Source organism: Paralichthys olivaceus, chromosome 2 (assembly GCF_024713975.1).
Source record: "Paralichthys olivaceus isolate ysfri-2021 chromosome 2, ASM2471397v2, whole genome shotgun sequence".
In the NCBI taxonomy this organism is placed as follows: domain Eukaryota; kingdom Metazoa; phylum Chordata; class Actinopteri; order Pleuronectiformes; family Paralichthyidae; genus Paralichthys; species Paralichthys olivaceus.
In genome coordinates, this window is record NC_091094.1 from 4275211 (window position 1) to 4562364 (window position 287154).

Genomic DNA, 287154 nt, shown 5'->3' on the forward strand with positions numbered 1-287154 from the left:
TCCATTACAGGATATTTCTATAGTCACCACATGTACAATGCCATCTATATATTTTTAAGCTGTTTTCATTGTAAGAAGGAACTTGGTAAGGAAGTGAAGTGAAGGAGTATGAAGGGACAGACGCATCCTTTTGGTTTTTTCATAGGATTGTTGACAAACAGAATAACAGTCATTATTCTTTCACACAGTAGTGAACTAAACTGTCAGGAAATCCAAAACAAAATTTTCCCACCCTGACAGTTAGTTTCTGTGTGAATGTACAGCAGCTCTTTCCCTCCTGTCCCGACGTTAACCGACACTTCAGAGTTTTACAGAATCATCAGCTCAGCAGTTTGGACAGATCCTGTCTGTTTATGCTGTTTCAGCTACATCCTCAACTTCCTGCGGACATCAGAGCTTACGCTACCGTGTGATTTCAAGGAGACGGAGCTGCTCAGGAAGGAGGCAGACTTCTATCAGATTGAGCCCCTGATCCAGTGCCTGGGAGACCCCAAACCCATGCTGCTCTACCCCACTGACACTTATGAGGAGGTGGTTGAACTGTCCAGTACCAGGAAACTGTCTAAATACTCAAACCCAGTTGCAGTTATCATCACCCAACTCACCATCACCACCAAGGTCAGTGGGAACAGGTCTTGTCAGTCAGTCAGTCTGTCAGTCTGTCAGTCAGTCAGTCAGTCTGTCAGTCATGGCTATGATGTTGATTTTCCGTGTCTCATTTTACACATGTAATAATAATCTTAAGCAAAGTAGGCAAGGCTAATGTTGATTGAGAGTCTAAACAGTTTAATATGTAATTCTATAATATATGGCTTTACAAGATACTAATAATTTGTTCAGTAAAAATTGTGAGACAAATAAAACAGTATTGATAATTAATTAAATCTACAGACATGACTCCCTATCTGTCTTCAGGTCCATGCAGTGTTGCAGTCCATCTCCAGCAGTTTCACAAAGTGGAACAAACACATGATGGACACCAGAGACTACCAGGTGTCCTTCACCTTCGGCCCATGTGACCACCAACAGGAAGTGAGCCTGCGAGTCCACCTGCTCGACTTCATCTCCAAAAGTGTACGTGGCTTTTATCTCATGTTTGAAGTCTAGTTTGTGTTGCTGTGTTGCTGTGGGTGTGTGGGGGGGTGGGGGGGGGGGGGTATTTTGTTCAGGTGGGGAGTGAATTAAATTGAGGCCATGTAAAGGTAGACGTCGGGTATTTTGGTGGAAAATGTGTCTTGGACTTTGCACTGAGAGCAGACGTCTGCTGCCATTGGTTACATGAATAAAACATTTTCCAAATTATTATTTAAAGTAAAATTATAACATATGATGAGATGACTAATTTGTCTCCTGTTATTTTCCAGGGTTTCACTATACGCAACACGCGTGTTCACCACATGAGTGAACGAGCCAATGAAAACACAGTGGAACACAATTGGACGTTCTGCCGACGAACTCGGAAAGTTAGTGACTGACGGATTAACCACATGGATGGACTGGACGTTACCATGGTGTCCTCAGATAAACAGAGATTTGTTGGTGATGGTGGTTTTGTTGATATGTGATGTTTTGCATGATGTGTGTTGTTTTTGAGTAGTTTCCTCAGTCTACTCAGAAGAGTAACTGTCAGGCTAGCCATTAGCCGCTTTTGTTAATTATTGTCAAGTTTAAACATGCATTTAATTTGCTTTATTTTATATATATATATATATATACATATTGTATATACGTACGGCCAATACAACAATGTTTTAGAAATTAGTGGGTTTCTGGGTTAGACTGACATGATGCATTCCAGAAGTGAAGCCAGTTTCAAAGTTCCAATTGTGGTCCAAAAAAGTGAAGTCGAATAAAAAGCAGGAGAAGTCAACTTAAAGGCAACAGAGTTTATTGTATAGAAAAAACCCGAGAGTATTCACGTGCCCAAGCAGGTGTCTCTTTTTCTCTGTCCTGCACAGTTTTGACCATTCTTGACACCATTATCCTCTGTTCAACTCGGTTACTATTTTTTAAAAGATATCTTGATCACTTTTGACACCATTATATTTCAGTGAGCCCTTTTTTTTTTTTAAAGATTATTATTTGTAGTTGTACACACAAATCATCCTGATTGATACACACAGAATATATTGTTTGATTCATGGTTATTGTGCTAAACTTATTCTAATCATTGGCAAATCATATTTCTCTTTAACTTCAACACACTTTAGATTGTTGTGCAGATTACAGGTATATAGTGACATACATATGTGACATTGTATAGTGACGAAAAATTACACTACACTCCCTGGTGGCTGGTTACAAGATAGGTGTTAAACCTTACCTCCTCCATGTTAACAGAGATGACATGGACCAAAGTACAGATCAGCCCTATCACATATCTGTTATGTGTCAAAAACCATGAATGAATAATAATTGCAAATAAAACAGTCTATAAAATGATCATCTTGGGTTCTTTTTTCTTCTAAACCTCAGATCTCACCTTGTCTGCTCGACAAGCTAAAGGATAGGAACACTTTTTTCAAGTCTCTTAATGTCATGTTATGTCACACTTATTCCAGAACAGCAGCATGTTATCTAAAAATCACACACTGAGGGAGCAGTATGCCTGCCTTGTTTTGTTCAGTGTAAACAAGCAAAGCTAGCATAAAGAAAGGTATTCTTGTATTCACATTTACTAATTTAGTAAATGCTTTTATCCAAAGTGACAAACTGTGGGACAACACTAAAGCGCAATAGGAGACCTTGAAGAAGTCCTGAAAGTGTTCAATAAGAGTGGGAGATGAGGTAAAGAAGTGTTCTGAAAGTGAGCACTAAGTAGTGATGGTGTTAGAGGAGTAGGTGCTCTTAAGAAGATAAGAGTCTCAAAGAGGTTCTTCAAAATGAAGAGGAACATGGCTGCTCTCAGAGCATTAGAGAGGCTTCCTCGTTCCAACATCAGGAAATCAGAGATCAGTGAAGTTGGGACAAAACTGCAGGACCACTGATTAAAAGGGTTTTAAATATATCACTAAACAGCATACTTAAATTCCTCCCCTCACCTGTGAACAAGACCCAAGCTACTTACTCGCTTTCTCTTGGGGCACCAACTCACTCCAAACCCAGAGAGAGAAATCCACTATTTTCCAGCATAGAATCATGGCCTCAGACTATGAGGTACTGACTCTCATCTTGACAGTATCACATGTGGCTGCACACTGCCCCTATGCTCTTGAAGCTGTGGTCTGATGAAGCCAACAGAACTACATCATCTGCAAAGAGCAGGGATGCAAGTTTGAGATCTCTAAACCAGACACTCTCCTCACCTCGGCTGTGCCTCAAACATCTGTCAGTCATTATCACAAACAGAACAGATGGGAAAGTAAAACCATGGCAGACTCTTACTTGTTCAGAAGATATTCACAGCTCTCATTTTGGTTATCCATTGACTGGCAATTGCCCCAGTATCCCTTACTCCCATAGTACCCTCACAGGTTCCCCCTCACAGACACAGTCATATGACTTCATATCCAAACAATATGTAGACTGGATGGTCATACAGCATCCACAATTCAGACAGGTCACTCCTTCCACCAAATGCTCTCCGGGTATTGGTTAATTATTTCCTTTGTGAACCTTAAAGTCCCCAGGTAGAACCCTTTCAAAGACCCCACTTAGAGACTCCAAGAAGGCCTGGTACTCTGGACTGCTGTAGTGCATAAACAGCCAGAGCCTTATGCTTAGTAACTTGAAATTGCATAGAGATGACCCCTTGTTCGCTCGATCCCACAGTATATCTATAAATGAGAAGACAATCTTGAGCCCATCTGCTATTGTCCTATGACAAACTGGCCTCAGAGGGGATTGGCCAATATTTCTTGCCTTCTGGTGTAGACAGCGGATATCTGGCCCAAGACTCTGTCTTCCATTGTTTGCAGTCCAACAATCCCACATGAGTCAAACGTTTCTAGTGCATCACCACAGCCAGTCCATCCATTATCTACATAATGATATATATACATAATACATAATATACTGTACTTATCCTTTGAGGGTCTTAAGGGGGCTGGGGCCAATCCCAGCTGGCTCTGGGTGAGGGGCAGCGTACACTCTGAAGAGATTTCCAGTCTATCATAGACCTTAAAGACCATATAACAACCATGCTCACATTCACACGTACTAACCAATTGCGAGTCTCCATTTATCCCAAGCTGCACGTCTTTCATCTGGCAAGGGGGAAACACACAAACTCCACATAGAAAGACCTACGTTAGCCAGCAGGTTTGAGGTTGCTATGAGGTGACTGTGCTAACCATCGCACCACTGTGCGATTCCTGTGCCCCTTCATGAAAGAAACTAAATAATATATGACCTACAGGGCTCAGCTGGACATTGTGTTTATAGCATACAAGAAATAAACACCCAGATGCTTTTTTATCCAGTGTCAAGATAATGTATGAGAGGGGATGGATATTGTGACGTTATATTGAATATTTAAATTGGATTAACATTTCTGATTTAAACATGATTAACAGATTTTATGCCTAATTATGTTTAAATTGGCTGCAGAGAAATAATAAAGATATTAGGCATTATTCTGTTAACATTTAAAGCCTAGATGCTATTTGTGCTTGACGAATGTGCAATCCCAACTAGGCGTTGCCCCAAGGATCTGTTCAAAACCTGAACCTGTCACTGATACCTGTTGCGTAACGCTAGTTCCTTATTTACACAGAACTATTCCTTTTTTCCAGAACAGGGGACTTCCACTTCAACAGATTTTGCATTGTGAAATATCACGGAATGTTCCAGTACACAGAGTGACAATGAAACAAGATCTATTAATCATCTATTAAACCTCATTAATCATTACTTTTAAGAATTTACTTCTGGTCACTTTTCATTCTTTTCACCAGAAGCTTTATCACTTTAATCATCCACGACCTCTTTTGCGACAATACATAAAATGAGTTAATTGCCGAAGCGCTTTAGCCACAAACACAAAAATAGGCACAAACCCCCGCCCCGTCATGACATCACAGCCAGTCTCTTTGGCCGAGCCTATGTTGGTTTATTTACTGTGTTGTTATAGACTCAAACGTCTGATTTAACTATCTGGGAATTTTGTTGTATTGTTTGTTTTTTTCGGAAATTATTTCGCTTGTTTAACCAAAGATAATTTTTGGTGCCTGATCGCTTGTAATTTGCGATTTAACATCATTGTGCACTCAAGTTCCTCATTGCAGAGATGTAACGTGAATATAAACATCGCTAAAGCTATTTAGCCACAAACACAAAAATAGAAATAAACCCCGCCCCCGCCATGACGTCAGAGTCTCGGTAGGTTTATTCATCGTGTTGTTACAGATTCAAACATTAGTTGGTTTATTTGTTTTCTTGTTATAAATTCAAACATTAGTTGGTTTATTTGTTTTCTTGTTATAAATTCAAACGTCTCATTTAAATATTTTTTTAAAAATAATCCCCCCCCCCTCGGAGCTCACAGGGCCCGCCCCCTGTCCTCTCTGCCCGGCAGCCTCCGCCTCTCCTCCCCGCTCCGTCTTCCACTCCGCTGTTGTTGCAGCCATTTTACTGTGGACCGTCGGCGCAGCGGCGGGCGGAGGATGCCGACACAGCCCCGGTAAAAGGTAATTCTGCCGCCACGTCCACCACTTTCACGCAGGTCGGTCACCGCAGGTTTCTGGTGGATTGAATCCGCCGGAGAAGCGGAGGAGAGCGGGGGTGGGAGGTCCAGCGACCGCGGCGGCGGCGGCAGTAGCGGCGGCGGAGAGAGCTTCAACTCACGGCAGAGGTTGAGAGTGTTTGTCGCTGCCACTTCTCAAGTCCGTGAGAAAAATGGCGGCGTCTTTCACCAAACCAATGAAAGTTGTAAATGAGCCTCTACGTGGAGACTACGTGAATTATGTAGCCGGCCACAGTTCAACAGTACCGGGAAGCAATCTTAGCGTTACTGTCGCGTCCATGTGGGGGCGCTCAAGAGCCAGCGAACAACTCAGAATTGCGCACATCTTGTAGCTTCACCCTCATTGGCTGGAGCGTTTCCCCAGCATGGCAGATTCTTTTTAGACGAGGTGACCTTAAGTGTCTTTTCTTTGTTCTCTTTACCCGAGTAAACATCTCAGTTAGCTTGTTTGGTAACGCATGTCACATTTCCATGAGAAGAATCCTTATTAACAACTTCCTAACTCTGAATTTTCCATTAAGCTGTGAGTTCACTGGCGATGACATTTTTTAAGAAATTGTGTAAATAGTGAAATGTTATTTTTTAAGTCACAGTAGAAAGTTGATATATTAAGTCCCCGTGTGTGTCTGAGGAAACTTCATCGGTCTCGTGTTTCATCCACTGTTGTTAAGCCTTTGCATTTCCAATATACGTTACTCGCTAGCTAGCTTACTTTGCTGTCGGTGAAGCCACAGAGGCTAACAACGATGTTGCCTAGCAAAGACATAATCCCTTGGACACCAATCAAACTGCACAAGTTCCGTTTTGAAAGCACCTGTACTGGTAATTTGATGCTGTCAATTTGTTTGTTTCTCTATCCCCATTATTGCCGGTGATATCTAGGGAAATGTGTTTTAAGCAGGGCTATAATAACTAATCGATTAAGATTGATTATATCAATATTTGGCAATACATTTCACCATTAAGTACTTGGTTCTTTGTCTTAACGCGCTGTGGCAGTGTGTTCGGGGGTGGTGATGTTGGATAATAAAAATCCAGCACATGACCAGATTCTAAGTCCAGACTTCTATTCCAACATGTAAACTTCACAATTACTGGATTCCCAATTGTGTTCAAAAGAATTCACTAGAGATGCTCAAAGTTCAATGTAGTAGAGTTTATGCTTCACAGGAGATAAACATGAGCTGGCTCCGCAACCAAACTGAAGAGTAAACTCGGTACTCTTATATAGCCCAAACTCACCTCCTTTCCTCCTGTCCCAAAAATAATTGTGTCATGTTTTCCAAAATCTGGAGTCTGTCTCCCCCTACTGGTCCCAATTTTTTTGGTGTCCAGACTTGTCTTAGATCTGGGGAGTCTTGGGGATTTGATGACTGCTGGGAAATCTTGGGGGTGTCAGACTGTTTTCTTATACATGTTATGCTGCACTAGATTTGTTGTTTGTTCTAGATTTGTAGAACGGGGTATATTGTATCCTTAACACAGAGTATATTTAATAAGAGCATTCTGTACACAGTACATATTTAACATGGGTTTTCCATGACAGTCAGCTAGCTAGCACCGTGTCTTGTGTTCACATGATGATGCTGTCTCGTCCTCGGAGTTAAGACCTTTTTTGAACTATCAGCTCCAAAAAGGAGCATACAAAGTAATATTCTCCCAAAAATCGTTGAAAATCCCTCCATGTGTTGTTGACGTCTTTTGTCTATTCGCAGACAGATAAAAAAAAAACACGCCGATGTCGGTGTGCTCTGTAATTCACTGTCAACTCAGGGACAAATCTGTATAGTTATTGCACGACAGAGAGAACTGCATTGAATGTTGCAGCTGAGACCATGAGGTCTGACTATTTGCATGAACAATAAAAAACGTTAGGGACCACAGTGCATGCAGTAGCTTGCTGTTGTGCAAGAACGCAGTAACTTGCACACACAGATGCACTCTGTCACGTGGTTGCTTTCTTAAATACCTTTGTACACACCAATGTGTTGTTTTAGTTTATTATGATACTGTGGCAGGAAGAAATTAGAAAATGGCGGGCCACCACCATCTGCATGTTTAATGGGAAACACTGAACATTATCTCACCCATGTTTGAAATTGTCCAGTCTAGTGTGTGGAACATCCACTGTCAGATAAACAATACAGAGTTGTACAAACTTACCTGATCAGAGATATCAGTCAGCAAGAACAATCCCTGGTTAGTAGGAGGACCAAATTTTTCCATAACAGAGCAGTCAGCTGTAAGAGCCCTGAACTTCTGCTTTAAACACTAGCTTTATGCCATTTTATTCTCTGCTCCAATTCAATGGGTAATGGACTGTCTTGTAGGAATTTGGTAATTTGTCTATAGTGTTGGGCAAAATGTCTTCCTCATTTTTTGAACATATATTCTTGGAAAATTTCAACTGATTGTGGATGTTTGCTTTGTCAGTGGTCTTGCATTTTGTTGGTTATTCTGCTATATTTAGGGCCAGAGCAGCAACAGTGTCAAGTACCCTATGGGGATTGCTCAGGTTATTATTAGGGCCCGAGCAGCTCAAAAAGCAAATTTTCTGCTTTGTGAATATGACATCTCGGGAACGCCTTGAGGGAATCCTTATGTGTAAACCATTTACTTGAAGTTGGATTTCATTTTGCTAGCCAAAGGTCACGGTGGCCTCATGAAGTATGCTAATGTTTTTTTGAACATAGTATCAGCTTCAGGGAATTTCTTTGAACTTGGTACAGACGTTCATTTGGAGGCAAAGATGAATTGATTAGATTTTGGTGCCTGGAGGTAAAAGGTCCAGGTCACTTTACACCCCAGTGAATGTGATATATCAGGACTGCTTGCAGGGAATTTCATTACATCTGGCACAATTCACTTTAACTACCCAATTCTAATCAGGTAACCCATAAGTCAAAGATCACTGTGACCTCTCAAACACATTTGGATGTAATATCTTTATTACATCCACAATAGTTCTTTCAATTTTGGTATACATCTTCACTTGGACTCATTAATTAACTGATTAGATGTCAGTGGACAAAGGTCAATGTCACGGTGGCCTCAAAACATATTTTTGCCTTTTGAATGTCATATCTCAAGATGTCCTGAGAGAATTGCATAAACATTTGATCAGTTGTCACTTGGATTCAAAGATAAAGTCATTACGTTTCAGTGACCTTATGTGAATCTGGAAACAAAACGTATGTTAAACTTTGTACACAAAAACTGCCCTGATTTATGGACGCTTACAGCCACAGTTTGGTAATTCTTGTTGTTCTAATTCTCTAATGTACCTTGAACTTGGTGGCTCCATTTTTGTTTTGACAAGCCATGTGAATCGGGGCACCTTACAACAATAGCTTTGTGCTTTTTTAAGTTAAATCAGTCAAGAAAGCAATGTACTATTTACAATGGACTAATATCCTGAATTTGGCATTAAAATGTAAGATCGTTATGAACAATGGGTTAATTTTTGCTTGCTCAAATAGCAACCTAAACAAAAGAACATGAGGCTTCACACATCATCACATGTGCAGCACTGAGGAGTACAGTACAGAATAGAATAGACATGTGCCTTTTTACACTTCTGCTGTCGAAAGACCGCTAATGTTGTGATTGGTGTTTCGTTGTTGAGGTGTGTACAGCTCTCACCTTCTCTTGTACTCTCTCTTACAAACTCATTGCCAGTTGCGTCACAGTCAGTCTGGCCATCGGCAGGGCTTGTAGATAGCCCACTACATCAGTAGCCAGGTGGTCCATCAAAACATCCATATAGTTTTTACCATCCTCTGCATGGAGGCAGACATCGGTGCTGCATCCAGTGCTCATGAGTGTATCACATACATGCTCATGGGACTATCACGAGAATTGATACATCAGAAATGGCAACATGTAGACATGCTGTCTGTTATCCCAGAGACCTACTATGGAGAATACTCACTAAGATTTCCAGTGGTCCAGGAATGTAAAGATGGTGCCTTGCTAGATTGGCCAACCTAGGGAAGTTTGTTTTGTTATATATATACTGCAGCCTAGTCATTTAGCACAGGTAGGCTGGCTCCTCCAGGATGGTACATCCATATGTGCGGTTGCAAGAAGGTTTGCTCTGCCTCCCAGCAGAGTTTTAAGAGCATGGAGGAAATACCAAGAGACTGGCCATGAGACGAGGAGAGCCGTACAGGGCTGGGCTGTAGAAGGGCATCCACCCAGCAGCAGGGCTGGTATCTGCTCCTTTGAGAGTAGTAGTAGTAGCAATAATCGTGAAAATCTTGAAACCATGTTATTTCCCCTGACAATAATTGTGGCACCAAAATGTCATATTGTGACATCCCTAGTAGCAGTGATGAAATTCATGCAAGTTTTAATTTTTTACTTTGATTTTCAGTGTGGATTCCACTCCAGACAGAAAATGTATTGATTCCAAAAAGAGGCCTGGATTTGTCTTTTTATGCCTCCGTGCAGTTATGCCTTCAAGTACATCACAGCAATATTTTAAGGTCATTAATTTAAGTGGCAACAGTTTAATTTGGTGGTTACATTACACTTTAAGAAGGCACATTGGAAGTATGTTTTTTTGTGTCGTTATTTTGTCAGTGCAGTGTGGGGTGATAATGTCTTGTTTTCTGTCAGGTTTATTGACTGATGTATTCTGGGTGAAAAATCTGTCATTATTGAAGTTGTTGGATAATTGGAAACTCGGCATCTTTATCCTTGGTTATTACAAAAGTCCAGTCCATGACTTTATGGCGATCATGCCAGCACCAAGCTTTAGACATGAGTATCATGTGTTAAAGTAACGCACAGTTAAGTCTTTTGTCTCAGTGCTTGCTCGGTTTTGTAGTACATTTTAAACTTGCATTAAAAAACTGTTCTACCTTGAACTAAAAACACTGTTAATTTGTGACTATGAATCCAATAGGGGAGGGTCTGCGTTTATCTGACACTGATAAAGACTTTTCTCCCACACAGTGTTACACATCAATGATGCAGCATCAATAATGCAGTCTATCCAAAGCTGTCAATCAGAAACTCCAACACACACACACTCTCTAAACCCCTGAAACCCACCAGCCCTTACCCTCCACTCATCCCACTTCAGTCACTTTAATGTAGAGACTTCCTGTAAGCATTGCACAGTCATTTTGAATCATGGGAAGTTGTCTTGTTTACAGTCGCAACATGGAACCTGTCTAGATTGTTCAACAGTAAATGTCTCCTTTGTTTTTCTCTTCCTTCTTCTCTCTCTCCCTTCTAGTCGTCTATCTTTCCTCCTCCCTTTCCCTGTACTTACTTATTTTCACTGTTGGAAGAATATGATTATATACAACTAGCGGTGGAAGCTGTCTACTCAACAGCTTTACCTATGTACCTTTGACTCAGTGGCTACACGATAAATCATTGGTACAATAGGCTAGTAAGTCCAATGAACCTTGGGAAAAGGAAGCCCTTAGACCGAAGACATTGGTAAATAGGCTACTTATACCATAGGAGGCTAGGTGGCTACTCGATTTTAAGGCACCAAAACAGAGCTTGCATAGCAACTGAGTGTGAGACATATTACCAGGTAAAACCTAGGATGAAAGACACCCTTTGATTTATGATGGCGGCCATTTTTCTTTTTCGTGTTTTGTCTTTTTATTTTATATGTTTTTTGCTAATAAAACCGTTGTTTAATAGAATCATTTGTTGTTGAGTCGTCTGTGGCAACGCACCAAGCATATAGTTTTCTTCAGCTTTTTTCTGCCGGAGGAGGATTCCAGGGTTTGGTTTCTCCAGTCCCAAAGGTCCTGTTAGCCTCGGCAGCTAACGTTGCTCATTGTGATTAAAGGTATAAAGGCCCAGGTGTGGGGAACTGAGCAAGGGCCACTGTGGCTTCTGTGTGTCAGCTCCGAGTAATGAGCCAGCTGGGGTCATTCTCTCAGTAGGTTTGGAGCTTTAGCTTTTCTTTGTATTTGCTGGGTTGTTGTCTGCTGGTCTGATCATGTGAGGTGTCTGATTACATTGCTGCTGACAGCAAACTAGCTTCTTCTCCAAGCAGTAATCCACCCAATAGAAATCTACACCCTTTGTGTTTAAAGCTTCAGTAGTACATGTTCATTCATCTCATTTAATGAGGAGCAGGAGAGTCATTGGTCAGACAGAACCAGGGGAAATGATTGTGATGATAGAGAAATGTTCGGAAAAGACAAAAAAATGTCTGCACTTATAAATTCAAAAACTAGAGTCGTACTCTGTAGAGTGCATATCACTGCTAGCAATGGTTGTCTTATTTAACCCCATTTAAATGTGCTAGATCTAGATTCTGATTGGGATTTACTTCAAATTGCTTTTATATATATCCAGGAATTATTTTAGGGGAATTGGTTAGGAAATTCACTTTCTCAAGAAAAACACAGGCCTCTCCTCATTCCAGAACCACCCCAAAATTAAACTCCATGTTCCATCATTGAAAGTTTCATGGAAATCCGTTAAGAAATCAATTTTTGTTATAAAATCCCCCAAAATTATTATTGTTACTGATGACAAACATTCAAATTAGCTGGATGATAAATTAATTGTCTCCGTTTGATTTGGCTTTTTGTTGGGATTGTTTTCTATCTTGAAAGGCATTATATAAACAAACCTTACTTTTGAACTACCGGTTTTCATTTCATCTCATTCAATAACAGGCATCTAAGGAATATAAGGTTGCATAGCAAATACTCTTGTTTTAAATGCAGTTCCTAACCAAATGCGGTTTTCTCTTAACAGGACTATAAACATGGCTGACGCGGGAAAAGGTCCCGTGGTTGGCCGGCCATCAGCATTTGCGAATGAAGAGCGGAGGGCTGTTCATTCCTGGTCCCGGATCTCGTCAGCGGGGCACAACGTCCTTCTGGATGCTCTAAAGATCCTCAGTCCAATGTCTCATGACTTCTCGTGCACGGAGGAGTTAGTCAACTTCCTTCACGAGCTGAGCGAGGAGGGCCACAAGCCCCTTGTGCTGAGCAGCAAGGACGTCTACAGATATCGCTCCTGCACAAACCAACTCTTAACTGTAGATATGCTGAAGCCACCCAACAAGAACGTTAGACCGACAGCCAAGAGAAGGGGAAGGAGGCCTATGACCAAAAAGAGAGAGGTACACCCATCCTGGAACACTTCTGAGAAGAGACCCATAATTCAAGGGGTCCGCCCACCAGAGCTACTTGTGGACCATCCCACCATTGTCGGCAGTAGGACCCCCATTCGGACTGCAGAGATGTCGCGGACACTGCAGGTGCAGCCATGTCTCAGATTGACCAACATTGAAGGCCTGTCGGGATTCCACACGGCCAGACTCCAGATCCACACTACCTGGGACTCGTCCTCTGAGGCACCCTCTGTTGCCTTTTCACAGCAACAGCACCCTCCAACCCTTTCAGGAATACCTTTGCAGCCTTCTCAGAATGGTGGTGGGGCGCCCACCAAAGCTGTGGCCTTGTTTAGTCAGAAGAGCCTGTCCTGCCCTATCCGACTTGATGGTGCCCTCATTGGAGATTCAGCACCAGTCTTCTACGCTAATGGTATGGCGTTTCCACAGACTCACACAGAGCTGACCAGCAATGGCTTCCACAGGGGTAGTCAGGGCTCCAACGAACTAAACAGCCCGGCCCGGCAGAGAAATGGCTGGAAGGACAAGAACAGTTTCAGATGGAAAGTGATAAAGGTGGACGACTCTCGGTCGGTAGCCGAGGCTCGCAGAAAAGCGCAGAAGATCCTACAGGTCAATCTTTCGCCAGTGATTCAGATCCAACCTCTCAATCACGTCTTGAGAGACTTTAGATACCAGAATAACTGACAGTTCTCCCCAAACCCTCACACATTGTGTCCTAGCAGATGTTAGTGTTTTACGTCCATTAGCCTCTACCTGGCTGAGCCCCAGTGTTCATAGCAGACATCATACATGGGTTTTTGTGATATCTGCTGAATGTTGGAGGTAAAGAAATTACTCTTATTGTGGAAGTTCTTGTTCCTGACAGGTGCACCTGGGAAAGAAAGGTGTTTGAATTTGGATGAGGCTTTTTCTGGGAAATGTCGATTGGAAGAATGCCGGTACATTGTCACTGTCAACATAATATGCTGAGTTGACAATTATAATGTACCATATACACAAAGCTAAAGCTAACCATCATTCTGCCCAGGTGAACTGGCAACTAGCTAATGTTTGTGGTGACTTTATGGGCACAGCATTTAGGTCAAAGGTGAATTTTCTGTCCTTAAACAAGGCACTTGGTGTGACGAGTGCTCCAAGAGCATTTATGCAGTTACAAGCTAGTTGAAGAACAGCACCATTGTTCCAAAGTGTTTTTACATGCATTGCTTATAAACAGTGCTCTCACTCTGTGGGGCCCAACTATCCATAGCAAAGAAAGAATTAATGGCAGAATAGGACGATCCCACTTCACACCCAGATAACTGGTGAATGAACGAGGCAGGTATGCAAACTCTTCAGATGAGCAGATGTGATTGTTGGTTGGTTCTGGGAAAACAATTAAACTTAATTAAAAGGTGGGGGGAGTTTAGTTTGTCTTCCTTTTTTGTATTTTTGTTGTTTCCACTGGAAATGAAGAAGGCTCTTGGAGTGAGTAGAGCAGGGAATCTAACCCATGGCACACAGATAGATACCTCGACGAACCGCAGTTCTTCAGAAAGTGTTACATTGGTTTATCTTATTCACACATCGAGAAAAAAATACAGATTACAGAGTAATTTTGACTTTTGGGAATATTTTATGCCAGGTTCTTGTTAAAATACTTTAGAGATAAATTGTTAGAAGAGACAGAGAATTCGGAAATGAAAAAAACCTTGCTTCATTCTGAAAGAGGTCTGTTTTCTCAATATTAATCTTCATCTGAGAATATCTTGATTGTGATATCTGAGTTTCTTCCCCACATTGTTGCTTTACCGTCAAAAGTATAAAATGGAATAACATTAAATATTGAAAATGTGCACTCGAGCTGCTGCCGTCTTTGCACTTAACAGGCAACTAACGTCAGTCGGACTCTTGATGATTCGAGACATTTGGCTGATATATTTGTGGTTACATTTTGTTAACTTGAGCATCAGGCCTGTTTATTTCCTCTCAACTTAACTTTGAAGCTGCAGCATATTGATGTTTTATCTTCCATCAGAGTTGCTGCAGAGAATTGCCCAACAAAGGCTAGGCTGTGGTTTCTTGAATTCTTCTGCCGTGATACGACTGTTGTGACTCTTCTTAAGATTAAAAAAAGCACTTTGAGTGTGGCAGTGATTTCATCGTCACTTGTTCCAGATCCTGAAAGTATTTTCGTTTGCTGCAGCTTGTTGAAAATATTCCCTCAAATTAAGTTTCACTTTCAGTCAACCTACACTGGTTTTTGCTACTGGTGCTAACTTTGCCATGTAGGTGCTGAATAAAGTGACTGGCACTAATGTCCTGTTTCACCTCTACTGGTTCAGATTGGAGTGTTAAAGAGGAATGACTTCCTGTGAATTATTCTTTGAGGGACCGATGTGATCTTTGAGTGCTGCTGCCCCCTGCAGGTTGTGATGAGAATGCCAAACCGCCTTGTGTGCTTTCCGAAGGGTTCCTACTGTGAGGAACAGCCAGATCTCTTGATGTCCAAATATAACGACTAAACCAACATTAGGTCAGTGAATCTTGGAAGGTCTTGCATTTCAAAAATCATGAAATTGATGCCATAGAAAATAAAATTGGATTTCCAAACATTGATGTAAATACGGGTTACAAATAATTAATTTGATTCGCTGAGGAAACCTGCTTTCAGTTTTGAAAACACTGTTCTTTAATAAGAAAACTGTTTCTCTGTTGGACCTGACACCACATCAGTGTTTGGTGCTCACTTTGGATTTTTGTATGTCCGATGAATTTTAGGTTCTGGAGGAGGCTCGTTGTCTCCTCGTATCCTTCTGTCTTTAGCCATGTTCATGCCCTCCAACAACTCCCTTTTGTAGATCTTCTTTCTGTTAGTCTTGTTTGTGCAACACTTGTATGATATTGTATTTCCTACATGATCTTTGAAAACCTTTTGTTAAATAAAAAATATTTAAAAATAAATTGCACAATATTTTCCTCTGATACATTTTCCAGAACATGTTGACTTCAGCAGGCACAGTACTGAATCTGATCTAATGCTGAAAACAATATCGTGATCACATTGTTTATTTTTGTGGACGTATGACTCAACAAGCCATAAGTTGTGTCATTGGGCTGTTGTTGAGCATCTGGGGAATAAATAAACTGCTTCATGAACTGGTTGGAACTTTGGGTTTGACAGCTATCATGCTAACGGCACAGTTGAGTCAGTGGTGACTTGGTGATTAGTTTGAAATGAATCCTGAAGTGAATGGACATGTTGGACTGTTGCTGGTTCTAAAAGAAAAATCACGTTTGTAGTTCTTGAAGTAGAATGAATGTTATTATATTCATGTCGTGGGCCACTGGAAATCAGCATGAACAAAACCAACAAATGGATGCTGATGTGACTTTGGATCGTTGACCTGATGAATTATATTTAAGGAATAATTTTTAATTATCCCTTTAAATTAAAATGTGGTTTTGAGTTTGCAGGTGTAGGGCTTTTCTAATACCAACATTCTGTTTGATCCCACCACAATGTTTACAGATTTCTATAAAGTGTTGATTCTCTAGTGAGTCCACGGATACTTGATCCGGTTACCAGCCGGTTTGGTAAATGGAGTCAAAAGTAGACCAACGTTTTCCCTGGTCGTTCTCTGGGTGTTCACCGTTTCTTACAACAAGAACTTCTCCAGGAACCGAGAAACATTTTACTAAACTAAAGAAAATTTTTTTGAAGAAGAACTTGTCTAAAATGAGTTCCTGTCCTTCCTAGCTTGTTCTCTGACGGTAGAACTCGCTGAAGACCTTGATGCCTACAAACCTGCAGACCACCACTAAACAACAATGGCAGAACTTGTGAATTTATTCACCTTCATGTATTTTTATTGGAGCATCAATTTGGATAAAAGAGTAAATTAATTAAAGTTTTTTTTTTCTAGCTGAGCGGGAGCACATCTCAACAAATTTGACTAACTTCCTTTTAGTCCTCAGAAAATGATATCTTCTATACTGCCCAGCTAAGCCTAGCTAGCTGACGTTAGCATACACTGGCGCAAAACTAACATACTTAACTTATAAATTGTAATCAGTACATGGACCATTACTAGCCGTAAGACTTAGAAACAATAAATTCCCGTAAGCTGTTTTCAGGCATGAACTCTGGATGATGTCTGCAGAATTCCATCTGGAGTTTCTCCAGAGGTTCCATCCACCCATCTGTGAACGACTCATGAAAAGAACTCAAGATGGAAACCGCATCGTCAAGTGGCAGCATTGAGATGTGAGAACATCTCTACCCAGTTAGAGCAGAGTATGTAAATTATGTGTTAATCACACACATGGCCGCAAGCTTCGGGCTCATGAGACACGACAGGGAGAGCGACGGATTGAGATGAGCTGCTCGGTTTCTCCTCCACCTCTTTGTCTCAGTCAGGAATTCAGACGTGAGCTATCGTCACCGTTTTTAATGAGGTCCGCGGTGACGGCGAGGCAGCCAGCAGCACTGGAGGTCAGAGTTCCTGATCTTCTACACCTCCCACTCCTCCAACCGCTTCTTCCCCCACAGTGTTGACTCTCAGGCAAAACCTTTTCCAATCTGCTCTCCTCTGCCGCCAGCACCGCAGCTCAGCTCTTTGTATGTTGGGGGGGAGGGAGCTCAGCATGTGGAGAAGCAGCTGGAACCTCCACAACTGTTCGCTCTCCATTTTGGAAAGGTTGCCTCATCACAGCTACTCTCAATGTGGCTCATATATTTAGAATCACACTGCTCCATGTGTCCTCGTGAGCATTGATTTCTTCACATGGACGACAGAGGGAGGAGGTCAGGCTTGTTTTTTTGTGTCTTGAATGTCAGCAGCGGAGAAGTAAGGCTATTTTAAGTGAAGGTCTACAGAGTGACAGAGCGTTTGGGGGTTTTCGGCGCAAGCTAGCGTTCAATGCAGCAGAACAACAAAGTCTCATACAGTGAGATCAGAGCAGCCGAGGAGGGGAGGACATTTCCATCATAAACAACATGGCTGCTTTCACACTGGCTGTGTCAACACGTTTCTTGTGTTTGAACATTTCTGTTTCAGACGTAGAAGCCAATAACACAAGGACACTGACCCAGAGGTTTGTGGTTTTCGAGAAAATTAAAAAAATATTTGATAAAAAAATATTTCTGTTTGCAAAGAAATTACGGAAATCCAAGAAAGGATTGTTATTTCATTTGTTATTAAAACAGATACAGGGTTGGATGATGTGGAGTTTTTGGCTTTAAAAGCTAATTATCACTAAAATGTTAAATGATTAACTTCAACAAAACCCAATAATTTTAATATCAATTTATTTCAGATTATTAGCCAAACAAGTAGTGTGACGAACTGTGTAATAGATTATTAAATTTCACAGACATTTAGATAAAACATCGTTTATAACACGAGTATATATTAAAACCAGGAACATCAGGAACACATTAGTTCATTTTGGCTCCTTTGTTGTTCCTTTGATGTGGCTGCAGCAAACTGATGCAACATTTTATTTTTGCTGTCTGTTGTTGCCCATGACGACGTCAGATCATTTGCTGTCTGTGATGGTCGGTGGTTTGAACGGAATCAGACGAGTCTGCAGTGATGTCCTTCTCACAGCCCCTCGTGTCATTAAGCTGTTTCATGACCACATCGGCACTTTCAGAACTTCAGTAGTGAAAAACATCATCAGAGATCGATGATTAAAAAAAGCAGCGGGCAGACAGACAGAGTCAAACGTCATCTCAGAGACTGATTTGAAATGTTGGTGGACATGGTGGTTGGAGGAAACGCAGCTGCTGCAGTGCGACAGTAGTTTGTGTTCAGGGGTTGAGGCTGATGTTCTTCAAACTGTTTGATCCTTCTGAAGATCTAATTTAAGAGCAGCTCACAAATATCATTTCTTCCCTAAAAGAACGTCCTCTTGGACATTTGTCAGGGACTATCTTCAGAGGCGGATTAATACATGTTTCTTGCTCTTGTGAGTTCTTCCAGCAGCAGGTGTCACTGAGTCAAAATAAGGCACAGTGTGTTTAATGAAGATTCATTTATTGGTGTGTTTTTAACCGTTTGTGAAACAAAGCAATTCTGTGGACAGAGGAATTAAATATAAAATACATCTGCATTTATCTGTGAATTCACAACCTGCTCTCAGCTGAGTTTCATAATTTTCACACATGAACTCTCTGGAATCTGGAAAATTGGGTGCAGACTTGCTCATTGTGAATTTTCCTGCTGTATTCTCTGGAGGCCTCACTCACACATTTTCTGGACTTTCTACTCAGGGGCAGCAAAAGTTGTGGAAAATATCTGTAGGAATTGACTGTGACATTTGCTAATAAACAGGAAAATGTCCGGACTTCAGTTCGTGTCTAGAATCTGTTAGTCGGGATACTCTTAGCCCATATCCCATCCTTCCAACAAGTTTCATGGAAATGTGTTCAGTAGTTTTTACATAATCCTGTTGATAAACAAACTGTTTTGTATATTTTGTCCCAGGTCGTGGGATCTTCAGGAGTTGTACAAGTGTACACAGCAAATCCAGTTGCTTGCATGTACAACTCCTGAAGATCTGAGCTGAAAGAGCCACAGAAACACTTTCACTTCATTTGATTGATTACTGAAAAAGATAGTTTTTCATTTCAGCAAACTGACAACTCGTATTTCTTAGTTGGATATAGATGAACTGTCCAAAGCTGAACCATGATGAAGTCTATAGGTTATTGTGGTTTGTACACAGCTCCAGTTGTTCTGTTTCAACTGGTTTCACTGGTCCAGATCCAGAATCTTTGGAGGTTCTTCAGGTTCCCCTTCCAGACTGGAGTCCTGCAGGAAGGAGAGAAATAGATCAAACCAGGAAACCGACACTAATAATTACACTTCAGTGTGCAGCGCTGTTCACGATCCTCTCATTGAATTCTCCACCACACAGCAATAAACCTGTTTTCAGCTATTCCCTAAATAAAGAGTCGTGAGAACTGGCTGAAGTTATAAATGTACAGAAAAGACTTTTCACAAACTGTAGCTGGGTTTCTTTTCGACTGTTTTTCAACTTGTCGATTAAAATCCACCATGTGAGTAATCGCTTCTGATTTGGACGTTTAAAACCATCGATCAAGTGTTGAAACAACAATAAAAAACTAGAAGAGAAATGTGCATTTACCAGAACCTTTTTTCATTGATTGTCACAAAATCATGAAAAACGTGATAGATTAGTAAATAAACCCACCTGTTGTCTCAGTGAACAACTAAACTACGTCTGTAATAAAGTGTGATCCTGCAGCTCGGACAGTCGTGAGATGGCGCAGCTGAAAACATCCGTCTGTTCTCTGATAGACAGGGAAAGTGTAAACTACTGAGAGTCTGTGAACTGAGAACCACAGTGTCCTTCACAAATCATTTCACGATTCAAGGTTTTGGTAAAAACCTTTCTTCCTGTGGATTCAGAGAAATTTGTCTTTGTTTTCTTCCTTCCTCTGGGGGCCCCGGTCACCGTAGTAACTCAGCACTCGCTGGTGACGCAGCAGTTGCTTTGCAGAAATGGAAAAGTTGACTGCGATTGGCTAATTAGACAGATTCATTCAAAGAGACCATTTTAAGTGTGTGTGCACATGTCATAGACACATTTCTGTTAAAACTTGACTATTGAAGGAGGCTTGTTCAACTGTAGACAAAAGCCACATCCCAAGTTCGGAAAAAGTTTTTGGGGTTTTTTTTAAATTCTTTTTGTGCATCATCACATTTAAAGGTTCAGTGTGTAGAATTTAATGTCTAGAAGCACTTCATCCAAAGGTTAGGGGTTGAGTTACACCTGCACCAATACAAACAAACCAATACAACAGTGATTCAGGTAAATGTTCAGATCTCACTCACCCCAAACGGCTCGGTGAAGGCCCTGGAGCCACTGTACAGAGGGTTGGGGATTGAAACCAGCGCTGGTTTGTTACTGCCACCTGCTGCACCGTCCTCATCCTCATTCTGTCACAGAGGAAACAACAGTCAGCTGTTCGCAGGACGACACTGAGCCACCAGAATCACTGATTAACCTCAAATATATTAAAACCAGAAGGATTCAAATATCAAACACTTCAACAACGATAAATCAGAGCAGTTGCGATATTAACACATGTTGTTTATATCACACATCACACTCATGGGGGATCGTATCACTAATCTTATTGGTTCCAAAAGTTAATGCATGACTAAACTGTATGACATCATTTTCAGCTCCAAAACTTGGCATCATATGCAGAAACACTCCCAAATAATCTTCACACCGAGTCTTGTGGAAATCCTTCAATGCATTTTGAGATAATTTGTACAAACACACACTCAAACAAACTGCTTGTACGGCGACGTCGTGCTAACTACGTAATCCATGTACTGATAAAAAGAAAATACTTTACAACTTTAACCTTCAGGTCACCATGAGAACATACTGGGAGAAACTTCAGCTTGAGGATGTGAGTGTGTGTGTGTGTGTGTGTGTGTCTCACCCTGAAGTATTGGAAGCGGAAGGCATCGGTCTTGTGTTTGAAGACGAAGTAGCCGAGCGCAGCCAACACACATGCAAATAACATTGGAACCAAGATGGCTGACACTGTGCTGCTGGAGTTGGTGTGACCTTTGGAAGCGTCAAAGGAGATCTGGAGGTGGTTACAACAAACACGTATGACAATTAATACACAGGCGAGGACATCACATTAACCCTATTGACTGTTACCACTTCATGTCACACACACACACACTCTGTATCTGTCCAGCTCCAATTTTCATGGTAACTGCTGCACTGTTACCATGGAAACGTGACTCGCTGTACCGGGTCATCACTACCATCATTATTTCCCCAGAGGAAGATAAAATCTCAAGTAGTTCAATGATCAATTAAGTTTCGAGTCAGAGGACAAACAGGACAGATCGTCCCGCTCATGTCCACAGGAACATCCTGGTCTGGACCATTCACTGTCAATAAAGACTCCTTCTTATCACACTGTTCAAGTGCTCATGTTTCAGGTAAACTTGAAGAGACTCTGACTCCAAATACGCCTGATGGCAGCGTATCCAGATGTTTTCATCTTCATTTCAAGAAGGTGGGAGGAAGTGGAACAGCGTCCTGTATCTTTTTGTACAGTCTCTGTTGTGGACGAAGATACGGAGCTAAAACGCAGTTTTAAAACCAGAGTGTCGGTACGGATGTAGCCTCAGGTGGTGTTTTTGTGATAGTGGAGTATTCGTCCATTTGCTGTTGTTTTTCCTGACTGAAGAATGTGAGTTCAGACTGCAGTGAAGTGTTGGTGGCTGCTGAATGCTGCTGAGAACTCCGTGACCTTGTGTAGATGTGTGATAATGTGACGGCACTGAGAGGAGGAGACCATTTAACATCAGCACCAAGGCCTGTTTCTGGTTAATCCTCTTAGGCTCCACAGCAACTCTACTCCCACACTCAGGAATGAGGTTAATATATGAATAAAGATTCAGGAGATATTTGGAGCATTTGTTAAAATCTACAGTTTGTTAGCTGTTGTCTAATGGGAGCTAATGAGCTATCAAATATTAAGTTTAAACTTGTCCCTCCAGATTTGAAATGTATTGTCTCTTCAGGTGCTGATCAGTTAGGTACATGTGAAATGAAAACAATTAGTGAGAGTCTCTGTGTTTATATGAATTATAAACCCGGATCACAGCAGCACAAACATTATTCTGTTCGTAAAAACATTTGAGCTTCAGACCCTGAGCATCAGAGGAAAATGGCCATCGTGTGAATATGGTCTATTGTCAACAGCTCAGGGTTGAACCATCTTCACTCACCGGGGGCGGGGGTGCAGACAGTGGAGCCTCGATGACATGAATGATCCCGTTTACAGCAAGAATGTCCCAGTCCAACAGCAGCCGCTTGTTCACCAGTTTACAGCTCTGAGGGCAAAACTCAATATTAATAACAAGGGAACTCTTTGATTTAACATTTCTAAGATGCAATAATAATGTAATTTTTCATTTCTGGTGTAGAAATAATGAATGAATATATAGGAAAAAACTTCAGGACATTCCGAACCTGTCCTGTAGAGCTCGGCATGTTGGATGGATCAGTTATTGTCCATTAATAAGACCAGCACTCAGGTTGTCAGGTTGTGGAAACTCTTCCTCCAGTGTGACACTTTTGTCTTATTACTTTATTGAATGTGCTGAGGAACATCTGGATCAGTGTGCTGTGGATATGTGGATTTTTAAACACATTGATAGCTGGAGGAAGGATTGTTGTTGGCTTGTCCCTGGTGAAAAGCCAACTAGCATAGCTGCTAAATAATTTCAAGTGCTTGTGCAACATGAATGTTAATTTTTTCAATTTGAGGCTGAATATTTATCTCTAAAAATATTTTCCCAGAACAGTTTGTGCTAACCCAAAGTCATTTAAGAAAGTCTCCTGGACTTTCTTAAATGATGCGCTGGAGTAGGATTTTACATGACCTGGCAACCCAAAGGCTGTTATAAGTGGCTTATAATGGAAATATAAAACTTAGTAAACTGCTAATCAACACAATATAATTCTACTAGTTTCAGTTTATCATTTTTAAATATAGCGACTTATCCATTTTAAATTAAATACTCATCAGTTATACAGAATTTAAATGTTCTCTAAGCTGCTTACAGCAACATTAATGTGTTACAAGTCATTTCTTACATGTGTGACCATGAACATCTAATGTTTCCTTACATTTTCCTATTTGGATTAATGTGTGTGTGTGTGTGTGTGTGTGTGTGTGTGTGTGTGTGTGTGTGTGTGTGTGTGTGTGTGTGTGTGTGTGTGTGTGTGTGTGTGTCTCTGACCTCGTTGCTGTGGGTAATGGTCAGGTTGAACCCGAGCCTCGATGTGATGACTTCCTCATGTCTCAGATCTTTGAACGGTCGTCTGCTGTGATTGGCTGAAATGTGATACTCCAGATCTCTACCAGACAGAGTCTGAAGACACAAACACAGAATAGAAACAGAGTAGATGTCACCCACAACTCAGTCTGAACATGTGTATTCTGATTAAATCAATTCAGCTCTGAAGGTTAAAAACTTCATTTGGAGTTAATGTTAGTTACTATGTTCAATGTGGAGCCGACTATTTCTTGAAAATGGAAGCACAACATAATGGTAAAAAAGTAAATACTGAAGGAAAACATTGGAACATTAAACACTTCATTTAAACTGGTGAATGAGCAGATGTGATCGTAATTTTATTGAAATGAGTCATTTGTAATTTATTATTGATGCTGTACATCACCTGGTTTGTGGTGAAGCCGGCGTTATGAGGAACAAACAGTGTGACCTCGGACTTCCTGTGAGAGAGAAATTCAACGAGCTGTTTGCCATCTGAGGTCGAGTCACTATAATCCATCAGTAACTACAGAGAGAGAGAGAGAGAAAGAGAGATTAAGTCCATTTCTTGTTAAGACATAAAAATCTTTGTCAAATCCTGAATCTGTCATAACAGTTCTGTAAATTACAAATGTACAACATGGTTTAAAAAACTGTCGTGACTCAGGATGATTCACTGACTCTGGAACTAATGAATCACATCTACGAGAGGGACAGACTGAAACAAGACTGCACGTTTTCTCTGATGGTGACATGTGAGGCTGCATGTGCTGCCATCAACCAAAGAAAATCTTATTAAACTAAGATCATACTTTGTCTTCAACTAAGATAAAACATCTGCACATTATTTCTGAGGTGACTCAACATAAGACAAGATGGTGAATATCCCTCATTCGTTGAAAGGTCTTCGGCACCAGTTAAGCTGCTAACCGCTAGCAAATGTTAGCAACCACCAGCGGATGTTAGGGACGTATCGTCAGTTGTGTACATTAGCGTCATCACAGTTCTACCTGGTAACCTCAGTACAACAAATAAACTCAGTCCCCTCATGAGACAGCATTTAAAATCACTAGATCTAGATTTATTTGGATCCACAACAAATGTCACACACTCATAAATATCACTCCCATTCCAGGTGTCACACTCACCTTGTAGAAGATGGAGAAGTTACTAAATGTTGCCAGAACGTTGGTCAGGACGCCGTTACAGAAGTCTCCGTTTCCGACGTAACCGGTGGGACATGTACATGAAACATCTGCACGCACACACACACACACACACACACACACACACACACACACACACACACACACACACAGACACACACACAGAAATGAATAGGTTTCCATGGACTCTGACGTCATAATGACATCATTTATACCATATGATGATTAGTTCGTCTAAATGAGATGTGAATCTAATCTGATTGGTTGCAAGAGTTAATATAAATCATTTCTTGATTTATAAAGTGATGTCATGATGATGTCATTCTTCTATATGGTCATGAAATATTCTATCTATAGTCCAATAGCATGCAGATACGTCACATATCACATGACGTCGTTTCGCAGAGTATCATCAATACAAGCTCTAGATGGTGGAGTTTCTCCTGTGATCAAACCATCAGGGTGGATCTGAACTGTGCTGCCGCGGTACCTTTGAGCCTGTAGCAGTAGGTGTCGTACTTGCTGCTCTGGTCCACAGGTTCTTTGTACATAACCAGGCCCACGTGGTTGTCTCCACATCTGACTGAAGGGAAGCGGGTCGGGTAGCCCACTCTCCCCCCCTCAATCCAGCCGGCCACGCACAGATGCATCCCCAGCTGTCAGGACCAGAGAAGAACGACAGCAGCATGATGGATGACTGATCACATGTTCCAGCATGCACTGCTGCAGTCAGAGCAGCAGATAAATGAGAATGAATATTCACATTTAGCTAGAAGATATTATTAACAAAAGCACAATAGACCTTGATCGTGTACGATACATCCGTCAGGTGCTTTTTCTATCAAAAGGTGAACTATTAAAAACGACACTGTGGCATCTGCAGCTGGATTTCTGATAATTGCCTGAGTCAAAAATAAATCTGACCTCATAGTTTGAAATGACGAGATCAATATTAATTAACTACTAGATTTAGTTAATGTGTTCATTAGTGTGTTCATCAGCATTTTCTAAAATGGTTCTGCAATCTCCTCGTTTTCTCTTTTGCCACAGTCTTGGCTGCGTCTTCAGTTTTTCTTTCTCCTGTGTCTCCTATGCTTCCTTCCGATCAGCCTTCACACCGGCACCTCATCTCCTCATCAACCCTGGTTCTTCATTCATACGTGTGTGGTGAGCTGAGCAGTCGGTTGGCTCTATTGAAACTCCTCCTGTAGGTGGTGTACCTGCTGTGCGTCTCCCAGCTGTTTAAAGTTGGCCAGTGTGGCGTCCTCGGCCTGGCAGGCGGCGTCGGCCGCGCTGTAGTTCATCTTGTACTTCCCCTCTGGAGAGCGCAGGTGGAACACTCCAGCTGTGTTGGCTGAACCACAATAACCACGTTACCTTGACTGCTACCAATGATTATTGTCATTCTGTAATGTTCAGTACAACTCAATGTTGACAAGTGAAAACAAAATTCACTTCACGGAAAAATATTGAGATATGAAACCTTGTCCTCGTGTCTGATTGATGTTTTAACAAAAACGTTTTAAAGTTTCACCACAAATGTGCAACATGAGCACCAGCTACCAATCATCTCTGGGAATTGACCGAAATACAATACCCAGTGCTCAACGAGCCTTAATGAGCTCAGGGTCTTAACGAGTTGTGGGCGTCGCCTGTTGTTTTCCCACCGGGAGCTTGTGTTTTTTTTTTTTTTTAACCAGATCCACAAAATTCACAATTCAAACCCAGACCTACTAAACATGGTCCTCCATAAATCCCCGATGTAATATGAACACTATAAAGGTCAGCTACTGTCGAAGCTACAGTTACCATGGCAACTGCATCGAGTAGTATATGGGGTCAAAATGGCTCCTGCTCCAAAGAAGCGACACGAAACATGATTACACTGGTAGCTGTAGGCTCAGGTTAACTGTGGTTGACATGGTAACATAAATTAACTGGTGTTACAGGATGGATTTTGCGTTGCCATGGTGATAAGGAATATCTGGGGTTACAGGGAGGATTTGATGGACCTTTTATTGTTGAGTGTTACCGTGGTAACAAGATATTATGGATGAGTTACTGTTTTAATAAAGGATAGTGCAAGTATGTAACCATGGGAATAAACTTTACTAGCAGTGTACTACCATGTCATTGCATTTCTGATGTGTTACCGTGGCGATAATTAAAGCCATAGATGTGTTACCAGAGTAGAAAAGTTGCCCATGGTAGTAACTGCAGATGTGTTACACTGGTGTGTGTTACCATGGTAACAGATCCGTCATTAAAACATTGAACATGTGTTGCTTTTGTGATAAACGTCAGTGCAGATGTGTTACCATGATAATGCAGGTCCTTGCAGGAGGCCACTGGGTCACAGTCTCCGTTATTTTCCAGGCAGCGGTCAACAGGGGGCACCAGCTTCTCCAGACACTGGACTCCATTACCCACATACCCTGGCAGGCACTCACAGTCCCGCTTGTTCTGGAAGAAGCAAATTACTGAGTGATCAGGTTAAAACAGAAAATCAGGCTTTGTGTTTTGAGCAGTTGGTCAGTAAACCAGTTATTACTTAGAGGGAACTTTAACTGATTAGCATTGAGCAGCCAATAACGCCAATTGTGTTTGAAAGTAGCTAGCAGCTCAACATGACGAGGCATGAGGAAAGTCTGTGCTCTGCTGTGGAGGACTTCTCACCAACAGCCTTGACGACACCTGATTTAACCGAGTCATTGGACAAGGATGAAACACCATCAAATTTGTTTTGGAGCGAGGCCATAAATGTTTGAGCCGAGATCTGAAGCGAGCAGTTCATTTTCATAGGACGCAAAAATGCCCCTGAGTGCAGGATGAGTCATCAAAAGTGTTTTACAGGAAGAGAAAAGAAACTTTGATGTAAAATTATATAGTTTTTTTACATATTTGGCAAATAACAAGATAAAGACACAAACTCTGTTAACATGAATCCTCTTAATTTGTAGAGGTAGGTTGTGAATAAAAAGTTTGAATTCTATCATCAGGCTACTTGCATGTACAGACAGTGACAAAATAATAGATTTGCAATAAGGTTTCTACTCACTGGACCAGTGAACTTGCAGGAGGCAAAGTCGCTGCAGCCACCGTTTGCCTCCTCAACACACCTGGAATACAGAAAGAAAATCCAGCAGCCTGACGTCACAAATCTCATTCTAAGAACATGTTGATATGAAATCATGTTTGCTTGAAAGCACAACAGCAGAGCAGGATTTGAATGATGCTACACCGACCTGTTGATGGGCTTGCAGGAGTAACCGTCACCTTGGTAATCACTCTGACAGGTGCAGTTGACGACCAGTCCCGTCTGGTTACAGTCTGCGTTCTGGTGACAGCCGCCGTTGTACTCGGAGCAGAGGTCTGGAGCTGCAGAGTTTTAAATAAAACTAATCTCACGCTGAGGATTGTAAACGTGCCACCTTCAGATGGCCACCTCATCATTATGCAGTGTGTTGAGAGCACCTGCACCTCAGAGAACTGCCAACCTTTTCTTTACAGTGGCTGTGCTCAGTATTTTTATATAGTAATGTATGAAAACGATGTCACAATGTGAAAGACGAAACTCAAACTGATGAGCCAACAGAGAGTTATCCACTGATTCTGCAGCTCCTCTCATCTTACAGAGGCTTTTGTTGAGCTGTGCGACCATAGACTTAGACAAAGCGATGGTCCCCTGGTGGCTGGCTGCAGTATTGGTCATAAACACTGCCTCCTCTATGTTAGTGGATCGGACATGGACCAAAATAAAAAACTCAAAAATACTCATCAAATACATTTTTCAAGATGTTTCTGTCATTTTAAGTAGTTCTTATCACACCGATATATGTTCATGTGCTGGTAAGGTTGGTCTTAATCATTCATTTGACATTTTTATTGCATCAAAGAACTAATTAAAACCAACATTTCATGTTGCTACTTTAATTCAGGATCTATCACGTGTGGACAGTCTGCACGGATTCATTATCTCTGGCTGCTAAATTATCCTCCTGAGCTGCAGAACACTCACGTGGCTCTGGACTGCAGAAGGTACCATTTCCCTGAAACCCAGGTTTACACTGACACCCAGCACCTGGCAGACAGTCGGCCTGATCATGACACTGCCGGCACTCCTCTGGAATCGAGCCTGTCGAGACAGATAGATGATTCATCAACGGAGGAAAGGAGGTGAGAAGGTACAAATGGCTCTTGAACTAAAATATATAGTCCAGGAGTTCATATGAGCGACGTATCTGCAAATAACTTCTAGAAAGAACTCGGAGAGCAGACATGTTCATCAAAGATGTGCAATCCTCCAAGTCATAAATAACACACTTATTCTTAGTTTTGGTCTTTTCACAAAATGTGTTGACAATAACAAAAATCCAGAATGAAACCAGACTTTCCTTCATAAACATCCTGGATTCATGTTGATAGCATTCAGAGGGAAACTCACCTATGTCCGTCTGACAGCGATCGCCCTTCCAGCCTGGGTTACAGATGCACTCTCCAGACCCTTCAGTGCCCTGATCACACCTTCCCTGAGGTCCACAGAGACAGGCTGAGAGAGAAAGAGGGAGACAAAGGAAACCATGACTCCAGCTACTGAGGTGACTGGTTGGTTTGGATCACAGCAAAATCAGTCACACTGTGAAAATCTGACTCTAATTGGGAACCTGTCTGAATTTCTCTTTAAATCTCAGAGTCTTTGTTTGCCAAGGCTCCAAATCAGCTGCTGGTGGACGTGTCTCCACTACACTTCCCCAGGTAGGAGCCAATCAGAGCTTTAAACTATGCTGTGTTATCCACGAGCTGAAGCTCAAGACTTTGTGGAAACCTGAAAACACTTTTTTTGTGGAAATCAGTAAAATCAGTTTCTGACTCTGGATCAGATCCGGATAAATTCAGCAACAAGACTCCTTGCTTCCAACTAACAACCGTGTACACAGAAGATGATCAGCAGCTGTTTAATGTTTGGACGACTCTGAGTGAAGACAGCTGGCAGATGTGTCCTGAGCTGGAAGCACACCCAGCTGTGTGATGGCAAGTGTGGAGTGTTGCTATGGAGACAGTCTGCTGGAGAGATGATAGGGTTGACTTTTTTTTCGTCTGGTGGGGGTGCAGGATTAAATCAGTGCTTTAAAGATTGTTTCTTTGATAATTGTCTAATGATTACAGTTTTTTTCTCCGACCACAGATTCAAAATATTCTCTGGTGTCAGCTTTTCAGAATGAGGCTTGAATGATGATTTTCCTGTGATGACTGTTTCTAGTATTCATCTAGTAGTAGTAGTATCTAGGAGGATCGCCCGGCTGTATGTTTATATCTGCTGTACCTGTGCAGTTGGGGCCGAAGTAGCCAGTCTCACACAGTTCACAAGCTTGTCCTCTGAAGCCTGTGAAGCACCTACACTGTCCAAAACCACGCAAACCATCGTCGCAGGTCCCGTGTGCGCCACAAGGGGCCTCCACGCCACCTGGACAGACTGGAACACAAAGGGAAAGAATAGAATCAAAAACACATTCTGGACTAGGAGGGCTCATCAGGTTAACCACTAGTTCTGTTTTGTTAAAAAGACGTTAAAATCGAGGCTGCAGAGGTGACGGCAGCTGGAGGGTCTGTGGTCGATGGGTCATCATACATTGTCTCTTGGGCGGTGCCATCATGAAACTTAATACAAAGAACAACTTTCTCCCTTTGAATTTCTGATTACGAGCAACACAGGGTGTGATCTACAGAGTAGAAATGTGCCTTGGCAGATGCAAAAGATGCAGTTTAAGTTTAGTGGGACGTCTTGTTTTGATTTGTTAAACTCAGGTGTAACTAACAATGAAGCCTGTATTTCCAGAGACACTTCAGTGTTACTTCTGTGACTAATCAAAATGTCTCCCAGACAGGAAGATGACACACAAGCATGAAACCAACCAGAGCTTTCATGGCAACATTCTCACGCTCACACTCAGTCAACATCAGCCACTGTCCAGATTTTACTAAAATCAACCACAGAGGATGATGAATTAGTTTTAGTGACCTACCGATCTTTCTTGTACAATAGCACCATCAGACAGTTCATCCAGAGGATGAATCTTTCCTCTAGCGTCGCCTTAACATCAATCGGTAAATCTCCAAGAATGAACTTTGTAGCCTTGAGAGGATAAAATATTTCCCCCCATCTTTCCTTCCTCACTCCCTCACTTCATCCCCTCCTTCCTTTTCTGCCTTACCTTGACAGTCTCGGCCGTAGTGGTTCTGGCAGCACTTCTGGATCCAGACAGGAGACTGACACACTCTCTTACAGCCCATTCGGCCCAAATGACTATACCAACGTTTGTAGACCCCCCTGGAGCGTAACCGACAACTCTCTATCTTTCCCTGGAAAAAAGCAGGAATGACATTTATCTCTGTAGTAAATGAAATATACAGGCTGCTATTGTTCAGATTCGTTGGCAGAGGGGGAGGTCATACCATATTCTGGTGTCCGAAGGGGCAGGCTGGCGGGAATGGGCAGTGTCCACAGTTTCCCTGAGATATTTTAAAGACAGTCAGATTCAGTCCAGATTCCAAAAGGACAAACGCTGGGACAGATTTAAATCCCAGTTAAAGTTATTAAGTGAGCTTGTTAGCTCAGTCACTAATAACAGTCATTGACATTCAATGACTTTGCAACAAAAATACGCATAGAAATATGCAAAGAGTCTTGTTTGCATGGGAGGAGCGTGTGAACGCACAGTCAAGCAAGTGAACTAATAAAAGGAATATTAATAACATTACTGACGTAAGAAGTTGTGTTTTCAAGGCTGTCGCAGTGCGCTCCCAGGCCGGGTGGTTCCAGTAAATGGTCAATGCCATAGGCCACGCCCTCTTGGAAGTTCAGGTGGCGCTCCACAAACTTTGCTTGATTTTCATTAATCACTATATTCCCCTGAAAACACACACACACACACACACAGTAGTAACTATTAACACATAATATTACATACGTCTCAGTTTCTGCATGTTTCGTAAACTGTAGAAAAAGATGGATGAAATGACAGCGCCCTAAAGTGAGGCCAAAATCATGTTCATTGCCCCCTGGTGGCTGGCTGCAGTATAGGTTTGTAACAGTGTGTATTTTCTCACCACAAGGTTTTTGTCACAGCTGAATTTGAGCGTGGATCCATGCATGGTGCGGTACGTCGTGCGATATTTATTTGGCTGAGTGACAGTCATCACCTGCACACACACACACACAGGCAGGCACAAAGGAAATCATGTCAATCTGTCCAATATCCAACAGCTGTATGTTATAATAATTTGTCTCATTCTTTGTCAATGTCCTACCCTTATGTTACGTAGGATGTGAGCCTTCACAGTAGCAGCCAGTACTTGTTGGTGGTCAGGACTGGAGAGCAGGAGCTGTTGTTCGGCCGGCAGGGAGTTGAGGGCCTCGTCTGTGGGCCAGAACATGGTGAACGGCTGGTGGACGGCCATCTGGAGCTCAGGGAGCAAACCTGCATCCTACAGTGTCAACGTAAAAGGTTACTTGCAGTACTTTCAATACCAGTGCCCATACTGGTAATTTTTTGTTTCAATACTTCCCCCTTCATGTAAAGATATCGCATCTATATTAATATTAAACTGAATGGAAAAAAAAACATCTCCAAACGCTGTCAGTGTGGCAGATGTAGCTGTAGTAGAGAAACATGTTTTGTTGTTATTGTTTTACCTCCATGAGTTTGGAGAAGCGGCTGTAGCCATAAAACGCAGCTGCGGAGGTGAAGTTCATCTAAACAGAGAGGGGGATGGTCACACTCCCAGTCCATGAAATCTGATCAATCATCAATCATTTGAGCTCAAACCATGTCAGGCTGGACAAGTGGTCTGTCCTGCAGCTGGTAAGGCGTCAGTAGCGCGTCAATGTAGTGAATGATTCCGTCCTGTGTGGTGTAATCACTCTTCACAATCCTCGAGCTGTTGTTGATCCAGACTGAACCCTGCAGAGGAGAGGGGGAGGGAGGGGGAGGGAGGGGTAACACAGACAGGTACAAACAAAGGTGAGATGAAAATAAAATAAAGGTGAGACGGTTCGAGAGACACAGACTGAATCATTCTGCCCCTTGTAAATGCAAGTGTGACAGAGCATCGACTATATCTGCTGTTTGGTAAAAATGAAAAGAGCCGAACAGTGAAACCTTTTTTATAAACTTGAATTTGGATTGAGTTGATCATTCATAGTCTCTATCATTCTGGTCAAACACCTGTTTGTTTGCGTTACCTGCTGCACACTGAAGTGTAGCACGTGTCCCGACATTGAGACGGCACGCTCGGTTGTTCGGAGGTCACTCAAGGTCAAAATCTCACAGAAAACAACGTGGTTATGGGCCAAGTCAGCGAGACGACCACGTGATCTCCATTCTTCCATCTGCACGGGCGCACACACACACACACACACACGGATATCAATGCTACACATATCATGCATGTTCCAGAAGTATATTTTAATATGTTTTCTTGAAAATGTATTTATTGTTGCATTTGATTACATACATAAAGTAGATACTGTACTTACAACTGAAGCATTGTAGATTTCCATAACAGGAACAAAGACAGTGAGCGGTCCGCCATTATTAAGACTTCTAGATTTTGATAGCTGAGAAACACAAAACAAAACAAGATGAGCTTGTGGGAGGTAGATCATCATGAGGATAAGAACTTAAACTGAACTTAGCAGAAAAATACATCAGTGTGATAACAACTACATAAAATCAACCTCAAATCAATCTTTGGGAAAAATGTATTTGTAATATCGTTAATGTCTACGGCGAAGCAGAGCAACATATTTTCCATCCCTGGTCGTATTTGAATTAACAATACTTCATTCAATATGTATAATAATATGACATGATTCTCGATTTGCTTTGCACGGATACAGCCAGAAGAAAACGGTATCATTTATGGATTTGAATATAAATGACAACAACTCACAACCAGCATTCGGTGTAAGAACTGGTTCTCAGCTGATCGATACACCGCCTGTAAGACAAACAGACAAACATCACAACTTCCTGTGAAGAGGAGAGGTGTGGCAACAGAAGGTCAGAGGCAAGTCGAAGGTCAGAGGTCATGCGACTCACAAGGAATGTGATTCCAGGACAGTCAACTCCATCGCCCACATGGTTGCCGTTGCAGGTGCAGTTCCTCTGGCCCTCACCCAAGTACACACAACGAGCATTTCTACTGCAGCCGCCATTATTCTGCACACAGACACACACACAAACAGAAAACTGATGTTACAGGACACAAATTAAAAGACCTGCAATCCACAATCTGCATGTATCACCAGTTGGTCTTCTTTATGATTTAGTCTTTAATCTATTGATCCTTTACTCTGACTGTGTGGCACCCCACCAGTACCTTTTGTATGTTGCATTTGCCTTTGCTAACAACCAGCTCTTTCCAAAGACGTCATTCAGACCTTTAAGACTTGTCTCCATAAAACAACACAGAACATAATCAATCAAGAAACAGATGATACACAGACGTACAATTCTACAGGGGTTGAAGGGATAACAAAACCTCCCTGATCCTTGAAAGCCCTGTCGACAATTGCAGGCCGTCTGGAAAAGAAAAGAAAACAGTCAGTCAATTCAACAGTCAAAAACTTCATCCATCACGTCTACATTTTAAAATGCAATTCCGATTCAAAATCAACTGGCATCCACAATTTTCCAAGTGGACAATTTTCTTTCTTTTCCAGCCTCTTTTGGGCATTCACATTAAAAACATCAACATGAAGAGCGGAACAGACGGCAGGTCCCATTCATTTCATGCTCAGGACGTTGTCTGACAAAATAAACTTGAATACAGGTTAATGACAGCTGCTGTGATGTATCATCGGTTATCGACATTTGAGATGATCACAGATGACAAAAAGTTACCATCTTAACTTCCCTGCCACAGATTCAGCTGTGACTGAGCAGGTAAAGACAGAACCAGCACCTTCTAACCTCCACCCTGTGTCCTCCTGCTCTCTGCCGCCTCCTGCATTGTGTTTTAATGAAGTCACATTAACAATAAAGATGTTTATTGTAATTATTTATGTATTTTTCCTGTTGTCAGTGGAATGAGTATGAAACTGTGATTTAACCACGGCCCATAAACACAACACGTTAACCAGAATTTCCAAGCTGCTGTGTAGCAAATTTTATAAATGCAACGTCTCTGTCAAGATCATAAATATAACATATAAAGTGGTTAATACCCACAGCTGTGTTATTACATTGAAATGAGTAATCACTGAAGAAAGTTGGGAGTAAGAGAAAGTCCTTCTGAACCTAACTGCTGCACAAAGCGGGAAGATGACATCATTGCTTTGGAAAACAATATTTTCCCTGTACGTGGAACACCAAGCCATGTTTTAAGACACAGTCTAGAGGATGTTTGGGAAAAGCTCAGTTCTTAGGAAATGGAAATGCCGTCCTGATAGAGGGTGAAACACGGAGGAAAACTTTCCAAATGGTGGCCAGAGCAGTAAAAAGTAAAAGGGCACTCTGAGAGCACATAGCGCTGCCAAGGACAAACTGTCAAAGCAGTGTTAACGATTAGTTACCTAGAATGTGGCAGCCCTCCATAATCTATTTAGTCATGCCACAGTTTCATCAGGAAAAAATCAAAATGTGTAGACTCAGGATAACAAGATATCTCTAATGTTGTGTTTCGGGGGAAATCTATTCAGTAGTGTTTGCATAATTCTGCTAACTAACAAACACATTTGAAAACCTCCTCGGTGTAGGTAATAACTGCAAGACACAGAAGTAGAAGAAGAAACCTTCAGACGCTGTTTAATCTTCACTTAACTGCCGCCTCCAGAAACTGAGGAGGAAATTAAACCCTGAAATCAAGGTTGACACAGCGCTGGGTCACATCTAACACCGTGCACACCGCGGGAAGCTCAGATTTAATTACAGGACAGTGATATCTTACAATGTTGGGACCTGTTCTGATGCAGTTTGCTGACTTGTGGCAGCCTCCATTGTTCACCAGACAGCCGTCTATCTCTGTGAACACAAAATATTTCTTTATGAAATACACAACGTTTGAATCAGAAAGCTGTGGAGTTGTTGGAAGGTGTATTTGTTTCTTTTCATAGAGCTAGAATGGCAAGCTGGGCTAAACACAACGCTGGACACATACACATGATATCTTCTCTGAACCTTCTCCCCCGGAGAAGAAAGACAATAGAGGATTCCCAAACATGTCAGAGCTCCTCCACAAAATATATCATTTTATATGAGTGAACATTCAAGGGCTTGAATTTGAAAGTTTCTTGGCCAGAACTTGTTTAGATGTCTGGAGTTTTAGGTCGGGGATGTGAGATCACGGGGTCAGGAGTTAGGACTACAAACCCAGGCAGATGACTCCATCCCCAGTGTAACTCTCTTTGCAGGTACAGGTCCTCTCTCCTGCGGAGACTTTCTTACAGACTGCAAACTCTGAGCATCCACCGTTAGACCTGCTGCACAAATCCAGCTCTGAGAGACAGAGAGAAAAAGTGATCAGATTTGATTCATGCACAGAGCACGTACTCGTGTGTGTGATTGTTTTTACCTTTGCAGTATGTTCCGTTGCCTTCATATCCAGCCACACACAGACAAGCAGCAGCTACTCCCTGTGGCCCTGTTATGCAGCTACAGCAGAGCACAAACATTTATGTCACATTTCTACTGAAGCTGCCGCTGAAGATTTCTGTTGTCTGTGATCATTTTTGCTGCGTCATGGAATAAGTCTGGTGAGGTTCACGTCGGTGACGAGCACTGTCAGATTGATTTAGCTTATTCCTCTGTGCCACAGAGCATCGATGAGACGCTCTGGGTGACATGTTGCTTCACAAACCAACTGCTGGGCTTCTCCAGGTTAGAGTACCGAACTCTTTACTGTGTAATGTGCCTTAAGATAACTTATGTGGAGATTTAGAGCTGAATCACAATAAACACACACTGTCGTTGACAATAAACTGTATATAAAGATGAGCAACACGTCTCCTCCTCTTGTACAGCAGTAAAACTAAAGTTAACTAAGGCTTTCAGTGCCACCATCTTTTTATTATTCGTCATTTAGAGCCCGAGGTCTTGTTGTGTTGTTTTAAGAGACATTTGGATACAACTGAAAAGAGGAAAACGAGCTATGTAGTGGATGATTAACATTTTCGGACAACCACGTATGTCTTTCATTCATCCCCTTGCATTCTGGGTAAACGTATTGCCCTAAACCCACTGATGATCGATTCAAATTACACAAACAGATGACACACAACTCGGCCATGGTCACAACAGGACGACTTACTTGGCGTTCTCGTCACACACACCTCCACAGGCGTCGTCCTTGATCTCTGAGACATATGCACGCACACACATGCACAATGAGTTCAGGTGATAACAAGTAAGAGAAAATCACTGAGTGAGATGTGTGTGTGTGTGTGTGTGTGTGTGTGTGTGTGTGTGTGTGTCTTACCTACAGAGCAGGACACTCCTTTCCAACCTTTATAACACAAACACCTCCCGCTTCCTGCTAGACCGTCCTCACACTTCCCATGGTCACACACACACTCTGCAACAGATACACACACATTAAACAATGATGCATTATAGAGATAATCTCTGATTTCTTCATCTTATCAGTCACCATCATAGATTTGCTGGTCTGTGAGAATTGTACATTTTTGTGCTGCTTGAGATTGTTTGTCCAGTTGGTGTCATGTGTTTGTTTTACTGTTACCGCAGCAAGGTTGTTAGAATTGTAAGGTTTTTGGCTTTGGAAGTGTGTTAGAATCATAGGTTCGTTAGTATTGTAGATTTATTGGCCAATTTCCAGTGGAAAACTGATTAAACGTGACTTCAGAAGGACAACAAACATGGAGGAGGACTGACGTTGTGTGTTCTTGTCTTGCAGTGAATAAAACAACAACTATGGATGAAGTCATGACTCAACATTTAGCAGTGCGAGCTGGAGATGAGTTGGAAATGTATTGTTGTTTTTAGTCACAGCTGTAAGAGTACGCAACATGTGCTTGGTGACGCTTCCCGGTCAGCCCGCTCTCTCTCTTTCTCGTTATTGCGGGGATAATCGAGATTGGGGAGGCTGTGACTCAATCAGTAGTATTAAGATTATTTTGTAAAGCCCCCACACTTCAGGATTATTTGGGCAGATAATCGGCACAGAGTGACCTCCAGTCGGGAACGCCCCCGGAAGAGGAAAATCGGGTCTAAAATCGTCCCGTTTATCCTCTAGTGTGCAGCAGCCCTTAGTCTCCCTCAGTGAGCCTGCATCTCATGCACAGACATTTAAGCTAAATGCTGCCATCAAAATATGTTGTACCAGTGCTTCGTTATGGCTCCAAGAACTATACTTTTGTGCTTTTGGTCAGTTTAACTAAGTAACGGCCCCTTGTGGCGGAAATACATTACTGCAGACAAAACTTCAGGGCGTGTCTCTGTGTTTAGGAGTGTTTGTGTCAGGAGGAGTGTCCTCACTGGAGGAGCAGTTGACTCCGAATCTTCCTGGTTCGCAGTCCTCGCATGCGGTGCCATGGAAACCCTCATAGCAACGGCACTCCCCGTTGCCCAGGTTACCGTCCTGACACTCCCCATGATTGGAGCACCAGCTGCCGACATCCCCAGGGCATTTGAAGCACTCGTGACCATAGTAACCAGTGCAACAGGCGTGTTCCTGCAGGACAGATAAACGGTATTAATATTTTTATTTTTAAGCCCTTTGTCATTTAGACATGAATCCCAAAACAGAGTTCTCTATATCCAAACTGATCTATAGCATTGAAGAGTAGAGGTAGTAGCTATAAGTAGCAGCAGCAGTAGTTGTAGTAGTAGTAAACTTCCTCCTGGAGCCAATCTGCTCCCTCGGCCTCACTAGCATGTTAGCAACATAGGTTTGTAAACTCTGCAGGTTTGTTAGAGTAAGAGCTGAACTGCACCAACAGATAGTAGGAAGTGGTGAACAACCGCAGATGAATGGTACTTCATGCAAGGACCAAGAATTTGTGCAGACCGTGGTGGACCGAAGACATTTGATGACACAGCCCGGGACCGACTTCCTCCACTTATTAACCCGCTTCCTGTAATTACAGTTGGGCCGCATGTTGACAGGATACTGTGCTTTGATCTGTAGTAGAACAAATAAGAAAACACAACAGAAAAACACAGTTGGAGCTGTAGAACAACACAAGAACCTACAGAGATAAAATATACGACGTGCACACTTCAACACTGTGCAAATCAAACTGAATCCTTTCAAATGTCTCTTTGTTGATGCTGCAATGTTTTTGTTCATTTAACTCTAAGGTCATTTTTTTACAGGTAGTAGATCCTGTTTTTTTAAATGATGCTACGTGGGTTTTTATTTTATTGTGTCCACCCTCTGTAAACTGACAACTTTCTTACTGGTTTGTGGCTGAAGAGGCATCGAGGTGGTCCTTGGCAGTCTGAACACCTCCCCTGCAGACAGGGAGAAAGAGAGAGAGGCAGTGGTTGGAGTAACAGCAACAAACTTCTATAAATCCATTTTTACATGTATTTTCCACAGAAACTTTGTGTTAAAAAAACCCTTCTCCAGTTCGTTTGGTGGAAGGATGCGTTATTATCAGGATAACACAAATACTTTTAAACAGATGGGATATGGGCACAGGAATCAAGGATTCTTATTTTTCAATTAAACTTTCCCTTTGAATTTTTAAACACTATTTTTGCAGAGATATTAATATCAGGCATATTTAGAGGCTAGTTTAGGGTTTGGTTTTCAATATAATCTTCACGCATGTATGAATATGTGTTTGAATTCAGCCTGTAAGAGGAACCCCTTCAGAATTGGGTGGTATTAGACTCATTTATATTGCTTTAATCTTTGATGCATCAAGTGTCAATAAATGCTTCTGTTTAAGCCGTTTGTGCTTCATTGATGTGTACGAATGAATCCTCATGACCTCTGATTCATAATCCACTTTATCCAGCCCTGATGCAGTTCCCTCTGCTGAGCATGAATTAATCAAATAATCAGGTTGATCCATCCAATCATTCACATTCTGTCTGTTTATCAGTCCATTCATGTGTCCATCTACGTCTACATTATTCATTCATTCACACAACCATCCCTCCCTCCCTTCTTCCTTACATCGACCTGAAGGGTGACCTCTTTGCTGCATCTGTTGCGGCGGACTTTGAGGACCTGCGGGAGGACCATGATGACGCCGTACTGCGTCTCAAAAAAAGTGCCTTCAAAAGGAACGTCGTTCACAACTGTCTGGAGGAAGAGAAACAAATCAGAGTCTTTTCTCCGACCGGCTGGTCAACAGTTACACACACACATTAGCAGACTTATTAGATCATACTGGAGTGTTTGCACGCTTTAGCACTTTCACTTTTTGTTCAGCTTTTTTTTTTTTTTTAAATAATAATGATCATCTTGAAATCTCCATTAGTCTTTAGACACTACTCTCTATTGAGAAAGGTTGACTTTCAGAAATGAATTAAAATGTGGAAATATATATATTATTTATTCGTTTCAATATAAAAAAACATTTTTTTAGGAATGTAAAACCAACAGTGTCGTCCCTGAACTGACACACGTCTGTAATGAGTGTGAAGCTACCTTGTTGTTGTCGTTTAAGTGGAACTGGACCTGGTAGTCGCTGCCCAACAGAGTGCTCGCCAGCAAGCCGTCAAACAGGGCGTCAGGAAAGAGCAGCTGACTGAAAATCACATGGTACCTGACCACATTCGAGTCCTGGACGGTGAAAACAGGCACAGTCAATACATTTGTTATAGATTTGAGATTCCAGCCGAGTGGCAGCTGTTTGGAAAACTGGCCAATCACAGCTTTTCAGGAGTTCAGCATGATGCCCTCTTCGTGTGGCAGAGCCAGAAAAATATGTGAATGAGATGTTTTGTTTTTGCAGATGCTTCTGTGTTGACCAGAAAGATGTTGATGGGAAGCAAAATAACTCCAATCAATCTGACATCGTCTGAATAATAATTAGAATATCCACACTGGCTCATATCATCTGGACCTACCAGGACGGAGGAATTAGTCTTGCTGAGGTGTTGCCTGATGGCGTCGTCTGTCGGCAACAAGAGGGTGTAATCGGCCTTAGTCAACTCCTTTGATAAGTTGTACATCTGTGAAAACACACACACACACACACACACACACACACACAAAACTTAAAAACAAACCAAATTTTTGTATCGACAGGTGACTACACCAAATTTGATCTTACCAGAGCGTACTGTCTGAAGAGAGTGAAGTTGGAGGAGGAGTTCAGGAAGCCCATCAGCGTGGGAGGCTCGGGGGGGAAGTCTGAACGTGGCGGTACCAGTATCTTATCACAACCCCCCAAAAAAACCCCAAAGAAAAATGACTCCACTTTGCTTTCAAAGTTAAACTTTATCACGCAGAAGATTTTTAAACATTTCTTCTCATCAGCTTCTCCCTCGTCCTCAAACCAAATGAACAATTTGAGCAAATCAATCCAAAACAGATTCCCTGTCCAGAAATACACCTTGTCCACCAAGTTAGCTTTGGTTCTCGGGCCAAATTCTTGGAGCCGTGATGGAATCTAGGAAAGTGGCGTTTACCTGATCTATGATGTGAATGTAGCCATTCTTTGCAGGTAGGTTGCGTCCTGTGAAGGAGGCGTTTCCAATTTGCAGCACCTGGAACAAAATAACAGTAAAATATTCTGGACACGTGTGTGTACATGTCACAAGTAAAGTCAAAAGACAAAGTGTTTACTGTGCATACAAATCAATAATATTAAGTATTTTACTTCAACATCTACCATCTACCATCCCAGGCATGTCACAAACACACATTTATACTTTATAGTCTTCAACCAAACCTCTAAAGTTACGAAGCAGTTGGCAGAAAGTTAGTTGCATTGGGCCTCGTTAGCAGGGTTAAAGGTGGTTCAAACAAAATTATAATTAATGTGGACAAACCTAACCCTCTCTCCTCTCTGCCCCAGGCAACTGTCTGATTTGCCTACTGTGCTGCACTGCCCCTGACAGAGACTCTAGGCTGATACACTTTGCTAACACAAATAAAAAGACAGTTGCTGTTCATGTAATCTGCAGGTAAACTCAGTATGACGTTGATTTTCGAGGTGGGTTGTTTCCTTTCTGCTTTCTACAGCACAAACGCCACAGTGCAACAGTGCAACAGCAACCTCTCTAAAAAAAATTGGATGTAAAAACTAGTTGCGTGTGTAGTTGGTCAATCAGACACAGTTATTCAATTCTTACGCCGCTGCTGTTGCTGATCTCCCAGGAGGTAAGAGGGTTTAAAGTGGGCAACCTGGTGCCCACCAGTCTGCCCAGATCCTCTATAGAGTAGATTTCTGGCAGGATGTGGGCCCTGCAACCAGGAAGAGCAAGAGGAACACAGACTCACAACACAGAACAAGATGATTCACATGCTCCACACTGCAACCACAAAAAGGGATAATATTAAAAATATTTTCAAAAAATAACAAACCGGAGTAAAAACAATGAGGTTCTGACCCCCATCAGGCCTCGAACCCTAAATATTAGTAAGTGAGGTGATGTACCGCAGGAAGTGAGGCAGGTTGTGGCGTGAGGTCCAGAAAGATTTTTTATCTGGAATCAACTTCCATATTGCTCCTCTTGAAGGAACCAACAGTGTCAGGTTTCCACTCAGGTCCTCAGAGACTTGACGAGACCTCTAACACACACACACACACACACACACACACACACACACACATTAAACAGTGATGTAGATTTGTCAACCTCGCAGCTATATTAGCCTGAAAAGCATGTTAGCATCATAGCTTTGTTAGTAGAGAGATGAGTCTGGTTCCTCCTCACCTGACTCAGCATGCTGAAACCTAACAGATCTCGGTTTATGTCCAGTTCCTACAAACACACACTCAGTTATTATAATATTAAATCAGACTGTGCATTGCTGATTAATACAGGTTGTAAAAACATTCACCTGTTAAAACCTGTCAACATGATTAATGTATGTCATTTACTACGAGGAACTTGTGTTTTCACTGCTGTTTGTCTCTCTGTGAGCAGGATTATCCAAAATACATTTCTCTTATCTGAACAGTCACCTCCAGTAATGATCCATAGCAGATGGTTCCATCTCCAGCGTAGCCTTCGGGACAGGTACAGGTGCGAGTGTCGTTGTTCAGAGTGCACGTTGCCTGACATGATGTAAAGCAGAGAGCGATCATGGGTGACTTATCAACCCTGCTAAGATCGCAGCAATCAGAACTGACCTGCCGGATGAGTTTTCACTCACAGCAATACATATATATTGTTATATTGTATATTATTAATTATTATATGAATTGTTGCTGCTGTCAGTAATAATCAATAACATCTTAACACTGTTGTTTTCATTATAACTGGTCAGAGCTGAAACCTGATGGTGCACAAGTGTTCCTGGTCTCTCTCGCCTCTCTCTCTCCCCCTCCTCAATATCTCTCTCTCTTCTCTCCCCTCTCCTCCCCATTCTTCTTTGCTCACCCCAACCGGTCGAGGCAGATGACCGCCCACACTGAGTTCACTGGTTATAGAGGTATCCTTCTGTTAATGAGGGAGTTTTTCCTCCACAGTCACCAAAGTGCTGCTCATTGTGGGAACTGTTGGGTTTCTCTATATTAAATATGATTTTAAGGTCTTGACCTTCTATGAGAAAGTGCCTTAATATAATGTATATCATGATTTGGCGCTATAACAATAAAATTAAACTGAATTGAGAAGAATCAGATTCTTTAGATGAAGCAGAGTCACAACTCTGCAGGAGACTTTTGAAGATATTTCACTCAACAGCGACAACAGAAACATTTTGTGAGTGACTCCCAGGACGGACAGAAGTGCAACAGATGACGTGTGTCATGGAGAATATCAGAAAAATAAATATTTACAGCACTGGTTAACATAAAAAGCATAAACTATAAGTCTAAACTACCACATCATCTACCATTTAGAGACGTGTGTGTGTGTGTGTGTGTGTGTGTGTATACCACGAAATGGCAGCCTCCATTGTTTTGGAGACAGGGGTTGATCAGGTCACACACAAGCCCGTTGCCCATGTAACCTGTTTTACACACACACTCACTCTACAGTCACACACAGAGACAAACAAACAAACAAAGTTCTGAAGTACGAACATCACACAGCTGATTCATAGACTGTTCAAACTACTAATGATAAGAAGAAGATGCACGAAGAACGGTTCTAAACCAAGTTACAAAGTGATTTACATGGTTTAGAAACATGCAGTAAAATTAGACATTTAAAATAAAATAAAACAAATATAGTAAAGAGTAAAAGTAAAATATCCCACAAATAAGTTAAGAAAATACAATACTTCAAACAATAACTAGAATTACCACACTGCAGTTGTGTGCCTCTGCCAAACCAGTGCAGTTTCTGTGAACATATGTCTACATCATTTTTTCCCAGATTCAATAAAAGTCATTGTGACCTTTGACCATATTTTGGTCATTGAGACATAAAAGTGGAAATTATGACAGAAAACTTGAAGTTTTATGAACTGACCTGTTTGGGTCCGATGTGGTTACAGTCGGCGTTGGGGCTGCAGCCTCCTCGACTCTCCAACTGACAGTTGTTGATCTCCACGCACACTTTGCCGTCACCTGTCCAGCCCTCGATACACACACACGAAATGTTACCTGGACCCGCGTACACACAGACCGCCTGTAGGGAAGCAGCGAGACGACATATTAGAAAGGCAGTTAGACAGCTTTGAATCCAAGCCCCAGTTTAAACATAAAAATATTACACAACACAAACCGGCACTTTGTCAGTGTTGATATTCAATATCTGCTATTTTAAATTGAACAGAGCTGATCCAGGTGCAGTGAGTACACCCGTGAATTTCAACAGCAGATAAACGCTGGGTTTAAAGAATGAAACTCTTCAGAAACTCTCAGGATTTGCCAGGTGAACTTCTCACTTTGTAATAAAAATGTCAGAAACAAACACTGAACAGACATGGAACCACTTCTCTCCAACTCAAGAGAGGCTGATGATTTATTAAAACCAGGGCACGTGAACCTGCTTTACAGCATTTTTGGGAAGCATATTATTATGACTAGGTTAAATAGAATAGGTCAGATGAAAACATTCAGAACTCTAGGGAGCTTTAACGCACACAAACACACTTACATTGGTGTCGCAGCCTCCTCGGTTGCTATTCAGGCAAAGATTGATGGGAGAACAGGAGTGACCGTCACCCTTGTATCCATCCCTGCACACACACCTGGTGCAACACACACAGACACTTGGATTAGTTCCACAACAATCTCAGCAGCGGTTCAGGTAACAACAGGAGGAACTGCAATTACGGCCTCTCCGCCACCATCCTGTGCAAAGCAGAGATTCATATGAGGTCACAGTGACCGTTGACCACTGAGATCTAATCAGTGCGAGTCAAATTGACATCTTATCAAAATTTGAAGCAAAAAAGGCTTTTGTGTGACCTTGACATTTGACCTTTGCCCACGAAGTGAGGATTCCTTCACGGTACAACACAAATACATGTTGTTTTCAATGTTCCTGCTTTTTTCAAAATTCCTACTTAAAAGCACATGAACACGCAGATCTAACCAGCACACTCATTCCATTTCCTGTAAACACACTGTAAATATCAACATGACAGCTGTAACCGCTGAACGATACTGACACTAGGATTAATGAGAAATGTGACTCAAACTAACTAAACATACTTATGAACTGATAAATGTAGATCGGGTGTCAGAATGAACATACATGGTGCGCAGCCCTGTGTGCGTGCAGTATGCGTGGATGTGACAGTGTTCCTGCAGCCCGTCAGAGTTACAGGGCGTGGCCGTCTTGTCACAGTTGTCTCCGGAGTATCCTTCTTTACAAGATCCTTTACGACAAACACCACCACTGCCTGGACGGTTATCACACATGCCGTGGACACAACGACACTCTGAAGACACACACAAACACACAGACACACACAGACACAGACACACAAAGACACAGACACACACACACACAGAGACACACACAGACACACACACGCACACACACAGTCACTATAAAAAAAAAAATACATCATTGGGCTCTAGTTGTAAATTCAAAGTTAATAATGGAGGGGACCAAAACAGTACAATACATCACAAACAATTATAATTCAGTTAAACCTCATGAATGATAATTCAGATTTATGTGTCCATCAGGACAAATTGAAATAACTGGTGATTCTTCTGCTGGAGACAAAAAGTCTGGACTATTACTGGAGTCTCAAGAGTTGGTCAAAAGAATTCTGTGGTTCAAAACATCTGCTTTGTCTCAAACATTATGGTGTAATACTTTTCTACATTGGATCTGTCTCCCCCTACAGTTTCGCAATGGGTTCGATTCTAACGAGATTGTTGGTCCAACATTTGACACATTAATCTTTGGGGAGTCTTGGAGTGGCCTCTGTTTCTGACCCGAGAGATTTGGGAGATGTCTAACTGCATTTTCTTTTTAAATTTCTTCCATAGTGAATATAATTAATGTTTGACTGGATATATTTGCAACAAATGATCTATCTAGTAAGTGCTTAACCCGTAATGTGGGGGCTTGCCATCAGTTTAACAGGCTTGGCTGAATGAGCGGGACTTCCCCGATGCCTGTTTTCAAAGATTATACACAGAATCAGATGCTTGTCAAAGGTTTTTCTACAACACTTCTCCTCTTGCGCCATTTAAAATTGCAGATTTGGTTTATAACGAAATACCGGTAAACTGAAAACATTCTTCAGCTGCTTGCAGACATGACTCAGCTGCGGACACTTTCACAATATTTTCCAGAGGTATTGGATAAGTTGCTCTGGAAATTTTCCGGGACTCTCCCGGCAGCCTCTTGATAAAATGTCTGGAGAATGTCAGTGTGATTACACGTCAGAAAATTCACAGTGAGCAGGTGGGAATGTTGATGGTGTTTCTAACGGGACAGACGTGAAGCTGAAAAAAAACCCGATTCGACAGTGTTTGTTGATAGGGGCCCAGGTCGGAGTCGATGTGCTGAAGATAAAAACACAGAGCTTTCCGACAGCAGAAGTTATACATCATGTCCTCCCTCCTGCTGCTCCACCCAGGCTCCCGAAAATGTCCCAATGTTCTGGACATTTTCATGTCTGAGAACAGCTAGAGCGGGTGAATCAGAGGGCGATGTGATATCAAATAGGTAAGAGGAAACACATCTAAGAAGCGTTCTAACCATCTCTGGAGGGGTTGAAAAGATGTACAGATGATGAGGAAATGTGTAAATATATCTCTCACCCCAAGATGCACATGTGACCTTTACTCCTCCTACTGTGAGTCAGTAAGTCAGTCTGTGAAAATAACTACCGACTGTCTGATTTCCTTAATTCATCCACGGTCTGTCTCCTCTGTGATAATGGCAACTAAAATTAGGTTAAATGACCCATTGTTCTCCATCTCATTTAAGCCACTGGGGGAAAAACGACTGCAGCCACTTCTACACATCCAATCAAAGACCAGGAGCACTGAGTTGCTGTAGCATCGATTTGATCCCTGATCAGTTCAACCACTGATGACGCGAGTGGGCGAGTATTGATCTGTAGACGTGAGTCAGAGGCTGCGAAGAAGATGAAACTCTCTGCCGTTACCTTCATCGCAGTTCTCCCCGTGCTTGGATGGATCCGAGCAGATGTGGCAGGCGACACCCTTGAAATTTGACTGACAGCTGCATGAGCCGTTGCCATGGATACCGTCAAAGCACTGCGTGTGGTGAAATAAATAATTAAATCAAATACGTCAGTTGAGAGACAAGACTCCCGTGACACAGTCGTTTGTTTGTTGCTCACCGTTCCTTTGTCGTAGCAGGGATTCTGGAATCCTCCGATACAGGGTTTACAGTCCGGACCATAAAAACCTTTACAACACTCTGCTACCTGTTACACACACACACACACACACACACACACAATGTTCAGTATAAAGGAAGCTACTGATGCAGGTTTTAGTGTTTCCACTCTCACCTGTCTGGTGGTGTTGCAGTACTTAGCGCAGCCTTTACTCTGTCTGTGTGCCACAGGAGACGGGAGGTATTCACAGCCGACCTGATGTTTGTCCTGGAGAGAAATAAACAACATGAAAGACAATGGAATCAAAGCAAAACCCCCCTAAAGTAAATCTGTTTAATATACAATTCCTTTCTCATTGTTATTAAAATACTCTCAAATTTGATTTGACATATATAACACAGTGTCTCATAAATGCACATCTCTGAGTCACCGATCTTCACAGAGGAGGACAAGCGTTACAAATATTTTATGTTTAAGTCTAGTCTGTGCTTTCACGGGTATAAATAGCAAGTTACATCACTGTGACACTATCGAACACTCACAAACCATTAATACTAGAAGTCATATTGTTCCCATGAGCACAAGTTTTCACCTTTATTCATCTCTGCTCATGAACTACCAAGCTGGCTGCATGAATCTATACATATAAACGTAGATTTCAGTGGGGAATTGATCAGTGTAGATATTGTATTGCAGTAACAATGACGTATTTTACCATCTCGGTGCTGCCACTTGGACATTCTGTCTCATAGAGATAACTGCAGTGACCACATGGACCCTAAAAACACACATGAATAACACTGTCATATTAACATCAGCACCCGTGTACAAAAAATGAAGAATCACAAATCTGGTGATGCTGAAATGATTTTGACACAATTACAATCCTTGATAGATGAACACACTCAGTCATCACCCTGTGATTTAGTGCTTTGTTTACATGCTAATTCTTTTGTAGTTCCAGAATATGAAGCGCAGACTTTATTCTTCCATGTTCACCACTGTTAACCCCAAGGCGACACTAGCAGCGAGTTCATGCAGCTGTATTTTTATGTGTTCTCAATGAAAAAAAAAAAAAAACCTAGTTGAAATCTTCTTTTATCGCTGAAAGGTAACTGCGACTTGGTGCAATGGAAACAGATTTGGCGAATAATTGTTGCCTTGAGTGGCATTTAAATGTCACTGTTCCGCTCTGGGAGATGGGATATATATATCAGGCGTGTGTGGACCAATGAGGATTCTGTCAACGAAGCATCAAAACAAATGTAGTTTGCTCTTCATCAATCCGCATGTGCTGCATATTCCGAGGACTCATCTTGACAAACCCTCTTCTTCTGCAGTGGTAAAATGGCATTCATCTGTCAAGTTAGCACCACCTACTGGTTATCTTGATGAACCAACTCCTTATTATCGCATAACTAGCTTCTCACCACAGTGATCTTGCTCTCAATGATGTCACAGCGGTGAGGCAAGATGGGAAGGATGGAGGGTGGGTACAGCAACCCGTCAATCATATGGATGATCCCATTGGACGCCACAATGTTGGTGGTCACCAGACGGACGCCCTTCTCCCCCAACAGGATCTCACCCTGCAGAAGAACGCAGGACGGTCAGGCAGTGCTAATGGACACTGCTAATGTTTCCTGGGAATGAATCATGACACAAACACTGAAGAACAAACCAGAGACACTTACATCACTGGACACAGAAATGGTGACGATCTGATTGGCCATCGTCAGAATCTTAGGAAGAGAGGCCAACTCATCGACTGTCAGCTACCGACAGAAGAAAGTGATCAAAGAGAACTTTTAACTTTTTAAGAATCATGTTGGAGAAAACAAACAGCATCCTGTAAACTTGACTCTTCTTAGGGCCACAACCCACAGCAGAGTTAAAACTGTCACGTTTCTCCTGAAGGTGGCACAAGAGTAAAGGTAAAGAGTTTGTTAAAGGACATGTTCACAAGCTTTTCTGTCTTAAAAGTTATAAGACTATTTAGACCAGTGTAAACGAGTTATATTTAAGACTTTGTCAAAAGAGTTTTAGTGAAAAATTCCTCATTTTGCTGCAACTAAAAGGTTATGAGAAATCTCGCTGTGAACCAATGTGTTGGATAGAAAGAAGTTTTTTCCCCTCCTTCATTACTAACGTGGCAAAAGGCAAAAGGAAAGAAAGACGCAGAATGGAGAAACAGATGGATCGATGGAGGAAGCGTTGGGTCGGGGACGTCTTACCACAGCCTGGGAGAAAACGTGGTGTCTGAGGAGTTCCTGAAGTTTATGTTTGGCCTTAAAAAAAGAACAGAATCGTTAAACATTGGCTGGTTTTTACATTAAAATGACTAAACTGTTCTAAATGTTATATAAGTATTTGTAAACAGCAGGAAGATGTTGGTTTTTGACTTTTCATTGGATTTGTTGATGATATTAAAAATGAAATATCAGCAGACTCATCCCCTGTGTCCGCCTGGATGATATTTACTCAACACAAATGAATCAAAACTGAAGAATGAATGAGACGTGACTCTCCTCCCTGTTTCCTCACATCATTCAGCATGTACAGGATGCTGCCGTCTCGCGCTAGATCCACTGCCTGGTTGGTGGGAACAAACACCGTCAGGGGTCCAGGACCCCGCAGAGGAGGTGGCGACCCGCAGTTCTACAAACAAACAAACATGTCACATCTGATTAGAACCATGGATTCAGCACAGATTCATGTTTACTGCCAGTTCCAGTGCGTGAGCTCAGCCTTTAATTTCTAGCAAACAAAAGTTTATTCTGCAGAATGATGAACAGTTTCTTGAATAAGTTGTCTCCAGGCTGATTTGAAAACAATATTAACATGTCCTTTATTTGCACATGACGGAGAGCATACAGTGCTGTGTGAAGGTTTTATTCAATCACAGAATACCATCAGGGACTCGTCCCCAATTCTCTCTGAAGCATGATGGCAAGCCCAAGAGAAGGACGGCCCAGCTCTGATGGGATGTGGTAATTCATTCCAGAAGTGTGTCTGTCTTTAGCTCACACATCTCGAGAAGCGTTCCTCTAATTGGCTTCACACTTGGTACGTTTACCATCTTACATTAGAGCAGATACATCTCATGTTTAATCCTTTTATTGCTCTTTGTCTTTCTTCTGAATTGTGATGGAGCTGAAGAAGCAGGAAATAGAAAAACTGAAAACTCCTTTTGACCAATAAAGTTTGATTTCCTCTCATGTTGGGATAAAAAGCAAATATCTCTATGAAGTTACCAGCCAGAACAAAACACTCACATCAACCAGAGATAGGAAGCGATTAAATTTTCCATCCTTAGTCAGAATCTCTCCGATCGTCTTATCAGCAAACTGGATGAAAGGAAAAGAAGAAAGAATTCAAGTTACTATTCAAATACACCAGCGGTCAGTAATGAGGTAAATAGTCAGATAATTGAACCATATTGATTTGTATAACTTTTGAGCACAATTAAAGGATTTGATCAAACATGGGCATGGAAGTTTTACTGAAACATTTGGTTTTAACTGTTTGTCTGAATACCATATATTTCAGCTCTGTGTAGATGTTGTAATTTCACAGAGTTTTCCATATTTGGTGAAATAACTCTTGAACTCACCTGCTCGTCACGAGGAGACCTTTCATAAAGAGGGTTTCTGATTGGCCGGTCAATGATGTGGATGATCCCATTGGCTGCTGGCAGGTCTTCCTGGAGGACAGTGTATAATTTGCTGGGGTTTTCCATCAGGATGAACCTCTACAACAACAACAGCGCAGAAAGAGAGACCACAAGAGACACATTCAGTGTGTTTATGTGAACTTAAATAACCTGGTTAATACAATTATCTCATGTCTTTGACATTGTGAGAAGTTTCAGATGATTTCTTCCGAAAGATTTGTCTTCAGCGTTTAACAAATATGAGCAAAATAACTGACGACAAGACACATTAAGAATTGGACAGACAGAAGACACCTTCTTCGGACAGACTTCTTCAGGAAAGGCTCTAGCATTAAGCATTAAAAAGGCTGCTGAAAACTGCGTACACACAGTAAAACAGGCAATTTGGTCAAAGGTACAGGCCTCTGTCATTTGAGGAAAATGCAGCTGCCTCATTATAATCATAAAATGTCCAAGAACATTTTTGTATTGTTGCTGTTGACCAGTTAAATAAAGAGATGCTCCAAATCATATCTTTCCTATAAATTACTGCCCTCCACCAACCAGGGTGGTGTCAGTCCCTCCACGTTTTACTGACATATTGAATTCACAATAATATAAATTCTAATCAGTTAATCTTTGATGTTTGGGCCCGATGTAGTGAGATTCCACACAGATGTTCCTGATATATCATGTTCACAAGAACAAAAAGCTCACCGTGACTTTTGACCAACAAAGTATAATCATTTCATATTTATCAACTTATTAAAGAGAACGTTGGAACCAAATTTGAAGAAACTTCCTGAAGGAATTCTTGAGCAATTGTGTTCACAAGAATAGGATAGATGGAGAGACTGATAACCTTAAAGCACAATGCCTCCGGCCACTGGCTGCTACTGGTCCGCAGGCATATAAATAAATTATGAAGTAAATGGAAATTCCTGCAGTATATATATATAGATATAGAAATAAAAGTGTAATGTTAAGGCCTGGCTGCCTACGTTTCCTTCATTGGCTGTCTGCTCCATGACCTTGCAGAAAACCTGTCTTTAACATGTGATAACTTGGTGTCATAAACATGAGGAGTCTGAAGATACGCCTGAACAAAGCTCCACCCACTCTGACTCAATTCAGACAAACAGGAAGCAAAACTTATTATTCCTTCTTCCTGAGGAGACACACACACACACAGGAATACACACAAGATAAAGCTCTACACAAAAACAACCACAGCCACTGAGAGGACAACCGCTGGAGGACACACTGGAAACACTGGGTTGCTGGAATACTGGAATACCTGAACTTCAACAAGCTGCCGACTGAGCCACGACTCAAAGTGAAAGTAAATCTGTAAGTCTGTTCGCTGGGCTTTCAGTTTAACTTAGAGACAAAATGTCTTCCACATCAGACGAGGATTTCTTTTGTCCCATCTGCCATGATATCTACAACGATCCTGTTGTCCTTTCATGCAGCCACAGCTTCTGTAAAGCCTGTCTGCAGCGATGGTGGAGGGGGACACAGGTAATTTTGTGTCCGTGCTGTAAGAGAAGATCGTCGAAGAGTGATCCACCTCGTAACTTGGCTTTAAAGAACCTGTGTGAGGCGTTCAAGAAGGAGAAAGATCGTAGAGATTCAGTAAAGTCTGAGGTTCTCTGCAGTCTTCACGCTGAGAAGCTAAGACTCTTCTGTCTGGATCATATGGAGACTGTGTGTCTCATCTGCAGAGATTCAAAGAAACACACCGGCCACACATTCAGACCCATTGATGAGGCTGCACAGGATAACAGACAGGAGCTGAAGAAAAACCTGAAGCCTCTGCAGGAGAAACTGAAGCAGTTTGAGCAAGTTAAAGGAAACTGGGACCAAACAGCACAGCACATTCATGTCCAGGCCCAAAACACAGAGAGGCAGATAAAGGAGCAGTTTCAGAAGCTCCACCGGTTTCTAAAAGAGGAAGAGGAGGCCAGGATCACTGCTCTGAAGGAGGAAGAGGAGCAGAAGAGTCAGATGATGAAGGAGAAGACTGAGGCTCTGAGCAGAGCCATAGCAGCTCTTTCTCACACAGTCAGAGTCACAGAGGAGGAGCTGAGAGCTGAAGACGCCTCATTCCTGCTCAGCTACAAGGCTGCGGTGGAAAGAGTCCAGCAGCGCCCCCTGCAGGACGATCCACAGCTGCTCTCAGGGGCTCTGATAGACGTGGCCAAACACCTGGGCAACCTGACCTTCAACATCTGGAACAAGATGAAGGAGATGGTCTCCTACACTCCTGTGATTCTGGATCCGAACACTGCTGACCCCGAGCTTGTTGTGTCTGGAGATCTGACCAGTGTGAGATCTGGAGGCCATCATCAGCTTCCGAAAAACCAGGAGAGGACCAAATTCTCCTGCTCCGTTCTCGCCTGTCAAGGATTTAACTCAGGGACTCAAAGTTGGGACATTGACGTCGGAGACAACAAGGACTGGGAACTAGGCATGTTGGGAGAGCAGAGCACGATGAACGAACGCCTGCAGGCTGGACTGTGGAGAATTATGTTCTCCAACAGGAAGTTGACAGCGTTCTCCACATCAGGCTTAGAGCAGGATCTGTCTCTGACGAAGAAGCTCCAGAGGATCAGAGTTCGTCTGGACTTCGATAAAGGAAAACTATCATTCTATGATCTTGACTCCAACACACACATACACACATTCAACGACACTTTCACTGACACCCTGTTTCCGTACATTTACACAGAGAGTCGCCTCTCGCTGAAGATTTTACCGTTGAAGGTCTGTGTGACCGTGAAACAGCCAAGTTAAAGATCATGATGACAGAGTTGGGCAATATGACAAGATCTACTGAGAGAGGAAAATTCTCGATTGACACAAATCTTTCTTTTCATTTGCCAAAATATCTTTTATATTTGTAATGAACAATGTAAAATTACAAAAAAAAGTACGAGGAAGGACCTCATGAGAAGTCTGGAAGCTTAAACTGTCAAAATCTGCTCCAGCAAGTTAAAGAGCGAAGAAACTGTTAAAAATACTTTTTTGTTGTTTTGTTGTTTATCTCCAATATTCAGCAGGAAACTTTTAAAATATGAACAATTCTAAACAGAGTTTGGTGGATTTGTTACAGCTCTTCTGGTTCCGGAAGCAGGGGATCATGGGTAATATCCACTGCTGAGTTGTGTTTCAGTTCAGTGAGTGGGACGACACAGTCTGAGCTCCACTCAACACATTGTTGTTGAAAACCACAAGCATGGAGACCAGACATGGAGCCCAACATCGCGTGCCAACAGTGTTTCTGCCGACGTCTTGACGATTGTCACTATAGCGACCCACCCCGAGATGATGGTGACGAAGCTGGGATGTCTTTACAGATTCTGTAATTTCTTTAATTTCTTTCTGTGATGTGAAGTCTTTTGACATTGGATGGTGTGGTGTTTTTGGATAAAATGATTAGAAATAGGTGGAAGGTCAGTTAACGAGGATTAGCTCAGGTAGGAGGGCAGTATAACTTCAGTGTTTTGTGTTATGTTATGTTGAAAATGTGAATATATAAAACTGATTAGATGTAAAGTAAAAATCCTTTTGTTTAACAGAAAGCAAATCTATAATTTGCGCGTTGTGATTTTTCTCAGGTTTAATTTTGAATTATTTTAATTTCGAGATCAATAAAAATAAAATCAAAAGAATCAATTCCTTTGTCTAGATTGTTTATTACCTTGTTGTCTTTGCCCCTGAACCTGGCTCCACCATACAGGTTTAAGTCTCGTCCCTCCAGGTCCTTGTAGAGGTGCTGACCCAGGATGAGGTGGTTTTTACACACCGTCTCTTCATTAACGCCCTGGAAGCAAAGTATAAATTAGTCGACCAATAATCTGGGATTTATTTATTGATCATTTCCTTCCTATTAGAGAGGAGGTGTTTCATGTGTTATAGATCAATCTGAACTGTCTCTATGTCTCTAATCAAAAATGTCTCATGAATATTTAAAGGCTCCACAATGTCACAGTGAAGGAAGCAGTTTAATTCACTCATGTTTATCTTTACTTATGTTTATCTGCTAACATTGTGGTGGCACAATTGCACATATTTCAGTGTGTGTTTTATTTGTGTGTATACATTCCACCTGGTGGCTCACTGTGGTAAAGGTCATAAATCCCACCTCCTCCATGTTAGTAGAGATGGACCAAATCAAAAAACATTCACATTTACACGTTCATACAATTTTCTCAAAGATGGATTCTTTCGTTTTAGTTAGTTCTTCACACACTCATGTATGCTCAAGTGTTTTAAGTTTCTGATGAGTTTGGTTTGAATTATTATTTAGTGATGCTATAAAATGAGGTGAAACGTCACGACTGACAGATGAAAATGACTCGTGATCGGTTACGTGATCACTACTGTGCTGAATAGTGGAGACGTTGCCTCCATGTTTATTTACATTCAATGTTTCTGTGCTGAGGAAAATTGAGGAGGCCATTAAAAGAAGAAGACAGACAGACAGACAGACAGACAGACAGACAGACAGACAGACAGACAGACAGACAGACAGACAGACAGACAGACAGAGGTTAACCTACAGTCAGAGGTGTTTTCATGAAAGGGATGAAAGCTGTGAAAGGACCATTGCGACTCAGCAGCTGATAACAGCCTTTCTCTGAAACACACACAGAAACATACTCCAAGGGTCACAGCAAAGACAGAACACCATCGCCACCACAATGACACCAAACTGAAGCAATCAACAACAACCATCATCCAATAATTAATGAATTCACAGTTTTAGATCCACGGCAAATATAAGCAGTTAATCAATAACTGAAGGAAAAAATCAGTGAAGTCAGTCGTTCACAGTCCTGACATGTTACAGTGCAGCACCAGACTGTGTCACAAGCATTTTCTTGAGTGAATTAGTGTTAGGTAAGAAGTTCTGGTTCTTTTACCAAACAGGGCGACGGCCCCAGTCAGATTTTCTCTCTGGTGTCCGCTCCTGCCGAGCTCAATGATCCGCTCCATCAGGTTACCATAGCAACGCCGACCATCCCCGATCTTACCTGCCTCACACACACACCTGAGGAAGGAAAGGTGACGGGCTGACTAATTACACTACAATGCACACATTCATGCAAACTAAACAAAGAGCTAAAAGACAGAGACAAGCAGTGTCTGACGTCAGCTGCTCGTGTAGATCTGGTTCTTGTTCTGTATCTAAACCGACAGCAGGTTCTCGTTGTGGGGAACAAAAGACATGAAAAGTGTTTGTGACTCTGACCGGGGTTGTCCATCCAGCTCAGTCTGACAGACAGCTGTGGGGTCACACGTGTCGGCTGAACAAGCAGAAACCAGCTCACAGCCAAACTCAGGACTGCCACCTACAGGGGACATGCCAGACATGCACTCACAGCTGGACTGAGAGACAGACACACACACACACACACAGACACACACAATGTTAAAGAAAATAATTTAAAGAAAATTAAATTGTATTACAGAAAATCAGTTTTGTTCCTGTACTGAGTGAAAAACAGTCACATTTTTGTCTTAACTTCACATAAAATTCTATAAAATGTGGTTGAACCCGATCGCTCCTGGCTCTGGAGCGCTCCTCACCTTGTTGGGTCCTTTAAAGACGCACACGGTAGAGTTGATGGGACACCCTCCATTATTCTCTGAGCAAGGGTTTCTGGGTATGCAGATCTTGCCGTCACCCTGGTAGTCGGGCTTGCAGACGCAGGTGACCTTTGACCTCTGTGAGGAGCACTGGGCGTTGACGTCACAGTCTCTCGCTGAACAATAACCTGAACAGGAGAATGAAGATTATTTACTGAGTCCAGATGAGACCTGAAGATTTTTAACCCTCAAATATAAAAGAAAATCAGGATTACACACTTGTGGTTGTTTGTCTTCACAAACCACAATTCCTGAGTTACGCTGTTAAATACATACATTTAAATTGGTTTATAGAGGACGAGATCAGCAAAAAGCAAAATTTAATTCCAATAGCTGTGTTTTGTTCAGTAGATGGCAGTCACTGTGCATATTTACCACATAAAGTATTGAACTTGCACACTTTACACTAAAATTTCAAGATTAGGACCTGAATCAATGAATAACACGACTTTATACCTGTATAGTTTAGGGGTTTAATTACTCTTTACACTAATGTTCATATAAAAAGAGAGAAATCTCAGATGAATGTGGAGCAGCTTGTTTACTTGCGCATTTGCCCTGTGATGTCTTCTTGTATCCAGGCAAACATTCACAGCTGGCGGTGTCTCCCTCTCCGCTACAGTATGAGTAGGGGTTGCAGTTGCTGCACCTGGAGTTCACTGTCAATAACACAAACACAACAGCAGCAGTGTGAGCAGCAATGGAACATGATACAAACAGTATACGTGTACATGGAGCAGCACTTACTGTGTCTCTGAGAAGCTGACACCCTGAAAACAAGTTTGCTTTAATCATTTAAAAAAATCCTTGTTCCCTTTTGACTGTTTCAGTGTCTCTGACAGTGTAGCTGCTGAAATCCAGTGAATTCATCTAGTCGTCTTTAATTATTAGGGTGAACCACAGACACTTGTGTCCGTCTTTATATCCAGTCTTATGGTTTACACTCCCAAAGCAGCAGCGAGCACTTTGTGGCCTGTTTTTCCACCATTCTTCTGAACCCTCAGGAGCTTGATATGCAGATATGCATATGATATGGTGAGAAGAAGCTCTGCAGACACAACTCAGAGCTGAAAATACAACTGCAGCCTCCTCCTATGTTTGGTCTGTGGGGGATAAATAATTGAATCCATATCTTTACTCAGGGTGTAAATTAAATTCATCCCTACGAGTTCACAGATGAATATTAATCAGAGATAAGGCCGCTCTCCTTCTATTCGAGATGAAAATAAAACGTCATCAGTGTGGATGATGAATTAACAATACAAGGGATTAAATTGCTAATTCTACTTACTGACATTATTATTGTGGAAATTGTATTTTATCTCTTAGTTTGATATAAATGTAGGCAATAACTTTCACCTACAGCAATTTTTGAGTATTTAATTTTCTTCATCAAAATAGAAAGAAGTCAGATCATAATCAGAGCAACTGAGAATTCATAAGTTATACAATTTAATTCAACCCAGTAATTTTCAGTTTTACAGTTTGAGCCTTAAATGTTTGGCGATGTGATGAATCCAGCATTTCTTGGTCTTACCTTGGTCACACTTCTTCCCGGTGTACGGCGGCTGACACAAACACTGTCCGTCACCCTCAGGACCTTTACTGCACAGTCCATGAACACAGTCACACTCTGCACAGATACAGCCACAGACAAAGTGCAGGAACAGTTTATCAAACAGCTTTGAGGAGTTTTTGCTGCTTTGAAACAAAATATTCAAATCTGGAGTTTATTTTCTCCACTTTGACTGAAGAATCACTCGTAGGAGCTCGGAGGTGAGGAAGTAAGACAGAGTTTACCTTTATCACACTTTTCTCCAAAGGCGTTTGGATTCTTACACTCCTGACAGGCAAACCCAGAGAAGCCGTCCTGAAAACAGAAACAGTTTTTTATTTTTGAAATTGGTTTTGTAATATCATCACAACATCAACGAGATATTTATAAAAAAAAACATTCTTCCCCTCCACTCTCAAACACAAACTAGAATTACTGCCCAGCGCAGAGGCATAAAAAGAGGCAGGAGAGGTTGGCTGAAACAATCCAGATGTTACGTCAGTGAAGTAAACTGACAACTGGACAATATATCATCAGTGTCAGTATTTAGTTAAGAACATGGTCTCCGACAAATGCATAAACAATACTGCTCTGTGAACTCCCGACAGATACTGACATCACAGACGCACGTCCCGTTGCCCAGGTCTCCATCCAGACAGGTTCCGTGGAAGTTACAGGTCTTCCCTGACCAGCTGGGACAGTCTGCAGACAGACGGAAAGACAGACAGACGGACAGACAGACAGATGGTCAGACAGACAGACAGACGGACAGACAGACAGACAGATGGACAGACAGTAAATTAAGTTATTAAGAATTAAGTTTGAGCTTAGTTTCTGAGATTGGACATTTTTCAACAGGCATATTCAATGGACTAATATAACCACATTTAACAGGAATCTAGCAAATCCTAATTTCCATTTTAGCTTTCCGTGTGTGTGTGTGTGTGTGTGTGTGTGTGTGTGTGTGTGTGTGTGTGTGTGTGTCTTACGGAGACACAGAAGTCCCCAGTGCTGTGGGCAGCACTTTGGCTGCATGAACCTCTTCACACAGATGTGCTGACATCCTTCCAGCTCCACATCGAAGCTGCCGATCTGCACCACGTAACTACAGCACACAGCGAACATGAGGTCAACAAGCTGCTTCATCCACACATCATATTACAACTACTACAATCATACATGATGTTGAGGGGAATATAAAGCTCTGGAAAACATAAAATCAACACTTGACACCAAGTGGCTGGAAGAAGAGGGTGAGAAGAGGGGGTATTCAGTTGGTCGCAATATGCAACTTGACCACTAGATGCCACTAAACCCCAAACACTGAACTTTTAAGTACAGTATTTGAGTAAATCTACTCAGTTACTTTTTCCTGCTGCCAGGTTTGTACCTGCAGTTTGTGGTGCCCACGCGGCTGAAGCCGTGTGGGCAGCTGGAAGTGGTGGCGGCGGCACAGGAAGTGCATGAGGTGTGCAAGTCCAACCTCTGTGAGATGTCACATCGACCAGGAGGAGGAGTCTGAGGGAACATACTGCAAGTACTTAAAAACTGTATCGGTAGAATACTTGAGTAAATGTACCATGTCGTATTTAATCACTTAATATTTTTAAAAACAGAGTTAAGCCGTGTAAAAACAAGCTACACAGACAGTTTAACTAATGTGGGGGAAAAAAAGAGGCTGTTTCCTAATCCAGGCCACGACAGCAAAGGTGTGACTCATTTGGAATTTTAGCGTGAACAGAAGAGCAGTCAACAAGTTTAAAACTTAAAAAGAGTAACAGTGGCAGTGAAGGAGAAGTTGAGGATTCATGCTGCACACTCATAATGCAAAGTGTTGGACAAATTAACAGTTGGACCTGATGATTGAGGGAGAGGAAAAGTTAGAGGATCACAAAAATTCATCCTGAGGAGGAAACAAAGGATGGATTTCCATCCAAAGTCAATTCTATAGTGATTCTAGAGGTAAAGTCAGGGATTCACCAAAGTCATTAAAGATCCATCCTCCGGGAACCATGAATATCTGTACACAAATAATAAAAGTGTGGAGCAGACAACACTGTCATTCATACACTAATAGAAGGACTTGCTTATTTCATTATCTTCAAGTCACCATCAGAATAATCAAGTCCACTGGTGATAGCAGCATGTTGACGTTTCTGTATCTGCCTGCAGAGACATATTTTCTGATGTGAGCTTCAAACTTAAGGCCAGAGTTTTTTTGAGTTTTGAGATTTGATGTAAATGCGCTGACATGTCGGCCTCCATGGTTTCTCTCTGCTGCTGCATTGCTCCAACAGATCATCCTCACATTGAACATTTAATCCCAGGTGAGGTTCTGAAACCACAAAATAGGGGAAGGCCAAGGGGCTAATTACCTCACACAGAATGGCTGATTGCCACAACAATGACAATTTTGTGAGACGTAACTTCTATGATTGGTTAAATCTGCCACATGGTCTTTCTGTAATCACTTCAGTCGATTGTTGAACCTTGGTATGAAACTGCCCCGACAGAATTCTATCAAAGATTTGATTCAGAGTTTTAGATTTAGGATCAATTGTTAAAGGAGTGCTCCACCAAAGTCAGTTTGATGGTTTGAACCGGTGTAAAATACTTCCTGTGCTTTTAGAGCAGAACCCTGATGAACCCTTTATGATTGATAGGTCCAGCACTTTCCTCGTACATTTGCTATTCATGTTCCCCGATGAATGAACCATTCATAAAACAATCATTCCTGTAGGATACACAGTAATAATTCTAATGATCTTATGATGCTTGACCAAGCACCATTGTCAGGCTGAAATTTCAAATCATCCAATACTCTGGTTTATGAATAAAGACCTGCATAACTACATTTCTATCAAAGAAGGGTAGAGGGGTCGTCTAGTAATCAGAAGGTTGCAGGTTTTATCCCCACTTCCTCCAGAGAAAGTGCTGAGGAGCAGCACCAGGGAACCGCTAGCTGTTCCTGGTGCTGCCTCATCCGTGTGCAACACAGTCATACAGGGTAAAATGTTTGGTTCGTCGCTAAACTAGAAAAAAGCCCGAGCACATGTTTAATACTGATGAGAAAGTGTTAACATTCAAAGATATGAAATAAAACATTAAACCTGTTCAACATCAGCATGTTAGCATTGTCATAGTGAGCGAGTGCTCGTATACCAACATTAACATTTCACCCAAGGCCCTGTTGTGCTTAACTACAGCTTCACAGAGGCTGTGATCTGGATGCAGACTCTTAATACTTTGTTGAAGCAACCTAAGAAATCTCTGGAGCACTCTTTTAAGGTTTCAGGTTTTTGTCGGGCCCTCAACTTTACCCCTTAAATATTCATTAAATGCAAAAGTTAAGCGGAGTCTGCACGACCTCAAACTTTTCATTCATCCAGTGAGCTAAAATGATTCTTTGCAAACAAACACAAACCATCTTTGAGTTCAGACTGTGCAGGGAAAACAATCTGTGGTGTAACAGCATTTATCAGATGAAAGGAATCTAAAGGGAACAAACAGGTGTCACAGGGTCTCAGTCTGATGGGGTGTAAAGTGTGTTACCGGTTGTTGCAGTGAAGTTTGCAGGCAGAGGAGCAGCAGCAGCAGCAACAGCATGGCTCAAAGTGTCACATCCAGTGGAGAAAAATAAATCCACCAATCCAGTGTCCTCCTCAGTCAATAGGAAATCAAAATCAGTAGAAAAAGTGGAATATGTTTCACAGCAGATTCAATTTCTCCTTTAGTTCAACCTGCTGTACGAGCTACAGGAAAAAACACACCGATAACGACATCCTCTGAGCAAGAGTAACACACCTATTAAAAAAACAATAGAGGAGCAGCAGCAGCGTGTGCAAGAAAACTGAAAACAACCTGATGTCTGAGAGAAAAACTGAGAAAACAACTGAAAATATAAAAAAAATAAAGAGGTACAGGGTGGATCCAGGCACCCAGCGTTGGGATTATCAGCTCTGTTCACAGCCTAAAGGCAACAATCCCTGTAATCTGGGAACTAACAAACAAATAGCACACAACTTAACTTTCAGATCAGCGTCCTGTGAGAGGGAGAGCAACCAGAGGCTGGAGTGACTGCTGGCGTCTTTTCCTCTAGTCTAGGAAAAAAAAAAGAAGAAAAAAAAAACCCCAACAGAAACTGGCACCTCCTGGAACCTCCCAGCAGAGGTCATCTCCTCCTACTACTCCCCTCATAGTAACAGCAGCAGTACTTGTAGTAACAGTATGAGTAATGATACAGAAGATACCAGCAGTCACAGTACCAGTATTGTGGCAGTAAAAGTAAAGAAAAGTACTACTCTTCAAATGTTCTGAACTGTTGTACATAAACATGAGTACCTCTCTGTACACAGTGACTGTTTAATTAGTTACACGTGTACTAATGTGATCCAGTACAACTGTTCTGGAATAAAATGTATTTTTACAGTGTTACATTAATGTGCAGTTCTCGACACCATCATAAAATGTGTGAACGCATCTATCTGCTTCAGTGCTGAGGTCAAATGTAGAGATGGCGTTGAACCAGTTGCACATTCTATTCAGAGGTGATTCTGAACCTGGAGGATCAACAGTTAAAGGAAACACACCAACCTTTAGTTTGAATCATTTTAAAACTGATTAGAGAAACTACTCACTTCTGGAATTACTTTTATTTTTTCTCCATTAACCAATTCGTCATCTGGTTTAGGTTGGTTTTTAATTGATTAATAGTTTCAGCTGTAGATTTAATACAAAGCTTTGGATTTATTATTACCCCGGTGCTGGTGTTTGTTCTGTCTATCTTTTGTAATTGACCTTTTCTTACACAAGACTGAGGACGTGAGATCTCTCCCAGAATTATTCTCACTTGCTGTCCGGCTCCGGTTTTTGTTGAGCGGGTCAGAAGCTTCTGTGAACAAACCTTTGGATATGAAACTGAAGAGGATATAAATATATGCAGAGTGACAGAGAGAGAGAAAAGTCTTTAATTGCTTCTACTGCCGTTGCTAAATAATTGTAATAACAGGTATTCAAATCTTATAAGAATATATATGAGAATGTTTGGTCTTTGACTGTGAGCTCGGTCTGAAACGAGAGAGCGAGAGATTGTGAGAAATCCTCTCTCTTCCTGACAGGAAGTTTGGAGCGGAAATCTCTCCCGGTCGTCCCAGTGGGGCGGTGTGATTTGGGCGGATTTCCTCGTCAGCTGACACAACTCCTCGTTCGTTCTCAGAATGAAACAAGGACAAATGTAAAAGCTGTGTTTCTTTCCTGTTTTATCTTAGTTTGATTTCGACTCAACAGACGACAGACCGATCGAGGTGATTCTCACCAGAGGGAGGTTTAAAGGTCAAACTGCAAGCAGTCAGAACAATGGCAGGAAGCAGGCTGGTGTTCGGAGGCTGTCAGTAAACCACTGATGAGATTTACTGCCTTGCTCACTGGTTCTTCAGCAGTAGAGAAAACTTTTTGACTGTTTTGTTTTACCTTCACAAATATAGCTGGCAATGCCATTCATTTTGTAGGGAAAAAAAAGTTTTGTCTTGGTAATTGTGCAAGAAGAAAAGTTAAGAGATCACCAGAGTTATTAGCAACATTTTCGCCGCTGTCTGTTTGTTGATTGGTTGTTTTTTCAGGAGAATTATGCAAAAACTACTGAACTAATTTCCACAAAACTCACGGAGAGGATGAGACATGGAGCAAGAAAGAACTCATTAAATTGTGGCGACAGGTATCTATGATTTGGGGAAAATTGGTTTGGGTTTGATTAGATTTGAGGGAACTGTTGGACCTTGGCCAATTCATTTTGAGGGGATATCAGTATCTGCAGCAAAACTATCAATCTATCAAACAGTTGTGGAGACATTCAATCACATTTCATGATCCCTCGAGGAGTTGCAGACACACAAACCAACATTGATGTCTGGAGTTAACGCTTCTAAAAAACTAAGCAAAATCCTGAACCCTGGGTCAAATTTGACATGTTTGGACGGAATCTAGTGTCAGTTAATGATGATTTCTAAATCTTTATTCATAATGAGAATACAGACTCGAGAGAATACGCACTGACCTCACAAGGCTTAATTCAACACGACCAAAACTACTGAAGCTCTACCGCACGTTATAGGACAAGAGTGTAGAGTGATTTCCTCCTGACATAACATATCACTTTTATCTTTATGTTTAGCCAAGACTTTTACATACTATCTGACTGCGCGTGCTGCACACACACTGATCTTGTCCATTGCCGTGGTTGTTTTCTTCTCTCTGGTCTGTGATATGCTCCAGCAGCTCTGTGTTGCCTTGAGGTTGCCCGATGAGTCCACAACAAACTAAGAATTAAAACACTGAGTGAAGGGCGCCACTGATAATAGCCATCTTTGGGTTTTACATAATCACACACACACTGCCGACATAGTAAGAAAAACATGAATAATGGAATGAAAAGAGAGAGAGAGGGACCTGGGGCAGAGGTCGTGGATGTCTCTCAAACCCGTGACCGTCTCATCCTCAACTCAAGCGTCCAATCAGCAGAAAACAGCCAAGCAGGCAAGAAAAACCTGGAGAGGAAATGAGTAAGGGTTTACTATCAGTGTCACATCTGTGTTCCCTGGTGTCCCTTTGATTCAGTTGTTAAGATAAACCACATCCCCTCAAGACGTCCAGCATGCAGGGCCGTGCACAGAGAGTCTGGGGCAGGTGGTCTTCTCTGTTTCTACATTTGGATATAGTGTAAATAAAGTAGCCTATGTACGCTGCACATGGAGGATGTGCAATGTTGAGGCCTTAAAGCACAACTATCACCCGGTAGATGCTGTAGAGGTACAGCAGGACACGGACGTGTAGCCTTGACTCTGCAGGTTGTCGACTCACATTCAAATTGTTGGATCGTGTCGTGTGAAGCAGAACTCAGGCTAAAATGAACTTTCATCTTAAAAAACTGAACTCTAACCTGAACCAAACTATTAATCTAACCTGTCAACGACAATCATGTTAAACTGAACTTTCAGCTAATCAAGGAAGCGTTTACTTAACTGTTAACTCAGAATTTAACTGACTTGAAGCGAACTGTTGAGCTGCAGCGTCAACATGAACAAAGTCAACCTGCGTTCAAGATCTGCTGCTAAACAACTGTTGACCTAAAGCTAATGCTATGCTACCTGAACTACCCGACATGTTGACTAACCGGTTCTTTAACAGTTAACAAATGTTTAGCAGCTAAAACCAAACTCATAGATAACCTGAAACAAAGATGTGTGGACCGTTAGCTCACCTGTACCAAACTCTTATAGCCTAGCCTGAATTGTTAGCTGACTTGAAATAGCTAAGCTAAAATGTTGTCCACTGAACTTATTCGACTTAACGGAACCTTCATTTAAACTAATCCGTTAACTTCACAACCAACTGAACCATACAATCTGCTAAATACAACCGTCAATAACGTTCTCAGGAAAAATAACCAGAACTATTTGCGATGAGGCTAAAGTTCTCACAACCACCAGAGTAAAGCGATCCACTTAAAGCTTCTCTGAGAAAGAAAATGTTTATAAAGTTTTAATTAAATTAGAATATGAAAAGACATTTGATTAATTAGGTGCTAACTGCAAAACAATTTATCCAGAGGAGTTTTTCCATCTCTGACAGTTTCACCTTTTGTTACAAAATGCGTTGTCATGTCATCTTGGCACGATGTCACTTTGTTCCAAACAGAAATCCTGCTCAGATCCAGTGTTTCCATGCGATAAACTATAAAATGTGATGATGGTTTTTTTCATGTGAAAGCTGTGGCTGAAATTCTTTCACTGGTCAGACCAACCGGGTCCCCATCAAGGCCAAGCAGAGGTCAGATAGCCATTTTGCTGATCAGACATTTCCTCGTACAGTATCTCTGCCCTCGGCCGTTAAAGTGTCCCCAAAAAGGAAATTAGTCAAACTTTATGGCGAGAAGCTCCAACAGACAGGAAATAGAGGAAGTTGAATCAGTTGAAAGGTGGCAGCGCGTTTCGTGCTGCTGAACCGCCGAGTCATCAAAACCTCAATGAGCGGCGGGAGCGATGAACTGCTGACGAGAACCTTTGGTCAATTCTTTTTTTTGTGCACCATGAAAAACAGATCATTCCCAGCAGTGTCGGCGCTGGGAGTCAGTCAGACTCAGGTCGTGAGGAGAAGTCCCAAACGACCCGGAAAGACATTAAAACCCAACATACCAACCTGAGCTCTATCACAGAACATCGGCTATATTTTCACCGTGTTTCACATTTTTAAGGAAACAATTAGGAGCTTTCAAAGTCGTAAGAAGTTAATTCAAGTCAAGGGATTATTCTATTGCTATTTTTAACATTGCAAGATTAATCAATTTTCCAGGGTGTAAATCATGGATCTTGATGAAAAATGAGATCAGGCATATTTAATAAGTGTTTGCAATTTTTGTAGCATGATTGAATTTAAGGGGGCCGCACTTATTTTATAATAAAAGCATGTAAATGTAACCGTTAAATATTATTACTGCAAGAATTTGGAATGGAAAACCTCATTTCAATATAAAAAGAAGAAACACCATTGGTACTGAAATGTGGAATAATCACACTAAAGCATTATAACCAAACCAAACAGAAACTTTTGTAACATGGGGAGTTTTCAGCTTCACTTTAATTCAGTGGCATTCCCCTTTAACAAGACAATGACATGTAACATAAACAGCGATGAAGAATGGGGAGGTCCAACAGTGGTCGGCTTCCCATTTGTCAACAGTAAGAAAATAAAACATGATATACAATAAAACAAAACACAAAAATAATAAGTGATGACGATATTGAATTTCAAACATTTCAGAGTTCATGTTGGAAATATCAGGACCTTCGTGTCTTGGTACAAAATCTCCCAAAGCATTAATTAAATTCATATAATAATAAAAAGCTTAAATTTACAGTTAAGTAATACTGCTTCAATTATAATGTGCAAGAAATAAAATGTTCAGAAAGCAGATTGTGTAGAGCAGCTGTGTGTGTGAGTGTGTTACTTAAAATAACAGTCCAACATTTTAAGAAATCCTCTTGCTTCTTGTTTCAGACTGAACAAATGGAAACATACAAAAGTGCTTTTTGGTTTTAAGATCAACTTTACATATATAACAAGTAAATCAAAAAGCTTTGGAGTTGGCAAACTTTTTTTTTTTAACACTTTCGATTGACCATCCGAAGAATCAGAACAAGAGGATTTACCAGAAATGACGAACTACTCCTTTAAGAAGATTAAAATCGGACTCCTGCGGACTCTCTGCAGCTCCCCCTTCTGTGCAACACCCATCTGTCTGTCAAGTCACCCAATGTATAATTAATTCTGCTCAGTGAGACACCCACCAGGTGAGGTTGTGCCGGAAGCTCCCATTATACCAGCTGCTTGTGAGTTCACGGGTCCCTCTCATCCTGTGATGGCAGTCTGGTGGTTGTCGGGTCTTACTAACACTTGTTTTTTTCTGTGTGTGAGCAGAGCCACGTCGCCATCTTGTAACAAGTACACTTCAGTAAGCTTCAAACCAAACGCTCGTCGGATCCTCTGCCACCGTCTGAGACGACCTCCCGCCACAACTTTCCGGTAGCAGACTGTGACGAGACAAATCCACTGTTACACCCAGTTTGGTGGGTGACAAGTCGAGTGTGTCACCTTTCATGTGCAACACAATAAATGACTTCAGAGACAAGATCTGAAAGTGTGCGCTGTTACACGCGTCATGATACTGAGTCTCACCTTCGTGTGTAAACGTTCAAAACTGTTTAAAGCAGATACTCTTTGACTTACTGAGGTATGAGGTGAGGACTTCAGTAACCGTGAACATAGCTTAACTTTTATGGCCGTGTAAAGTGGTACCTGGTGAGCTCACTGTTCAAATCAGACAAATCTCATCCTCTCTATATGTTACGTTTGTCCCGGTGTGGAGGTGTGTCGAAAGGTTTGCTTCTTCTGAATCAGAGCCGGACTTCACCTTTAGACACAACGAGACTCTGAATCCATGTGTCGATTATGTCTGTCACATGACGAGTCCACCTGTCAATCAGCTCCCACCAACCACCAAGGTGATGATGAACAGTCACCCATCTGTTCCCTGTCGACCAATCAGCCGGTTAGCTCCACGGGGAGTTCCCGGCTGCACAGTGCCTCCCACTGACGAGCGAGTAGCGAGATCAGCCTCTCCCTGCTGTCGGCTCCTGGGACGAAGACGCACCACTGGACCTCACCCTCGGCACCCCCGCTGGCTCCGCCGCCTCTGGGCAGGGCTTCTTCCCCACCGGCCGCAAAATGGTCCATGGTGAGGTGGCAGAGCAAGTCAGGACCGGGCAGGTCATCGAACACCAGTGTCAGAGCCTGAGGGTACGTCTGGTAGCCCAGCAGGACGCGGTCCAGGTCCCGGATCCTTCGAGCCTCACGCAGCTGGTACCGCTCCCTGCAGAAGACCATGATGAAGAGGATGATGACGGATATTACTGTCTATGAACATAACAATAATCTGAAACAGCTTCAATCAAACATCGATCCTATTTTTCTTCTTAATCATGTTTAATGTAAGAAAAGAGATTTTTAATGCATCACCAGAGACATTTAGAATCTTCTCAAATGTTCGATTGTTAGTAAGTCAACTTAGAGAAGAGGAAACTCTCAGATCAACAATGTTTTTGACCATGAACACAAAATCTCTTAGACACTGAAAAGACGTAATCAGGACAGATATCTCAACAACCCGAATGTTTTCATTTAAGTTTTTTTGTGTTGTGGTTATTTTGCCCTAAACAATAAAGAAATAAAACGGTATCACAATCTAATTATCAGGACAACAACACCGTGGGACACTGCGGAGAATGATAAGGTAAACTATATAGAAAATCTCCATCAAGATTCATACTAAACTTTTTTAAAATGTCATATTGTGTCTGTATGTTAAACGTTTTTCAACAAAGAGTCAAATCAGAAGGATTTGGCCCTGATAGGAGCTGTTAGTGAGTCAATAATAAAGATACTGGGATTTATATTTCTTTCTTTCTCTGCCAGCCTGTAGTTCTTCCTCCCAGTGACTGACTCAATGCTTCACCGCTCTGTTCTCATGCTACAGTGAATATTGATCTCAACAGTTTTTTTTCCTGCGGGCTCTCGGTCCCTGACTGAACTGTCTACACATCACACTCAGTATCTCGTCTGCCAGCCAGTGTCTCCTCTTCTTCCTCTTTTCCTGCAGACGAGCACACACACACGAGGGAACCGAGTTCTTTTTTGTGGTTTTTTTTTTCCAGGGGACGCTTCTGTTTCATTGATTTTTACTGGTGTATGTGTTTGATGTGATGTGGGAACCAGTTCTGATCTTCACTGACTCACTTGTTTTCAGACGTGACCTCCGAGTGAAATCTAAAGAATTGTCTACGGAGTTTACCCAGAGTTTGTCTTTTACACTTGCACAACACAGCGGGAGGTTTTCTGTACAGATGCGTTCACAACAGCATCAAAGCCTCTGCATTATTCAGGCGAGAGGTGGAGCAGCCGGGTGCAGCAGACAGAGACAGGAAGTGACTGTCGCAGAGATCATGTGATCATGTTTACATCACCCTGTCACCATAAACTCTCCTGATATCTTCTACGCGTGTCGCCGCTTTTTAACTGGGAGATATTTGTTTTCTTCAATTTTGCGTCTGTCGTGTGTTAGAAGCATCATGAACCCCACCCCCCACTCGCTCGCAGTGAATCCAGCGGGGATCGACTGCTGTTCACACGTCGACTTCCCCTGGATTTCTACGGACTTTATTCGAGGAGGTCAGGCGGATAAAGTCTGTAGAAACTGCGGCGCGTCTCACTAGGACACTTGCGTTCATACATGCACCGGAGAAAATACTAATAGAGGATCTGCAGAGTCTAGCGCATTTGGTTGTATACAAATATTTAAATGTGATTATATTGGAGAGGGGGCACGGTTTCACATGTGCTCACCTCGAGGGAGGTTCTTTTGCGAAGTCAGGCAGAGGATGGCTGATGTAGTCCTCGTCCAGTAGGAACACGTCGGTGCTGGTCAGGATCAGGGTCCTGGGCTGGAGAACGGGAGACAGGGCTGAGCCTGAAGCGGTGGAGGCCCCTGAAAGGGTGGAGCCTTGGCTGGGAAGACTGCTGGGGATCTGGACCTGCAGGAAACAAACAGGCAGGAATCGAGAACAATAAAGTTTTAGTCGAAGACATCGTCAGTGTTAAGTCTGCAATAAATTATTTTTACCACTTGGGGGCAGTTGAAACAATCTGTGAACACACCAGTAAAACGTGCTTTTATGTTGTCATCAAATTATTAACAAAGTATTACCCCTTGATACATGGAAGGTCTGAGTCATCAGATTTGGTGCGTTCACCTGAACTTCACTCAGAATGATGTGAATATCAGGTGTGAACGGGATCTAAGTAAGAGATTCTTACCTGGAAAACCAGCAGATAGAGCAGGACATTAAAGGAGCGTGATGATGAAGGTGCTGCACTGGCCACAGTCTTCCTCTCTGCCACAATGAAGGTCAGGTCTCCCATCTCCTCCTCACTGGGGTAAATAAACTTCACCCGGCTGCTGTGGACCAGCTCGTAGTTCTGCATCTTACCTGCAGGAGGAGACAAATGTTCTCTACTGAGTGACATTCTAGTTATCTCCCAAAACAGTAAAATGTAATCTTGGGGAAATTACTTTCACCACAATCAGAAAAAAATGACATGAATGTCTTGGATTCAGATTTTAGATAAGCACGATTAACTTTTACTCTCTGTACCAGCCTGGTTACCTGTGTTTGTGTTGGTGAACTGGGAGTAGAAGTCCTGATCTGATGGCTCTGGAGGAGGAAGCTGCTGCTGCAGACTGAGAGCTGACATCAGCTCCTGGAGAAAGACGCCCGTCCCATAACTGTCCCTGCTGAGACAGCACACGATGTGATCGGCTGAACGACCTGCAAGAAAACCAGAACCACAGAGAGACAAGAGAGCGAATCAGTAATGTCGGCATTATTTAACAACAGTTCAATATTCAAACTTATACGAGCTCTGCAGACACGGGGGTAGTGTGTGTGTGTGTGTGTGTGTGTGTGTGTGTGTGTGTGTGTGTGTGTGTGTGTGTGAATCCACTGACCTACAACTCTGAAGTACTGGTCAAAAAGTCCCACATTGACAGACAGCAGCTCAGACAGTCTGATGGACAGACAGCAGCACAGACACACGTCTGGATCTCCAGAGTCCGTTATCTCCAACACTGACAGACACAGAAGGATCAAAAAGAAAAAAATAATTAAACAAAACTGAAAGTCGACCCTCTGAGGCTGTAACGATCACCACACACCAGAATACAAACCTAAAATCTTTCTGATGTGTTCATATTGTCTCAGTACACAGTTTGTATCCAACACTTGTTTTTTAGTGTTGTCGGCTTAATATACGAATATTTTCAGACTCTGTTCATCCTACCTGAGTGATGACCGAGGGTGGAGGCGGAGTCTTCCAACAGGAAGTAGATTGTGTCATTGGAGAGCAGCAGACAGCAAGTGAGCTCAGCCTCTGGAGACTTGTAGAGAACCACAGACAGCCACAAGACCTGTCTCACCTCCTCTGCCTCAGACTTCAAATAAGTAACACAAAGGGAAAAAAAAAATGAGGGGGAACATTTAAAATGACCCAACGACAACATGAACTCTGCCTTAAGGGCTTTAAAAAAAGATTTTCTTTGAGATGGACAGAGGAAACGTGTGTCCCCTACCAGTGCTATATATTTGTGGAAGAAGGCCAACAGCTGCTGTCCTCTGAGGCCAACCAGGAGCTTTAGTCCCGGGGAGAGACCTGAGATGAGGTGAGGGGACGGCTGGTTCTCCTCCAGCTGGAGATGAGAGGAGTCCCAGCTGAGGGGGAGGAGGAAGGGGCGGAACAATTCAATTTTTCATCCCTACACCTTGCATTCGATTGGTTGGGGACTTGTTGCTCAACAAATCGAATCATAGAGAAATCCAATACAACCTTTATAAAAATACATTTTAGCATGCTTCTCTACAGCTGCTTAACAGTAACAGAGTTTTAAATTCTACCTGCTGTAGTTGTGTGATTTCCTGCTGCTGGTACAACAGCACTGGTCTCTCGATCTGCAACATTCTGAAAACACAAAACATTTGTCAAACAAGGTCACAACACTGGGAGAAGACACCAGAGGAGACCCAACTAAAGGACTCGGGGAGAGGATTAGGTGTTCACCTTGTGTATGTTCTCCTTGGTGTGGACAGGTTTGGGCCAGGGCCAACAACTTGAGCCCCTCCAGAGAGCCTCTCTGCTGACTCAGCTCCCCCAAGAATGAGCACCTGTCCCGGGACAGAGGGAAGAGCAGCAGCAGCCTCTGATTTCCCAGCAGCAGCTCCACAGTGTGACTTTTCCTGGACACATGATGGACACGTGATTGACAAGCAGGGAAACTGGAGTACACAACAAAAGGATATTTATAAGATTATAAAATGTGTAAGAATCAAGGTGCTTTGTATTTAATTGTTTAATTTCAAAAACAAATGAAAACTATAAAATTTCATTAAAGGAGGAAACAAATAATAGTAAAAATAAATATTAAAGGGCTGAATATTGGTTCCAATCTATTGATTCAATAACTTTCAATAATTGATTAATTGCATAAATCCCTCATCCAGTCACAGCCTCAGTACCTCTGGTGGTGGTTTGGGCTGAGGCAGGATGTGTAGTTGGTTCTGCCCCCGAACTGAAGAGCTCTCTCTCTGGGATGAAGCATCACCGAGCTGAGGGGCACACGGACTAGTCTGCACCAGGAAGAGGAGGAGGAGGAGGAAGAGTGATGGAGGTCACCGTTGCGCCTTTCTATCTCTGCCAACTCTCTGAAGTCCAACTTCAGCACCCAGAGGTGTCGGTGGGTGAGGAAGAGGAGAGAAGGGAGGCTGGGTTCTTCTCTCTGGGAAAGGATGTCCGACGTGAGGGACTGCGTGTCTGTGGCAGAGTCGGAGGATGAGGATGAGGAGGAGGGAAGGAGGTGGGCAGGGTAGCCTCCCTGGGCTCCCTGACTCTCCTCTAGCTCCCAGGAGTTGATGAGCGAACGGGGGAGGAGCTGAGGAGTATTTGGGGGCTCGGGGTCAGTGTTGGAATCTGCTGCCTGGAAAAACAAGTAGATTTTTATTTTTAACAATAAATAAATACATATTGACCCAATTACTGGATGAACTGGGACATAATATATATATTAGATATATAGATATAACCTGTGCAGTAAGTTGGATCTTATCCTGCTCTCTGACCTGCATCAGCGCCGTCAGCTCGGTCCTGGTCTGTCGGAGCGCCTCAGTCTCGGAGAAAATGTAAAAGCGGGTTGGACCAGACCGGAGCCCCAAGGCAAGGCAGCAGTCAGGGAGCTCGCCGCTGAAGGACAGCAGGAGCTGGGAGTAAGGCAGCAGGAAGTCCACCTGCAGGCTCGACAGCACCTCCTTCACAGGCGTATTCTGCTCCAGGTCTGAGGAGAACAGGAGTACAAATCGTTTTTAACCTTTCAACTCGTTTTCTGCATGAATTTGTAACAAAATTTGTTCTTTTTTTTTAAAAATCACATCCTTCTTCTTGTGAACAGCAAACAAATATAAAAAAGGGGGCACAGCCTTCATGTTTGTTGAGGCTTACCTGCGTCCTGATTGGTCCACGAGAAACTATTTGATAGGCGCAGTATTCCCAGCAGTCGGTCTGTCAGCACCAGGCACGCCTGCCTCTGCTCCACCTCCTCCTCTACCTGAAGGCAGTAGCACCACAGAACTCTACTGATGTGCATCTCCTCCTGCTCTTCGGCACACAGCTCCTCCGGGTGGCCGCCGGGCTCCTCTGAAGAAGGAACAGTGAGCGACATAGAGGAGGAGCAGACCAACTCCTCCACAGAGTCATCCAGAACCATCTCAAAGTATCCGTCCCCAGAGCCTGGACTGGAATAATGAGAATAAAGGAAGGAATCAGGAGTCATGCTTTTGTTGTTTAAATAATGTATTTCCTTCTGGTTTAAGAATATGTATATTCATTAATTACTAAACTGTAATCCAATAAACCCAGTGCAAACTTCTGAAAATCCAAGAAACCATAGGGAGGTTGCTGGTTGAATTACCTGGGACTGCCCACCTCTGTGCTCTCCTCATGGGACTGAACCTCTCTGCATTCAGACCTTGTCACGTCCTTCCTCTCCTCCTGCTCGTTTCTCTTCTTCTTCTCCTCCTTCAGTGTGGCACTGAGACACTGAGAGAGGTGAGTAGTGAAGTCTTTGTTGGAGGAGAGGGAGAGCAAGTGAGAAGGAAGTAGAGGACACCAGGTGGCGCTGCACGTCGCGCAATTAATTTCAACTGGTCGGGAGGAGAAAGAGGAGCAGAGGCAGCTGGAGCACGGAGAGAAGGAAACATGGATTTATTAAAACCTGATGCTGTTCTCCACTAGAGGACAGCAGCGTCTTCTGTTGGACACATAGTGAACTACATGTGCCTCCATCTTGAATCTGTTTTAGAAGTGACTTTACTAAGACACATCTATATTTCCTGATCTGCTCCTGTTTTAATTTGCTAACTCAACACACAAATCAGCCAAAATAGCTTTAAATAAAAGTGACTGCATTTATAGTTGTTTGCTTCTATTAAGGAGAAAATATGTTATATTATACTAACCAGACAGAACTAGTCGTAGCAGCAGTAGTGGTAGTAGTAGTGGTAGTGGAAGTAATACTTGACGGAGCGCCACAGGTTGTGTGGTCATTCAGACTGACAGCAGGTTGTTGTCTCTGCAGGCAAACACATTAAACTACATTAGGACGCAGTTGACAGGTAACGCAAACATCAAAACAAGTGCAGTGTTGTCTTTTAGCTGTACTCAAACATTAAAACACTAAAGCAGGGAAAATGTCAAGAAAACTTTTTCCAGAATTTGTCTTTCACATACGAAGAACGCAGCAGGAACTCATGTTTTCTTGTTTACAGTCCATCCACACCAGCGCCAGCCCTCATCTCCAAAAGCTCTCAAATCTCATTATCTTGCCAATATGACATTTTTGTCAGCGTCTTCTACGTTAATGGCACCTTTTGTATATCTTGAAATATCCGTATTCTTTTTGTTTCAGTCAACTTTAGGTCCGTCAAGTGAAATGGGCTCACTTGGACATGTGCTCAGTGCATGTCTGAAAGCAGCTTACCTCACTTACAGTGATCTGGGTGGGTTCAGCAGATGGGATGTGTGTGTTGGTGTAAAAGCTTTCGGGGGGAGGTGCAGTGTCCACAGGAGGGAGAACACTGGGGGAAACTGCAGCTTCTTCTCTTATCGTCACTTCTGAAACAGCAAACCAAACAGATAAATACCAGTGATGATCTGCAGAGAGTTGAGCGACGTGACTTTGCTCTGGGCTGATTTTTGCATTATTTTTGCAATGATTTTGACATTTTTGCCACATTTCATGAATCACAATCATTCAGTCAGTTAGTAGAGGTTAGCAGTGAGCATTAGCAGATTGTCAAATGACCTGTAGTCAAATGTTAGTGAATATCAGTCACTGATTAATTATTTTCCTGTTAAGTCCCACAGCTGTTTGTAAATCCACAACTCAATCTGTGTGTAACTGCTCCGCAAATAAGTTCCGTGATGAACAAACTACGTGACGGAGACACGGTTTCTAAATAATATTTAAATTTCATATTTCTTTACTTGAAATGTTTTATAATAATAGACTAGTAGATGTACCCCCCTCCCTCAGCCCTGCACAGCCTGATACATACATGATTACCTTGGCTGGGGCAGGCAGCCTGCTGGGCCGGACAGGAAAAGGTAGAAGTGGAAGAGGTGGAAGAGGAGGAAGAGGAGGAAGAGGAAGAGGAGGTGACAGCAAGAGGAGCGACAGCAGAGGAGGAGCAAGGGGAGGAGGAGAGGGGAGAGGAGGAGGAGGAGAGGTGAGGAGGTGCAGCAGCAGACAGCCTGGTCTCCTCACTGATCTGACGAGAGGACAGAGAGGAGGAAGCCTTCAGAGAGCTGCAGTCACCTACATCATCAACCTGATCACGACCTGCAACCGGCAGCTCGATCAGCAGCAGAGCAACAGTCTGCCGCACTTTATAAAGACCTGCTCTAGTAGTAGAAGTACATGTATGAGGTCATGTTGAAATATGTAAACCAAATTAAGCTTCAAGAGCCAAATCTCTGTGCTGAAAGTTATTTTTTTGTGATCAGTGGTTTTCTCCTGCTGAACAACCTCATAAAACGACAAAGGGGCCCAGTCTTCAAAATAAAGGCATTTACTGCTTAAAAGTTGGGGAAATTAACACTTGATCAAACAGTTCAGTTTGGTGATGTCCCATCCACTAACATAATAACACCTATACTGGCGGCAGCCATCAGGGGGCAATTAAGTTTCAGAGTTCAGTCTCGCAAACCTGAAGTTTTTATGTCCCATATTTTCATTACATGTCAACTCTGCAGCTGATGTAAACTGTCTCTCAAATATAAAAAGATCTGATCGTTGGTCTGCAGCTGTTCTGACCCCAACACACAGATAGCTGATATATACAAGCTGCTGTGGTGACGGATGTGATACATCTTCAGGCTTCAAAGATATGTGAGTAACTATCATGATGTCAGAATCTCTACTAGTCATATCTAAGTGGGGGGTTTTGTAGTTGTGGTGAACTCCGACTGGTCGATAATCAGGTTAGAATCATAAAACCACTACAGCAAATTTCCGGGTTAATCAATCTGAAAACTATGGTAATAGAATACGACACAGTTTCAAGAATGTGAGCCATCATGCGAGTTCAAATGTCACAGTTAAAGCAGTGAACAACATGAATGAATTTCTGATAGTGTGAGTGATAAAATATAATATTCAGTGCTGGCAGGTAAGATCATCGTAGCTCTGCTCTTTCACAGTCTGAAAGAAAGTCAGATTTGTTTTAATCGACACTGAATATATGGATAAAAATGAATCACTTCATTATGTAAACATTTAAGATTTCTAAATGATTTAATAACTACTGACATCTGCTCTTTCTTTTTAAAATAACTTTTTACAATAAATATACAAATAAAGTTACTGGTACAAATGCAAAAAAAAGAAAAGAAAAAAACGAGTACAGACAAAATCTAAAACTACTACAATAAATTCACTTCAGTGTGACAGAGTGTACCTTCTTGTCGCTGCTGCTCATCCTGTCTTTGACTTCTTTGGCTTTCTGAATGGCTTTCAACACTTCCACTGTGTCCAGCTCCTTCTCTGTCGTCACTTTACTGTCCAGACAAACCTGACGCAAAGTCACAGGGTAAATACAAGAATACCAGGTGTATGAATAAACCAATAAAATGATATACTAGTATTCATACTCGCGTGAGCAGCTTTTTGACATATTTATAGAATCAGCAATTGGAGCAATAGCAGCAACAACCCTGATACTTTCATGTCATGTCAAATTACATGTAACGGAAACAGTACAGAGTGAAAATATGTTAAGGTTGTCTGTGTAATAGTTCTACAGTAGTAACATGGACAGTGTGGTCATGTACCTCTGCTGTAGTAGTAACAGTAGTAGTACAGTAGTAATATGAGCAGTGTGGTGGTTGGGGTCATGTACCTCTGCTGCTCGGTCTCCAAACTGGGTCAGGACTTTGGTTCTGTAGTCTGGGATGATGCACATGGGATTACTGGACAGGTTGAGTTTCTCCAGACAGGGCAGAGAGCCGATGTTCCGAATCTCCTCCAACTGAAAACATTCAAACATTCAACAATCACTGACTCATTCAATCATTCTTGAGTCGACAGTGGAGCGATGACAGAAAATGATCAAATAGAGGTTATGATCATTTATTTCCTTCTTTTTTTAATGATAGTTCATTTAATACCTTTTGTGATTGATACTTTCTATGTAGTTCCTGTAATTATAAGAATGGACAAATTTGACAATGACACATTAAAGAAATATCAGGACTTCCTCAGCGTGGTTACCTGAGCGAGCTGGTTGTGGCTGAGGTCCAAGTTGACCAGAGAGTAGAGCTTGGTGAGACCAGTGAGCCGGTCCAGTTGGTTTCCAGCCAGGCTGAGGGTTTTTATGTTGCCCAGACGGGTGTGAGCAGCCTCAAGGACCCGCAGGCTGTTGTAGGACAGATCCACGTGGACCAGGTTGTACAGGTGCTGCAAACACAAAACAACCAGTTCTGTACTGTCTTTTTAAGAACTCAAAACACAAAAGGCTTTCTTTTGTTTTATAGCACTATAAACTCAAAACATGACATTTGAAAACATCACCCTGGACTTATTGGGAGAGAAAATCATCTGACACTTAACAAAACAAACTTTTTTTTTTTTAATCTATAAAATATTTCCTAAATGACTCAACATAATCTAGAAATGATACTGAATGTCTCCACTGAGCTGACGTGGTCACACACCTGGAGATTTTCCACCGAGGTCAGCTGGTTATGACTCAGATCCAGAAACTCCACCTCACGAATCAGTTTCTAAAACAGAGAAAAATTCCGTGTCAGCACAAAGAAACTGATAAACAGAGCGTTAACTTTTTTGTTGTTCCTTTATTTACACATCCAGATGATTTAGCTCAGTGTAAAGGTGTGCTCTGACCTCCAGATATAACAGCTTGCAGGTAAAGGTTTGTACAGTATCAGTGTGTATTTTTAATTGAACACACCTGGAACTGCACAACACAAAATGATCAGCTGTTACAACTGCTTTGTAATTTACAGGATTTAAGTTACTCGAGCTCATATTTTATATTTATCTCAAAAACTCAAAATGTGTTTCGTTTAACAAGTTCAGTTAAAATGTGTCTCACCACTGAGCTATCGATGGTGCTGATGCTGTTATGGCTCATGTCCAGCGTGGTCAGGTTTTTCCACACAGGGATAACAGCAGTGACCGGACACCCAGTCTCCGCCCCCTCAGGCTCCCACTGTGAGAACTCGCTCGCCTCCGGGACCAGGATCGACTGGAGGACATCATAAAGATCATACATCAGTGTACAACCCACTTTAAACTGCTTAAACATGCAGCACTATTTAAACTCAGCTTTACCATCATTGTTTCCGAGGAGCGGTGGATACTCATGGTCGCCAGACTCGACCTCAGCGAAGATAAACCTTGAATCTGCTGCGAGCTGCACTGACTGATCTGAAGTCAGACACACACAGACGTTAGGATTTTCTTCACATACTGGCAGAATTTAAGTTAATTTATGAACTGCATGAATTAAAAAGCATTATACATTGATCAAATGTAGATTGTTTAACCCACTGGTGTTTCTGGTGGCAGCTGGTGAGGGCAGCCACATTTAACTGTTAAGTCGACTTATCACGTACATCGATTATCATGACGTCTGTTTTGCTAATAAGTACAAGTGAATGTTCATCAGTACAAACATGAGGTTTGTTGCAGCAGAAATCCTGCATGTGTACAAACAGATAGTTACCTCTATCTGCAGCAATGATTTGAAAACAGACAGGTCGAACGGGAGACTGTTCTCCTGGATGTTACTGGTTCCAACTGGACCACTGGTACCAGAGATCTGACCGACAGAGACAAAACCAGTGAGAACATTTAACACCTAAAAGGGAAAAAAAACAGCAGAGTGTACGATTTGGAAGTGAATGAAATAAAGAGATGTGTGACCTTGAGGTATCGCAGCCTGCAAGTGAAGTCGAGGATGTGTCCGAGGTCGGTTTTGGCATCTCCATTACAGCAGGTTGGTTTGGCCAGACGCAGCTGCTGAGTGACGGAGTAAAGCTGCAGAGGATGGAGAGAAAACACCTCGCCAGCCTGCAGCAACTGCTCACCTACAATACACACACACAAACAGCGGTGTTACACTCAATGTCCGTGCAAGATTTCATCTAAACAATTTACATTTTTGCAGGAAAGTCAGTTAATGTTGTTTCTACAAACCAGATGTTGACAACACCTGCAATGTTTTTCATACGTTGTTAAGCCATATTTGTGGCAACATGAACTGTAGTTCAGCTCCAACAGAACTAATCCATTAAAACTGTATTTAAATATTTAAAAAAAGGTGCAGTTAAATATCTAATATGGAGAAATGTATTGAACTCAATCGCTATTTATCCGATGTCTCAACTTAGTTTTGATTTTTGGAAAACATGCAGCATTTTTAATAATGTCCACTTCCTATAAACCCAAACTTTAAATTTAATATGTATTGTCCATGATGAATAAAGTATGTTAGAGCATTCAGGCTCACTGCAATTTATATCTTTACTCAACAACAGTGTACAACAGTTCTCAGTAAGAGCCTCCGTCTCACCACTGCACTGAAGTCATATCATGAACCGTTCTGGAAATTCTAGATGAGAGAAAATGGGCCACAGGAAACTAACCTTTGTGGGGGGGGGGGGGGGGGGGGGGGGGGGGGGGGGGGGGGGGGGGGGGGGGGGACTGAGCAAACAATGCTATCTTTATTAAGAAAAAGACACTTTGAGTTGTTTTCAATGAGACGAAATTTACAAGAAATTCAGTTTCTTTGTACAACTGGTTGTATAAATTGTATAAATTGACTGGCTTTTGAATTAGCATGACACCATGATTAGAGACCTTGAGAAAAGAAGAGTGAGGGTAAATACACGTACTGTACAGACTCACATTATTTTTGATTTATTCATTAATTGTCCTGTACTTATTCACAGTCCTTTTTGTATTCAATAATACATATTTCTGTAAGTTGTGTGGTGTGTAGGTATTTGGTGTTTAGCAAATCAAGTAGATGAGATAAGATAAGATAATCCTTTATTAGACCCACAATGGGTACATTTGCAATATTACAAAAATAGGCATCAGTAAGTAATAATAAGAAACAATGCTTAAGTGCAATGATAATACAACTTAAATGAAAGGAATATAAAAGATATAGAAAAATAAGAATGGATTAAAACTAATATATGCAGTGTAAAAACAATAAAAATATGTGCAGTGTGAGAATATGTCCAGTGAATGGATTGCACATGAACCAATGATGATGTGTTTTATTTATATGTGCATTTATTTATAGGAAATAAGAATTACAATGCATTGAGAACTTGTCATGGCTGCTTGTAAGAACAAAGCCTTTGAGTTTGATTTTGACCTGATGATGGCGCTGCATGCAAAGCCAGGGGATCAGCAGCGCTGTTGTAATTTATGCTGACGGCAACAGGAATGTAACTGAACCAAATATCTTCGCGATGCACCAACAGCTGTTGACATTTTTTTTTGGCAAACTTCATAAAATGTGGAAAGACGAGAAGAGTCGAGAGATCATAAAAGTCTGGTGCGATGAGTCTGGGCCACAAAATGTTGTTTTGTTTTAATCCATCCTGCGTTGATGAAGATACACTAACTCACAAATGAAGCTACTGACACACACAGACATCTACAGATCCATGATGGTGGAAATGTAGACTTTGAGTCTGTAGCTCTTTGTAGAGACTTGATTGTTTTTCACAGCAGACTTTTCTTTGCATGTTATTTGTATTTATATGAGGGCTGGTTATTGTGTTTGTAAATGACATAATAACTGAAGTAAAGTTGCTGCTGGTTGTTTCTGAACAGTGGGTCTGTTGTCAGAGGAGGGGGGGGGGGGGGGGCAGCAGCTGTGGATCAGATTACAGCTGCTAAAACTGAAGCGGAGTGAACCATCTCACTGCAGGGAGCAGCTTTGTGCTTATAACAACCCCAACACACACACAGGCCCCTGCAGACCAATTAATACACTAACATACATTATAGTCGTGTTTAGAATAGATTATTTGCACACGTCTGTCAAATGCAACGTTGTTAAGATTGTTGTCAAACCTGAACATACTGCCCACCCCCTTCTGCATGCCAACCCCTGTGAATGGTTCCTTCCATGTGCTTATAGAGGCTCTGAGAAGGAGGCAGAGCCACAGTCAGTGTTGGTCAGAGCTGAGTGCACCACAGCTGCTGCCCTGAGACTAGATCCGCTTTAAATCAGCTAGAAGAGGCTCAGCTCCCCTCAGCAGCTCACTTCAGTTCAATCATCAGAGCTGCGAGGAGCTGCCTTCACTCTCAGAGAGCTGAAGAACAGAGAGTAGAGCAGACAGAGGAGGGCGTGACAGGCAGCCAGCCGAGCAGGCAAGCTGCTGCTGCAGGGGGAGGAAGAGCAGGCGATGCACCAGCCAAAGCCAGAGGTCAAGAAAAAAAGTGACAGAATAGTGAAAAGGTAGACTCTGGGTGAGGAGGAGGTCATTTGTGATCTGAGCCAGAAAAACCAGACACCAGCCTCTCTTTGTTGTAGTGTGGGCCACCGTGTGGGGAGGAGGATGTGAAGGAGAGCAGCAGGGAGGAAGGGAGGCCACTGCAAGAAAGAGGAGAAAATGCTCTCAGAGATGATGTGCAGGAGGAGCTGCCTGCAGCAGCAGCAGCAGCAGCAGCAGGATGCAAAGGAGGCTCCACAGAGGGACACTGCCAGCCGCAGGAAGCGTGGCTGGTCCAAGAGCTGCAGGGGGCGCCTGCAGGGGCGGAGGACAGGGGGGGGAGGTTGGTCGAGGGGGCGCAATCACCAGCACCCTCAACGTCATCATCATCATCATCCCAGACACCTCCAGAGGTCGGTGATGTCACTCCGGCCCGTTAACGTCAAGGGGAACAGAGTGAGGGGGATGCGAGCCCCCAAGAACACTAACCAGTTTCTGATGCACGAGAAGTACCAGATGCTGCACATGCGCTCAGACTCAGTGGGCAGCGACAGCGCCAGCAGCTCCGACAGCGACACAGAGCTGACGGATATGGACTCATACCTGGGCGTCCTGGAGAATGCTAGAGGAGCCCTCCTGGACAGTCCCAACCCACGCGGCTCGACAACGACACCACCAGGTCAGTTCCTGGTACTGCACGAAGACAGTCTGCAGGAAGAGGACAATCTGCGCCTGCAGGAGGACAGCATGCAGTATTTCCCCTCAGAGGACGACCTGAAGCAGAGCCAGAACTTCATGCAGAGGGACTTTGTTGAGTTCTGTGACATCCTGACATCCTGAAGGGAAACTCTCAGGAGGCCATTTTGTTCTCAGCTGCAAAAGACTCCAACCTCTACTGTACGGAGTCAGGTTTGTTCTGCTTCATGTTCACAGAAAATAGATCAATAAATGTTCACCTTTTCAAGTCATTTAGCCTTAAAGGTTGAAGGATCTGCTGCCAGACTGAGGTCACTCCTATAGTTTCCTGCAGGAGCAAAGTTTTTAAAAAATGTTCTTAAATCGAGTGTAAATTTCTTTACATCTCTTCAGTTATCTGCCTTATTTCGTCTTGTTTAGATTCTGGCACTGATGTTAAATTAACAACGAGGGAAACTGCTCTGAGAGAAAGTGGAATCATCTCACCCTGTTGGCTTATTTCCAGGTTAAAGAAACAACTTCAAACTAACTTTCATGTAAGATGAAATGATTTTTATCAAGACGGATGTTTGTTAGGTGGGGTTTTTTTACATGTCATGTTTGCTCATGTACATTGTGTATGGTGCTGTAAAGTGCTGCCTTTTCTGTTGTTGTTGTTGCACACAAAGGAAGATGGGCTGGGTGGTGGGAGTGAGTCTGCACAGCCAATCAGATTCAAGCTGCCTGGATTACAGTGCATTCGATTGGCTGATGCAGACTGTCATTAATAAAATAAAAAAAGGCCTTTAACTGTAAAGACTGAACAGAAAAAACACAAATAATAAACACATGATTGATGTAACACAGTCTGAGTGATTGTCTTTGTGCATTTAAATGAGTTTTGTTTAAAGAGTTAGAGGAGAGAGGGGGGGGGCAGTGTGTCAGTGATCATCAGAGCAGCTCAGGCAGAATAAAGCACAGTCACTCTGGTAATAACAGGTGACAGGAGCAGACGAGAGCGGAGCAGTGACGAAAAACACAAGTCTAATGGACTAATAGATTATGTTGAGTTGATTGGATTAAATCTTACCATAAAATAAAACACACAAGATTTTATATGGATATTCACAAAATATGGAAGAGAAGAAAACACAACCGGAGTCAATCCAACATGAGACAATGAAATGTCAAGAAATAAAACAAACTTATGTAACGCAATAGATAAAACTGATAAAACCCCTAAAAGTTAGTTTTCATTATTCCAGAGTGTTCCTGAACACCTCCATACATCTGCTTCAGCAGAAGTAATTGTCATGTATATTATTTATATTATACAGTAACATTATACTATACTTTTATTATATTTGACTATTTTATGGTTTTACAAATTTAATATTTTTATTGTTTTCTCATGGTTGTGTACTTATATGAGCTTTTATGTAATTTTAGAGAAATACAGTACATATTCACCATATGAGCTTATCTATTATTATTTTATTTATTTATAACAACTGTTTATTTGTAAATCGATTCATGAGCGATGTAGTTTTGTCACATTCTAAAATGTGTTGCTGGTCTCTGCTCAGTTTTCTTTGGATAACACTGAATGTTAAAGTGTGATTTAAATAAAATGAATAACATTTATTATCCAAATATATTATAACACTTATCTCCCACCTACATTTGGTTCTGCTGCTTTACACCCTGGAAGAAGCAGGATTATTAATCTCCACTGTGTATTAAACCTCTGCTGGATTCTGGTTTGCACAAACACCTATAAATAGTCTGGCACATGGCCAGTTACTGTCTGCATTCATACATATGTTCTGCAGCTCAATACTTAAACCTCTCAGCAGTTTTGATCCATTTTAATGATTCAAAACCACACAGACTTCAATAAATTATATTTATTCGAATGGAAAATCTTACTCATCATCTCATTTTGTACAAGAGGCGCATGTTGCTTCTTCAACTGCAGTGAATCCCTGTTTGAATCGCAGCCGTATGATTCTGTCACTTGTATTATTGACTTTATATCTGTCTGTTCATAAATGTCAGACAGATCGAAGCGCGGAGGAGGATTCATTATTCCACAGAGCAGTTGAAATGGATTACATAAAGTGGAGTGGGCTGGTCACACCCACTCAGGACGGACAGGGAGGTGTAAGCCTCTTTGTGTTTGTGTGTCATAAACTAAGAATGGAAACGGGTCAAAGTCAGGAACAGGCAGGTTTTCAGTCTGATTCTCTGCTGCCTCATGTTGTAACGTGGGATAACAGCACACTACCGAGATGTTATAGTGGTATTTTGTAATAACATATTACAGAACAGTTCATTTAGCTTAAGCTACGAGCTTAGAGGGGGTAATCTTCTCTGTCAGCTTCAGCTGCTTCATGTTAGTCGGTCTCTGTAGATGTATCAGTATATTTTAAAGGGACGATCCGTAATAATTGAAATCAGATTGATTGTGCTATTGTTTGTCTAAATAACTTATTTTCAGTTAGTTAGTATTAATCTCCTAATTCTGTCTGATTTCTATTAAGATCCATGAATTTATTAATTTATTAAAGAAAGTGAAAGAAAATTCTGGATCCATCTGTCCAGATCAACATTTTTGCCTTTATAAAAAGATTTTTATTTTTTATTTTGTATTTTTTCTTGACCTACATCTCATCCTTCTACCAAGTTTCAGGGGAATGTATTCAGTAGTTTTACTTGTAATCTCCCTAACGTACAAACAAACTTACAATCCAACAAATCATTTAAACAGACAGGGGTCACAACAATTTCCTTGGTGAAGGTAACAAGACAAAAGTCGACCTTATACCACGACATTAAATGACAATAAGCAGCAGCTACACCCTTCCCATTCATGATAGTACAGTTCAAGTGTTGGGAGTGTGGCAGAGTATAACAACAGTTAGGAATGAATCAAAGTTCAGTTCTCCCTCTGCCAACGTCTACAACCAGCTCTTTGGTCTTAGCCACACTGATCACTGTCGCTTGACACCCAGTCCTGAAGCCTCCTGGTCTAAGGTCTTCCTGTCCTATAGTCTGTGATCCATGTTGTCATGCTGGAGCTGCCTGCATCTCCAACAACATCCTCTCCTGCACAAATTGTCATGAAGGTGCTCCAGAAATCAAAGAACAGAATGTCCAAAGTGCCACCTGCTCGGTCCAGGTTTGCAGGGTGTCCACTAAGGAGCTCACCTGGGGTCTAACATGTTCCTGGACCAGCCTCTCCATGATCTCCATAATCTGGGAGGTCAGGGACATTGGTCTGTCGTCATTTAAGGCAGATGGGCTGATTTATTTAGGGACTGGGACCAAGCAAAAGTTTTTTCCAATCTCAGAAACTCTTCTCAGCCACAGGCTCAGGTTTAACAGGTGCTGGAGAACATGCGCAGAGCTGGCTGCCACAGATTTTAGAGCTCGAGCACTGATTCAGTTTGGATTGATCCACCTTCCCCTGATGCACATGCTGCTGCTCCCTCCTGACCAGGGACCAGGCGGTCCTGAAGAGTCTGAGCTGGGGATCAGGGTGCTGTTGTTGGCTAGTGGGGGGGTTGCAGCGTCTTGGGGGATGGGTGACCGAGATGGGTGGTTGTGGATGCTGAGTCCAACCTATTGAAAAACGGGTTCTAATTCATCACTCATTAGCTTCTTCTTCTTGTTGAGCAGTTCTTTCAGCTCCCTGGTAATGCAGCGTTTGTTACTGGGGAAGCAGTGACCTCCCTTATTGTTCGACAAAATATTTTCTGATGGGGTCGTTCACTGGGTGCTCTCCCCCTCATCAGGCTTCAGAGGTGGGTGGATTTTTGTGGAGGCCTGAGCAAATATTATAACGAATAATTCCATTTCGAATCTTTCAACATTTTTCAAGAGTTGCTGCATATTTCATTGTGTTCATTAAATTAACATTGGAGCATGTTCAGGGTGCAGTTGTGAGGCCCTGGTGAAGTTCATTTAATTTAGCTCAGGCTACGTCCGTACCATTTCAGTTTAAAGACAGCATCGTCAAAACAAAATCTCTGTCTTCATGAGCACATGAGTTTTAATCCCCATCCATAGGAACACGCCTGAAAACATATATCACGTGACCCCTCACAAACTCGTGTCACATGCATGCATGTCGGTGTCAACAAGAGGAATTACGTCATCATAAAATGCAGAACTTATCTTTACAGCATCTGTAAGCAAAGACAACAGGGTCACGTTTGTCAGTGATTGTCCATATTACGTTCAACACTGGTAGCTGAGTCTAATGCTGCTCCGCAATTTTCAAACTAAAACGGCGCCGGCAGCTTTTCCAAACTTCTCCCTTTCAGCGGCTTTAAATCTCAAGGAGCAGTGTGGACGCCAGGCGTGTTCTCTGCAGGGGCTTCAAATGAAAATGCAGTGGTGTGGATGTAGCCAAAGAGTTCAACTATACTTTATCTGCTTGTTAATCTAATTGTGGATGATTTCATTTATTCACATCATTGTATTAAGTACCTCATTAAAACTAATGGTAATAAAACTCCTAAATAGTAAAACCAGGAGAGAACTCATGATGAGAAGTAGTTTAAATCTAGCAGCAGGTCTGACATTCTCTGACTGACCTTCGACCTGTGGATCAGCTGACTCATTTGACACAAGGGGAAATCTATCCTGTTAACACAACGTCACACACACTGACCTGCAGTGTGTTTGCACTGTTCCTTATCTAATCACACACACACACACACAAAGTGTTCAGTGCCTTGCTCAGGGTCATGGCAGCAGGTCAGAGCTTTCACGTCTCCACCGTCTCTAATGTATCAACTGTCTGTCGCTGCCCACAGACGGCAGCTTCTGTGGACGTGTTGTGTAATGCTGCTGTTGATTGGTCAGCTGACTGTCAAACAGGAAGAGAAAGTGAGCTGGCTGACACACACACACACACACACACAAACGCACCATGGCAATAAGGAGGCGGGCCTGTCAGATTACAGAAAGTAGATCAGAAGACAACAAAAACTTCTCTAGCAGCTGCAGCTACAATCTGCCGACACAAACACATTTGTATGTGTTTACACTTGTAATAATCTATTTTTTAAACCTTTATTATTTATATGAAGAAATATAAAACTATAGAAAATGATTTCTTCTCTTTCTCATTTTTTGCACCTAAATAAAACAGCCCCAGTCCTTCGACAAAGTGAGAAGAAAAATAATTTCCAAAAGTGTTTTATTTAAATTAGTTTCCAAAGAGTCTTCTCAAAGACGTAGAAGAGCACATACACACACACACACGCAGGTGTGGATCACTGGTGAGGGGGCATCCGTCCAACAACAAGTTCAGACAGTTACTGTATGAACGACAGTTAGAAAGATCACTGACACACCCACAAGCTGACTTTAATGCTGAACTAGTTGCTGGAATCTGTGAGAGAGTGAGACAGTGAGTTTGAATAAAGTTAAATATTGTTCTTCTCCTTCACACTACACGGCCAAAGGTTTGCAGACAGATGAACTTCTGAGAGTTGGACATATGATTGCAGAATTATAAATGTTAACCTGTCACTAACTTTAATACTGAAATACTGCACTTTACTGCGTACTGCAAGTTCTATTTTATTTGTGGTGCGTTTAATACTTTGTATCAGACACTGACTGAAACAAGATGGAGAAAAATCTGAGCTGGGGATGTCGTGGCTTATTGTCGGTGTCTAAAATCCAAAGTCACCGGGTGACCCATTATTTTCAGTCTTCTGATAAACAAATCTTGTCATATCACACATAATGTAATGTTATAAACTGAGATTTTAAACTGTGGAATAGTTCCTGATACATTTTAGATTACTGAGCCTCTTAACTGGCAAATTAAAATTACTCATATCTGAAATTGAGCCACTGAAGCCAATCAAAATGCCTCCAACATTGTTTTATCTTCAATTCATAATTCAAATACCTGAGACTTACTTGGTTTATTCTGTATGCTCACATAAGAAAAGTTACTTTTCATTACCAGTATTCATTTTTGATCAATTTGATTATTCTATATTCTATGTTTTTAATAACAACAGGACAGAGTATAATGAATGTTGTTGACTATGTTGGAAGTCCAGTTATTCACATTATTATTTATTATATTTTAATTATCTATTTCAAGTTTAAAGACTGATTTCTGCTCCTGAGTGAAGGTTGTAGTTTAAATGTCTTCTTCATGAGCAGAATATAATAAATCTAACGCTAAACACTGAGGGCAGAACCACAGGAACCAAACAAGGAGAATTTCTGGAGAATTTTTCTGACCAGAAGGAAAAGTGAGGTCTTGTTTACTTGTGACTAAAACTCATAAAGAATCTCATGTCGTCTGGAAACCTTTGAGACTGTGACTCTCTACTTATCCGCAGAATTGTCGTAACGATTCATCTTTCTAAGTTTCCTCACAGGAAGGAAATATTGTCAGAAAACTAATTGCAAACCAAAACATGGAAAAAATATTATCGTGTTCCAGAAAAGAGGGAAAACAAACTGAACCACTGGGTTGTTGTACTTCTACCAAAACTTTTAACCAATCAGAAACTTCAATAGTTGTGGTTCTGTACACAACCAAAGAACCATGGACCAAACCACCATTCCCTCAGTGTGTGTGTGTGTGTGTGTGTCTGTGTGTGTCTGTGTGTGTGTGTGTGTGTGTGTGTGTGTGGAAGGAATAGATGAAGTGAAGGAGGGAGGAAGGGGAAAGGAGTTGGAGTTGGATGGTGAAGTGAGCTTGGAGTGGAAAAGTACAGCAGTCTGCTCTGGAGGTGGAGATTTCTCTGTTGAGTACACAACCCGGCCAATCAGAGCGCAGAAAAACACATTGATTGACAGCAGAGTTCAGCACCGTGACAAACCAACAGTGAGGCTCCAGCTCTGAACTCTGCCTCCACACCGACTCCAGTCTTATGACAGTTTATTCCCTGAGGACGTCTAAAGGGAATAAAGTTTGAGCGTCTGAACAGATTCAGTCGAACTGTAAAGATGTTTCCAAAGTTTATAAAGTTTGTACATTTACAGATCAACATTATTACAAGTGTGTGTGTGTGTGTGTGTGTGTGTGTGTGCCCAAAATATCTCTCACCATTTCTCTGATAGGAATTAGTTTTCTAACATAATTGCACTGCACAACCAAACTTGTTTTATATGTAAATGCATGTGTATATATTTTTATTTTAATGGTATTTGTATTTGAAGATGAGTCAAACATTATGATCAGCTGACGGAAGATCCACCAATAAATGAGGGCCGTGTAATTACTGGAGTTTCTTTGGCTGCACTGAGACGAATGACACAACGATTGCAATGTTTACAAAATACATATAGTTTTATTTTCTTACCTTTATTCTAAGTATTGATCTTCTTACATAAGACAAACACACACAGACACACAACGTGTTAAACACACACTGTGATAAACTGGCCTCCAGACCTCATGTGAACAGTGTGTCAGACGACCAGTGTGAGTGTGTGATCTGTTTCCTACTGCTCCACTGACCTGACACACACACACACACACACACACACACACACACACACACACACAGAGGAGCCCAGTTAAAGGGCCGAGGGAGGGAGTTGTTATTCTGGTAGCATGAGCTCAACTTATCTCTGTTGGAGCAGTGTGGTGGTGAATGTGTCACAGGATTGACATAATATTACTCTCACCCTAAACTTCTCAGTGGATATGTCCTCGTAAAGTCAAAACGTCCTCACAAAGTCAGAATGTCCTCACAAAGATGGCACTGAACCAACCCAGGCCCTCAGAACTATAGACACACACACACACACACACACACACACACACACACACACACTGTGTATTAATGACAGTGACCTGGACGAGCGTTACCTGTAACATACCAGAGAGAATTCTAACAGACTGGTTGTGTGTTTCATTTCATCCATTTTCTGAAGCCTGATATGTGACTGCTGATGGTTTCAGCTGGTAAAGGTCACAGCGCCTCCTGCTGGTTGGAGCTTCACACTTATTCTGTCCATCTACTTCACAAAGGATCTGCTGCGGTCCTCAATTATATGTGAATATAAAAACGAATTCAGTGAGTGGCCCTGGTATAATCTATGGAACATGCAGTGAACCAGCATAAATGACCTAATCACCTGAAACCAGAAAACCTACAATATTCAACCCCAAAGTCCCAAATTAAGACGAAAAAGTCCAGGTTCAAGTCTCGTGTCACAAACAAGAAGAAACAAATCCTGTTTCAAGATCAAGTCCAGAGTCTAAACCAACAAGTGAACACAACTAATCAAAAAACAAGTCGAAGGTCAGTAAAAACAAGAACTGAGACAAGTCCCAGTCCTACCATGAACGAGTGCAGCTCATAGGGCCCCTGAAAAAAAATACGTTTAAATGATCTAGATCCAGATTTAAAGTCTGGAGTTACACATTCTTGTGCCAAATTACAAACAGTGATAAATATCCTCATCCCTTTAACATGTCCGTTTCTTTCATCCAGGTCAATTCATTATTCTCTCAGAAAAAAATTTAATAAATTAAAATTCTGGATTCCACACCAGAATTCACCAGAGTACTTTTCTGAAACATGTTTCCACCAAGTTCTGTGGTAACTTGTCCAGTAGTTTTTCCCGATTCAGTGAATTTAAATGTAGTTTCATTAGAGGGCCTCAGAGATTTACTTTACAAATTATCTTTATATTTCTCTTGTTATGCTCTCTCTCTCTCTCTCTCTCTCTCTCTATATATATATATATATATATATATATTTATACACTGATAGTTTAAACAATAATCATTAATTTGGCAAATTTAATAAAAGGTCTCATGTGCAGACATCAGTGTATCATAAATTAAAGTTACTGCAGCAAAGACAGATGCAAAGTAATTGCATTGAACTGTCTCATCATTAGCTGTAAATGTTTTATCATGAAGTATAAACTGTGTTACAGTAACAGTGCTGCAGTACATGTACAGTTAATATCCAGCTGTGAGTAAAATGTTTCTGCAGTAAAATCTACAACACACACAACACAACCGATGGAGTGTAGGTCACGTATAACTCGTACTGGGTGTGTATGTGCTCCGAGCGTACACAACAGACAAGTGAAACAGGAAACTGCAGCTTCTGATTGGCTGAGACTCAAACACACGGATCCGACAAATTTCACAAGAGCACAGAGACGCTGAGCTCCTCCTTCAACACAGGCCCTCTGTCTTTTTCCTTCCTGTCGTCACCTTCCAGAGGAGAAAACTGTGTTCAGTCTCAACATGTACTGTGATACTCTGATCCAGGAGCAGCTCTGCCCACAGCGACTCTTTCAAACGTCCAACTCAAACTGAAATCTGTCTTTTTACACGACACTTCTTCATTTTCCATAGAGTTGACTCAGAGTGACAGAGTCTCTCCGTCATTAACAGGGAAACATTTGATTCGGGGACTGAGACGATTCCTGAGTACATGATACATTTAATGAGTGTGTGGTCAGTGTGGGGGCGGCACGGTGGTGTGGTGGTTAGCAGTGTCGTATCACAGCAAGACGAGCAGGACTTTTTCTGTGTGGAGTTTGTTCCCCCTGTGGTTTCGTACTCCGACTTCCTCCCACAGTCCAAAAACATCTCCATGTACTACAAGGCCACTTACAGTCGAGCTCATCCCTCCACCAAGGCCCAACTGTCTCCGAGTGAAACATTCACCACATCCACATTTTTATTTGGATCTGCACAAACTTGCAAACACTCATAGAAACATGTGTTTCTCCTTTTTTTATTAATATTGGATGGAATGAAGAATAACTTCCTAACTTTCCGAGATCGTCTTTTTTTTTTTTTCCCCTTCTCTGTTTAAGTTTGGTTGTGACCTTGAGCCGAAGTGGAAAAACTCACAGAGGCTGATAAACACACACCTGCTCAGCAGCCACACATGAACACGAGCACACTCTGTTCAAATAATAAAATCAAGTCCTCTGTTTTTAAATGTGCAGAAAATATTTGGCTGATCTGGTGACGCAAAAACTAAGACGTTAGTAATTCTCAAATAAAGCCTGTCCCTCAGTCAAGCATTTGAAGAAGTGGGGACCAGATTAATGTCCTCACTTTGTCCTGAACTTCTCAAACTTTCCAGAATGTCCTCACTTTCTACACTTTCAAAAATACAAATACAATATTTACGGCATGAACAAATGTCATCACGTTTGACAAAGTTCTGTACTTTATTGTAAAAGGTGTGAACTTGGTGCAGTTATTCATGAGTGGTAAAATGACAGTTAACGCTCAGACGCCCCCTTCTGGTGAATCAGTGTCATATAAAACTGAGGCCTGATGTTTGATGTCAGTCACATCTGCATCAGTGAACACAACGAGAAGATAAATACATTTTGAATTAGCTTTTATATATTAAAGAAATCCTGTAAATACTAACGTGAAAAGAAATAGAAAAAAGGTGGAAAACTTTTCATTTGAATTGAGAGAACTTTAACATATTTTTCATATTAGATTAAGTAAAAACTGGTTGTTCCCTCAGTGGACGGGAATCTTTTCAAATGCAAAGTAAACTTTTTAAATTCAGACAGTGAACTTTTTATAAATTGTGGGTAATTTAATGAATGAATGAATGATTTTTTCTGCAGACTATTATTTGTTTCTCATTAGAAGAACCGTAAGGAAACCCAAAAGCCTGTTTTCCTTAGTGATTTTTTTATTACTTGTGTATGTTTGTGACTTTATATTCAATTAAATACAAAATTTGACAACCTGGACTCTGTGGTTTGAATATTTCCCTTGGTATGAACATTGTGCAGCTTCAGTGAAGAGCTGGAACAACTTCATACACAATTTGAAATGTTTGGTACCATAAGGAGACATTCAGTCGTCAGGAGGCAAAGAAGATAAAATAACTTTAATAAACACCGAATGAACCAGTTCCCCTCAGATCAGATCAGGCTACAAAATCATAATTTGTTCTTTGTGTTGTCAGAAGAGAAAAAACAAAAACCAGATTTAACAAAACTTCGCTGTCAGACATAATGAAATAGTCTCTGTGGTCATTAATTAAGGTTTGTAGTAAATCATGTTTTAAAATTCATCACTGATGCAGCTTCTAACAGAACAAAAACATTTTCTTCCTTTCGTGTCATAACCAATGTGAACGTATCCTTACAGTTACTTTGTGACTCAGCGTTTCTTCTGTGGAGCAGATGATGGATCCTGTTTCTTTCTGTAAACGTCTCGTCACGTCTGAATAAAGCTGTAACGATCGGAGCTCTTATTCTGAATGACATGAAGTCGCTTCAACGGCAGAAATGTAAAAACTGTTTTTATCTTATCAGTCCACTCTCCTGTTCTCTGTCTGTCTCTGCATCGTTGCTCCTGTTTTTCTCCTCCTCCTCTTTCTCCCTCTCCTCTTGTCTCTTCTGCTCCTCCTCCAGCTCCTGCTGTTCTTGGATGTAGGCCTTCTTCAGTTTCTCCTCCACGTCCTCAGGAATCTCCACCTCCATCAGATTCTCCATCCCCGTCTCCGGCTCGTCACCTATCAGCACCTGGAGGGAGGAAAGAAGAAAGGTTTGCAATCACAACTAAAATTCTACTATTTGGAGTTTTCTCTGTATTAAGTGAATTCATCATTACAATAAAATCACAACGAGATATTTTCGAGTTCACGTATACGACACTAAATATCTTCCCAGTGTGATTACATCATTCCTACCTGGATCAGCTTTTCAGCAGTTGCTGCGATGTGAACATCCTTCTCCCACCTGTGATACTCTCTCATGATCGGATAAACGTTCTTTTCTTTTAGTGTTTGTCGACCATCTTTGGTTGCAGTCAGCTGCACGAGAGACAAACAAGCTCAACGTGAAACCACAAGTTTATACATAGTGTGTGTGTGTGTGTGTGTGTGTGTGTGTGTACCAGTAACAGTGTTTCCAGCAGCATCTTTCTGATGTCAGGGTCTTCGTCTCTTTTCTTGTCCTCTGGCAGATACTGCAGGTCCACAGGTAAACCTGAGCATCACATCAATATAAATAAATGTATTGTTACCTCTCTCTCTCTCTCCCTCTCTCACACATTGATAGATCTTATTTATACCAGCACGTAAAAACTACAAGCAGAAACCTGTGTGACACTGAGTTGACAAGTTTAACAATAGAGAGACATTCTGACCTTCATTGTCTTCCTCTGACAGCTCCTCTGGACCGGCCAGCGGCAGCAGGAGGAAGGGCAGGATGTCCACAGCATCACTCAGCAACCACTCATGACGGCCTGGACACAGTGAGGACGTACCGGACACAGTGAGGACGTACTGGACACAGTGAGGACGTACCGGACACAGTGAGGACGTACCGGACACAGTGAGAATGTACTGGACACAGTGAGGACGTACCGGACCCAGTGAGGACGTACCGGACACAGTGAGGACGTACCGGACACAGTGAGGACGGACTGGACACAGTGAGGACGGACTGGACACATCTAACGAGTGTTTTAGTGTGGTGATGTCATTATGTTAAATCTTGTGCTGCAGCCCGTCTCCTCGTGACGACTTGTGTCTGGTTTAACTCTGATTGTGTGAGTACGTGTCTAAGTGTGAATGTGTGTCTCACCATGGTCAAAGCAACAGTTGCGCAGAGTTCCTATGACTCCTCCTCTTCTAATCACTGACGTCTGGTGCTGAGTGAAGGGCAACAACCTCTGGAATACACACCTGCAATGCACACGCACACATGGATAAACACACACACACACACAGATTGTTACAACATGTCATATGTGATAACGCACATATGACCACAGTCCTCATCCTGCAGTGTCTTCCGTCACCTGTCCTTGTCCAGGATGTAGTTTCTGGTCTCAGGCAGCTGTGTCAGGTTGGACAGCAGAGGACCCAGGTAGTGGAGATTTGCCTTCTTGTTGTAACCTTCAGTGCAGAAGATCTCCACCAGTTTAGTCAGATCAACTTCTTCCTGCAGGACCTGAAACAGCACAGACACGTTATATCTCATGAATGTGGGAACCAGCCACTGCCCCCCCCCCCACCAAAAACCTCTTCCCATTCCAGGTAAGCTGGAACTGCAGTGACTCACCGTGAACAGAGTCTTGCAGGTCTTCTCATGACGGGTCAGGTTGGACAGGATCTTGCAGATCTGATCCGAGAACCAGTACTCTGGATCCAGAAGGTTCTTTAATAACACCGGAAGAACTTTAACATCTTCCACCAAAACCTGTGTGAGACACAACAATGAACACACACACACACACACACACACACACTTTTTGTTTTGTTTTATTTGCCATTTACAGAAAAGTGTGTGAATAATTATTCATTTTAAACCTCACCTTGTGCAGAGTCTCATCTGCAGACAGGTTGATGAAGATGTGGTAACAGTCCTTCGCTATGGCAATAGAAGGGTCAGAGGTCAACGCAAAGAGAGCAACAAGTAAATCAGGTTTAGAGCGGAGGAAGCGGCAGCCATCCCTAAAAAAACACACACACACACACATAAGGAACAGAACAGCAATAGATTCAAATGTTACACTTAATTCAAAACCATTTTAAATGTCGCCGAGCCAAGTAGAAGTTTCTTTTCAAGGTTGTTTTTTGTAGAGATATAAAGTGAAGTTGTTTCAGTGAGATATGATTCTATAGTTTCATGTTTGTCTTAATAGTTAACAGCTGTACCTGGATCAGAGTCTTCAAAAGCACGTTGACTTGAATAACTTTCATAAGCAAAAAAAGACAACAAGTGGTTTATAACCCATAATAGTGTAATTGAGAGCGGATTTAAGTCTGTGATTAAGTGCTCATTTATTTCATGTTACTGCAAATGTGTTATACTAAAGTGATGTTCATTAATAGACAGCAGCCTCTCTGATAGGAGTTAAAAACATCCATTAACACTTACAAGTTGTTTATATACATGTTATACATTTCAACATAATGACATGATTATTAGAAATGCACGTTTACATAATGAATGGCATCATGTCGGCCTACCTGTCTCCTGACAGTCCCAGGATGTACTCTGTGGTGTGACCTTTGACATCGGGACGAGTGTCGGGGCTCAGGAAGGAGAGCAGCTCCGCAGCCTCCGAGTCACTCAGCATCTTCCCACTGAGTGTGAACAGTAACACAAACTTCAGGGTTAGTATGAGGTGTCATTTGTTCGTTAATTACCATGTTTACACTGAAATAAATGAGCTTAACGAGTCACACTGTCAATACACTGGAGAGCAAACATGAGAAATGAAGATACAGTAAAAAAAAACCTTCTGTTTACTGAGGCTAAATTCTGACTCTTGTTTATTTATGAGAATTCAACAACGTGTTCGATGACGTTCTTCTTCAGCAGCTTCATTTAAAATGTCACGTCTTAGTTTAATGTAAACAATCCGTCCGTGTAACAAACCCGTTAGCTAAACTCTGTCCCACATGCTAATGTTCAGGATGGACGATGAGCTATAAACACATTTTACCTTTCGCTGACTAAAGCACGAGTCTGCTTCTCATGTCTCTGCGGTTCCTCTTGTGTACGTGTAGTTTTTATTCTTCTACATGCGAACGATCACAGTCCACATGTGGACGCTGCGGCTCAGCTTCCGGCTCCTCTTCTTCTCTCGGGTCGCAGCAGCTGGACGGTCGCGGCTGCGTGTTGCTGCCCCCTGTGGTCGTGTGTGGACGCTCCATGTTTCTGAACCTCTGGAGTATTTCTGGTATTTTCTGGTACACGGGTTTATGGAGTATTTATATGACGTATTTGGAGTATTCGAGTATTTCGAGAACATCTCATTTTCGAGTATTTAGTTAAGACTCAGGAAAGCAGACTGTTTATTTTATACATCTTCATTCTATATGAGAAACACAAATGTAAATAGACATTAACTTTTATTTCATTTTTTAAAATTCTTTGTATTTGTTTTTTTATTTTTATCATATGTATTCTACTTTTTATAATTATTTAATTATAATTATTTATTTTACTGAGTATTATTTTTTTAATTCTCCCACACATTTTTATTCTTTGTCTTTATTTTTAAGTGGTCTGGATCAAACTGGTGAATCTTTTTAGGAAACATTTGAGAGGAAGGAAATTAATTTCTTACACCTCAAGAACTCACATGTGTAATGGTGAAAAACACTTTATTTAGATGCAAACTAACTTCACCAAAAACTCTTCAAACTTTAAATTTACACACAATGACACACACACAAACAAACTGAGACAGCAGATAGGGTTTTATGTTAAAGATATTTTTTACTTTCCAAACTACTTTATTGATATATTGAAAAAACACAAACAAGACATTCACATAGTTAAGTCCAATCAGCAACAACTCCCACTCACTCTAATGTTGCATTGAAATGCTGCTATTGCATATAAACGTGTTCCCCTTCTCATTTAAAGGTACAGTTCAACCTTTACTGTCTCCAGACAACATTCTGCCCTTTAACTCTCACAAACCGTCAATGATTAAAAGGCTGCAGAATGTTTTCTTCTTTAATCCTAAAAATTCCATTTATTAGAGTCTGACGCAACATTTCAACATTTGAGATGAACAGAAAACTTTAAGAATATCATAGCTGTGGTAAAGACATGAGCCCATTGTCACTGTACATGTGATTGTGTGTGTTTACAGTCTTCAGACATTACAGATAAATGTTCCTACATGTTGAATGGGGGCTGCTGGGTAAAAAAAAGAAAAAAAGAAAAGCGCCCAGGGCTCTTAAAAAGGGTAAAGGTCAGACACAGTGAAGGATGTAGACTGAACAACGCTGATCCCTAATTTTCCAATGTTGAAATATTTGACTTTTCACAACACACTATTTTTGTCCAATGCAAAAAAAAAAAAAAAAAAAAAGACTAAAAGTCTTCAGCGTTTTGATTCAGGAAACATTTCACCAAACGTGCGTTGACTGGAGAGAGTGAAGGAAAGATTGAGCATCAGTCAGATAAACAACAGATAAAAATATTCAACAGCATCAAGAAGTTCACCACGAGCTGCAGTGGATCCCAGTCCATGTAATCTTCCTGGAGACATATTTCGTTCCAGCCGTACAAACACCGCTCCAGGTCAGGCAGGGGTTGTACACAGAGTTTTGGTGACTCAGCATTTCTTCCTGGTAATAATGGGTTGCCATGGTAAAGTAGTACTACTGAACTTTAAGGAAACGACTGTAGTTATATGCATCGAAGTCGACATCTCGGTATGGTGACAAGACTATTATGTTCAAGGCCAAGAAAGGCCTCTGAAGGCACTGTGGAGTCTGATTGGCAGACAGAGATCTGCAGGCGGCCTCTCTCTGTTGGCTCAGGGCGGGGCAAGTCCATCATCATCATCATCGTCATCATCATCATCATGCTCTTCCTCCTCCTCCTTCTCCAACTCTTCACTCAGCTTTGTCTTTCCTCTTGGCCGTGAACGGGACTTTACTGGCTACCGTCGACCCCACCGTGGAGACGCCACCGGCCACGGCCGACACCCCGCCCTTCACCAGCCCCACGCCCATCGAAGGCACCGTGGTCACAGCCGACTTGGTGATCTCCAGGCTCTTGCCGCCCACCCAGGCCACTCCGCCCACCGCAGCACCCACGACACCCTTGGTGACATTGAAGAGGCCGCCGGTCACCCGCCACATCATGCCGGGGGGAGCCACCACATGGTCCTTGCCAGATTCTGTTAAAAAAGAAAAGAAAGAAACACAAGCATGAGGAATCAATATTTCCACCCTCATAGCTACATCTGCAACTAATTACCTCAGAGGAGTTGGTGTTTGTCAGCAGGACAACCCTAAACACATTGAAATGATTTTATGAAACTTGGTGGAAGGACGGGACATAGGCCAAGAATGAACCCATTTACTTTTGGAGCGGATTTGATTAAAGGATTCAGGTTTTTTTTTCCCACTTTAACACTGTGATGTAAGATGTTTTTCATATTTTTGTGAATTTGTCAAGAAATAATACAATGATTGATGATCTCAGGCATATTTAGAGAGTTGATATCAATGAGTGTGGGGAATTTGCAGCTTGATGGAGGTATTGACCCTAATGACTGAAAACTCTGTTGATTAATGGATTTATTCTCTTTATCTATAATACCAGAAAATACAGAAGCATCAAATCCTCACATTTGGGAGCTAGAAACTGCACAAATTATGAATTATCCAAATAAATGCTGGTTAATTTTCTGACGATAGACTTGAGGTGAGTTTAGGTGAAAACACCCGCAGTGTAAAAAAGACATTTCCTTCCTGTATAATCCTAATGAAGCCTGTTTAAATGTTAATGTGATATTTCTTATTAGTTGTTGGTTTTGTTCTGCAGATGAATATCAGCAGAAGTAATGAATTCGCATCCTATCCCAACCTACACCTCCCGACAACAAAGTCACAGCTGAGGTCGTGAAATTCAGATGTGAATTGTGCCGAGTTTAACAAAACTAAAAGACCGGAGTCATGCAGGTTCCTGTGTGAGGCTGTATTTAGATACAATAGTGCTTTCGCTAAATGCTAACACCAGCATTCTATTACAATGCTAAATGCTTGGGTGTATCAGGTGTTCACTATCCAAGTATGCAGGCGTTTACTTGCATAATTGCCACAATACATGTTGAGAGGTTTCAGTCGGGACCAAACAACCTGACCATCCCTGGAGTGATGTCGCTGGCACGGCAAAAAAATGCTGAGATGATCAGTTTGGTATTTGGCTGTTCCTGAAATGCTTTAACGAAATCTGGGATTTCTGAACAACCCTCTAATGATCAGATCTCTACAACTCACCTGGCGAGTATTGAGCTTCTGAGCTGATAAAATGGCTGACAACAGAATCACGATACTGAGTGAGAGCTGCGCAGGGGACTCGACTGCTGCAGAGTATCTTAATGTTGGGACACGAATAGCAGGTCGGAGCTGCAGCCGCACTTACACAAACAAACATATTCCCTGGACAAACCAACAGTTTCTGAAATAGCACCAGGCAACATGTGAGCACAGATTGCACCATATTCCCTGCTGATGGTTCAGTATTGAGTCGCAGCCCGGGGGGAGGGGGGCCCTCGCTACTTACCCTCTGTGGGCTGGTTGTTCAGTTGTTCAGTGGGTTCAGCTTCTTCCAAAGCCATGCTGGTCCCAGGCTGGGGCTCCACGTTCACACTGTTCACATTCTGGAAAACACAGGAAACCCCCAGACTGCTTTACTATGAATAGAACAAGTATCACTGTACTTATCTACCTCTTACATGCATATGACTGCATTTACAATCGAAGTACTTGTGTAACTGAATATTTTTTCTCCCCATAACATGAAGCCATCCTGCTGCTCTCCCCACATGCTCTTCTCTGCCTCCTCTGGTCAAGAGCTCATCACCTCCCAGGAGTGTAAGGGTCAGAAAATGTAACAATGTGGCAAAACAAAAAAAGTACTTCTCTGTCTCCCGTGGTCAAAAGCATATCACTTCTCTCTTTCACCCCTCAGAGAATGAGGGGACAGCTCGTCCCCATTCCCGGCAACCTTGTTCAGGTCATATCTCAACACCATGTGATAAATGCTTCACCGGCATCAGGAACATTTCCCACTGCAGTGGAACAGACTCAGGATACAACTCTGCACAGACAGGCTTCACTCGTGCTCAAGTTAAGAATTACTGAGTGGAGTTTTAACTTCCGATCTGAGGGGTGGTTTTCAAACCTGTCTTAGATTTTCTCATGATACTAATCAGTCAATCTATAAATAAGAACACGCCAAGACGCTTGTCTGTGACAGCTGTTTTTAGAGCAGCTGTAGTAGCAGGTTAGTCTTCACCTCTTATCTTCATGGACCTATCAGCAGCCTTTGATACTGTGCACCGGTGCATCCTGCTATCTGAAGTGGTATGGTGGGCAAAGTGCTGTCATGGTTTGAATCCTATCTCAACAGGTGTTCCTTCAATGTGTCATGGTGAGGCAGCCCAAGGTTCGGCGCTGGGGCCCCTTCTCTTTACAACTACACCGGACGTTCCCACCAAATGACCCCACAGACTCCGTGTGGATCCTGGATTCTCTCCCAGACACGTCCACATGGATGAAGGAACTAAAAACACCCTCAACTGAACCTCTCTAAAACTGAGCTTTTAGAAATTCTGGTCTCAAGCCCGATAACAACATCAAAACGGCCTCTTCATGTCTGACCCAAACCAAGGTGGTGAGAACGGTCATTTCTCTCCTCACCACCAATGCCCTTCTGGCAGACCTCCCTTCATCGTGAAAACCTTACGATGGTCCAGAATGCGGCGTAGCTTCGGTGGAAAAAGGGCACATGTCACTCCACTGTTCACCAGCCGAATCTAATTTTATTCATTAATACATTCCCATTGAGTGAAATCTGGGTTTGTACCCATCTACTGGGCTTTTTCGCCTCCTCAGCCACTGAGCTCCTCCAAGGAATGTTGTTTGGCATTACCATCCCTGCACACAAGGCAATCACATTCCAGACTGTTCTCGTTGGCGGTTACTTGATGGTGAAACAAGCCCCAAAATGCTACGAGAGCAGGGGCGTCGCACTGTAACGTCAAGAACCTCAAGAAGAAGTCCTCTCTTCTGAGAACACGTCCTCTCCTAACCCCTCGAACTGAAAACATCCGTAACAAGACTTACTGTGCAGGTTCGACCGACCTCTTTCCTTGACGGCCTACTTTTTGAGATGTAGCCCTTAGAATTTACTTCAAGGTCCCTCGGTGGGAAGTCACTCTGCATAAATGTGAACGCTACAGGATGTGACGGTGCTTTATGTTCGTCTTGATAAAATATACGGTGATTTGTTCAGAAAGGCCTAAGTGGTGACTGAGCAGGAGAACCTGCGGCCTGGTGGCCATGCTGTTGGTCTTTGGATCAGACCTTTTCGACTTGTGACCCTTCAACTTAAAAGTTGTTGAATTTGAAGTTGAAGGGTTTTGGGTCAAGAGATGTCAACCTCTTATCACAGGTGAGTGGTCTAAACAACTAACCCTCTTTGATTATGACATGGCAAGATAGTATACCTTCATATTTCACGAATGCAGAATTTTAATTCCTGTAAATCATCATCACTGCGTCCCCCAAGTTTTTTTTTTTTTGGATCGAGACCCACAAAGGGGGCCCGAGGTGAAGAAATATAACTCATCATCACCTCTGATAATCTGCTGCCACGGTTCGACCTGAAGGTAAAAAAAATGTTAATTCCATTCAGCACTGCTTAAGATAATGAGCAAAGAAAGCAAACAGGCCACAGAAAGAACAACCTGTTGTCACGGTTCGAAATCCACATCATCACTCCCGGAGCTACAGAACTACATCGTCATTAGAACCTCGTCCCTCACACACTCATTTCTCCCACATGTGAAAAAAGACGCTCGGTGGTTTCTCACCTTCACCATTGTTCCCTGTGTTTCTCCTGCAAACACACCTGAGAGAAACTCGAGCCCGGAGCAGCTTCTGTTTCAGCCTCGGAGCCAAAACTCTGCCGCAGTTTGACCGATGTGTTTGCGGGTGAAAGCTGCAGCTCGGGCGGTGAAAGGTCGTCGGTTCTTCTCGGGGAGGTTTCGGGTTTTATCGCATTTATCCGCAGCAGCAGCAGCGTCAGAACTTCTCGGACTCGGACTCAGGCTGCAGCAGCTTCTCTGCCTCTGACTGTTCTGCCGACGTGGCGCCTCCACACACACACGTACACACACGTACACACATGCACACAGACACACACGCTGTCACACACACACGCTGCAACGCACTACACTTCCGCTCGTAACCTCCAAATTAAAAGTCTCACGGGCAATGAGTCAAACAATTTTTTTTGGAAGCAGTTTTTATTTATTTAGCAGGTTTTGTTCATATTCTCTGTAACTCGACCTTTGTAATGTGTAAACTGCACAAATAATACACAAGTGAAAACACAAATCATTTATAAATATATATGTATTTATGAAAACCAACAACACAAACAAGACAAGGGAAGTTTTACACACTGGTTCATTTCAAGTTTGCATTAATGTTAAAGCCACCTGCATCAAAAAATATGTTCTGTGCATTTCTCCCTGGTGTTGCAACATGAACATGACAAAGCATATTCACTTTTATCATCTATTTTTTTTACATTTATGCAACATTTAGCAGATGGTCGAGTAGTCTTTCTGTGCCCTCATTAAAAATATATATATTTTTAAACTTTATCTTTATATGTTTGTGGAGGTGGAAAAATACAGATATGCAGGGAAAGGATGAGGATCCCTTGGTTATGTGGAGGATGTGCACAAAGACCACCAGACTGCCACAGCTCTGTGAAAGTTTTTAAACTGTCTATGAAGGGTAAAAAATGTATATGGGCTTTAATTGTGAAGACAGGAAGTCGCTTGTGGGCGGCTGCTGCAGCTCCAGCTCCGGATCCAACCCCGGGTCCTTCATCATCATCATCATCAGTCAGCTGTTCGAGTTAGAAAGGACTGTGTGTTCTGAACCTGTGCACGTGTCTGATGCTACATGTACATTTAAATGGAGACACACATGTAAACCGAGATGTGCTGCTCTCACACGGATTCACATGTAGGTCGTTGAACTGTCATGTAAACTGAAACCATGACGGTGAAGCTACAGTGTGGAGATCTGAGTCAAAGGTCAACTGCTGCATTGAGATGTTGATAAAAATGTCACACAGACGTCATGGCTTTATTAGACATTTAGGAAAAGCCAGAGCAGATAAAATACTAATAATAATGATATCAGTATTAATATTTACAATAGGAACAGTAGTAATATTATTATAAATGACTCTAGTTGAGTGCCAATAGATTCGAACACATTTAGTGCACAAAGAAATATGTTGCTGCTCAATTCTTTTTTTATTCGTATTTTTATTCTTTGACATTTTGGGATCCTTGTTTAATTTAACACACAAACAACACGGCTGACATGATAACTTCTTTTATGGAGGCCAGTGAACTGAGCGAGGAAGGATTTCCTGCAGAGACACATGAAATCCAGAAACCAGGTGATGGGGTCATGTTTCCACTCACACAGGGATGAACGTGAATGAAAGAGTGGAAGTACAAACAAGTTAGGATTAGTTTGTAAAGTATCACGACATGAATGTTTAGAGGGAAAAGCTGCAGGAGCGAACTACCTCCAGTAGATGGCAGTAGCTCCGCCCCTCCGTTACACGCCAAAGAAGAAGAAGAAGAAGAAGAAGAAGGTGAATTTGGTTCAGGCACATCCTCCGTCGCGTTGTTTGGGGTCCTGACTGCAGGCTCGGCGCCAGTCTCCGGCTGTGGTCGAAGCTCGAGTGGATACGTGGAGAAATTAAGCGAAAGATTCATTGAAATCAAGTGTTCAGGAAACTTCGGATCCTCCGTCGTCCAGCGATGAATCTGGAACTTCTCGGTGAGAAACTCAAACTCAACGTTTCGACAAAATCCTGCGTTTCTCGCTGTGTCCTTGTTATGGTTAGCATTAGCCTAGCATGGCAACAGCTGCCGATACCAGTTTAATGACAAAATTAATCATTTGAGTTTCTTTTAACTTTCTAATGTTTTTTTTTAATTTGAATTTCTTCCTAACCCGATGAACCGATCCCGAGAATTACTTATATATATATATATATTTATACACGATTTCAATTGAACGGAGGCAGGAAAGTGTCCGTACGTTTTCTCTCCAGTTGTATTTGAATGTTTGTTTGTTTCCGGGACGCGATCGCACTTTGTGTTTGTTCATGTTCACGTTATGGTTTTCTGTGAAGGTGAATGGGACCAGGGTGAGATAAACCACACACAGCTGGTCCATGTGACAGCGTCACCAACGTCAGTGTTCAGGGAAAACATTTACCAGAGCTGGTATTATTCACAATTGGATTTATTTAGTACATCTGCTTTTACCGAAAGGAACAAGGATCAGAAACAGTAAAAGGTTCTGTGTATCATTAACGTAGTCGTCTGTTGTGTAGTATCCTGACTCCAAGTCTGTTGTTTAATGTACCTACTATCCACAGTGTGGTTCCTGTGTTTGGCCTGATGTTGTGTGAATGGAGAAAGTTTGGGAGATTTCTGTATTTCTACAAGTACAACACTAAGTGGGAGTTTCTGTCGCTTTAATCCACACAACACGAACGGTTGTTTTTACGTGAATGTCTTTCTCATCACTGCCTCTTTGTTATTCCTCTTCTAGAATCGTTCGGGCAGAACTACCCAGAGGTAAGCCCACAGATCTTAATGTACACATGAGCTTGATTGAAGTCCCTGTTCATGTTTGTGCACTGAAAATCCTCCAGATTGAGTTGTAATGTGACAAGCTGCTCCAGGACTGCTGGTTTCATTGTGGTTGTGTGTGTTGTTAGGAGGCAGATGGCACCCTGGACTGCATCAGTATGGCCCTCACCTGCACCTTCAACCGCTGGGGCACCCTGCTGGCAGTGGGCTGCAATGATGGCCGCATTGTCATCTGGGACTTTCTCACGCGGGGAATCGCGAAAATTATCAGTGCACACATTCACCCGGTCTGCTCTTTATGGTGAGACACTTAATACAGTGTGTGTGTGGGGGGGGGGGTATGATTTTTTTTGTTTTGAGGTTTGAATTCAGTTCACAAAGCAAAATGGTTAAACTGACAATCAGTGCCAAGCTCCTGAGCAGTGTTTCTCAAATCTCTATTTTATGGTGTTTGTGTTGTGGTCTGACTATATCACCACATACACAGGTTAATGATGAGAGCTGTGCGATCAGCTGTTGTCATATTGAGTGATCACATCATGACAGAAACTGCGTATGTGTGTCTGTAGTTGGAGTCGAGACGGACACAAGCTGGTGAGCGCCTCCACAGACAACATTGTCTCACAGTGGGACGTCCTGACTGGAGACTGTGACCAGAGATTCCGTTTCCCCTCACCCATCCTGAAACTGCAGTGCCACCCCAGAGACATGTGAGCGACTGGGCAGCATCTGTCTGTACATGTGACACATGAGGTGATTGGTTGGTAAGATAAAAAAAAATGATGTCTCTGTTTTAGGGACAAGGTGCTGGTATGTCCCATGAAGTCAGCCCCGGTTCTACTGACTCTGTCGGACTCCAAACACGTTGTCCTGCCTGTGGATGATGACTCAGACCTGAATGTGGTGGCCGCCTTTGACAGACGGGGCGAATACATCTACACAGGCAACGCCAAAGGAAAGGTCAGTTTCTCTTTTAGTTGAACTGTATTCAAGGTACAACATTCGTTCACATCATTACATTTCAAGATGGTAAATAAGAAATGTGTAGAGGAAAGCAGCGGAACATCAGTTTGGATGTATGTATGTGTTGAATTTGAACATTTCTGAAAAGGCATCATGGCAGATATCGATGCATCCAACCCTCCAGAGAAATAACACTTATAACACTTTCCTCCATTTTATACTCAGAACTGTTCATAGTTTATGAAGCTGTGTCCCTTTTTTCTGTTTTACTTCACCGCTGTATCTTCCTCTGTCCGTCTGTTGCAGATTCTCGTGTTAAACACAAACACTCAGGAGCTGGTGGCGTCTTTCAGAGTGACCACTGGCACCAGTAACACGACGGCCATCAAATCCATTGAATTTGCAAGGAAGGGCAGGTGAGAGAACACAAAGAAATCTGCTTTAAAAGTCCCAGCTGTAAAATCAGAGTTATGTTTGTTTTTCCTCCTGTCTCTCTAATTTTACTTGATCTTTGTCCACCTGTCCTGTTTTCTGTGCAGTTGCTTCCTCATAAACACAGCAGACAGGATCATCAGAGTGTACGATGGCAGGGAAATACTGACCTGTGGTCGAGACGGTGAACCTGAACCGATGCAGAAACTACAGGATCTGGTCAACAGGTATGTCACCACAGGACAAACCACAGTTTCGTACCGCTGCATCTGTCCCTTCATCTTATCTCTGTGTGTTGATTGTCCTCGACCCCTGATCTCCCTGTTCAGGACGCCGTGGAAGCGCTGCTGTTTCTCCGGGGATGGCGAGTATATTGTGGCGGGTTCAGCCAGGCAGCACGCCCTCTACATCTGGGAGAAGAGCATTGGCAACCTGGTGAAGATCCTGCATGGAACCAGAGGAGAGCTGCTGCTGGATGTCGCTGTAAGGATCAACTGAAATTCTGTCTCAGTAGAGCCCAGTGTCCAGACTTAACGTTTGACACAACACTGTTGTTAATGTAGTTTCTGTTATTTTGAGACGATTGGTTAAAAACATATCCCATCTTACCTTAAACCTCTCTTCAGTGGCATCCTGTACGTCCAATTATCGCCTCCATCTCTAGTGGAGTGGTGTCCATCTGGGCTCAGAATCAAGTGGTAAGTAGACAGTAATAGTGAAGTTTACATGTTCATAAGTGTCTCAGATGATTTCCTTCAGTCTTAATTCTTTCATATTTTTGATACGCAGTTAAAAATGTCTGAATGTTTGTGCGTCTGCAGGAAAACTGGAGCGCCTTTGCTCCGGACTTCAAAGAACTGGATGAGAACGTGGAGTACGAGGAGCGAGAGTCTGAGTTCGACATCGAGGATGAAGACAAGAGTGAACCTGAGCAGACAGGTAAACCCCCCACACACACACACACACACACACACACACACACACACACACACACACACACACACACAGCGTGCTGTGTTTTCATATACATTGAATTAATCCAAAGAGACAATCTGCTGACTGTCGCTACGTTAACCACCTGCTCTGTTATCAGATGCTCTGGTTTCACTATAAACTCGTTCCAATGTTGCAGGTGCAGACGCTGCGGAGGATGAAGAGGTGGATGTCACCACCGTTGACCCCATTGTTGCTTTTTGCAGCAGGTGAGAGAGAAGGTTGACAGCAACCTACTACAAACAAATACTACAGCAGAGTTCCTCTCTGATCTGAGAAGTATCACAAGTATCATGACAACAGGCTGATGCAGGTTCAGTTGTTGATGCATCCAGTGCTGTTATAAAATCCAACAACATCAGATCTATACTGCAGTTTGACAGCTTGGTAAAAAACCCAGTCACTGGTGGATTCTGTTAATGATTCAGACTCTTGTTTAATTCTGTGTCATTCAGCTGCTGAGAGTGATGTGTGTTTGTGTCCTGCAGTGACGAGGAGCTGGAGGACTATAAGGCCCTGCTGTACCTGCCCATCGCCCCCGAAGTGGAGGATCCAGAAGAAAACCCCTTCGGCCCCCCACCGGACTCCTCGGTCCAGTCTTCTGCCCCAGAGGAAGCATTGGCTGGCGGGGACAAGAAGCAGCGGCAGCCTTCATCAGAAGGAGGCCCGGCCAAAAAGAAAGCCCGCACTACCACCATCGAACTGCAGGGGGTGCCAAGTGATGGTGAGAGAGAAGGCCAAAAATACAGAGAACTTTTCCTCTTTCACTTACTCAGAAACATCGCTCAAAATCTTAATCTTAATGGATGAACACATATTTATTAGTGCAGACATTCATGTGTCAATATGAATGACCAAGAATATCTGTACCAGGCCTCTATTCTTTCTAATATTCACAAATCCTGGTTTAGGATCCAGAATTCTGAGAGCGCTGTACCATCGCCCTCAGCTATACTTTGTGTTCAGTCTATGCAAGTATAAGCCTGCAATCAAAATGCGATAGAAATGATCAGTGAATGGTAACAGGGCCAACGATGACCATTACTCTGTGCTCTCTCTCCTCAGAGGTGCACCCCCTACTGGGCGTGAAAGGGGATGGCAAGTCCAAGAAGAAGACAGCAGGTCGGCCCAAAGGCTCCAAAGGTAAAGACAAAGACTTCACCTTCAGGCCCAAGCCCTACAGGGGTGACCGGCCCTCCTTCCCCGTGGAAGCCTTGGGCAGCTCTGGCCCGGGAGTTGGAGTTGGAGGAGGAATAGGGATGAAGGGCAGGGCAGAGGGGGGCCTGGCCACAGGTAAGCATGCCACCGCCCCTGCTGCTGCCTCTGGGAGCTCTGCTAGTCCTGCTGCCCTGCTACTCTGACACGTCACCAGCCCAGCCTGTCTCCAAAGCACCCCACCCCCTCCCTGTACTGCTTCCTTAAACACCCCAACCCCCACCCCTCCCAACCATGCAGCTCAATGACAGACTCTTGTTGTAAAGCCACAATCTGGAGGTCCGACCACAGAGATGTGTGTGTGTGTGTTTTTAAATCAAATCAAAAGAATGAAATCACAGTTTGACCTGTTATCACCAAGAAGTGATAGATTATTAATCTGTCAGTGATAATTATCTTCTTACTGAAGTATTCAACAAGCCTCTTTTTAAAATCTCTCGGTTATACAGGTGAATGCTGCGACCTTTAAGATCATCACTACGTTGTACTGAGTCAGACGAGCTGATGTCGTGGCTCCTTCCTGGTGACACCCAGTGTGATCATGCTGTTGTCTGACAGCCCTGTAGTTGTAAACATGATATCTCAAGAATGCATTGAGGGAATTTCTTCAAATGTGCTGCAAATGTTCAGTTGCTGGTCAAAGGTCACTGAACACGATGTGTTGTTTTGACCAGTTGTCACCTGAACTCAAAGATTTATTTATTAGATTCAAGTGACGTGACCTCATGAGTCTGGAGAATAAATGGAATTAGACTGAAACTGCCCTGGTTGGCGGAGGCATGCGTATTATCACATAATTCTGTGATCAGTTGTCTGATTAAAAACAAGCTTCACAGTCAGATGTAGTTTCACTGACTCCCTCTCAGACTGTGGCTCTACGACTGTATTACCTTTGCTTACTTCAGCCTCACTCCTGATGATTTGCTCCTTTAAGCTTCGGTGAAGTTGGACTGTGGTTTGCAGATAGGCGTCGACGTGGCTAACGGTGGGATGGTGCAGCTTGTTTCCTTGCAGAATACCTGGCTAGTCTACATGTACTTCCTGCTTGACCTTTGACCCTCCCGCTCCCACTCCCAGCTCGCTCCTTGAGTTTCCCATGTGACATAAATGTTGTCTGCAGCAGCTAAGATTCTGTCAGTGTCTGTTTCTGTGTGTGTCAGACAGATGTGAGGTGAATGTTTTTTCTGTCCGCAGTAATGTCTGAACTCATCGTACGTGGAGCTTTCAGATTTCCCCCAAATTTAAGACACTGATTGGCCTTTCTGTAGATTATTAAAGTTCCACTCCAGTTGCTTATTGCATCTCCTTTCCCCCTTAAATTTACATAATCAAAGGTTTTGTCTTTGACAGAATTCCCCTCATGGGCTTCAAATGTAACTCTGCACCTTCCTTCCTCATTCTGTGGCTGGATCTTTGAATATGAATAATCTATAAATAGTCTTTTCAGACAGGCAGTTGTTTGCTGTAGACTTAAGGTGGAAAAAATCGTGGGGATGACTGATAATTTTACTCAGTGTGTCGTTTATCATATAAAAAGCACAGAGGGAACAACATGAGGACTTAAAAAATGTCCTCTGCTCACTGGTTTTATTTCTGCATCAGATGAGTAACTGTGCTGAAGGTGACGTCTGAGTATGTTAATTAGTTTGTTATATTTTATTTATGAAGTTAAGCCACGTGTGAAATCTGAGTGAAGGTGAAAAAACAAAGCTGACATCGTCCTGAAACTTTTCTTAAAAGGATAATTCAACATTTTGGGAAATCCACTAACTGGATACAGATGTTTGATAGTAATCAGTAATAAAAAGAAAAGCTGAGTTCCACAGAGAATGACGTGACTGTTGAGGTCATCATGTGATCAGTGCTGTGGAAATGTACATTTTACTGTTGTTCTCATGTCCAACATCAGAGCGCAGTTTGTTTGTGTTGACTATTATTTCAAACAGTTGATTTCAGATATTTATTTGAGAACCTACAGTAGTTTAATTGAAGGAGAACACTGTGTAAACCATGTTTTATTTTTCTTGATGCGTCACTCTGACAGTATTTGTGTGTTTTTGCAGGGAGTCTGGTCTCACAGTCGTACAAACAGCACGACATCGGAGGGATGGACTGATCATGGCTGTGAACACTTGTGGAGGAAAACCAATAGGCTCAGACAAAGACACAAATCCTGATGTCATGTACAGACTGTGAGCGAGCAGCCTGTTGGGTGAACAGACTGTTTCCTGTCACAATCACGGGGAAACTCCTCGGCTCACACGCAGGAATCGACAAAGAGAGCGTGAAGCAACCGAGTCATCACAGTAGATATCACATGTCCTCTGTCTCTGTAGGTTCCGTCATGTATAGAACGCCTGTGTCCTGATAGTGTGTGTGTGTGTGTGAGTGTGTGTTGTCTTTCTCGTCTTTTTTATACGTATTAAAACATTCTGATTTATAAGTAAAGCTCTGATGTATGAATTTTATTTTCAAGGCATGACGTGTACAGTTCAAAATAAGAGAGGTCCAACATCACTAACCAGATCAATCACTGTTTAGAAAACAAACAGACCCAAGAGTCATGACATGCATGCTGCTGATTCTGTGTAAATGAATCATTAATTAAAAGCGGCATGTTCAAAACAATAGCAGTGTAGAGTTCAACTAGCGAGGTCATCCTGTGAAAGAACAGGCGTCAAACAGGAAGCCAATGTTGTACATGCTAGTTATGGAGCATTTCTTTCTGAAAATGTGAGTAAAATGGGTCGTTCCAGACATTGTTCAGAAGCACAGCGTACTTTGGGCCACGGACAGATTGTCAGATGATCCCCAAACACTGAATTCCAGCCACAGTACACTGTGAAGACAGCGAATCACGGTGGCGCAGGCATCATGATATGGGGATGTTTCTCATACTATGGTGTCGGCCTATTTATCGCATACCAAGGATCATGGATCAGTTTGAATAGATCAAAATATTTGAAGAGGTCATGTTGCCTTATGCTGCAGAGGAGATGCCCTTGAAATGGATGTTTCAACAAGGTTTAGACCCCAAACACACCAGTAAGTGAGCGGCATCTTGGTTCCAGACCAACAAGATTAACGTTATGGAGTGGCCAGCCCAATCCACGGACCTTAATCCAATAGAAAACTTGTGGGGCGACACCAAAAATGTTGTTTATGAGGCAAAACCAAGAAATGCAGAGGAATTGTGGAATGTAGTCAATTGCCCTTAGTTCAATTATTCACAGGAAATCTATACAGTAAATGTTTGAGTTTGTAAAAAAAAATACAGACACTGCTATTTTTTTGAGCAGCCTAATATTCCTTTTTTCCAATTTCTGTAAAGTAATAAGAAATTTGATAAATTTTTCTTCATGTTTTGATCTGGAATACAATTTTGAGCTTTACTCACTTTTTTAAACACACTGCTATTATTTTGATCACAACTGGTACATATCTCTCAACGTCCAGGTATTATATTCCAAATTTGACTTTTTTTAGAATTATGGCGAAATCTTCTTTTAATTAATTAATATTTATAACATAACAATTCACCTTTTTACCCCAACGTGTAATTAGATAAGAATTGCGGCCTCATTTTTGTAGAGTATATTTTTCTTCTTAGTGAACTCTATATGCAAAACCTTCTGACGTCTGACACACTATTTGAATAAATTCAGTTTTAAAATTATTCTCAGGAAATTACCATTACATTGATTTTTTTAAGGTCAGACAAATCAACCAAAACAATTTTACAAAACTAAAACACTTTGAAACTCATCTGAAGAATCACAAACCAAAATGATTTCTAATCCACCCATTGGAGATCTGTCCCAAAAGTCTCCTCTTCTGTTACTGTTGAGGAATGTTTGTGTGTTTTCACAAACAGTCCTACATTCCTCAATAATTACCACTCCTCGCCCTGAACAGTGAGTTGAAGAGCGAAGCTGAACTGTTGATCAGTTAAAAAGACTAAACTTATTAAAAACCAGAGTTTAACTTAAAATATGAAGAATTGTAAACAGAGTTTGGTGGATTTGTTACAGCCGCAGCTCTTCTGGTTCAGGAAGCAGAGGATCATGGGCAATTACCAGCAGTAACTTTGTTTATTCTACACATAACCATTAAATTGCACGGACTGAGAGCCCAACAAATCACAATGTATATACAGTATATATATATATATATATATATATATATATATATTTATATATAGTATTTTGCTAAATACAACAACCTTCTATAAAAAAGCCAGGATCATTGGATGTGGGGTATATGGATCTCTCTTAATGTGAAGAAACAACAGGATGGAGACTAAAGTGAAGGTAAAAGACTCCACAGAGGCAGATTCCACACATCATTGCTCCTGATCTAATGATGCTAATGTAAAAACTGCAAAACACAAAATAACTTAACGTAAAAACACATTTTTTTTAGTAAATTAACAGAAACACATGAACGACTTATTTAATTGAACCTCACATCATTTAAAAATAATTTAAACTATTTATATAAAGTACTTATTAAGTAACTTGATGAGAATCAAAACTTTATTCTCTCAACATTTTTTTTTTTTTTTTTTTTTACACACTTTGTCCTGATTGGACTCTTGTTTTCTAAAGCCATAAGCGGAAGTAGTATTGTGAAGGGACGCGTGGTGTTCCGGGGCCGGGCAGCGGTGGTACTCGGAGGGAGCCTCAGTACTTAAAGTACTTCAGTAGTACTGCTGCCAGTACCGGGTTGAAGTACTTGTACCTGCCGTGCTACCGTCGGGCCCGTCGCCGCCATGGAGCTGGACAAGATGGACGAGAACGAGTGGAAGTATCACGGGGAAGGAAACAAGAGCCTGGTGGTGTCTCACATCCAGGTGAGTAAGCTAAGCTAACACGAAGCTAACCCCCCCCCACACCCTCCAGCTCCTCCGTGCGAACGCTTCGTGGCCTCCAGCTCGGTGCCGCTGCCGGCGGAGACTTTGCGGTCAATCTGCGGAAATGGTCCCCGGAAGAGACAGAGACAGACCCCCCTCCCTCCCCGGGCCTCAACGGTCAGGATGTCACCTCCTCTCGGAGCCTTTAGCTCCGTGTTTACCGCTTTAGCCGAGCTGCTAACCAGAAGCTACGAGTCCTCACCGGTCCAATCCACTGAACCACGTCCCTCCACTGGAGCAACAAGTGTCAGAGCAAGTGCCCCCCCCCCACCTCCTCCTCCTCCTCCTCCTCCTTCCCATCCAAATAAGTGAAAACCAGTTTGACGGACCGTGGGGGAGTCTGGATTCACGGGACCGGTCTGGACGTGTTGTTATTGAGCAACCGACGAGTAGAGATGACATGTAACCGAGGGCAGGGCGTCCCCGGTCTGTTGTCATGCAGGAGAGAAGTTCCTGAGCGGTGATTCACTGGAATCATTAGGAAATATATCCTCCGCTCATGTGTTGTCACTGTTTACTCACCCTGGGAAAGTTACACGTACTTCTTCAGGATACACACAGGTGGACGGGTCAGTTCTGTCTGTGGTGATGCTGGTGTCGGTTTTCTATCTCAAACAGAAACAAGTAAAAGACCGACTCACACTAAGAAGCACGAAGCTGCACAGAGAGCTCTTCACCTGTTCACTCACAGCTCAGTGAAGACACAACCTGAACAAGTTCTCCTCGACACCGCACTAAATTCATGGGATCCTTAACGATACACATGACAAGCGTGAAGCAGATAAGAGTATCGAGATATGAGGGTCACAAATGCAGACAGATGAATGGAATTATAAAGATGGACACATCGGCAGATATTTATCTGTATCAGACACATTTGTTCTCAGCATCTCCCTTAAAAAAAATGCCATATTAATGTCGCACTGGTCCGGACGTTCGTACTGAATTCCACATTCGTGTGCAGCAGGTATGCAAATCATTCCCAGTTCCAGTGTGACTGGACTCAGCTGTTTGTTTTGTGTAACGTGCTGTCATGTCAACGTTGTCTCAGGTTGATCTTCTTAATCTCACCTGAGTGATGACAGACTCACCCACGGTTTTGGATTTAAACTGTTTATACAGTGAATTGTGTTTGAATGTTCTTTACACAGTTACACACCACTTGCTGTCGAACACTCATGTTTGCAGGCCAACAATGGTTTCAGTCAGATTTTCCTCGACTCGCTTCACACTTTGCAGAATGGATTTACTGTTCCAAACGCCCTGGAAAAACCGTATCAGTATTTTCTCTTCACTGGGCTACTCTTCTCTTCTTGCAGCTTTCCAGAGTTCTACGTCTGCTCAAGTATCCAGCCGAGGACTCTGAAAACCCTCCGCAGGTAAATATCAGTCTGTGTGTCTAAAGCTAAAGCCTCATCCATATCGCCACTCCATAAAGACATTTTGATGATGAGCACAACCTATGATTTGGATTTTTACATGTGCTTGTTGATTTTCGCAGACACTGCCCAGTGGAGTTTGGCTCCAACAAATTAAAAAATTGGGCCTATTTCCACCAGGCAGTTGATCCATCAACCAGCTCAGACAATAGACCAACAATTAGTAATTAAAAAAATATAAATCTTCTAGCGTCTCTTTGATTGTATTGGTAGAGAAAAGGGAAGGAAGTGTGTTGTTTGACATTGGACGCTGGTTTTCTAGCTGGGGGTCAGAAGGGTACATATTTGTGTCTGCAGCTTGTGCAGGTGGATGATTAATAAATGTATTAAATATAATCAATAATAGGGATGTGTGCGATATGAACAAAATCAAGAGATTATTTAATTTCCAGATAAGGATGCACATTGTTACTCATCACTCCAAAAACTCTTCATGACCTTTTCCTTTCACGTGATGAGTTGTAATGTCAGCTGTTCTCTCTTATCTTCTTCATGTTGTCTGCAGGGAAAAGCTTCTTGCAGCCTCAGGAAATGTCTTTATGTTTGATTTGACGACTCAAACATTCTTGTCTGCCTCTCCTTCTTAGACTCTCTCATGAAGCTGGTTCTTGTGCCTGTCACAGTGGTGTTTCCAGTCTGAATCATATGTCGTATCAAAACTGTTATATCGAAACCACACCCCCAACTCACCTTAAACACTTCACGCGTGCACAGGACGTTCCCATACCACACCCAGACACATGCAGGTAGTAGTGTTAAACCCAGCTGTCAGCAGACCTGTGTGAGAACTGTGACTGATCCCAGTGACGTCGTTGATATTAGTCAGACTGTTCATCCAACCAGGAAAAAAACCTGTCAATGAACACAAGCCTGCCAATCAAGACCCACTCTGACCCCACGAGGACTTTGTGATCTTCCTTGTGAGCTCAGAGTGGAAAAATAACTCCACTTCTCTGTCAACATCTTCCATCTCCTGTTACGACTTGCTGTTTACCTGTCTGTGTTTGTCCTGTAGACACCCGAGCAGGCCTTCAGGCACATTCAGAACATTGTTGACTTCAGCTCCAACGTCATGAGCAGCCTGCTGGGAGAGAAGTTCATCCACAGCGGGGTAAGGCACTGTTTGCTGTCATTCAAGTTTTAAATCTTTCATCACTTTGTCTAAGTTTTAACTAAAAAAACAGTGAAAGAGTTCCATGGCTTTAGCATCTTGCTCCCATGTTAATAATGTTACCAACTCATGGCGGACAAAAAAGAAAAGATCAGTTGATGCAGCACAACGATGAGATTTTTTTTCTGTTCGTCCTTCTCGTCAATGACTTCACACGGCTCCTCATGGGACCATAAATAGCTTGAGTTGAGCTTTTCATTTTGGCTGTTTCACTCCTCGGGTCCTGTGAGGTGGAGTTCCTCTTTAAAACTGAAACAAACAAGACAAGTAATGGACAAACACACGCAGCTGCCAGATGAAAGACTAAAACACACACGGAGACAAATTCTAAGTTTGGCATCATTCTGTAATACTGCAACAGTTTGATACAGATCATAGCAACCACACCCTCCGCTGTTTATATAAACTCACACACAAACTGCTCCTTGATGTGTCACGACTCTTCTATGTCTGTTAATCTACGTCACTTCTCCATAAATCAATAAGTTTCATCACACCGATAGAGGCTGTAGAGATGCTCTGTGCAGAGCTACTACTTTATAACCAGGGTGCGCTCCTCTTACGTCTTTGTCCGAGTGGAGTTTTTCACTTCAAACATAATGAACAAAGGTAAAAAAAGAGACTTCATGTGGAGGTAGTTCCAGAAAGATGAATCAACCCTGCACAAAAAGTCTACGTCAAAGAAAGTGGACACAAATTCTTGTTCTGCCACTTTGTCCATATCCACTACAAAGTGTGTTTTCAGACAGTAACGAGTAACATTACTGACCGTGTGGATATTTTCAATTCTAGGGGCTGTTTTGTAAAATCTTGAGTGTGTGTTATCCAGTCGGAATAAACAATCTGTTCAGAGCTCGGTGATGAACAAGATTTCTTGCGCCACAAAGTTCCCAAAAAACAGTGAGTTAGTGTCGAGGTCTGGGGAGTTAGAGCACATGAGCATCATCCTCCGAGTCAGATGGTGCCTAAATTTAGTTTCATTTCTAAACTGGACGTTGGCGTTAAGGGCGGAATTTATTATTCTGTCACACCGAGGTTCTTAATGTGTCGTGTGTGGACATGTGACGGTAATTAAATGATTCTGAGTCAGTGTCTGATGATGAATGATTAATGTGATTGTTATTATATTGCATCAGAGGTTTTATGGAAGCTGTTGGCTCAGTGACCGCGGCTTCCTGAGCCAACAATGAACTGCTGCTGAGACACTATCACACATCAGTGTTTTACATGCAGTAGATAACAGAAACAAAGGCAGATGTTCTGACCTCATTTCTTTACAGGAAGTGGTCAAACTGCCGCTGGAGTTTGTACGACAGCTGTCAATCAGAGTTCAGCATCAAAGACCAGGTAAGATTGGTTTTAATCTTTTCTGTGAGAAGCACCTGGTTTTTAAACCTGTCAAATGACGTGTGTGTGTGTGTGTGTGTGTTTGTGTGTGTGTGTGAGTCAGTGTGGCGCTGTGATAAGGTGATGGACATCTACAGCGGTTGTGCTCTGTGTCTGCCCAACCTGACGTTTCCAACTCTCCACCAGCCAACACACACTCCCCCCCTCTGTATTGAGATCAAGGTACACACAAACACACACGTGTACACACACACACCAAGGTTATTATAGTTTTGAAATTTTCATTAGTTTTTATTTTAATTTAGTTTTTCAGTTTGCTTTTTTATTTCAGTTTAGTTAGTTCAACAAGTGATGTTGTAGTTTCAGTTTAGTTTTTATTTTGAGGAATCGACTAGTTTCAGTTTAGTTTTTATTTAGTTTTAGTCTTAGTTTTTCCAGGTATTAAGAGAAAGCCTTGACTTGTAGAAGCTAAAAACGGATGAAACAATCTGTGACACCAAATATGGTTTATCAAGTCCTTTAATTTCATTCTTTAACCATCACCTGCAGGACAGGAAGTAATCGAGGGAGAAAACGAAGCTGAATTTATCTGCAGTTCAGTTTAGTGTTAGTTAGTTTTGCATTGTTCATTATAGTTTTTATTTAGTTTTCGTTTTTTTTGTAATTGTCGTTTTTATTTTTATTTCAGTTAACTAAATTATTTTTTCATTGCTAGTTTTAGTTTTAGTCTTAGTTTTCGTTAACTATGATAACCCTGACACACACACACACACGTACACACACACACACACACGTACACAGTATTTGCCTGTGAATGTTGTCACTGTTGACCAGAAAGCGTGAGCGAAAACAAATCACATGAGTGTTGCTTTGTGTGTACACGTTGTTCTGTCTTCAGCCTAAATGTGGCTTCCTGCCGTCCTCAAAACACGTCAGCAAAGACATCAAGACTAAAGTGTGTCGCTTCTGCATGCACCAACACTACAAGGTAACGACAACCACTGTGCATCACGCCCACAGTAAAACACACAAATATTGTCCGACTAGATATGACACCCCCCCCCCCACATCTCTCTTTCAGGTGGCCAATGGGACGTGGAAGAAACGCAGTCTGTACTGTCCTCTAGACCTGTTCTCAGGGTGAGATTACCACAGAGACTATTGTTACCATCAACACTGCTTCATTTAAAAGTCACAGGAACAATCACGAGTTTTTACAACACCAATGGGAAAGTTTATGTGGAAACGGAAACAGTTCCTGATTGTTTCAACTGTTTCGTGTTTTCTTCATGTTTGTTAGTGTTGGTCTGGTCACTGACTGCAGGTGATGTAAACACATGCTGTAGTTGTTAGACGACATGAGAAACACTTTTCTGTGTAATTCAGTCCAGCACACGAACACTGCAGCCTCCAAAATGATTTTCTACCTCTAACTCCGCAGTGCAGAATTAGCTCCTGATAAAAATCTTGGTGTTCTGCAGCTGAACACAATGTCCTCTGGTTTCTGTTGTTGAGCAGGAACAGACAGAGAATGCAGTTTGCCATCAGTCACCTCATAGAAGAACCTCAGAACAACTTCAAAATCTTCAAGGTGAGACACAGCCACGGTCACCTACTCTGTGTCATGTGAAACCTTTTGTGTGTCTGTTGCACAACATCCAGCTCCATTAGCAGCACAACCAATCCATCAATACATCTACTGGTGTAAAGGAGATGTTCACAAGTTCTAAAGTCTTAAAATAAGATAATCACATGACCATTATAACAGAAACACTGCTCTCGTTCTGAATTCCTTCTGTTCATACTTAAAGAATTCTTTTTTTTTGGCCATGTGGTTTTTTGCTCAAGTGGATTGTTGACATGTATGAAGAGAATTTAAACAACTGCCTGGTCTCGAACGAACCCACACTCACATCTCAAGTTGCTGAAGGTGTGAACAGAATGTTTCGAAACTAACAAAATCCACAAATACTTCAAGCCCAACATTCGATCCTCTTCAGTTTGGGATGATTGTTTCAAAGTGAGTGACACTGAGCAGCCACAGTAAGAAGACCTGTCTGTGTGTGTTTTCAGGGCGGTCAGTGTATTTATAGTAGTAAAGAAAGAAGCGACGACTCATTGGACCTGAACTCTCTGCTGCATCATCTCCGACCGTACTTCATGTACGGAAACAACAGAATCAACAGTCATGTGACCGGCAAGGCTGTTCTCAACGACTTCATCCAGGTACATCCACACAGCACACTGACATGCGCACACTGACATGCACACACTACTACACAATCTTGTTTGGTGTTTGAGCTGGTGAGAAATAAAGTGTACGGTGCAGAAACCAGCACCAGGAGTCGCCTACTGATCAAATCCTGCTCACGTTGCAGCTTCAGGGGAAAATAGAATTTATTGTCAGATATGACATTTCAAAAAAGTCCCTGCAGGCGTCACAATGTTGGTTTGAAGTTAAATATTTATCTGCTTGAATATTAATTAAAAACACTGAATTGAAGTTTATTTAAATGGAAATATTTTACCTGCTCGTTTAACAGAATTCTACTGGAATACAATTTTTCAGATCTCTTTTGAAAAGTAAATCTTTATCCTTTGGAAGTTAAAATCAGACACACACTGGGAACAAGCGTCAGAAAAACCTCTCTCTCTCTCTCCCTCTCTGTGCAGGTCCTGGTGAACGCCCTGCTGAGTGGTGGAGGAGGGCACGGAGGGGTGGTGGCGGACAGATGTGGTGAGGGGCGGAGCTTCTGTGAAGGCAGTGTTTTCAATAAGGAGCGGATTCGTCACGGTCAGAACCTGCTTCTCTACCATCTGATTGCTTTGTGTGTGTCCAGGTCACAGTGAGTGAACTGAGCTGGTCAATTATTAGTTATTTCATATTTTTATTTTGAATGTTGAGTCAGTTTTCTTTAATTTGTCGTACGTTAGAACCTTTAAATACAGTCTATGGTTAGAACTCAACCTCGGCTGCAATTTGAAAAAAAAACAAGCAAACACATTCTTGAACCAAAAGTTGATGCTGCAAAGATTAATAGATAAGAAAATATACATACAACTATTTTTAAAAGAACTATTTGATGATTGTGAATATGTTTGCTATTTTCTTGGTTTGCTGAATTTGTGTATGTGTGTGTGTGTGTAGGCTCTCAGGGGTTACCTAGCAACAGTGTTTTGTTCAGGATCCTTCAGACTCAGATGTTGGACACGTTGGACATCGAGGGTCTTTATCCACTGTATTGCAGAGTGGAGCAACATCTGCAGGACTTCCCCAAAGAGAGGTAAGACTCAACAAGGCCCAGAGGAGAACGATGTTGATTGATGTCACCGATCTCTGACGTCACTTCCTGTCTGTCTGTGTCAGAACTCGTCTTCAGGTCGACGGGCCGTACAACGAGGCCTTCCTGGAAAAGCTGCAGAAATGTCAGGCTGAGGACGACGGCTCTGTGCAGTACGCCATAGCCAAGGTCAGACTGGTTTCAAGTGTTCCCCTTTATTCCAGTGGCTGAGTCACACAGGAAACTGTGACAGTGTCAGCTGACTGTGTGTCGGAGGATTTCAATGCTGCTGTTTCCATACATTCCTGCTCATTTTCAATCTTAATGCCTAAAAATGTTTCATTTGGCTGAGGTGGAAAAGTTGATAGAAGCAAAATGAAGCAGTGCAGCGGAAACAGACTTCAGACGAATCACAATCCACGTGAAGCGTTTGATTCCTCACATTCATACATGTAGCAAATATAAATGTCCTTATTTCTATGTATTTAAACTTCATGCTTTCTACATAGTTTTCACTGTAGCTCTTTTAATTTAGTCAGTTTGTTTTAACACCTGAACAGACCCAAACTAAAAAGATTACAACCCTGCTGTATGTTCTGACTCCAGGTTCATCAGTACCGCATTGCCATGACAGCCAAGGACTGCTCCATCATGGTGGTCTTGGTGCCGAGCGCTGAGGAAGAGGAGGACAATGACGAAGGGTGAGTCTGCTTTTCTCGGAATAGTGTCATTAACTGTCTTGATGGTCGTGTTTGGAAAATGGGGACATTTTTTGATTTGAATTTCAGAGAACAGAGTTGAGATCTTGAAACTGCTTTTGTCCAGAGGTGATAAGGTTTATGATTCCGTTTGTAGTACCTGATTATATCCACCAGGTGGAGCCAGACGTTAGCGGTCTTCCTCCTGTTCACTAACCCTCCTCCTCCTCGTCTCCCAGTCTGTCCAGTCAGAGGTGGTTCAGAGACTTCCTCTCAACCAAACCTCCTGCCATCTCCTACTCCGTCTCCATTCTGGATCTGGATCCAAAGCCGTTCGACGCCATCCCTCGCCAGCTGCGTCTGGACCAGAAGATCGTCTCCTGCTACTTGAGGACTGGTGGTGCTCTGCCGAAGTCCTCTCTGCCGCCGCTGCCAGGCATCTTCACGGCAGCAGAGAGAGAGGACTGCACACTGCTCTTCCACCCGGTGTGAAAGCCCACAAAGAGCAAGAGCAGGCAACACTACAGGCAGGAAAAAAATCTGACGCCACACTGATGCCTCGAAGAGAGACGCCATGTTGATTCCAGAGGTGGAGAAGAATTAAAGAGCAGAGCTGTTTATTCGCTGCAGCATGTTCTCCTCCTTCTCCTCCTCACTCAGCTCATGTTGGCAGGTATCACCCTCTGGTTCCTGCTGCTGCTCAGCAACACAAAACCCAGAAGAAGTTGCAGATAAAACAAGCAGATTATTTTTGTTTCCAGAGATTTTGTGATGTTGTGGCAATTTGACATTTGACTCCTGTGCAGAGGTGAATCCCAACATCACCGCTCTGTTCTGTCACAACTCATATCGATTGGAAACCTCGTAACAAGCACGGTTCTTTGGGATTAAAGAACAGGTTCACAATGAAGTCGTTCTCACAACAATAATCAGGCGTCCATATTTAAATAGCAGCTGGTTTTCTTGCTGTAATTATTTCAACTTGTAGTTAAGAGATCTTCTCCCACTGCACTTTCAATGTACATACGTGATGAGGGGCAGAATCCACAGTCGTACTGCAGAAACAAATGTTTCATAAATGAGGCTGTAGCTCATTTAAGTTTCACAAATAAAGTTGGTATTTTCTGAAGTCAGTCTTTTCACACCGAGCTGGGACAGAGCAGATCTGAAGCGTTTCCCACAGAATGTTAATCTATGCGGTTGCTGTGGAGGGGAGGGCTGGGGGGGGGGGGGGTCACCCTGTGAACACGTATGATGAGGGCAGGTGAACTTGTTGCAGCAACATGCACAGTGGGGGTAGTACCTACCCATGTTGTGCTTAATTCTGCCTGCAGAGGACGTTTATGAATGTTTTTATGGTACACCAAAGAAGTGAGAGAGCGAGAGAGAGAGAGAGCCAGAGAGAGAGAGAGAGCCAGCGGGGCAGAGAGCGTTTATGTTGTTACGAGAAGTGTTAAGTCTTTTGGAACTATGGTCGGAGGAATTAGACCCAGTTAGTTGCCGCAGCCAAAGTCGTCAATGGAAACGTTTGGTTCAGTATCTCATTCTGAACTTTGGTTCTAAAATCAAACGACAGAGTGTGAGAACAGTTATCAAACGTTCTGACACCTTCCAGAGTCTTTTTAGTTCATTTTCCACCTTCGTGTTCAGGAGGTCTTCCCTTAGTGAACTGCTGTGGAGCGGTTGTAACACGGAGAGAGAACTTAGAACTAAACAGGGAGAGACTTTGAAAAATATCTGTATATTTGATTTAACACAAACTGCTGAAGCCTCAACAGTCTGTGGATTTTTTCACACATCAAGATCAGATCTCTGAACTGACATGAAAAGTTACAGCAGAGGAAACAGTGATTTCACTTCCACATGGACGCCTGAGTATAAGGAACCTGTTCTTTAACCCCCCGCTGTGTTCGTCATGCTGTGAGGTTGACGAGCACTGATGATGTCATTTCCTGAATGTAGGTGGGTGGACCGGAGTGTGGGTCCAGGTTGTTTGCCGAAGCATGTTAACAGAAGGACGAGTTACCATGGTTACAGAGGAAACATGGTGGATCTGACTGCCAAACAGTCTCAGCAGCTGGAAGAAGCAGTTGATATGCTTTTTTTTTTTTTTTAATTCCATTAATTCTTTAATTTTTATTCCACGTTGGAGTTTTTCAGTCCAACTGCTCACATCAACTCAAACTAACTCACGACTTTGCTTCGTCGCGTCACATTTGACAGTAAATTAATCTTGTTAAAGCAACGCGATGCAACTTTTTGACCTCGGCTCGATTAAAACCAGTTTGGTTTTCCACTGACTGAATGTGGAGAATGTTTCCTCCGTCATTGCCACTCCCCACCCTGAACATCCGCTCTATGTAACTTCGGTGAGCGGGAACGATCGTCAGTGAGTCACAGCTTCAACTGTCAGAATCAGGTCCAGCAAGTTGAAGAGTGAAGCTGAACTGTTAAAAAGAGTTAAACACCAGAGTTTAGCTCCGATATTCAACAGGAAACTTTTAAAATATGAAGAATTTTAAACAGAGTTTGGTGGATTTGTTCCAACTACAGCTTTCCTGGCCCAGTAAGCCGGGGATCATGGGTAATGTCCCCAGCTCAGTTTAGTGTGTGGGACGACACAGTCAGAAAATCAGTGTTACATGAATCCATGTGTGGCTGCAGGGGGCGCTGTTGTTCAGTAAAAGTTGCATAGTGTTGCTTCGAGGGTTCAAGCAAACCCTGAGATATTGGGAATGTCTTTTTTTAAATATTTCTCAAACTAAACAATTTTAATGAATCAAGAAAATAATCAGATTAATTGATAATAACTGTTAGTTTCAGCCCTTAATGAGACAAAGTGATGAAACAGGGGAAGAAGCTGAGTCATCGCCTGTCGTCACCCTCAGTGACTGTGACCGTCTCCTTTTCACTGACGTGACTCTACAGAGGGTTTTCAAGTAGAGCGGGTGAAACTGTAACGAGAGCAGAGGCTGCTGGGAAAGAGTGCAGGCGGGCCGATGGTCATGCTGCTGCTCTGCTGGTTGTTGTGCCATAAGTGGCTTGTTGTGTGTCCATTTTGTCAATGTGCCTAAATGTTCTGGTAGGACTGGAGGACAAGAGTTGTGTGTGCGCGCGTGTGTGTGAGTGCGTTGAGTGTGTATTTTGAAACACTCACTTTGTTACAGGCTGCGTTCACAGCTGAGGTCAGAGGTCGTCTGACACCAGCGGTTGTGGACGCAGCCTCGAAATCTCAGTACCTCGAATTCCTGACGATCCGAAGCTCAAGGATGAGTTCAGGGACGCTGGGAGGTTTCCGAGGACAGTGACGTCACCTGGAGTTGAGACTTGTCACTAGGTTACAGCTGTTTGACGATTGTTGACGGGGGTTGTCTTTTTTTGGGGAGGGGGGGGACTTTTCTAGTCCAGATTATCGCAAGTCTTCTCGTTGTCAGGTAGAAACTTTGTGTTCTCGTCGTCCTCTGAAACCAGCAGCGCTCGAGGAGGCTTCAGATAAACTGGTAACACTTGACTTGAGTTCCTCTGTTCACAGTGTCCACTCTCCAGCCTCCGTCGCCTCCATCAGCCACACGTCTGAAAACAAATCACACTACAAGACTGAAGCCTCAGACGACAGAAACTCCCTCACGCTCCACTTTGCTCCCAGCGTGAGACGTGTTGTCAGCGGCTCTGCTCGGCCCAAACACTACATCAGCAGATTTTAGATTCAGCTCCATCTTTTTTGACTGAAATCCCAGCGGCCGCATTTCAGCGTCTGCCTGAGGTTAGAAGGCTGGAGAGTGAACGACAGTGAACTGAACCAACCACTGATTGTTGTAACTGTTGAAATGAAGACGCGTCGGGCAGAGCGACGAGGCAGCCGAGGTCTGGACACGTTTAGGCTGCAGCTGTTTGACGGAGACATGAGTTTGCTTTGACTTATTTTGAAACTTGATCAAAAATGTCACAGAGTTAAAGTTGTGGGACGAATTCTAATGTTTACAACAGGATTCACTGCAGAGGGTTAAATATAGTATACGTTTATAATATGACAACATTGAAGTTTATTTATCTTTAACAACACGAGGCCTCTATGTTCACAAGTGCATTTTATTTATCGAAAGCAAAGTTTTAGGTCAAACGCTCAAAAAACTTTGCAGGTGCTGGTTAAAAATAATAAAACATTTCAAATACAAACTCCCTGAAATGTTTGCATGTCAATGTGGCATCAAATAAAAATGACTTATATTGTGTCTTTAGACACAAGGAGTGGAAACTTGGGAATCATCTTATGACATATTTCAAAATAGTTGCAGCTTTAAAAGATTCCCTGTGTGTTTTCATCTCTTTCAGTAACTTCCACATAAAAAAAAACACATTTTCTTAAAGATAAATCTCTGACGAGCTTTAAAACAAACAGTTATGGTTATTTGAGTTCCAACCATTCTGAAAGTATTTCAGAGGGAAAAAGAAATGTTTGGTCTACTTTGTGATAAAGAAAAGATTTTTAAGATTTATTTCCAAATCCAGACCAATACACAAGAAGGTTATTATGAGTTCAAGTAATGGAAACAAATATACCTGCTGAACTTCGTGTTTCATTCTGGATCCTCAAAACAGCATTTGACAAAATCACAAATTAAGGTTAAATCACAGACTTTATCTGTTGAAATGTAAATATCTAACTTTGACGTTCTTCTGCCTCCGAAGAGTTTTCATGTGTTGATTTAAAAGATCTAAAATAACAAACTAAACCAAACTAAAAACCTCGAGACAAAGCTTTTGTGGATCTTACGTTACGTTCTTTTTGTCAACTGCTGTTTCCGAGGAAGAAACTAAACTCCTGACAGTATTTCAACGGCAGCAGAATGAAACCGTAAATGAACCTTAAACAACTTTCTGGGTATTTTAAAACATCGTCGGGGATTTAATGCAAAGATAAAACTAAGTTTCTAGAGAAAACAAAGTGTCCAGACCTCTGACCTCACAGAGACGCAGCTCCGTCAGGTGACCTGGGCTCTGATTGGTCGGTCGTCTCTGCCTCCAGCTGCTGCCTGAGCGTCGAGGTGTGGAAACATCGCAGCACTGTGATACCTACAGACTCCTGATTAACGGCGTGTGTGTAAATAACTGAGAGAAGAGAACTATTTGAAAATACAAAGGCGACTCTGCTGTTTGGCATTTTGTATTTAAATTATTTATTTTTGTAGATTTTGACCAATGAGCTCTGCTGTTACAGCCGTGACCGCCGAGCTCTTTCTATTGAATAAAGATTTCTAAGAGACTAAACCGGCGCTGTGTGTTTTCTGATCTGTGTGTTTACTGATCTGTGAGTGTCAAATGAAAACGAAAACCCTCAAACGTTAAAACTAAAGTCATTATTTGCTGCAGATCTTTTTGTGAACGTCTGGGACGTAACAACAATGGTCAATAAACAGTTTTCTGTTTTAACTGCTGCCACTAATGTGAGTTACGTGTCCTGTGTGAGGCTGACCGCCCTGATCACAGACTCCACCGCAGCTTCAGGTCCCAGAATCCTCAGCATGCTCTGGAAGGCCTCTGCAGCGCCACCTACAGCCTGAGAGGGAAACAACTGCAGCGCTGCAGAGACAGAAAAACAGAATATCAGATCCTGGATCAGATAATTACATTTGGACGTGACCAGAAGACTTTTTTATTTCAAATAACTTGTAACAATCAGTAATTTGATGTCAGAAGTTTCATCAGAAAACGAATCAGCAGCTTCTTTGACGATGAGTTGATGATTAAATTATAAGATTTGATATTTTTACTTTTACTAAACATTTATTTTATTTAATCAATAATCCAAAACCTAAAAAACAGGTTGTGATTTGAAATGGAGCATCTCACCTCTCTCTGGGATCTTTGGCAACAGATAGATATTTGGAGTGACTCCACCTTCTCTGGAAACTTCCACCGACCAATGAATGGACAGGACGCAGCTACGAATATAAACACAGACTCGATTTAACTGCACACGGGTCACGTGTATGAAATACGAAGAATTTACATGATGTTTAAAGAGATGGTTATTTACCCAGGAAGCTCGGGGTGATTCAAGGTCATGACCTCTGACCTGCAGCCTCCAGGGAGAGAGACGACGGACGGGTACTTCTCCTGTCGAGAGTTTAAAAGAGTTTTAATCACATTATAATAAGTTTGAACATCGTCACTGACTTTCTGTCGACATGTTAAATATACTAAAGTAACTCAGTCAAGTTATAATCTATGAAAAGTTAAAGAAGAAAGGTAAACTTTTTGTTTTAGTCTGAACCAAATGACCAGTTTGTGATTCCGTCACTTTCCCTGTGACCTGCAGTTTCACAGTTGATTCCTGTTCCAGCTGTTTTAATCTACTTTGAAACTTCACGGTTTGGCCTGTGGGCGGCGCTACAACATCTGTCTAATAACTGGAACTCTGTTTGTCTCCTTCGTGAAACCAAACACAAGCTTTCACATGTACAGACACATCAAAGTGCAATAATGAGTCATGAGGGAACCAGGAAACAGCCGAGTCTCCATTTTGTTATTCATCATGAGATCTCACACACACACACACACACACACACACACACACACTCCATGAAAGAATTACTATCAAACCTTTTAACTATGTGAATCAGCAGAGTAACATCTTCATAATAATAAAAAAATACTGTTTGATAAAATGAGATGTTTATTTGTTTTTATTATTTGGGGATGAGACATGAACCAATGAAGAATCCATCAAAGTTTGAAGTGGATCAGGACGAGGAGACAGATACAGGAATTATTTTCAATTTCTTAAACATCCAGAGCATTTCTCAACATGTTGGTTAATTCCTCGGTGGATAATTCATGGATAAAAAATCTGATGTTTTTAAAGGACTGATATTTGTGAGTGTGGGAAAGTTGTTGCAGATCTTAATGAATATCTGGATCTAGTGAATTTGAATGTGGTTTCATCAGAGGCCTTAGAGGAGGCACGAGCTCAGACACCGAGATTTCAACAGTCGCCTTCTCATCCCTCTTCGTTCTGGGCTTTAAACATGTTGTTGAGCAGGAAACTGTTTTTTCTCTCTGACATTGAAGCGGGATGTTTGTTCCCGTGTGACCTCTGACCTTCGTCCTACTCCTTCACCTCGTTCTGAGACGTCTCTGTAACTGAAGTGAAAGTCGTCTCAGTGTTTTCCTCTCTGCTCTGCAACACGTGGATATTTCACTTCTGCTCTTTTGCTTTTTCGTCTTTCTTCGTTTACCCTGCAGTCTGTTGGCCGTGTCCTCCCTCGGACAGGCAGACAGATGTCTCAGACCTGTCTCTCTCTCTCTCTCTCTCTCTCCCTCTCTCTCTCTGGCTCTTTCACTTGGTCTCAGCTGCAGTACATATCCTGGCTTTCCTTCACAGCTCTGTTAGCCTGCTACGCTCTACACAACTGTTCCTCGCTCTGAGACACGCCAAGGCTCTCACACACACACACTTACAGTGTCATCTCACAGAGACACAACCGCGCACACACACAAACACACGCACACATCTCCTGGAGCTCCTGCAGAACCAGAGGAAGAGAAAAGAGGTTGGAAGAAATTTGGCCTCAAGTCCTGCAGCCGCCTTCAAACTGCTGGTAATGTAGAGTTAATGTCTGTCTGTCTGTCTGTCTGTCCCCAGCTCCTCCCCCCTGTCTGTCTCTCTGTCCGTCTTTTCATGATCTGTCAACAGCTGTGTCAGTTCTCGTTCACAGATCCAGAAGAAAGAAAGAAAGAAAAACCCTAAACGTTTTTACCCTTGACAAACAGGATCTAACGTCTCGTCCATTCAACGCAGCACAGAAACTGTTTTTTCACTTCAAGGATACTTTTACTGATTAAGATGCAGCTCTCCCAAAAATCCCCCTCCGCTCCCTGATGATGTTCTGTTGCGTTTCACAACACGAGCCGAGTCGAGGCGACGTTCGGGGAGATGGGGGGAGCAGGAAGTGAACCAGAGCGAAAACATCTTTATTCAGGTTTTAGCTGATTTGGTGCTTTCAGCAGAGATTCAGCTTCAGTGTCATCAGTCTGTCCACAGAGGACGATGAGACAGAGAAAGACAGAGAGATGTCAGGCTGGTTGTTTAGTTGGTTGTGGATCAGTAACAGTCGACTGACGTCTTGTTTCCTTCAGGACGTAAAGTTTGTCCTGAGTGACATCAACTGAAATCACACGAGGAGAGTTCTCTTCAGGTTCATCCTGGTCTGTTCATAGTAAACACAGGATGACAGAAGAGGCTTGATTACCCCCTGGTGGCTGGCTGCGGTATCAATCATATGTCCTGCCTCTTCCATGTTAACACGTGGGACATGGACCAAACTAAAAAAAACTCAAAATATACATATATACAAATGTTTTTTTCTAAAAGATGTGTTCTGTCAGTTTAGGTTGTTGTTGTTATGTTTGGTTTTAATGAGACACATTTGACACTAAGGAAAAAGCATTTGTCTCCAGATTCTCAGTCTATAGACAGACTGATGTTTAAAAATTTAATTGGATTTGTTTTGGAAAAGTTTAATAAATTGTGATTGTCAGGTATTTAAAACTTTACATAATTTTTAGCTTCACTAAGTCAAACTTGAGTCACAATTTGTGTCTGGAAAAAAAAAATCTTTATGTTGTGACGTGAAGTGAAGTTTCTTAGAAAAATTGAAACCAGACACGTCTCAAAAACACACTTTGACAAACATGATGTACAAAAATGTACGATTACATGGATAAAAAGTCACTTTGAATCATTGAATTTTCTTCAGTCCAGTTATTAAGTGAAATACTTAAGTAAGAAAACAGACCAGCAGAGAGAAGCTGCAGATTTCAGCACTGTCTGTGTTTCATTAACGCACGTCTCCAGGTTATTTTTATCTTCTACTGTTGCTGCTGGAAGTCTCTCCGTCTGAGCCTGCTCATCCAGAAACTGAAGTGCTGAATATTTTCCATTTCTCTTCCCTCCCTCCTGTTTTCTTTCCTCTCTCTCTGATATCTAGCTTCTGATTGGTTGGTGGAGAATAGAGGAGGGAGGGTCTCAGAGCTGTTCAGACGTCCAGTCTGTGGAGCGGCACACTTTCGTTTTGTTCCATCCAAAGAAAATAAAAAGTGAATGATTAAGAACGTGTGGGTGGTTGTCATGGATAAGAGCCTCCTTATTACATGATGTGTAATGTGTGCTCTGGAAAAACATCATGGGACCTGTAGTTTTTCTTCCTAGCGTAAAAGCTATCGAAGTGCTTTAGTAGATATTCATTTATCCTGCGCTTCATTAACACCTCACCTGTTTCATCATGTGTGGATTTACGGTACAGTGCACTAACACTTGTTGCTCTATTTATCTTTATTATTATGTCATGCAAAGCTCCCAGATGAACTCCCACAATGGAAGGCGTCACTTTACAGTTAATACTTTAAAAATACTAATAGCGGGGGACGACATGCAGCAAAGGTCTGGAACACAGTCACAGCTGAACCTTGACCTGTGGTACATGACATACTGTGGTACATGACATACTGTGGTACATGACATACTCTGGTACATGACATACTGTGGTACATGACATACTGTGGTACATGACATACTCTGGTACATGACATACTCTGGTACATGACATACTCCGGTTCCCCGGGGGCAGCGTTCCTGTTCAGATAATTCTAGCGTGTCACTGTTGCTCTGACTGTGGAGACACTCCTGCTGTATACAAATAAACAAAAATAATAATGAATAAAAATATGAACAAAATAATGATGCAGCCATTTTAACTGCCCTAAAACTTTAGAATTTAAACCACGATGAATCATTTTATCAATGTTATAATTGGAAAGTTGTGCAGAGAAGAGACCAATACACGTCAATGACTGTGGATGAGATGTGTGCAGCTATGATATAAAACAGCTCTTACAGACGCACGTACTTATTAGATCCACATGACAGATGTTAACTCGTGTGTTTTGCCACTGAGGGCGACGGAACAAGTTGTAAACACATGGTCTCCTATTAACACCTGATCAAGTAGCTGGGAGCTAATACACATCTAACTGTTTCCACATCCAGAAACACGGAGCAACACCATCGTTCCAACTGATGATGAACATCAAATCCATTGTTCTCTCCCCTTTTATCTCTGGTTGATCTCCTTAAACATCTGGATCCAGATGTGTTCCACTATGTTCACTGTGAAAAGCTGCAACTGGCACAACTCATTATCTGATTTCAGACCGACAAGATCCAGCAGTAAATAAACAAGCGGCCGCAAAAAAACTGAGGGTTTCCATCAAGCTGTTCTGGGCACCGACCCAACAAATCAAGACAATCCTGTGATTTAACACCACCGACTCCCATCATGCACTGGGGCACAGCAACACTACATTTATTTCTGTTATTGTGGACGACACAGAGAACTGGTTCAATCTGCTGCATTCAGAGGACACAACTATCAGGTGTGTGAAGGTGTGTGTTAGCGTTAGAGCTCTGCTTTAATAATGACAGGACTGCAGCGTATAGACCAGTCATTACACACACACACACACACACACACACACACACACACACACACACACGTGCACACACACGCAGGGAACCAGCCATTAGGACCCCAGCAGACAGCTATATGAGGACGAGCAGTGACAGCTCTTTTGTCAGAGAAGCTGCTGCAGGTAAAAACCTCTTTCTGTTCTGTTTTTCTGCGGGGGGGAGAAAGAACGTGGATCTGTTTGTTGACTTTCACTTGTTTATCTGCTGGTTCCTACAGCAGAGTGGTGCTGAGGGGGGAGGGAGATGGGGACATGAAACAAATGGTCCCCAGTTGGACTCAAAGCTTGGATATTGTGGTTCATGCTCAGAATGAACTGCTGAGGATCCAGTCCAGAGTTGGGTGTTGAACACATTTCTTCTCGGGTGCAGAGAGAAATGCGTTTGTATTGCAGAGTTTCAGAGACTGTGACTATTTGTGTTTGTCTTTAGACTCGATTTAACTCTGAGGAGCTTCTTCTGTCCAAAGACAAAAAGGTTTTGTGGAAAGAAAGAGGTTGAAAACAGCAGATCTTTGGTATCAGGACCTCGTTCAGAATTGTATCAACAATGTTTTCTATCAGCCGTTGTGGAGGTCTCAGTGTTGCTCAGAGTTTCTGTGCTGCTCTGCAGGGATGAGGTGGTGGCTGGTGGTGGCCAGTGTGTGGCTCCTGGTGGCCTTGAACATCCCTGACACCCAGGCCAGGAACAGACCTCGCAAGGATGGCGAGATCCGCCGGGGGAAGAGGAAGAGGGATGGACAGGGTAAGACTCAGTTTCATTTAAAAAAAAAAACACACACATCTGGCAAATATTCCTGTTTGTTTGACTGTTATCAGCTTCGTCTCTGTGCGTCCAGGACAGTCCAGGAGAATTTTCACCAAGCTTAGCACAAAGGATGGAAACAAGAGGAAACTACAAACCCGGCTCTAAATAAATAGTGATAGCACAATGTGTTGCAGGTCATGGGGAGGCCAGAGCCGGACGCTCCAGACCTCTGAAGATCAGACTGGTCCCGGGTCCCACTGTCCCAGTAGAACCAGGAGACAACCAAGGACACTCTCTGCTCCTGAAGTCCTACAAGAACATCCAGGAGCAGCACTCCAGCTACAACATTATCCCAGGTCAGTGTCTCAGATTTAACCCAGGTCATCGACCCAGAGGTTTAAGTTTAGTTCTGATTGGCAGTGATTGAAACATGACAACGAGGTGGACACGCTAACATCAACCCAGCGCCTCTGTCAGTACCTTCTGTGACTCTTCACCATTTTAGCAACAAATTAATTTGCTTTGTTTCAAGCTGCACTTAAACATCGTTCAGTCAGCTTTTAATTTGAGCAGACAGAAATAAACGATTAAAAAATGAGCACAAGATGGTGACTGGTCTCCACGCTGCTCTCTACTGTTCACTAACCCTGATTTCAAACAGGTTTGTGACGTTCAACGTGACAAATTAAAAGAAAAACTTGTCTGCTGACAGTGGGATCCACTGATCTGACAACAATTTAAATCTTAAAGTACTTAGAATCAGGTGATCAGACTCAGTCTTCCTCATGGTTTCTTGGATATTTATATGTATTAAAAAAAAAAAAAACTCCCCTTGCCTCTGAGCATGAAACATGTTCACAACTTAAAAGCACTTCATAAATAATAAGAAATGATCCCATGAGAAGCTTGAACTATCTGATGATCTGAATCTGATAAATCTAAAAAGCTGGATTCGTTTTCTTTTCCATTCCAATGACAATGAGGTAATGAATTTCCTTATGTTCTGTTGGTCTGTGCGGCTACATCACCATTTCCAAAAGTCCATTATTTTCCAGTCAACAAATCATTTCATTCATGTAACAGTCAGAAACAATTAACAAGTGTAAGTGATATAAATTAGAGAAAAGTTCTCACATCCGAGAAAATAATCCTCGAAAAGACAGTTTTAATTTCGATAAATGAATTAGTGTGCATATCTGTTGATGTGTGAACCTACATGGAGATGTGATGAATGACACAAGACTTTTCCAGTCAATGAAATCTTAGAGCAGTGAAAATAAAAAGTGAATAAAACGTTTGAGTGCAGTCAGAGAAGAGTTCAGCTGAGAGGCTTTGCCCTGCTCCCGTAATGAAAGAGCTTGTTATTACAGCTCAGTAACTTAATGTCACATCATCACATTCCGACGAGAACAGAAGGGAAAACCATCTGAGGGAAAAGAGCTCGACAGAAAAATACGTCCTAAAAACCCCCACACAGAGATGAGGACAGAGGCTGCGAACGAGAACCTCAGAGCCACGTGGAACTTTTCAGTTTCAAACAATAAAACCAGCATGAGACAGTTGGTGGCCACAGCATGTTGTTGGGAAATAAGAACCCTTTGTTTCTGTTTTCACTGCAGTTTGAAACACGAGAGCATGTTAGCTTTGTGTTCAGAGTCGCAGACACAAACTGACTGAAGTGTAACAACCAAACAGACCGGAGTTCAGTTTACAGAAACTTACAGACGTCGCACCACGACGACTATTTTTTCGTCTGAGACGTCTGACGCTACCGAGAAATATTTTGTTTGCTTTGTTGTGTGGAAAGTGAAAAGTCTGTCCAGTCACCATGGCAACCAATCAACTCCCTAAACGTTTAACAATCCTTCAATGTGGAAAAGTTCCCTCGCGATCATGTCGTCACCAGCTTTGATTTCCCAACGACAAACAAGCTTTTCGTTCCAGAGCTTTCTACCTTATCTCAGTGTTCATCTGCAGGTGGAGTTTAGTCCGCGGCCAAAGAGACGGGTCACATACGGGTCGTCAAGGGTGGAACCCATTCATTTGTCAAGATGAATTTCAAACAAGGTTCAAGATACACGGCTCAGCTGATCTTCCTCCTATGCATTAATTTGGCAGAGCTCATATTCCACACTCTTACTACTGGTCTGTTCAGAGCCCTGGTCTTATAGTTGCTGCTCTCTCTGCATCACTTTCCATGGAGGCTCATGGAAGCATAGACTCTCCCCACCTCAGGCTTTCCATGTATGCATGTGGAAGGGCAGGGGGGGAGGGGGAGCAGAACAGAGTCATACCACCAAATATAATAACAATAATGTAATGTTGTACACACGAGTCAAAGATTTCAGTTTAAACGTTGGGGGCTCCGTAGTGTCCGTAGAGACCTGGGGGACATCTTTTAAAAGTTTTGTTTTGTTGCGACATATACAGATATTCAGTTTACACTGAAAAAAAATATATATATGTATACAATCCTAGCATTAAAAATAATAATTATATATACTTTTATTATTATAATCTATTAATCAGCAGGTCAAATGGTTTCACAGCAAAGTAAAAATATACACTCAACACTGTAGGATGATCGTACCACAGCTGATTTCGATGGTCGCCATATTATTTGAACAAAACCTGCAATTTACAAGACTATGAAAAGCAAGAGCTCTGACAGCAAGACGATATTTTATAGAGAAAAGAAAAGCTTTAAAGTAGGTGTGCTCCAGAGATGACAGGGTGACAGTCACAGTAAAGACGACCCAGATAATAGAGACAGTGTTTAGGAGAAATAACCTGAGCCTCTTAACTACCTGTGTTTCCTATAGACGTGACAAAGAGCATACCATTAGAAAGGATAGATGACAGACAGGACACACTCAAACTAGACACAAAGAGCCTCTTCCTGCTGTATCATAGTGGTTTACAGTCTTTCTTACTGACTCACTACCAGTCACAAGCTCGTCCCGGCCCAGGTCTGATGTTGAAAGGTGAAGTTAATGCAGAGGGAGGAGTGGAAACACTACAAATCACTGCTTTGTCTGGTTCTGATGCTAAAGTACAAGCTTTAGATTCGACTAGACCTACACAGCAATTACTGCAGCAGGGCCTGCTGCTGCTGCTGCTGCTGCTGAGGAGGATGACAAGGGTCGGCACGTTGTGACCCACAGGTTGCCGCATTGAATTCGCTTTGTTCTGGACCCTTGCGTCACCGCCCACCTCTCTGAATTGCTCAGCGATTGAAAAAGGTTTAGTGTTGAAGTCGTCAACAGCTGTTTCCTCAGTTGCAAAGTCGGCACATTCAGTCAAAGACTCAAGAAACGAGACCTAATCTTGTGTAGGTCACTGTACAACAATAACTTTCAACACAAAAAGTCACGGGTGGATATGATCCTCACCTCTGACTGGTGAGGGCAAAATACCCTCCAAAATAAACACTGTGACAAAGTGAATAAGAAGGTTTTCCTGACTCTTTAAAAAATAGCAGCCAGGGGGCGCCATCACAGCCGAATGTCTTACTGCTCTCTCTGTCTCTTGATACCTTGTGTCTAAAAGGGTTTCTCTTTGTTTGACAAGTTGCGGTTCGTGGGACAATAATCTATCTTGTAGTGGACGTGTGTGATAGACAGAATTCACCAAAGACGTGTTGAATGGGCTTACACTGTATTTGATTTGCACCATGTGGATGTTTTGCTGAAGTTCTGTGTAGCTGGAAAAAGATGTAAATAAACGCTCATCGAGAGGTGGAGAAATTCTCCCCACTACTTTATCCCATCGACTCCTACAATCTGTTAATCACGTAATGATCGAGGGTCCTGGGCCGTCCACAGTCAGTGCAGATTAAACAGGTCTGTAAACAATGACTAAACCTCATTAAATATGAAACTGAACCACACTAATATTTTGCAGCATTGTAAAGACACGATGACATAAGGCTCCAGGCTGACAAAAGAGCTTCATTCAATGAGGAGCAGCAGCACATCTGGATCTTTACCTCACTCACATCCATAAAGTCCACTCAGTTTACTGCGACGTCTGATCAACTGTGTCATGTGACCGCTGGCAGGCTTCATTCTTTCGTTTACACAAGACAAGCGTATTCTTTCCACATGTGTTGTGTTGCAGAAACACTTCAACTTTGCCATGTGTTCACGTGGGTGACGTCTCGCACACTGCCACTCCAAATATTATGAACATGCAACCGTATGAATAAAACCATGTGTTTCCTCTGGCTGTGGCAGTATATGAATGTTTTAAAACAGATTTATATTATTTTGTGTTTCAGATATTATCCACATCATGCTTGTCTCCACTGACACAACACAGATGAAAAATATGTCTGCATTTCATTTTTTACATGCAGAAGATTTATCTAGAAAACGCTCATAATCAACAGTTGCCAATTAACTTCTACCTCCTCCGCGGTCACGGTGCAACTTACTGAAAGATTTGAAACCACGACAAACTAAACTGACTGTAATGTGTGTGTGTTGTTTTAGGTAAGCAGGGCCAATGTGTGTACCAGGGTCTGACCATGTTCGACCAGGCCGTCTGGTCTCCGAAGCCGTGTGTGACTTGTCTGTGCACCGGCGGGCGGGTGGTTTGTGACGAGATCACCTGTCCCACAATGCACTGCCACTTCCCCTTCACCCCTGCTGGGGAGTGCTGCCCCGTCTGCATGGAGCCAGGTAGAAACACAACATGTGGCAACGCCATGGTGCAACATCCAGAGGAAACAGAGATGGAAAATGTACAGATAGTGTAGTAGAGTTAGGAGTCAGTGTTAATTGAATCAAACCATAAAACGTACATTTCTGGGATGAAACACTTTTTTTTTACTTTCCATCTCTGAGGTCTCTGCATGTTGCTGTCGGTTTCCATCATGGCTTTAAAAATGTGTTCAGCACATTTTGGGTCGGTCAACACACATGTTGTGATGCATTTAATATGTCTGTATGTTGGGAGATAACGCACGGATGACTAGAGATCGACATTCAAAACCAAATCTGAATTTGAATCTGAACAGAAATGTCTCAAGTAAGAATATTGTTGAAAAAAAAAGAAGAAAATCTTGTAATAATGAGTCATTTTAAATATTTGATTTATCATTTTCTGGTTTTGAGACACAAATGTTCGTGTCGAGATCTTTTCCAATAATTATTCAAAACTAAGTCATAGCTAAGTTATATTTTTTAGCCTTTTAATTTGGTTATTAAACAGATGTGACCAGGTTATATAACTTATCCAGTTTATTAATCTATAAAACTTTGGTCATGATCATGAGAAATTATACAATTTGATTTTTTTTAATCGCTAAATAAACGTATATTAATTACATTTAGATTCCGTAGCAGCTAACGCCAACATCAGCTTATATTATTATTATCTATTAACCATAAATAATAGATGAACTTGACCTGACTCCACAGGTACAGTTTAGTGGGATTTGATCCAGACTGGTCTACAGCAGCCGTCTGCTCTGTAGCTTCAACAAGCTGGACTTGTACCTGTCTGTGTGGTCAAATGTGGGCGTCTGTCTGTCTACAGCACTAACACACAGCCGTCTGTCTGTCCACCTCTTGTCTCTCTGTGTGTCCAACTATCACTCTGTTGTCGCCAACTTTCATCTGTCGTTCTCCCTTAGTTTCCGTTATCTTTTCTACATTTACTTCTTCCTCTCCTGTCTCTCTCTACTCTCCTATTTCCATCCCCCTTTTCTTCCTTCTTTCTTTCCTGTCACCTTTTTCTTTCTTCTCGAACAACTCCTGCCTTCTACCACCTCCTGCCATCTGATTGGCCGCCCCGCACCACCCCAAACCCGCCCTAGACCCTGACCTCAGCCTTGACCTTTCTGGTGACTCTCCAGTTCCCAGTGACCGCAGCGAGCCTGTGACCCCGCTGACCCAGGAGGAGATCCAGCGAATCCTCTGGCGAGAGGAAGAGGAGCACCGCGAGGAGGAGGAGCGCCTGAGAAAGAAGGACGAGGCGAGGAAGAAGAGGAGGAAGCTGAGGAAGGAGCAGGAAGAGAAACAGAGAAAGATAGTGGAGGAGAGGAGGAGGAAGGAGGAGGAGGCCCTGAGGTTGCAGGTGGAGAAGGAGGAGGAGGAGTGGAGAAAGCAGATAGAGGAGATGAAGAGGCAGGAGGACGAGAGGCGGAGACAGGAGGAAGAAGACAGGAAGCAGAAGGAGGAAGCAGAGAGAGAAGCAAGGGAGAAGGAAAGGAAGCTAGAGGAGGAGAGGAGGAAGCAGGAGGAGATCCTGAGGAAGGAACTTCTGGCTCTGGTGGAGGAGGAGGAAGAGGAGCACCAGGAGGAGTTAGAGGAGTACCACGAGGAGGCAGAAGAGCACCAGGAGGAGGCAGAGGAGCACCTGGAGGAGGCAGAGGAACACCTGGAGGAGGCAGAGGAGCATCTGGAGGAGGCAGAGGAGGAGGTGTGGCTGAGAGGAGACGTTTTTCAGATGCCCCCGAAAGAACCAGAAGAACCAGATCTCATCCCCGCTCCAATCCCAAGACCCCCTGCTGCGACGGAGGACGAGCTGAAGGAAGTGGAGGCAGTGGAGGAGGAGGAGGAAGGGGAGGAGAGGGAGGTGGTAGTGCTAACGAACAGAGGAAGCCTCCCTCCAGGCTGCGTCATTTCTGATGTCACTGTGACATGTGAGAACGCCAAACTCTTCCACTTCCCTCCTCTGTCCATACCTGAGCTCAAATCTCTGAGTCTGGAGGGTAAGTCCGCACCACAACACGAGGAGGAGCTGAAACACTGCAGCCCGAAGAAGAATCGACCATTTCAAAAAAGACTCCACATTATTTTACCCAGAACTGATATTTATAGAGTTCTACTTTAAACTACAATGATCACAAGTGGTCAACAGGAAGTTATGGTCACAACATCACCACTTATCACATAATGACATATTCTTCTTAAATTCTAAAAATATTTCTTCATAGCTGTTTCATTCATTCATTCATTCATTCATTCAGAACTTACTGATTCCACTCACTCGCTCTCTCTCTCTCGTTCTTGCTTGCACACACGAACATCGTCAGTCACATCTGTAAACTCAGAGGAGATTCTTACTCCACACACTGATCTGATGCAATCAACTAATCGTTTCACCAGAGAACAGTATTAATCACACGGTCTGTTTATGATTGTGATTTATGGAGTTTTATTGCTGCGTTCACCTCACAGATTATCTTTGGCTGAGTTCAGCCATAGCAGGGAGGACATTAACCAGACAGCCAGTTTTCACCATGCAGCATTAACAATATCTATGATTTTTAAAATGACAAATTGAGGTTATCACCAACTACTAATGAGGAGATGCAACCTGGATTTTGAGATGAGGTAGACTTGCAGCAAAACCAGGAACTAAAAACCAAGAGTAAAAATAATGCAACTTGCTACTAAAACCTCATTCTTTGCATTAGGGGAACAAATTATGTGAATAAATAAAACACAAGTAAACTAAGAAACACCTTCAAAAATATGTTAAACAGAAACTAAAGAGACAGAGAGACTACTGCAGTGTTTACTGTAAACTAACTGAAAATGTTCTGAGCAGGTAACAACATCAGCAGCATCCCAGCAGGAGCCTTTAATGGCATCCCCAACCTGGAATGGATCAACCTGAAGAAAAACAAACTCACCTCTGCCGGCATCGATGCCAAAGCCTTCAAAGTAAGATGAACTAGCACTCTAAACCAATGCTACCCTTCAGAATAAAAGCCAACATCTGCCTGCCACTCGTTTGTCTCAGGGTCTGAAGATGCTGAGACGTCTCTACCTGGACGGGAACCTTCTGGAAGCCGTGCCCTCTGACCTCCCCCCAACCCTGCAAGAGCTGAAGGTCAATGAGAACACACTGAGGGGGATGGATGAAAACAGCTTCCAAGGTACTGATACAGCATCGCGACCTGACGTCAGTGTTTATGTCGCTAAATACTCTGACATCAGTTATTTACACTCAACAACTTGACGACTACATGTCTGAAAACGACATAAAGCAGCCACCGAGATCATTTATGAACTAAACTAAATGTTGGTGTGAGCTGAACAACCAAAGTTCAGTTCGCATTTGTTTGAAGGGTTTCAGCTTTTGTTGAATTAAAGTTAAAAAAAGATCCTTGAAGCTCAACTTTGAAAGTTGTCTGCAAGAGACAAACCTTTAGCCCATTATTAATCACACCGTGTGTTTCCTGAGTCACAGATCATTTATTTTTTATATAAAATTTGTTTTATTGAGCCAGGAGGCTGTTGTTGAATTAAACATTTTTCCTCTGCCCCCATCATTTACAGATATTTCTTGCCACATTGATTTCAGGACACATTTCCAGTTGAGCTTTATATATTTGTTTTATCTTTAAAGATCTGAGCAGCCTGGTGATTCTGGAGCTGGAAGGAAATCTGTTGAGTGAGGGGAATGTGGATCCTCTCGCCTTCAGTTCGCTAAACCAGCTCTCCTACCTCAGACTGGGCAGAAACCACTTCCGCACCATACCACAGGGCCTTCCCGCTTCACTGCTGGTATGCTGGACTCATTGTGAACTCTTAAAAATATACATAGACTATACATTTCCGAGGGGCTATCAATATCCTGGCAGGCTGATACAAACCGAAGCCCACATATCATTTTCATGTCTCTGGACATGTGATTGACGTTGTGAACAGCCAGTCAAAGAGGAGCCCTGAGAATCTCTGGGCTTTTTGGACAGCAGTTGGTAGAAAAAGGTGAAATGCTCAATAAATGAATCTTAATTAACTCTCTCATCAGGTTCAGTCACATCATCAGAGGCCGTCTGAGGAACTGGCAGCGTTAAGGCTTGCTGATGCATCACTATTTTCTTCTTGGCATAAGAGTATACTCCACTGAGTAAACTCGACCTCTACCTGTGGGAAACCAGACCGCCCAACCTGTAATTATGGCCTCTGGTTAACCACAGATGCTGCAGAACTCCAGCAACATGCTGCTGCTGTAAATCCACCTTAAAACCAACTTCATGTTATGACTTTGGACAGTTTCTACACACTGGAAATGCAAAATACCACAACTCTTTGTGGTCATTAGTATTTGGAGATCAAGGTCTACCTTTAGTATTTGTTACTTTCAAACACTTACACTCGTAAACAAGGAGGTAATGTTTTTGTCTGTTTGTTTGTAAGCAGGATTACGCAACATGACATTTTGTGGAGGGACCCATTAAATTTTAGTGCAGCTCCAGAGCGGAAGGCGGATCCTGGAATGTTTTTTCACTTTCTTTAACACTGTGAGGGCGTTGTTAACGAGAGTGTGCAATTTGGAACAGGTGAAAAGTAAAAATGTAGATCTACTGCATTTAAAGGTGGTTTCATAAGGAGACTGTTGGGGCTTGGTGGAGGTTTGCACTCTAATGAGAGCCAGTCTACGCATGTTAATTGGAAGATGAGGGATATGATAGATATGACATGATATGATTACAGATTGAATAGGCAGAAACTCAGCATGTGTCCGGTGGACATCAGGTTGCTGATCAGTAGATAGCATCCAGCAAAAACTGCAGCTGAATCCAGTTGCATAACCTTTGACCTGAAACTGTCTCATTAAGCCACAGAATAAAAAACAGCTGTTTAATTACAAACTCATAAACACCCCATTGGTCTCATTAAAAAATTAAAATGAATGAGATAATAAAATCCAACCATAATACTGACACTGAATTCCAGTCATCATTACCAAACTTGGCCAGGGACAAACCTATTAAATTTTAGGGTTTGCAGATTCAGTTGAAGGGCAGATACAAGAATTTAATCACTTTCCATAAAAAACTTTGATTTTCCACCAACTTCTCTGTAATTAACATATGGATCTGAATATAAGAAATACTTGTTGAGATGAGCCTGTGTAACTTTGTTTTTCTCATGTCTGCCTGTTGTACAGGAGCTGTACTTGGAGAACAACCTGATTGAGGAAATCTCAGAGACAGTTTTCAACCAGACCAGAAGTCTAAACGTGGTTTCTCTGAGACACAACAGGCTGGATGAGACCAGAATCGCCCCGATGGCTTGGATCAACCACAGGTCCGACAAAGCAAGACATGTCACAATTACCCATGATCCTCCAGAGTGTCAGGAATGTACAATTTACGAATGTCAGCTCTAACCACAGAGGAATGTTCAGGTTTTAATGAACGGCCAAAAATAAGTTAGTTAAACCTTATTATCCCAACTACTACTAATCCTCCCCTCATCTTCCTTCTCTGCAGAAATCTCGAGTCCATCGATCTTTCACATAACCACCTTTACCTGGTTCCGTCCTACTTGCCCAGATCGCTTATCCATCTAGTGCTGGTGGGAAACAACATCGAGAGGATACCTGGTCGGTGGAAACTCTTTATGAACATCTGGATGAGAATATGTAGCAGATTTGTTGTGTTGGTAGATACTTGGAGGATTTACTCAACAACCTTTGGATTTATTAGAGGCACAAAAAGAACTCCAAGTGGATTTTAAACCTGCTGTTTTTATGTCTGTATTTGATAAATATTTGATTTGTGGTCGGTTGATCTGCTATGACGACATCTGTAAATCAAAGAAATAGATGATAGACGTTATAGGTTTATAGTTTTCCTCTGCAGGAAATTTCTAAAATCGAATATACTGTGTGTTCACTGTCAGGGTTTTGTTTCCACTGGTCTCCTCCTGCTTTGGTGACGAGCTCCTGGAACCAAATTGCTTAGGAAATGATAATCAAGGTTCCAGGTACTTTCAGGGGTTGGCTGCAATCACAGTATAAGAAGGACAAAGATAGAAGTAACCATTTTTACGACTGCACCTGAACAGAGCAGGATAACCAACACTTTACAAAGAACAACGAGGAATGTTAGCTGGACAAACCAACATGTGCAGGCCTGCAAGGGGGCAAGAGGGGAGCTGGAGTCAGCAATTCACAATGGCTCTAGAAGAGAAACTACATTTATAGACTTGGATACTATTTTGAGCAAAGGCAGGTTTGGATTCTACTGTGGACTTCTTATTATCATATGAAGATTAATAGAAATAAACATTATCGCCTCCACCACATTAAATTACTCCCCTACAAAACATACCAGATAACAGCTTGACTGAGTTTTGGGGGCCAGTGCCAATAAAGCTATACATTTGTCAATTCTTTCAATTAAGAACAATTGTGGCAAAGATTTGATGCTATCAAACACTTCTGGCAAAGAAATGATATTGAACCTTGATATTTTACAGTTGAACCACATATTACACAGATATTAATACGTCTGTAAAAGGCTCGGTTTTAACCAATAAATCTAACAGGCTCGAATCAAGATTACACAGTTGCAGACTGTGCAAAAACAACACGTCATGTTCTCCCACAATTACAGTTTCCTTCATCCCCACAGGCTACGTCTTTGCCCACATGGACCCCGGTTTGGAGTATCTCTACCTCTCCTACAACAAACTGGATGGAGAAGGGATCGAACCCGAGTCCTTCTTCGGCTCATATAACTCCATGGTGGAGCTGTGTCTGGATCACAACCAGCTCATCACTGTGCCGTCAGGCATCAACGAGATGACCAACGTACACTTTCTCAGACTCAACAATAACAGGATCAGGTAGGAAGACAACATCTAATCAAAATTATCTGTTAGAGTTCAAGGATTTCTACATAATTACTTTCTAGGAATACATTTGTTTTCCCAGGATTCCACAAATTTCTCACCATAAACGATTTAAAAACTCTAAATTTACCCTGACAACAGGGTTTCTGCTGTGATTGGCACCAGCCCCTGCGACCCTCAAAGAATAAATGTTCTAGCAAATGGACATTTTGCAATATTTTCCAAACTAAACATCATTTTGACATCATAACCTCTTACTGCTTGTTAAAGGTGTGAGTGGTTTTACAGGAGTGTATAATTGTCTAAGTGGTGACCTGAGTTCATTCTGTGTGGCACTGGAGCAAAAATCCTTCAAACGTAGCCACGTTTCTGAGACGTTTCCATGGTTTGACGGACAGAGCAACTGTACTTGGACGTTTAATTGTAGGGTGATCATCTGCACATGATGTCTGTGTGTTGAACGCTGCTCTGCTCTCGCATCTTGGAGGACGGCCTTAAGGTCAGATTAAGACAGTTTGTTGGACTGACTGCACACAAGTCTCTATTGAAAGATGTGTTTTCCACAAATCTAGTCATCCAGAGTTCTTTCACTGAATTGTTAAATTAGATTTTAGCATGACAAGTAACTGGAAGAAATATCCACAGCTAGAGTTATGAAATTTCAGGGTTAGCATACAGTTGAGTAATAGCATTAATTATATTTTGACGAAGGCGTCTCAGTTCTCAGTGAACACAGATATTCAAACATTCAGGTTCATGCAGGTGCTTTTCCTTCTTGGTACTATAAAGAAATACCAGGATCTCAGTTACGAGCATTTTTCATCCATCCATCCACTTTCCAAAATACATATCCTGTTCAGGAACTGGACTCCATCTGAGTGTACAGTGTTAGGTCTGTGCTCTCTCGTCTCCCCTCACAGTGTATCTATACCTGAAGGAATCCCATTAATCATAAGGCTCGGAGACTATCATTTCAGGCCCTTATGGAAACATTCTTGTTTCATGTGCCATATGGATTTAAAAGACCTTGAGGCAAAGTTCAAATTTGTGACTTCTGATTAAACGGTGTGATTTGACTGGACCAAGTACATTTCTGAGAGTTGGGAACATATTGTGCAATAACATTGGGACTTTCTGGTATCAATTATTCACCAACTACAAACATATGACCCAAGTTTTAAAGATAAATTGACTTCACGGTCAATTAAAGTAGCAAAACAGCAATAAAACCAGTTGACTAAAGACAGTGTAAACCTTTAAGTCGATACAATCCTTTAATACAGACAATAAAGAGTTCAAAAACAGATTAGAGCCTGAACGACTCATTCGTCACGGCCTGCCAGACAATATTAAAGCTCAACGTTCAACCAACCAACAGTCGCCTTGACAACAAGAAACAAAACAAGGGTCTGGGAGTCACCCTGAATCACCTCATCACCAACTCACAGGTCCATGCACAGCACATAAAGCTGTGGTATTTACATAAAGTAACATTACTACTGAGACACTGTACTGTGCTCCAGCTCCACTGCCAACATGGCTGACACCCCAGGTGGGAAACTTGAATCAGCCTGCACCATGCGTCCCCTTAAGAGCGCCGTAGGTTACCCCAAATTAAAAGGTTTAACTTTAAATTCAATTCCAAAATGACACAACTACCCATAGTAGTATTACCAGCTATGGAACAATGCAAACTCTTTCTTTTTGCATCAGTAAATACTCATGTTGCAGCATAATTAAGACGAAGACCAGTGGTCCTAGAGCAAACTTGAGGTATAGAATGGTGTATCATCTGCAAATGAGTGGTGTTTTCCAGAGATTTGATAAGATTTACTGCTTTTTGCATTAAATTGTTTTGTCTTGGACTGATGATCAGACACAACGACATTGGTGCATTCAAACAAATGATTAATCAACAATACAGAAAATCTTTGTTAATGAGAGATCTAACAGCCTTTTAATACTTTGTCTTCAAGGAGTATCCCTGACGAAAGCATCTGTGACCCGAACCACAACGGAGACTCCACTCTGGTGGCACTGAGGCTTGAAAACAACTACATCGACCCCCAGAATGTCCCACCGACAGCCTTCTCCTGTGTACGCGCCTCCTCAAGTGTGGTCTTAAAGCCTCAGCAGAGTGACGTCCGGAGTCCACACAAAACCAAACACTAAAAGACATTTATTTGTAAACCCTGAAACACAGGGATGAATATATTGGATTTTTAGGACGTTAAATTCCAAGATAAATGTCCTTCATTAGCTTCCACAGTTGCTGCATGTTACTGAAATAAGAATAATAAGAAAATGACCCTCAAAAAGCCTCTCACATTGAAGTCTGATGTACAGACTGAACATGGAAATGTTATTGTAATTTGGCTTGTCTCTATTGTCCTCTCTTTTTCTTGGACTAAATCCTAACAAGCTGCATAACAGTAAGATTTTCTTCTCGTCTGGCTCTCAAATGTTTTTCGGGTCTGGTAAGTTTTCACCTGAACCAACTTAAATGAAGGAAGGTGACAGAACATGGTCTGACTTAAAACACATCTGTCTCCTTTTGTTGAATGTGAAACTCTCTAAAATGGAAAGAATCCCTGCGCCATACACAGTAAAATGAAAATGCTAATAAAGAAATGGAAAGAATTCTATGAAGTTATCCCACAACCCCAACACATTATTTTTAACAACCTCAGCACCTTCATGTTCCATGTCTCTGCTACAGAGTGAGTAGTAAAACTGCATGTGTGACACATCCTTCAGGCTCATAGTGTTTATGATTCAGAGAAGTTTGAAGGATTAAGTTCAAGTGAGCGCTGCTGGAGAGATAATCTGACGGATGAAGACATGGAATTTATTGGGAGTTTCCATATGTTGTAGGTTTTAATTAATAGTTTAGCTTCAGATTTCACATGTTGACGGCACGCTACAATACCAAATGCATATATATTGTCTGTAATTTGGCCATTTTGTGCTTTAAGTATATACCCAGCAACAGCTGTTTCATTTCAGTCTGTTATACATCCTCTGTTTGGCCTTGTCTTTACTCAAGGACAGTAGAGTATTGTTTGAGTTTCTGATACCAGTACTAAATCAGTACCTGCTCCTAAACTGCAGACTGCAGATGATGAGAACAAGTTTTTATTACTAATGCAAATTGGAACTGTTGAAAGTATACTTAACTTAAATATACACATTTCTATACAGGGAAAACTCTTCATAAATGTTAAAATTAACATTAATTCACACTACACTACATAGTCACATAATAAATAAAACCCAACTACACTAAATAACAGTTTCAGGGCTGAATATAACTCAAATACCCATCAGCTCCAAACTGTCTTCCTGACACCAGGACCTCCCTTTACACAGAAACGTTTTCAAACACGTCTTGGTGTTGGAATCACGTGGTTTCATCTTGTGTTGAATGTCGTGATGAGCAGAGCTTTGCTCTAGAGCTTAGTGTGGATTATGTGCTCTGAAGAGACAATCAATCAAACGCCTTTGACCTTCAGTTGTCTGTAAGAACTCAGAAAAGAGTTGAGCTGTGGGGGGACCACTGGTTCCAGAGGGCTTTACCTCACTGTAAAGTTTCCACATCAGGGTTTTTATTTTCAGTGTTCCTCAGCACAGAAACACAAGAATCTCCTGGGTGGTTGAACCATACTTTAACTATAACATACCATAGCTCGATGTTCATCCTTCAAACATGAACCTTTGTAACTGAGCTGCAGTGTAGTAACAAGAAGACGAGAGCTTTGACAGTGAATAAAAGAGTAAATCCTTAATGTGTGTGCAGGGCAGATGTGGTTTAAATTCTCTTATGGTCCTAACTTTGCTTTGCGTAAATATGTTTTGAATTATTACAAAAAGCACAACTGTTTCAATGATATGCCCTTCACCATGCTCTTGGCCAACATGTCTTAATTACAACAACCTTTGTGAAATGTCAATGATCATTTATAACAGTTTCAACAATGTTATAATGTACAATAAACATCACAATGTACCAGAACTGCCTGATTCTCAAAAACATGTGAATAAAAACCACAGACACTGACAGCTCTTCAAAACTGGAGCCAAATTAAAGATGCTTTCTGTCATTTTAGGTCGTTCTTGTCACACTGATATTTGTTCAAATGTTTCTAATAGAAAATGCACGTTTCAGTGAATCTCATCATAAACTATGGTCTCATAGTCTGGGAACTGCTGTGAACGAGAACAACAACAAAAGTATTTGAATAACTAAAAGAAACAGACCCCAGTGATGATTCAGAAGTCTGGAAGCAGGTTACATAAGACTCTTGTTCCCATCTGGAGGAGTGCAGAACACCTTGAGGATTTTTTTAGGATTAGACAATTGATGCAAATATTCAGCCTGTGAGGTGCATGAGTCACATTTCTCCAAACAAGGGATTAGATTATATGCCTGTAGAATCCCTGAATCTCTTCATTGTCAACACACCCAGCCCACTGAAGAGTGCATTATATTTATTTTCATGTTACCAAATCAACACCTCAGTCCTCTGGCATGAGGTGAAGCCATGATGACTAAAGGGAAAGTTATGATAAAATGCTACGATCTTTGCCTCACATGTCTTCTGCCTTCATGCATTACACATTCACTGAGAGCTGTAATTATCAGAACAGGAAAGCCAACTTGATCATAATATTTTCCTCTGAAAGTCTGAGGTTTAGGATCATTTTCTCCAGTAGCAGACAGATTGAAATGACTACTGGAACAGTAAAGCAAAAATGTGAAGAGGACAAAAACCACAGCCTCTTCGACGGTAAGTCAAATTGGAAATATAAGGTTATTATAAGTAGACAAAAATAAATCTAAAAGTAGAAAAACAATAATAGCAACAATTGCTAATTTGCTAGATGCTGGCAGTCGCTGTCTCAGCTGGAAAACTTCAAAGATCAAAGTTTTCCTGCAGAAAAGAGAGAATTGGCTTCTCTTGCCAAGGTGAACAGCTGCTGTGTTGATCAGTGTCACAGATCAGACACAAAGGAACGATCTTAGACTCAGTAGTTACATGATCTCACCAGTGTTTGTCAGGGTGAGGACACAGAGCTTAAAACTCACTTTTATGTTCTCAGGAGACGATTTATCGGGCACAGTAGCATTTTCTGTTCAGGAGATGATTTACATGATATAAAAGCAGAAAAACATTTTTTTTTTTATTGGATTTTTTTGCAGCCCCCTAAAGTTTATTCTAATAAAATGTATATAACCTATAGACATACTAACAAGTGCACGTAATAGATATTGCTTCCTTTTAAGGTACAGTGTGTAGAAATTAGTGATAACTAGTGTTGAAATTGCATATACGTGTTTAACGCTAATTCCCAGAGCCAGATGGTTAGAAAAGCAAAAGGACACAGATTTATTTCGTTGTACTCACGACTCATCCAAGATTCTATTTATTTTGCTCATTAGTATTATCTTAGTATTATACTATCACATTTGTCACTGAAGTCTGAGGATGTTGAACACTGGTCTGTTGTGCAGCCTGGCTGGGAAACACTGAGCAGCAGGTAACACACTGAGTTCCAAGGTCGCAGCGCTATTAAAAGTTTCCTGGCACCAAAACGTTCTTTGGGTACTACAGTAACAACAACACTGAGGTAAGACCTTGCCCTGCGAGTTGCCCCAGTGACTCAGCTCTAAAGGCTCTGACGGAGGAAACTCTGCCATGCAGTCCAGAGCTGTCACAGACGTCTGTTGGGTCGGAAAGTATGAGATCCAGAGAACGGAGGGGCGTCCTGACCGCCTCCCATCAGGAGCGCAGACCATCTCACATCAGGAAGTAATCTCAAACATTTAATTTGTAGTTTGAATACTGTAATTCCAACAACGCTGCCATATATTATTCGCCACCACAAACCAATTTCCTTCTTTTGACTTTTAAAGCTTTGGAATTAAACATTTCTGCGGCGGAGCAGGCAGCTGAGAAATATGAGATTTTCATGAAAGATCCCCCTCACGAGAAGATGATGACGGGATGGATGTCCGACTTAAAAACTCCAGTTCAAAGGTTTTGAAAGATGTTTTGTACTTCGGACATTTTCTAAAACTTTCCCAGCCAGTCCCCTGGTTAAAATGACTGTAAATTGTCCGGTTGAACCTTTACCAGATTACACACATTTCTGTAAAGTTCACAGCGAGGGAATCACCAATATCTTCTTAAGAATTGTCTTAATTTTTTTCTTAAGAAGATTCCTGAGAAAATCTACGGCAAATAGTTGGATACTCCAAGTGCACACAGAGCTGAAGGGCCTCAGAGTTACATCAGGGTTCAATCAGATCCCTTCAATGTTAGGGGAAATGGTTCTTTAATCTTAAAATCTGGCTCATGACACAGTATTGTTTCAGCTCACAGTTATGGAGCTGTGATTATGAGGAATTGGGAACTGTGCCTGAGGTTTTAACATGGGAATCATATAAACGTGGGCCGCTTACATATCACATAGTAGTTTAAGACTTTAAAACAGTCATGAGTGAGTTTGAGAGCATGAAACACATTATCAGCTCATCTCACTGCTGAAATTCACGAACAGCTAAGTGCTTGTTTAACTTGAGCTGTGATTGAACAGCAAACAACATTTACATGTGAAATTCTCCCATGGTGATCAAGCAGCTCCCTCTCAACCAGGAACCTCAAAAATGTTCTGATGTTTTAATAATGAATTGTTGATGCTTTTTGTCCGAGCTGTATTTCATTTTACATTGTACAGTGACCACTGTCTGTGGCTCTGTATCCAGCTGCAAAAGCTTCCAGACAGGAGTCTGATTTCAGAGCATTTCCAGAGGCACTGTATGTGAGAATACAAATGTCCGAGTCAGTTGCTCCGGACATTTTCTAAAACTTTCCCAGCCAGTCCCCTGGTTAAAAAGACTGTAAATTGTCCGGTTGAACCTTTACCAGATTACAAACATTTCTGTAAAGTTCACAGCGAGTGATTCACCGATATCTTCTTAAGAATTTTCTTAAATTTGTTCTTAAGAAGATTCCTAAGCAAAGTCTACATGGTACGTACACTGTAGAATTGTTTGCATCTGTGTTCTTATATTGATGAATGCCATGTTGTTGTAAGTTCGTAATTAGCATAGGTTAACGTCCTGCCATTGCGCATAGATTCTGTTCTTATATAAGAACGAATCCCAGATAAGAAAGGATTGGTAAACGTCAGAATCTTCATAACAACTGTGTAAGTGGGTTTTAAGCAGAAACCCTTAACACTTTTTAAAAGTATTGTTGAGAAAAGTTTAGGCATTACCGTCTATTTGATCTGAGGAGACAGGAAGTTAAGGAAGGAGTTGAGATTAAAGACAAGAAGACTCCCCAGCTAGAGTCAAACCAGGGACCTTTTGATTACACGCTCATGTTAAACCTCAAGACACCCTGTTACACATCACAATTTTTCATTTTTGACAAACTATAAACAAGAATAGCTTTATCAGCAGAACTGTGCTCGGAGGATAAAGAGGAACAGTCAGCCTGACGAGGAGATGAGCAAAAGTTAAGAAGAGTACAAGCCTTCTGAGGTAACAACAGGAAATCTCTACGGTTCAGCATCGGGGCTAAAAGTAACAGAAACAGGAAATTACAAATTGAATTTCAATCGCAGTTTTTGCACAAATTGTTAAAAATGAAGCTTAAAGGAAATTATCTGGGACAATTTGTCAGTTTTACAACAGTTGTGTGTAATATAATGTAATTCAATCTGTTTTAAATATTTTATTGTGAATTTCAGTGTTCTGGGGGGAGTTGGGAACTGGATTAACATTTTCTTTAATTCTTTTAAGTTTAGGAATTTCCTTCAAAGAATATTTTGAACATGACACACGAGAGGACTCGACAGGCTCCATGTTGATGAAATAATAATTTCACCAGATCTGTGATGGGTTTGGAAAATATGATTTCCAAACAGTGAAGATCCACTGAAACCAGAAAAAAAAAAAAAAGACCCGCTACGATTTCAGTTGACCTGACTTGCCAAACCAGGGCATAGTTGGCTGGTCTGGCTTCACCATAAGTTGCCTCACTCTGCCTTTCCAGCTCAGCTCAGCAGAAAACACCAGCAGCGAATGGAAAAAATAATCATTTAACACATGAACCCCTGAGGGAGCAGACTCCTGTTAGCTTTTCCATTCTTGGGAGGTATTTCTCATCTGTGCATTTAAAGTAAAGCTTCGGGTTTCCCTGTTGCCTTGTTAAGACTCATCAACACAAAGTAAATAACATTGATTTGACATTGCAAAACGTCTCCTCCGCTTATTGTCCGTCTGTGCTTTGGTGTTAAGGAGGAAATCTATAGTAACGCAGAGAAAGCTGGCAGTTCTCACTGACTGTACTGGCATCTTTGTACCACCTTAAGTCAGTATGACTTAACCTCTAAAGAATCATCTGTCTTAACAAATCATTCATCACATTTTCCTGTGGCGTGAGACTATGCCAGTTGTTTCCAGTTCAGCTTTATTTTATTGTCTACAAATTCATCTTGTAAAGTGATGTGTCTTTTAGTCATTCCATCATAGGGTCAGTTTTCTTTATGGGTGATTTAGTCATTACAAGAGATCCTCAGTGCTGTGTGATACTGTGTTCAGCATCTGGTCTAGAAAGACAGAGCTGTTGCTGTTAAAGAACAGAGGAAAAGTGATCAACTAGGAATAAGAGTAAGAAAGATTTTCGGAATATTTCTACTTTCTTCCATAAAGTTGGCACGAATCCATCCATAAATAATCTCTTTTATCCAGCGAGTTTGAGAGGGAGGTGTTGATTTTGGTTGGTCAATAGTTAAAATGAAGGATGAACTTGTAACGTTGTGGAGGGACAGTTTACAGGGTCTTTTCATCCTCTCATTTCAACTCAAGGTATATTTTTGAATAATAATTTAAGGAAGACTCTGATCTTTTATTACTTGATGACAAGCATCCCTACATCTCAAGCATCCTCCTCTTTTACAGATGTATATCTATTACGTATGTCAATATGGCAGCCTCAGCTCTTTGTACAGGGATGTCAGTTTCTATAATGCAGCCACATTAAAGACTCCCTCGAAGAAAAATATGACATTTTGCACCACCTGGCCGTGCCAGCCCACCTCCACCTTCTGACTGGTTTCACTGAGAAAATCCCAACGTTTACAGCAGCTGTGCAGTCCCACTTGTCTTGTTTAACCCAGTGCCATCAGGCCTCACTGTACGAACCATTCATGCTGATGTAAAATATTTAATTTGGCAACAGGTCAAGAAAGCAATGGAGGTGACAGACCTACCAGCATGTTCTATATAAAAACTTAGGAGTCTGAAGTTAACTATCCTGGCATCACTTCAAAGCTCCTGATGAAAAGCACATGAGTTAAGTCCCAACAATGCCTTTTCAAATTGAGTCCCTACAGAGACGTACAGATGGTTTGATCTCACAGAGTCAAGAGCTCTTTGCTGAAACTGAACCTCTCACCCCCACAGCAGAGGTTTTCCGTCGGTGGGGGTGTTTGGGGGCTGTTTCTGGAGAGAGAGTGATGCTGTTCTCTGTTCACTGGAAATGTATTGACTGAGGATCCAACTCTCAGCCTTCCAGCTGGAGCCTGCCGCTGCTCTGCTCACTGCGCGGGGTTTAAACCAGGACACAAACACACCTGACGGCTGAGGTAGGACACACCCTGGATTTATTACCAAAACAACTAACGCTGCTCTACACATTATTATCTGGTCGGTCTGGCTTGTTTAATTTTCTAAGAATGCAGCATATTTGAGGTGTAAAGGTAAGTTTCTGCTGGTACCTTAAAGGTTGTGCAGAAGTTAGATTGTAATTTTAAAATCTTATATTGGAGGAAAAAGTTGGGTTTATGTGAGTTTGATTTGCATGTAAATCTCTTATTTTAATAAGATCAATACAAGAATGATCACCAGTGTATGGATCATGTTTTAATGTCAACATAAAGGACAAAATCTGACTTTGATGATGACTGGTGATGGATCTTATATTGAATTGTGCAGTCAATGGTGCATTATTTTCTTGGAGTCTTGATAAAAGGTGTTGTCATTACAGAAAAATGCAAAGTAATTTTCCATGGAGTACAGGCATAGTCATTATGTCTTAAGTACAAACACATGAGGGAAACTATCTGAATCACCTGAATCATTTCAAGTACAAAGCAGACACATCTGCTATGAGTACTGAAACTATTCACTGATATCAAGATAAGTGGAGAAAGATCTACAGCTTAATTGTTCTCAAATGAATTGTCTATTGTCATTTAATGACATGAATACACCAAAGCAAAAGTTATCAAAATGTAATAAATAATAAATATTTTCTGGTTCCTGCTCCTCCACATGTTTTTCTTTACTTTATATTATAGACTGAAGATATTTAGGTTTTGGAGTTGTGGTCAGAAACAATGAGACATCTGAAGATGGAACTGTATGGAAGTCCTAGTGGAGGCAGGAGGCATCCCAGAGGGAAATCTTCCCCTTATGACTACTTCTGAAGCAACAATTATCGACATGTGAAATATATCATCGAGTTCCAGCTCCTCTGATGAGAGGATTTTCTGTTTTGCTTTTTGTAAACAGAAGATATTTAGGTTTTGGACATTTAGTCAAGACATCTGAAGATGTCATCTTTGATCAATTTGAAACCAGATTTTTCACTATCAAAGACTAGACATATAGATGATATTGAGATTGATATTGAAAATAATCATTGCATTCATAAGTGGACCTGTATGTGAATCCTGATGGATCAGATAGAAATCACTTTCTCTGATTTTGATGTTTTATGGAATGCAGACCTCTGAAGAAATACAATTTACCTGCACTAATGTAACTGGAGTGAGATTTACGTCTTACTCCATATTATTTCGCCTATTTTGTGCTAAATATGCACATGTGGAGTTAAAGACAGAGGGTTCAGAGGAAGGGTCTGTGCTGAGCAGTATTTGCTGTCGCAGCAGGATCCTCAACCACCACCACCACATACTTGTGGGTGCAGCGAACGCTTAACTTAAGGGCTCAGACTACATCAAGATTACCAGAGTCAAGCAAACCAGACGACGTCAGCCTCGCTCGGAAAGCTGCATGAATGTGTAATACAGGAAGATATGTATCATTTTCTGAATCAGTGCAGATGGTGAATAGGTGAGAGCTGGCAAAACATTTTTGTTGGCTGCAAGAACTCATTTCCAATAGATGTTTATAGAGCTTCATGGAAACACCGATAGAAAAAAAAAAGAGCAGCACTTACTGAAACTTTAGCTCCAACTACTTAGCATGCCCCATCAACATGTACTGTTTTATCTATACACTTCTAAAACAGGCTGCAAAATTTTAAACTGAACTCAACAGGGCACAATGACTAGATCATGTGATAATCACTGTCAGGAGATAAATCGATCCCTTTTTGTGTTGCAGATCTATCTGTTTTTATTCTTTCCAGTCTGGATCTCTTTTGATTAGAGGATTTTCTTGTGACCCCATCAAGGGGTCCCTGTAACAAACAGTAGCAGATGTTAGCTGCATTCACTGTGAGATTTTGTTTTGGACATGGAAAAATGAGGACACAATAAATCGGGCCTCATGGGTCCACTTGGCTCCTAAGAACAGGTCTGGAGTTTGGATGGGTACTAGTTCTTGTCACTTTACCGCAAATTGAGAACCTATCAAGACCATGTGCTCAACACTGAAGAAGCTAAAACTGAAAAACAGATACTGTTATTTCCTTGTTCTCTTTTGAAACATTGTGTGGGAGTAGCTGATGTATTTCAAAACCATGTGGAGAAAAACAGAGTACTTATCAAAGGTGGTCAACCTGCACAGGCTTCATCATTTTCTTATGTAAACTAGAGGGCTCTGTCTTTCTGTTTTGTTGATGTTGGAATAAAACAGAGAGAAAAACAAGATTCCACTGCTTCTCAATGTCATGACATCTAATTCTGTCAGTTAATTTAAGGCTCACCTGACTTCTGTCTTCTCTTACAGCTCCCTCTGGTCCTGTTTCACTGACCACTAACCATGAGGGTCTTCCTCCTGCTGTGCCTGCTGGTGTTAGGCAATGCCAAACCCTACCAACCAATCAACATCATGGATTTCATGAAAAACTATGACATCATGATGGCTGATTCAGATGGCGGCGACGACGATGATGATGATGATGATGATGGCCATAGTGACGAAGAGGATAAAGACGATTTAGATGATGAAGATGAGAACTGTCCTGCAAGTTGCCATTGTTCACCCAGAGTGATGCAGTGCTCTGACCAGGGTGAGAACACACTCACTCTGGATCTTTAACACAGAGAAACTAGAGAAAAATGCATCCTGAGTATTCACAGATAGTGATAGATGAGTACAGATAGATGGATGAGGGTCGTGGGGGGAGCTGGAGCCAACATTGGGCAAGAGGAACTTTACACAGGACTGACATACAGAGACCACCAGCTATTCACATTCCATCCTATAGTCAATTGAGTACCTGAAGAGAACACGCTAACTCCACATAGCTGTGTGCTAACCACAACACCACGGTGCTACACACAGATATAAAAAAAACTTTGGACACCTAGACAATACTTGTGGGTTGATCGAGTCATTGTTGGTTTGGGTCTGCACATGGTATTTCTTTATTAGTAGAACAATCAAACAATTAATTGTCTTCTATTTATGCGGCCTGGAGTCCAGGAAGTATAGTTGGCCAGGTAGGAATCCCTCTCTTCAGCTCTTCCTGGGGTATCCTGAAGTTTTCCCAGGCCAAATGGGAAATGTAATCCCTTCAGTGAGTACTTGGTCTTGTGTCTGCCCAGTTGGGCTTGCCTGGTAAACCTTAAACGGAAGGTGCCCTGGAGGTATCCTGACTAGATGCACAAACCACTCAATTATCACCTTTCGACATGAAAGAACAGCGGTACTACTCCGAGCTCCCTCCGGATATCTGAACTCCTCATTGCATAGCCACCGACGTAATGAAAAAAAGCCTGGGGTCTTTTTTATTCAATGAATATTTCAGTTGAAACCCCACCAATCTTTTTAATCAGACTTTCTTAAACTACAGTATGGTGCAGAGACAACAGAGATCCATGGCCTTGATACTGACTAATCATGTTCGATCATGTTCCATGAATTAGAAAACCACAGATACATCATTATTCCAGACCAAACCACAAATATTTATTCACCTGTATATATCCGGTCTCTAATCAGACATTTGTATTTCTGCCAACAGGTCTGATCTCCATTCCTGAGAAGATCCCTGAAGACACTGTGATGATCGACCTTCAGAACAATGATATTACTGAGATCAAGGAGAATGATTTTAAGGGCCTCCACAAACTCTATGTAAGAAACCCTCCATAGACCTTTGGAACTGGTTTACATTGCACATAGTAACAAACACCACAACCCCTTCATGTTAACAATAAACAGACACATGGCTGAAATCAGGGAAGTAAAGAATGACATCAATGCATCTGATTAAAACATGAGCAAACAAGTTCCAGTAACATTCCCAGCATGCACCCACCATGTGCTTTCTCTTTGTCAACCTACTGATGAACTGGTCATTTAACCATGAATGTCTGATGAAGGAGTTAATCTTTCATGTTATCATCCCAAGACTGTGGTTACTGAATTCCAGCATCTGCACTATTTTGCTAAACACAACACTTTTGTTCGCCTGCATTCATTCATTGAAGACGTCTGATCCTGTGTTCGCCAATGACTTCCTACAACAACAACAATAAAGGTTTATTCAGGCTCAAAAATACCAGAGAAAAGAGAATGTTGATGCCCATAAAGGTCTTTGAGGTACCAGACAAGAGGAAACAGGTCCATCAGCCTTTTGAGACAGTTCCTTTGTATGAAGCTTCCAGCTGAAGAGTGGAGGAGGGTTTGTCTTTCAACCAGCTGCTGTTTATCCAGCTGGGAAGAAACCACATCAAGACCTAAAACTCATAACTGTAACACAACAAACTGTGAGAATCTGCAGACAGTTTTTTTACTAATAAAACCAATGAGCATGAGAGTGAGTTACATAAAAAGGAATTCATTCTCACCCCAGAAACACAAAATATGTTTGAAAGAAAAACCTGCTTGACATTACGCAGATTTCAGCTGCTATAAACAACACAATCATTAATGACAAGGTATTTTCTTGTTGCCAAATTATTTTTCCTCTCTATGTTGCCATGCACAGGTTGGATATCAAGCATGAAATTTTATTATTCACCTTGAAAGCAGTTGTTTAAATAACTGAACCTTTAACTGTGCCGTTCAATTTAACTGATAACATCAGCAGCATCTGCTGCAGGTGATGCAGTAAAATTCTGCTTTAATCATTTTTTCTGTTTTACTTTGATTCCTTTCTCTCACAACAGGGCCTGTTCCTCATCAACAATAAGATCTCCAAGATTCACCCCAAAGCATTCAGAAACATGGACCATCTCAGACTGCTGTATCTCTCCTACAACATGCTGACTGAGATCCCTGCGAACCTGCCTCCTAATGTCATCGAGCTGCGCTTTCACGAAAACAAGATCAGCAGAATCCAGAAGGATGCATTTAAAGGCCTGAGGAAACTCCATGTGCTGGGTGAGACCTGGTTTCAGAACCGTGTTTCTGATTAGAAGTAATCAGTGTTGTCGAAGGACAGATGTTTTCTAGTTCCTCGCCAACAAAACATCTGCAGCAACGAATTTGACTGATTATTGACCTTATTCTTAAATCACTATTCTGATTATGATATTTACACGAGTCACTAACAGAATATTCCATTCCTGTTTAAATATTTCAGGGCATAGTTTGATTTTTACTCATGTCGATATTATGTCCTACTTGTTTACACTCAAACCCAGGACATGCATCATCAAGCAGTTGCTCACCGTCGTATGTGGATGAAGAAAAGATAATGTCAAATAATCAAACCAAATATGTTGTGCCTGTCCAACAGAGCTGGGTGCCAACCCGCTGGCCAACAGTGGGATGGAGCTTGGCGCTTTTAATGGCTTATCAACTCTGTATATCGGAGTTGCAGAGGCCAAACTAACTGCTGTACCAAAAGGTAAATAAGATACACTTCCTCCTGATTTTAACATGTGTTATTAACTTGATTTTCTCCTGGAGTCACCCAGTTACTACTCTTACCACACTAGACCTCACCTGTACAACTAAAATGAGGCATAAGCACTGTTAATATGTATTAAAATGATGCTTTGATTTCTTCTCAAACTAAAGTATGCATAAATGACACGTTACACTGGTTGTGTTTGTTTTGTTTGTTCCAGACTTCCCGTTGTCTATCACAGAGATGAGCCTGGACTACAACAAGATCGCCAAGGTGGAGGTAGAAGACTTCATCAGATATAAAAACCTGCAGAGGTGAACAACTTATGACAACTGAGGGCTACCACAGGTTCTCTTTCAGCTGCAACATGCAACTTCACCACCAGATGTCACTAAATTCTTCACACTGAACCTTTATTTATTAATTTTTTTTAATCTGTTGTGCGTCTTTAATTTCTTTCTTATTTATCAGTAATGACACCTGTTAACTATCTTTTGCAGGCTAGGACTTGGTTTTAACCAGATTAAGTTTGTAGAGAATGGCAGCTTTGTCAGCATCCCAAACATCCGTGAGATCCACCTAGACAACAACCGTCTGAAGAAGGTGCCCCCAGGCCTCAGCTCCCTGCGCTACCTCCAGGTACATGACACAGACGCTGTAAAAATTCCTGGTGCTAAGCTATGTCAGTAAGTCACAAAACAGATAGAGCCGTTTACAAAGTCAGCTGGGTCTCACAATGTTAAACATCATATGAGGACATGGCTTCTCATATCCACCAAGTCACTGTCACCAGTGGTTGTGGGTTGATGAGTAGCTCTGAACCAAAGTATGCAAAAACAATGTCTTCTTTTCATATTTATATTTCAACAAATCAAAAAGAAGTAGATGGGGGTTTTTTTTTGGACTAAACACATCTATACTTGAGTCACAGATATTCATTTTTCAGTGGCAGCAGGTTAAGTAAGACAAGTAGCCCAGACGTCCTCTCCTTCCTCCTGACCGTGTCCTGCAGCTCCTCCTAATGGATCCTGTGGAATTATCATGCCAGACTGAATATGTTATTCTTCAAGTGTGTCCTGCATTTGCCTGCAGTCTCTTCACAGCTGTAAACTAGGTACCCAAGAAAACCTCCAAAAGATACCATGAAAGAACTAACTCAAGTGCAATCAATGTTCCTATCACGGTGAAGACGCACATGTTCTCCTTTCAATGTTTCTCAAACTGAGCCCAGACAGCTCCTTTTATCCATTATCCTATCATGACCCAGAGTGTATCATCATAGACGAGTGGTGGAATATCAACTTCTAAATCTTATATGTAGACGTTGAAGACAGAGAACCAAATGTTACGTTTTCTTGCCGTTCTTGATGCACATTAAGGCAGCATCAATACAAAACTCTCAGTCATGGTGTGTGCACTAAAAAAGCTGAAAAATATCTGATTAAAAACAATTCCTTTCTGTCTGTTCAGGTGATTTTCCTCCATGGCAACAAAATCAACAGTGTGGGAGTCAACGACTTCTGTCCCATCATGTCCAGTGTGAAGAAGAACCTGTACACAGGCATCAGTCTGTTTGCTAACCCTGTTAAGTACTGGGACATCCAGCCGGCTACCTTCCGCTGTGTGACCGGACGGAGGGGCGTTCAGCTCGGAAACTTCAGAAAGAAGTAGAGAGTGAAAATGTGGAGTTACGGAAAATAGAAAATTGAGAACTGCCAATATCCTTGTTACAGTATAAGGAAGAAACTGGAAATAATTTTGATAGATCAAAAAAAAAAAAAAAAAGGATAAAACTGTACATTTAGGTGTTTACGTCCATGATGACAGCTGGCTGAAGTTTTCAGCCAGTGGGAGAAAAATAAAAACAAAACTCTAGTCCGCTCTTGGTGCTGATAATGGATATAATAACAAATACTAGACTGGCACTCGATAGAGTGCATGTCTCCACCAAGACCAAACGGTCCCCTTTAATTCAATGAAACTGCATCAAATTGCACAAACTCATATCAGTTCTCCAAATATATAATTAAGATTTAAAATCTATATGTGCTGATTTGTTCAGATTCATGAAAAAGTTTCATGAATCCTTCCACCAAGATTTGTGGAAATCTGTTCAGTAGTTGTGCATAATCCTGTAGACAAACAAACAATGGACAGGGGTGAAATCACAACGTCCTTGGTGGAGGTGATTAATCAGCTTCTTTTTCTCCCTCAACTTTTGCTGTCTAAACATTACTTGGGGTTGAGCGCCTCCCCTTGGTCCTTTTGAGTAACACCACCCAATAGCTTGAGTAGTGCCTTTTTCAATGAAAGAGAAAAGAAAAGAAAACTAGGTATACAGAATTAAGTTTTTTTCATACCAACAAACTAAATATATCTTTTCTCTCTTTTGTCAATTCTTTACATAGAGTATTATATTGTCACCATCTTTTAAAGTTGAGACAATGAAATTAGCGAACAATTCACCTCTTGACCTAAACTAAAATATATTTTCCTTTTGGCAGATGCCTGTACAGTCAGTGAATGATTCTGGTGTTATTTAGTGTGACAAGTCACTTTAAAGCCCTGTGTCTTTCTCCATGTTTTTCATTATCTCATTGCATGTCTGTATTGTCTTTATTTAGAAACTGAAATTATGCATTGTCCTTGATGTAAACGTTTCCTCTGCAGGGCTGGGGATAATCTGTAATCTAAAGTTTGCCCTTGAATTCAGTTTGTTGTAATAACCTATAGCAACCAAATTACTACCACAGTTGATGTTGAAATTATAAGCAGGTAATGATCGTCTGAGAGCGTCTTCCTCATAAACTTGTTCCTGTTTATTCCAATGTGCTGCCCTCCAAAATGGTGCTATATTTATTTAGTCTGTCTTTAAATAAACCTGGAACACCTCCCAACTTAAGTCTCAACTTATTGTCAAAATATCCTCTTGTCCTCTAGGAGGGACTCAATAATCAATTTGATTTGATTTAACATACAGAGTACTCACCTTAATGGTTGAATACCAAGGATTAAAAATTCCTTTTCCGAAATGTTTAAAATGTCAGAATTGTACAAATAGATTCGCAGACTCCTGCTCAAAATCAGAGAAAGCGTGGACTGTATTCATAAACTGTTTTACAACAAAAAACAAAACTAATACTCAAGTTGGTAAGTGAAGCTATTCCCTTATCAACCAGCAGATGTCCCTATACACTAAAGAGTTAAAGACCATCATCTTGGTAGACGCTTTAACTTGGGAGCAACCAAAAAGTAGCTGTCTTAGATTCTACCTATATATTGTTGAGGAGACTTGATCAGTATTTGTACACTACAGAAGTTTTCACTGATTTATTAATTGGTTTGTAAATTAAATGTCCAATTTAGACTAATAAATTAAGTGATGTATATAGGTTTAGAAGCTTATTTTATTTGTTTGCTTATTTGCCATTTGTGGAGGAAAGGGCAACAAACAAAGTAGGTTATTAGAGTGGGGATAATTCTCTGTGCGTTCATCACTACGAGCTACACAAGGTACCTCTGCTTCCTTAATGTGATTTCCTGTTGTTGCTTGGCGTGAATTGGTGTCAGATAAATCAATGGGCTGAGAGAAACATATTTGAATTAAAACATTATCCAGAAATAATGCCAAATTCAACGGCCATTATCTTGGGACATTTGGCAGTTGCTTCAAAATATGCTGATCAAAGACTCTCTGATTTTGCTGATCAAAGACTCTCGACACCAGAAGTTACTCATTCCGGCCTCGCTGACAGCAACAATTCAAACACACTCACGGTGAGTGTGATGGAGCCAATGTGAAAATGTGACAAACTGTGTGTTTTCTTTGCTCTCTGTCTCTGTGGGAGGCCCCTGTTGAACAGCAGCCAGCTCTCCGCACACTTTTAGAAACTCTACACCTGCCAGCTGCCTTCATCATTTCTACCTCCACCTGGAACTGATACCTACAGTCCACAGAAAATAGGACCAAGCTGGAGTACAGTACCCTGAGTTAGTTTGACTGGTTTGTCTTTTTAAATGAAGACTTGTTGTGCTGTGGGTGGGGTGGAGGGGAGCAGCCCCTCTCTCTCCCTCTCTCTCTCTCTCTCTCTCCAGGAAACATATGGAACAGATCTGCTGGTTGGCCAGGCCTCATTCTGCCACGTCTCACAGCCACACGCACGGACAGAAAATCATCCTAGCTTCAGGATTTTTACCTCTTCACCCTTTTCTTTTACTCTTCTTGTTCTTCTGCTTCACTCTAGTAATCACCACCAGCTTCCACTTAATCTTCCATCCAAGACCTCTCTCTACCTGCCTCCCGTGCTGCACACACAAATCTTTCAGCTGGTTAAGTTACTCAGAAAGATAAGCTCATAAATGATATGAGGATGATTTGAATGTTAAATCAGAGCACATCTCCTTTAAAATATGAACCTAAGCGCTCTGGGACTGTCCGGTTCCAAACACTTGCAGAAAAATGCAGCTACAAAAATGCAGCTTCCCAGAATTTTCATGACACAGTTTGTCTCATAAGTAATAAAATAAAGTATCAGTGTCCAACAACCCACTGAAATCTGAATCACTATTTATTCAGTCCTTCTGAATCTCTGAATAACTTGTCACTTGACACATGAGTTAATCAGGAATTTACAGGAGTCTCACCTGAAATAAAAAGCTCTTTCACTATTCCCAGAATCAATTATACATTTTTAAATTATATTACAGGCTGATCAAGTTTTTTAGTGTTATCTAAAGTGTCTTTGCTTAAAGAGTTTAATAAAATGCATTATTATTATTATTATTATGTTATCTGCAGTAACTACTCGGAGCCGCACTTCAAATTGTCAGTTTTGACTTATCACAGTGGAGAGGCTCAGGTGCAGGATCTGTTTTATTCAATAGTGAGTGCAATTATTTTCATACAGTGATATGTCAAAATGTCTTCTGTGAAAAAGGTCTTTTAATTTACTGTGAATCCACTGATTCAAAAATAATTTCAGCTTTAAACCATCATGGCTCATTTACTTAGAATAAAAGGATATTATTATCCCATATCTGGGATACGTCATCTCCATCCTTCATTCTTTAGTCACTTTATTATTATTATGACCTACTCTTCATCAGATTCTGCTTTATTTCTTCATGTAATCATGTGTAGCTGTAATGATGCAATATTCCTACATGTCGACTTTAAAGGCCAGAGGAGATAAATCACCTCCCTCTCTGCACTTAGAATACTTCAAATCCAACAACAACAAATTCAGAACAAGTTTCCAAGCTTCTCTCCTCTCCTCCTTTTTCCTCCTCTTCAACCTCCTTTTCCCAAGAAAAGGATTTCTTCTTCTATGAGACATAAAGGAGGACATGTCAAATTAGACAATCATTATGTAACATCCTCAATTGATAAACTGTAGTTGGAGTGAAAAACTTCGTCAGCTCCAAAGGTGGACTACACCGCAGAAGACCACCTCTTCATTCTGTAGCTTCCATGTTTCCACTGTAGTGTTGCTACATATATTGTTCTGTCATTGTGATATCAGCATGTGCAATCATCACACTGCAGCGTCCGCAATGTCAATTGAGGAAAATCAACTAAAACGTTGTGCTAAGAATTTTTCTCTGCTTGACACAAAAGTAAAACAATTACTTCATGCTTTTCTAGTAATTATTGCTGACTCAAATTCACACACATTCATATAGCGCTACCATAAGCAGCGCTTTTTCTGTCACACAACACACACCGCCATAAGAGGCGGTTTAGAGTCATTGTCTTGCCCAAGGACACTTTGGAAGGAGAGCCAGGGATCAAACCACCGACCTTGTGGTTTGTGGAAAAACTGGTTTGTTGGTTGCTGGTTCTCATCTCAATCATATGGCTTTAGAAAGAATGATGTTGACCATGGACTGTACATAAAGATGGATGACAAGACAGCTCTCCAAAAATGAAGCTAAATCTACTTGATCGCCCCCTGGTGGCTGGATTTAGTAGTTCCCCACCCCACCTCCAGCCTTTTAGCAGAAGTGGAGACACATCATCCATCTTTATTTACAGTCTATTTGTGGATTAGAGTAGGTATTCAAGTCATGTGGTGTTTTTTTTTTATATTGTAATACATATTCAAAGAAAGAAAGAAATGTAATGTCAGATTTGTTTTCACAATATATATTTTTATCGGCTCTAAATCTGATTATTTAAAACTAGATTAGTGTCATACTTGATGTTCACAAAGTTCAAAATCCTATCTGCCTTGTCAAAACAAATTGTCTTCAAACTGACAGTCAAGGTTTAATTTTAAGACTTGGCTGCATTTTTGAGGTGGTTGAAAAACGAGACTCAATCCTGCTGAACTCCTGTTTGATGGTAATTAGGTATTTAAGTGTATGAAATATTTTCCATTAAGGAAATGTTGGGAGAAACATTAAGATTTCATGGTTTGCCTTTTTTTTTGACATGTTTGTCTTCAGAGTAAATGACCTTGATTATACTGTGATCCTGGAAGGAGCTGGTTAGAAGCCAACAGAAGAGGCAGAGGAGGCAGAGGGAGGGACGGAGTTCAGGTTTCAACAGTATAAACTAAGGAATAAGTGGGCACTGGTAGAGTCATTAGGCAGGAGAGGACCACTGCTCTTAGCCACACCTCTGATTAAGGATCCTGAAACCTCATCAATCACTTCACAACTTCACGGATGAATTCAAGCCCACTGAAATATCACACTGCTTTCTAATTCTCATTAACTTTTCAATAAGAACAATGTCAGCATCTCCTTCTTTAAAATGATGTTACACTGGTCAAATAGTTCCAAGTGGGAGTGTAACGATCGTGAAACAGGACTGAAACTGTAATACAAATGTCCACAGGCAAAAGTTATGGAACCATGATACTGCAACCCTCTAATTTTTCATTTCAGAAGACAGCAGTACATCTGAAATGATAACTTTATTTAAAGTTTTTTTCTGTCATCTAAAGCTAAACCCCCAAGAAGCTACAGGTGATTCCTTTCCCTTCAGAGGAAAAATAAATAGAGCTTATACAAAAGCATTGTTTAAAGAAACTCAAGGAGTGGCTGCAATGTACATAGTAAGGGTCATGTGACACCAATATTTATGTAAATATCCCAATAGTTGTGTGAGTACATGCTGAAAACGTTAAATTTGTTATGTCAAAGTTGAACTAGGTATTAGGTCTGTCAACTGCAATGAATTTCTACAACTGACAGTTTGTGTAAAAAAATGTCAAACCTCAAACTTTGTTACAAACTCTGATCATCAGACATCTTCCGTTTAATGACCATGATCCCTAAACATCATCAGTAAATAAGACAATGCATGATAGTATATATTGTTTGGTTAGTGACCGTGTGTTGTACACTATGCATTGTGGGACAGAATGAGTCCGCTACAGAATGGTAAACTCATTATATAGAGAGCAGAGAATGATTTTGGCGAACTTCAAAAGACTTTTACCACGAGCTGGATAAATAATAAAAAACATAATTTTTTCTCCTCAAAGGCCCCAAACACAACATGGAAGATAATTCAGGTTTTTTGTTATTCAGAAGTAAAATGATTCTCATGTTGACCACAATCATAAAGACCCTCACAAGGATGAAAGAGCTTCACTGCCAACAAACCCAAATATCGACTGAGGCACCGTCTGCCCAGACGTCTGTGGACACTTTCAGAGAAGAATCAAACACTTCAAGGTGCCAACACCGCAGAAAAAAAACTCTCAAAAGTTGGAGAAAATTGGACACTTAGTCTGTCAGCTCTCATTCAACACATATTCACTGTCCCAAAACACACACACACACACATATATATATATATATATATATATATATACACAACTGAAACATACACCAGCAGCTCATCCAGAGCAGAGCCAGGGCTAAATGAGGCCAGTGGAATTAAAATGTTTAGAGGCAACGACTGAAAGGCCTGTTTGTTCATGTGAGAGAATCCCAGCAGTGGTGCTTTCTCCAGAGAAAAGACTGACGTGAAAAATGAGCAATGGGGACAACGCGCCAATTGCTGTTTGGCTCTGAAGTGGGAAAAACCTGGCTGATGATGAATGTGTGTTAGAGTGTGTGTGAGTGTGTGTGTGTGTGTGTGTGTGTGGGTTGTGCAAAATAAAAAGGAATAAAAAACATCTGAAGCCAGATGAATCCTTCTTTATGTAATACAAACAATTAGTACTATAATACTATGAAGTAGTTTCAAGGACAGAAACTCAGCATCTGCAGCAATCGACCATGACTCTGGTGAATCTATGTCTGAAACTACAGTAACGCTGACTTCTATGTCGTAAATTGTTCGTTTCACATTAAACCCACAGGATTTTGCTCAGTTGTAGCACCTGTATGCTACAAAATAAAGTCGACTATACAAAAGAGTGGTGTCATCCTGACCCATCATTCAGGTAAAGGTGATATAAAAGACATTACAGTCCAGAGAAAGAAAGGGAAACTGAAATTTTAAAAAATTATACGAAACATATTTGTTTACAGTTTACATACAGCAGAAATTATTTAATGATCAGTAATGACTTAATCTGACCGCCAATTGTCTTGAAGAGATAGTTCCCCTTATTTTCGTGCACCTGGTGGTAAAAAATGCTTTGCTTTTGCCACAAGGTGACACTATTGTAAATAAAAGATATTTGAATCAGTAATACTTATAAATCCCCATAGGGAAATCCAAATGTCACCGAGCAGTTTGCCAACTGCCAAGAAGAATTAGAAGTAGAAGAAGAAGGAGAAGAAGAAGGAGAAGAAGAAGGAGAAGAAGGTAGAACATGTGCGGTGGCGATGTGAGATTAGATGCTTCTGTTTGAGACAAACAGGAGAAAAAAGCCAAACCAAAGATGATGAAAGACATCAAAAAGTTCTCTGTGACGCGTGAAAAATAAAACAAATTGCAAGTGTTTGAGAGTGTGTGCATGTGTGTGTACAGGTGTGTGTACACTCGTGTCCATTCCAAATAACAGTAACTTTAATTAGAGTTTGACCAACATATTGGCCGCCTATGAGTATATCTCTTATTTGTGACTCTTGTTTAATATAACACAACAAAGGTTGGTTGGAATAATTCACAGTGCTGACATCATCAGTTACTTCACACAAGTGTAGTTAAAAAATATATGGGTTCATTTTAGACTTCATGAACCACTCAGCCAAAACGCTTATGGATTTATGCTGCACTTTCTGGGGTCCTTTAGAAATAAACCTACCGGAGAGAGTTTGTCAAGAAAATCCAAGAATAGACACATTTCTGGACATGAAGGAATTCACAGTTTGCAAGAGTTATCTCTTTCTCTTGCCGTTTCAGACTTATACATGTCAGTGAATTTACTTTTTAAAATGTTTGCACTACACTGCCTGAGCACCTGAGATACCGGTATGGTGCAGCATTAATAAATGTCCAAAAACAGCGAGGAGGGTAAAAATAAAGAGACAGACAGAGAAATCCAAAGACAAACCGACGTCATAGTCAGAGTCGCAGATGCTGTTATTTTAGCCAGTAGCGATCCTAAAGCCAGAGCTTTTGAAGAGCAGTCCAATAAAAAGAGATTTTATCCAGATGGAGTCTACTGCTGAGGAGACGACCGTGCACTCCTCATCACAATTAGCACAGAGGGAAACATTCACGACCACAATGTCCTATTAAACAGACATAATTACATTAACATGGAACTTCCCAGAATTCCCCTGCCTGCACACACATGAAAAATACATTGCCTTTAACCACAAACAATAATATAGATGAACTGTAACTGTAGTAGGGAGAAGACGGAGTAAGCTACTGTCCCACTGGATGATTAGTATGATTCATCGACTGATCCATTTTTACTGGCCACTACTATAATACAAATCAGTCTGCCTCGATACACTGAAAATTTATCAAAACCAAAAGGGATCCAAGAAATTATTGAAGAATTTAGCTTACTACTTCATTTTTGCAAACTTCAGTGTGTACAATTCTCCTAATATTCTGGCAGAAAATAAAATAGCAACTACTTAATAACTGATTGTGACATAAGATTTCAGTCAAAATGCCAAAAACACTTATTTTTACCTTAGAAAATCACCTTAGACTGAATATAACACAGCTTTAATCTCTCATGCGGGCGCTTCCATGTGGTAATAATATAGTTACTTCTACTGTTTGCATTTGACATGAATCATTAAGAGAAACCAGACTCAGTCTTTTAACAGTGTTGTGATCCTGTAACTTCAAGCAGCTTTTTTAAAAATAAAAGCCTCCTCCGTCTGTCTGTCATCATTAGGGAGCAGAGAACCTCAATGCAGTACCACCCAAAAGGAAACCAGTCAACAAGTAACACCGTCCATGTGTCTCATTATGCTTTAGTCCATGCACGTGTCTATAACAGATTTTTAATTAGTCCCACCATACTGTCAGAAAGCCAGAAGTGGGACTCATTAGTTTTCATGAGGATATTATGAACTAAATCTAAAAAACTCAACGAGTCAACAAGAAGTAATTGATTTCAGGTGGTAAAGAACTAAACACTGCACAGAATGAAGACATACAGTATTTGTAATGTGAAATTCAATAACAATTAACGTGCACCCAGATAAACCTGAAATGATAACCGGAGGGGTTGAATGTGAGAATGCAAATGTGGGATTGGATTGATCTCATCCCATTATTTGACATGGGTGAGTAAAAACCCCTTACAAACATAATTCTTTTCTGAATCATTTTCAGCAGCCTCACATCCAGTGATGACGTACGGTACCTGGAAACACATGTTGAATCCAAGCTCCATCTGTTTTTATCTCTCAGCAGGAGGACAATAACACAAAGAGCCTTTATCATCTCACTGATGAAGATAATAAACACTCAGCTGTGAAAGGCGACCTGGAGGCAAATGAATCAGTCTGAAATCGTAAAACGCCAAGGGGGTCACTAAAATAATCAAGGGCTGGATTGTGAACCCCTGATATTTAATATCTAAACTGGTTCAAATTCAACCTGAATCACTTCAGAGCTAACGTTAAATTGTCCATCAGTTTCTTTCTGGGAGAGGGAAAAATGCTGGGATAACAACTCCAGAACTCATCAGAGAACAACTATCCAGTACCACCGCAAACTGGAACCCAGTCAGCCGATAATACTCTCCATATGTCTCATACTGGTTTAGTCCAAGCCGTCATGTCGTGGTTGACAGTTTAATCAGCGCAGTTTTCTTTGAGTCCAGTACCAACAGACACCATCATCAAGACACTAACACTGCCAACACAACACAGATCCAAGAGAGCAGAGAGATTAGATCAGAGGGAACAAAAGAGCTTGTTTTATTTACCAGGATCTCAGTTGTTACACTTCTTAACTAGTGCGTGTATTTGTTGCAACTCCACCAAGTCCATGTGTTGTTAGATACTTCCCAGGCTGTTGATCAATGTAACTAAATAACTCATTCATAAAACTAGAATTCCACCTCGCCAAGGCCCAACAGTCCCCTTAAATCAAAACAAGCCCCATTACTTTTCTCAGCTTTAGGCACACCAGTCACTGTTGTGTTAACAACAAACAGTTCTAGGTTTTAACTTGAAATCAAAGAGCTAGCAGTTATTTCACTGGACTAAACATGTCTGGTTAAGAGACTTTTCCTTAAGTAAATCATCACCATCCTCACTCTCGGAAGTTTTGAGCAGTCAGCGTCTAGATGCAGCATAAATATGGGTTCAGACCTCAAAAGCACGGGGAAGACACCATTTATTCAACATGTCATACCTCCGTCCCTTTGTCTGCTCCACATGAGAACCAGAAAACATTTTGCAGCCTTCACAGCGAAGGAGCGGTGGATTGTTATAACCATTTCCACAAAACAAAAGAGCAGTTTGGGTTATTCACAGTTCTGTGCTTACATGAACATACCACAACCTTCGTCAAGGACGATCTAATAAGTACAAGAGAGCTTGTTTATCCAGCTAAACACAAATTAAACACTCCAGGGGACGCTCATAAACACAGAGGTGGTAAAAGATGTTGATGTGCGTTTACCCTGGACGCAGACACCAATGAGAGTTTATTCCAACTCTGGACAAATCCTTGCGTCAATTATATCACAAAGGAAAAGTGTCATTTTTCAAATCTTATTTTCTGATTCATTTGAATTTCAGTATAACAGACCTGGCCACCTGTCCCCAGTGGAACTTAGTGGGAGTCCCTTCTCCTGGGGTGCTGAGGTTAAAAGGAAAGAGTAAAGAGCTGATAGTAAACCTCAAGCTTGGATAAGAACTACCAGGCTTAGGGAACTATGAAAGTCTCTTTACAGTAAACAGTAAAGTTCGTTAATATCCGGTTCAACTGCTTCGGACATTTGTGTTCACACATACAGCTCCTTTTAGTGACGTCTTGAATGGTTTACAGTTTCACTGCATGTGTGAAAGCTGCCTCTGTCTGGGTAACAACAGGCAGCGTCACCTCTTTGCCACTAACTGTACAGAGAGGGGCAGAGAGCGGTGACGACCCAACGTGACGCCAACAATTTGTTTTTGAACTCTCGTTTTATGTTTTGCATTTTATCCAGCGCCATCTTGTTTTTTTAAATAACAGAAGTAACCATATTAGGAAGATTGGGGGGGTGGAGCCTGACTAAGAGCGTAAGAACTCTGCACGCCCACCTGCACTTCCTTGGATGGTACTAACTGTCAATCACACAGTATCCTCGCCCACAAGCATGCAACCATAAATGACAAAATGAACGTCATGTTGTATTTAAGAAGACTTTTGCATTGGCCTCCCTCTCCAGGGAATACATTCAGTCTTTGAGTGCGCTTCTTGCTCAGGGGGCAGGAATGCTGACCGTCTTCAACAGAAAGTAGTCTGTCCGAAAAGTCATTCAATTTATTGCTTGGTGCTTTTTTTGATTTGAAAAATAAAAAGTTTAAATTGCTTAACAGGTCTGACAATAAAAAGTGTGAACATTTTGCAAGAGCAACAGCCAATGATGACACTCCCAAATGGTGTAAAGTGGTGTCATCTCACACTCAGCTCACACTCAAACTCAACTCAGTCACTGGCCTCCAGGGATGTTGAGCTGGATTATGCCCAGTTCAGCCAAAAAAACAAGAGAACAATGGAACTCAGTCTCTGTCCTCAGACTGCAGAGCCTCCCTGTTCAAAAAGAGTAATCATTTTGACAAAAAATAATTTTGGACTGAGAATGAAGTAAAAACAAAATACAATTCAACTCCAAATGTCGATTTTCTTCAAATTTTAACCACATCCTGGCCTGAGAAACCTGACATATCGAATGTATTGGGGAGGTAACTGAAAGCGTGCTGCAGTCCAGGCCTGAACGTTCAAATCCTTCACCTACACTTGCTTCAATCTAACTGCAGTTTATCAGCCGTCCTTCACAGAACAACTGTAGCATGACAGATTCATATGTGCAGCAGCATCCCTCATATATCCGGTCTTCCTCCCTAACCCCACATCTGCTCTGCATCTGGCTCTGACAACAGAAACCTCACAAAGACGCTACAGTTTCTAGTAAACGCTCTACAGTACTTTTCAGTACAGCATTACGGTGATACAACACATTAACTAAACAGGTCATCAAAGCAATGAGTTGTATAAATTGCATGATCCTTAATTTTGCTTCGAGAAATGGAATAAACAAGCATTTGGATTTAGAGTTCTTCAGCTTGTAAAATGGCTATAAAATGGTAATGATTACGATATAAGGTGGAAATGGGCCTTTAGTTACAGGCATTGGAACATTATTTGTAAAAAAATACTACAAAGGAAAGTACATTTTCCTTGGAAACAAAATAATTCAGTGTTAATAAAGAAATTATGTGGAAAAGATATTTTAAATGTCAGTGAAAACAATACCCTGCGCTCAGGGGAAAGTGTTACAAGATATAAAAAAAACAAGTCTATTGTTTTTAAAACCAAAGTGGTGGTCTCCTTGTGAAGGCTCCATTTGTTCTGTTTTAACCATCAGGTCGTCCTCAGATCCTCTGGGACTGAATTCCAAGGCTGGATGCCAGTATGTGAACCTAGGCTCAGCATAAGGAAAAAGACTAAAACCTACAGCAAATAAGAAGACAGAGTACCTCTACTGCACAGAGGCATAGTCATTAAGGGAAAACGATAGACCTACAGTAACAGAGACCTGGAAACTAATTTAATTTAACATTGTAAAAGATGAAACTCAACTGTGGGAACAACTCATGCATCTTCCCTCTCTGCGTGTGAGGGAATAACTCATGAGACTGACAGTTTCAAAAAGAACAATGTAAACAAAGAGTCAAACAAGCACTGAGCTGACTTTAAATATATTGTAATTATGAAACATTATTCACTGCACTGTCTCAGCAATAGTAGTATTTAGGTGTCAGTAATTGTGGAAGTTGAGGTGGAGGGATAGGTCAACAAAACCCAACAAGACAATAGCTGTGTCCCTATTAAGGGGCCACCTCGTTTGGAGGAGGTGGAGTATGCAAGTGAAGGCCAAACCAAAATGAGACGTCTGGTCTATGGAGCATTCGTTTCACCATCTTGTTCTGCTCAGCATGTTAAGCAGCTGTACTTATCACCGCTCAGCCACCCAGATAGGCAGCTTGTTAGCCTTGTCATCAGCATGCAATGAATCCTGGGATACGTTAGCCCAGAATGGACCCTTCATTACTCATGTCATCATCTGCCAAATTTGAAGGAGCCCTCGAAATGGGACAGCCTGGGACATCGCTGTGACACAGTTGTTTCCTGTTTTAAACGGCATTTCATGTTTATTACTATAACTGACGATATAGGCTCATCTAAACTTAAACATTTTTAAGCCTAAATCTAACCAAACTTTAACAATATCTAATTCTGCAGCGTTACCACATTATAGTGACCAAGACAGCAAAGGTCCTGTCTGTCTGAGGAAAGACTGAAAACCTACTGTAACAGTTGTGATGACATGGTCAACACCTACGATGAGTTCCCTATCACTGATTTCCTCATATTGATGAAATTGAATCAAGGGGCCAGTGAGTTTCCTTCTAAATGGTTTTACTGTTGAAAATGTTCAGTGGTTAAGGGCAATTTTTACAAGACATGCTGAAATAGAACCTCTTCTTATAGATTTGATCATCACCAACTCCACCAACTGTGTGGTGCTGGGCGGGTGGTTAACAGTGAACTTATCAGAGCTTGTTGGATAAAAACAGCTGCCTTGCTGCTTTTACTGGAAACATGGTTTAAGAGAGAATGAACCATTCAGTAAATGTAAGCTGTGAGCTCCACAGAGGTCTGATTCCTCTCTTAGTTTCACATTGAGCCTAATAAGTTAAATAAAAAGTTGCACTTTTCAAACATTTAATTGGAAAAACATGCAACACATATTACACATAACAAGTTCCTGAGCTTAAATAAAAAAAAAAACACTTTGTGTGGCCCAAACTTTCTGGCTGCAGCCCAGAGCTGACGGGTGGCTCCGTCGCGACCAAAACACAGAGCTCTCAGTGGTGGGCTAATACATCATGTCAGTTGTCAGCCAGACCCACGCACACCAACTCGGTTTTTGCCAAAGCAGGTGGTCGGCTGTGTTGAAAGCTGTGCAGTCAAAAGCAGTCTGCGTGCGGAGGAAAATCCTTATGTTGTTTTATCCTGGCTGGCCTCAGTCTGCTTTTACATATCACCCATTTACACCTGTCACCCTGAAACCAAGCTCACGTTAACCACAGCAGTATATAATGTGATGTTTTACACAATCTGCTGTTTTATATTCTCTTTCAGCGGTCAGTCTTCTCTTTCTTGTGAAATGATATTCAGTTATTACACTCACTAAAACTTTAACTTCTCGACTTAAGTTAGCTGTAATTATTGTGAAACATATCAAGTGAGATAAAGGTATTGTGGTTAATTTGACAGTATTAAGACAATGGATTGCTTGAAAATGATCACGCAAGTAAATATAAAAAAGGTTTATATCATCAGTAGTTCGACAAAGTTCCCCAGCCTTATCGACGCTGGGCAAACAAGTTTATTAAAAGTCATGGATCGAAGTTCTCAACGCCTTTTAAGACGTGTAACCTGACATCTTATCAATTTCAGCTTTTTATTTCAATCCCTGACGACGTCTAGGTTTAGATTTTTCATCTTTTCAATCTCAACATGTTTCTCAGCCTGTCCAGATCAAATTGTAGAATACAAAATGAAGTTCCAAGGTTTAAAGAAGGCTCGCTCGTGTTCACAAACACACATGGAGCAATCACATGACACATATAATGTGTGTTTAGTGTGTTGTTGTGGGTGGCTTTAATCACTGATTCTTCATTTTATTGTGCTGTAGAACACTAGTGAAACCACCCAGCTCAAAACTGGTACAGAAAATTTGTGACAGTAAAAACATTCTCAAGTTGTTGGCCCTTTTCCCAGAGTTGTAAAAGTTTAAAGGTGTTCATAATTGCTAACACACCTGTAACAGTCTGGGCTCAGGTTCCTTGGATGTTTATATCTGGGCCCCCTTCTTTTTCCTCTCCTCTTGAAGGCTGGAATAGTCACATGTTTTCTATTTAACTGTTTTGCTGTGAAACCTCAGTCTTTGCTCTTTCACTCAGCTTGTTTATGCAGAAAAAGTGTCTCTCATCGTTTCGTTTCACCATGTCTAGGGACAACAGCAAAAACAGCAAATTTTTACGAAGTGCTCTGGGGAAGCCCAACATTCTACTGATTTGACAAGCAAGGTTGAAATCAACCTGAAAACAGCTGGACCTCAGCAGCTGCTGAATGCACTGAATGAACACAGTCCCTTCAATTTTATTCTAAGAATCTCTTGGCCTTTCTGTTTTGGAAACTTCTCCCATGCTTTGCCATTTCCAGTAATCCTGTTTTTGATTCATTTCTGGCGGCTTTGTCTTGTTTATTATATTAACTGTTATTTATTCATTTGTTATTGCCTGCACAGCACTTCGTAACCCTTTGAGGGTTGAAGAGGTCTGAGACACATTAAACCATAGAGAATCCCTGATTAAAAGAGATGAACAGCCGAGATATGACTTATTCTCAGGACATTTTGGATATCTTCAAGGGATCATTGTTGTGATTATAGTTCATTCAGATCACTGAGAACCTGTTCAACTTCTTCTCCCATCTTTAGAAGCATTTTCATTCTGCCACAATTTTTAACAACTAGCTGATTCACATGGGAACTTCAAACAATTTCTGGACCCATCTCTCGAGACACTTCCCTTTCACACGTGCAAAACACACAACCGGAAACTGACTGTGTGACATGTGTTCACACCTAGAGGAAATATTTGGTTTCACCTTGGAATAGCGTGCATTGGGGCAGGAGTGACATTAACACCTAATATTACAACCAAATTACTCACAATCGCTAAATCAAAACCACTGAACCTCATTAGTCTCGTGAAGTGGTTATGGGATGTGATGAGGATGCCGTCTGGACACGTTTTTCTGGCCACATGTTACAGGGAGACTACAGGGTAGACCCGTAATATGCAGGAGAGACTATATGTCCCATCTTCTCTGGGAACAGCCCTGGAGAGCTGGACAATCTAGCAGAAGAAGGGGCATCTAACAACTGAAGGGAAGTCAGAAATTCTGAAAGATGAGAAGCATCTGGCCTTAAGAACAACATTCTTAACTGAAGACACTTCAGCATCAGGAAGGAAGCATTACTGACGCTGGAGGGACAGTCCTGTCTTCTGTCTCACATATTCCTCAGTTGGTTTAGACAGAAAAACGATTGTGAAAAACCCAAATTAAGGCTGTAACATTTCAAAAATGGACATGCATTACAAATTAAGCTTAATGTACAGTGAAACACATGCCTACAATTAAGCAAGCGTTTATAGCCTTACAACTATGAGGTGAATGTGGAGACACTTACTGAACCCGTTCACTTTACTTCATGCTTACAACCACAGTTTAGAACTACTTCCTGGATATTACCCACGTAATTTAACGTACAGATGCGTGACAAATCAAAGTAAGAACACACAGGGTGTTAGTTACTATGCGTGTTTATCTCGACAGTAGTTTCCCAGACCTAAAGAATCCAGAACACTGCACTGAAGCTGTTGTAGAGATTCGATCATATGGTGTTTTGATGGATAATGATTATTATTTGTATTATGATCAAAAGGCTGAAACACCTGACGGCAATTGAAGATTATCATTTTTATTTTCATATCATTTCAGGCAGCTTGTCGCCCACACTGAGTCTAAAGGTTTCGTCCAGTTTTTCTCTCCACAGTCGCCAAAATCCTGCTCATTGTGGGAACTGTTGGGTTTTTAAAGTCTTGACCTTATTATGTTATGATTTCACCCTTAAAATTGAAGTTTAATTATAATTCATTCTTTTTGCCATGTTTTTTTTGTGTGTGAAGCACTTTGTAACATTGTTTAGATAAGTGCTATTCCAATAAAGTGATTATTATTATTACAATAAAGCAGAAACTGCTGGTTTTATAACTGCCTGCCTGTTGTGAACAATAAAAACTTTTATATATTTCAACAGCACATCACATTCAATTGTACTCTCATCACTTCAGTTGAGAAACATTGCTTTTTCTGCACAATTTAAATTGGTTGATCATTTGAAAGTGGTGTAGGCACTGAGTGAAATTTAACGTAACCTCAAACATCAGTCACTTTGAGAGGAGTTGTCCACAAACCGGAGCAAATTCTATTACTGGTCAGAAGTTATCACATAAATTCAGCTGCTAAATGTGTTGTCTCACCAACAGCTCAAAGAGAAACAGAATCCATTGAAGAACAAAACAACTAATCAAGCCTAACAAAACATAGGTTGGATATAACAAGCTATTACTGAGTGGTTGGGCAGAGACCACAGACATTCCTCCTGACAAAACACTCTCACACTGTGGTTGTCAACTTTCAATTTTTCTGCTTTCTCTGCAGTTTTTGCTGAAGGTGTTTTTTCCTGTGCACATTTTAGGGACATATAACTGAAAAAAATGGACACTTTATTCTCTCTTTGACTGTTTCCATATGTGTGTCTTCTCTGTGGGTCTACCTCCTCGAGTATATCTTGTCTGTGTGTACGTCTCTGTCTCAGAGCAGATGGATGGTGGGTGGTCAGGGAAGGGTTAAGTGCTCTGCTCCATAAACTCTGCTCTAAGAGTCTGCTGGAAGCTACTGGTTCAGTCTTTAAATACAGTCATTTGACACATCCCAACAGGGGCTGTAGCTGAGAGCAACAACTGACCCAAACTCAGGCTCTGAGGCAAGCTGGTGTGTCATCGTCACACTGCTGTGGACAGCATGAAGGCTTTCTTATTCACCTGTATGTTGGTACCTTGGCTGATGGCAGCCACGGCCAGAGGGTTCAACCAGAACTCGCAACTGATATCAGGATCTCTACCTGGCAACGAGCTGGACACATACTTCAGCGACAATTTCATATCAAGCAAGGCTAGGGTAAGCACTTTCTTACTTACATCAATCATGCTTTTCTGACAGAAAATGTTCAATAACTCTGAATAATGCAATGGAATTTAAAATCTATTTATTTTAAAGTGCCTTCACTTAATCAATACAATTCTACACTTTAATTTGTCATTGCCTGTTTGATCATTTGTGCATTTACACTGCTTTATACTTTTTTCTACTGTATATACTCTATTTTTCTTCTCATAAAGGTTTTCAATGTTATTTTATGCTTTTAAATGTACTTTTATTTCAATGAATCGCATGTTAACAGTTTTGATCAGTGGTTATGTGATTCACCTGCAGCGCAACGTAAAAAGACAATACATACAATTGTGACTGTAACATGTTAATAAGTCGAGTTAGTGAGGTGCGACATTTACAAACAATACAAAATATAATAATTTGCACATGGAATTGAAGTAAAAAAGAGGAATATTCTGCTCTTTTTAAAGTAAAGATATATTTTCTAAAACATGAGAAAAGAACAGATAAAAAGAATAAAAAAAATAAAAAAAAGAGAGAGGAGCTGCAAAATCAATAATCCAGCCACATTATTCTAAAAGCAAATTATTGAATTCATGGTTGAGTCAATTTGTTTTCTCCAACTTGGTAATGACAGCAACCGTCAGCACTTGACCTCATCATCCTCCTGTGAGAGATAACTTTTCATCTCACACACACAGACCATTGTTTTAATGAAGAACTTGCAAAAGTTGCGGTCCTCTTGTGCCTATGCCCCCTAACCATAACGCTAGCCTTAACCATAAAAGAGAGGATTCATGCCAAACTCTAATTCTACTTTACGCACCTCAGAAATTGTGTTTTGCCTCCAGGCTTTGGTCCCAATGATGAATACCAATGAGGTGTTAGCTAACAAGGTCCGTGTTTATACCAAAAAAGGTCACAAAAAAATCAGCTATGCATCTACACACTATCATACATTTAACACACACTTATACACACACCTTGCCATGTCTAGCTTGTTCTTTCCCCACACAAGCCAAACCCTGAATCAACCACAGTCACCCTCAGCTAACCACACAAAAATATTTGGAGGATCCAAAACCAAACTCTGGTTGGATTTGTCCTCTGGGAAAAGGCTACAGTAAGTTAAAAACCCACAAACAACCCAAAGAGTGAGAGGGAAAGTAATAAGTGTGAGGGAATATGGCTATGAAATGTATCTTCAGTTTTACTGAGTCAAAACTTAATTTGGGACCAGCTGTTTTTCATTGTGTCAGTGCCAGAGCCATCAGAGACAAACCTCGAACCCTACTGCTGATAAAGTTAACCACTTAGGCTGAGGTCTTAATCCACAATGTAGAAAGTTTTGATTGGTCTAATCAATTCAGAGACCAGAAGCAAAGTTGATGGAGGATTGTTAACCTTCTCGGGGAATCTTTGATTGGTTGCAGCGATTTAACAAAATCAAATTCAGGCTTTGATGCAGGAGGGTAAGCTAACTCTAAGATTCCTGGGCCTCAGTAGCAATCTAAGTTACCCAGGCACCACAGTTTAGCTATTTGAATTTGCTAGAAGTCAGCTCTAGGCCCCAAAATGCTCAGGCTGTAGGATGAAAAAGTCTAAAGGCTTCAGGGGTCAGTGACCAAGAATGCCCAAAACTTCAGAATCAATCTGTTTTACTTTCGCTCCTGCCTGGTACAACTCAGCGGTCATTGAGAATACAAAGACACTGGTAAAAACATGCATTACCCAGACATGGTTATTTATCCCCCAACAGATCATTTATCAGGAACATCAGTGTCTGACATCAGAGCCAGCAGAGAGAAGCCAGCTGCAGAATGTAATGTAGATTGCTAAAGAGCTCTGCTGACCAATATATCCAGAAAATCGATGTTGGATTGATGACAATGACGATACTGAGCCTGTTTTCAGGCTGATGACAGTTCTATGTCACAAATCACAGCCTCCTCATTATTTTCAGACTGAATGCTTTGTTAGCACAGTGAGGGACAAGATGCAGAGCCTCTGGCCAATGGAACGCAGAAATATCATCCAACAACTTTAGTGGAAACATCACACAAGAGGCCAATCAAACACATCCAAGCACACATTCCTGGCAAACGACTTTGCAATATGAACAAGGTTCTGCGACTTTTTACTTGGAGATAATGGGATCAACGGTCCAAGTGAATATCGTCATGAAAAATACTGGCTCATCATACTATAACCTGCTATTTAGTGTCCTGGTGTCTATAATGTCTGTAACTCAGGGATCTGCACACACACACACACACACACACACACACACACACACACACACACACACACACACACACACACACACACACACACACACACACACACACACACACACACACACCTTAAGTGTAAACCAGGGTTCAGGTCTACAAGAGAAAGTCAACAGTCATGCATTTCATCCAATTGTACCGTGACATTAACTGTACTGGCTGAAGAATGGCTAACTTACATTTAACCTGTCATAGTCAGTGTTTTTTTTAGGTTGACAGCTTTGCGGGGGCAGGTGGTGTAGTGGTGATGGTGGAGGGGGAATCACTGTCAATGGGAGGAGGAGTATTTCCTTTCTGACAGCCAAGTAGGGTCAATGCCTGTCCTCCTACGCTTGTCAAGGCAGGAGAGCTGCTAGGGCTGTGGCCAGGAGTAACTCCTACTTTTTCCCAGCTGGCCTCCTAACCCAGACAGTGTCAAGTGTTTTGCTGATGAGTAAATGAACAGGCCATGTGTTCTCCTGCAGAGGGCACTGCCTCCTGCTGATGAACCCGATGACAGCCCGATCCCGGAGGAAGCAGACAGTTTAGGTAAGAAAAAGACCTGTAACCGCAGTAAAATCTGTCAAAGATTCCCATCCTGCCTGCATCAGTCAGATTACCTAAGGCCTGATATCTGTGTGTTGACCCTGTGTTGCAGACCTGCCCACCTGCCTGCTGTGTGTGTGTCTCACTGGCTCTGTGTACTGTGAAGAGGTCAGTCCGGACATGACTGCTGTCCCGAAGCTGCCTAAAGAGACGGCCTACCTGTACGCCCGCTTCAACAAGATCAAAAAGATCAACACCAAGGACTTTTCTGAAATTGGTGAGTCTAGAAGACCAACTCCATCACGACATGTTGACTGCTCAGCTGTGGTTGTGCTTTTAATATGTGACATATTAATATGACACTGGTGACTGCAAACAAAAAATTATTCTCAAATCTCACTTCTACAACAATATTTTTCAGGATGCCCAAAGCTACAGAATCTAGGTCTGACGGTTTAGCTGATTATCTGGTTTGTATTTTGGTTGGCAACAAGTATTCATGCTGGGCTGCAGTCGTCTGCAGAGGGACAATAATACTGGAGGAACAAATTGTGTGAATACCCACACAGGCCAAAAAAGTTAAAAACTATGTTGAATAGTGAATATTCAATGCAAAACACAGCTACAGGGATACTAACGTTTGATGATGCATAAAGAAAGTGAGAAATCCAAAACATCTACACCTTTATTAGCTGCTTTTCTTTCATCTGCCAACAGTGACTCTGAAGAGGATTGACTTGACGGGGAACCAGATCTCAGAGATTGAAGATGGGGCGTTCTCTAAACTCGCCGCACTGGAGGAACTGTCTCTGGCTGAGAACAGACTGGTCAAACTTCCAATGCTTCCTGCCAAACTCACCGTCTTCAATGCCAACAACAACCTCCTCAAAACCAAGGGTGTCAAAGCCAACGCTTTCAAGGTACACACTGTTACTTCTCCTAACCTTTTCAAGAGTAACTAGAAAAGAAAGGATGAGGGCAAATCAAAGCATTTTTTTTTCAAAAAGGACCAGACGTACACTAAATCAATCTCTGAGATTAGCAAGTGATCTCTTTGAGGTTTTCCTGGGAAATAAATGTTTAAACTATTGACTTGACTCTACATTAGTAAATCCCTGCACCCACTTTTGGTGTAGACTCTTCTTTCTGACCAAAAACATGCATTGGTTAAAAGTACAAGTATTAATTGATAATAAATAAGCAAGGACAGGCCAAAATAATTCATTGTTTATGATACACGTAGTTTATCAACTTTATATATCCGTGACGCAGCCAAGACATAAGAGGACCAGGTACATGTGTAAAGAAAGGGAGGATAAGTAAATGAGTCGGCATCCTGATTTATCACTTTTTGACCCATCCTGGCCACAATTCATAACATTTTCAAGAAAGCTAACCTGAACGGCCACCACATCTGGGGGTCAACCCACACATCGCCACGTCTATGCCAAAAAACACAGTTCACAACACACAGCTGTGGTAGAAATATTTCTAGCTCTTAACCTAACCCCTAAAACCACAAACTCTTTTGTTCCTTGGTTTGTCTATGGATTAAACAAATAAGATCCACATTGTTACTGAGTGACTCCTGAGAATAAACAAAACTAACTACATCCAGAATCCAGTTCCAGACCTGATGTAGAGACATGAGATTAATATCAGTCTTTTCCTCTCGCTCTCAGAAAGAAAGCAAATAACATTTTTGAAAATGTTGTAGATTTACATACCCAATTTTCAATGTATATCTGGTTTCAACAGCCTGTGGATTATAAACAGTATGTGTTCATATTTAACAATGATGGTAACTGATTCCATAATGTGAATTTGTTTCCCCAATAGAAAATGACCAAGCTGGTTAACCTGTTTCTAGCCGACAACCAACTGGAGGCTGTTCCAATAATCCCAGAGACTGTTCGGATCTTACATCTACAGGTTTGTATCTTTTACTGCTGCTCGAACATTTAATTAGATTAATTACATGTATACATGTTTGCTAGAATTTTATCAAAAACCTGGTCGTGCAGAAGGTGACTCTAAAGGCTAAGATTTGATTTACATTCATATGTTGTTTTCTTTTCCACCAGAACAACAACATCACCCTGGTGAACAAAGACACCTTCTGCAAGTCTAATGACACCTACTACCTGCGACTAAGCCTCAGTGAGGTCCGTATGGATGGCAACCCTGTGATGTTGTCCAAGTACCCTGATAGCTTCACCTGTATGAAGGTACTGCCTGTTGGACGGTACCGCTGAGGAGGCAGATGTTTTACTGTAGCCCCTTTGACGAAGCAGTTTTCCCACAGTGCTTAGGGGTGGGGAAACTGTGACGTTCTGGATGTTGGGGGCACTGGTCCTATTGTGTCAATGATTTACTTCAACAAACCTACAAACAGCTTGTGACATTGTCAGGTCGAAATGAAACCATTCACCGGACTGAAGGAGAAGAATTAAACAAACTCTCCTGTGGTGGCTCTGATCAGTCTATGAGGAGCTACACGAGAGGTGTTCAGAGTAATAGTCACGTAAATTGGTGCAAAACCACCTGAGAAGGTGTGTGAAGACTTCAATATGCTCCAAACTAGTTTGTCTGACCTTGTGTTAAATCAGTGCTTCAGCTAATTATTAATGTCCTTACTTAAAAGGAGGTGAGAAGCCTGTCGCCCATGGTCTCTCTTGGCTTTTTTGCATCACATTGCAGTCTTTATACATTAAATCATACAAATGGGCATGATAGCCCACTTTCAGACAGTCTCTCCTTCAAAGTGATTGAAAAGCTTGAAAAAGAAGTTGAAAAGCTGCATACTTTTACACCTCTGTCAGCGTATCTTTTTTTGAACAAAGACTTTGATTTGGCCAACGGAAAAAAAGGGGACTCTGACTTGAAAAAGACACTTAGTCTGAAGCATACAGAGGTATTCACACATAAGAGACAGATAATCTAAAATATTCGTGCTCAGAAAACAACACAGGTGAGGGGTCTTCTGAGCTTCTTCTGCACAAGTGGCGTATCACCAGAAGTAATAATGTAACCCTGATGTGAATGAGGGGCAAAGCACCATTGCCTCCACAGCGACAGTCCCACCTTTTGTTTAATTTTGACCTGACGCTGTTCTCCCTGGATGAAGGAAACAACACAAACTGTTTGTTACACTGAACCCACTCACACCTGCAGCCGCAGGTCAACAAAATTCCAGATATTATTGCAACTTTCTAAATATCTCTGCTGCTTTTAACAAGTATTTTGTACAGTGTAAAATCTCTCATGTCAATGTTTTACATTGAACTAGTGCATACCTCCAAAAGAAGGTGAAAATAATTCCTGGATCCACCATTTATCCAGGTACTAATGTATGTGTTCTTCATTGGGTGATGCCCCAACTCTCCACAATAATTAATAGAAATAGTTTTTGCATAATCCTGGTTACTAACAAACAGACAAATGCTGAGGACACCTTGAACTGCCAACAGGAATCATCTGTAAATACTTTTCTTATAAAGTGTTATCAGAATGAATTCAACATATATTTCAACGCTCTGGGCTTCACCCATTGTGTGAATTAATTTGACTATTAATTATTCCATTACTAATGTTTCTCCATAGAGGCGATGGCCAAGTAAATCGGTCCAGCTGCAGGCTTTTTCAAGTATTTTGTGACTTAACTTTACTTTGTTCATTTTAATTTATAGACTCCAGTTGAAGTGACCTGGGGAGCAATGTAGCTATGATCTATAGTAATGTGAAAATTACTCCTTTCTTTTTTTTGTCTTTTTTGAAAATGTCTGGCTTGTGTCCCTTACTCTTCCCTTCCAGTAATAACAAGAAGTTATCACTGATGTGAATAAGAAAGTGATAATTAGGAAGGCGTGTATGTGACATGGCTTTGTTTTTAAGATATTTTAATAAAGTTAAACTTTTTTTTTTTTTTAATTAAAATTTGTTGGAGTCTGTTTAACACTCAAGGATACGTGTTTTTAATATTTTAGCAAAAATGTAGGCACAGGAAGAAAAAGAATAACCAAAGACAAATCCATCCATTATCTATAACTGTTGTCCATAGAGAGCTGCGGAGGGCCAGAGCCAATCAAAGAGCCAGCTGACATGTGTGAGCAGTGGGGTGAATCCTAGACAGGTCGCCAGTGTATTCCAGGGGCAGATATATAGAGACAAACAAACATCATGCTCATTCTCCAAAGCTGCTTTCAGACACGTGTGAAGTCTGGACATTTTCCTGAACTTTTCCAGCCAGCCCCCAGGTAAAATGTCTGGAAAGTGTCTGAGTGAGCCCTTGTTGATGACATGCAATGGACCCAAAACTGAAGGAGGACAAGAGGAGCAATGCACGTAGAGGACATTGACAACTTGAAGAGACGCCAAGATTCTAGAGCTTTTGGCGATACGGTTCGATGCCAGAGTCAATGTGGTATAAACACAAACAGGTAACACTGCAGCAGAATTTATATGCCTGCATACTCTACCCAGGGCCCCCCCCCCCTCGTCTGAATGTTACAGACAGTCTTCTGGTGCGTTCTTCATATGTGAAAGGCAAGCTATGGAAAATGTCTACACCCAATGTTTTGGACATTTTCTGATGTTCATGTCTGAAACAGCTCAGTTAAACTAACCTGCATGTGTTTGGACCCTGGGAGGAAGCAGAAGTACCCAGAGAGCAAACTTCACACAGACTCCCACTGAAAAGAAAACAACTTAACAGAGGGCTTTGGTTCGTTACGGCAGAACCGTTGTGGATAATTGTAAAAGGTTCAGACTAAGTCAAGTTTAACTGTAAATTATAAGACATGTCAACACAGAAATGTCTCTATAGGTTTGACATCATTTAAAAATGGTGTTTCATTGGAGCTCCAATTTGCTGATACCGATATTGCAAACTTGATGCCACAACACAAGCACAACAATAAATGTATTACACCATTGTCCATGGCTAACTGCAGAGTCTGCATGTTTGTGTCAAGAGACATTTACAGACAACACTTCAATGGAGAATTGCTAATCGGTTATTGGCCACAAACTCCAAAAGGCCTGTTGTCTATAACGGGTACGGAGCCAACCATCATCTGCAGATCTGTAGTTCCGCAGTGACTGGCTGGTTAAAGTTGTGGTCTACCACCAGCAAAAAGATTCCGGGCCTGGACTGTGTTTGTGAATGCTTTGTATTTTTATTTGTTTATTCCTCCAAGAACATTTTCATTTCATTAAGCCTGGAAATCAGCATAAAAGGCACAGCCTGCATTACAGCTCAAAGTTACAAAGGGAATGATATTTTTCCTTAATAACACCCAAGAAAATGCAAGTAAAGCAAAATGGGAGTTTCAAGCACACGGGCCTGTATGGAAAATGTGGGTTAATCCTCCTTGAGTCCAGCCAACTTGGCAGAACTTTACATTCTCAGAGTAAACACGAGAATAGATTCCATATTGCCTCTGCAGCTTGATTTACGATGACATTTTAGTGCTTCCTCTTCATTACAGTCTCACGCTGATATTTACTACATCCACACTGATTCATAACCGCTGCATGGATCAGAATTTTTCTACTCATCAGTCTAAATACACATTTAGTTGTGTTTGCACAGCTGTCCTTGTTAGGACATTGCATTTCCTTCCATTCATTGTGGACAGCCTAATCAAAACCTTAACCAAGACCTCAGAGATGAAGCATCGCCTCATTAACACTTGGCTTTGGTCACATTGAGGTTTACTGGTAAGATCAGTGTTCATGCACACATGCACACAGACAGACTTGATATACAACATAGGTGACATCTACGTATCTAGTATCTATTCATTTAAAGTCTCATATCAATCACGTCTATCTAATAAAATGAATTTATCGCAGTATCTGTCAATACATCTAGTCGATCTAAATAAGCTATACTGTCTTGAGTACCTACTAAAAGTATATATTATATTGATGCATACAAACGTTCATCCATCACCCAGCCAACAGTAAAGCTTCTGTATTTCTCTACTTATTTACCTACTTATTGAAATTTAAATATTTCCAAACTATTGATCAATACCAGAACTTACCAGAAAACCAGAACCGTGTGGAAACCCACACTGAGTTTCATGAAATTAATCTTATTATTGTTACTTGGAGGAGACAGCTTTAAAAAGTACAAAGACATGATGTCTTTAGGCTCCATTTGTATATTCTGATTGAACTTGTGTTTTCTACATACATTTTGATAGATATATTGTATTTTCAATGCATGCAGCAGTTTAAAGTTCTACAATAGTGTTCGGGTGAAACTCTGGGTGGTAAAGGGGTCATCTCAGGAAACTAGGGCCAGTCAGAGTTTCACGGCTATTTAAAAATGTAAAACCTGATGCCAGTTCATTGTGGACCACAAAGAGAAACCCAGACCTTCAAGTTTGACCCTCTGACCTCGAGCTGGACAAGACAACAAGGCTCCTCCGCTGATGGATGAGGGTGAAACTCAGGGAGATTCAAGCAAAGGTTAATGATGAATTCCAACCTGCAGCTGCCCCCTCACTATACTCTCAGTCACTGATGGACCATCTGGTCTCCCCCGTGAAGGAATTCAGGATGACTCATGATTTTTTGGTTAACAACAGTAAAAGAAGTGCTTTGGAAATGCCATTGGGCAAAAATACTGCCATGTATTGCCATCCTGCGCTTGGCAAACAGCACTTAAGGGAAAATGATCAACTTAGTCAAATCCCTTACCTGGAAATGCTGGAAGGTTCTGCGGCGGTCATCACGTCTGTCTGAGAAAGTCCTGACAGTCCTGAAGAGTAACAAGAGATCGTTGCGCTCCTCGGCTCTGAAATGATATAGTAGACGTTTAAATTGTTTTTTAAGTTCCCCAGGAAGCTGAATGAATACAGCACACTGCCACACAGACTAACTGCAACATCCACTGTTCACTTGGAGCCTGCAGAGACCTGGGTTGCATGTCGAGCAACCCGGTTCTCTCTCCCTTCACTTTCAATTGCCAAATAAAGTTGAAAAAGATAGAAAATTGTCAAGTTCAACTTAATGGAGATTTAAATAAATAATAAAATCTGAACTACCCACTCAAGAACTGTAAAAGTATAGTTTATAGTGTTTCTGTATATTCAACAGTAAACTGTACTTTGGTAATAGCAAAGAAATAAAATGTTTTGGTGTGATTCACTCTGAGTGAAGCTGGGACATTGTCAAAACCTTTCCAGAGTTTTCCATGGGGGCCCAGGGCGAGACGGTAGTCGGGTGAATGTTCCAGACAACTGTTATTCCACACAGAGCTGATGGAAACATGGCAGCACCCTCCCATATAATGGAGCACTACCAAGAGGACAGATATGGAACTGATGCCTGGTTTCATGTTGCTATATTAAACCTATATGGTCCAACTGTTTCTGAATGATGCAGAATGATCATAAGCCAGTTAAACTATACCAGCGGCAAACGCAGAAACCTTATCAGTGCACTGATTCTAGTGATGCCTGTGGACTGATGTTTGGTGGTGTTCAGCTCATTATCACAAAGACGGAACATTTGTTAGTTGCATGCAATGGAAGAAATGATCAAGTTAAACAAAGTACTGCTACACACAGAACAAAGCGTGATGCGTCTTTGCTAGTTTCAGACTGATGCAATTGATTTACACGAGTTTTGAATTTGGATAAATCATTACAGATCGCTTTTTAATAAAAACTGACGGTCATGATTTATATTTCTTGGGCACCAACAAGAGCAAGTCTTCTGACCAATGATAATAATCACTTTGAACGTTCATGGTCCCCAGAAGATTCCTAATATATAATTGAATGAATGTCAAGTGTCAAACTGCCTTAACCATTCAAACTAAATCTCTGTTACCTCAACATCTGCAATGACGATCAATGAAACACAAGAGTTTGTATTACTGTAAGTCGATTTTCAACAACCTGCTTCTGTGTATAAATCATCCAACGAAAGCCATTTTAGTGGCAGTACTCCAGCTCTGGTAAAGAAAGATTAAATCCTCAATCCCTGTTATAAATATTTATTAGGCCTTTTGTATTTATTGAGGACAGTTCAAGTGTTAAATGGGGAAGACAGAGTCAAAAAAACGAACTTGTGGCCGCTGCAGGAGGACTCAAGCCTCCAAATGCAGAATGGGTTTGCTCACATAATAACACGGAGGATATCCTCAATCCCTGTTAATGGTGATAAAGCCAGGTTACTTCCCCAACGGGGGAATCAACCATTAACAACAGCAGAACAAAGTTTCAGATGTAAAAACTGTGTTTCACAGAACCAGGCCGTGGACTTTTCAACCATTTATGAGTTCAATTGATAATTTTTCACATTGTGATCTTTAAATCTGATGTGAGATACAATCTTTATGACGGCTCAAAATAAACGTTTAATTACTGTCCAAAATACAGGCATGTATGCTAAAAGAAACTGAAAATAAACCTTTCTTTTAGCTTAGAGTTGACTGATATCTGCTGTCATGACCTTAGCACAGTTCATCCTCTCATTAATCGCAAGGCTTGGACCAGGTTAACACAAACTGTAACCCGACAGCCTGGATCACTGCTTCCTCGGCTGTAGGCTGGGAGTCAAAATACTTTGCGGATCAACAGGCTTGAATCCCCTCATGACAAGAGCAGCACTGTGTTTCAGAACAGTTTAACGTGATCCAGTCTGCATTGAGTCCTGTAAATCCACCTCCAAATACAAAAAAGCAACCTTTCCAAGTCGCAATCACTTTTAACGGTTGCTCCGGACATTTTTCAGAGTTTTTCTAGTAAAACATGCAGAGAATGTTCAGGTGAGTTCATGAGAGAATACGTCTGCAGAATTTACAGCGAGCGACCTGGAAAAACAACGGTATTGATTGAGAGCTTTTGGCGATAATGGTCTGTGTCAACGTGCGATAAACAAAAACATGCGATTGCTGCAGCGATATTTATACGTTAGGTCCTTCGTACAGCAGGCTTTACCCAGGTACCACCCGTCGCTCTGTGGCCAGATGAATCCTTTGTGACGCTGAATTGACACGATGCTTTCACTACACTGCCTGTGTGAGTTAAGATGAGGACACATGTGTCTAAACAAAAGAATAAATAAATACGTCCCATAGTTTAAACAGTTCAGAGTTGGATTTGGACTGTTAAACACTTATCCTCTTTCTCACACACACACACACACACACACACACAAATGTAGAGAGAAGGCAGCAGTGTGTCAGAATCATTATCTCCAGTATTTTTCCATCTGTTTCTTGCCAGACTCGGCAGACTGGACCATAAGATCCAGATGTGGTTTGGCCTCCGATATAGAGCAAATCAGACTTCGGCTCCATGGCACTGATCCACCGAGAGAACAGACGCTTTCTGACATACTGTGTTTATAAATGGAGAAAATGCACCTGGGTGCATAAACTCAACACATAAACATAAGCACATTTCATCTATGTCCTTCAACTGAGAGCTTCACTTGGATCTTATAGAAGTCAAGAACCAGGGCGATGCGCCTGGTGTCTGCAAAATAACACTGGAGGTCACCAAAGGGTCATGGCTGCGACGGGAGGCGACAGCATGGTGGGAAAATTTAGCAATTCTTATTCATTCAGCTAAATGCAGAATTTTCCTTCATCCAAATGTTAAACAGCAGTTATGAATATTTTTAGACACTATAAATCAAACGATGTTGAAGCTTCCAACATGTAAATCCCCTCCACATGTTACCTCCTCCTACACATGGTAAAAATATTATGTGTTAATAATGATAATAGCAATGCAGTTGATATTTGTTTGATATTAACACATCTGTGTCAGCTGACAATTATACGTGAATACAGAAATGTCAACGATATGGTGGAGGTCATTGAGAAGTATAAAGCGTGCTAGAGAGAACTGAGCAGCTAAGTTATATGATCTGCAAATGTCTGTCACTATTCTTTAAGAGCCAAATTAAAGCGATCTAATTAGTTGAAATCGTGGGTTTCATCATCTGAGCCAAGGAGTCTATGGTTCCACTCCTGTCTGTTGTTTGTCAGCAGGATTATGCAAAAGCTACCAAATGAATTCCATGAAACTGAGCAGGAGGATGGGACATGGACCAAGAAAGAATCCATTCGAATTTTATGCAGATTCGGACAATGGAGCGGATGCAGGTGTTTTTTTTTTTATTACTTTTTTAATGATGGTGACACTTTTTGACATTTTCACCATTTCCCAGAGAATAATTCATGGATCTTGATGAAAAAAAAAAAAAAACTTCTGTCCGTCCTGTTAGTTTTTTGGTGATTTGTGAATATGGGCTACACACATAAAATTTGATTGATTATTTATTCATTCATTCATTTATATGTGTGCAATTTGGCGCAGCTTGATTGCCATTCCAGATACTGATTTCTTTTAAACAATAAATTAAATATCAGTCTCAAAATCTAGTAACTGTCAGGCTCCATTTCATATTGAATTCTATTTCACGCAGGCTCATTTCCTTCGCTGTGCGTTAATCACCAGAAGAGAATTTGGACGTTTGAGAATAATTTACCACAATCAGGTTGTGGTATGAAGAGTTCTGACATTTACCAGAAGAGAAACTGTTATGCATCACAAGCAAAGACATACACAAGAGTTTCCTTTAGGCCTCTTTAGAAATTAAGAATAAAGCGTGAAACAGAGATTCTGTGCTGAAACACTATCTGTAACATTTAAACATCTTCTGACTTTACAAACATTTTTTTCCGCGCAGTGTAAAAAGCACCTGGTAGGAAAGTAACAGTGATTAATCCTCAAGATGCAGCAGAGGAAATCTCAAAAGAGCAGATGCAGCTCAGGTATTTTGAACAGTCACAGCAGGAGAGGAACAGGTGTAACTAATATCAGCGATGGCAACGCTCTGTTTGCCAGTAAACCAGCACACCTAAATGGAACGCAGCCATCACAAATGTAATGAGTTACACCTGTGAGCTCTGCTGAGAGAAAGTGTTGGTTGTTGGTGGGATGAAGAGAGAAAGAGCGAGAACGAGTCGATGTGTGAGTGAGAGGATTCAGCTGGATGACGGGCATTTGACGTGATTTTCTACTTTGATAAACACAAGTTAAACTAAACAGGACGCTTCATCCTGACAGGAGTAATATCCAGTATTAAACATGCAGAGCTGGACTCAGTGTACAGTGTAAATAAATTACAAACTGGACACAGAGATTGGACAGAGATTTCTCTTCCAAACTCCGTCTTTTCAGTCACTACACAACTTTTGTGAAGTAAAAGCACGTTTCAACAATATGAATATGAACGATCGACAGACTGCAAGTATTCATTTCTCTCACATCAAATATCCCCGTAGTGGGACTAAAGGGTTGTCTCCTCTTAACTGATCTTGTTCGATGTGACTTTGAGGTGTTGATTTGATGCTAAGGAGGATTCATGATATTAATTTGATTGATTAATGTTGATTAGAACCTGGTGGGGGGGGGGGTTTATCTTGACAATACTTAAAACTCTGATTACCTCACATGAAGGTTCATCACGTTGAAAAGGTTTGCTGCTGTTGAAGAAAAGTTGAATTCCACATACACATGGCAAGAAAACTCAGGAGGGTTAAGGATCAGATGAGGTTTGCATCAAGTGTTCATTCTTACCCAGACAGGAAGCTGCTGAGGCTGCACAGGTCACTGGCATCCATCACCACGTTCAGATCACTGATGGTCCTCTCAGATCTTTGACCCTGCTGCAGAACAAACACATCATCATCATCATTATTATTCTACCACAGGAAAAAGGCAGAAAGTCACTGTAGCTAGTGTGCTGACCAGGATATCACTGATATTTAACCCTTACCCAGTGTTCTCAAACCTGTGGACAGCATGATGCTATCAGTGGATCTAAACCTTCCATCTCTAGTGGTTTAAAGTCAACAAAGACGTGAAGTTGTTTGTTAAATTATAATTGTGCTGGTGGGTGTATTTTTAACTAACCATATCCCAACACCAGCTTCATTTATATCACACAGGCATGAGATCCAAATCTTTTTCCACATCAGAAAAGGGAACAAGAACATATTCCTTCAAACATTCTTCTCCTTGTGAGGACGAAAGCGATTCCGTATTTGAGTAGCCATAAATCATATATGTGATTGGATTTGAATGGGTTACAACACTGAGAAAACATTTTTAAGGATACTGGCAACTGTACTGGCCAACATCATTGCAACACAAAAAACAACTATTAATCAGACGGTAATAAAAGGCGAGACGAGAGTGTATGTTTACAAAATGACTCGATTTCTAAATTACACCACCAAATAATTAATGTCTTGATCAAAACAAGTCGAAACTTCACAAGAAAAACTATGATTTTAATGGCACTTCATGAGCCAGACGAAGAAGAGGGATTCAATGAAACCAGCTGTTGTGGGAAGGAGTCGAATGAGAATGAAAACCAGAAGACTGCTGGACCTACACGAAGAAGGTTCGCAGATGACAATAATACAGAATTTCCCTACAATAAAACTACAATTAGTGTTGACTTCACATTTGCAGTGCTGGCACATGTCAAGGGTCAAATCTGATTTTGTTCAAAATGTGTTTTTAAAACACCGAACGGCTGAAAACTGGATCTGTGCAGACAAAAAGTGTCCAAAGCACAAAGTATACAAAAAACTTTTATATAACTTTTTCATATTCTTTTATCAAAATAGTTCCTGATACAAATCATAATTGTGACGCTTGTTTCAAACGGAATGAGTTCTTCCTTGGTTCATGCTCCTTCCCTCCACAAAATTTTATTGAAAAACGTATCTTACCATCTAATTTATACATTTCTGTGATCGGAACTCTCACTTAGCCAGAGTGATCAGAAAATATAAAGAGCACTTAAAAGTCTACCTTTATTTTGAAGAGATGATCTACACCTGAAGACGTTTTATTGCTTCACCTGATATCAATGACATGATACATGACTGATACCTGACATTTCCTCTGACTGATGTCTGAGTGTGACATGACCTGATCCTGGAGTTTCTAAACTGTGCAGGAGATGCCTGATCGGTGAACCTGTGTCACCCTCTGCTGGCCGAATACAGCATCAACACTGAAGGACAGTCATCTGAATGTCAGCGTGCATAACTCAGCCCAGGCCCAACAGTCACACTTAAATTCAATCAAGCTGCATCAAATTTCACGCACTTATGAATATCAGTCCCGTAAATGAGCGAGATCCATTATTCACTGGGAAAATGTTTCAACTGCCCGATGTCACACTGTAAAAGAAAAGGAAAAGTCTGATGGGTTCTTCGTGGGCAAATATCATAACCCTTCGCTAAGTTTGGTGATGATCCACTGAGTTGGCTTTGTAAAATCTAGTTTACAAACAAACATACAAATAAAGGGACGGGGGTGAAAATCAACTCCTTGGTGGAGTTAAAAAAAAAAACTCACCCTGACTTCAGAAAGCTGGAACTCGACCTGGAAGACCAGTTCAGAGCAGTGTCCTGATACAGAGAGATGCTGGACCAACTTCCTGCTACCTGATAGACAGACACACACACACACACACACACACACACACACACCATTTTAATGATGTCATCACATCACGAGGGGCCCTATGAAAGGTTCCCTGTATATAATTCAGGTAATAATTGAGGTTTGCCAATGATGACAACAATCGTATACTGTACATTTGTAGAATAAGGGCTTCAACTGAATTAATTTGATTTCTTAATCTGCTGGTTATGATCCTTCGCTGATCTTCTAATCTATGTATTATCAGAAAACAGTGAAGGCTGTGGATTCAGACAGAGCTCCTCTCTTACTGCTTTGCAGCGTTTTTGTGGTGCAGCTGTTCAGACTGATGCCATTCATCTGTGTCTGCCGCTTAAGGTCCTCCTCCAGTTCCTCCACCTCCTCCTTTAGCCTGGACACCACCTCCTCCTCCGAACCCACCTGTTTCTGTCCGCAGACATACGACCTGTGGAGACAAATGAAAATCTACTTACATTTCTCTCCTCACAGGTCTGAGGGTGCCCGAAGTCTGGAATGTGTGACGTCTACTGGAAAGGAAAATAAAGAAATGGGAACTAACAGTGCATCCTGCATTTGCCCCCTGAAGTGGAACGTCATGTCCTTGAGGTTCATCTGCTGTTGGTGCTGCAATTCTGCCACTTCAGCCCGGAGTTGATCAATCTGAGCCTCCAGCACTTTCACCTCCTCCGTGTTCTCCTCGCACATCTTCTCCTCCATCTTGAGGGAACAAATACAAACTGATTCACTATGGCAAACAGGCAAAATAAAGCAGCTGCCATTAAACGGTAAAACTATACTACTATATGTGCAGGAGGTGATTATTTTGACGTGATGAAATATCAATGACAATCAAAACTAGAACTAAGAAAGGTGTAGGAGACATTTCCATTGGTTGTTCTTTTTGCTGTGTCTCTAGTTAAAGCAGCTTCTAGTTCCATAAATACAATCACACACACACAATGACCTTGTAATTGTTGTCCAGCTGTGTGGAGTCATGTCTCTAACAGGTTAAATATCAGTGTTCATGACAGTGAAGGATCAGCTGAGTCACATCAGTGTTAATGACAGTGAAGGATCAGCTGAGTCACATCAGTGTTAATGACAGTCTCTCGCGAGCTGACATCACTTTGCTGTCCTCTCTTCGGTGAGTTTGAATGAAGCTCACCTGTCCGTCTCCGTTAAACCGTCGAGTTACCGGAGTCAAAGTCTTCTGTGTCCCTCAGAGTGAATCATTCAGCTGAATCCACAGACTGGAAATAAAGAGGTTCACTCACACAAACACTCGAAGTTTCTTCTTCGTCTCTGAACAATCACAACAGTTTGCAGCCTCGCGCCCTGTGGACGATACCACTTGTCGTGGACCAGAGGGGGGGAAACAAATCGTTGAACGAAGCTTGATAATTAACTGCGCGCCTCATTGTCGATACAGTTACTGCAAGTTGTCAAATATATATTTATCTCAAGTGTAAATCTATTACTTTATTGCTTTTAAGACGCAATAAATACATGAACGTACGACGTGGAAATGATGAGAGTCCCCTCTATGGTTTCAACTTGATGAACCGTGAGGAACTTATTTGTTTCTTGTTGATGTTTATTAGCTTGAACGGCTAAGCTAACATCTACATCTCTCAATATTAACTCCTCCAGACTTTATTAATTAATTAATTAATTTTAAATTCACGATGTTTTATTTTATTTCACTCTGACTGTACTTACATCACATCGGAACCTTTCGGTGCTGCGGGAAGAAGCACGGGGAAGGGAAAGTCGACGGGAACGCCCCGGACGGAGTTGACGGTAACACCAGCTGGACACATGTGAGGTAAACATTTGTTTCTCTTCGTCTGTCGATGATATTTGTTGATGTTGGTCCGTGACGACACCGTCAGCTCCTCCGTGAAGCAGCTTTAGTCACAGGTGTCATGGCGCAGGGAGTGTGGCTGTAGAGTCTCCGTGGTGAAGTCAGCAGGTCGACTGCTCTGCCTCATTCAGCTTCATGGTTGTTGTGGAGGCAGCTGGGGTTGATCTGGTTTGTGTTATGCTGAGAGGGAAAGAGGGATTTGTAGTTTTCACTTTACCTTTGTTAAGATAAATATTAGAAACGCTGAACTACTGAAAGTGACTGAAGAGTTTGCTTTCAACATAATGCCTTCAATGGTTAATCTGATATTTATCAATCAGCTTCATGCAAACAGCAGGAACAAAACTTTTCTACATGCCTCGATTTGAGTTTATTAGAGTTCGTGTATCATGTTTTTTGAAGTTGAGGTTTGTGTACCCCTAAGTATTTGCTTAAACACACACTGTTTAAGAAGCATTCAAATGGAAATGGTTAAGCCAGGATGTGGGATGTTTGGTGGCTGATGCTTGTGTTTTCTCTTGTGCAGTCACAGCGTTGTCGTGGATACGGAGCAATGCAGCGACTGTACGTCGGTGGGTTGAGCCACACAGTCACACAGAAGGATCTGAAGGATCGATTTGGGAAGTTTGGAGACGTGCAGGATGTTGAGCTACGGACCAGGAGAGACGATGATGGTGTGAAATTCACTGGGCACTGATGTTCACAGCTATTTAATCTGTTCATATATTATAAATGATAAGATCCTAAACTCAGTTGAGACACCTGCACAATTCATCCCAGTTATTATAGTCAGTATAACCGGAGATTTGTTTGTTGGATGGCATATTATTCTTTAAACCTGAACAGCAGTTTTATGATGCACGAAATTAAATTCACAAAGTCGTTTTTTTTTATTTTAAATCTCAAAACTCGTTGATTATAACCAAACAGGTTATATAACCAAACAGCTGCATGTGTCCTGACTGATGTTGTTCTCCTGCAGGAGTTCCTTACAAGACCTTCAGCTACGTTAACATCAACATTTCAGAAGCTGACCTGAAGAAATGTGAGTGAACTCTGTGAGACTCTTGAGTCTTATTTACATCAGTGTGAGGAGATAACACACCTCAGAGATCAGTTTCCCTTGTTTCTCCTGAGTATCAGTATCTTGAAACAAAATAAACCCATGTGTAATATTCCACAACTCTGAAAATTTTAAGTAAGTGTGGAATTGTACTGTTAAGAACCACCAGAGCTCCGGTCACATCATCAGTGTGTTTCCTCCTCAGGTATGACGGTGCTGAACAAATCCAAATGGAAAGGAGGAACTCTGCAGATTGAAACAGCCAAGGAGAGTTTCCTGCACAGGTAAAGTCAGGTTGACTTCACCAAGAGGAAGCTGAATTCAACTAAGCTGCTGATTATTACTTATAGATGAATCTATAAATTTAGCTGTTAAGAGTCAGATGTTTCTCTCTATCTTTCTTTTTTTTTTTTAAATGTCGATCACAGCTACTCAGACTCCAACAAGAAATCTTCAAATGTTTTGATTTGTCCAAAACCTAAAATTATTCAGTTTACCGAAAATAAAAAAACCGAGATAATCCTGATCCATGATAAAAGATTCTTCCTGATTGCAATGTGCACTGAGTATTTGGTGTGTGTGTGTGTTGTAGACTGACCCAGGAGCGGCAGGAGGCGATGGAGCAGCGCCTCCAGCCGCCTGCAGCTGAAGACAAGAGACAGAAGCTGCTCGACTCCCTGAGCAAAGCCGGTGTGGACAACTTTCACATGAACGCTGCAGTGCCAGGGACAGAAGTACCGGGACACAAGGTCAGGTCATCAACTGCTTCCTGTTTCTATCAGAACCCCAGAGACAGACTCAATAAGACAGAACGTTTATAGTGTAGCTGAGAAGGAATATAAATAAATACATAAAAACTTTTATAACACTGTTTGTTAGTTGTATCCTATGAACTCTGTATAGAAGTGATCATTGCTTTCATTGTTTTACTGTCTGTGTGAGGTTAAACCTTTTAAAACAAATTACGATTTAAGTCTCATAATTTCTTTCTTTGATATCGCTCTACCACTCCATCGTACCCGAGTCATTTAATATTAATTCAATTGATTTCAACTGTCCCCTGGTGTTGACTGTCCCCTGGCTGCTCTGCTTTCAGGACTGGGTGGTGAGTAAGTTTGGACGAGTCCTCCCCATCCTGCAGCTCAGGTGTCAGAAGGGCAGCAAAGCTCGAACCCTGAAGTACGACCCGTCCAAATACAGCCACAACATCCGCAGGCTGGACCGAGCCGCCACTGACCAGCACACCCCCGTCACCCAGCTCACCTGGGAGGTACAGGGAGGTGACGATGACATCAGCAAAAAGAGGCGGGGCGAGTTCCCTCCATATGTGCCACCAAAACCCAAAAAGAGTCGGAAAAATGTGACCAACTCCCATAATGCAGTGGGCACAACCAGGTAACTATGTGTTCTTCTACTCAGTGTCTGACGTACAAGTTCCACTGGTTTGGTATTTAGTTTGAGGACTTTTATGTGTCACTTGATTCATTCTGACGAGTCACTCTGCTCACATAGACTCTCTCCGTCCTGTTGTCTCCTCTCAGATCAGAGCCGACTGTTCTCTCCGTCAAACTCACAGAGCCTCAACCTTTCACCAACGGATTTCAACTCCCAACTAACTACAGACCAGCTCAGCGGAAGTTGGTACCTTTCACCGGTGGCGATGTGGATTCGGACGAGGAAATCCGCAGGCTGGTGGCAGTTCAGAACCCCTCCCATGGTGCACCGAGGCAGGAAGTGGAGGAGGATAACCTGGAAGTGGTCGGATTAGACTACCTGGTGAAGTCGGGACTTTCCAGTCAGCAGAGGAAAGGTAGAAGATAAAAAAAATAACATGATCTAATGAATAAAGTAACAATGGAATAGGAAAACAAACTTGTTCGTGTACTGAGGCTTGAGTCCTCTGCAGTGGCCACAGGTTCGGCTCCGACCCCTTTTCCATGTCTCCCCCTTTCAACCCTGATATCTGTCCTATTAATAAAGGCCACAAAAATAATGGTAATTAATTAAGAAGGAACTGTTGATATATCAAGTGATGGAACAAATCTTGTTTAATTGTGCTTTGAAATGTGAAAAGTTTTTCTCTCTGATTCCAGGTAGGCCAGATGACGAAGACGACTACGATTCTGCTGACACAGATGAACTCTTTGCATCCAGGAAACCTCCTCCTGCTCCTGCTCCTCCTCCCCCTGCTCCTGCTCCATCACAGGAGCAACAGACCCTGCCCACTGCAGAAAACCCCTCAGGGAACAACACGGATAAGAAGAAAAAGGCGAAGAAGAAAAGTCAAGCTGCAGCAGAAGAGGAGGAGGAGGAGGAGGAGGAGGATTCAGCAGATGCTGAAGATGCTGAAGATCACATCACTTCTGCCACTTCTCAGAAACAAAGAAGCAACCAGAGTAAGAAGTTGCTAGATCTCCCTGTTGCGAAGTCCTCTTTCTCAGAGTCTGATGGTGATGATGAGGATGATGATGATGAAGACGATGATGAAGATTATGAAGCCATGTTTTCTAATGTCACCCATCTGGAGATCTCCATGGCTGACCTACAGAGGCTAGCTGAAGAAGCCAAGCAGACCTCTGAGACTACAGCTCCCAGCGTCTCTAGCTGCAGCACCGAAAAAGAAACTAACCTTGTATCTGGTGTCGCAGAACAACCCGCACCCAAGAAAGGCACCATGCCAGAAGACATCCTCGCCTCCATCATGCGGGGCTACTGCAGCGATGACGACAAGAAGAAGAAGAAAGGAATGCTGCCCGCCTTCCAGGGAACAAAAAGATTGTACGATGGATTAGAAACAAGTGACTGCCAGAAGAGACAGAGAGAGGAGCAGCAGGAGAGAACAGGAAGTGTGGTCAAAAAGCACAAGCTGCACTCAGAAGTGGACGAGAAAACAGCTGAAAACAAAACCAGGAAAAGTTTGAGGAAAGAAACACACAAAGAAACGAAGAAGACAGAGAGCAGTGAGGAGGAGGAGGAGGGGGAGGAAGAGGAGGAGGAGGAGGAGGAGGTTGTGAAGGACAAGGCTCCTACAAAAGTTTCAAATAAATCTGCTGTACATACTGAGAAACCTGAGACAAGTACCTCCTCCAGCAGCAGCAATGATGATGATGAGGAGGAAGAGGAGCAGAGGATGAAGGTCAGTCAGACTGTTCCGTCAGCCAAAGCTACAGCAAAGACTATACCTTCATCTTCCAGCTCCTCTTCTGAGGAAGACGAGGACAAACAAGAGATTGTCTCTGCTGAAGATGTTGGGAAAACAGCTACTGCCCCTGCTCCTCACAGCGAGTCATCGTCGTCGTCGTCGTCGTCCTCCTCCGGCGATGAGGAGGAAGAGGAAGTGCAGGTTTCTTCCCGGGTGAAGTTAGGAGCCAAGGAGGAAGAGGAGCAGCAGAGGAAGGCCAACGTGAGGAGACTCGCTGCCATCCAGCAGAGAATGAAAGAGGCCGAAGAAAACAAGAAGCTCATACAGGGAGCTCTGTCCAACCTGGTGAGTGTGATGTTACTAGAATGAAGGAAATAAATGTAGACGTGCTAAATGTTGTTTGCCTTTGACTATATTTGATAATGAGAAATTAAAGAAATGATCAGCTGGTTAATTAAAGTAAGAAAATGATTGACCTCGGAAACAGATATCTTTGCAGCAATATCTTTGTCCAGTTGGGGGCAGAGGAAAACAAGCTTTCCATTGATATAGAAGAATTGTTTGGAATCAATTTTATATTTTCACATATTTAACATTGATAACACGCAATATTATTCTCCGTCAGGATACTCCAAAACCAGGAGCAGGGAAACACATTGTTTTTGGCTCTGATGATGAAGAGGAGGATGGGGATGAAGATGAGCAGCAGAAACCCTCAGATGTCACAATGTCAAAGAAGAAGACCCTGTTCGAGGACAGCCAATCAGAGGACGAGACCACAGGTGACGAGGCAACAGCCAATGAGAAGAACACAACAAAGGAGAAGGTGAGAGAAACAGACAGATGTTTAGTTTGAAATCGACCTGTGAACGTTTTTATTTATGTTTCACCTGATACAAACATTTAGTCTGAAATGTGTGTGTGTGTGTGTGTGTGTGTTTAGGTGCGTCTGAAGGGGTTAGGCCCTCGGCTGTTTGGCGGCAGTGATGATGAGGACGGTGGCGATGAAGAGGAGGATGGCAGCAGGTTTGACATCAGGCCTCAGTTTGAAGGTCGAGCTGGTCAGAAGGTGAGAAGACAAGGTCACATGATGCTGCACTGTGTGTTCCCTCTTACCAGCTCTCTTCTTATTCTTGTATCATTTTATATCCTCGGTGTCCTTCACAGGAGAACAGACAGTGGTCTCACATTTTTTAGAACTGAATGAATAAGATGTGTAAATAAAGAGAAAAGTACAATAACGAGTTTCATCCTCTGGGGACAATGAACATCTTATCCAGCCTTAAAAAGCGATCCAAACATTATGATAAGATATTGTGATGAGTGTGATTCTGATGTCAGTTGGTCGCTTGTTTTTTGTGTGTGTCCAGCTGATGCAGCTTCAGTCTCACTTCGGGGCAGACGAGCGATTTCGGATGGATTCTCGCTTCCTGGAGGAAGATGAGGGCAAAGACGAAGAGTCAGGTGAGGGTTTCTGTATATGACATCTTAGTCCAGTTATCTGTTGCCTTTGTGTTATTGTTTATAACTCCTTCCACTAATGTCAAACCTGTCAGCATCTATTAAACTATATATTTACATAAATGACTGTTGAATGATTCAGAGACAAAGATGACAGAGGATGATGAGGCTCTGGAGGAGGAGAGGAAGAAGAACCTGTCCATCATGCAGAGCGTCCTCGGCAGCAACCAACAAACCTGCAGCAGCAAGACTGCCGGCAAAGCCAAGACCTTCAGGTGTGACACACACACACACACACACACACACACACACACACACACACACACACCCACCACTTCTGAACTGGAACTTTGTGTTTCATCAGGCTCAATAGATGAATGAATAAATTCCTATGTGTGTTTGCAGAGACGTGTCAGCGCTGCACTACGACCCCAGCCGAGAGGAACATGCTGCGTTTGAGACCAAACCAGATGAGGTCAAAGAGAGGTATGAACATGGAAACTACTATGACATAAGATGTGAGATGGACTGGATTGGAATCAGCACCAATGCTGATCCCATTAACCAGTTAAGACAAAAGCCAGATCTGATCCACACGAGAGGATTGGGTGATATTCTTTATTGTTGATATTGTCAACAAATCCCATGAAAAGCCACAGAACTGCAATGATTGGTTCATTCTTACCGTCTCATCCTTTCTGTGGCAACTGCAAGTTCATCGGTTCCTACTGAAAACCAATAAATAAAACTATATAACTATATAAAACTATATACAAAACACAGGTGCTTAAAATGAATACATCAGATAATTTTGTTGCATCAAGTTGTTTTTACTGAATATGTTCAGTAGACTTTTAATACTTGAATGTAAGATTTTATTTGGGTACATTTGCCAAAAAAAATTATGTCTAAAAGTCTAAAGAGTAATATCTCAATGTATTGTTGCTGCAGTTCAATTGAAAGCTCTCATAAGTACTTATTCAATTATAATGTGCACTCATGTACATGTCGAGTAAGACTGTCATGTGATCTTCTGTCTCCACAGCAAGTCGGCCAGGAGGAAGAAGAGGGAAGAGGCTCAGAAGATGCCGGAGGTTTCTAAAGAAATTTACTACGACGTGTCTGGAGACCTGAAGGCCGTGTTTGGTCCGACAAAGGATGACATCACTGAAGAAGAAGAAGAAGAAGAGAAGATAAACTGGGACCAAGAAGAGGAAGAGGAAAAAACAGAGAAAGAAGAGGAGCCGACTCCGGTGACGTCTCTCGTCTCGGCTGATGCAGAGAAAGAGGAGTCTGGATTTAAATTCTCCTTCTTTGGAGACGACGTAGAAACAGAAAGTAAAGAGCCGGGTAAGTTGAATCAAAACATTTTTTCTCAGGCTGTCTTAGAGGAAATATTTTTTTAAGAAAGCTGTGTAACTGTAATCCGTCACTCTCTGACCAGCAGAGTACAAGGTGGAGAATATCCAGGCTCCGAAGGTGTCATGGCACCAAGACCCACGTTTCCAAGACAGCAGCTCAGAAGAGGAAGATGAGGATCAGGAGGAAGATGAGGAGCAGATCATTGCTACAGCTAAAACCACAGAGTGAGAAGAATTAAAATCAAATCCTGTCTCGCCCTGTAAACGTACCGTACTTTATTACCGGACAGCAGATTTACTGTAAAATCCATGTCAGTTCAAATGGAGCCTCATCTTTATGTGTTGCTGTCAACAGAGCGGAGACTCCTGCAAAGACCAGTCTCTTCTTCTTCTTCTACCCTGAAGACAGCAGATTGACAGGTGAGGTGGAGAATTCAAATCCAGATACTTTGTTATTCAAGCTCCATCGTTTTTTCCTTTAATTCAGCAGCAAGTTACATTTTCATATTTAAAATGTTTGTCTGAGAACAACATGACTTCCTGAAATGTTATGTTGATGTCTCACCACTTCTCTCCACCTCCATCAGAGGGCCCGAGGTTATTCTGTCGTTCCTCTCAGCTGGAGGAGCAGAGGGAGCAGTGGGAGGAGAGGAGGAGCACACTCAGAGAGGTACACATCAGTTTACAACAAGAAACGCCTCCTCACATATTTGTAAATAATATAACTTCAACATTTAAGCAGCACTTCCACAAAACTGATTTTTTTTATTAACAGAAGCTGACGTTACTGTAGACTAGACTTGACAACAACCTGAATTGAAGATTTCTACGTTATTTCCACAGGAATATCGCAAGAAGCACAAGGACGCCCGCAGAAAGCTGAAGGCCTCCCTGAAAAGCTGAGGATGATAGGACATGGAAGTCTGTTTCAGTTTGAATACCTGGTCTGGACGTTACAGTTTGCAGATTTTTCTCCTCCCTCATTTGATGCGATCTGGTGTCATGACTGATTTTAACAGTCGACAGGAGAGAGAACAAACAGCAGCTGAGGACGCAGACTTGAAGCAAAACATCGAGATCGTCAGAATATAAGATTTATTTTTTTTATTCTAGTAAATCCTCAGAGATATTTTGTCATCAGAGCCTTCCTGTGGAAACTTGCGTATCAGGATTTCTTGTTAGTTTCCTGAATGACAGTCAGACGCAGCTACAGAGGATCGAACCTGTTTGGAAAAACATTCATAGACAAAATGTTCAAATGAATAAGGTTTGAATTTGATAATAAATATGAAAGGTCGAAAAAATGTCCTGCATCATTTTATCTTTGACTCTCACTGGTGGACAAAGCTTATAAATATATTTCTGTATAACTAAAGACAAATGACAGATTCCTCTGTAGTGAATCATACAGTATAATCAACAATAAACAGGATTACGCAAAAACTACTGAACGGATTAACAAGAAAATTGGTGGAAGGACCAATAAAACTCTGGTGCAGATCAGAGGAGGAAGAATTGATGGTAGAAGAAATCAGACATATTTAGGAGACTCATCTGAGTGTGTGCAGTTCGGTGCAGCTTGTCAGGTCTGAGGTATCTGCTCCACTGAGTCTCCTTCGAGCCTGTCTAATGTTTTACTCAGGGCAATTGGGAAGATGACGGGAAAAAGGTTTAACCAAAAAAACCAAATTTGCGTAAATAATCTCGTGGTCAGTTTTCTAATAAATATAAAGTTATCTTGTGAAACAAAAACATACTTGTTTAGATTAAAATAGAATCAGAAATGCTCTGGTTTATGCTTTTAGATTGTGTGTTTAGAGCATATACTTCACTTTGAGTTGTTTCTGTTATACTAATACAATATAATAGTATAATATATTTTTTAAATAACCTATTGGAACATTTTTTATGTTGTTTTCATATAAACTATTTCTGGTTTCTACCACACCCCATTTTTTAAAATATTTTTCATATTCTGTATTTGTGATGTGTGAAACTAAACCAGATTCAAAACCTCTGAAGCATCTTTCGTGCTCAAAAGGGAAAAAGTTTCCCTTCCGGTTTTGATTTATGTTGAAGTTTATGGCCGGAAGTGTCGGTGTTGATGAAGAGCACGTGAGGAGGCAGAGCAGCCTCAGAAGTTTCATCAGCACCGACTCTTCATGGAGACTCTTCATCCCGGGACACTCGCAGCGGCTCATGTCTGAGGAGGACGCAGGACACACGGACCACATTTCTCTCGATCGTCGGTGAAAAATGATCCCGGTTTTCTTTCTGCTGTTCCTCTTTGTCCGGAGCGCGGAGCTCCGCCACCTCCACCCGGAGTCTCACCCGGGGCTGGAGGAAGCAGGGGCAGAGGAGTCCTTCTCCCCGGGGAGGACGTCCGCGGACCGGGCGGAGAGCTTGAGAGATGCCGACCTGAGGAGAGTCGCCCGCGGGGCTAAAGACGGGGGCTCCGGGAGGAGAGACCCGCACTCCTCGAGCGGTCTCGGGCAACCGCGGCGTTACGACGACCCGAGCGGCTTCTTCACCACACCGCGGACCGACCGGCGCAGCGCCGCCCCGCCGGGTAACCTCTCCTCCGGGTCCGGGCTCCTCAACCCGCTGCTCCCGGTCTCGAACGGTGCCTACTGGGCGTACGCGATCATGCTGCTCGCTCTCGTGCTGTTCGCCGCGGGCATCGTGGGGAATCTCGCGCTCATGTGCATCGTGTGGCACAACTTCTACCTGAAGAGCGCGTGGAACTGCGTCCTGGCGGGAATGGCTCTGTGCGACTTCTCGGTTCTCTTCTTCTGTCTTCCGGTGGTCGTGTTCCACGAGCTCACGTTCAAGAGGCTGCTCGGAGACCTGTCCTGTCGGCTCGTGCCCTACCTGGAGGTGAGGAGGTCACACAGGTGTTGGTGTTGTTGTTGTTGTTGTTGTTGTTGTTGTTGTTCTTCTTCTCCTCCTTGTTTAACATCCACCTCCATCCCTGGATCTGCCTCCTCCTGCTCGGTTCTCACTATATTTATATATTATGTTTGAGAGCTGTCCTGTTTCCTGAGGGACAGGTGTTCACAGGTGCTCACTTTATTGACAGCAGGTGAAAGGTCATGGGTGGATGACGGCGCGGGGCCCCGGGGCTCAGGTGTCAGGGGCCCCCTGGGCTCAGATGTCAGGGGGCCCCTGGGCTCAGGTGTCAGGGGGCCCCTGAGCCACTGTTTGAAAACTCAAACACAAAATGAACCAGAAGAAGCTCCAAATGCACAATGCTACTAAAATCATCCAGAAAATACCAGAGACCAAAAAAACAATAAAGACAAAAATGTTTTTCAAAACATCTATAAAGAGACAGAGCGATGAACAAAACCTGAACCTGAAGAGTCTTAAAACGACTCCACAGAGATATTTCAATAACATTAATTAATTAAGAGCAATCGAATCAGTAAACACTCAAAATGACCACAAAAGTCTCTAAACAACCTCAAAGAGAATCAAAGCAGCTACACGGTGACACAAACAATCACAAATATCAAATCTGCTGCTCAAAACACCCACAGAGACACAAGTGATCAACAGAGTACTCTTAAAACTCGTAAAGGAAACTTAAAATACTCAAAACAATTCAACAGTTACTGAATTTATCCATAAAATAGGCAACTTAAAACAAAGAATCTGTACCAATCCACAACTTCTCCAAACATCAGCTCATGAGGACAGAAGGAAGTGAATAATGTTTAACAAATACTCAGATAGATGCTAATACCTGTGTACAAGTACTATTATCTATAATGTTAAACGTAATAGGGAGAAATGCCCATCACAGTTTCCCCAAAATCCAAGGTGAAGTCTTCAGATTATTTATTTAAGTATCGCTCCAGAATAAAGTGAATATAATGATGTATTGATATAAAACAGGAGAAAATCATCAGTTCTCACTTTGGAGCGGCTCAAACTCAAGACTGGACCAAAACTCTTTCACAGTTAAAACAAACAAAGTTATTCTGGTGGTGAACAGCCTGGTTTCACACTGTCACTGTTGTTTTCACCCCCCCCCCCCCATGATAGACTCATTCTGAAGTTTAATAAACAGACACGCAGGTCTGTGGTGAAAGGCCCGATTGTGTCTCCTCACACTCGGAGCAGTCTTTACTTTGAACAGACGAGCTGTTATGGGCTCTTCGCTCGTCTGTTGTGATGAGGGGGGGCCGGGGGGGGGGGGGGGGGGGGGGGGGGGGGGGGCATCGTGAAGCGACTGTTCTTCACCAGCTCAGAGACAAACTGAAATACAGAGGTTCACAGCAGCTGGGTGTTTATCTACAGCTGCAGAGGATTCTCTTCTATCAGCTGCTGAATTAGGAGACTTCAAACTCAGAATGGGTTAAAAAAAAAAAAGGTTTACACATCACATTTTATAACAAACACTTAATTTAGGTTATTTAAAAAACTTTTTGCAGCAAGATTTAGTATTTCTTATTATTTCTCTGATATATCTTAATTTATTAATCTGCTAATTATGTTTTCAATTAGGCAATTAACTGTTTGTCTATAAAAATCTACGAGTCGATGAATCAGTTTCAGCTGAAATCATATCGAGTTATGAAGAAAAAGTATTCGTAAACAATAGCAGTTATTTTTTATCATTTAATTTGTTGATTATTTTCGATAAAATTTCTGTAAAATGTCCGGAAAAGTTTCTCTGAGTCCAATTTAGAACTTGGTTTCATCTGATGCATCAATAAACCCCCCCCCCCCCCCCCCCCCCCCCCCCCCATTGAATGCATTTAAAGAGCTTCGACCATGTTTGCCTATATAGTGTAAACTCAGTCTCTGGGACCGTCAGCTATCATCTGACAACAGATTTGCCTCCGGGGGCATCAGCCAATCCTTGGGGCCTTTCGGGGGAACACAATGGATATCCGGGCCAAGGCTCTGTCTTTTGTTCACCGTGCACTGTTCACAGTCCAACTGCTTCCTTTAATCACGAGAGTCAAACGTTTCTCCACACAAAACACAAACCATGGTACTGTTTGTAGGTGTTCTTGGTCTCTGTATGAATGAGGATAAGTTAAAAAGCTGACAGCTGATGTACCTCGGTCTCTTTTCTCCACACATGCAGGGAAACCAACACTTCCTCAATCGTGATTCGTCAAACTACAAATTGAAAACCAGAAGCGTCCAGCTGCAAAATCTTAACAGCAGCTTCTGTGTGTTTACATGAAGAATCTGTTTACAGCGATCACCGTGCAGTGAAGCCTGCGTCTCAGAACAGTCCGCGTATTTTCCTTTGAGACTAATTTGTAATAAGAACTTGTATTAAACAGCCTTTAACGGGCCGAGGTTGCCGGCCCCCTCTCTTCTTCTGTTGCTTCGTCTATTTTCATGCTAATGAATGAATTTATTTCTTGCTAACGTGTTTTAAAAAGGCTCTTCAGCAGTTTGTATTGAACAGTTTAAAGCGGGTCAGGCTGCCAGCTGCCACCGGGCCACTCTGTTAGTTCATCTATTCTCATGCTAATCAGAGCGCGGCGTTAATTATCTTGAGCGGTGTTTTAACTGTTTGGAGTCATTAAGCTCTCACAGAAGGAGGACAAGTCTCTGGAATGACCGTCTCTGTTTTTAGCCAAAATCTCCGGCGTTAATGTGCTCGAGGCGTCAATAAACTGTCCCTGAGACCTGTTACAACATAATTACTCTGTGTTCCCTCTGTGACTCCTGGTGTTTCCTCGTATCCGAATTCAAAAGGTTAAATGAAGCAGTTTTTTCTCGGCCAGGCTCTTATCGCTGTAATTGTGGCCGACAGAGGAAAGTCTCTTACTTGGTGTTCAAGCAGCACGACGTCCTCAGTGTTAATCTGCGTGACGTCTTGTTCTGCTTCACTTCAGGCTGCATGAATCTGAACCGTGCACGAGGAAAACCTGCAGAGCTGAGCAGGAAGTAGCTCTGCAATGCTAAATTAAGGTCATATTGATTTATACTAAAATGATAAGAGACTGTCAGAGGTTTTTTTTGTCATCATTTGACATCTTTATTCCAGAGTTTCCACTGATACCAAAAATATATTTCTCTGTCAGGTGACGTCTCTCGGAGTGGCAACGTTCAGCCTCTGTGCTCTGAGTATTGATCGTTTCCACGCTGCCACCGGCCCCGGGCCCCTGCAGACGCCGAGAGTGGAGCCCTGCCAGTCCATCCTCTCCAAGCTCGCCGTCATCTGGGTTGGCTCCATGGTGCTGGCTGCCCCCGAGCTGCTCCTGTGGCAACTCCTCCAGGAAACTGTCAGCCTGCCATCGCTCCCCACTGACCTGCCGCAGAGCCAGCCGGCAGGCTCGCTGATGTCGGCATTCAGAGCCCGAACAGATGCATTTAAAGTGGATATCTGTGTTCGGGAGCCGTCTGCGGAGCTCCCAGAGAGCATCTACTCTCTGGTGCTGACGTACCACGAGGCCCGGATGTGGTGGATCTTTGGGTGCTACCTCTGTTTGCCACTGCTCTTCACTCTGGCCTGCGACTTAGTCACGAGGCAAGTGTTGGCCCAGCGTCTGCTCCAGAGACCCGATGGCGACAAGGTGCCCGGCAGGTGCTCCTCCTCCTCCTCTTCGTCTTCCTCCTCCACAAGGAAAAAGCCACATGTGAGGGAGCAGCGGCTGCGCTCCACTGTGATGGCGCTCACCATCTTGTACATCACATGCAACCTGCCAGAGAGCATCTGTAACATCACCCTGGCATACATCTCCATCCCAGAGTCCGCCGTGCTCCCGGCCGTTGTTCTGCCAGCGCTCAGCTTGATCGGACAGTTCCTGTTGTTCGTGCGATGCTCCGCGACGCCGGTGTTGCTGCTGTGCCTGTGTCGATCGCTGGGCCAGGCCTTCATGGACTGCTGCTGCTGCTGCTGTGAAGAGTGCCTCCCCGAAGGCAGCTCCTCCTCGTCGGCAGCCGCCACCTCCATCCTCTCCTCGCCCACTTCGCCCTCTCCATCGTCCCTGTGTCCTTCCAGCAAAGAGGACACGATGAAGGGCCTGTTGGGGACAGAACCGGCTGTCTGCGACCGGGCTAAAGACCCTTCAGTAGCTATCGGGACGCCGTGCTGAGACTGAACTGCCACACGTGGAACTTTAAAGGATGGTTTAGGTTTATTAAAACTTTGTTCTTATTTTTAAAGTTTTGTGCATCATTTATATCAGTTATAACAACATGGCCGTCAGGAGACTAATAGCCGAGATGGTCACTGAGAAGGAGTCGGACATGTCAAGTGTAATAAAATGTCAGATGATCAGATTGGAAACAAGCTAAAAGTGAACTCAGATTACACAATAAGGCCAAAGGTATGTGGACGATCCTGTCTGGTTCTCTTCCTTCTTGGTTTTGAGCTCCTGATTCCAAAACATCATCTTTAAACGCCAACATTTAACGTCCCTCTGTATTAATGTCACCACGTGTCTGTGAACCCGTCGAGTTTGTGTTGCTCTGTCCCCGATGCATGATTATCACATGTTTTCCCTGATAACAGACACATGCAGTGTAAAGAATCAAGACGATGGACCAGCTGTCGTCACCAAACCTCACCGTCATTTCAGCAGTTATGTCCAAGCATAACTCACAGGCTCGTGTCGGGTCTCCACTCTCTGAAATAAACCTCAACAGCAGCTAGAGTGAGAAGAGTCTGTCAGAGTTGAAACTGGACGTAGGTTTGTGTGAGTGAAACTGTTTCTGCACCTTCTAAACTTGTATTTTAGTGAAATGCTCATCACAGTGAGATTATCTGATTAAACGAAGATCACGCAGGTTATTTTCTCTCAGACATTATGTTTGCAGGCTGATTCATTTAATGCACAAAACGACCTAAATAAAACCCAAGCTGTGATAAACTGGAATAATCTTTTAGTCTGTATGAGCTCCTGGAGCAGAGACTAGAGTTAGATTATTGTAAAGAAAGTATTGTTTTAAAAAGAAAAGGTTTGGATTTAATCCTGTTATTAAAGGACTCAGTAGTTTAGCAGTTTTTTATGCTACGTTTTACATTTTGTAGTTATTAATAATTGTCTAACACTCATTCAGGATATTAGTTACCAGCTCTAAGTACTGTGAGAGCATCACTGGATAGTTTTGATATTTTAAAATGGTGTTGTGGTTCAAACTGAAGATGAAGACCTACTGAGACTGTGTCCATATAAACTGCTGTTTGTTTTTTTTACTGTATTTTGCTGTTCATACATGGCTCATGTATGATCCACTCACACGTGTCACGTGAGTCGGACGCCGCAGCTCCAGATGTGTGAAAACACATGTGGTTAAGATACCGAAATGTTTTCTGTGCAGACGGCAGCTTAAAAACCTGATGAGAGATAAATCATGAAGAGTCATGGGAACTATTCAGTGTGAAGTGTTTTTTACTTTTATTATGTTTTATTGTTTGTTTCAGTAAAAATGTAGATTTTCTTTTTCGTTACCTGTGTGATTATTAATGTCTGGTTTACACTTTATTAACTGGAATAATGGAAGCTCTGTTTATTTACTGTTATTCCACAAATAACTGCAATAGAAACTTCAACGGAAGGGCTTTTATGATTCATTGAAAATATGGATTTATTGGATCACATCTTAAAAGACAATATTTTCTTAGTCTCAACATTTTCTGTAGAGAGACAAAGCAAACCAGCATCATTTACTTTAACGGGAGGAGCCCATCGTTCATCTTAACACATTTAGAAAGTAAGAATTTCCTCAGTGCGCCAAAAAAAACTTTACTCATAAAGGTCTGTGCAAAGAAAGTAAAGAATCCGTTTTACTTTAAAATGTCTTCATATTTTGTCTTGAAGTAAAACATTTGATCAGATTTAAATAAAATGTTTTGCTGCCAAATTAATACAAAAAATATAACAGGAAAAAAACAAGTTTTTAACCATGAAAACACATGAGGGGCCAACGGAAAGAGGAGAAACCAAAGGTTCCCTGTTGGTGGATGTTCTGTCTGATCCGAAACAGTAGTTTTATTCAGTGAACGTGTGAAAACACCTCGTGTGGATTCGTTTTATCTGGAGACAAACGGGGAGTTGGCCGCCGTCAGCTCTGATCTCCTCTGGAAGGAATGTTTCTCTGCTGCGCTCTCGACTCCCACTGAAGGAGAAAGCTGCTGTGACGCTCCTTTTTGTCATCGTTCAATTATTGAAGGTCACGGCTTCACAATCACAGTTGGCCTTTGAGTTTCTGCAGACAGAATGAACACAGTCGCTCTGTGACCGGTTGCTGGGGAGAGCAGACAAGAATTCCTCACTAACCCAAATATTTTCAGACCTTTCTCTGACCCTTTTCTTGGTTTTGATCAAATTAATATAAATATTTGAGGTTTACTGTGAAAAAATAATTTCACACAAATGTCCAGGATTATTTTACTGTTTTTTGTAAAAAGTCTGGCAACTTTTGCTGCCAGACTTTTAAATTTCTTTTTTTTTTTTAAATACACGGACATTTGTGAAATATAACCCAAATGTCTGCAATTGAAGATACACGCCTGTACATTTAGAAATGAAAACCCTTCCAACATCTACAGATGCTCGATTAGAAAACAAATTGTTATACTTCACAATACTGTGTAAAAGTTTGAGGCACTTTCAGTGTTGTCGTCGAACCATCAGGGATGTGTCGGATTGGTCCAAAATTCTTTCAGAGCCACAATCAGAAGAACTGTAGCGATACCCGGGGGGGGGGGGGGGAATCGGTTTCGAGTTGTACAGAACCACGGAATCTTCAGACAAGACCAACATAGAGTCAGTTTGACCTCAGAGGCCTGAACACGGTGGAGTCGGTCTGAGATCGTGTATGATGCAGACGACAGAATCTACAGCTCTGACGTCACGTGGTGATTCCAAACTGAGTGTGATGGATGTGTGTCTCTCCTGGGACACAAATATCAGTCAGTCTTTATTTATATTCAATCTAATCGACAATATCTGCTCTGACACTAACAAACGAGAGCCCAGTCTAGTTCCTGATTTCTGCAACCTCAGGTTTTTCTGCAGAAGTCAGACAAGAACAACCAGAGCAACAGAACCCCCGGGAGGATGGACGGAGACTGAGGTTCCATCAACATGATATTTCAATATCATGGACTCAAAATATGAATATTTAGATCCAAAGACATTTAATCCAATAAAATCTCAGGAGGCAGAAGAAGATTTGAGCTGTTGAAGTATATTAAGATTAAGAAAAGTAAGAAGACGGATGAGAAGCTGCTTCAGACTCTCTGTGGGTAAAATACCATCATTTTGCCTGCGGACACCTGGAGACCCTTCACAGACGCCGGTGCTCCCTAACTTACATTTCCAGGCCCGGTGCAGTAAGTGGAGCCTCGGCCCCTTTGAGCAGAAATATTTGTCCTCCCACTTCGTTGTGCCTGGGCAAAGAGGAGGAGGAGGAGGAGGAGGGGAAGCTTCAATAAGGCCAGCATTGTTCAGACGTCCCCCTCTCTGGCTCGGAGGGAGAGACACTTGAACAAAGCTGCATATCAATTGCCATCCACCAAGGGAGTTGCTAAGCTACACGACACCCACCGACTCCCACCAGCTGCCCCAGAGGAGGCAGAAGAAAGAGGGCCGAGATGCAGGGGAGGAGAAACCGCTGTGGTCCGTCCTGATAAGCCAAAACCCAAACTCTTCTCTTCTCAGTTGCCCTGACAACCAGCGGCGGCACGGTGGCCTCAGGTCTTAGCAGCATGGTCTAAAACCAACAAGGTCCTGGGTTTGAACCCGACTGAGGCCTGTGTGTGTGTGTGTGTGCACTATATTCGGAGTATACCTTTATATTTGAAAGTCTGGACTCAGAGACTTTCAAAAAGAAATCACATTCTCTTTGTTTGCAGTTTGATTTCAGATCATCAGCTGAAAATCCACTGACTGTTTTTTTTAAATCACATATTGAACAGTGAGTAAGTGAGAAAGTTTTTATTCACTTATATTTAAATCATTTGACCTTGTTTGCTACGTTATCTGGGTGAGAAACCGGTATAATGAAACAACATTACACAAAAACTACAGGACCAAATACCACACAACCTGCTGCAGCGATTCCGTGTATGTGGCATGGGTCCATTTTTTACTGTGGATCCAGGTCAGGGGACGGATTCAGGACGTGTTTTATCAATTTCTTTAACATTGTGAGTGTTTTTCAACATTTTCCTTGAATTCATTTGTCTTGATGACGATATTCAGGACATGTTTAGGAGACTGGTCCAAATAAAAAAATCCAGGTCTGGTGATTTTACACGTGGTTTCACAGAGAGGCTGCTGGGACTTGGCGGAGGAACGTGAGCCCTGAGCGGCGCTCTAGTTCGTCTGTGTCGTTCCACTGCTCTGCTCTACATGATCACAGTGTAATACAGTGAATGTGGTGTAAATGTAAAATGATCTCAGCACTTTCTTTTCAAAACTAACATACAGAGTCTGATTGTATTCGGCCTCTCTCTGCTCTGTGACAGTAGTTTTATGAATCTCGTCCGGTCTCAGCAGGCTCAGGAAACACACAACACAATATCTGTCTCCAGCGACCATTACCACGACGACAGCACAGTGCTAATCAGCAATGCTAACACAGTCCTTTCCTCAAATGTTGACTTGATGCAGAGCCAGCACGAGGCATCAGCTCCCTCACTGGTTGCTTAGGACCCCTGACTCATCTCACCGTCTCTTCCCTGTCACCTGATCTTCATCTGCCAGAACCGTCCCTCATCTTCACCAATCAACAGACCAGGACGTGTACCAGCCCATCAGTACCTGCAGCGCTTCACCAGTTGTGATGGGACTATTGAGAAATGGATGTCTTAACATCTGTCCGCAGTTTAAATACAGAAACCTCACATTCGATTCACAGCAGAATTTTGAAGCCAGTGTCAAAAACCTAAATAAATCTTGTTGCTTGTTACTAAAGAAATCAGCTTCCCTCTGTTTTCCTGACTTGGTTTCTGGATTCCTGCAGCGACTGTTTGTTTCTGAGCTTCTCATCAGAACCAGAGTTTCCGGATGTTTCCACGTCTTCTGTCACCAGAACACAGACGAGGTCCAGTTCGTCTTTTCTCATGTCACTGAGGGACGGCAGGAGGTGGAAGTTTACTGGAGCCTGGGTGGTGCGCCGGCTGTGGGGAGGCCTGACCGGACATGGGAAACATCGGTGAGTGAACTGTGGGGGTTCTTTCAGGCCTGAGCAAACAACTTCCATTCACACGACAACTCTCTGGGAGGAGAGAAGACAAATCTGAGAATGGTCTTTCAAGGAAATCATCAAACAAAGATTTAACCCAGATTAAATGTTTATTTGTATTTGTCCTGTTAAACGGGGATCAACAAAACCAGCAACCATGATGGAACCAGTTAATGGTATTATTGAGTACATCGATCAGAGCCTGACCAGGGGCCGCAGCCAATGTTCATATTAGAGAGTAACGAAGATATTTCTCCCCTGCTCCCTGCAAATGATTTCCAACAGGCTCGTAAACTTTATTATAGATAAAAACAAACTGTGGGAAAGCCCCTCCCACTTCCCCTCCTTTCCTTTTACCTGAACTACCACTTCCTCCTGCGGCTCCTCCTCCAGAAGCTGTACAGGAAGTCCGCTCAACTGTCTCCTTCCTGTCTGACCACACACACACCATCATGGCGGAGGCCTCATCCTGTCAAGTCGGAACCAATGTGAGTTTGCCTCATTTGTGCGTCCTGCAGTGAACAGAGTTGTATATAGTGTGAACTCCTCGACAACGTTAATGTTAGCATGTCGGTTTGTCAGTTCCAATTTATCCATTTAATGGAGAGTGGATGTATTTAGATTCTTCCTGGAACTATATTAAATGTCAACGGTCCTCATCCATAACTTTACACAAACACAATCAAATATATAGAACTTGAATGAAGAAAATAAACAAAACATCTTCACGTAGGAGTAAATACATGTATGTATTTTTTGCATGATCGCTGATACCGATTCGTCTGTGAAAGACCGATAAATCAGAATTGATACTCAAAACAAAATTGAAATTTGATATTTATTGATCACCAAACCTCACAAGAATTTAAGTTGTATGGGTGTTGACACAGGTTTTTATGAATTATGTCTATACTGAAGTTGTTGACACGTCTCAAGTGTTAATGAGGAATATTAATATTTACAGTGACTTCATCACTGTAAATATTTACTGTGGATCCAAATGAATGAAAGGATGAAAAAGGTGTAAACATTCGAGGAAAACTTTCAGCGAAATCAGAGAAACGATGGAAGATGTGACGTGTTTTGATTTGATGAGAAGTTCATGGTCAACAGCTGAAGTATTTACAGGGTGTGTGTCTGTGTTTGGCCACACGAGGGCAGTGCTGCTCTGTGCGAGAGGACCTGACACCTCTCAGGCGCAGAGGATTCTGGGATGTGTGATGATGATGATGATGATGCTCAAATGTAAAGAAAAATTATACATACATATAAATATATGCAGTTATTTTTTGTAAGGCACATGTAAGGCACATGTGCCTTACATGTAAGGCACATACATGTAAGGCACATGTATATATATATATATATATATACACCTCCAGCAGTACACGTATTTAAAAGAAACAAGTTTCTCAATATATATTTCTACTTTACTCTGACATGTTTCAAGCTGTCGTCACTAAAACCTGCTCAAACAAGTGGGTTTGTATTGAAACTGTGACTCGTCTCACAAGAGGTTCTTTAACGTTCTTGTTGTGACAAAATGAACAGATGGAGAAGTTTTGCAGTGAAACCTCAGTTTTCAGTTTGTCGTGTTCTCCTGCTGTGAATCCTCCTCCATGATATTTAGAATTGTTTTGCGTTACATTACTCAGACACTTGTTTCTACTGTGTGTTTCTCCTCCTGCTGCAGGTGTCACTGTGGTTTTTTACTTTTCCCAACGTCTCTTGGGTTTTAAACGAGATCTCGTGAAAGATTCATTCTGACTTATCAGCAAACTATAAAACATCTGCAGTGTGAAATCGGATTCTTGTTATGAGGCAAAATAAACTTGACTGCCGAACGTTACTGCTGTGGATTTTCCATCAGGATGCGAAACACTGTGCAGCTCTCTTGTGTGTGTGTGTGTGTGTGCGTGCGTGTGTGTGTGTGTGTGTGTGTGTGTGTGTGTGTGTGTGTGGTTTGAAGGCTGGATGTTTATACAGCAGGCCTACAGCTTCCTAACAAAGACCAGCTCACAACGCCCATATTTAGACTGTTAGCGTCTCCAACAGCTCCACTTGTTTATGGCAGAGAGACACAAGACACAACCCAGCATTTTATACCCGCATATGGTGTGTGTGTGTGTGTGTGTGTGTGTGTGTGCGTGCGTGTGTGTTGACTCAAATCAGCTGTCCCAACTGTGTATTTTAGTTTCAGGAGCTCTGAGTCCTCACAAGTCACACAAACCAATATGTGTTTGGCTGTTTACTTTGATTTCTGTGAAATCAGCTGGAGTTCAGACCCACAAAGTGAATTTTAGAGCCGGTGCATGTGTTCACATGTAAAACCAATGGAGGGAGGTCATTTGATTTAACTTTGCCCCGGTGTCGTGCAAACTGATGCAGAGTCAGATCAGCGTGAGAGGAAATGTTTGATTTAAAGACTGGATTTTGTGATTCCTGTTATTTCTCGTTGTCTTATTTCGATCTGCTTGCATCATCAACATTCAAGAGTCAGTCATGTCTTTATTATAAGATTGGACGGATGACGATGTTGACTAAGTTGGTGGCACGGTGGCAAAGTGGTTCACTGTTTGGTTCTGTGCATGTGGAGTATGCCTGTTCTGTGTGTGTCCAGGAACGTCGCCATCTTGCACTTTTGACATCATTTGCAGTCAGAGTCTGTGCAGTGGCCATCGGGGGATGGAGCCGTAGTGTTGATGTCCCGCTTTGACACAAGCTCGACCAATCGTCAGCCACATTCAGCTGTCAATCATGACGTTTTCTCCTGCCTAGCAACAGCTGATTCAGGATCAGCACTTTTTGTGTTCGTTTATCCTAAATCAAAGTCGTCTACTTGTTTTTCCGTCAAGTTTGACGCCACATTCGCTGCAGAAAAGTCACAGTATTGATTTTTATCCTTACCTTCAACCCAGGAGCAGACCGCCCGAGTGCCGTCATTCCACGTGATGTGGGCCGGATGACGGGGGGGACAGTGTGAGCCAAATGTGGGCCAGAACTCTTCTGAAGTGTGGCTTCGCCCCGACGTCCCAGGTGGGTGGAGGGTTAAGGTGGTTAAGGTTAAGTTAGAGAGAAGGTTTTGGTTGAGCTGTGAACAATGAATGAAAGTCAATGCAATGTCCCAACAAGGAGCTGCACAAACCTGTGTGTGTGTGTGTGTGTGTGTGTGTGTGTGTGTGAGATGTCTTCTATCTATGTGTACTTCATTTGTCACATGAAAACGTGTGTGCTGCTCTTTGCACTTCTTGCTACTGAGCAGTAATCACATTACATGTGCTGCACTGCTGCCCACACGTGTGTGTTAGTGTGTGTGTGTGTGTGTGTGTGTGTGTTCGTGTGTGTGTGTGTTAGTGTGTGTGGAGGATAATGACCCGTGTTCTTGTTTGTGATTTGCAGGAATCAAACTGAGCAGCTGCTGTAAATCATGAAACCCCCACACAGTAGCAGAGCGTCTGTCCGTCTGTCGTCCGCTCACTCGTCTGTCCCTCTACCTTTCTGTTTGAAGCCGAGCTGCGTTTTAATTCCCACTTTCCCTCCCCCTCAGAGACTCAACACTCCATCCCATCCTGTCCTTCCCTTTGTTTCTCTCTCTTCCTCCTACACCTTCTCCCCCTCTTTCATTCTATCTCTCATCATCCGCCGCCTTCAGCTAACCAGTCTCCCAGCAGAGAATTATGAATAGAATTCAAATCAGTTGAGCTTTACTGTCTCCCACCCCCTCGCTGCCGGCCCCCTCCTCGTCTCTCCGTCTCCACTTTCTAACTTTCTCCAACTGTTTGGTATTGATTAGAGCTGTGACCTCACACCCACACCGCTCAGCCTACTGTGCATTAACCCCGTCCTCCTGTCTCTGTCCTGTCGTCTGCTGGCTGCTCACCGAGCCTCGGCACCGAGCCAACGCTTCAGGGTCCAAGAAGAAACCTCCATCACCACTGTGACTAAAGGTGGTGATGAAACTGAGCCCGGGCTGAAGTGTGGTGATGTTCACTCTCTGAAAACATCAGGATGACTCACACTTTGCAAATACATAGGTTTGATTTGACGCAGTAAATTAACCACATGTCCTCATTATGATAATGAGTATGAATTAATTTGACAGGACAGAGTTGAGTGCGGGACAGAGGTACAGAGAGTGATATGCAGCACAGGCCTGCAAAGCTGGAATCGAACCTGTGTACCTCAGAGGGTTTACCAGGTGAGCTATACAGCGCCCCCTCATGTTAATTTAAAAGGAAAAAAAATGGCTGTACTATTTCCCCTTTGTCACAGACTGAACATCCTATAACAACTACGTAAGTGTGTATAACTACATGTACGTTTTAAACCACAACAAATACACAATGTAATACCTTTTATTTGTATTCATTTGTTTTTTACCATGTATTTTGTGAAGCACTTTGTTACCTTGTTTAGATAAGTGCTGTAATAAAGTTATATTATATTACACTGTACATACAACTTACATTCTCCAACTCTAAACCCTAACGAGGTCTTTAATGATGTCATTATATTGTTTCCTCCTCCACGTCTTGTTTATCATCTGAGTCAGTTTCATTGTGGGTCGACGAAGAAAATGTAAATGAGAACAACTATGAATTCTGCTACAGTGAATCACTGAACGTTTTCCTCCAAACACAGAAACCACACCGTTTATATGAGATGACATTTAATCACATCTGAACTCAAAGTGTTTCTACCTGTTCCGAATGTCCGCTGTTAAAAGCCTGAAATCACAGAGCCGAGGACAGACGCCATGAATCACTCAGAGGTGCAACATGATGCTCACTCTCAGATCATCTCTCTCCTTGAAGACGTTTATCAAAATTTAATCTGCTTCCTCTCACGTGTCTGCAAACATCTGTTTCAGCGAGTCACTCAAATTATCTGCTGTCAATCAGGAACTGAACTCTGGACATTTTCCTGAGGTCTTCACAGAGTATGTGAGAATGCAAATGTTGGCGTCAGCTGCTCTGGACATTCTCCTGCCGCCCCTCAAGCAAAATATTTGAAAAATGCAGCAGGAAAATTCGCAGCTAGTTGAAAATATTTCGTGACGTAAAAGATTGAGAATGTGTCAGGATGAGAAAGAGGCTCGATACACGTCGAGGACAACGATGAGAAAGGAAACTTCAAAAAGACTTTGAGATTTGAGGTGTCGATGGTCTGTAAACAAAACACGCTCTCTCCGGTAGCATATTTTATTTTTCCATAATCATCTATAAAGAACTGATTATTATTATTGCTTTTGTTTTAAAATGTGACCTGTGTGTTTTAGCTCTGTGTGTTTGCTTTATTTTCCATTTTGGGAAAGTTGGTTTTTAATGTTGAAGCCCTGTGTTGGGTCCAGTAAAACTTTAGTAAAATCGGGCAGGTATTAAGTTGAAAGACTCAAACCGTAGCCCTTAATTTTTATTTGTAGTTATTTTTTAGACTGTCTGAAGTGGTAAAAAATATTTGTGGTTGCATCTGTGCAAATGTAACCAATTTTTCACTACATTTATTTTTGATAATTTTCCACCATCTGAGCATCTTCTTTTCTTTTTTCTCTAAAACTAAATAGTTTAAATAAAAGTCTATGATGACGTCATTTAGGAATTCTCCATCGTTAATGGAATTCATGCTCTACCCATGTCTGACCCGGACAATCTCCTGCTGCGTTCGGACGATGTTCGCGTTTTCTGTTCGTTTTGCAGATTTCGTGTCTGAATCGACGGATGTGCTCACACTGTAACATGCGGTGCACCTTTAAGTAGATGGAAAGAAATGATGAATCTCTCCATGTGGAGGCTGATCTGCTCGATTTAGAAGAACAGCCACCAGTTAATCAGTGTCACAGCTTGAGCAGCATGACTGCAGCACAGAGCGGGTTATATAATGTATGACTGTGGGATTCCCAGCCTCCACCTCACAGTCTGAGGAGGGGGTGGGGGGGGGGGGGGGCGCTGCAGAATGGATGGCAGCTGAGGGAGGAGGGTATCGATGTTTGTTATTGTGATCATGAGTGTGAAGGGCTCAGGTTGGCCACCAGCTCCTCCGCTCTTCAATAATCCAATAATTACAGGCAGCATCTTCACAGGGGATCCCTCCACAGCTGAGGCCGAGTCACATCCTCCCTGTTCTGACTGACTGAGCCCAACGTGAGCACAGAGTCGTTCCACAGATGCAGCAGGTTGAACGGCAGCGCCTGCCTCCATCGGTTACTGTGACTCTGTAGATCCACAGAAAACACTGACACTTTCCATTAGGAGCGTCCTCTCAGTGACTCACACTTTGTTCTCGCTGTGTCACACTGTGAGCTGAGTGTCCTGTGCTGAACCTGCAGAACGTAGACGGCTCCTGTCTCTGTAACGACCTCTGCACCAGCAAAGCTTTCACATTATTCTGCTGACCTACAGGTGGCAGCGGTGTGGAGCAGCACAGCCACGTGTCCAGGGAGGAAGTCGTCTGCTCGTGAGGGACCGTGCACGTCAACGAAACTACCAAAAATGATCTTTGCAGATGTTTTGTGAGGAAGCTAATATATTTTATACATTCTATAAGCTTTGTGCCGCTGTACGATCTGCTGAATGTTGGTTTCGGTGTCTTTGTTAAACCACACAACAGTTTGAAGGATAACATTTAGTTAGAATGATCTTTGGGTTTGTAGCTGTGATGATTGTGTGCGTGTAAAAAACAACACATCCTCCCTCTGCCTCTTTAGAAACAGGTCAAATATGCATCGCTATCAAAGCAAAACCTTATATGACTCATACATTATTCACACAGTGACATCGGGTTCTCACACGAGCCACAAGCAGTTAGGAAACCACTGCAGCTCGTCTTCACTGTGAGGCCGAACTCAAACACCACATCTGTAAAGATTGTTCTTTAGTTTTTTTCTATAAGTTAACACGGTGATTACATCATGGATACAGTACGTTACCATATGATACACTATAAGAAAATGGGATGCAATACGATCAGATACCGTGTGATACAGAACAATACGATGCGATACGCTGGGATATTTTACAGAAGGATACGGTGCGATATGGTAAATGATGGTACGGTGCATGATGGAACAATACGATACGGTAAGATCAGGTGCAATAGGATATGATACGGTTACATATGATGGGATACGATAGGATACAGGAACATGGTGTGGTGTGATGGGGTCAGATGGATTGCACGTTATTTTTAAAACCTTCTTAGAAGATGAATATGCTTTGAAGCTACAACTTTGCTGTTTGACTTTTATGCACAACCATTAGTGGAATTTAACACAAACTGTAAAATCAACATTATTTATTGTTATTCAATCTGATTTATCTGATTAATCTTATCAGTAATTTTAATCAGGAACGAGAGAACTGACCAAACAACCACAAGGTCGACTGAAAGGATAGAAAGAGAAAACCAATATATTGGTTATTCTACTGTATATATTACATATACAAAGAATTTATTAGCTGTTGCAGTTTAGAATATAAATGTAATTTCTAGGACACATTTTGATATTGATTCAAAAAGAGAAGCAGACAAAATGTCCTCAGTCCTGAGACGTAACGTCTTATCAGTCTACAGAGATAAAGAGAGTCGCACAGGAAGAGCTGGACGAGGCTCAATAAGAGAGATACTATCACAAAGCTCCTCCTCCTCTTCTTCATCAGTTTAACCTCCTCCTCCTCTTCATCCACCCTCTCTCCCTTATGACCTGTTTCCCTCCCTCTCTCTCTCTCTCTCTCTCTCTGTGACCTGCTGACTAACGTTGCAGCTTTTGTTTTACTGGTTGTCCACGGACAGACCATAAACTCTAGATTTACATCCTCCTTCCTCCTCCTCCACCTCCTCCACCTCCTCCTCCTCCTCCTCCTCTTCCCCTTGCTGTTTGTCACAGTGTGAATGCACGTCAGGAGCTGATTGAATATTTACAGCCGCCTCCTCTTGCAGAAAAACAAGTCAACTGAGGCTGGATGCTGAACACGCGTGTCAGGAAACAGGAGAAAAGATAAATTCTTACACCCACACATTGAGGTGGAGGGAGGTGGAGGGAGGTGGAGGGAAGGAGGATGTGTTGTAATCAGTGGTGTTTGTCTGACTATCTGTAACAGTGTTAACTCAGGAAGCTTTGATCCAGGTGGTGGAAACTGGGTTGGGGGTGCGTTCAGGACCTGAGCTATAGATTTATTTTCTCAATTCTGTCACAGGTCAAGGTCACAGCATGGGGGGGGGGGGGTAAAATAAAGAAAACCTTGTTTGATTTAGAGCAAATGTCAGCATCGTGTCATATAATCTCATTTTACAGTTATATTGTGATGTATTATTATTTCACGTCCCTCTTGTAATTATCAAGATACGACGATTAAATCACTTTGTCGATTAAAATCAAATCATCAAATCTTTACGGCTGAATTCAGAGTGGACACGGCTTCGTTTCCTTCTCAGCTCCACAAGCATTCGATCATTTATTCACCCAACCAGCAATCCATGTCACCCAGTTATCCATCTACATATACAGACCCATATCCATCTATCCTTTTATCTATCTCTCCATCCGCCCATTTATGTAGGCCTGTGTAACTATCTGTCGCTTCATCCATTTATTCATCCATCCATAAATGTGTCATCCATACATTGTTCACTTAACCATCCATTCCTCCCTCCATCCATCACTACCACCAGTAACCATATCTATCTATCTATCTATCTATCTATCTATCTATCTATCTATCTATCTATCTATCATCCATCCTTTATTTAATACTGTATATGCGGTGTATACATCCATATCTATGTATGTATATGTTTGTGTGTGTATATATATATATATATATATATATGTATGTGTGTGTTCATCTTTCCATCTCTCCATTTATGTTTTATGTCTATTCCTCCATTCATCCATTTATTCATTCCTTCATCCAGTTCTCCATCAATCCATTAATCTATTCAGCCATTCATCTGATCTTCTGCTTAATGTATTCATTCATCTTTTCATCCATTTCACGTAGATCCATGCAAACCTATCTATCTCTCTCTTCATCCATCCATTATTCATCCATCCATCCTTTATTTAATACTGTATATACAGTGTATGCACCCATATCTATGTATATGTATATATCTATGTATATATCTCCTCCATCTACAGTATGTCCAGCAGTTTCTAACCATCCATCCAATGTATATACATATATACACTAATTTACTTATGCAGCTCTCTTCCACTGATGATCAATATACATTATCCATCTGAATGTCGTCCACTCGTCCACTATCTATTCAGCCATCCATCTTTTGATCCCTACATTCATCCATCCATTCCTCCAGCTATCCATCCATTTACCACTCATCCATTGATCCATCGATCCATTGATGCAACATTCCACTGTCTCTATAAAAGAAGGAGATTTGAACATTTTATGATAAAACTAAAACACTTTTGTTAAGACTTGATCACTGGTGACAAGTCAATCCAGTAAATTCAGTGGGAACGATGGAGCAAAACACTTGAACTGAATTGACAATATTGAGAAAAAGATGATTTGATGACGAGTATGATCTCCCGCACAAACTGTTTCCCTCCATGTTAAGATTCGAACCTCCACACATCTCCCTGATCACACACTCAGACCGAATACACACTTTCAGAGACGAAGTCTGAACTCAGACACACAAACACACAAACAGCAGCTGATGGACACAACACACAAGTAGTGTGTAGTCTCCTGGGAGCTGTTTCTTCACTGCACCATGAATCAATGTGGATTATAAGAGCTGAGCCCCGACACATGCAGCAGTATGCAGCACTGATTGCATGACCGTGTGCTCTAACACGGGACTGTGTGTGTGTGTGTGTGTGTGCCACCAACAGACTGGTGCAGTACTTATTTATGTGTCCATTGCGGCATTTAGCTTCGGCAAAGTGCTGCAGTCACTTTTTAGCCCACCACCCCCCACCACACACACACACACACACACACACACACACACACACACACACACAGCAAGAGAGAGAGAGGCAGCGATCCCCTCTGCAGTCAACAACAGAGTGTTTATTGGAATTCGGTGCAAGGAGCAACAAATGGTATCACCATGTTCCGAGGATTGGATGATTTCTTTAAATTTTGAGGGCTGCATGTACGAACAAAAATGTCAAAGACATTTTTTTCCGGAACGTTTCCTACCAGGCCCCTATTAAAATGTCAGAGTGAGCCCATGTGAGGACACAGAAGCAAAATGTCGCGTTGACGACGTTTCTAAAGCGCGATGGACGCCAAACTGAAAAAAACCCTAAAAAGAAAACCATTAAACAAAAGCTCCAGTTAGATGAAAGAAGCCAAACGTGTAGAAGACGCAGACAAAGAAAACGATGAGAGTCCGAAGCTTTCAATGATAAAAACTGATGCTGGTGTCAATGTGCTGCAAACAAACACCACAGTTGGAATTAATACGTTGTTTCCTCCCTCCTGCTGCTCGAAGCAGCCGCCGCCCCTCGCGTGAACGTTCACGACGTTCTCCCGTTGTGGTGCACGTGTGCGACCTGGACAATCTCCTGCTGCTTCTTCACGTGTCAAACTCCAGCAAATGTCTGGACCCACATTTTCGGGACAAAACAGTCGTCTTAGTGAAGCAGGCAGGTCGTTTCAGGACATTTGTTAAATCATTTAAGGTCGCAAATTTAGGCTTTTTCTAGGATTTGACAATTTCATCACTTTTTTTTCGTCCTAATCAAAACTGTTTAGATTTCTTCAAATATGGTGCTGATGTTAGATTGGATGGATGTTGAGTCGAGGTCTGAATACAATTAAATACTTAAATCCCTCTGCTTCCCTGAATATGTGATTATAATCAACAGTATGTGCAGATTCTCAACGTTCACACGAAACCTCCTCGTGTACAGAGACATTTGTCTTAAGAGGGAGGGGGGAGAGAAAGGGAGCGGTTGATGGAGAGAGAGAGAGAGAAAAATGGGACCAGAGAGAGGTGACATGAGGGGGGTGGGACGGATGAAATGTGCCCTGCTGCTGCTGCTGGAGGAGTTATGGCTGCCAGTCAGCATTTCATCGCAGGCTACAGTCAATGAGCGCAGAGGGAGACACACACACACACACACACACACACACACACACACACAAACACACACACACACACACACACACACTACATACAAACACATTTCTAAGACACGCATAGTAAATATTTCTCTTGGAGCTCGGCCTCCTCATTTCTTCAGACAACATGTTTTATCAGACCTCATCAGTCCGTACGAATGTTTCCTCCGATTTACGCTTTGCTGGCGTTATGGCTCCGCTGTGGTTTCTGACAGGCGCCAATATCATCACGGCTACCGAAGCGTTACCAATTTAGCCGGTGACCTTGCATCTGTTCCTTCCCCTGGTGGTTGTAAAGAAGATCCTCGGCTCATTCGTCTCACTAGGGTCAATTTAGACACGAAGGTAATGACTTCTTCTTCAGTTCGCGGCCTCAGAAATGAAGCTTCAACGTCTCGGTTTCATCTGCTCAGCTGATTTTATAAAGACTCAGGCCTTCAGCAAATTAAACAGCTGAAACTGTTACTCTTCAATGTTGTTTCTTCTCTTAATGCTAAAATCAAACATTAGTCAGTTATTGTTCTGTTGGACATTATCTTGTTACACTTGATGATTTTCTGCAGGTAAATGAAGAAATCACACTGTTTGAGAAAATGTGTTTTTATTTATTTTCTTCATCGGATCCCTCCAGCCTTCATAGAACTCGACGTACAGCGACTAACAACCAGTCACGGTAGTAAGAATAAGACAAATACTGTGTCTCTGTCTGTGCACGTCTATACTTTAAATGGACAAATGAAGGAGATGGACAACGCATCTTCCTGTTGTTCATAAACACGAAAGTGATCAAAGAAAGGTGCAGCATCAAAATCAATCAATCCATACTTTTCAGAAAACAGTGTGCTTTGACTTTTTAACATGGCGTATGTCCATTAACATGGAGGAGGCAGCTTTCAGTGGGCTGTCGTGTGTCGTCCATGTTTATATTTGATTCCGACATGTTGTGATTTTTAAGAAAAGGCAGGAAGATGAAGGGATCATACCAACAAGGTATTTTATCATATCTTTTTATTCTCCGATAACAGACATAAAAACTACAGATGAACACGACTTCCTGTGCCAAAATAAAGAGATAAAGTTTTGACAGTGAAACAACAACCTCTAACTCTTCTTCTGGTGTTTTTCGCTCTCAGCTCCTCTCTCTCTGTATTTTTGTCTCCGTCACCTGAAAAAAAGTAATCGCTGGTCATTTATTATTTAACAGCCTCAGCATTTAATTATAAATGACTGTGTCCCTTAGAGAGTGCTAATGAATCCTCTCTCACACAGCATATTCCCACGGGCTAACTTTACGCCGCTGTCTGTCAAACCATGTGCCCGCCCACCCACTGAGACGATGAGCTATTAATATCATTATTATTATCAACTGTATTTTAATTTAGAATTCCTCACAACTATAACAAGAAAATAAAGTTTTCTTCTTTGAACAGTAAGAAACTAAGGCGGCTTTACATCAAGATTGTTTCGTCGGGACATTTGAACTTTGAACAGTTTAGTCTGAACCAAAATAAAATGTGTAAAATGTTCTTCAGACCAACGGACCAAAACTGAGCCAGAGCGCAGGAGGTGGTCTCTGCCCGGATCAAATGAAACCATGGTTTGGTTCAGTTTTTGGTTAGTTTGGACTTTTGGTCGGTTAACAGGAAGTTGAGACAGCGTTAAACAATAGAAGAAGAAGCAGGTGGCAGGATTGCTTGTTGTCTTCTTCTGTGATGATGTAATGTTTGAGAGACGGAGGCCGAAATGAGACGGTCTGATCTTGTCCCGCCCTTATCGCTGTCACCTAGCAACAGAGCTGCAGCTGGACACGACGAGAGCGTTTAAATGTCCCTCGTGCACCGTAAGCTTGGTACTTCCCAACATCAGCATCATCTCGACAGCTTGTTAGAGAAGCTCAATGAATCCTGGGGTCGGACGCAAGTACTAGTGTTTTGAAAGGGATGCGGGCAGCCACTGGTAACCAGTGAAGGGAGCGGAGGAGCGGAGCGGTGTGAGTGAATTTAGGTAAGTTAAAGACCAGTCGAGCTGCTGCATTCTGGGTGAACTGCAGCGCAGGTGGGTAGACCAGCCAGGAGGGAGAGCTGCACCAGAACCTGTGCTGCCTCCTGAGTGGTACATTGAATAATTTACCGTATTTATGTTGAATTTAAAGAGTTTAGCTGCTGGAATTTTGAGAATCAGACTCTATCAAGTAAAGTCCTACCACTAAGATTTAATTCCAGCCTCATGAGCAGCAATCAGAGTCTCTTTTCTGATGCAACTTGGTGTTTCAGGACGATGTGAAGAGAAGTCTGAAGAGTTTCACATCAAAATTTTAACTCGAATATACGTTCCAGATAGGAGAAATAATGGCATACAGAAGGAGGATGTCTGGAAGGGCACTCGTGTCTTTTCTTATGCTGTTTTATTGCTTTTTCCTTCTTCCCACCCTCCTCCTCTCCTCTCCTCCCCCCTCACCCCCTCAGTGGCCTTGATCTCTCTTTAGTCTCTTTTCCTTCATCCAGAGAGAATCATTAAAGCTCAGATATGATAGTTGGGATACATCAGAGGGAAGCAGTTCCCCCACGTTCGGCTGCTTCACCTCCTCTTTTCAACTTTCCCTCTGCCTTTTCTAATCTCATTAACATTTGACATTTACAGTCTCTCTTCATCCTGCGTCTCCGAGCAGCTCTCTGCTCTGTCGCTCTCTCCGCAGACGAGTGTGCAGGTTCTTCAGCCCAACAGAAACCGAGACGAAAGAAAAAAGGATTCAGGTGACAGGATTTAAAGAAGAAGAAACAAGACATGAAAGTGTTTAGATTATTCTACACCACTCACCTGCGTCATCCATCCATCCATCCATCCATCCATCCATCCATCTATCCATTTATCATCCATCCACTAATTTAATCTGTTCATCCGTCCATTCCATTTCATCTGTCCATTAATTCGATCGATTCGATCCCTTCATTTATTCACCTATTCATCCCCCCATCCATCTTTGTGGACAAATATAAAGATCAGATTTACATCGTGGTTAAATGACACAAGGTCAAGAATTAGCTCCTCACTCACTAGTGGATGGAATCTCGAACTGATTCACATTCTCTCCCACTGATTTTCTAGAGATTTAGATTCGAGCCTCACTGGGATGGACGCTCGACGTTTAAAAAAGGGAAGAACATTCCAGGTTCATGTTCAGGTTCTCTCCGTCAACTTCCTCCCTCCGCCTCATGTCACGTCTTCTTGTCATTCACTGCGTCTCCGGCTTTTACTCTCAGTCTTTGCAGAACTCTTCCTCATCTTCCTCATTCTCATTCTGCCTTCTGCTTCGTCCCGTCAACGCTTTCTCTCTCTCCCTCTCTCTGTCATTGACTCTCTCTGTCTCTCGCCCAGGCCTGCTCCCTTGTCCACCTCTCTCTCTCTCTCTCTCTCTCTCTCTCTCTCTGACAGCTAATCAATGAGCAGGCAGCCATGAGGGAAGAGGCTTCGGCTGCATGGATTTCCAATGGGACTGTCGGCCCAGTGATGGGGAGCTACCCAAGCGTGTTACAGAATACAAAATGTACCACTGTACACACTGTGTGTGTGTGTGTGTGTGTGTGTGTGTGTGTGTCAGGGCGACTACACACCCTGACTACACACACACACACACACCTCAGAGTTGTTAATTGTCAGTGTGATGATTGATGTGTGATGTCCAGTTTGTGTGTGTTAATGCTGGATTCTGTGATTTTTCTGCAGGGTAATTCATTTAAAGTATAAAACCTGTTTTTAAGTGACTATGTGATTAATCACAGAAATAAAAAGCCAGAGACAAATGTGTTTTAACTTGTGTACTTCCCACAATAGACTGTAAATAAAGATGCGTCCCGTCCCCACTTCCAGAGTCTGAGCAGCAGTGATTGTGATGTGGAGCTGCAGCATCGAATCAAATGACAAATTATAACCAAACTTTGACAGAAATCATTTGGAGAAAAATGTATTTGATGTGTGCTTTGGCATTTACTTTGGTCCATGTCCCATCCACTAACATGGAGAAGGTGGGGACTTGTACTGCAGCCAGCCACCAGGGGGCAGATTGAGACGGTTTAGCTTCATCTGTATACTGTCTATGTTACATACTCACTCTAATTAGCGTAATATGTCATCCGGTGGCATTTCGTGACGGCCGGTTACACATAAGAGATGCGTCTCTGCTTTTTAATAAACTAGAGTCAAAGACTGAGTGAAACAGAAACTCTGAATGGACTCTGTCGCTCTGGATCAGTCAAACTCCCACCGCTGAACATTTAGGAAAAATGTGTCATCACAACAGAGTGTGTCCTCTCACTTAAAACTAAATCAGGGGTCATGTTTCTGAAAATCACATCAGTGAACCACGGAGAAAAATATGTGCAGCCACATTTATTTTACCTCCACACGGTCACTCCAGGTCGTGTGAGTGATGCCCTGAACAAACAACAAGCTGATGATGATCTGTTCTTACAGGTGATCCTCGGTGAGGCTTCTCTTCGCTTCGTTATTTAGTCCGACTGTCTCCTTTTCAAACAGAGTCTCAGAAGCTGCACTCAATTACTACTCATTAGTGAGCTGATGAGAGTGGCTCACTCCGCAGCTTATCCAGTGTTTCACTCAGAGTTCAGTGGTTTCGCCCGTGGCTCAAAGTGAGAAACTTACGTTCACTGACAGTTATCAGCGTTTATTTGTCTGTTAATGAGTCTGTGGCTGAAATTACTCCTTCATCATCCACTTTGTAGTGAGTTCGCTATCTTGTAATGGTGACTGGATGTTTTGTGAAGTTTTTATACCCTATAAAGTGCACTCAATGTTTCCCACAATGCACCATGTAAGAAGTTTATAACCGATAATCACTCACAGAGCAATACATACCATCATGCATTGCGCTCAGGGCGGAGAGACGAGGGGAAACAAGGTTATTTCTACATTTAAAGGTGATTGTTTAACAGAGAAACTGAGCAGAGTTGTGTCTGAAAGTGTTTTTCTCTCACTGTTCAGTGCTCGACATAGAAAACCCTGTGTGGTGAATGATCGGGTGATTTCAGACAGTGATTAGCATCGTGCAGATGACTCCTTTACTGTAATGACTCTTAATGTGATTACTGCAGGTGGAAGTTCAACCATGTGGTGTTTTATCTGCAGAATGTTCAAACGTGAATCTCAGTCTGTAAATAATTACTCGTTGCGGTGAGAGAAACTAGGTCAAAACCGAGCACATGGCTTCACTGTTGTCAAGTCAATGTACAAATAACATGTTGAGTTTTATATATTATAGCTGCTTTAAATGTAAAGTTGCTCAAATCTGCCATTAAAGTCACTAAATGCAGCCAAATGACATGTTACGCTCATCAGCATATTTGTGGTGATGGTGTTCGCAGGTTTCAGTCTCTGTTGGTTCTCTGTCTATGTTCTGTCCATCTGCTGAGTAATACTGGCAACTCACTTTGCAGGAAAGTAGCTGAGGTCCTCCTGAAAAGTTTATTCGCATCACGTCTTCATCAATCAGTGATGTATCACTTCGCTGACCAATGGTTAAACTTTACATGAAGACTTTCCTCTTCTTAGATTCAACGGTATCACAGGGAAACTTTCCAAACAGCATCAGTGTAAAAATGTTTCATATCCTCAAAACCAGATGGTGGGAGAAGACGTCGTCTTTTAATCAGGGTTCTCCTGAAATCAGGCCATGACAGTATTTAATGATATTTAATTAAAATGAAACTAACTCTTGAAGTTTAATGGTGCTTGTCTGAGAATTGAGGGGAGAAGTAGAACTATGAATATTATATTGCAGTCTGAGACAGACAGTCATTAACATGGATGTAATGAGTTTATGGGAAAAAAACATTTAACTTCTAACGTTTGGTGATTTTGAACAGAATCAGAAGTGTGTTTAATGTGAGAACACAGATCTGTGTTGGAGGCAGTGACGACACCATCATGATGCGTTGTGGCACAGAGATTTAACAGGCGTTACCAGGCACATGTGGCAGGATGCGGATCAGCTGCCCCTGACTGACCTGAGCAGAGGAGGTGGAGTCACGTCGACCTTCTCTGGATGTAAGTCGTGGCTCTTTAAAGTCGCCGAATGTAAGAAGACGCTGAGTCGGCTCCTGTTGGTGTGTCAGTGCGGCGCTCAGGCCTGCGGAGCCTGATAGAGGTCGAAGGCTGTCTGATGTACAACACGTCAACACCTTCGTCGGGCCTCTGTACGTGTGATGAAGTGGCTCGCGGCTCCGTCTCGTAGCTGACGGTGAATTGTAAACTCAAAGACAAACAGGATTTTCTGACGTCGACACAGAAGAAAGTGGTTGAACAAAACAGTTTGTGTTACTCTTCGTTGTATACGACTCTTTTTGTCATATAGCTTTTTGTCACTTTTTGCAGTAATAAATTGTTTGGTCCATAGTTTGGTCCATGTCCCACCTGCTGACATGGAGGAGGCATGATGTATGACCTGTACTGCAGCCAGTCAGCAGGTGGCGATTTAAAAATCGCTGTGGCTTCAGTGTTTGGAGCAGTCGTGTCCTCCATCTTTATTCACAGTCTGTGCTCAGGACCCTGAGGTAATCATCAGAGCACATTCATAATGCTGCTGTAATGGGCTCTGCTGCCTCTAGGGGGCACTGGTGGGATTTCAGACTGATATTGTGTGTTGTTGCTTCACCTGACTCATCGGCTGGAGCAGACATTTGTGTGAATGAGCCCCTGTACACACAAACACACGCACACACACACACACACACACGCACACACACACACACACACTGTCAGACTCTTGATAAACTTCCTCGCTGCTGCAGATGTGCTCTCAGTAAACCTCACCTCAGGCTGCGTGTGGGTCTGGTGGGCGTTATCGATCGCAGCCACATCATCACACTCAGCAACATGTTCGCCAAAGGTCAACAAAGGTCACAGAGTCGGCAGTGAACCCTGAGTACTTTCTGTGTTTATCGAGTTCAACTCTTTTCTCTCACTGTTTCCACAGGAGACAGAAAATAAAACGTTCTGTTGGACAATCGGCTGCATCGGATTAATGATCCAAAGTTCATTACTGCATGAAACACTTCTGACTTTATAACAGAGCACTCGCAGTTCTGAGACGTTACTTCCTGATGTGCTGGTGCTGTTGTGTTTTCACTTGAACCAGTCAACTGGGACTCGTCTGAGCCTTTACAGCTGTTTTGGCTCAAGTTGGGGACTTCAGTGATTTAAGTTCTCACACATTTCAAACTGTTTTCAGACAGGAGCTCCGGCAAATTGGGTCCGGACATTTTACAGACTTTTCCTTTCACATTCAAAAATGGCAGCAGGAGACTTTGCTCTCAACATTGTGTAGAAAATGTACATATTCCACAAATGCAAAAAGCAACTGACTCGGTTACATGTGTGGTTTCACATGCAGGACTTCTGGATAATTTCAGGAAAATGTCAGGAGTAGGAAACTCAGGAACTCTAGACTGACTCATTGCCGTGTCCCTGTAACATCAGAGTTTTGATGACCTGGATTCATCTCGGCCTTTATTTTTAAGAGGAAGAAAATATTTAAAAGTGGTTCTCTTCAAGAATCTCTTTGGATTCATCTCTTTGGATTCATCTCTTTGGAGAGCACCTCCTCTTCTAACACCTCTAACACCCCAACATGTCGAACATATGGTGCTGCCACACTTTGTCTTTTTGATCAGACGCAGCTCTCGGTTCTTCAAAGTCGTCTCCTGCAAAGGTTTTGTGTTGTTCGTCAGTTTTAGGTTGCTATTGCATCAGTGTAAAAGAGCATCTATAGGAAAGAGAAAGGAAACGCACGATGATCGTAGAACACATTTATTCATATGTTTTACAGCTGGAGCTGAATCCCAGTGGAAAAACCGATGAATAAAATTTTTGCAATTTTCATTTTTCGAGCAGAGCTTTGATAAATCCTCTTTAAGCAGCAGTGAACTGTGCTGGAGAACAGGAGGCGTCTGTTTCAGCTCCGGGGCGCAAAGAAGCATCATCACCATCCGGACGGCTGTGGACTCCTGAGACGGTGAAAAAGCGAGTGGCTGCAGAGACTTCTGGGCAAAACGTTGCTCGTAAACACTAAGACGGCATAATCAGGCCAGCTCCCAGGGTCTGTACATAGCAAAAGTGTTGGGGTGTTTGGAAAGTGTACAATATTTATTCATGAGCGCTTCCCTGGAAGTAGGTGAGCAAATTTGAATGGGTCTTCTGATTAACAGGACTCACATACAAATGTTCCAGTGGAAATGTAGAGTTTGCAGTTGGTTAAAAACAATAAAAACCTCTTTTTAATGTCTCAGAAGAGGAAGCGTAGCAGGATTTCAGCTGATGGTTGATTGGTTGATGGGATCAGAGGATGTTGAGGATCTGAGATCAGTGGACTCCGACCAGGCCACTGGAGGCTGGAGGCTGGAGGCGACTGTGGAGGAGGAGGAGGAGGAGGAGGGTCGCAGCGAATCACTGAAACGACAACTGACAGAGACAGAGAGAACAGAATTACAGTTTGACGGCAACAAGATAATTGGCTGATTGAGATCATGGCAAAAATTCTGATTGGATTATTGTAAACAGTTAACACTGCTGATTAGAGGAGACACAGAGAGAGAGAGAGAGAGAGAGATGAATAAAAAACTGAAATATTTAGGGAACTGATCTCTATGAGTTTGTAAGATTTGGAGCTTGATTGAATTTAAAGGGACTTTTTTGGAGGTTTACAAAATTCTACTTTATAGTTTATTTTTAATGAGCCGTGTTCATAATTAAGTCATCATGACATAATTTATATCGCGATGAAAAAAGATGATGTTGATGTAAATAACCGGTAGATCCTATCTCTAATCTTATTGGTTGCATTATTACAGTATATGACATCATTTCCTGACTTCGTGGTGATGTCATGATGTGCAGAAGTGATTACCATGCATTACGGTATAACCTGAATGAGGTCATATACTTTAAATAAGCATTAATCTAACCATGACATCGACATACAACAGTTAGCAACTGAGTTTCTATGAGCTAATCATGTAAATACCATAATCAGAGTAATGTCCTATTCAGTGTAAGTCAATAGTCAGAATATCGTTGTTCATATAGAAGTTGTCACTGTCACATTATAGTTTGCAGCGTGTCCTTGACTCTGAACTCGCTGTTGTTTTGGACGTTGAATTGATCAGTTGAGATACTGACAGTGAGCGAGCTGCTGTCGTCTGACTCCTGAGTCACAGCCCAGAAACTGAACAACACACAGAGTCACGTCAGGTCAGGTTTGTGGCTGTTTCCTAACATTTCATTTAACTTTCAGCAGTGATTAAGTCCCATCAGTGTTAGTGTGTATGGCTCATTACACATTTAATCTGTGAATGAGAGGCCGACAAACTCTGCTAAACATAGACGGGATTTTGTGTGATTGAGGGTTCGGACCCAAAAACAAAACGAGTCGAGCGTCGGAGCTACATCATCATTCTACATCATCATTCTACATCAAGTTATAAATTGGATTCACTGTGAACTCTGTGTGAATCAAGTTCAAATCAATTCTAGACACGATGTGAACATGAATTCAGGTGTGAATGGAGTCTGAGCTTCAAGTGTTTGTTCCTTTGTTCATTTGATCTGGTCTCACATTATAATTAAGGAGCACATTACAGAATTTAGTTTGATACACATGCGTCCTGTCGGCATCACCTTCCTTTTTAAATGTTATAAACGGTCATTGTCTTTCTGTTTAAATGGAGAAAATGAATGAACCAATTCATTTAGCTGATTGCATTTCCACGGTTTCATCATTATGGTTTTACGACCAGCGTCATCAACTTCAGGCGCAGTGCTGCACGTTAATGGGAGTAATTTGAACGTCTTCGTCGTTCAAACATTTTATCTTTGGAGGTGAAAACTGCAGCATTCCTGCAGCTGCTTCCTTTTCTTTCTCTCTAGTTTTAATGCTGACTTGAACCAAACCATGGGTCAGTTTGATCCGAACCAAGACGACCTCTTTCAGTTAGACGTAACTTTGCACCATTGGTCCAGATTGTGATCGGAGGCAACTTTCACAACTGTTATTTTAGTCTGAAGGTCTGAACCAAACGAGGTAGTTGAGTATGAACGCCTCCTTCGTGATGGAAGTGAAGAAGTTAAGTTCACACATGAGTCTTGCAGAGATGCTTTCACACCATTTCAGCATCTAGAATGTATCTCAACTGTTGAATTTCAATCCATCTCAAAAGCATCTTTTGTGCATTTACAATTTAGATATACTCTTTAATATCAGATTACTTTTCCAAGATGGATGAGGGAACCGATTGGAGATGAGATCAGATCAGATGAGATCAGATGAGATCAGATGAGATCAGATCAGATGAGATCAGATGAGATGAGATCAGATGAGATCAGATGAGATCAGATGAGATGAGATGAGATGAGATGGGATCAGATAAGATCAGATCAGATCAGATCAGATGAGATGAGATGAGATCAGATGAGATGAGATCAGATGAGATGAGATCAGATGAGATGAGATCAGATGAGATGAGATCAGATGAGATCAGATGAGATGAGATCAGATCAGATCAGATCAGATCAGATCAGATCAGATCAGATCAGATGAGATGAGATCAGATCAGATGAGATCAGATGAGATGAGATCAGATGAGATGAGATCAGATCAGATGAGATCAGATGAGATCAGATGAGATGAGATCAGATCAGATCAGATCAGATCAGATCAGATCAGATCAGATCAGATCAGATGAGATGAGATCAGATCAGATGAGATCAGATGAGATGAGATGAGATCAGATGAGATGAGATGAGATGATATGAGATCAGATGAGATGAGATGAGATGATATGAGATCAGATGAGATGAGATCAGATGAGATGAGATGAGATGATATGAGATCAGATGAGATCAGATGATATGAGATCAGATGAGATGAGATGAGATCAGATGAGATGAGATCAGATGAGATCAGATGAGATCAGATGAGATGAGATGAGATGAGATCAGATCAGATGAGATGAGATGAGATCAGATCAGATGAGATCAGATCAGATCAGATGAGATGAGATGAGATCAGATGAGATGAGATGAGATGAGATGAGATGAGATCAGATCAGATCAGATCAGATGAGATGAGATGAGATGAGATGAGATGAGATGAGATGAGATGAGATGAGATGAGATGAGATGAGATGAGATGAGATCAGATCAGATCAGATCAGATCAGATGAGATCAGATGAGATGAGATGGGGGCAGCAGCTCCACAGGTGAGTCTTCATGTGTTTTTGATCAGTTTGTCTTTGAACTCTGAAACTCTGATCATCTTTATGTAACCACACGGCTTTGTGTTGTTGCCATGGCGTCAATATCTGACACTCTGCAGCAGCGCCTACATGATTTAGGTGGCACAGTCACATCTGACACACACACACACACATTCTCCAGATATGTGTGTGTGTGTGTGTGTGTGTGTGAATGAAGTGAAGGAGGAAAGAGAATAAAAATTTTTCGGTATCTGCTGCTGTTGTTAGCTGACTACATAGATGGTTCAACTTATTTAGCATGTGTACACACATACATGTACATACACTCACACACTCACATGTATACAAATATAAATGTGTAGGTAATAGAATTGTAAATTTGTCCAGTTTCTTGTTTTTATTAAACCAAAACACAGGTTTGTCTTTTGAACCGATAATGACTGAGATCTGTGGCTGCAGGTTGTTGTTGTACTCGGGGCCGTGATGAAGGGGCAACAGAGTTTTAGCTCTAATAAAGCGAAGAGTTAAAAGTTGTTTTTTAGTCTTTTATCAAAATGATGGTGGCTGATGACGAACCACATGCTGTTTTAATGGACCATGTTGCTATAGAAACAGCTTGGTTTACAGCCGCCACATCCTCACAGCCCAGAGCTGAGACCCCCGTCACATTCTGACATTTCATTTCAAACTAAACTTGTGTCACATATAATCAGGTCCCTTTTAATTTATTAATAATTCAGTGAGTCATGATCGTTGACTTTCCTGATCTATATGTGCATTTTAAAAGGTTTGGATGGAAACATTAGATAACAACAAGTTGGAAAATAGTCGAAGAAATGATCTGTCAGTGATCAATAATCAGGTGTCGAAGCTGTTAGCAGGTAAAAATGTGTTGTTAGTGTCTCGTGGACGTAGTTTTCAACATGATCCCAGTTAGAAGACACTTTATTTATGTGATGTTTGAAGCGTTTAATATTTGTATCTTTATTTATTTTTTAAATTCGGATTGTTTGTGAGTTCCATATCGTTTGTTGTGAAGCACTTTGTTTCTTGAACTGAAAACAGCATTGTCATTGTTATGATTAGGTATAAGACACTATCTAGTGTGTGTGTGTGTGTGTGTGTGTGTGGAGTTTAAGTATTTCGTGGTCTTGTTCATGGGTGAGAGGAAGATGGAGCTCCTTCATGTCAAGAGGGCCAGAAGTGGTTCAGGCATCTAGTCATGACTGGAGGGACTAAACATCCCATCTGGCCTGGGAGTGCCTCAGGATCCTCATGGAAGAACCACAGTGTGACCAGAGCGAAGGCACGTCTGGGTCCCTACTGCCTCTGTGTGTCAGATAAGCAGAAGACAACGGATGGATGAATGAAACCAAATTTATTTGAGTTCTTCTAAGGTCCAGAAGTCAAGCCATCCAAGTTTGGTTGAAATGGGATTAGTAGGTTTAGCATTATCCAGTGATTGTGACCTCCGTGGTGGAGGTAAAAGATCCTCTCCTGCTCTGGATCTTTGTTGAAGAACCAGCGGTGAAGAACAGGCTGTTTATTTCTGGGACATCAGAGAGTGAAGTCAACTGAAAGATTATCACTGAGCAATTACACTGATGTGGTCATAATGCAATAAAGGAACACGCACTCACACTCACTGAGACATAAAGACACGCAAACACATATAGAGAGTCATCCACGACACTGGGCTGACTGAGCTGCAGGTCTGGATCTTATTTCACTAAGGGAGCAGCTTCCGTGTGAAAACGTCTGTTAATTAACGCGCCGTGTTCTCGTTCTCACCGACGCCCTGAATGTTGGGTCTCTGTAATTATAAACAAGCATCTGTGTGGAAGCAGAGATGAGTCCTGAGGTCACTCTCAAGTCCATGAATTAGACACGGTTATCTACAGACTGCAGGATGCTCCATGTTGGGTCTATTATTTCTGCACCTTATCCTGTTAACATGGCGGACTCTCACTGGACTGCTGTGACATTGAAGAAGGAGACGGCGAAGCTAATCTGGTTAAACATTTACTCCATAGACTTTACACAAAGACGGACGACGTAGCGACTCTCCAAAAGTGAAGCCAAAGTGTCTTGATCACCCCCTAGTGGCTGGCTATAGTATCGGATGGTACACATCAAATCCATTTTTCAAAATGTGGTTTCTGTCATTTTAGGTAGCTGTTATTACACCGATGTTCAAGTGATTCCAGTAAGTTTGGTTTGAATTGTTATTAGAATTGATCTAAATGGGATGAAAGGTCATAATTAACAGTTGTACTGGTGATATCTTGATACCGCTTGATACATCCCCCGATCACGACTGACATTTCCAAACGTGTTCCTGCTGGATTCTCACACAGACTCGCTTGAATATTTGCAGTGGACAGATTGGTTTGTTTGATCCATGTTGAGCTTTGCAGGAGTGGATCAGGGGCAGGTTCACAAACTGGACCTGTGATGGTTGGAGGATTAAAAAAACCTCACATGTTCGAACTTGTTTGAATGTTTTCAGTGACACGTTCACGGCTGGATAACTGTGGTTCCAGACTTACAAGGCTGTGGCTAATTCCTGGAAACAGTCAGCTCTGTACCAGTGCATAATTCATTTTTCTTCTAGTCCCCATGTGGCCCCAGTGTGTAGTCAGAGTTTTGAGGTGCGGGTCAGCCCTGGCAGAGGCTGTGGTGCTGTACAGAGACACTGGGTTCTGTTGCTATGCTGTAACCTCCTCATGCTCAAGTTATTATCCAGTGAAACGTTCAGACCGAAGACGTAGTGTACTGAGCAAAGTGAGGGAACGAGAAAGAAGTCTGAACCGGTTCTGCAGAGGATCAGTGTGTGTGTGTGTGTCACTTACTGCGTGGGTTGAATGTCAAATGTATACGTGTCATTGACATGTACAAAGTGCTATTTCTTCTAATGTTGTGATATATATGAACTGTACTACATGGTCAGAGTGTGATGCTGCAAGCATGTGTGTGTGTGTGTGTGTTTGTGTGTGGGAGCTGAGGTTGTGCTGCTGTTTGAAGTGAGCGATGGGGTGCAGCGCTGCAGCTGCTGTTTGCATGCTAATGCTGTGGTAGAGCTGGAGGACGTGGGAGAGGAGGGGAAAAGGCCAGAGCCCGCCCACACACACACACACACACACACACACACAAACACAATTGCAACCTGCCATTTCACACTTCTCCTAGTGGAGAATGAGAGAACAGGCTGGATGTGTTGACGTGTTGCTGCCTCGCTGCGGAGGATCAGGAGGTTGAAACCCACAAACACGTCAACACTGAAGACAGATGAACACAAACCTCCATCAGGCAGCGTTGGACCAGTGTTCATCATATGCTGCAGAATGAATGATGAGATTTTTCCCCGTCTCATTTCAGATGTGTAAATGCAGACCTTCCTCCTGGAGACCTTGGTTTTGCTCGCTGCTGGGAAGTACAATGATATTAAATCAGCATATTTCAAGACAAGAACCCAAGGAATAAAATATAAATCAATTATATTGTATGAAGGAGAGTTTCTGTTTGTCGGTTTATGTAGTGATACTTAATGTTTTAAAGACAAGGAGCTTGATTTTATTCTTATTATTAACTTCACTTCAAGTATTTCAAGTACATTTGGTTTGAATTTGTTTATTTGTTGCTATAACAATGGGGTCAGACGTCATGATTGACAGCTGAGACTGACGTGTGATTGGTAGAGTGGGTGTATCGGCAGGTCCTCGCTACAGAGGCTTATCACTAATGACTCTAAGTCAGCTGTGTTTGTATCCATTATAGTGGAAGACACGTCGTCCATCTTCATTTACAGTCTTTGGTATATTCCCTTTTATCTGATGACTTTTGTGGTTATTTTATATTATGATCTTTTTCTGGGCTGATAAATTTAGATTATTACCTAAAGCTGGTTTCAGATACGACCTCCGGAGGATGTCTGGGGAATTGGGTCTGGACTTTTTTCGGTATTTGCTTTTTACACAGTGCAGCAGGAGATTCTCAGCTCAGATGCATTCACACACACAGCCCCACCGGAGAAGGTCTGGATGGTCTCCCAAGTTCAGTGCATGTCTGAAAGCAGCTTTACTACCTAGATACCATGGTCTACCTTCCCTAATGTTCAGTTTTTCTTTCATGTGTTTGAGTGAGATGAACATTTAATGGACGTGTGATATCTGTTGTGTTACACAGAACTGATCTCAGCTAAATAAAGTGTAAACCTAGTGTGTGTAGTTATCTGAGGTGCTGGTGTGACAGTGTGTGATTGCACCATCTGTAGTTGCTGTGTAACTTTGCCACTTCATTAGAGAAATTCCTGAGGTGTTTTTAGCTCTTATATCAGTGAGTCCTACATATGAAGACGCTGCTGTTGTGACTGTTGAGCAGGTGTCAACTGTATGTTGGAGTAAAGAAACATGAAATGTAAAACGAATGTGAAAGACGAGTTTTAATTACAAAAACTGGATAATAGGACAAATGTGCCGCCCACAGAGGACAGAGATCAAACTGCTGGACCTATCTGCAGCCTTCCCCCCCACCATCCTCCTAAACTGACCAACTCAGCATCACCGGTACAGAACTAGCTTGGTTCTAGTCTTACTTTTAAAACAAGAGACAGTTTGTCAAAAATCAGAAACTCCTACCGTGGTATTCCTCAAGGCTCTGTGCTTGGCCCCTCCTCTTTTCTATATACATGCTACCACTCAGTCAGATCATCCCTCACCATGGAATAAAGATCCATTCCTCCAGATGGTGGCTGACTTGCTTCTCGCTGCGGAGGGCTGTACCATCTGCCCATCCGCTGAAGTCCGCAACCTGGGCATTATCCTTTTGGGGACAAAGCGGCCCCCACCCTCTGGAATGCTCTGCGAGATTCACATTGCCACATTCCTCTGGACAACGCTGCTGAGTTTGAAGAGTCGATTGATTGAGATCACACTGAAGCACCACTAGAGGGGACAGAGCAGACACACTCATGCAGGCATGGATCCTAAACACTAAAATAAACAGCAGATTAAAGATTCAAATCCCCACTCCAAACAAATTAATTTCATTTTCCGGTGTTAAAATGGTAACTTAACATGGACCAGTGCTCTCTGCAAACAAGCCAGTGAGCCATTGTGCTGAAATAACATGTTAGTGTTTCCTAATGTCTGAGCCAAGTGTATGAGTGACCAGCAGATGATGTTCCTGTCCAGGAGTATTACTCTCTGTGTGAGGTCGTCATAGATGTGGAACAGTTCATCAGTTTAGAAATACTTTACCTCACCCTTAAACATAAAACGTGCATAGAATAAATTAGCACATATAGAACCATCCTAAACTAGAACATCACCCCCTTGTATAACATTTAAATCCACAGGATCCAGATTTTTGTTCTGGTCTGCATCAAATTTCAAACACATAAATATTATTCACCTACAAATGCATTTTGGATCAACGTCCATGAATTGTTCCCCGGAAATTGGTGAAAATTTAATCTGCCCCCTGATCCAATCCTGCACCAAAATCCACTGGGTTCTTTCTGGCTCCAGTTTTGGTTTCACGTTGTAATTTAGGGAGAAAACTAAAGACTGTTTTTATCTACATACTGTACAACCTGTCGTCATCGCCTGCATGGCCTGTGCCATCTACGCTCCACATTGATTGGTTTGTAGACGGGTGTTCGTTCAGTTCAGTGGGTTGGCACTCTTTCTGTTTAAATGGAGAAAAAGAATGAAGCGGTTCATTTCAGTCATTTTGTTGCCACTGTAATATCATTATGGTTTTACTACCAGCAAAATGAGCGTCCTCATCCTGCAAACATTATATCAATGGAGGCCAAGACCACAGAGCCGCTTCTTTTTGTTCTTCTGCAAACGAACTGAACAATGGTTCAGTTTGATCCAGACCCAGAGCACCCAGTGTATTCTGGGTGTGAGCCGACACTTAGAAGAATCCTATACATATGAATAACCAGTGCATAATTTTTGTTCCATACAGTAAAGCACAGAAATAGACGCAGCCTCACACCCATCATTTATCCAACATGAGTCACAGTGTGTGGCTGAGCTCTGTTACACCCGCAGGAAGATTTGATCATTTTAACGGACTCTTAAATCTGATGAATTTCTTTGAGTAATTTCTTTTTCATGCTCTGACGCTGTAAAACTCCAGAATACATCAGGTTTTTCCAAGACGCTCAAATGATGCTGCAGAGACGGGGGAGTTCATTTATAGTCTTTCCTGTAGCTGTATATATGTGACGGGCTGTTGAAGCGAGAGCGTCTCCTCTGAGTTTAGAGCCCGAGCTCCTGATGAAAAGTTAATGGTATCAGTGAGCAGCCCCTCCCCCCTGGGCAGCAGTAATGACAGGGTTGGACTCCATGTCAGGGACCACCAGCAGAGCTCAAGGCCAGGAGGGAAGCCTCACTGCTGCTGCCAAGGGTGGGGACTCCTCCGCCCGCACGGGTATCCATCAGCTGACTGCGGGAGCCGGGGCACAGAGGATGATGGGAGATTCTTCGAGCAGGTGACAGGGATCGATGTTCAATCTGAAACAAGATCGCCTCGTATGGATTATCCCCTGACCTTTCACCTCGGCTGTCAGAGGCTGTATTTCTTTTTAGTCCTCTGTGGGGTCCGTAGAGGCTGCGATCAAACTGCATATATATGAATTTACTGTGGTCACATTGAAATGATTAAAATGCTCAGTGTTACCAGAGGAGTCCAGTGAATGAATCAAAGAATAAAATCTGGAGTGGAGCCCATACACAAATTAAACAACACAAATAAATGAGCACATTAAACTGTAACTTCAAACAAGACGGTGAACTTCCAAACTCAGTTGGTTATTTGGTTCTATTAAATGTCACGACTGACAGCTGATACAGAATCCAGGGTCCAAATGATGTCACCAGCCCAAGATGGCAGCCCTCATGTCCTCTAATATGGGGGCTGCCATCTTGGGCTGGTGAGGATGTGGAGGAGCGTCGTCCATCTTTACAAACAGTCTATGGTGCAGCCTGAGCAGGGTGTTCATACAGACACGTTATTAAATTGTTAGAGAATTGACGGCCTCACCCTTCAAAACCCTGACACTTCGAAGCTGCACCTTCCAGAGCAGCGGCTACAATTAGCTCCAGAGAACAGTGTAAACAAAAGCTGTGTGAGCTCTACTTCTGTGTGCACTTATCAACCTTCAGTTCCTTTTCAGACATGAACTCCAGAGTTGTCCTGAGGAACGCCCTCAGTTTGCAGCAGGAAATTCTGTGGGTCAGATGTATTCATAGCAACAGGAACATTTCCAGAGGCGTAAACCAGGAGGCAGAGCATGATGTTTAATTCCGCTGATGTTTTTGTGTACAGCTCGTTGACAACAGCATTGGCCCTTATCAACAAAATCTCTTGGATCTCATTGTTCTAATGTTACAGCCCAGTTGAAGGGAAGGACAAATAGGAGAGAGCAACACAGGACGTTCTACTCAAGATCTATTAACGGAAATTAAATTAAACAGTATTAGACCAAAGTACGTTACATCAGCAGTGTACGTTGTGTTTGTATGGTGACGTGTAATGAACAGAGAAAATAACACAAGAGAAACCAAACAACAAACCATTCATCAGAAGCTTTAATAGTTGAGGAGCAGCAAACAGGTGATAACAGACACTTCCTGTTCCCTCAAAGGGAAATACAGTCCAAACAGGAATTCAAGAGGGCTGTCACACTAAGGTACATATTTGTCTTCTACTTGTATGACGCCTCTTTTTCATCATGAGATATTTGTATTCTTACTGGCGTCCATCGTGTTTTACAAATGTCATCAACCCACAACAAGTTCAGGGGAATGTCCTGACTATCCTGACTTGGATATTTACATTGTCACATAAAACCCCTCCAGATAAAACAGGAGAATATCCAGAGCTTAGTTTGTGTCTGAAAGCAGCTTCACATTCATATCTGCTACCAAACAGATATGATGATGAAACCCTCTCCGTGTCCCTGAGCCTGTTTCCTCCTGGTTCCTTCACATACACTGTAGAATCTGTGTACATCACCAACATGTTAGCAGGAGGCTCAGGAGGAAAAGAAAAACAGAAAATTCTTTGTGATAAAAATAATACAGATTACGTGAGAAGGTAGCCATGGATACAACATCCAGTCACCCTTGTCAGTGCATATATGGAGAGATTTATGTGTTTCCACTTCAAGTAGTTGTCTAAATGCTGTGTTGTCAGATAGCTGCAGTGTAGGTGGATCCTGACCCCAGGAAGTCACAGCGTTACATAAGCTTGATGGATTTGAATCACAGCCTCCATTTCATAATTAACATCAACGCTGAAAAGTTTCTGTGGAAAATCAGCAGGAAAGACGATCAGTGATTTCAGCATCAAATCAATGATTCTGATCGATTACGACTCTTGTACATTTGATATGATTTGAAAAGTTGAACAGTTTTTTTTACTTGTTTACCATTTGGTTTGGTTGTCGTTTGTATCCTCTCAGAAAATATCTTACTCACCAAAGCTGTGTTCAAACAACCTCCGTCATTCACTCATCCACTGCACTCCACAAAATAGAGACTGAGCAGTAAACACAGATTTTGGACACTATGAATCATCATCATTGCATCGTCATTGAAAGAAAGTGCACGGCTCACACGACTTTCTGGCTCCACTGAGGGACTCTATACTTTCTCTGACTCTCAAATAAAACTGAGAGTAAATATATAGTGGACGTGATTTCAAACAGAATAATTTAACAGAGTTGTTTCAATCATTCGTACAGTTTGTTGATTCTTTTAAAATCTATTCGGCAGGTCGGTGGGATTAAAAACTTGATTTGAAAGAAAAGCTAGAGAACCCATGCTCACTGTTCATCACTGACAATCACTTTATTAAAATGTCTTTTACCTCATTTTGTCATAAAGCAGAATTCACATCGACAAAAAACAACGTGCAAGCGACATCAGAAAGCGTCAGTCAGTAGATGCCAAGGATACGTCCTGGTATGAGTTCAAACTAGGTTATATGAGCTCTTTAAATACAAAAAAATATATATTCCCCGATCTCTTATGCCTGTGAGGCGGCTGTGGTTAAGGAGATAGAGAGGGTCATCCACCAACCAGGAAGTCGGTGGTTTGATCCCCCCTAGTTCGCTTACCTAAGTCAAGATACTGAACCCCAAATTGCCCCTGATGGACAAAGTGCTTTATATAGTAGTGTATAGTATTACTCTGCATACAGTATGTACAGTATAGTAGTGCTGTATGGGTTGTACTGTATGTGAAGCAACTGAAGTAGTCAACATGGAACTGATTGGTTCATTCTTTGGATCCAGTGACACTGGAAGTGTATAGAATTCAAAATTTTACATTTTTATCATTTTGAAAGGAAACGTCATTTATTTGCACAAGTGATTTTCTCCAAACGTTTGATTAACTTGATGTAAAATTTTGAGTTCTCTCTAGTTTCCTTAAAGTTTAGAGTTTTACTAACCTTTTAATTTTTGCAGTGTAAATAATTAATACACCAATATCAGAGAAAGCTGGGGACATTAGAATGAATGTAAAAATGAAAAATATTACCAGGGGATTATTATTCAGTATGAAACTACAAACACTCTGAAGTTGAGTTCCATAAAACACTGGACCTGTAAAGTCCTGTTCAGAAGGTTAACAGCAGATCTGCTGCGGAATCATCACGGTGCTGTACTCTGAGATTTATGGTCCCTCAGTTAGACTTTAACCTGAACTGGTGTTTTCACTTCATCATAGCTGAGTCAGGTTTAAATACTCTCAGTTAAAGATTGATTACATGTTCGGGGTCCAACAGGTCAGACACACTATCAGACAGTCATATGGGTTCCACATTTAATTCATATTCCATTCATCAGTTTTAGCTGAAACTGAGAGAGAGTAAATGTTTCTGCTTGATAAAGTTTAAGACTCTTTTACACAGAAACAGTTACGCTCATTTAATTAAAGGGACGTTTTGATAATGCACACATGTATATTTCTTTCTTTCTGAGTTTGCTCACACAACAAAGAGCCTGAGAGTGACTCACCATTGGTCCAGCGTGTGTGTCAATGTGACCTCGACGCCGGGGCTCTATCACCTGATTTTTATTGCACATACTAGGCTCCAAATAACGACACTAACACAAGATGGCTGCTTTCGTATCTGGTATATTTTTCTATAATTTCTGGATAGTGAGAGGAAGCGGAGAGGCATCATCCATCTTTATATAAAGTCTATGGTTGTTAATAATGTGTCCGAAATTCTCAGATGGCATCAGGTTTAGTCATATCCTGCAACTTCACCCAAGTTGCGCTCCAAGTCAAATTTGAAACAAGAACTCCATCCGTGCTTCAGTTTAGACTGGTACTGCATGAAAGGTGAGGTTCATCCTCTGAGGACCTCGAACATCTGAAAACAAATTTTGTGACAATCCAACAATCATCCACGTGTTTCAACCCTGAACAAAAGTGTCCAGAGCCCCACGGCTAAATATAAAACGGAAAGAATAAAGTCATGTTTCTGTGAAATCCAGCCACAGCTGCTCGGTGCTGCAGTAACTCGGAGCTGCAGGTGGAATCAGTCTCTCGTATCTGTGAAACTGCAGGGCAGAAGCACCAATAACCCATCAAACAGTGATGTATGATGCTATTACTCTGCAGACAACAAGATCAGTCAGCAGCGGGCTTTGCTCTGTGCTGCTGTAAGCTTTTTAACAAATACTGCTTGTAGTGATTTCCACCATTAACACCTCTCTATAAAGAATTCATTAATGCATGAGTTATGATGGTAATAATGTCGGTGGTGGTTTTAAAGAATGGCTGAAAGCTTTCAGTTTCATCTCCACTGAAGGAAAGAACTGAGAGTGACTAATGTAAATGTAGAAAAATGCAAAAGATGGACTAGACAAAGCAAATGGAGCCGTGCAGGACTTTTACGAAACTGGTGGGACTGGATTTCATTGACTCAACCAGGATTCTTCACGTGAGAAGGAAAGTGGTTCATTCCTGCTGCTTTTTCATTCCAGCCGCACTCATCACATCTATCTCAGAGAATGGTTCAGAGATGTTGTGGCCACTTTGGCTGCAAAAGACACAATTTGGGAAAAGTTCAAGTAACCACACTCCTTTGCCTGTGTGTGTGTGTGTGTGTGTGTGTGTGTGTGTGAGCTCCTGTCGCCTTTGCAGCCATGGACAGATGGAGCAGTGACTTTTATGCCCTGTACTGAGTCTCTCAGGATGCTTCCCCTCCAGGCTCTGGACTACCTCCAGAAACTAAAGAGCTGCTTTACATAACTTAGTTATGGATCAGGCTAAAACTTGAAAACTGGACAAGAAGGTCTCTGGGTTAGTCCCAGGTAAGACCCAGGTATTTAACAACATAATCGCTCAGCAGTAATAAAAAGACATTTAGCTTGTGCCATCATCGTATCAGAACTATACTCAAGAAAACAAAGTACAATGTTCAGTTATCTTCTACAACAAAGATGGTGAGTGCAATACTACTCTGAGTTAAAGTTTTCATTATCCTGCTTAAGGGTCTAAAGACAGAGGGAGGTGTATTCTGTATATATTGTAAATAATTGTAATATGAATACAATTCATTTGATTGGACCAGACATGATGGATTTTTGAAATCATGTTTTGTGGAATTCAAAATACCAGAGACCCCCAATATAGTGGAGGCGAGGAGAGACTTTCCTCTATAAATGACCCCAGGCAGGTCGTCAGCAGCATAATGTTCCTCAGTTACTCTTTCTTTTTAGGCAGCCTCGAGTATTAGGCAGCCTCTTCTAACGTGTGTTAGGGATGTTGGGATGGACGGATACTTAGTCATGCACACACTCACTGACACACTGAAACACATTATGCAACCATTAGGGGCAATTTGACATTCATTCGACATTAAGCCTGGAGGAGCCGCGGTCAAACTACCGACCTGTCGATTAATGGACGACCCAGGCCGCCTCCTGAGCCACGACCGCCCTGATGGCTGGGTTGACAAAACACGGGCCGTCCACACAGGAGGCTGGTTCCAGGTGTAAATGATGTGACGAGTTGAATTCGAAAAAGGTAGCTTGATTAAATATGGTGTGAAAAAATTAAACACATATTACAGAAGCAAAATGCACAAGTTGAAAAATTTTATATTTATTAGCCTCTGCAACAGATTGCATGGATGGTTGGTGCATGTGCACTTCAACAAGTCCAACAGACACGAGAGTTATTTAAGACTCGCTCACAATTAGTGCGTTGCCGGTAATGTGCTTCATTCTGCCTGTATTTATGAAAGGTTTGGATTTTATTTGTAAAGTATACACATCTAGTAACACCAGAGATGAACGTTCACTCAGCTCTTCCCCGTGACACTGCAAACATTCAGTTATTCGCTCAGTCTCGTGTCCTCGTCATCGTCGTCTCAGACTCTTGTCTTTGTGGTCAGTGTCTCGTCAGATTAAAGCTCCAGCTCTGTCTGTCCTGTCTCAGACCGACTCAGCAGGATGTATTGACATTAGATACACAGGTGTGTTGTGACAACAGCACGATCGGGGGGTGAGGGGGTGGGGGGTGGGTGGGGGGGTGGCAGCAAATCAGGCGGCGTGCGACCTGACATGCCACATTGTTCTGATCTGATTCACAGTCTGACGCCAAAGCTGAAAAGATACATAAATCTCATTTTCAATTTGTCTTTTCGGTTTCAGTTTACTCACTAAAATATCCTTGACTGTCCAGATAAGAGAAAGTCTGATAAAAATGTAGTTATATATATATATATATATATATATATATATATATATATAGTTACAATATAAAGCAACTATATATATATATATATATATAGTTGCTTTATATTGTAACTGGACAGTCACATTAATTACTGCCAACCATGATTGGTGGTAGCTTTAGAGATCTGCAGACAGTACACATGGGGCGGTGGGTGGGTGTGGGGATCTTTGACATAATTTTGATTTAACTCTCGGGAGTTCGTAATCATATTTTACAACAATAAGAACGGCGCCCTGGAATAACGATGACATTCAGACTGTTAAACAAACATGCAGATAAAAAGTACTTTAAAAGCATCAGTCGTTTAAAGATTTATTATAACATTATAATAACAAAATGAAGCGAGCCTGAGGGTAATACATTTCACATTTAATTTCTACAAACCAGCATAATCCTTGCACTTTATTCACGACGATTAATAACCTTGTCAGCACTCCACAAAAATAACACAACTGCCTCGTCCCAGCTAAATAAGATCACTTCCTTACTTTCTTTATCATTCTGTAATAAGATAAAAAAAAACATCACAGCTCATAAGACTTCTCCCGCAACACATCAAGGATCCTCATTTGAATACAGCTTTTTTCCATTATCACTACTGGACACAGTGAGGATGCATCATGCCCTCCACCCTCTGTCCACTACATTTTTGAAAGGGATCCCGGATGCCTTCGCTTATTTGTCAGATGTTTTATTTTATCACATGAGTCATGGTCACATGATGTGTGTTTCCAGGCGTGTTTTTATGGACATAAAGAAGAAACATTTCCAAGATCAGAAGTCTCATAATTGCAGCAGCCAGTTTATTGACCGACTCCAGGAGATCCTTTCCTATACTTTCAGTTTTAGTATCACTGCACTGGCTGCCCTATAAATTTAGAAAACATTTTAAAGTTTTATTAATTACCCAAAGCCATTCATGACCCTGCTCCAGAGTAAAGAGCCAGTAACTCCCCACGGTGGAGTCAGGCCCTGAAGATCAGCTCGTCAAAAACTTTTAGATGTCCCGTTGTAAACCAAGGGTGACTGCATTTTCAGTTACGGCCCCTCGTCTCTGCAACAACCTTCCTTCAGTGTGCGACCGACACACACACAGCAGCTTTTAAGACCCGCCTCAAAACTCAGCTTTACAACCTAATGTTTCTTCTTTATTATTAATAATATTATTTCATGGTGTTTTACTTAGTTGTATCTATTCTTATCACTAAATCTAAATGCTGCATGCTTTAGTGACATGTCCGTGTTTGTTTTTATATGCTTTCCTTTTTTATAAGTGTTAAAGAGGTAGTTAGTGGTGGGGCTGTTGGCAGAGAGGTGATGCAATGGAAGCTACACTTGTTATTTATTGGCATGTTTCAAAGCAGACTTTTCCGCCTGTCAGAGCGGGAGGAGCACAGTTGTTACTGTGAACATTAAGGATGGCTCATAACGTCTCCACAGATGACGTTCTCTGGCACAAATGTCAGAATGCACCAGCAGCAGATTTCACCAAGGTTTATTTGGCTAACGTTACTCAGTGGCTCTCACATCAAGAGGCTCTGGTGGGACCTTTATTACTTATTTCAATGACACTGATACTGTGTGAACCTACATCCATGCAAACAGCCGGCTGCAGAGAACCTGTATTCATGCTACCAAGCCCCTCCCACTTCTTTAGATCTAAACACAGGCAATAAGAACAGTTGGGAGTCATCAGGAATTAGAAAGCAGTGTTGAGAAAAGCCATCTAACATGTACTTTTGTGTGACTTTGCCCATATCCCATCCACCAACATGGAGGTGGTGGGATTTATGACCTGTACTGCCGGCTGCCGAGATGATTTGGCTTTACTTTTGGGAAGCTGTTATAGCCTCCATCTTGTCTATTGTATAAATAAAATGTTTAGGTCGTCTCATTCATTTACTTTGTGACTCATCAGTTCTGTTTCCACTCACTTAAAGTGGCCAAGACAAGGTTCAGATATCACGTGTCAGTTAATGGAGAAAATGTGATTCTGAGGTTTAGAACATCAGTTATGTGCATTATTGTTTTTGCTGGAATAACATTACTATAAAAAATACAACCCCTTTCATTCATTTTACTTATAGACTTCAATATTTCTCTTTTGAGACCAACTCAAACGTCATTTCTTTCAGAGAATTAAACAGTGGAGTATGTTTCTACCAGTGTATACAATATACTGTATATACAGTGTTGTTTTCAGAGAATGGACAGGGACAAGTTGTGTCTGGTGGTGACTGATGGGGACTTTGGGTACAGTTATAAGAATCCGTCGCTCTCCTACATCTGCTGTCAGTGTTTTGGATTGAAAGCTGTGTTCGGTGCTGTTAATGGCAGCGTTAACCACCTCTCTGCCTCTCTGTCATTAGCATAGCGTAGGAGGCAGAGCTGATTGAGTGGCCATTTGGCAGTCAGAGACATTTCTTTTCAGGTTCCTTGTTACTGTTCGTGTGTTTGCACAAGAAAATCCCCTCTTTTGTGACCACAAACAGCAACTACATTATATAAAGATCTCTGTGCTTCTAAATACGTATGAAACAAATATGGACTTTAATCATATTATGGGAGAAGTTGATTTTCACCAGAGCAGCAGTTAAAAATAAAAATAAATTTCCCCTGCTGAAAATGTTATGTCGTTAACCCCCACAATGCATTTCAGCATGAGATCTGTTCAATATGTAACAGTTCAATACACGTGACCATCTGCTGTTTGATTCAAGTGAGATTCAATTCAAATTAAATTGGGATATTATTTATTAGATTTTTTAAATTGCCTATAAATCAAAGCAGTGGTGCTAAACTTGGGGTCTGTCCTGTGTCATAGAAAACAATTAGAAACAAGAAAACATCATCTTGCTCCTCAGATACTTGACAACTTACTTTGAATTATTGCAATATTATACTGACAATATTATTATGATGAATTGATCGTGAACTTCACAACTTTATTCTTGAAATATTTTCACTTCATTCCTGAAAGATTGTTATTTGTCTTAGGTTGTTACCACTTTCATTCTTTAAAATCAACGCATATCTCAGAATATTCCTTATTCACAAACCTACCAAAAAAACATATTAACAGGGTAAAAACGTAGAAACATTTAGGTCATGGGTTATAGGTGGAAACTTTATTAATATTTTCTTATATATATATATATAAATACACATCAACCTAATCTAGAAATAACTAGTACACCAAAAATATTGTGAGCCTCTTCTAGAGAAAGGCTAACATGACTTTTTAAAATAGAAATATGACAATTAATGACCTTTACCTTTGCTCTCACCACTGAAGGTGTTTTCCCTCCTGACAACATGTCTGATAAGTTAGAGTAATAGAACAGAATCAAATGATCTGTGATGAACCTCTGTCCTCACATCTCTCCGGAGCTGATCCAGATGTGGACCCCCCCTCCCCCCCCTCCCCAATCAAATCATGGATCCACCTAAAAAAAAAACAAAAAAAAACATGGTGGTTCCTCCCTCCCTCCCTCACCCTCTGCCTCACCCTTCCCTCGGCCCCTCTCCTCCCCCCTCAGCTCCCTCCGCTCTCCGGGCAGACTGATCCGGACGTGTCGGTTCTTTCTTTTTTTTCTTCCTCCGGGTCTTGTTTGAATGAGCCGGACCCCCTCACCCTCCTCCTCCTCCTCACCCCCGACCACCATCACTCTCTCCCCCCCCACCACCACCACCACCTCTCCCAGTCCCACCCACCCCCACACACACACATACAGACACACACACACACACACACACCAGTCACTTACTGGATCTGCTCTTTGTTATCGCAGCCTTGTGTGTGTGTGTGTTTGGGAGAAAGAAGAAGAAGAAAGAGAAGAAGGAGGGAGTTTGTTTTTTTCTCCTTTTTGACCGGATTGATTTCTGACTGAACCTGGATCTGGTTAGTTTCTCTCCGGGAGGAAGAAGCTGCTGCCGCCGCCGCTGCTGCTGCTGCTTCGGGAACCAGAGCCGACGCTGCTTCTCCCGCAGTCACACAAACTGCCCGGAACAAGGGCGACGTTAGCGAGGTTCACTCCTCTCCCCTCGCCCGGTGCCGTCTGTCAGCCTCCCCCCCTGCATTTCCGTCGTCCCCTCCGCCGCCGCAGTTGTCAACTTGGAGCCGTGCTGGGAAATGGACAAACCCCTCTGAAGTGGAGCCGCTGCCCGCCTCATCAACACAGCCGTGATTCGGACGCGGATTCCCGGAGTGGAGGTAACCGCTCTACCCCCGACTGTTTCTCCTTCTTTTTTTATTTCTTTAAACTTTCCCTTTCTCTCCACATGTGGCTAGAACACCGCTGAAGTGACACATTTACACCGGTCGTCCGCGCCGCTTAGCCGTTGGCTAACGTTCACTCGCCCGCAGCCTCCCCGCCTCGACACCGACTTTATTAGCAACTACAACCGAGGATTTTTTTTTTATTTTTCCACAGGTGTGAACGCACGACCGTCGCCCTCCCTGGCACCGCTGAACCTCCATTTTTCTCCCGCCTATCGTTTCATTAATCTCAACCGTGTCTCCGCTGCCGACCGGGCACGTTTTCTACCCGTCTACCACCTCGTCAAACGTCCCGGCAGTTAGCTCGGTCATACCCGCCTCCCTGCCCGCAGTCTGCCGCTGTCAAGGCTCCATTGGAAAAACAACGTGGACGCCAACTCGCGGTCGCACTGTTCGATCATTTTTTTGGGGGGGGGATCGATCACACCAGTAATCGATCCACATTCAGATGTTTTTAAAAAACTTTTAGACTCCGCGTGACACCGTGAGCTGCTTATCAGTTTGTAAAGTTGTCATTTTAGCCTCGTAGCGAGTCGGACGTGCGGTCGGATCCACGCCGAACGGAGACGCAGATTCGGTTTATTCCTGGCGTGTTGTTTAAAATGTGTGTGCATCTTCGTGTTTGCTGCGAAACGAGGAAGTGTGTTTTAAACATGTCAGATTCCGCATGGTGATTTTGCGGAGCGGCGACAGTATCGACTGTTGCAGGGGGGGGGCTCCGAGGCTGGAATCCTGCGGATGTCTGGAAACAGTTTGCTCACGGTCTCTGCCCACAGCGGCTTGTTTTCCGGGTGACATCCCCCCTGGTAACCAGTGAAAACACCCAGATCACGCGGGCTCTGGTGGCCGTGTTTGTTCTAAGGACACCGGTTGCTGCGGCTGCTCTCGTGTCTCGGCGGTGGAGCGTGTTCCCGGTGTGACTTGTCATTGACTGCGGCGGCTTCAGGATGAGCTTGCTCGGCTTGTTGGAGTGGTTTCCCCACATTTAGCAGTTTCTGTAGCACTTCTGCTTTCCACGCTGTCACAGTGACGGGCGGAAGTGAAGGAGAGGTAGGGATACAAATCTTTATCTTGCTCGTTTTTTTTTATTAAAATTTCAATTAAGGGACGTTCTGCTCGAGAAGAACCGTCCTTACGTCATCTGCCAAGATGGGCGGATGAACAGCAGCAGCAGCTCTGCTCCTTCTTTCCTCCTCTCCTCTCATTTCATCCACCTCCTCCTCCCCTCTGTGTCTGGGTGTGTCCTGCCTTATTGCGTTAGGAAGGAGGGGGGATCCCGCATCTTGGCTCATGGTTACTCCTCCTCAGCTTGTGACCTCCAAACGAGGGCATTGCTCCTTCTGTTTTCCAGGGCTGCAGATCCACCAAGCAGAGGAAGCTCTTTTGCAAATGAAATCAAACTTTGATGCCCGGTCAGAGTAGCAGGTCACATTCTTAGGTGGTGGTGATGATGGAGCAGTGGCACAGTGACTCTGTTGTTCATTCATGAGGGGGGGGGGAATGGCTTCTTTTGTTTTTCCCATATTTGCTCCTGCTGTGAGTCCACAGGTTTATGATTTGCTGCAAAATCTTGCAGGGTGCTTTAGACCCATTTGAATTTAAAGGAGAAAACAAATCAGTGATGCATTGATCTAATTCATAGGACAAAAGGCTGTCAGCCTGTCCGGGCTGTACCCTGCCTGTCGCCCCAATGTCAGCCCCCCCTCCCCGACCCTTGAAGGGTAAGCGATATAGATAATGGATCGACTGTGATTTATTGGACGTGTGTGGGTGCAGAGACCTGACAGATTCACTTAACGCCACCATGGATTCATATAATCACCACAAACTTCTTGAAAACCACCAGGTGTTTTTTGAGGCAATACAACAACATGCAGGGGTCTTTGTCTTCGCACGGGACAATGTATTAAAATTGACACAGTCCTATAAGGAATCCTTTATGAAACGGTTCAGCTGACGTGGTCCGTCACCCAGATCCTGATTCATGATGTCTGGTGATATAATTAGTTAATAGAGGTCTGACTGAACAGCAGCTACACTAATGGTGTTTGCTGTGCGAAATAGCACCTCTGCTGTTGTTCCCTGAAGGTTAACAGTTTAATGGAAGTGTATTTATATTTCATGAAGTTAGAGGTGGTCTTTACTCGAGGCAAGGTGGTCTCCGTGTGATTTAACTAAAGCTAAAAAAGATTAGTTGGTTGATTAAGATGCAGCAATTTTGATTATCAGTTCATCGTTAAATTAATTTCCCTCATAATTATGTTTTGGATGCAGGTCGAATAAAGCATCACATTAACATAATGACATCACATGATATGGGCATTTTTGATTAACTCAGATAATTCCCTTTTTTGCAGTCCTTCAGAGAAAGCCAGAATTAGGCTTCTTTCAAAATACATATCATTGTGAGTCTAAGCTAACCATGTTTTTAAATAACTTAATGGAAAAAATCCATTGGAAACATAAACACAAAAACCTGTTCTACTTAGAATCCATTTATCCAGAGCTCATGTCTGAAAATAGCTGTAGTCAGCTGATCTCATGATTTTAAGTGAAGTGCTCATTAAACTTCTGAACCTGAATTTGTCTTCCTGCTTCTCCCAATGAAAGACCACGAGTTAACGGTTAACACGTTATACTGAGGTGTTGGTGTCATAATGAATTCACCGCGTGAACCACGAAACTGCTGCAGGTAATCACATCACGCCGGTTTCTGGGCGTGCTGGCCACGCCCCTGCTGTTATTTTTGACTCTTAGCAGTTTTATATGTAAATTTTGAAATATATAAATCTGCCTGGTGATAGACTGACAACCTGTCCAGGGGACTGGAGCCCTCATGATACCCTGTGTAGGATAATGGGTAGGTGCAGTAAACAAATAGATGCATGATGCCAGCTGTGGTCTACAGTGGAAATTATCATAATGAGTAATGTCTGAGGAGAGTACAGCTTTGAATCTGATGAATATCATCAGGAGGACACAGTCAGGTTTACTTAGACTGGTGATGATGATGATGATGATGATGATGATAGGACTGCAGGCAGAGACAGATGCTGACTCAGGTTGCTTCTATATTACTATGTTTTCGTTTTGAAACTAAAACCACCTCCTCCCAAACAAGTATTTAAGCTCCATCTCAGTAGTAATCCCCACCCACAGTAACACACCTGGAAATGAAAACACGTGAGCATTCATTTAAACTCTGCTCGTGTGTGGAAACAGTGACTGGATATCAGAACAACTGGTATCTCCATCGTCTTTTGTGTGTGTTCAGTGACTGTGATCAGATCGAGTGCAAACTACTCTCCACGCAGAACAGAAATGATTTTATCTCTTCTATGTTCCTGTCTCAGTTTTTTGTTAACTTCATTGTAAAGCAGTGATTTTTACTACATTTTCTTGGAGGCCTTTTCAGTTACAAGCAGAAAAGAGGAGACTGTTGAGGTCTAGTTTTTTTTAATTTCTGTCTCGGTCTGGTTGCTGAAGTGTCTGGTCCAGACAGGGATGATGTGTGTTTTCCTCTCTGTCCATCACGTATAATGTGAGGAGCTGCAGTGGATTGTGGGTGACTGAGGTTGCTGTCTTAGAATAATCTGCTGATTGCTGAATGTTTGTTTCAAAATGGCATCGCCACAAAAAGCCCTTGCTCTCTGATTTTTATAAATGTTTTATTGAAATATACATCCCTTTATTGAACAGTTAAGACCAGGCCCCTGAAGTGCAGGGTAACATCCGCAGTGCATACTTTGGCTCGTTATGTGGAGGTGGTGTCGCTCTCCAAAACTGTCTGGGCAGTTAATCAGATTAAGAAATTGTTATCCAGCCACCAAATCGAAGCAGCAAACATGGACAGCGACCACTTTTTATTGCATATGTGTTTAATATGTGTGTTTGATGAGTCGACACCTGAGACGAACCTGCTCCGACAGTCAGACTGAAAGTGTGTTAGTGCGACCTCAGTGGTTCAGACCTTCAGACCCCAGATGGAGTGCAAACCCTCCGAGGCTTGATTTACAGATCACAATGACCTGAGTCACCCTGCGGCAGAAGAACGGTTTCCCTCTCTCACTGCTGAACTGTGTCCAGTCTTCTGTTAGTTTAACCGTTGAATGCTGGTGATATTCATGTGGGGATCTTGTTTTGATTATATGTGAGGATTATACTAACATTTTAATAGTTGTAACATGGCTCAGCTATTAGAGTTTTCATGGGATTTGTTAAACACTGGCAGGGACACAGAATAACATTAGAATAACTATTAATAATGATTGTTGATGCTATTGTCAGTATGTTTTTGTTATTGTTTCTGTTTCTGTCTGGTGGTAATGTACATATAATAATGATAATAGACTATCAAAGATGTTATGTCTTCACCCCTGACTGTTTGTTGGTAGGTTTGTATGTTTGTTTAACTGTTAGCAAGATTACACCAGAACAACAAACAGATGAATTACCACAGAGCTCAGTGGAAGGCTGTAGATGTGGATCCAGGGATTTTCACTTTCTTTAACATTGTTTGATTGTTTTTCAAAAGTTTGGCCATTTTTCCAGGGAATTATTCATAGATGTTGATGGGAAAAAGATCAGGCAGAGAACTGAGGTCTAGTAGTGTGTATAGTGTGCGGAGCTTGATTGACTTGTTTTTCTATTACCTGACTTTTTGTAGCTCAAATGATTAATCGATTGATCAAGAAAATAAAGTGCTGATCAATTGATGACTAAAATAATAATTAGTTGCAGCTCTAACATCAAAATAAGTTATGACGCAGCACATTTTTTGCAAACCCATAAAAAGAACTTTTATTGATATTCTTTTCCAATGAATGAATTACCTGTAAAACCACTTCAGCAAATCAATGCAGAAATCCAGTACATCTATCACTGTCATTTGGGCTCTTACAGAGAGATTAAAAGATTTCATACTTTGGTATAAACAGTAAAATCTGACACCTGATCAATTTACACAAACATTTCCAGACTCACTGTATCATATTGCTCCACCCTGGTTGGTGGGACACACCACTGTGACAGTGTATGGTGTCATTCACAGCAAGGACTGACTGAACCTAAACGTCAGCTACTCTGCTGTACGTGGAGGTTTTTAAAATTCAGTGAAATGTGGAAACCCCTCTGCAGACGGAATCCCTGCCTGTGAACCAGATCTTGCAGCGCACTGTCTCTTATGTAAGTCCACATCAATTATTAATGGACGCAGTGCAGCTGTGAGAAGCTCAGTCCTATATTTAAGATATGGATGGTCTCTGCTCAGCATAGCCTCACTATTTGTGGTTATAATAGGCCTGTTGGCCTTTATAATTATTTCATAATTCTGCTGGCAGGAAAGAGTTCATCCATACCCATCCAAATACAGCTGTGTGCAACGCTGTTATTTATTCATCATTTTCAAAATTTGACTTGGAAAGCTTCGAGTTACAGACTAACGAGACAGATTAAAACACAACAGAATGACTTTGGACATTTGTAAGTTATATGAGATGATGCTTATCAAAGCCGCAACTAATGATTGTGATCATAATCAGCTAATTCTCTCAATTGATTCAAACAAAGTGTTTTAGCGGTTGACTGCAGCTCATGTAAGGGTTTGTGTATGAATTGGTTTCTTTAATCTCAATGTCAGTGCACTGTCAAAAGGCAGGTTGTTGTTTCTGGTTTATTATTAAGGCTTCTCTCTGGTTCCAATGTCCTGTTTTAATTTGTTTTTAATCCAAACTAAATACTGTTCTCTTCCACAAATAATTTCCTCTCGCTTCTACCTCGCTTTTTACACGTATGCTCGTAAGCTGCAGTCAGTGAAACTCAACACGTCCACAGATGTGTTATAATCCCTTCCTCTCCTGGTAGGATTTTAATGCAGGTCTATCAAAATAATAACATGTCAAACAGCGCTTCTCATTTCATACGCTGAGAAAACGTTTATCCAGCATCACAAAAAGTGTTTCAAATGTAAACTTATGTGAAAGTGTCCGGGTTTGTTGACGATAGTTTAGCATGAAGTGAACACAATACATTTGGGAAACAGTATTGGACCGATGGAATTTGTGCTTTGATTTAAGGGCCTTTCAGGAATTTTGTTTATTATGGTTGTAGGAAAAAGGCCGACTTAATATATCAGCAGCCTGAAGCCCAACCCAAGGTGGAAGGGTTTGTCAAATTAGTGCCTGCCTTTGTTTCACTCCGTCTCACGCGCACCAGCAGAATATTCCACACGTGCAAAGTTCAGACCTGCTCGACGTGCAGCTTGTGTTAAAGTGCAGGTAACCATAGCAACAGAACGGATGCTCCAGGCTCTGATAGCAGTTAGCCGACCGATAAAACTAACCAACCCACGGATTAAAACCGACACTCAGCGCACTTTAAAGCACAGAGGAGGATTCAAAAACAGCTGAGCCTGGTTCCTTTGGTCAGTGGAAACGATGGAAGAAACAATAACGGACTCTAAGATGTCCACACAGAGACGATAATGAACTCATCATCAGTGTTGTCTGTGTTTTCATTGGACGTAATTGTCATGGGGACACCACGTTGCTGTGGGTTCACTGGCTTTTGGAAATATCCACACATGTGTCGTGAAGGCGTTGGCAGGATTGACGATTATAACTGGACCATCTGAAAGTGTCCTCCTGACACATGCTTACATAACGTGTGTGTGTGTGTGTGTGTGTGTGTGTGTGGTTTGGCAGGTGTCTTGTGGGTGGTAATGTGGGCGTTTATGTTGTTATGTGAGTGACAGACAGAAGGGATGAGCTGCAGGAAGGATATTCAGCAACAGCATCTTCTGCAATTCTTGATGATCTAATCAGTGGAGGTTGTAGCCTGTAACCTGAAATTAGATGAGCAGCACATATGTGTATGCATGTATGTGCATATATGCACAAACATTAGGTCCTCATTTATAGTTTTAACACTGTAAAGACTAGAAAGGCTCAGTAGAGCACAGACCTCTGACAAGTCTCTTTACATTATTCAAACTGCATCAAAACCTTCACATAGATGATGATGCAGATATGTGGACCCAGACTGCTGTCTTACCCTCCTGTGCATCCTGCGTGTGGTTTGCTGACACGGAAAAGCTGCCCTGTCTTTGAATACCACATTCAAATGAAGTTTACTGACATCCGACACAAAACTGGGCCAGTCCTGAGGTATGAACATGAACACGAGGCTCTGAATTCAAAGGGGACACAAGGATTTCTCTTCAGTAAGAAACTAAATGTGGAAGAAAAAACACTTGAGGAATGTTTTTACAGCTGATTTCATGTATCCTCCTGGCTGCAGTATGCACACACCGTACAAAGTGAGGATGTTAATGAGTAATACAATGACCAAAACATTAAACACGAAACTAACAACGTATTAAAGACTCAATAACATTCGGCTTACAAAGGAAATAAAACAAACATGTTGCAGTGAAGAGTTGAATTATAATTATCTCAATATGTGTGAGCACTGTTGTCACAAACATGTATACATTGACTATTGCTGATCTAAAATTCAAAGGGGACTTTGTCTGTTTTAGCTCCTTTTCCTTCTCACTGCTCCAACTTTAACTTTTCTCACCTCCTGAAGGTGAAGGTGCTGCTATGACACGCTCAGATGTGTGTTAATCCTGATGAAGCCGTCGGTGCAGAGAGGTGTTGAAGCTTGTGAATGTGATGAGCTGCAGCGTGTGTGTGTGCGTGTATGTGTGTGTGTGCATTTGCGTGGGTGGGTGCGCTGTGGGTTGTTACTGTGTTGATCTGTGTCATCAGTTGCTGTGAGGATCATATTATCTCTGGTATCTGTATGTCTCTACAAATTGATTTGTTGGTGATTGATCAATGTATTTATGGTTCAACAATTCACATTTAAAAGAACAGATAAAGCTTTTGTTGTTATGCTTATTGTCTGTACTGCACACGACCCAATGACACCACGTATAAATCCATTAGATCTGAACTGACTGAATGTCAGCAAACATGATTTTACACATTTAGTTTGTTAAGCTGGATTTATACTTAACTTCCTCACATGCTGTAGTTTGAGAGTGTACTGTAAGTAGCTGCTGTAGCTGGCTGCTCTTCTCAAATGTAACAGGAGATTTGTGCTACAGTGACCACAGAGATAAACATCTGTAAGAACTGTGTTTCCCCCTCTGACAAAAGGCTCACGTTGCTCGTCACTCTCGAGCACAGTGAATAAAACCGTGCCTGTCTCATAGTCATCACTGCAACATAGCTACTGCAGAGAATTTAATTAAATGGACGAAACAGCGACTGTGTGATACCTTCATTTTGTGTCGTGTCGACCCTGAATTATAAATCAAACCTCACTGCATTAGTCCTCTGGACATTGAGTGGGCGGCAGCAGGGCAGAATTCTGACCAACATCACGTGACATGTGTGAACTGATCATGCATCAAAATGATGATTGATATGGGAAGTTTAGCAAAATGACAAACAGCTGTGAACTGAGTGAGCTCCAGAGTAGTTTTATAATTTATGCATTTGTGCAGATTCTGTAGTCCTGTGTGTGTCTGTGTGTCTGTGTGTGTGTGTGTGTGTGTTTAAGGCTGGCAGCTTACTTGGCGTCCCTCTGCAGCATGTTAACAACTGATAAAGATAAGAGAATAAAGAGCGGGATGCTGCAGGAGAAAGACAGAGTATCAGAGAGCGTTTTACCAACACGCTGCCAGAACTGAAACATACAGTGCAGAGCTGCTCTGACTCAGCTGGTGGTTCATTATTTCATAAGCGGCAAGTTGTTTGAATCTAAATCTAATTTCCTTGCTCTCTGTGTGTGTTGCATTTTATTTTCTACTTAAATATTGCTTCAATGTTTTTCTGTGATCGTTCCTGAGCCTATTTGCTCCAGTTTCCCCAGCGACCCACAAAAGTGCTGTAGAAGATGGATGGACGTATAGATGTAGATGGTAGGACAGACAGACAGACTCAAACCATTGTACAAGTGTGCTTACATTCCCACTTTTACTCAAAGAAGAGCTTGGTACAAATATTATCTGTCTGAACAAAAAAAACTGTCAAATAAGAACATCTACAAGTTATTACCGTTAATACTGTTTCAATATCGATTATAATCCTGTTTTAAAAATGTCCCACTGGCCCCATGTGGCAGGTCTTGTGTCTCTTCCTTTAAGCTTAGGTCCTTGACAGAGATCTCCGATGTTGTTCCTGGAATCAACCAGAGCCACTCCCCCAGTCTGTGGGTTACAGCCCTGAGTGCTGCCATTACCACTGGCACCACTGTTTCCACATCTTCTGTAGCTCCACTCTCAGCCCTCGGTGTCTTTATGGCTTCTTGTGTTCCTTCTTCTTGCTGTTGCTTGGGAACGCTACATCTACCGGCCCTTCCTTCTTCGGCTGTTTTTCGACCATCACAATGAATCCGTTGTTTGACCATCGCCAGCTTATCCGTCAGGATCTGTCCCACGAGATCTCAGCTCGGTCTTTCTCATCCACCTTCGAATGTGTCTTCCATTTTGAACTTGGGACTTCTACCCCTCACTCGGTGCAGATGTTCCTGTGCACGATGCCAGTCTCTTAGTTATGGCGTTCCATGTATGCACAAGCATATATAGAATAGACATTTTTCATTAATGCAGAATTATATAAATCTAATATCACATCAATGACTTTTGTTCATTGATTTATAACATTATTCACAATATCCTAACACTGTCAGAGATATTTAAGGCAGAGCAACCACATTGTGAGACGTACAGCAATATCTGCCAGCTGAGTAATTAATATGGTACTGCAGGGGAAAGAAATCACCATATTGCTCCACCCCATTACATCCTGGAAAATGTGACTGTTTGTCTCATGTTTGTCTCTTCTGACGTAAAGTAAATATGATATTTGAAGACATTAAACCTATTAAGAACTCACATTAGTGTCCTCTGGCAGCACCATGTTCCATTAAGTCCTGTATGCACTGATGTTTGTTAAAGTCTGAAGGGTACTCGTATAGTGTAGTGTGTGTGTGTGTGTGTGTGTGTGTGTGTGTGTGTGTGTGTGTGTGTGTGTGTGTGTGTGTGTGTGTGTGTGTGTGTGTGTGTGTGTGTGTGTGTGTGTGTGTGTGTGTGTGTCTCAGAGACAGTCAAAAAGAGGCGTCAGTCAGAAGAGGAAATGAGCAGATGGAGGGCGGACGCAGAGCCAACAGGAAGTAGGGGCCTGATGGTTTCCTCATGTTGTGTTGGCAACTGTTAGGATTTCACTTCCCTGTTCACAACATGGCCAACAGGTGCTGTGTGTGTGTCTGTCTGTCTGTCTGTCTCTCTCTCTCTCTGTGAGTGTGTGTGTGTGTGTGTGTGTGTGTGTGTGTGTGTGTGTGTGTTAGAGAGAGAGAAACGTTTCAGTTCTTCACCTCAAAAGAACTCTCTGAAAATCAAGACCTTGAGAAGTGTTACAGGGCCAGTTCCCTGGACCATGACTAATTACAGTTTAAACCCAGCAGATGTGGAGTCAGGTTTAAATTACACACGTTCAGCTCAGTTCTGTCCAACTATTATCTAAAGCTGTTGAGCTCCTCTGGAAGCCGTAAAATGTAGTTTTGGTAAAAATGTAAGTGGAACAAAAGATAAAAGAAGTGAATTCAGTTCTGTCACCACCAGAATCTGATCTGACGACGTCACTTCACCCTCCACCACTGAAGTATTCCGTGGCAACAGCAGCACGTGTGTTCCATTCCAAAAGAACATCCTCTTCTTAGTCACTGAGGGGAATGTTTAAAACTCCGGGTAACTCTTATGGCACAAAATGACATATTGTGTGTGACTTTGTTAAAGGGAAACATGTTTTGGGGGCATGCATACTTTGCATACTTTCTTGGCTTGGCTGTGGGAAAGACCTTTTGCAAGATAACATTTCAAGGGTTATTCTCACTTCACCTCATTTTCAGTTATGAGGGCGTGTAAATAATCCTGGGACTCAAATATTCCCTCATATCTTTCTTTCTTGAGCGTATGTGTACATTTTATTCATTATCATCTTAAAGAGAAGAAACTTATAGATAGATAACTTGTAGAAATTAGCAGAAACCCTTCATTTATATACTTTATACTATTACTGCTCTATATATTTTTTATTTTACTTGCACAGAAAAGGTCAGGAAGCCACAACCCCGGTGTTGTTTTATTAATATATTTTATAAATGTTCATTAACATGTTTGTATTTTTTGTTTTTTCTTTCCCAAATTCACTGGGATGATACTGACCATTAAACATTTCAGTGAAAATATCCTCCTCCTTGGAGACTAGTTGAAAATGACCCAGTACATCGATGCCCATGTTTAGTGTTGTTGATGCATGAATATCTTGGACAATTCTCATTCTCTACTTGAAATGAAAAATTGAGGGACTATAGATTTTTTCATCCCAGTTTCTCAGAAGTAATTTAATTTATGACCCAGAAAAAATCCAATCTTATTGAATCAGAGTTCAATCAATATTAATATCCAGTGTTTTCAAATCGTCTTATATTCTCGGTGTATTTCATCTATGTATCTGTATCTGCTCGTATTTAGATTCATACTGAAGAGAAGGGGAGAGATGCACAGCCCTGATGCTGACTCATGCACAACACATTTTTGTAGTTTTCTTGTATTATTCAGGGAACCTCCCCACCAACACATAACACTCACATCAGTGGTTGTTTAGACTGCGTTGCCATGGCCCCATTTTCCTACATACTTTTAAAGCATTGCCAAAAGTGGTCATGAGAATAGGTGGGTCAGGATCTGTGGGGAAACCCTGCTGACATTCACTTCTGGTTCTCGTTCAGATTGTAGACGCAGCAGAGTCCCTGTTGTGGTTTGTTTTCTTTCCTCAGCGTCAGTCACATGTCGAGCTGACAACATGGAACTTGTGTGACGGACTCATTTCCAACCCTGCGCGGATTTCAGTCTTGGTCTGTGCTGGGAGAGCGGGGTCCCTGGAATGCAGTGTTTATGTTGTCGACGCTGGGCGTGGCTCCGTTTGGCCGCGGTGACTGAACAGTCAGCACGTACCAATTCATCACGGTGTGAGCACACAGAAACACACGGCTCAGATCTGAACATGCTCTGCTGTCACTGCCAAGACGCTCCATACTGGGACAAGCTGGACATTTTAAAACATAAAAAAACACCAGAGAGGAGCAGGGACCTGCTCACTCCTCTGCTGTTTGGAAAGATCTCAACCGTTCCACTTGAGTTTCTTGAACTCTAAACGTCATTATAACTCAGTGGCTTCTGACCCTGAGGAGCAGAATTAGATGTGGAGGGTTGTTCCTCTGACCTGTTATTCTGTCTGACACTCAGTACAGTCTAAGAGCCTGTGGCCTCAGTGCTGTGAGATCATGTGCTCAGTGAAACTGAAGTAGCTTTTCATTTCAAAGTCCTGTGTGTGTGTGTGTGTGTGTGTGCGTGTGCGTGTGTGTGCGCGTGCCTGCGTGCGTGCGTGCATCCAGCACAATTTCACACACCGCATGTTTTCATGTGACTTTGAATGTGTCATATTGTCGTGTTCAGCTTTTAACATCATTTACAGAGCTTGAACATTTTGAATTGATATCTCTGTGACGTTCAGACTGTTGTGATGAAACCAGTTGCTTTATCTTTTTATTCGAACAGGTTGTCGACAAATTGCTGGATCCGAGGCTCAGTATTTTACAGTTTAACCATAAACTTTCTTATAAATATGAAAGAACACAAATACAACCAAATGTTTAGAACTTGAATTGAGAAAATATATATATTTTAAATATACAATATAAACATGAATCTTTTCTGCATTGTTTATTCTGTAAAATAAACGTTTTCACATCAGTGCTTATCTCTAAGCATAAATTCTGGTACGATCTGTGAAAGACTAATATCACTGATTTTACCAACCAATAAATCAGTCGGACTTTAGTATTTAAATGTGGTTTCAATAGGAGATAATGTTGCCCAGAGCAAAATACTGAGTGTGTGTTGGTATTGAAGCTTTGGATTAAAGTGTCTTTAGCTAAATGTTTTATCGCGTCATGAACAGCTTAAGTTGAAGCACTGAACATTTTTTAAGAGGCAGTTGGTGTTTAAGTGCTGAAATGAGTCTCTGAAATTTGAAGTGTGAACACTGAGAGGAGAAACAAAATTAAATGTAGTGCTGACTGCTCAAACCAGTTGATTAATCTATTCATGGATTAAACTTTTTCTTCCCTGATGTGATTCAGTTACTCAAACTTTCAGCACTGATCCAACACTACAGCTTTTGTGGAGACACCTTAAGTTTTTTTTACCGTCCTGACAAACGCCACTGATCTGCTGTGATTGCTGTTAATGAGCTGCTGCACCCGCTGTCCTCTATTGGTGCGTTTACACCACAGAACTGTCCCTGGGGGTGAGGAACCTTTTGAGGACATCTGTTCCCCTACCTGCGTCTCCACCTGGACGAACTAAATGAAATTCGAGTAGGGGACAGTTTTATCCCAGGAGAAGTTGCTGCTCTGAAGATTCAGGAACTTTTAACGAAAACCCAACAAACATGTTGTTTGTCTTGTAGTTTGTGACGATCATTAAACAGGGTGAGGCAGCCAGAGAGATCTTACTGCTGATGGACTGACGATTAAGTTTGGGCTTCGTTGTCATCTTTGTAGAAATTATGTGAAAGACGATGGTCGCAAGTTTGTTTATGCTTCCTGTGGTTTTGGCCTCAATGTGCTGCATGAGCTTATTACTCTGGGAAAGTTCTTGATGGACAAGCACCTTACGTGTCTACACAGAAAAGGCGTCTCGAAGCTAATTACCCACAACATCAAATCACTTCCCTGTTCATAATGTCCCAGACCCAATATGACCTATGAAAGATTGCAGCTCCAAAAGTTTTTAACTCCAGTTTGGAGTTTTATGATAAAGGTCAGTCTGTGTTTACTGAGCTGCTCTAATTCATCATACTTGAATTATGTTGTAAAACATATTTCATCCATGTAACATTTCAAAATATAAATAACATAAAAGTAAATCAAACCGACAAAGTGAAAAAAAAATCTAGTATTAAAAAGATTTCTATATGAAGCTCAACCGTAAATGAACAGTGAGTACCGTACATTAATTTCATTTCCTCTTTGTGCATGCACCAACCGTAACCAGCTCTCACAATGGAACCCTCCAACACAGCACTTGTTGGGGCATTGTGACATGTGTTGTCCTTCTGTCCTTCTTTCTGCTGAGACAGAAACCGACGACTGTTTCCCCTCTCACCTCCTCTCATGCATCCTCTGAATACGACTCTGTCACACACTCAGTGAGATTTCCTCCTCCCAACCGTTGACTTGAATGGCAGCTTGTGTTCTCTGCGTTCTCACACACACACTCACACACACACACACACACACACACACACACACACACACACACACACACACACACACACACACACACACACACACACACACACACACACATTGTCTACTCTGTCAGCCTGAACAGCTCATTTTCATAGAACTCAGGAATGTTTGGTGTCACAGTGTCCAACTGGTTTTCAGCCCAACAAACAGCAGACTGTGAGGCTTTTTTTCCACTCTGCTCTCAGTCACAAGATGCTCCACCAACAGTCATCTGAGTAATGTGCAGTCTCGCTGCTGATGACTGCAAGAGGCCGAGAGCTGTTTGGGTTGTTTCTCTGCACAATAGCAGAGAAAATGTCCAAACAAATGTTGTTGTGTACCACAGAGCCAATTAAGACTCCAGACTGTGGTAGCACACTAATACTCAGCTGATGTTTTTGGGTTTAACACCATATACACTAACAGCCATGTAGTTATTTACTTTGTTGTTAGTTTTTTGGATTTCTTCAGTATTAATAAGTGCTATGTTTACGCCTGTTGTCCACTTTACTGGGGCTGTGTTTTCAGTATGGAATGGGCAAAAACTGAGACATTTAGAAATGATAATGTAGTAATTTCCTTCCTGATTGTTTCTTATCAGTCACGATTCAACTGCCAACAGCAAAGGCTGAACGTTCCAAACACTCAAGACCCTTTCCACTGGTCAAAAAACCTGAACACCCATTGATATCAGGCTTTTGTCTGTAATGGGAAAGGATCCAATCAGCATTCACTCTCAGGTCAATTGTCTCTACAGAAGACAGGTTTTTTTTTCTATTGGCAGAGATGGAAACACCTGAGAGAGAGAGTGCCTCAGTTTTCAGTGCATTAGTGTCGAACAAGAAGCACCAGGGGAAAAAATAGAAGAGAGGCAAACTCCTTTACTGGTAATGGGAAAGGAGTCAATCACGTTTTTTTTAGAGGGTTCCTCCACGTTCAAAAAAACGCATATACTCACTAATTTTGTTGGAAAAGAGGAATTACTGCCAGTAACAGTTCCTCCTTATCGTTGCCCCACAAAAGAAATGTCTTGTTTTGCTTTTCACCATTGTTGTTACTTTATTATTCTCTGTAACTAAGCAATTCACTGCAGAGGAGACAATCTGCTTCCTGTTTACACTGGCACACACATGGCCACTGAACGTGGAAGTCAACGTGCTATTTTTATTTGAGCTGAAACACAAGGGTGGACAGAGATTGATTTAGTTTGAAACACTATTTTAAAACATATGGATGTGGTGAGATTCTGCTAGACAGTAACAAAGGTCTTCTTCTGAATCTCTGCACTGTGAGGACATCAAATTGTAAGTGTTTCTGTGTGCCGTGTGAGGCTGCAGCAGGATCAATCAATTAGATGGATTCTCCAGGACTCTCCTGAGATGGAGCTGGATAGACCTCCACAGTAGAGATGAATAATGGTCATCATAATGACCCTCATAATGACCCTCATACTCTGATGTAGGCCTGACTTGTCTGATTGATTTTTTTCAAACTGGTGCTTTTATTTATTCCTGTGACTGACAGAAAACAATGCAGCTTTTAAAAATATTTCTCACAGCCTGACTGCATATATCTAGATTTTACCTTGAATTCCGTGTTGGGCAGCCAGGACCATCATTTAGTCCAGTCCAACAGGAAACAACTTGGTGCTGTCGGACTGTAGTTGAATAGACAGTTTTAGTGGACCACTCAGAGCCGCGTGATGAAGATGATGGTGAAGGTTGTAGGGCTGAACAGATGTCTCCACAAGGAGTAAAGAGGAAGAACACTGTGTTATTTTATATGGATTGATTCTCGTTCCCTGCAGCTCTGTATGTCCGCAGTAAAACCAGTGAGTGTTCATAAAGATGATTTCTTGTTCTCTTGAACAAGAATACAAAACAAATTAATATAACGTAATTCAACGTAAAATACAGTAAATTGCATTGTACAATCAAGTAAAAGCCATTTGAGGAAGGAACATTTAATGGAGACTGACTCGTCGATGCTGTACGGGTGGGACTCCACCATCGCCATTGCACAGACAGCCAGTGCAAGATGGCGGCAGCTGTATCCAAGATATTTTGACTTCATTTGTGGTTAGTGGGAGGAAGCGGTGAAGCGTTTTCCATCATTATTTAAAAGTCTGAGTGAAATCAGAAAGCTCACAGAGAAACATCACTGTAGTTGATGAATTTAGATTTGAACAGCTGCCTTTGAAGATAACACCTCATCAAACATCCCATTTGAAATGATCCAGTTTAAGTTTCATGTATTGAGTTTGTCAGTTGTGCAGATGCGTCTCGTTCTTGGCTGTTTGTAGCAGGACTCATTTTATATGATCAATTAAAGTCGCAGACGCTTCACGTGTCCGTCAGCAGAGAACTGCTCCTCTGTTATTCTTCTGAGATAAAACTAGATTTTTCCATAGTGAGGAAATGGAAGATCACTGTGGTGGTCTCACAATAAAGTTCTTTATTCTGCTGTGTTGACCTTTTCCAACTCGTGCTCCATGCACCCTGTAGTCTGTTCGGATACACGTGGTGAATACGGCTGCTGCTTTTCAGCCACCAGGGAAGAGAAACTGTGTTTCTTTGCATATTTATATAGACGCCTGAAATGACATCTAAGTCAATATATAATGAAATATGACTCACTGCAGTGATTCCTGCAGGAAACAGGTCAGCAGAGGTCGAACAGTTTTTCCAGACATATTTCTACAGTTGTCTCAACTTTTCTCAACTTGTAACAATGCTGAAGTTTTTCTTGCAACACTTAACAATCACTCTTATATTTCTCATAACGATGTAAACATTTATTTTAATGTTACTGGAAAAGTTTATTTTAGGGTTTATGATGCCAGAGGCATTATGCTTGGGTTGTCTGTCCATCTGCCCCTTTTTGGTGAACAGGATATCTGAAGAATACCCTCAGGGAATTCATTCAAATTTGGTAAAAACATTCAACATCTGCAGAAATTATGTGACAATTTTCCGTTTTCTAGGTGAACTAAATAAGCAGTAGTCTTAAATTTCACTGTTAATAACACTGTTTATATCCTTTGCTGGACAGGCTTAAAAAAAAAAAAAGACTATACCCACTTTGCCAGGCACATCACTGGGCATTTTATAGGACTGATGTTAAGTTGTTGTTCTCTGGGTTACTAGCTCTTCAGTTGTTCATGCAACATGGCTGCTCGTCTATCAACATCAACACAAGAACAATTCATGATGACAAAGTACAAACTCAAACTAAGAAGTGGTGACCATCGCTCACAAACAGACAGTCGCAGACAATAACTGTTCTTCAGCACAGCAAACACGAGGAGACGTTTTTGTCAATTAAGTTTAGTGAAGAGAGGAGCGCTAATCTGCTGCAGTAACTCAGCTGTGTAATAAATGACAAATTAAGAAGCTGGTACTGAAGGCAGGAGTCACAGCAGCTTGTAGACCATGAAACAAAGCAAAGGGGGAAGGAAACAAACTGATTGGTGTTTCAACAACCCAACACTTCCTCCTGATAAGCAGTAAAAAACACAGTGACTTAAAATCTGAGCTGCTGCAGCAGTGGAACAGGAACCTGCTGATTGCTCCCAGCATCAGCAGGTCTGGGGGCCTCCCGTCTTCGAATATGTTGCAGGAGGTGTGTTCAGACTGAAAAGAGTTGTTAAGTTGCCCTTTAAAGATTCCAGTTATTGAGATAAACTGCCTCCAATGGCTGTTTATGAGCTGCACTGCCAACTTTCTATGTAAAGCAGCTTAACGAGTCAGACAGAGGATCATTTACATATTCATTCAGGCGCTGTGTCCTGGTTAAAATACAAGCTTCTGTATAGAAAGAAACTGTTTAAATGAAACCGCTTCATGCATGTTGACCAGAAACACTTAGATTTTGTACATTGAAGGTAATCACACTAAATGATTGATGATTAATTGATTAGTAGAAAACTATTTGCTTATGATTTTGTCTCGGTTTGTTGTTTATATGTTTGTCATTCAGTATTTTAGTTTGCAGCTTTACACTAAAACATCTGATTCATCGCCAGAGAACTTGCTGGAAGTTTGTGGTGTGGGTCAGGAAAGAGCTAATTTTCTCTGTTTGCAGGGAACAATTCACGAATCTAGATGAGAAATCATGCATATTTATTGGACTGATATCTGTGCACTTCAGTGCGTATGAATCTATATAAAGGGACTGTTGGGCCTTGGCAGGGGTCAAGGACCATGAACTTCTGAAACAAATACAATTAGAAGGGAAGATTTTACCCTTTTAAAAACATTGTGTTTTTTAATAATTTTTAAATTTCTCTAGAAATAGTGCAGAGATCTTGATGGAAAGAATCCAGCACATGTTTGACTGGACAAACTGTGACATGTTTCCATCGTGGAAACACCGATGTTTAGACATACAGTAAAATATAACACAGATTTCTAGATGTGTGTTCACATTATGTCCCGCACTTCACAATTCGTTACACGTGACTGATCCTGAGCTCTGTGATATCTGTGCACGTTGAGCCATGAAATCCCTGATGTCAAGAGGAAGGTGCAGGTCCTGAGGTTCTTATTGTTGGGATGTGTTGTCTCTTTGCGTTGTCTTGTCAGGATTATTTCCTGCCGCGTGCTCTCATATTTTTAGCATTTTCTTATTCTTCATTTATCTCATGAGAGAAATGCTGCTGTGTCCCACTTGGTGTGTCCTGCTTATCAACGAGTAGCAGACAGCCGCTGTTATCTAACGTGTTTGAGATGCACTCCATGTCTCACTGACATGCCTCGGGTTTCTGTCACTCGAATCTGCATTATGTAGGAAAAAGTACTTTCTCTTTCATTGTAATGTACTTAATTCTACTGTCATATAATTCAAGGAACTCAGACACTTTACATGACACAAATTATGTTTAACATCTGTATTGTGACCTTGGAAGGAAGCCATTACACATCTTTACAACACATTCCGAGTCAAGCAGGTATGTCAGGTAGGTTTTAATAGTCAGGTAGCTTGTTGTTGGTTGGAAAAATGTGTAAACCAAAACATAGAAAATGCTTATTTTACTCTGAAAAATAAATATTGAGGTGAGTGATCGCAGACTGTGAGAGTGATCAAACAAAAACAGTAAAAACCTTGTTGAATTCAGCCATCGTGCAGTTTTCAACTGAGGTGATTATTCATAGAACAGAGGACCTTTTCTTCTCACTGATAGTGCAGTGCTAATATTACTGACTAGTTGAGCTAGCACACAGTAACGGTGATGGCTCACTCCTCAAGATTTTCAGTAAGAACTCATGATCAGTCCAACCTCTTTGACTGAAGCCGTAGAGGGTTTTCGATTTGAGGCTCCACCTGTTAGTATCCAGCCCAGGGGAGGTCGGCTGCCTCCAGCACCAGCTGCAGGTGCTGTCACTTGGGCCATATCAAAGGCAGGTTGGCCCTCCCTCCCAGCTCTATGGAGCTCGTTAGCTGTCAGAGCTAATTGGGAGGGTCTTTATCGCACAGATGCTGACGCACTTCAAAAGAGTTCCCCTTCAAAGAACACACAGGTCAGAATGGGAATAGAATTAGGACATGAAAATATGTATATATGTATATTTCATGTTAAATAGTTATAGAGTGTAAAAGCCAGGTGAACTACGCTAATGTCCACGTTTTCTTCACTCGCAGGGTATCAGGTTTTCCACCAGACTGGAACTTAACTGCATGGATTTGCTCCCATTCTGCCATAAGAGCATTAAGTCCAATTCATGGTTTCCGTGTTTGTGTGCCAGCAAGTTTCTGTGTGATCTAAATGTTGTTGTCGTCTACAAACTGTCCGCACTGTGAGCAAACTGGCTGCAGATGTGCCAAATACAGTTTTCTTTTTCTGACTTTTTGTTGTCAAATACAAAAGAAAAGAAGGGATAGTTCTCTCTGTAAGGAGGTCAGTAATTGTAGTATGAATAGAAGGCCCTCAGTGTCCATCCGAGGCCAAGCTGAAACCATGAGCTGGCCTTTAGTAAGTCCAACATTGATGCTGTTGTTGTATCGTCTGTTTTAACAAGAGAGGTTAAAACTCAAACTGCTGCTGATAGTTGGAAGCAATCTACTGTTTAACATATGGTATTATTTTAAACTGCAGCCAGGAGTTAATAGTGAAATGGCAGTTAAAGCTTCTCTATCTTCTGTAATGACACATATCTTAGTGACACAGCCCTTGGTGTGATTGGATAGCTAAAACAAGGCGTGACTTATCAAATACAGAGTGCTTAAGGGTTGTAGGGAGATACAGAGCTGTCAACACCCTCTGCCTCTATTTTAAATCATTAGGAGGAGGATTAGAGCGGAATGAATAAATAAGACCATGGCCCAAAATGTATGATGTCGGGCTGCTAGCTCTTATGACACGAGTTATCACGTATTCAAAAAAATACATTTAATAAACTTCTGCTGTGAAAACAACATATGGAAGAAACTTAGATTGTAAATAAAGTAAGATGACACATCTCAAACAAAAATTTTGCCAAAATATCTTGGATGCGGGTGCTGCCATATTGAGCTTTTCACGTAATTTGAAATCCAGTCACTCACACAATCTGTCGTCTATTTCACCGTACTTAAGGACCACTTGGACATACAAGTGTGATACGAACTACCTAAAATGACAGAAACCATATTTGAGAAAAATTTATTTGATTTGTACTTTTTCTAAGTTTGTTTTTTGTCCCATCTACTAACATGGAAGAGGCTGGGTTTATGATCTATACTATAGACAGCCACCAGGGGGAGATCAAGCTGATTTGGTTGCACGATATGACTACTCCCCATCCTTTTATATTCTATACAGAGAGAATATGTGACTGTCCATATTCTTTTGGCCACATCATGCACCAGTATCTCCACTCCCTCCAGAGTTTACTACCATCATTCCAGAAGTGTTTACTGTTGAAGATGAACACAAACACACACACACACACACATTAACAAGCAGAAACATATATGTGGATGACTATGTCAACTCTAGCACACTCATCATTTTGCCCGCATTCACAGAACAATACCCTCGACCTTTTTAAAATGGGAGATGTGTTCGGTGATTGGATCTAATGTTCCCAGGCATCGAGAAGCCGTTGTGTTCACTGCTGCAGAGTTCAGCAGTGTTTACAGTAAACACGGGCCTGTTAGTGAGGGCAGACCCGGAGACACCTGACGCCTGATGACGCTGCTCCTCATCACACAAGCTACACATTGTTTGTGCTGGAGATTTTACACTCAAAAAGGGATTTTTCCCAACCACCAGTTAAGCTTTCAGAGGCATCTTGTGGTTGGAGTTTGCTCAATCAATCTGAACCATAGAACAGCCATTTGTTCTAATTTAAAGTATCGCCTTGGCAACTGAGCAAAGTCCACCCACCGATGAAGGCCAGGAGATGTGGCTGAAACTCTTTTCTATAAGAGTGTTTTATCAATATTGTCAGATTTTGTGAAAACTAAATGAAAAACATTTAAAAAATCTAAACTAAGTGGATCAGGTGGATCATACGTGTGTGTGTGTCCCACATGGACGATACAATTTCCTGAAAAGGGACATTAAAGGGACATGACTCTAAGTCCCTTCATGTGCTGCAAAAAATGGAGGCTGTTGCTTGTGCACACTCACACCTGGGGACTCACCAGTGTCCACACACAAACTAACAGACACATAGAGAGAGAGAGGGCTGCTGCAGCTCTTTTGGGTTATGATCAGTGTGGATTGGGCCCCTGCAGTGATGAACAGGCTGAGCTTCAAACAGGATTATTGCATCTCTGGACGCTCTCCAGATGTTGCTGCTTTGTTTGGTTTGGATCCATCTTCTTCTTCCTAGTTTGGTCTATTAAATGATATGAAGGACACAAAGGACAACTCCTCTGGTCTGCTGTCGTTCTGAGTTTATCAGCAGTGTCTCTCTGATCACTTCCTTGTCTTGCTGCTGTCACTGTGTCCACTTACTTCATCTAGTGACAGGGCTTCAGGGCACTCAGACGCACCTCTAGGGTTGGGTTTCTATAGCTTCCATTTTGGATCCAAGTCGGAGTTGGTAAAACGCCCATATTCATTCAGCTCAGCAGAACAACGGATCTCTTTCATCTTCATTCATGTTTATGACACCACAGGACCACGATTCGACTGATGGCGTGAACACAGGATAGCTCAGTGACACTGTTGTGTCACATAGAGGGTGGGCCAGCTAGTGTGAGCTGGTGACACACACACACACACACACACACACACACACACACACACACACACACACACACACACACACACACACACACACACACCCTACACTATGGGCGTACAATACATCATGGGGCCTCAGTCAGCTTCTGTAAACTCATCCAGCCAGTCAGTCAGGAATCCCAGGAATGAGCTTGTTGCATGGTACAATAGAGTGTGTGTTGCAACATAGCTTAAATGCTCATGTTTCACGTTGACCTTTTTTGTATATATTGTGTAGGTATATCTTTTTATCATCTTTGCCACTGATTGATTAAGTTCTGTTTCCACAGTTTCTCAGTCAGGACGGTCTCCGTCCTCCAGTCACACATCAGTATTTAATGGTAAACGCTGTTTGTCCCATTGATCTGTAAAGACGGCTGATCAGAAGGAGATTTGCTTTTTTATAATAAATCTAAAAACGTACCTCTTTCTTAAAGCCAGATATTTTCCAATACCATGTTTCCCTTCCTGATACTGGTTCAGTTACCTGGACTTGGTATATAGGTCCATATAGAGTACTGATCCGATACCAGTTCAATTGTTGTCCTGGTTCTGTTTAAACCCTTTGAAAAACAAATATATACAAAGAAGCTTGTGTTGCAACACAAGTACCACTCCTTGAAACTGAAGTTTTGTTTACACATCAAAATTGAAACAAACTTTAAAGACGTGGTAGATTCACGAACTCGCCAATGCCGACCAAGGAGGAATATTACTGCAGCACTTTAAGTAGAGATGATCTTATACCAGCAGTAAGCTACGGTGACATAGTGTTTTTAGCTGCTTACGGTTTAGAGCGGAGAATTTGACGTGGTGATACATGCTGTGTGTGTGTGTGTGTGTGTGCGTGTGTGAGTGAGTGTGTGCGTGCTGCGTGTGATGCTGCACAGTGAGGTCAGGCCTCCTCTGCCTCCTCTCTCTGCAGTGTGGGGATTTCCTTTTTCCACTCTGGTCACATGACTGCAGATATGGGTGTGACCTCCTGCATTCCTGGCCTCACTCTTTTCCTCTCTCCATTCCCTGTTACTCTGTCTGGCATGCTGCGACACTCGTTCTCCTCACGCACACGTGTACACACACGCACACACGCACACACACAAAATGTCCTCTAGACCAAACACAGAGGCTTGGTGTCGGCTACTGTTTGACGTGCCCTGCATGTGGAGATGGCTCTGACATAATTCAGTGGTGTATGTGTGTGTTTGTGTGAGAGAGAGAGAGATCTGTTGCTGGGTGCAACAAGAAAAAAAGTTCCTCTCTATGTGGAGGGTGTGGCCAGCCGTGTGTGTGTGTCTTTAGAGGAGGGTGGTGCAGGCTCCTGCTTTAGTATGCAGAGCAGGTGTGTCTGCAGAGGCAGAGAGGCAGGAGAGGAGGGAGGGTAACAGCAGCCGAGCAGAGGGATGGTTTGATGGAGGATAATGAAAAGAGAGAAGACCTGAAACTAATTCTCTCTCTCTCTGTGTATATGTGTCACAGTCATAAAATAGAAGACGTGACTGTTTAGAAAAGAGTTTGCTGATAAAGAGGATGACTGCTGTGATGGAAATCTGAAAATACAAGAGGCTAGATTACCAAATATGTCTTTGTGTATTTTATTCGGATCTTTCTGCAGAAAGGATCGACACAGAGAGTCACAGAGACCTCAGTGTTGATGGAGAACAGTCAAATGCAAGCATCTCATATAGGAGAACTGAGGCTGTTGTCTGAGCCAGTTCAGGCTGGTAAGCAGGACACTACTCTGTATAAGTTTGCTTTGTAGATAGAGCAGACAGACGATAAGTCCTTGGATAGTCAATAAGTGATTGAAAGGTCATAAAAGTAATAGAAAGGTCATAAAGGCTTCAGGTCTCAGACAGCTCAGTTCATAAAAGGCTCAGACAGGAATATAAAAGTTACTTTTCTCCAAAATAGTTTTCCACCACACTGCCTGACAGGCTGAATTCTGGGCAAAAATGACTTCTGCATGTTCCATGTTTGGTCATCTGTCACACACCAGTTGAATGAAAACTGTACGAAGTTCATTCCTCTTTCAGAATCGTTTTTTCCTCACACTTGATATTTTCCAAACTTAGGTCATTTTAAGCTCATCAGCTGTGAGAGCCGTAAACTGTTTGATAGATTTCCTCATTGGTTTATTTCGACGTTGGAAGGTACTAAGAAATTCACTCAAATGCATTTTCTCCTTGAAACCCAAAAAAGTTACATAAAGGCCTCAGAGACCTTTAAAGTGCTGATCAATTCTAAAAGACTCATTATGGACATAAAAATATTGTTTCTCACTTTTGTCAGTAGTTTCCTTTCTCTACTGGGTGGTTTAGACCTCAAGATACATTTTAAAAATTAACTTGATGCTGCACAGAAAAAAAAATCTTGGTAGCAGTGTTAAAAAGGTATACGAAGGTTTTTTAAATGTTGATACACCTAATTTAAAAAAGAGGCGATTGACTCCTTTTACCATTACCATTAGAAGAGTTTTTATTTCTGTCAAAAATCAACACTTCTAAAACCTAGGTGTCAAACTAGTGTTGCGTCTTGCATAATACAGAGGAAAAAAACCTGCTGTTGCACCTTGTTCCCATGATGTTAAAAACAATAAGTACACAAATGTCCATGGCTATTTATGTCATGCTGGAAAAGGTGCAACCTTGGTGTCTAGACTGCCAAAATAAAGAAGAACACGCTGCTGCTTTACATCAGCCGCAGTTGATAAAAACTGGTGTCTAAGTCATTTGACCTGGGAGTGAATGCTGATCATATCCATTCACATTAGAGACAAGACCCAGATGTTAGTTGGTGTTAGTGGGTTTAAGTCTTATTATTGCAAGAATCCTGGTTTTGAGTTTTGATGGCTGGATATTTAGTTGGCGGTATGACAATTCAAAGCAAAAAGCAACTTTAAAATGATTTAATTGTTTTATGTGTAGACTCCAGTGCGCAGTGTTAATACACATCTGATTTAGTAATAATAAAACCATGATGGATGAGGTGATAGTTTGTACAAGTCATCCCGATTCTTCGGTTTGTTTAGTTTGAGCAAATGTAATCCTGACAAGCACACGGCGCCTTCTGCCAAAAACACACTGAGACTGATTCTTTCTGAAATTTGTTTACATGCGAGAAGATGTGCCTCCATGTTTATGTTTTCAGGTGTTTGTTCAACAAGTTCTCCGTCCAGAGTGAAACCACTAAAACAAAAGACAAACCTTTTCCACTGGCCTCATGCTCCACTGTGCAAACACATCTCAGAGAATATGGATGGAAAATCCAACATCAGGCAAAACCAACACTGCAGCCTGACGAGTATCTGCACTCTCCTGATGACAGTGAAGTTGTGAACGTGAGAATCCTTCCAGCGCCACTATTAATCCCACTTGATATTAACACAGCACAAGACAGGATGCTTTTATATTCCGTGATTAAGACAAAATGTTTTATAACAAATGAACTCTCACAGAAGACACACGCAGGCCTATGGCATCTCACAGACACAAGCTGAGTGGTTGGCTAGATGGAGGCTGCAGCCTAATTTCATCTCGAGTCAATAACAAATAGATAAGCTGGACAAAGAACAGACACACTGTCTCTCTGTCTCTCTCTCTCTCTCTCACACACACTCTTATGGCTGCATTGATCGTCTATATATAGGGACATTTTAATGTCCTGACATCATTTCCTGTCGAGCTTTCACTTTTGAGCTACACACTAATGCACACACAATGGCAACACATTGTGTGTCAGACAAAGTAAAACCATAGAATCACAGTTAGCGGTGACATAATTTAGTTTAGTTTCAGTGTGACTTTAAAGGAGACGTGTTCTGCTCATATTCAAACTGTCCATTGCTGCAGCTCCTTTATTCAGCCTCTGTCTGAAACACTTGGTTTGAGCTCCTGTCTCTTTAAGACCCGCCTCCTGATAAGGCCCAGTGTGCTCTGATTGGCCCACTGATCGACTCTGTTGTAATTGGTCAACCTCTTCCCACACGTGTGTGGGAAATAGCGGCCTCAGCCCTCGCTGTACCTGTCTTTGTTAGGGGCGTGTCAGACCAGCCGCTTGGCCTGCATGTGGGCCAACGTGACATCACAGGGCGAGGAAGTACCGGCCGGACTTCCGTAGAAGTGTCTCTGCAGCTTCAGTGTTTTCTGTGCAGGAGAGGAGCTCCCTGACTTTTTAACTTTGCAGAATGAAACACCGATATAGCACACAGGAAAGAGACAATGAAAAACAACATAGTCTCCTTTTGAAGCTCAAAAGAAAACATTTTAAAAAAGTGATCATGTGGATTTGGCTTTTTATTGAGAATGTCTAAGGTTAATTTGTAAAGTAACCAGTGTTTTAATGATTTTATTTTTCATCTCAGACCTGTTTTAGAGAAATTACATTTCTTTAGAACTTAATTGGAGGGGCTAATATGTTTTGTAGGAAACGTAATTACCACTGATTCAGTTTTCTATTAATGGCATGAGGATATGTTGTTAATTTCCATCTGGTATTTCACAATTATATATTCAAGCTAAATATATCAGAAGGCAATTTTTGTCAGAGTTGTTTTTTATGGAGACAGTGAAAATGAAAAGGTTTGAGTGTTTTCTTTGTGCTGTAGTTGAGATGAGATCGTGTAAGAAGTTGTTTTTGTCAGTTCTCTCAGTGAACGCTCCAGTTTAGCATCTAATCAAATGGTGCAAACAGCCGCAGACGTGTAAATAGTTGTGATCACAGTTGTGGCATCATGCAGTGGTACCTGTCACCCACAGTCGCCGTTGATTCTTTGTTTTTTCGTCTTATTCAGAAAATATGAAACCTGGGTTTTTTAGCAAGTGTAACAGTGTAGTTCGGTTGCGGTTATATGTAATCTATTACATTATGAGTATTTTTGAGTGACTGCAGCTTGCAGGAGTCTCCTAATCTGTGTGTCTGGGATGCGGCTCATTAACATCACATGTTGCGTGGCCCAAGCATGAAACTGTAATTGCTATTAACACAACCCAACGACTCACACATTTACACACACACACCCTGTATTATTATTATTACTCTAATGCTACACTTTGAACAAAGTGCTTAATGACAGTTTCCATTATCAGTGTATTATTAGTCCACGTTAATCAAACACTCGCTTGTTAAAGGATAAGAGCCAAACACACACAGCAACATGACAAGCAAGGAGAGGCAAATGTGTGTATTATCTCTTTGTGTGTGTGTGTGTGTGTGTGTGTGTGTGTGTGTGTGTGTAAGCAGGTGTGTCGTTAAGGTATAAAAATAAGAATGCTTACCTTTGGACTGAAATGGGTGTGGTGCTGTAGTTGACTGATGATAAAGGTGTGTGTGTGTGTGTGTGTGTGTGTGTGTGTGTGTGTGTGTGTGTGTGTGTGTGTGTGTGTGTGTGTGTGTGTGTGTGTGTGTGTGTGTGTGTGTGACTGTGAAACTACACCCAATGTGCATGTTGTGTATTTCTTCTTTCATAACTCTCTGTTTCTCTTACGCCTCCACAGCTCATAGTAAAGATGTGCATGTATCAAATGATCCGTCTTCGGTTATTGTGGCCACACATATCACAGTAAACAGTATTATAACTGTCATAAAACTCTCCTTTAATACAAAAATTTTACTTAAAACTGTGATCGCTGTGGATTTAATCAAAGCTAACAAGTTGAACTGTGAGCTGCATATTGAAGCTTTGTTGGACTCGGCAATCAAACACAATTAGACTGAGGTTGAAGACCGCTAAAATGATTTTAAATGCACCACTTGTGAATGAGATCTATTCCAATTTGGTTTCAGTGTTATTCGCTGAGCCAAAAATTCCAGCGCATTCTCGAACACTACTCACTTTATTTTTAACATTTCAGTCTTTTTAAGGTTGATTAAATAAAAGGAACATTGCATCAACACTTAAAAAAAAGGCTAATTTTCTAATAATCTATTTATTGTCGAAGTAAATGCTTGTTCTTATCCAGTCCAGCCCTGATAAACCAGCTGCACTTCAGCTGGTCGACCAGTTAGTATGCAAATAGCGAGATCTAGAGTTAGACAGACAAAAGGCCTGCTCTTCTGGTGTGGCAGTGACTGCTGTGTCTTTCTTTGACTGGTAAAAAAAGGCGCTCGGCTGTGGCTAATGGCAAAAGCAATGTGCTGTGTAAACAGTGTCTTCTGAAAACAGCGATAATCACGGTACTAGAAATTAGTGGTGGTGTTTTCCTCAGAATGTGGTGTTTAGTAGAACGAGTAAAATGGGACATCTCTAGTCTGTTGTGTCCCTCCTGGTTTCACATGTATTTTCTTCCCTTCACTGACTAATTAACACAGAAATGGTCACTTTTGTCCCTCTTGTCACATTTTAGCTTAATTTAGTACCACTGTTTGTCCTATCAGAGGAAAGACTAACAAGCTCATGCTTTACAAGTACACAAACATTCACATGCTTCATGTAAGGAATAATGTGATGGTCTCTGTAAAGTGACATTTAGGTAAGACAAAAACAAATCATAGTTTAAAGAGAAGCCAGAAAACTGAACAGGGTCCACTATTTAGCACTAACTATCTCCATGAAGGATCAGAACTGGTTCTGCAACTTAAAAGTCATTTTCTCTGTTTATAGAGTATAATTAACTAATCTCATTATCTGTAATTAACACGTTCCATCATTATGACAACTATTTGTGTAATAAACAGCAACATACATGAATGAGATGAGGTCTGCAGGCAGTTGAATTCATTTCATTCCTCTGTTGTTTTATTGAAATAATGACTTGACTTCTGGTCAGTGAACAGACGGATAATTAGTGAACATTGTGACGGCATCTGTCCTGCTCTGTCTAAAGATAACCCCCCCCCCACACACACACACACGTATTGGTAGATCACTCTGATGTGAGGAAGATTAGAAAACATCTAAAAGACTGTGAAATAGAAGATAAAGGCTTGAGGGTTAGAAAGATCATATTTCTGGAAAAAAAATGAATAAGTAATGAGGGAAGTCTTACAAAATCTTTCAAGGTTACATTTTAAACTTTTCCAAAATACATAACTTCAACAAGTCTGATAAAGTAACATGAACATTCTTTTTTACATACAATACCAAGCACGTGAGCAATGAGGAATTTAAGGACAGTCCAACATCACATCTTGTTATTTCTCACACATCTACGCTGTGCACTTTCTGTATATGATGAAACTGAGAAGCGGATGGAGAGCATCCTTTATGCTACATAAGATGAAAGATTAGACACGGCTGTGGATGTGTGAGGCAGGAGTTGCTCAGGGACGTCCCCAGGCCACAGAATCTCTCTGCACCTACAGTTTGCTACATGGCTTGTTTGAGGTAGAGCTCTGCCTCCGGTGGTACTAGTGTGGTGGGGCTAAATCGAGATCACTGACTGCAGTTCCT

At 41.8% G+C, this 287154-nt stretch overlaps 17 protein-coding genes and 3 long non-coding RNA genes across 41 annotated transcripts in view; 14 read left to right on the forward strand and 6 right to left on the reverse strand.

Moving 5' to 3' along the window:
* kctd6a (potassium channel tetramerization domain containing 6a) overlaps positions 1-2440 on the forward strand; it is a 5371-nt gene extending 2931 nt beyond the window's left edge. For both annotated transcript variants that reach the window (XM_020096496.2, XM_020096497.2), the window contains exons 4-6: positions 366-618; positions 916-1074; positions 1365-2440. In XM_020096496.2, coding sequence (XP_019952055.1) covers positions 366-618; positions 916-1074; positions 1365-1475 — 523 coding nt within the window. In that variant the 3' untranslated portion in view covers positions 1476-2440. The remainder of the gene's footprint in view (positions 1-365; positions 619-915; positions 1075-1364) is intronic.
* A 3028-nt stretch (positions 2441-5468) lies between these two features.
* On the forward strand, positions 5469-15752 carry ccdc71 (coiled-coil domain containing 71). The gene is made up of 2 exons (XM_020096876.2): positions 5469-5627; positions 12425-15752. Exon 2 carries the CDS (start codon positions 12435-12437, stop codon positions 13491-13493), a length of 1059 nt encoding a protein of 352 aa, XP_019952435.1. The 5' UTR covers positions 5469-5627; positions 12425-12434; the 3' UTR covers positions 13494-15752.
* A 2330-nt stretch (positions 15753-18082) lies between these two features.
* On the reverse strand, positions 18083-62676 carry stab1 (stabilin 1). The gene is made up of 70 exons (XM_020096853.2): positions 62100-62676; positions 59938-60065; positions 59537-59652; positions 59164-59249; positions 58793-58862; positions 58530-58625; positions 57538-57651; positions 56933-57120; positions 56595-56731; positions 56266-56393; positions 55903-55979; positions 55041-55163; positions 51299-51436; positions 50961-51032; positions 50230-50343; positions 49920-49973; positions 49380-49460; positions 49116-49274; positions 48401-48463; positions 47860-47952; positions 47686-47772; positions 47488-47599; positions 45609-45795; positions 45006-45099; positions 44376-44534; positions 43838-43933; positions 42920-43012; positions 42669-42716; positions 42389-42522; positions 42084-42195; positions 41418-41495; positions 41060-41161; positions 40854-40958; positions 40432-40566; positions 39955-40083; positions 39228-39281; positions 38836-38949; positions 38304-38499; positions 37285-37380; positions 37117-37162; positions 36382-36461; positions 36180-36305; positions 35758-35831; positions 34320-34391; positions 33909-34028; positions 33760-33807; positions 33344-33424; positions 33050-33196; positions 32634-32768; positions 32501-32560; positions 32116-32292; positions 31915-32007; positions 31571-31717; positions 31261-31317; positions 31020-31167; positions 30131-30280; positions 29252-29356; positions 28826-28942; positions 28053-28185; positions 27866-27926; positions 27126-27270; positions 26028-26161; positions 25298-25463; positions 24790-24896; positions 24048-24167; positions 23606-23737; positions 22589-22693; positions 21277-21426; positions 20654-20758; positions 18083-19606 (listed from the first exon to the last, which is right to left on the reverse strand). Exons 1-70 carry the CDS (start codon positions 62151-62153, stop codon positions 19547-19549), a joined length of 7623 nt encoding a protein of 2540 aa, XP_019952412.2. The 5' UTR covers positions 62154-62676; the 3' UTR covers positions 18083-19546.
* Positions 52455-55015, forward strand: LOC138405937 (uncharacterized). The gene is made up of 2 exons (XR_011239598.1): positions 52455-52687; positions 54453-55015. It is a non-coding gene; the product is annotated as an uncharacterized lncRNA (long non-coding RNA).
* Positions 52681-55015, forward strand: LOC109635576 (E3 ubiquitin-protein ligase TRIM35-like). The gene has a single exon (XM_020096855.2). It carries the CDS (start codon positions 52730-52732, stop codon positions 54131-54133), a length of 1404 nt encoding a protein of 467 aa, XP_019952414.2. The 5' UTR covers positions 52681-52729; the 3' UTR covers positions 54134-55015.
* A 4484-nt stretch (positions 62677-67160) lies between the features above and the next one.
* nisch (nischarin) lies at positions 67161-82403 on the reverse strand. The gene is made up of 25 exons (XM_069517403.1): positions 82385-82403; positions 80203-80366; positions 80003-80098; positions 79609-79704; positions 79370-79522; positions 78969-79037; positions 78526-78711; positions 78155-78283; positions 77714-77827; positions 76321-76525; positions 75736-75869; positions 75215-75327; positions 74668-74931; positions 74199-74491; positions 73823-74034; positions 73223-73680; positions 72768-72943; positions 72605-72668; positions 72283-72421; positions 71994-72144; positions 71662-71781; positions 71321-71482; positions 70971-71143; positions 70500-70687; positions 67161-68970 (listed from the first exon to the last, which is right to left on the reverse strand). Exons 1-25 carry the CDS (start codon positions 82401-82403, stop codon positions 68643-68645), a joined length of 4206 nt encoding a protein of 1401 aa, XP_069373504.1. The 3' UTR covers positions 67161-68642.
* A 33-nt stretch (positions 82404-82436) lies between these two features.
* Positions 82437-84273, forward strand: LOC109635342 (coiled-coil domain-containing glutamate-rich protein 1). The gene has a single exon (XM_020096476.2). The coding sequence runs from the start codon at positions 82917-82919 to the stop codon at positions 83574-83576; it is 660 nt and encodes a 219-aa protein (XP_019952035.1). The 5' UTR covers positions 82437-82916; the 3' UTR covers positions 83577-84273.
* Positions 84274-94275: 10002 nt separating this feature from the next.
* hgh1 (HGH1 homolog (S. cerevisiae)) lies at positions 94276-98022 on the reverse strand. The gene is made up of 10 exons (XM_020096490.2): positions 97870-98022; positions 97391-97507; positions 96733-96871; positions 96480-96617; positions 96217-96368; positions 96000-96100; positions 95560-95658; positions 95308-95399; positions 95102-95224; positions 94276-94934 (listed from the first exon to the last, which is right to left on the reverse strand). Exons 2-10 carry the CDS (start codon positions 97498-97500, stop codon positions 94713-94715), a joined length of 1176 nt encoding a protein of 391 aa, XP_019952049.2. The 5' UTR covers positions 97501-97507; positions 97870-98022; the 3' UTR covers positions 94276-94712.
* Positions 98023-98516: 494 nt separating this feature from the next.
* Positions 98517-104119, reverse strand: LOC109635604 (transmembrane protein 263). Its single transcript, XM_020096904.2, has 3 exons — positions 103774-104119; positions 101460-101556; positions 98517-100068 (listed from the first exon to the last, which is right to left on the reverse strand). Exons 1-3 carry the CDS (start codon positions 103780-103782, stop codon positions 99782-99784), a joined length of 393 nt encoding a protein of 130 aa, XP_019952463.1. The 5' UTR covers positions 103783-104119; the 3' UTR covers positions 98517-99781.
* Positions 104120-105609: 1490 nt separating this feature from the next.
* rbbp5 (retinoblastoma binding protein 5) lies at positions 105610-112650 on the forward strand. 3 transcript variants are annotated; one of them, XM_069531993.1, is made up of 14 exons: positions 105610-105775; positions 106559-106584; positions 106728-106900; positions 107169-107309; positions 107397-107559; positions 107869-107978; positions 108102-108221; positions 108324-108477; positions 108621-108692; positions 108816-108933; positions 109127-109196; positions 109476-109711; positions 110053-110280; positions 112266-112650. In XM_069531993.1, exons 1-14 carry the CDS (start codon positions 105757-105759, stop codon positions 112316-112318), a joined length of 1683 nt encoding a protein of 560 aa, XP_069388094.1. In that variant the 5' UTR covers positions 105610-105756; the 3' UTR covers positions 112319-112650. The 3 variants fall into 3 exon arrangements, with proteins under 3 accessions (XP_069388094.1, XP_069388099.1, XP_069388091.1); XM_069531998.1 differs by having other exon boundaries at positions 105619-105775; positions 110053-110130; XM_069531990.1 differs by lacking the exon at positions 112266-112650 and having other exon boundaries at positions 105619-105775; positions 110053-110529.
* A 2170-nt stretch (positions 112651-114820) lies between these two features.
* On the forward strand, positions 114821-128318 carry ippk (inositol 1,3,4,5,6-pentakisphosphate 2-kinase). Its single transcript, XM_069516745.1, has 14 exons — positions 114821-115054; positions 116434-116493; positions 117569-117664; positions 119005-119071; positions 119175-119293; positions 119970-120059; positions 120153-120211; positions 120590-120662; positions 121145-121297; positions 121745-121865; positions 122220-122355; positions 122439-122541; positions 122959-123053; positions 123290-128318. Exons 1-14 carry the CDS (start codon positions 114974-114976, stop codon positions 123540-123542), a joined length of 1506 nt encoding a protein of 501 aa, XP_069372846.1. The 5' UTR covers positions 114821-114973; the 3' UTR covers positions 123543-128318.
* On the reverse strand, positions 125150-198018 carry cenpp (centromere protein P). Of its 4 annotated transcripts, none has more exons than XM_069516774.1 (9): positions 197879-198018; positions 197273-197430; positions 197004-197158; positions 196627-196715; positions 194830-194915; positions 189926-190022; positions 129088-129167; positions 128901-128992; positions 125150-128630 (listed from the first exon to the last, which is right to left on the reverse strand). In XM_069516774.1, the coding sequence occupies exons 2-9, from the start codon at positions 197428-197430 to the stop codon at positions 128500-128502; spliced, it is 888 nt and encodes a 295-aa protein (XP_069372875.1). In that variant the 5' UTR covers positions 197879-198018; the 3' UTR covers positions 125150-128499. The 4 variants fall into 4 exon arrangements, with proteins under 4 accessions (XP_069372875.1, XP_019952204.2, XP_069372855.1 ...); XM_020096645.2 differs by having other exon boundaries at positions 194830-194918; XM_069516754.1 differs by having other exon boundaries at positions 194830-194918; positions 197835-197975.
* On the forward strand, positions 130134-149937 carry ecm2 (extracellular matrix protein 2, female organ and adipocyte specific). 6 transcript variants are annotated; one of them, XM_020096640.2, is made up of 12 exons: positions 130137-130651; positions 134188-134319; positions 134517-134678; positions 138816-139004; positions 140144-141040; positions 141883-141998; positions 142078-142213; positions 142687-142844; positions 144235-144374; positions 144560-144672; positions 145706-145919; positions 147902-149937. In XM_020096640.2, the coding sequence occupies exons 2-12, from the start codon at positions 134190-134192 to the stop codon at positions 148095-148097; spliced, it is 2451 nt and encodes an 816-aa protein (XP_019952199.2). In that variant the 5' UTR covers positions 130137-130651; positions 134188-134189; the 3' UTR covers positions 148098-149937. The 6 variants fall into 6 exon arrangements, with proteins under 6 accessions (XP_019952200.2, XP_019952199.2, XP_069372817.1 ...); XM_069516716.1 differs by lacking the exon at positions 130137-130651 and adding an exon at positions 132662-133700 and having other exon boundaries at positions 140183-141040; XM_069516709.1 differs by lacking the exon at positions 130137-130651 and adding an exon at positions 132666-133700.
* On the forward strand, positions 155349-163887 carry aspn (asporin (LRR class 1)). The gene is made up of 8 exons (XM_020096644.2): positions 155349-155582; positions 157915-158197; positions 159155-159267; positions 160305-160518; positions 160877-160987; positions 161211-161304; positions 161491-161629; positions 162461-163887. The coding sequence occupies exons 2-8, from the start codon at positions 157948-157950 to the stop codon at positions 162659-162661; spliced, it is 1122 nt and encodes a 373-aa protein (XP_019952203.1). The 5' UTR covers positions 155349-155582; positions 157915-157947; the 3' UTR covers positions 162662-163887.
* Positions 180049-187164, forward strand: ogna (osteoglycin, paralog a). The gene is made up of 6 exons (XM_020096647.2): positions 180049-180404; positions 183154-183217; positions 183327-183491; positions 183932-184134; positions 185054-185146; positions 185299-187164. Exons 1-6 carry the CDS (start codon positions 180249-180251, stop codon positions 185467-185469), a joined length of 852 nt encoding a protein of 283 aa, XP_019952206.1. The 5' UTR covers positions 180049-180248; the 3' UTR covers positions 185470-187164.
* On the forward strand, positions 197791-206908 carry nol8 (nucleolar protein 8). 5 transcript variants are annotated; one of them, XM_020096635.2, is made up of 19 exons: positions 197791-197857; positions 198468-198538; positions 199104-199251; positions 199560-199622; positions 199846-199924; positions 200233-200389; positions 200737-201035; positions 201182-201450; positions 201734-203127; positions 203408-203608; positions 203726-203851; positions 204153-204246; positions 204386-204518; positions 204649-204729; positions 205289-205593; positions 205688-205829; positions 205960-206024; positions 206192-206274; positions 206448-206908. In XM_020096635.2, the coding sequence occupies exons 3-19, from the start codon at positions 199131-199133 to the stop codon at positions 206505-206507; spliced, it is 3672 nt and encodes a 1223-aa protein (XP_019952194.2). In that variant the 5' UTR covers positions 197791-197857; positions 198468-198538; positions 199104-199130; the 3' UTR covers positions 206508-206908. The 5 variants fall into 5 exon arrangements, with proteins under 5 accessions (XP_019952194.2, XP_019952195.2, XP_069372799.1 ...); XM_020096636.2 differs by having other exon boundaries at positions 197856-197977; XM_069516698.1 differs by lacking the exon at positions 197791-197857 and adding an exon at positions 198117-198277.
* Positions 206909-207692: 784 nt separating this feature from the next.
* gpr37l1a (G protein-coupled receptor 37 like 1a) lies at positions 207693-214019 on the forward strand. The gene is made up of 2 exons (XM_020096900.2): positions 207693-208481; positions 211658-214019. The coding sequence occupies exons 1-2, from the start codon at positions 207861-207863 to the stop codon at positions 212669-212671; spliced, it is 1635 nt and encodes a 544-aa protein (XP_019952459.2). The 5' UTR covers positions 207693-207860; the 3' UTR covers positions 212672-214019.
* A 2720-nt stretch (positions 214020-216739) lies between these two features.
* Positions 216740-222254, forward strand: LOC138411497 (uncharacterized). Its single transcript, XR_011244129.1, has 4 exons — positions 216740-217742; positions 218166-218260; positions 220691-220808; positions 221172-222254. It is a non-coding gene; the product is annotated as an uncharacterized lncRNA (long non-coding RNA).
* Positions 222255-256489: 34235 nt separating this feature from the next.
* LOC109635482 (plasma membrane calcium-transporting ATPase 1-like) overlaps positions 256490-287154 on the forward strand; it is a 78353-nt gene continuing 47688 nt past the window's right edge. For 4 of the 6 annotated variants that reach the window (XM_069532037.1, XM_069532045.1, XM_020096666.2 and 1 more), the window contains exon 1: positions 256631-257125. The gene's annotated coding sequence lies outside the window, so the exon portion shown is untranslated. Of the gene's footprint in view, positions 257126-257936; positions 258242-287154 lie in introns of those variants that run through there. The other 2 variants (XM_020096664.2, XM_020096665.2) reach the window with 2 other exon arrangements.
* LOC138411509 (uncharacterized) lies at positions 266157-267340 on the reverse strand. Of its 2 annotated transcripts, none has more exons than XR_011244142.1 (2): positions 267097-267340; positions 266157-266728 (listed from the first exon to the last, which is right to left on the reverse strand). It is a non-coding gene; the product is annotated as an uncharacterized lncRNA (long non-coding RNA). The 2 variants fall into 2 exon arrangements; XR_011244143.1 differs by having other exon boundaries at positions 266157-266747; positions 267097-267297.

Bases quoted from the DNA above. Each gene is read 5' to 3' on its own strand.
- aspn (XM_020096644.2), top strand. From the start codon at position 157,948: ATGAGGGTCTTCCTCCTGCTGTGCCTGCTGGTGTTAGGCAATGCCAAA. The intron at 158,198-159,154 runs GTGAGAACACAC...TTCTGCCAACAG, and splicing joins GATGCAGTGCTCTGACCAGG to GTCTGATCTCCATTCCTGAG. The intron at 160,519-160,876 runs GTGAGACCTGGT...CCTGTCCAACAG, and splicing joins GAGGAAACTCCATGTGCTGG to AGCTGGGTGCCAACCCGCTG.
- hgh1 (XM_020096490.2), bottom strand. From the start codon at position 97,500: ATGCTGAGTGACTCGGAGGCTGCGGAGCTGCTCTCCTTCCTGAGCCCC. The intron at 96,618-96,732 runs GTGAGGTTTAAA...TGTCTCACACAG, and splicing joins CAGATGAGACTCTGCACAAG to GTTTTGGTGGAAGATGTTAA. The intron at 96,101-96,216 runs GTGACGGAAGAC...TGTGCATTGCAG, and splicing joins TACATCCTGGACAAGGACAG to GTGTGTATTCCAGAGGTTGT.
- ccdc71 (XM_020096876.2), top strand. From the start codon at position 12,435: ATGGCTGACGCGGGAAAAGGTCCCGTGGTTGGCCGGCCATCAGCATTT.
- stab1 (XM_020096853.2), bottom strand. From the start codon at position 62,153: ATGCTGTTGCTGCTGCTGCTGCTCCTCTGCCTGCAAACTTCACTGCAA. The intron at 33,808-33,908 runs GTGAGTCGCATG...TTTGTCTTACAG, and splicing joins GTCCTGGAATCACATTCCTT to GCGGTGTATCGATCAGCTGA. The intron at 31,718-31,914 runs GTGAGAAAATAC...GTGTGTTTTCAG, and splicing joins GCTGTGACAAAAACCTTGTG to GGGAATATAGTGATTAATGA.
- ogna (XM_020096647.2), top strand. From the start codon at position 180,249: ATGAAGGCTTTCTTATTCACCTGTATGTTGGTACCTTGGCTGATGGCA. The intron at 183,218-183,326 runs GTAAGAAAAAGA...CCTGTGTTGCAG, and splicing joins GGAGGAAGCAGACAGTTTAG to ACCTGCCCACCTGCCTGCTG. The intron at 185,147-185,298 runs GTTTGTATCTTT...CTTTTCCACCAG, and splicing joins TTCGGATCTTACATCTACAG to AACAACAACATCACCCTGGT.
- gpr37l1a (XM_020096900.2), top strand. From the start codon at position 207,861: ATGATCCCGGTTTTCTTTCTGCTGTTCCTCTTTGTCCGGAGCGCGGAG. The intron at 208,482-211,657 runs GTGAGGAGGTCA...TTTCTCTGTCAG, and splicing joins GGCTCGTGCCCTACCTGGAG to GTGACGTCTCTCGGAGTGGC.
- rbbp5 (XM_069531990.1), top strand. The intron at 106,901-107,168 runs GTGAGACACTTA...GTGTGTCTGTAG, and splicing joins CACCCGGTCTGCTCTTTATG to TTGGAGTCGAGACGGACACA. The intron at 107,310-107,396 runs GTGAGCGACTGG...TCTCTGTTTTAG, and splicing joins CAGTGCCACCCCAGAGACAT to GGACAAGGTGCTGGTATGTC.
- LOC109635342 (XM_020096476.2), top strand. From the start codon at position 82,917: ATGCTCTCAGAGATGATGTGCAGGAGGAGCTGCCTGCAGCAGCAGCAG.
- cenpp (XM_020096645.2), bottom strand. From the start codon at position 197,430: ATGGAGGAGAAGATGTGCGAGGAGAACACGGAGGAGGTGAAAGTGCTG. The intron at 128,993-129,087 runs GTAAATAACCAT...TTATATTCGTAG, and splicing joins AATCACCCCGAGCTTCCTGG to CTGCGTCCTGTCCATTCATT. The intron at 128,631-128,900 runs GTGAGATGCTCC...CTGTCTCTGCAG, and splicing joins GCCAAAGATCCCAGAGAGAG to CGCTGCAGTTGTTTCCCTCT.
- LOC109635604 (XM_020096904.2), bottom strand. The intron at 100,069-101,459 runs GTAAGTAGCGAG...CTTTTTTAACAG, and splicing joins GAACAACCAGCCCACAGAGG to AATCTGGCAAGGACCATGTG.
- LOC109635576 (XM_020096855.2), top strand. From the start codon at position 52,730: ATGTCTTCCACATCAGACGAGGATTTCTTTTGTCCCATCTGCCATGAT.
- ippk (XM_069516745.1), top strand. From the start codon at position 114,974: ATGGAGCTGGACAAGATGGACGAGAACGAGTGGAAGTATCACGGGGAA. The intron at 117,665-119,004 runs GTAAGGCACTGT...ATTTCTTTACAG, and splicing joins AGAAGTTCATCCACAGCGGG to GAAGTGGTCAAACTGCCGCT. The intron at 119,294-119,969 runs GTACACACAAAC...TTCTGTCTTCAG, and splicing joins CCCTCTGTATTGAGATCAAG to CCTAAATGTGGCTTCCTGCC.
- nisch (XM_069517403.1), bottom strand. The intron at 75,328-75,735 runs GTAAGCTGCTTT...GTTTGCCTGCAG, and splicing joins CCCAGATCACTGTAAGTGAG to AGACAACAACCTGCTGTCAG. The intron at 72,669-72,767 runs GTGAACACCTAA...TTGTGTTTTCAG, and splicing joins CCAAGGAGAACATACACAAG to AATGTTGCAGATCGAGAGAC.
- nol8 (XM_020096632.2), top strand. From the start codon at position 198,713: ATGGTTGTTGTGGAGGCAGCTGGGGTTGATCTG. The intron at 203,609-203,725 runs GTGAGAGAAACA...GTGTGTGTTTAG, and splicing joins AGAACACAACAAAGGAGAAG to GTGCGTCTGAAGGGGTTAGG. The intron at 204,730-205,288 runs GTATGAACATGG...CTGTCTCCACAG, and splicing joins CCAGATGAGGTCAAAGAGAG to CAAGTCGGCCAGGAGGAAGA.
- ecm2 (XM_069516709.1), top strand. From the start codon at position 133,655: ATGAGGACGAGCAGTGACAGCTCTTTTGTCAGAGAAGCTGCTGCAG. The intron at 144,375-144,559 runs GTCCGACAAAGC...CCTTCTCTGCAG, and splicing joins ATGGCTTGGATCAACCACAG to AAATCTCGAGTCCATCGATC. The intron at 144,673-145,705 runs GTCGGTGGAAAC...TCATCCCCACAG, and splicing joins CAACATCGAGAGGATACCTG to GCTACGTCTTTGCCCACATG.